The sequence below is a fragment of the Ochotona curzoniae genome, unplaced genomic scaffold, assembly GCF_017591425.1.
Source record: "Ochotona curzoniae isolate NIBS_2020 unplaced genomic scaffold, NIBS_Ocur_1.0 contig_2688, whole genome shotgun sequence".
Lineage (NCBI taxonomy): Eukaryota > Metazoa > Chordata > Mammalia > Lagomorpha > Ochotonidae > Ochotona > Ochotona curzoniae.
In genome coordinates, this window is record NW_024465553.1 from 18008376 (window position 1) to 18214254 (window position 205879).

Sequence of the window (205879 nt, forward strand, 5' to 3'; positions counted from 1 at the left end):
ACAGCTGAAACTGGGCCAAGTCAAAGACAAGATCCTGGAATTCAATCTGGGTTTCCCGCATGGGTGGCAGGGATCCAAATACACAGACCATCATCTGTAGCCTCTCAAGGGCTTGGGAGGAGGAAAGGCAGATTTACAGAGAGGAGGAAAGACAGAAAGATTTTCCATCTGCTGGTTCACTCTCCAAATGGCCACAATGGCCAGAGTTGAGTTACTCCAAAATCAGGAGTCAGGAGCTTCTTTAAGAAAGTGAAGCAGCTAGGACATGAACTGATACCAAAATGGGATCCTGGCGCAAGAAGAGGGAGAAATGGCCAATTGAGCCATCGTGCAAGGCCCCAGGCACTTCAGTATTATGGGATGTGGTCATTCCAACAGCTGTGCCAAATGCCCTCCTTTCCAATTTTTAAAGAACCCAGTGGATAAAGTCCTTGCCTTGAATGCACCAGGATCCTATCTGGGCACCGGTTCTAATCCTACTGTCCCTGCTTCCCATCCAGCTCCCTTCTTGTGGCCTGGGAAAGCATTCAAGGATGGCCCAAAGCCTTAGGACCTTGCACTCACATGGGAAACCCAGAGGAGGCTCCAGGTTCCTGGCTTTGGATCAGTGCAGCTCGGCCGTTGCAGCCACTTGGGGTGTGAATCAGAGGATGAAAGATGTTCCTCTCTGTCTCTCCTCCTCTCTGTATATTTAACTTCTCAGTAAAAATAAATATTGAAAAAAAAAAAACCCACATTCATCACATTGGTATATCCAGAAAAAATCTAGAAGGAAATTAAGTACACCAAATTTTTTTTAAGATATGGCCCAACACAGTGGCCTGGTGGCTAAAGTTCTTGTCTTGCAAGTGCTAGGATCCCATATGGTCACCAGTTTGTGTCCTGGCTGCCCCACTTCCCATCCAGCTCCTAGCTTTTGGCCCAGGGAAAATGGTCAAGGACAACCCAGAGCCTTGGGACCCTGCACTCACATGGGAGACCCAGAAGGCATTCCCAGCTCCTGGCTTCAGATTGGTTCAGCTTCAGCTGTTGCAGCCATTTGGGGAGTGAATCAGTTGGTGGAAGATCTTCCTCTCTGTCTCTCTTCCTCTCTATATCTGACTTTCCAATAAAAATAAATCTTAAAAAAAATTTAGATAAAGGCAGTATTGTGGTATAGCAAGTTAAGCTTCTGCTTATATTCCATATGGGTGCCAATTTGAGTTCTGACTGCTCCACTTTCAATCCAGCTCCTTGCTAATGACCTGGGAAGGCAGCAGAGGGTGGCCCAACCTGAGACCTTTGCACTCATATGGAACCCATGGATGAAGCTCCAGTTTCCTAGCTCTGGCTTTGGCCTGACCCAGCCCTGGCCATTGCAGCCATCTGAGGAGGGAGCCAGCAGTTGGAAGATCTCTCTGTCTCTTCCCTGCAACTCTGTCTTTCAAATAGATTTTTACAAAATCTTTTAAAAGTAACTTTTTGCTTTTTAAAAAAGAGATATTTATTTATTTGAAAGGCAAAGTTACAGAGAAAGAACTTCCATCTATTGGTTCACTCCTCCAGATGGCTACAATGACCAGAGCTGAGCTAGTCTGAAGCCAAGAACCATGAGCTTTATCAGGGTCTCCCATATTGTTGCAGGTCCAAGGACATGGGTCATCTTCTGCTGCTTTACCGGGTGTATTAACAGAAACCTGGATCAGAAGTAGAGCAAGCTGTGACTCAAAATGGTGCCCATGTGGAGTGCTGGCATTTCCAGTTTGCTACACCACAGCACCAGCTCAACTTTTTAAACTAATTTTAGATTTACAGAAAAACTGGAAAACCCTACAGAACTTTTGTATAGTCAGCACCTAGTTTCCCTAATTGTTAGCCTATTATATTGCCATAGTACGTTTGTGACAGCTAGTAATTCAGTATTAATACACCGTTACTAGCTAAACTCTACATTCATGCAGGGGGCTATGCAGTTGGGGTGGTCAGCATGTGTGATGAGCACAATTTCTCGGTTAGAAAGGCTACAAGGAGTTTCTGGCTGAATGGCAAGGCCTGGCCGAATGTCTCTGATCATCTCATTGCTGCCTCACTTCATTGTGTGGACACTGGATCACCTCTCTGATATTTCATGGAATTTTCTTGAAGGTGTTGTTTTTCTGCAAATGTGAAATGATTTCTGTAACTGAAAACTGATTTTATCAATCCTGGTAAAAGGATTTACCAAAGGTAAAGGTTGCTTTAGCAACCTAAAGCAATGAGACACAGCTAAAAGCATACAGTAACATAATTGAGCCTATGTTGTTCCCAAATGTCTTATGTGCCCACTTTTGACCTGCATGATGTTCTCCATAAGAAATGGCTTGATAATATCTTGGAACAGATGGCAATTATAGAGGTACAAAGTTTGTTTAGTGTGCAGCCTCAAATTGTTACAACACATGAAATGATGCATTTTGGCTTCCCACCACATAAAGCAGAAAGTATATGGGGCATCTTCTAAAGGGAGATAAATGTGAACCCCCAGAGAAAAATGATTTAAAACTTCTACCTTATACTGGCGCTTATATTTAGGGAAAGGAAACCGTTTAAAACAATAAAAAGAAGTTTCTTATAAAGGCCCTCTGTTCATAGGAAGGCTGAGTTGCCCTGATCCTTTTCACTGCCCTTTAACAAAAGAACAAAAATCAATTGAATCAGTACTAGGTGAAGACGATGGCAATTAGTGTATGACTGATTATAACATTTAATAATCTATGATATATGCCTTTATACATTCCTTCCATTTATAAGCTTTCCTTTTAATTCTGTATTCTTGATATTTTAAGTAATATTAGTTTAAGTTTAGTGGAAAATTGATTTTGGATATAAGAAAACGGTCACTATTAACCCCATGTGCTGCCAACCATGGCCTTCCTCGCTTCAGCCAGGTGACCACAGGTTTGAACGAATAATGGTTTGCTGAAAACGTTTTATTTGAAGTAAAACATTAATAATATTTTTTAGGATTGTTTTTGTATTCTTTTAACCATGCTGTAAAAGTGAAACAATTGCATGTTGTGCAAAAGCTTGTGATGATTTCTGTATAGATAGAAAAGTCAGCTTTTCTGAGTTGTCCGTAATGAGCATCGTGCCGTAATGAACATAGTGGTCCGTGTCACTTCTTGTCTTTTCGCTGATCCATGCTTCCTTTGCAAGCTCTGAAGTAGCCAGAGCTGCTCTCCGATATAGTCATCTTTTGCTGATTTTTCCTACCGTCATTTTCTGTTTCAGGATACTTTCAGTGGTCATATGTTCTTATGTTCTGTGTTTTTCTTGACTCTGGCAGTTCCTTAGACATTTCTTGTCTTTTTGCTTGATGTTGACTGTTTTAAGTAGTACTTATCAGATATTTTTGAAGATTGCCCGTTATTTTGTGTATGCTTCACATTTTCTTCCTGAACAGACTTGGGTTGTTTTGAGCAGGAGGACTACAAACACATCATGTGAAAGATGCCTGTTGTCAGTTCAGTTTATCACTAATGATGTTGATCTGCCTAAACTGGCTAAAGCAATACTCCTGTTTCTTCATTGTAAAATTACTTTCTGACTCACTTTCCATATGCTGTACAATTTAGAAACAAACCGCTAATAACACTAATAACAAACCACTAATAACTTTAACTTTTTTTAAGATTTATTTTATTTTTATTGGAAAGGCAGATATATAGAAAAGAGGACAGACAGAGAGGAAGATCTTCCATCCTTTGATTCACAACCCAAGCAGCTGCCACAGCTGAAGCTGCACTGATCTGAAGCCAGGAGCTTCCTCCAGGTTTCCCACACAGGTGCAGGGTTCCAAGGCTTTGGGCCATTCTCCACTGCTTTCCCAGGCCAAAAGCAGGGAGCTGGATGGAAAGCAGGGCCACTGGGATGAAACCTGACAGCCATACGGGATCCGTGTGTGTACAAGATGAGGACTTTAGCCACTAAGCTACTGAGCTGGGCCCAAGATTTATTATTTTAAAGGCAGAGTTGGACCTGGTGTGATGGCTTGATTAGCTAATCCTTCCCTTGCAAGTGCCAGGATCCCATATTGGTACTGGTTCCTATCTCAGCTGCTCCACTTCTCATCCAGCTCCCTGCTTATAGCCTAGGAAAGCAGTAGTGGATGGCCCAAAGCCTAGGACCACTGTACCAGTGTGGAAGACCTGGAAAACACTCCTGACACCTGGCTTTGGATCAACTCAGTTCCAGCCATTGCAGTCACCTGGAGAGTAAGCCAGTATATAAAGATCTTTCTGTAGACTTGCCTTTCCAATAACAAAAAAAATACATATATTTTTTTGATAGAGTTACAGAGAGAATTGTCCATTTGTTGCTTTATTTCACAAATAGCTAAAATAGCCAGGACTGGACCAAATGAAGCCAGGAGCCTAGAATCCCTCTGGTTCCTCCCACACTTGGGTGGCAGTGGCTCATGCACTTGAGCTGTTTGCTGCTTTCTCAAGGTGCATTAGCAGAAAGTTGAATCCAAAGTGGAGCTTCTGGAACCTGTACTGGTGTTTATATGAGATACTAGCGTCACAGGCCCAAACCACTGTACCACAATGCCAGGCTCATGTTTAACTTCTTTATAGTTTTCATTATTTTTAAACATGCATTCACCTTAGAAAAACCCACAAATCCTAAATTTCTTTTTTAGGATTTATTTATTTTTCTTGGAAAGGCAGATATACAGAGAAGGAGATAAAGATCTTCCATCATCTGGTTCACTTCCAAATTAGCCACAACAGCGAGAGCTCAGCCAATCGAAGCTAAGAGCCAGAAGCTTCCTCCGGGTCTTTCACATGAGTGCAGAGTCCCAAGGCCTTGGGCCATCCTCTACTGCTTTCCCAGGCCACAAGCAGGGAGCTGGATGGCAAGTAGGGCAACTGGAACACAAACTGGCACCCATATGGGATGTTGGCACAATGCAAGGTGAGGAGTTAGGCACTTGCTACTGCATTGGGCCCCTATAAATCCTAAATTTTGAGTACTCCTTCTCTTCAGGTTCCACCTCAAATACCACTTCCTAAGTTCTCCCCTCCCCTCCACCAAGTTGGACACGGCTTCTCTTCTCTCACCTTAATGTAATAACCTCCCAATGGCAGTTGTAAAGTAAGCAGGAAGCACAGACCTCACACTGCCTCTGCACTTTGAGATCCTGCCTAACAAGATGCAGCCTTAATTATTATGCAAAGAAACCAAACGTGACTTACTACAATAGATTTTTCTTGGTAACAAATAGCTGAGTTTTAGCATAGTGGAGCTCACATACAACTGAGCTTCAACCTATCACAGGCACCAACTTATGGGATCCTGCTCAAGTAAGGCAAATGCTCAGCTGTAGCCAGCCACAGCAGTCCATGTATCTACTAGACTTCCACGCCACATTAAACCTCACTGTTGGAAACCTGCTGCACAGAGCGCTATCAGCCTCTTCTGGTTTGATTCATGAAGGGTTGAGTTCAGATAAAACTCTACTACATTGATTATATCCTAACTCTTAAACTTTTGTTTCCCCCACTAAAATATAATGCCTTCTTATTTATTTTCTCTTCTGGAATTCAATTATAAGTATCTTAAATATCTTAAAAACGTCTATACTACAAAAGGATGTGATCGCCCATATTAACTATAGTCTTATAAGCCTTGCTACTAAATTATGTGGGATAGCCCTTTTGGTTCATAATGTTCAACACATAAATATCAGAATTTTCATTATAAGAAAGAGAGATTTTAGATTGTTTTCTATTCTTCCTTTGGCTGGAGGACTGACTCTGGCACAGATGAATTCTGCAACCAAGAGTCTTATGCCCATACAGATTGTTTTACTTACCCAGGATGGTTGTGAGGACTGTGACTGACATAAAATGAGTAACCTGCAAACATCATTTCTCCCCACAGCCACTCCTCTGTTCTCCCCGGACTAAAACCCTTCCAAGTTTCACGTGTTGCTGCAGCTTCATGTGTGATTCAATAGTTCTCTGCCCCCATCATCTAATTAATATTGTTAAAATATTTATGCAACAAATAGCAGTAGTATTTTTATTGCTACATACATATATGTTAAGCATAACAACAGGATCATTATAAAGGTTAATTTTAGGGAGGGAGATGATGGGAGTAACAGTGTTCCAAGTATTGAGAAGAAAACATTCGTCCCTAAATGTCTCTACCTTTATTAAAAAAGAAAAATGTATTTTTATTTGAAAGGCAGATTTAGAGGAGTAAGACAGAAAGATGTTCCAACTGCTGACGCCCCAACTGGCCACAGTGGCCAGAGCTGAGCCAATCCAAAGCTAGGAACCAGGAGCTCCCAGCAGGTAACATGGGTATAGGGGCCAACATGTTGGGCCATACCCTACTGTTTTCCCAAGCCATAAGCAGGGGATTGGATGGAAAGTGGAGCAGCTGGGCCTAGAACTGGCACCCACATGGGATGCTGGCGCTATAGGAAGATTAGCCTATTGAGTGACTGCTGTATATCCCTTACCTTCAAATCTGAAAAAACATTTACTTATAACTGTTTAGTCATTCCTAACATGTCATTCTTTTTTATGGAAGCAATTTTTAACACTAAAATGTAAAGAGAAAGGATGAAAAAAATCTGAAAGACATATGATATTACAGTCAAGTGAACTAATGTAACTGAAGTTTCTGGAGAGTTTCATCTTCTAAACCTATAAAAGATGGGTTATATAATTTGTTTCAAATCTCCATGTAGCACCTCTAACTCTTACCACCCAAGTGTTTGTGAAAGAAAGCCTGCAGTTGCTCCCAAGCATCCACCTGGGCCACAGCATGAGCCCTGGGCTCCCCTCCCCAGAAGACAGGCCCACCCACCAATACGTGGTGGGAAGCCCGGCACAAGGGGAAGTAGGGGGGCTCCAGATAGTGTCCTGCCCCAGGGTAACAGATGATCTGGGGCTTCTCCTTCCCGTGGGCCTGTAAGCGCTTGGAGGCCTCATTGGCATAGAACTCGCTCTTCCAGTTGTGGTCATCCTCACTCACCAGGAACAGGAGGGAGCACTCAGCCTTTTCCACAGGGATCAAGCTCTTCAGGCCAGGCTCTTCCAAAGGGCTGTCTAGGGCATCCACAATGTCCACTAAGCCATCTTTGGTCATCTTGATTCGACTCTTGTTGGCACCTATGGGGGGCAGGGTCACATCCTTGTAGTGTGAAGTTCCCCCAATAATGACCACGGATCCATTGATTATGACGGCGGCCGTGATGCCCTTCAGGAAGGAGGCCATGGTGAGACAGAGCTCACCCCCTTTGGAAATTCCCAGGAGTCCAATTCCTGGGCCTTTCACCTGAGAAGGGAACAGAGGAAAAAGAAGTAAGTATGAGTCCACATATGGTGTTGTACAGTATAGTAAGGAATACCCAAGCTTGCAATCAGATGGACCTGAGACTGGATCTAAATACCACCATTTACTCAGGCTTACAACCTAGGGTAATTCACTTATCTTCCTCTCTATCTTGCTTTGCACTATTTATCCATTGCCATTCTTTACTTTAGCACCCCATGGAGCAGCTTTCCAATATCTGGCTTCTCAGTTCCTGGACCTCCAAGACGTCACATGATCTATTCCTCTGTCCCACCTGAGCCATCCACTACCATTCTCATCAGCAGGTGCATTATCTCCAAGGTCTCAGTACCAAACATTTCACTCCCCAATCACCATCTTCAACATTTGCAGCTGAGCCATCCCAGTCATCCCCCACTTCTGCCTCTTTGAGACACCATCAACTTCTCTCTCTCATGTTCTCTCTTCCCACCTCTTCCCTTAGAACTTTCAGCTTCATCAGTGTGGTCACTCCCTTGTAAAAACTCTTAATGCAGGACTAGTGTTAATTCTCTGCCTGAAGCATTGGCAATCCCATATGGGCACTGGTTCTAGTCACAGCTGCTCCACTTTCCACCCAGCTCCCTGCTTGTGGACTAGGAAAGTAGTGGTGGAAGGCTTAAGGCCTTGGGCCCCTACATCTAAATGGAAGACCAGGAAGAGGCTCCAGCCATTTGGGGAGTGAACCAGTGGATGGAAGATCTTTCCTCTCTCTTTCTTTCCTTCTCTCTATAAAACCTGCCTTTCAAATTTAAAAAAAAAAAAAATCTTAAACAACTCTTAACTATTTGAATGCCACTCTCCTTGTGTCATACTGGCCTGGAAAAAGTGCAACACTGGTTTAGTCTACTTGTTAAATCCATATGCAGTTCTGTGAATGACCAGTGCTGAAGAAAAATTAAAATACATCTTTGTGCCCACATTCTTCACTTTTACTTCTTACTCACTAATTTCAAGCCAGCGCCCCACCTTGCCCTCCAGGCCCGCCCAGCTTCCCTGGTATATTTGCTTTCTGAGACTGGAAAATCATATCGTTACTTCTCCTACCCTTGCAAGCAACTGCAAATCCCACATTCCACTTTACTTTCAGCTGTGCGTTACCTCATTGAGCATACATAAGCTAGCTGTTAGGAACTTCTCATTCTTTCACCACCAAATTCAGCAACTTTCACATGAGCTCACTTCCCTGACTTCCTCCTATTTCCAAAAAGTATTTCTGTTCTTGCCAGAGGCCACCAGGCTGTAAGTATTTGGGACCCTACCCACTCTCATGTGGGAAGAATTCACCCCTGCAGTTACTTCTCCACTCACTCTCCTTCATAACATGGCTCTAGGATCTCTAGAATTTTGTTGACAATCCTTTGACCACATCAGTGCTACTGACTAGGCTGTTTCTCCATGTCCCTTTGACAGCTGTGTTTGCAGGATACATTGTCTTTATTATCAGCAAAAAGTGTTGTGTTTGGAGAAGGGAGTAGTTGTTACAAATGACCTCAATTCTGTGAGAACTAAGAACACTCATGAGACCACACAAAGGACGGCCCCGAAAACAGAGAGAAGCTCTAACCTCAGGGTGACTGAGCAGGTAGTTCACAGCTTCTTCAAAGTACTCCAGGTGGAGGGTCTCCAGGCCCTTGGGGAGGTCCTCGTAGTTGTAATACGCCAGAGCCAGCACAGCGAAGCCCTTCCCAGCCAGCAGGCTAGCCCGGTACTCCAGAAGGCCACCTCCAACGCCAAAAATGTCCACAATGCCAGGAAAGGGCCCGGGGCCTTGGGAAGACACAAAACACACAATGAGTCCTGAGGCCCTCAGCACTGGTGTGCAAAGCCATTTGCTGCCTGCTTTCTATGGCCAATCGAAAATTTTCTATGACCAATTAAAAACACTGACAAGCCTGTGGTCTTCAAGCAAATTAAGAGTGGCCCAAGCCAAATCCACATTCTCTAAGTCCCCACGGTGTATATTATTTTTAAGACCCCAAATAATCTACAGGGGTAGGTTTTTGGCTGCCACATCCCATGTCAGAGTTCTGTTTGAGTCCTGCCTCCCGTTCTGCCAATCCAGCTTCCTGCTCATGAACCCCTGGAAGCTGCAGATGATCATCCCACTACTTGGGTCCCTGCCACAACATAGGAGACCTAGATGGAATTCCAGGCTCCTGGCTTCCGCCTGTCCCAATCTGGCTGTTGTGGCTTTTGGGGGAGTGAAACAATAATGGAAGCTCTATCCCATGCCTCTCTGTCTGCTGCTCTGCCTGTCAAATAACAAATATTTTTTTCTTAAAGATTTACTGATTTTTATTTGAAAGGCAGATTTACAGAGAGAAGGAGAGACATGTTTTCCATCTGCCGATTTACTCCCCAGGAGTCATGAGCTTCTTCGAGGTCTTCCAGGTGTGTGCAGGGGCCCAATGACTTGGTCCAACCTATGCTGCTGTCCCAGGTCATAGACAGGAAGCTGGGTTGGAAGTGGAGCAGCTGGGACTTGAACTGGTACCCATACAGGATGCCAGCACTGCAGGTGAAGGGTTAGCTTGCAAAGCTGTGCCGACCTCATAATCAAATATTTTTTAAAATATATTTTTTAATTACAAATACCTCCTTTCTCTCCCAGCCTGCTCCCGCTGTCTTAAAATTAATTTTACCTGAACACTACATTTGAGGACCAATCAGTTCTAGAGTAACAAGCCTACACCCCTCAGGTATCTCTGCCCACAGATATCTGCAATGTCTGGAGCAACTCTTCTTGTAAGAGTATGGGGACCCCGGACCGCAGGGCTCACCTGGCGGCAGGAAGAGCGTGGCCCGCACCCGGCCCGCGCGCACCGCCTCACGCCGCACCCCCGGCGGCAAGAAGTGGCGCTCCAGCACCGCGCGGGTCAACACCCGCTCCGGCTCGGGGTCGTGGCCGTCCAGCACCTCCAGCTCCACTACGAACGGCGTCTGCACGTCCCGCTTGATCAGCCGCCAAAAGCGCTTCTCGGGCTCCATGGCCCAGAACAGCCCCATGGGCTCGAGCCCGGCGAAGCTGCCGCCCAGCGCGGGCGCGCGTTCCAGGTCCAGCTCGCCGCGGGCATCGGCGCAGTAGCGCGCGTGGGCGCGGAAGAGCGCGCCCTTCTCGTCGCGCAGGACCGAGCGCAGCGTGACTGGCTGCTCGGGGGCCAGGCCGCGAACGGCGATGCGCAGCGGCTCGTCCCAGCAGGAGGGGCCCGCGGGCTCCACGCTCACCGTCGCCGCCATTCTGAATGGACCATTGGCAGCGAATGGACGTCTCAGTTTAGAGGAGCAGTGGGCTGGGCCTGGCCCCTCTCCACTTTGTAAGGCCACTTTTCTCAGTACTCCCATTGGTTGGACTCTGGGACGCTGTTCAAGATGCTAAGTGAAGTTGGTTTTTTTGTGTGTGTGTGTGCAAATAGTCCTGTGACCTGAGTGGAAACAAAGAAGTCCTCTGTAACTGCCTAATCCCGCGATCCAGCCTGGTGACTGCAAGGACTGGTGATACTAAAGGTTTGAGAGATAAGGGGTGAAGCCCGCTTGTAGGGCCGGCATCCCGTAGGGACTCAAGCTCGAGTCCCCGTCCTTCCAGTTTAGATCCAACTCTCTGCTAATGCTTCTGAGAAGGCAGCAGAAGGTGCCCTGAGTACTAGGGTCCTGCCACCCACGTGGGAGACCCAAATGAAGTTCCAGACTCCTCGCTGCTGCCTAGCCCAGCCATGGCATTTGCAGTCACTTGGGGAGTGAACTGGCGGACAGAAGATACATTTTTCTGCTTGCTCTCTGGTTCTCTCCCCTCCCCTTTCCTTCATTCTCCCCACCCCTCTTGTTTATTTATTTATTTTTATTCCCTTTCTGTTTTCCACTCTGCTTTCAAATAAATAAATCTCAGAGAAAAAGCATGCAAGTGATTAGAATTCATTTGATCAGTTAAACATGACCCTCAGCTCTCCCACTCCTTTAGCTGCTAGCATCTTTTTTTCTCTGGAGCTGAAGGACCTAGACTCACTTCCATGGCTGGGTGATGTTGATAGAGCCAAACTGAAATGGATTTCAATCTGATTCTGCTCCTTAATAGCTTTAAGGAGAACTTTAGCAAGCTATATAAATAGGCCTCTAAATCCAGATCCCCCCCTTTAAAATTTTTTTTATTTATTTGAAACAGAATTATATCTGTGTGTGTATATATATATATATATATATAGAGAGAGAGAGAGAGAGAGATCTGCCACCTGCTGCTCTCTCCCTAACAGCCACAATAGCCAGTGCTGAGCCAGGGTGAAGCCAAGAGGCAGGAGCTTCTTCCTGGCTTCCCATGTGGGTACAGGGGTCCAAGCACTTGGGCCATCTTCATCTGCTTCTCTAGGAGCATTAGCAGGGAGCTGAACAGAAAGTGGAAACTCAAACTGGAGACCATTTGGAAGGCCAGCATTGCAGGCAGCAGCTTGACTGCCTATACTATAATGCCGGGCTTTCCAGTTTCCTTATAAAGACAATGAAATGGGCTCATGTAAAAAACTATGCCAATTGACCTGAAACATACCTACCCATGAAAGCGCTGATTCTCAGCTCACAGTTCTACTTGCTGTCGGTGCCAGTTTTAGGTTGTACCACAGGCAGTTTGTAAAGAATAACAGCATGACTTGATGCGGAGTAGGAACAGACTGTACCTGGTGCCCGAGACTGAGGTCAAACTTTGCAGGCAATGATCTGTAAGTGGGCCAAAGTCTGAGACTGAGGTTGAGACCTGTGGGCGAGGACCCAAGGTTGGGCAATGATCCTAGGTGACAGGGCTGTGTGCTTTAAGATATCCTTGAGGCAGTCAGGTACTGACTGCATGGGTCACATTGTTGCTTTCTGATCACCAAGCATTGGCTGCTTAACATCAGTGGAGAGTGTAGATATCAATATTTGTTCCACATCAACTCCTGCAGTCTGATTCCCCAAGCAGTTCAATAAAGAATTGAGGCAGTGGGCCTTCTAGATCACCCTCCTTCCTCAGAGAAAGGGGACTTCCCTCAAGCTGCTTGCTTTCATAATCTTTATCTTGTGTCTGTCTTATTTTCTCAATTGCACGTTGACCCCTCTCCAACACTGTTCATGCCACACCAATCGTGGTAGGTTGTATCCATCAGAGTTCTGGCAGGAAGCAAGTAGCATGCTCAAACTGGACAATTTGAGGAGAGTCTGATAAAGAGACTCTTCTCCATGCAAGGCATGGGAAAATATATATTTTGAAGACTTCACTAATGCTGATGAGGAACACCATGGAAAAAGTTGGTATTGTATGGCCCAGCCAGGAGGGTGTGTTTGTAATTTGCAAAAGGATCCATGGCCAGGACCTGGTGGGGTGGCGCAGCAGATCAAGCCGCTGCTTATGATGCCAGCATCCTATATCAAAGTGCTTGCTCAAGTCCTGGCTCCACCATTTCCAATTCAGCTCTTGGGTAATGATCACCCAAGTGCTTGGACCTCTGCCACCCATGTGGGAGACCAGGATGGAATTCCTGGTTCCTGGCTTCAGCCTGGCCAAGGCATAGCTATTGTGGCAATTTGGAAAGTGAGCCAGCAATTAGAAAGTCTGTCTGTGTATATGTGTTGGAAGATCTCTGTATGTGTCTCCCTCTGTGACTCTATCACTCAGCTTTCAAATCAATTTTTTTTAAAGATTTATTTATTTATTACAAAGTCAGATATACAGAGAGGAGGAGAGACAGAGAGGAAGATCTTCCATCCGATGATTCACTCCCCAAGTGAGCACAACGGCTGATGCTATGCCGATCCGAAGCCAGGATCCAGGAACTTCTTCCGGGTCTCCCACACGGGTGCAGGGTCCCAAAGCTTTGGGCCATCCTCGACTGCTTTCCCAGGCCACAAGCAGGGAGCTGGATGAGAAGTGGAGCTGCTAGGATTACAACCGGCGCCCATATGGGATCCCAGCGCTTTCCAGGCAATGATTTTAGCCACTAGGCCATGCCGCCGGCCCCTCAAATCAATTTTTAAAAAATCAGCTGCAGGGGCCAGCACAGTAACCAAGTGGCTAAAGTCCTTGCCTTATGTGCGCCAGGATCCCATATAAGTTTGTGACCCAGTTGCTCCACTTCCCTTCCAGTTCCCTGCTTGTGGCCTGGAAAGGCAGTAGAGGAGGCCCAAAACCTTGGGACTGTGTACCCATGTGGGAAATTTGAACGAAGTTCCTGGCCTCTTTCTTCAGATAAGCTCAGCTCTGGCCATTGTGGCCACTTGTGGAGTGAATCTTGACAGAAGATCTTTCTCTCTGTCTTTCCTTCTCTCTGTAAAATCTGACTTTCCAATAAAAATAAGTAAATCTTTTTTTTAAAAAATTAGCTATAGCTGTTAGAAAATACTTAGTACTTATGAGGCTATCATGGTCCCATACAAATCCCAGTGTTTGTCTAGGGACTGGACCAAGTAGCTTTGCTTATTACCCAGATACATGTCATGCTGTTTCTAAAATTAAGCAATGTTCTGTATGCCTATTATGCTAAGGCTAAGAATTTAATGGATAGACAAAATCCTTTGCGTGACCTAGAGTTGAGTCTCTCTGGTTACCACAGATGATTGCACTCTTCAGGAGTGCCCCTGAACTTTTCCATAGTTAGGCATCTGCCACCGTTTAGGCATTCCAAGTCTACCCTGATCAATATGCCAGTCAAGGCATTGAGAAATTTTGCTGTCTAAACTCAGTTTAGGACAGTTGCTTAAATCCACTTCAGTTTTTTGATTGTTTATTTGTTTGTTTTTTTTTTTAAATATTTCAGGCCAGTGAATGCCACCTGCAACACCAGCATCCCATGTACATTACTCATGTCCTGACTTCTACTTCCTATGGGAAGAGCAGTGAAAAATGGCCCAAGTCTTTAGGCCCCTATCACCCACATGGGAGATCTAGATGAAGCTGTAGTCAGAGTTACAGAAAGAGAGGAAGAGACAAAGGACATAGAGAGAAAGATCTTCCATCCGCTGGTTCATTCCCCAAATGGCCATGATTACTAGGGCTGGGCCAGGCTGAAATCAGGTCCCTTGGAATTGGAACCTTATCCAGTGGGTGGTAGGGGCCCAAGTAGATAGGCTATCTTCTGTTGCTTTTCCAGGAGCATTAACAGGGAAATGAATTGAAACTGGAGCAGCTGGTGCTGAAAGAGGCACTCACATAGGATGCTGACATTCTAGGCTGCAACTTAACCTGATGTGTCACAACAACAGCCCCTGTATCTACTTTAACAGTTCACATCAAATGCTAGATAATTGGAGTTTCCACAGCTAGATTTTAAAACATTGACTTCCAAGTGAGAGAAGCTCCTGTTGATACCTAAAATGCATTGGGACTGCAAACTGCACTGATAAGAGTAAAAAGACAAAACGAAACGAATCATTCAGGGATTTGAAAAATCTTCCTATACACATAGTGTCAGTCATTGTTAACCCAAGTTCATTTAGTTGTCTATAATTCTTACTTAGCATCTTAGATCCTTCTACTTCTCTGATAAGCCATCTGAAGGTCAAAGGGGAAAAGATTAGAGGTGGGATATATTCCTCAGTAGTCCAGGTTAGCTGTGATTTCACTGCTTGGGCCTTTTGACCTAGTACTATTTCATATATACTGCTTAAGTAGAGCAAGAGAACACCATGTGTTTTCATAGTTGCTAGCCACCTAAACAAGTTCTCAAGAAAGCTATTTCAATGCTAGTTTCATGGTTAGTATTAGTGTATCAGTAATACAATAAAAAGAGACACAGCGAGCTTCCTTCTGCTGGTTCACTCCCCAAATGCCAACAGTGGCCAGAACTGAACCATAGGGCTAAATCTAGGAGCTGGGGACTCAGTCCGCATCTCCCATGAGAATGGCAGGAATCCAGTCACTTGAGTGATCACCACTATTTCCCAGCTTTGGCATTACACCCACCCCAATTTCCTAGTTTTGATATTTGTACCATGGTATTTAAGATATTAACCTTAGGGGAAGGTAGATGGGAGACTTAGAGAATTCTATTATTTTTGCATCACTTGTTTAAGTGTAAAATGATTTCAACATAAAAAATTTGAAGAAAAGCAAAAAGCACAACAATCTGCAAGAAGTTTACCATAGAGGATCTTTAGTCTTTTTGTTCAACTGGTGGAGTTAGTAAAATCTGTCCTCCTCACATCCTTCTTTCTTCAAAACCTTAAAAACAGTCTTTCTCAAGTAAAAAAGGTTTCCAGGACTTTGCTTTACGTATCAGCTTGTGTCTAAAATCCCCTGAAATTCTGATTTTTTTTTTTTTTTTGTCCAGAGTAGAAGCATCTGGTATTGTAATGGACCTTGAGAGAAAGTGCTTTGGGCTCACATTGCTCCCTTAGTTTATAAGGGAAGACGCCCCACATCCAGGGAGATTAGTTTAACTGGGAGACAGGATTTTGAAAACAGGTATTGATTGGGCACAAAAAGAACTTTGTCACTATCCTAGCAAGTTCTGTTTTGGCTCAGTTCCCAGGACTTTGAGCCATTGAACTTACCTAGTTGATTAGTTGCCAAGACCTTTGCCCTAGTTGTGACTGAGACCAAAATGTCTGAGAGATTAACTCTTGAAGGTGCCACATGAAGGGCTTCTGGGATTTTATTCAATCCCAATAAGCATGGCCAGATAGTTAGGCCAAGCAGTTGTTGTTTAGACAGAAGGAAGTACTGACTGAAAAAATATTATATCTGCCAACTCTCTATTCACTGCTAGCATCAATTTTTTCACAGCAATAACTCTTCCTCTAAAAAAAAAAACAAGTTGTAAATATCTGGGAAAACAGAAATGCTGATTTCAGTGTATTTTGAAAAACAGATCATCTGGGCACACTGCGTCTTTGTCATTTTTTATTTCATTCCATTGTAATTCTTGATCACAGCTGTTCTCCAACATGCCACAAATAGGGTCACATGTTTCTTCATAATCTCCTCAACCACAGAAATAGCGTCTGACTCTTGTAATGTCACATTCAAGAAGAATGTCTATTCTTTCTTCCTCAAATCAATGTGGTCAGCTTGTCCTTCTGCCTTGGTCCTATAATCGTAACAGTCAATACAATACGGACTTTCCAGGAGCCTGATCGCATATGATACTGGGTTTCCTATTGGATAGTCAGGACTCTTCTCAATTTTGTTTCCATTAATTGGTCTCTGATAGCCTTCCTCTTCGCCTCTACTGACTACCAAGTGAGCACGTGGCTGGTTATGAAAGATAAAATGAATTTGCCCTTCAATGACTCATGGGAGAAAAGAACTCAGAGGCTCTGTGCTGGATTGTGCCTGCCCTAGTCTCTCTGGAAGATCAGCCAGTACACAGTAGAATCATTCCCTACCAAGCTTTAAATTCTGAATGTCCTCCCCACAGGAGACGTTCTCTCACATACTGGTTGGTGTCATGGCCCAGCCTAACGTTACTCATCCCTTGTTCTGACACTCACTCATGGATACTGTGATCTGACTGATGCTGAATAGCCCAGCTCAGGTCTCCCACATGGGCAGGCAAATTGGTCCAAACCGTAAGTTTCTAATTTCTCTCTTTCAAATTTCTCAGCCTCAGCCCCCTTACTTAGCTGCCAGTACCTTGTCAGCAAAAGTCCCCCTGAAGTCATTCCTCACCTGTAATGTACTCTGAGTGGTCCCTGTTTGGCAGAGCAGGAGTGACTCCTGAAGGAGCTGAGTGTATCAGAGGACAAGAGAGTTTATCACAAGCCAGGAACACCTGGTAACCTTGGAACACCAAGCAGCAGACCAAGTCCTGGCGCTATCTCTCCTTCCTGCCTCCCTCTGGCCACAAACAACAGAAAAAAGCTTCACTAGCATCAATGCCATCTTTGCTGAAGTCAAGCAGATACTCCCATCCAGAAATGTTTCAAATGCTCAGTCTGCACAGAGGATCAACACCCACCATGATGACATGTTACAGGCATGCACAAACTGAGGAGCTGCCACCTCCTCCATCCCCCATACCAGTGCTGCACACCCTGGGTGGCCATTTCCTTCACATGGTTACTCTGCCATGTGGAAGTGGTCCTGGGCTGCCTCCCACCAGGGAGCAGTTCATCAGACCCTTTCTCCTTTCCCATGCTGCCTCTCTCTTTCTTCCACACCCCCTTCCTGCACAGGTTATAGCCATTTTTCTGAGCTGGAATAAAGATCTCCTATGTGACTTGCTGTGTCCCTCACCAATGAGCACATGAGTTCCCTCCAGCCCAGTCTTCTGGCAGAGTGGCATGCTGGACTAAAGTACTGCCCACTCACCCCGGACCCTAAAGCCAGGCCTCCAGCACATGTGCCAACCTGGCACCCTCTGTCCAGCCGGGATTCAAGCATGTTAACACATCCTCAAACCTGATCTGCCTACGCAGCATGCCAGCGTGTCAGCCTGGGGCCCTAGCATTCCTCACCCTCCTCAGCCTTGGACCCAAACACGGGCACGAGTTCCCAGGCCCCCTCTGCTCCACCAGACCCTGGTGCGGGCCCCCAGGTGTCTGGCAGAAGCAAGGCACCCAGATGATCTACATTCAGTGGGATGAATAAAACAGTCTACCTATTGGCCTCGCTGGATCCATGTTAACACTGCCTACAATTGTACATTAGAATGCATTTTGCTGCATTAATGCCTGAGAGGAACTTTTTGGAAAAGAAAGCTTTACATTCTGGTGCAGGATGCAGCACCCCCTATTCCAGCATCCATGGAGCTGGTCATGCAGGACACGGAGGCAGTTACATGGTGAGCCAGAAAACAGAGAACCAAGGCTGAATTCAAACTCAAAATAACCAACTCCCTCATTAGAACTGCCCTCCCAAGGCACGTGCCCAGTGATCCAAAGGTCTCCCACTGGTCCTACCTCCTAGCCACCACAATTAGTTCCCGTCTCCTCCCTTAATCCATCAACCATTAATATTAAGATTGCAGAATCCAACCATCCACATGAGTTTTGGGGAGACAAATCCTGCTGAACTCCCTAAGTTGATTCACTGTATAGTAGCCAGAATGAGGATTTTGAGTTTAACTTAGATCAATTCCCTATTTTCAACTCCTTAGTGGTTTGCTCTAACACCTGATTTCCCCTGAGTACCTCTCTTAGTTCATTTTATCCCTCCTCCCCTCACTTACCTGGCTTCAGACCAAGCAAAAATTGCCCCTGTAGCTCTGTGCTTTCACTGTGCCTTTAGCCTGGAGTGTGGCTCACACCCTCATCTTTGATCAGTTCTCTGTTCAAACACTGTTTATTTATTCAAATACATCTTCCCTGGTCATACTCTTCAAAATATGAACTCTCTCCCTCGTCACTCTCTAGTCTTACTCTGCTTTTTATTCTTCATAGAATTCATACTTCATGTCTTCCCAAGAACAGCACATAATCCTTGATGCTAAAAAGTCTTGTTATCTTTCTTTATGTTTGCCGAGAGCTGAGAACTCTGCCAGAGCCACTTAGTAGCTCTCAATAAACATTTGTTGGAAATTGAGTGGTTGAGACAGCATGGGGAAAAAAAGAATAAACTTTTCTGCTATCTTTTGGGTTCAACAAGCAACTCAGATTAACCTCAGCTGATAAACAAAATCAATTTTGAATGTATATAAGGAGAGAGCATGAACAAGTTGGTTGACTTTCAATGATTTTTTTCCTTAGTGATGATTATGTCCTAGAATAAAATTTTTACAGAATTTTAGCTGTATACTTATTTTACAGCCTGCATAGGCACATGATGTCATTTGAAGCTAAGTTGTCCATTATTTATTCTCCCAAAGAAAAGCTTTTCTGCACACTTTATGAATACTTTCTCACCAGCCTAGCATTATAAAAGCACACAGGAGTCCCTCTTTATTTCTGAAGACTCTCAGGTCAGGTCAAACTGAAGATTTGATACATTTCTATGCTTATTCAGGTTCATCTGTCTTTGGTTATAGTGGTCTCAGTCATGAACCTAGTAAGGTAAGAGGACAAGAAATCTATCTTATCCTACAATGCTCAAAGGCATCACGACCATGGCAGATGACTTTTGCCTTAAAATGTTGTGGGCAAGAACCTTCTTCATTCTTTCTTTCTTTTTGAAAATTTATTTCATTTATTTGAAGGGCAGAGTTAGAGACAGAGAAGGAGAGGCAGAGAGAGATCCTCCATCTACTGGTTCACTTCTCAAATGGCCACAACAGCTAGGGTTGGGCCAGACCGTTGTCAGGAACCCAGACCCTCTGAGTCACCCACATGGATGCAAGGGCCCAAGCACCTGGACCATCGCCCACTGTTCTCCCAGGTGTATTAGTAAAGAGCTGGACCTTCAGTGGAGTCACAGATGGTGGCTTTATCTATCCCACAAGGCCGGGCCCACGAGTTTCTTATACTTTTATTTGCCTCATAAAATGGGTGTTTTAGAAATATTATTTCTCCCCCAACTGTCGTTAAGTGCTTAACCCAATGTACTACAGGTCAGACTCACTCCAATAAAAAACAAAAAAGTGTTTACACATGTGAGTTTTTTTAAAAAGAGATTTATTTATTTTTTTTTGAAAGTTAGAGTTACAGAAAGAGACAGAGATATTCCACCTGCTGGTTCACTCCACAGCTGGCTGCAACAACCAGGGCTGGGCAAGGCTGAAGCCAGGAGCCAGGAGCTAAGAACTTCTTCCAGGTCTCCCATATAGGTTGCAGGGGGTCAAACATGTGGGCATATTCTGACACTATTCCTAGGCTAGGACACAAATCAGTACCCATATGTGATGCTAGCATCCCAGGTGGTAGCCCCACTTGCTACACAACAACCCCAGCCCTTATGCTTATGACTCTTTTCATTCAAAATATCCCTATTAGATAGAAACTTTTTGGTAGTAATATTATGGAAACAAAAATGAATGAAAACCTGTTATAGTAATAGATTCAAACTAATATGAACAAACCAGACTGATGTCATCAGAATATATTTTACCCTCACAGTCTTCAAACTGGATGGATTATTTTTCCAGGGAGTCTTGCTAATTCTTACCACCCAAGTGTTTGTGGAAGAAAGCCTGCAGTTGCTCCCAAGCATCCACCTGGGCCACAGCATGAGCCCTGGGCTCCCCTCCCCAGAAGACAGGCCCACCCACCAATACGTGGTGGGAAGCCCGGCACAAGGGGAAGTAGGGGGGCTCCAGATAGTGTCCTGCCCCAGGGTAACAGATGATCTGGGGCTTCTCCTTCCCATGGGCCTGTAAGCGCTTGGAGGCCTCATTGGCATAGAACTCGCTCTTCCAGTTGTGGTCATCCTCACTCACCAGGAACAGGAGGGAGCACTCAGCCTTTTCCACAGGGATCAAGCTCTTCAGGCCAGGCTCTTCCAAAGGGCTGTCTAGGGCATCCACAATGTCCACTAAGCCATCTTTGGTCATCTTGATTCGACTCTTGTTGGGACCTATGGGGGGCAGGGTCACATCCTTGTAGTGTGAAGTTCCCCCAATAATGACCACGGATCCATTGATTATGACGGCGGCCGTGATGCCCTTCAGGAAGGAGGCCATGGTGAGACAGAGCTCACCCCCTTTGGAAATTCCCAGGAGTCCAATTCCTGGGCCTTTCACCTGAGAAGGGAACAGAGGAAAAAGAAGTAAGTATGAGTCCATGTAATACAGTTAGCTTGAATCTGGATTCTTTCATTTATGCAGAGCTGCAACCTTGAAAATTTTTCTTAATCTTCCTTCTTGTCTTCCTTTCCACTATTTCTCCATCACCATCCTTTTATTCATTATAGCGACAGGTCAGACCAGCAGCCAGGAACTCCATGCAGGTCTCCCATGTGGGTAATAGCAGCACAGGTTCCTCTGCTGCTTTCTGAGGTATATCATTAGGGAGCTAGATCCGAAGCAGAGCAGCAGGGACTTGAACCTAGCACTCTGATATGGTATGTTAGTGTTACAAACAGATTAACAAACTGTGCCGCCATGCCAGCCCATCTATCAGTGTTCTTGACTTCAACAACCCCATGGAAGATCTTTCCAATACTCCAGCTTCTCAGCTCCTTGATCTCCACGCACTCCCATCTCATCAATAAGTACATCAGCTCCAAAGTCATCGAGCATTCTACTCCCTGATCACCATCTTATATCTCAACATAAAATTCATCAAGTTCAAGGTATTATTGTAAATGATGCCTGCCAGAGAGTCCGTCCCTAAAGAACTGAGAGTCCTAGGAGTAGAACTTCACAAATTCAATCTCTTTTATATTGATTAAATTAAAAAAAAGCCAGTGAGATTGAGGGGTTTTTTTTAAGATCAGCAATCAGAGGGAGCCAATCAAGATTTAAGGTGGATGTCTAATGATCCCCTTCAGAAGGGCCACAAAGCCACCCTTGTTTGAGGAGTGCTGTCTTGGAGGAGAACTCTCCAGTGAAGCTTTCCCGGACATCTTCCTGCTAATGACTGGGCTTACGTCATTACAATACTCTCCTGGTAGCCAGAGGTCATTGCTACCTGTCCCTTCAGGTCCTAGAGCACTGGCACCATGACCTACCTTGGCTCTTGACTTGTCCACTTTTTACCTCGAATGGACCACTTCCCCCTCTTGGATAGACTTTGTTTTGATTTTGCTTCATCTTAAAAACTGTATGGGGAAAGCTATGTCTTATCTCCTGTGTCAATTCTTGCAAGAAATGCTCTAGGATCCAGATATCGTGTATGTTTCACTCTTTCACTAAAAGCTCTGCTCTTGAGGCCAGAATTGTGGCACAGTGAGTTAAGCCATTGCCTATGACACCCACATCACATAAAAGTACTGGTTTGAGTCCTGGCTGCTCCGTGTCCAATCCAATTCCCTGCCGATGTACCCAAGGAGGCAGAGGAAGATGGCTCAAGTACTTAGGCCTCTGCACGTACATCTGTCACTCCATAGCTCTGCCTTTCAAATAAATAAATCAGACTTTAAAGACAGCAAGCTCTGCTGCTGTCTGCGTCTGATCTGAACACAACAGTTGTGGTACACATAGAGCTGACAGTTGCCTCCACTTTAATTTTTCAGTCATCACTGCAATGTCTGGTGTTGGCTACTGTTTCTATGATGAATTTATCCTCTTTAATTTGGAAATGAACAAGATTAACTTTTTCCTACCATTGTAAGAAACATTCTCTTAGCCCTCTTCAAAGATTCCTTTTAGAAACTGTTCATTTCTTTGAGTCGTTGTCCCCACCAACTTATAGGAACTCATCAATGAAGTCACCATCCTTCCATCTAAGACTCCCTATAAATTTGATGTCTGTTCCTGCTTCAATTGTAGAACTCATGGTGCTCTCACAGGGGCTCTTTTCAAAGTAACATCCAAGACTTCCGAGTGCCTCAAACTAGATCCTGGGGAGACATGCGATAATAGGTTAGGTTAATACATGTCTATTTTGGTACAAAAGAGTTTTGAAATTCACTTGCAGTTTTACAGTTTATGCATCTTCTACAAATTTTTTTAAGAACCCCCTGGTTTCTCCCATGTTACAGATAGTCCCTTGGCTCCAGCCACCCTAGTTACTGCCCCAATCTTCCACTTCCTTTCACAGCAATATTTATAGGAAAATTTGTCAATATTTGCTGTATTTCTTATCTCATCTTCCCCACTGAATCCCCTGCCGGGGAGCTTAGATTTGTACTTCCACACAGCACTACTCTGCCTTGGTTCCCAAAGTTCTCTTTGTTATAAACAAATAACCATTTAACTTCTTGACAGCCTTCTTTTTCTTGTGCCTTCTGCAACAGCACTCATCACTTGGTTTTAATGATACATTCTTCATTGACGTATAAGGAATTAATTTCTTACAGTGAAGTGTGAACTTTTTATTCTTATTTTATTTTTTAAATCCCCCCTTTTTTTATTTACTTGAAAGGCAGAGATCTCCTAACTTCTGGTTCAATAGCCATCAATAGCTAGGCCTAGGACAGACAGAAAACAGGAGCCAGGAGCATCCCCGGGGTCTACCATGTGGGTAGAAGCGACACAAGCACTTGGGTCATCTTCCCCTGCTTTCCCAGACACATTAGCAGGGCACTGGGTTGGAAGTGGAGCAGGTGAGAATCGAACCAGTGCCCATATGGGTTGCCAGTGTTCCATGTAGAGACTTAACGGGCTACGCCACAACACCAGCCCCCAGGAATTGATATTTTTAATCATACTGATATAAAGAAGGAAGGAGAAGTGCTAAAGACAGAGTTGAAAAATTGGCAAAATTTGGGTCTGGCATGGTATCCTAGTGGCTAAAGTCCTTGCCTTGCATGCACCGGGATCCCATATAGGCACCAGTTCATGTCCCAGCTACCTCACTTCCCATGCAGCTCCCTGCTTTTGGACTGGGAAAGCAGTAGAGGTTGGCCCAAGGCCTGGAAACCCTGCACCCACGTGTAGGAGACCCAGAAGAAGCTCCTGGCTTCTGGCTTTGGACAGGCTCAGCTCTGGCCGTTGCAGCCACTTGTGGAATGAATGAATCAGTGGACAAAGATACACAAACACACACACACACACTCGGTGACATGATCAACATTCTAAAAAAAACCTGGCAAAATAAAACGCTGAATTTAACTTTTTCCTATGAAGGGATTTGGAAAACTTGTGGAAAATGAAATTAAAAGATAAGTTTACTTTGGACACAGAAAATATTAGTATATGTGCTGCCAAAGCGAGCACTGGATATAGAACATTTTAAATTCATACATAATTTTTTCATGATATGAATTCTCGATGTACTTTCTGGAAGACTCCCTCATATATATACATTAGCCTTGCTCCATTATATCTTATCACCTTTTTTAAAAGCTCCAAAGTTCCTATCTACCTTGAACTCTGACCTGTGAAATAAGCAAGTGTGATCGTCTTTCTCTCTGATACACACTGACTCTAGAAACTTCAGAATATTTTTAGTATACAAGTTGTAGCTCCCAGCTTCTTCCTTTCAAATAATTCTGGGCCCCAACAGGGGTAGAAGGGAGAGGGATTTATTAGAAACAAACTGGCACCTTCTGGGAACAGTAATTTCCTTTTACCCTTTACTTCCAATCCAACCCAGGATTCTCAGTGTGATAATAATGGAATACTGTGAACAATCCAGATTTAAAATTTCACAGTATCAGCTAAGAACATCTTTACTAACAAGAAACACCAGAAAGCCAACAAGCTCAAGGAAATGCAAATTCATGAAACTTATGGTTTCAAAATTTTGGGTACTAAAACAAGCTTATTTTTAAATTCTTTTTATGTACTATTTTTTTAAATTTGTACCTTACAGTAATAGATATCATTATCAAAACAGTATATGAGCTTCGACTATAAACGGTGGTGTGTTTGGAGAAGGGAGTGGTTGTCACAAATGACCTGAATTCTATGAGAACTAAGAACACTCATGAGACCACACAAAGGACGGCCCCGAAAACAGAGAGAAGCTCTAACCTCAGGGTGACTGAGCAGGTAGTTCACAGCTTCTTCAAAGTACTCCAGGTGGAGGGTCTCCAGGCCCTTGGGGAGGTCCTCGTAGTTGTAATACGCCAGAGCCAGCACAGCGAAGCCCTTCCCAGCCAGCAGGCTAGCCCGGTACTCCAGAAGGCCACCTCCAACGCCAAAAATGTCCACAATGCCAGGAAAGGGCCCGGGGCCTTGGGAAGACACAAAACACACAATGAGTCCTGAGGCCCTCAGCACTGGTGTGCAAAGCCATTTGCTGCCTGCTTTCTATGGCCAATTGAAATTTTTCTATGACCAATTAAAAACACTGACAAGTCTGTGGTCTTCAAGCAAATTAAGAGTGGCCCAAGCCAAATCCACATTCTCTAAGCCCCCACGGTGTTTATATCTATTATTATTATTATTATTATTATTATTATTATTATTATTATTTGATGGCATCACAGGTGATGGCTTTACGTGCCACACCGCAACACTGATCCTACATCTATTACTTTTTTTTTTTCAAAGATTTATTTTTAATATTTTTTTATTGGAAAGGCGGATATACAGAGAGGAGAGACAGAGAGGAAGATCTTCCATCCGATGATTCACTCCCCAAGTGAGCGCAACGGGCCGATACTATGCCAATCCGAAGCCAGGAGCCTCTTCCGGGGGTCTCCCACGCGGGTGCAGGGTCCCAAAGCTTTGGGCTGTCCTCGACTGCCTTCCCGGGCCACGGGCAGGGAGCTGGAAGGGAAGCGGGGCTGCCGGGATTAGAACCGGCGCCCATATGGGATCCTGGGCGTGCAAGGCGAGGACTTTAACCACTTGCGCCACTGCACCGGGCCCAACATCTATTACTTTTAAGACATAAAATAATTTAACAACAGCATGTGTTTTACATAAAAGCTAGATACTATCTGGGACTCCCACATCTCATGTCAGTGTCCAAGTTCCTCCACTTCCAATCCAGCTTCCTGCTAATGAGCACCCTGGGAGAAGATGGCCCACCTGCTAGGATCCCTGACACCCACAAGGGAGACCTGGATTGAGTTATGGACCCCAGGCTTTGATGTGGCCCAGCCCCAAGCTGCTGTGAGCATTTGGGGACTGAACCAACATATTGAACATCTCTCCTCTCTCTCTGCTTTTCTTATAAAATGAAACTTTTAAATATAAAAATAATTTGTAAATAAACAACCTTCCTTTCTGTCCAACTCCAAAACAGACCATGCCCACTGCTGGGAAGGATGTAGAGCAAATGGAGCCAGTCAGGCTAAATGGCATCGTCACTTTACAGCACAAGCAGCAGGTTCTTACCCTCAACCACTTAACCCAGGCATTGCCCTCCTAGACAGCCCAGAGAAATGAAAACTTAGGTTCACACAGAACTTGCGCCACAAGTGTCTGCGGCCACTTCAGTGATGATCTTCAGAGAGACAAGGAAACAAATGTCCTTTGAGCGGTGAATGAACCTGCAGGTGGATTTACATACAGGGGAGCACTACTGAGAAGTGGCTGATACACAGATTAGGGCACGTGTGCCTCGGGAATGCTGTGGAGCCCATGCGGACTGACTCACAGGCCCCCCGTGCCTGGTGCGTGCTTCCAGGTACTAGACACCCGCACCATTCACATCTACCTTCTTTCCCCTTACAGCTAGGGAACTGACTCTGGGGAGGCCCCTCTGAGCTGTGCCTTCCAGCCCTCCCTCTCCAGCCTCCTGCTTTCCTTTCTTACCACTTGGGGGTGTACCTGAAGCAACATTCCATCTATCTCACCCATTTTTTTTTTAATTTTTGATAAACTGCGATATGGCCTCCCTTTTAAGCTGGAAGGAGACTGTCATACTCGGCAGTGTTTGGGAGGATTCTGGTATCAGACCTCTGGTCACTTCGACTGCTGGAAAAACACCTCGATGTGGTCATCATTTCTATTACCGCACTGTCTCAGGTCTTCACTAGCTGCCTGCTCTTTTTGAAACGTGAAAAGTACCCAATTGTCCGAGGTTTCCAGTTGACAGAAACGGGCCTTCCTCCTGCTGTAAATGTTAACTTATGTAAACTTTAAGATATTGTGCAAATTGAAAGTAAAACTGCAAAGTTAAAAAACTTCTTTAAAAAGATACACAAACTACCTATGCGTGGGTTTTGAGTTTTGTTTTGTAAATTACAAGCGACTCCTCCCGCCCTCCTTAAAATGTCCTTGAACTGAGCCCTGGATTTGAGAACCTGTCAGCCCTGCCCAGGCAGGTCCACTACCCCGCCAGACTTCCATTCAGGGCTCCGTGACACAGACCTCTGTAATGTCTGGAGCAACCTCTTAACTTATGAGGACCAGGGACCCGCAGACGGGTAGGGCAGCGGGCTCACCTGGCGGCAGGAAGAGCGTGGCCCGCACCCGGCCCGCGCGCACCGCCTCACGCCGCACCCCCGGCGGCAGGAAGTGGCGCTCCAGCACCGCGCGGGTCAACACCCGCTCCGGCTCGGGGTCGTGGCCGTCCAGCACCTCCAGCTCCACTACGAACGGCGTCTGCACGTCCCGCTTGATCAGCCGCCAAAAGCGCTTCTCGGGCTCCATGGACCAGAGCAGCCCCATGGGCTCGAGCCCCGCGAAGCTGCCGCCCAGCGCGGGCGCGCGCTCCAGGTCCAGCTCGCCGCGGGCATCGGCGCAGTAGCGCGCGTGGGCGCGGAAAAGCGCGCTCTTCTCGTCGCTCAGGGCCGAGCGCAGCGTGACCGGCTGCTCGGGGGCCAGGCCGCGAACGGCGATGCGCAGCGGCTCGTCCCAGCAAGAGGGGCCCGCGGGCTCCACGCTCACCGTCGCCGCCATCCGAACAGGGATCCAAGCGGCCGGGCTACCAGGGCTCAGCTGTGGAGGCCCCAGAAACCGGGCGCAACTCTTCAGGCCCAGTTGGCACAGTCTGGAGGCTCTCAGGACGGCAAGAGACGAGGCCACCACCATTTTAGGACCTGACTTGAGACCTCAGAACTGAACGGAAATGTGGAATAAGGAACTGACTGGAAACCGAGCTGGTGCGTGGAGTTAAAAAATGCTCGCAGATCCTCTAGCGGCGAACTGGCCTCCTGCAGGCTGCGCTCGGGTTGGGGCTCCTGCAACTGCTGCAGCCATTCATTGCTACCGGGAGCCCTGTCAATCAGCCAGAGTGGGAAATAGTCCCGTCAACTTTCTTAAAATCTCCAGCCCTGAAACCTGTATTTTAGCTCGGGAAACAATTTCCCAAGGTTTAAACTTTTATTTCTGTCTTGTCCCAAACGGCTCACTGTGTTTTTATTTTGTTTCGTTTTTAAATAAGCCATCAGTTCCAACTAGAGAAGGGACTTTTGGGGAAGTTTCAGGCCCTTTCCAAGTCCTGTGTCTGATCTTACATACTCTCAATTTTATATCCGTGTTGTTAGGCAAACATGCAGATGTGTAAGAATGAAGCCAGAGAAACCCAGGCTAGTGTCTGCTCCTGACAGGCCATCCTCAAAAACATTCCCACACAAATGTTTTACCCCCACCCCTTCCAGGGCACGACCCTGTGCCCAAAGAGGGTGAAGGTATCACAGACGGTAGCTTAATAGGTACACCCTAACGCATAATTATTCTGGTTTTTGTTTTTTCAGGAAACTTCAACAGGGTTTTGATACTCAATGTTTGTAGTAGTCTTTTGTTCTTTGTTCATCCTAGAGAGATTGGAGCTTTCACCCTTGTGGGGGGGAGGGAGGCCAAGGGTCAGAGCACAGTGTTAGCCTGGGCGTTGATGTCAGGACTCAGCTAGTTCAGCAGTGCCACCGTTGCCTGGCCTGGCTGGCTGCATAGCCTGACTGAGTCAAGCAGACAGTCTAGGGCTCAGAAATCTGCCCTGTTGTCACAATCACTTTCTTTTGGTAAGCAGCCTCCTGAAAACCAGTATTTCTGTAGGCCTGAAGTTGTGCTATTTAAAATACAAGACTTAGAGTATTTCCTTGTTCAAAAGTAGTTGTTAGCTAAAAGTCTGGCGAAGACTTGGGGATTGAGGGAAGATAGAATTGAGTTGTGTGGATGATGGCGATTCAACAGCATTGGAGATGAAACAGAAAAAGCCCAAAAGAGCTTGTTCTGTTGTTTTAATTTAGTTGGTAAGTAGAGAGACAAAGAGCTTCCAACAGCTGGTTTACTTCCCTGATGCCGGGCCAAGCGAAAGGTAAATGCCAGGAACTCAACCCAGGTCTCTCACATGGGTGGCAGGGACCCAGCTTCTTCAGAGTGCGTCTTAGCAGGGAGCTGGAGTCAGAAGCAAGAGCTGGGGTTAGAACCCACGCCTTCTGTGTGCTATGCAAGCATCTCGAGGGGCCTCTCGACCACCACACCACACCACACAGCCTTTTCTTGTTCTGTCTGCCTGCTCAGAGTGCCAGTGCCCCATAGTCCTGTGTCCCCTGCTTTGTCTCTTTCCCAGCAGGACTTCATGTACCCCTGAGTGGGTGGGATACCAAGTGAGCTGCGTAGATCTAAAGGCTTATTTTTCAAACAGTGACCTAAGAAATTTACAAAGGAGCTGATCAATAAATGTGATGCAGGGGTTGGCATTGTGGCCCATCACATTAAGCTGCTGCTTGGGGAACCCATATCTTAAATTGGAGGTTTGAATTTGGCTGCTTTGTGCTTCTGGTGCAGCTGTTTTCTGAAACGTCTGGGAGATATCAGGTGATGCCTCAAGTAGACAGGTTCACACCACTCATGTGGCAGACCTGGATGGAGTTCCTGGCTCCCGGTTTCTGCCTGGCCCAGCCCCAGCTGTTGCAAGTATTTAGGGAGTGAACAAGAGTATGGAAACACTCTCTCTTTCTCTGTGTCACTCTGCCTATCAAAATAAATAAATCTGGGACTGGCATAGGGTGTAGCAGGTTAATCCTCCACCTTTTGCACCAGCATCCCTTATGGGTGCTGGTTCATGTCCCGGATGCTCCATTTCCAATCCAGCTCCCTTAATGGTAAAGCAGTGGAGGATGTCTGAAGTCCTTGGGTGCTCTGCACCCACAAGGGAGATCTGGAGGAAGCGCCTGGCTTCTTGCTTCAGATTGGCTCAGCTCCAGCCATTGTGGATGTTTGATTAGTAAATCATAAGATGGAAGATTTTTTTAATCTTCTCTCTGGAAATCTGTTTTTCAAATAAGAATATATTAAAATGTTTAAAACATCTTTTAAAAAATGATGTAATTCCTCAAAGGTCATTTTTCACAAAAGGTAATTTAGGGAACCCTCTCCCTATGTCCTGGCAGTCTTACAAGTCACCTTATAATTTTGCAAAAATAATTAGTCTCCCAGAAACTGGAAAATTGCAAGTTTTGACTTCTTCATGCAACAGAGTGACCTTCCTCAGTGTTGTTTTCCATGTGGGACTTTCTCATGCAAGACTCCCTAGGAGTTCAATGGGGGTCTGTTTTGGCTATCCCTGGCACAGAGCCCACAGAACTTCTCTGAAAGTAATTTTTTTCTCTCTTTAAAAAAAAAAAAATCCTTGGGCCCGGCACAGTGGTCTAGCAGCTAAAGTCCTCGCCTTGAATGTGCCGGGATCCTATATGGTCACCAGTTCTAATCCCAGCAGCTCCACTTCCCATCCAGCTCCCTGCTTGTAGCCTGGGAAGGCAGTAGAGGATGGCCCAAACCTTTGGGTCCCTGCACCCGTGTGGGAGACCTGGAGGAAGTTCTGGATCCTGGCTTCGGATCGGTGCAGCACCGGCCGTTGCAGTCACTTGGAGAGTGAATCATCAAATGAAAGATCTTCGTTTCTGCCTCTCCTCCTCTCTGTTTATCTGCCTTTCTAATAAAAATAAATAAATCTTAAAAAAAAAAAAGAATTGATGACCCATTCTGTGGTCTGCATATGGCATGTCCCCAGCTGTCTGTATGTAAAGGCTTTGGTCTCAGGAGGTTTGAGAGGTGCTGTGTCTCTGGATGAGGCAGGACCTGGAGGGCAGTATTTAGGTCGGAAGTGTAGGCTTGATGGGGATTAGGGAATCCCAATGGTTCTGTCTCCTTGCTCCAGTTGAAGACATGTCATGTGGTTTTCTCTTGCATGAATTTCCCCCATGATGCACTGTCATCTGCTGCCCTCATCAGATGCCAAAACAACGAGGCTGCCTGAGCTTAGGCCAAACCTCCCTATGAAGATGAACTGAATAAACCTTGGCTGTTCATACTGAGGAGGGAATAAATACAAGGAAAGGCTCGGCTTGAACCATTCTTGGCTCTCACTTTTTTTTTTTTTAAGATTTCACTTATTTGAAAGAGTTAGAGAGGGAGAGAGAGAGAAAAAGGGATATCCTCCATCCACTGATTAATTCTCCAAACGGCTGGCATGGATGGGGCTGGGCCAGGCTGAAGCCAGGAGCCTTGCCTCCATCCAGATCTTCCTCAGAGGTTCCAGGGGCACTTTGGGTCATCCTCTGCTGCTTTCCCAGGTGCACTAGCAGGATCCAAGGAAGAGCAGCTGGAACTGGAACTGGCACCCCAGAAACGTTACAAGCGGCAGCTTAACCCACTACTCCAAAAGGCCAGACCCTCTGTTTACATTTTTTTTTTTAAGGAAATTTCATAGTGTTGCAGATACTCCCAGATGAGCCCAAAGGTTCTCTGAGCAGATTCATGGAATTTGAAAGAACTGGTTGCTTAGTGACCAACATAAACAGCTGTGGAACCCAAGAAACCAAGGACTGTGAACAAGGCAGAAGCTTGCTTCCCTGTAAGGACTGGGTTCCTCCCCTCTAAGGATTTTGAAGGTAATTTTGAGCAAGACTACTTGGCTGTTATCTGACAGGGATTCACTGGTAACCACTAAATAAAGAGGTGACCTACAGTCTCCCATCCTAGTGCTAACCAGGACTGACCCTTCTTAGACTGGCATCCTATATAGGTGCTGGTTCATGTTCTAACTGCTCCACTTCCCTATCCAGCTCTCTGCTCATGACCCGAGAAGGTAGTGGAGGCTGACCCAAACACTTGGACCCCTGCGCCAATGTGGGAGACCTGGAAGAAGCTCCTGGCTCCCAGCTTTGGACCATTCCAGCTCTGACTGTTGCAGCCATTTGGGGAGTGAGCCAGTGAATGAAAAATCTATCTCTCTCTAATTTTAATTTTCCAAATAAAATAAATAGCCTTTTTTTTAAAAAAAAAAAAAGCCAATTCAAGATGAGTTGTATTGTAAAAATTCTAAATTTAGTTCTGCTCTCCACCTTTCCAATTCCCCACCCCCTTGTTTGAAAATGTTTTCCTACAAAAGTGGTCCTAAGGCCTTGGGCCATCCTGAATGGCTTTCTGAGGCCACAAGCAGGGAGCTGGGTAGTAAGTGGGGCAGCTGGGATATGAACTTGTGCCCATATGGGATCCGAGCACATGAAAGACGAGGACTTTAGTTGCTATGCCATCACACAGGACCTGGCTCCTGGTTTTGGATCAGCTCAGTCCCCAGCCATTGTAGCTATGTGGGGAGTGAGCCAGAGGATGGAAGATCTTTAACTCTGTCTCTCCTTCTTTCTGTAGATCTACCTTTCCAAATAAAAGAAAATATCTTAAAGTGCAGCAGTTTTTAAAACTAAGCTTCTTTTAGTACAAAAAAAAATCAAAATCCATTAAATGTATGTTTTCGTAACATGAATTTTCTGTGAAGTTTTTGAAGATCCCTTGAATTTGGGGGATCTTCACTCAATACAAATTGCTCAGTAGAAATGGTCATTTTGTGGTGATATCAGCCTCATTCTGTTTTTCAAGTGTTTAAAATCAAAATGCCCCATGGGAGAAAGACCCTGACACAGTGATGTGTTTAGAATGCGCAGTGTCTCATTAGAGCAATAATAATAATGACACTGACTCTGACATGTTCTCTTCTGACAGTTCATTTTCAACCAGTGAGAGCAGGTGCTGTTTCAGAATAAGTAACACTGTGTGACTGCCCTTTGCCCTAATTTTTCTACTCCAGCCATTGAAACACCAAGTGCCATTGTGGCCACACTGCCTTCTTAGCTGTGAGCAGATGAAACAACTATATTTAGTTTAATGTGCAAAAATCCTAAAGGGGCATCATATTAATCACATTTTTTAATTCTTCTTAAGGAGTTGTTGAGCTTCATGCTGTAAGCCTTTAAAGCAGAGATTTCTTGTGTGTGGCATAGGGGAATAGAAGTGTGGGATAGTACTGAAATGCAGTAATACTTAAAGGCGGGGAGAAGGTAGGGGAGGAGCTGAGCTTTGGGAACTGTGTAGGAAGTGGGATCCTGGGTGTGATCCAAGAAATATTTACAAGGTTGCACCATTTCTTTCTTCTAATTGGCATGTCCTGTGCCCCTCCCCTCATATTCTACCCTTTCTATCTTTCATGTTATTTTATTTGCTTTCTTAGATTTTTTTTCCAAGTTATTTATTCAACCAGCAGAGAGGTGGAACATTCCCATTTGCTAGCTAGAGCCTTCTATGGCAGAGCTGGGGAAGGGCCCAAAAGAAGCAGCCAGGAATTCAACCTAGGACTGCCAGGTGGAGGAACCCAATGACTTGAGCTATCAGCAGTACCTCCCAGGGTCTGCATTGGCAGGAAACTGGAATTGGGAGCTGGAGCCAGATATCAAGACCAGGTGTGCCAACGTGGGATGTGGGCGTCTCTGCCAGATACCTTCCGTTTACTCCATCTATACCTTCACCTTCCTCTTCCGGTCGGCAGAAAGTTCTTACCAATCCCTCCTGTCCGTTTCAAAAGGTATCTGGCCACGTGTCTAGGCCCTGCCGCTGGACGGGCAGCATAGAAGGAAACATTTGCTGGGGAACGCTATGACCAGTAACCCAAACAGCAAGAACCTTCTCTCACATCAGCCACTCCCCCAACGGCTGGGCTGGGGCATGCTCTTCAGCAACTCGAAACCACAAGGTAAGGAGGGTGCCTCCATTGCTGGGGTGCCTGCAGCCTTCCACCTCGGCCCACGACACTGCACACAGCTCAAGAACCAGTATCTGAAAAAAGCTGCTGCGAACCTCACCTTCTCCCAGGAGGTGGTGTGGCAGCGGGGGCTGCCCAGCGTCCCCTACAGCCAGTACAACTTTGACCACCTCTACAACACAGACAACATTATCCAGTCCCCCCAGGTCAGAAAAGCCCGACTCGCGAAAACTGTTCCTCAGCAGGCTCCCCCGGCAGGGGACGCTGTTGCAGGTACAAAGAAAGAACATTCTGCCCATCCTGAAAAGATGCCCAAGAAACCGAAGCCAGAGGGCACAGTACAGGAAACGCCTCGACCTCTCACCCAGCAACCCCTCAGGGATCCAGACACTCTGGAACCGCCGCCCTCTCCAGACATGATCCTAAAGGAACGGGAAACCTGGCTGCCGCCCCCAGAGAGGGTAGCCAGAGCCTGGGAGGCTGTGGTGCTGGCAAAGCTAAACAAGCGCACTGCCCGGTGGATCCAGAGCAAGCGGCCCTTGAGGCCTGGGGAATCCCCCAACAAGTGGCAGAGCTTCCTGCGCCAGCAGTATGACTGGAGCCACATCCGGGACGAGCTCAGCTCTGCCAGCGACCTGGAGCTCCTGCAACAGCTGGAGGAGGAAGAGGTAGCTGAGTTGGAGGAGGATCAGAATGTCATTGTGTCACCCAAGGAAACCAAGAAACCGGAGCTGCCACTTCCTGCTTACTACAGGTAGGGTGGTCAGGGCCTCCAGTGTGCCTCTGAGAACCCAGGACTCCCAGCGGGGATCCCACTCCCCATTTCAGAGTGCTGTGTGCCATGTAGTTCATGGCCTCCAACACCTACCTGCTCTGGGAGATCCTGGCCAAAGCTAACATTCTTCAGCCTCACATCACTGGTAGGCTGGCTTAGATCATTTTTTTTTTTCACCATGGGACTTCCTTGTGCCTGGACATCAACAGCCTCCATGGCTTCCAGTCACCAGATAGCTGTAGCACTCCCCAGCTGTGACAATCAAAGAAGTCCTAGACAGTGCCAGACATCTCCAAGAGGGACCCAATCTCCCATGGCTGAAAACCGCCTCCCTTGGAGGGATTGTGCTGAGTCTGCCTTGGCCAACACAGCTGTTAGCCACCATTCAGGTGCTTCCAGGAGTGTTATCTGAGGTGAAAGTGAGGAGAGCAGAGGCCTCAGGGGACTGAGCTTTGGTGCTGCTTCACTTTTGAACAACCAGCCAAAGCATCACTAAGAAGCCAACCAGCTGCAAGACAGGGACCCCAGCAGCCTGGGAGAAAAGGATGACTACATATTTCTAGGATTTATGTATTTCTTAGCTTATTTATAGCTAAGAGAAAGACAGGGCTATATAATATTCTAACTTCTAAAAATGAACAACAACAACAAAAATAGCCTGGAGTCTACTTATCTAATCATCTCTTGGACAAACACATACTGGATTCTTGGTATTTTCCAGATAGCCTATGAATTGTTGGGAATCTAAGGCACATACCTGTAAGGGGCTTACAGCCTGTTTCCTGGGTAAATACACACAACAGAGTGAGCTAATCTAAGGTAGATTCCCTTTTCCAAGCCCAGGCAGTCTCTAGGGGTACCAATGCAGTCTTATGCAGTGAGCATGGCCACTCTATTGAACTATCATGTGGCTGCTGAAGGCGTGGCTCCATCAGTGGTGGGATGTGGCTGAAAACAAGCCCTTCGGGTGGCTGTGCATTCACCTGGCACCTGATGGGCAAGACTAGCAGGTCAATACAGATGTTCTTCAGATGCTCACAGGTGTCTGAGTGGAACCTAAAGAGGAAAGGGTTCGAACTGGAAAGGGGAGTTCCTCCCCACCACTCCCTGTGTTTCCCCTTCTCTCACCTCTATCTAGGTTGTCCTGTTACTCCCCACACGATCAGACAGATGAAATCATGCCCCAAAACAATAAGACAGCTGAGGACATTAAGGAAAAGAGAACCATCTCCAGCCCTCAGGTGGAGAGCTGCTTCCGACAGGTGAACCCCCGAGCTGGGAAGTTTGCTTATTCTACAGACAACGCCTTTGAACAAGAGACTCTGCTTGGTAATAGAGCCTGACCCTTAGGGTGGATGGAAGCAGATTGGTTGGATGGGTGCTAGTGGATAGAAACAGTCATGGGTAGGGGTGACAGGCCTTGGGTGGCTTGGGTTTTCTGGCGACATCCCTTATTTTCTAGCACAGGGGCTGTGGACAGTGATGGTGCCTGGTATTGTGGGAATTGTCTCCTCTTCTCTTCCTCTGCCCCTTACCTTCCTAAGCAAGCCATGGTTGGAGGATGCAAGATTTACTTTGAGAACAAGCTGCCTCTTCTCTTTCCACCCTTCTCCAGTCACTTACTTTGAGATGTCCCCACTGTCATCCCCCACCCTCCCCACTTAGGAGCTGTGTTGGGGGCGGAGGGAAGTGCATGTCTTCAGGTCACAGATTTGGGGTTACATCCTGGCTTAGTTTCTTCTTAGCAACCTTCAGCACATCACATAAAGACTCCAAGCCTTGAATATTTTCTTTGTAAAAGATGCTAACATGGTCTTCAAAGTAGAGCAGACATGAAGCATGACACCTGTTGTTCAGTGCCTGGCCCACAGAAGTTGCTCAATACATTTCTCACCAGCTCCCACTCCCACCTTATGAGTTTCCTGAATACCTGGTATAGGTCTGTATGTTCCAACCAACCCTGTTGCTTCTTCCTAGGGTGTTGTCTGCAAAACTGTTCTGATGAAAGAGTTCATAACTGCCAGGATGTGTTCGGTTCTGCTTTCCTGAAGGAAGAAGCCATCCTTAGCTCCCAGGCTCTCTGAGGCTTCTCTAAGAGCCCAGCTCTGACCATTTCTAAGCAATGATCACTTCCAAGGAATGCCCACAACATGGCAGTTTTAGCCTGAGGCTTAGATTGGGACAAAAGGGAATTGGGTGTGACTGTGGCGCAAGAAACCTAGGAAGAGAAGAAAGAGGAGAGGGCACTGCCGGGGCTTCATTGTTTGTTTATTCACAGATGAAGTTCAGATCGTCCACCACATTGGGGCAAAGAGAGACCAGATTTTTCTGGAGAACCTGAATCAGTACAATAAACAGCTATGTAAGGTCTTCCCTGAAACTCCGGAGAAGTGGAGTTGCCAGCCAGTTCCTGAAGCACGTAAGTCAGCAGGAAGCTAACTAACCAGGGCAGGTGCCGATGGAAGTGGAAGTGTTTCTTTCATGCCCCTGGCTTACTGGGAGGGTGGCTCCACCATCAGCTAGGGAAGCCTCTTCCTATCAACTAAAAACTGTAACGTGCTTGTTAAGACCCTTGGTTAAACATATGTTCGGTTGAAATTAGATATAACTTTAGGGGTTCCCGAGTGGTTTAGGACCAAGGATTACCATGAAGGTGCATCCCAAGGGAAGGACGTCTACCCTGTTTTGGGGATACTGGCTTCTCCAGAAGCCACCTCCATTCTGCTTTCCCTCTGTCCAAGAACAGGCAAATCCACAGAGACTGAAAGATTAATGCTGCCAGGGAGTGGGAAGGAGGGGAGGGAAAGAAGGATGTGTACAGGGTTTCTTTCAGGGATGAAGGAAACATTCTGACATTAGATATGGTGACAGCTTCAGAACTTTGTGGATACACTCAAAACTATACAGTTTGGTAAGATGGATTTCATTGTGCATGAATTCTACTTTAGTAAAAATATTTTTTAAAAAGTTCTCTGAGGAACCTAGTTTTCCTGGAGGCTCTAGCACACCCATCATGCTTGTTTTACCAGCACTCTGAACTCTTGTCCTCTTTAGTCCCAGCACAAGTCACTTAATGAAATGCTGCTTCAGGAATTCTCACAGCAAACTTTTAAACCAGCACCTGAGATTGACCTAGGGAAAGTATAGTAAATTAAAAAGAAACAAAAAAAAACTTACTTTCATTGGAGAGGCAATAAGAGAGGAGAGACAGGGACAGAGATCTTCCCCCCTCTGGTTCAGTCCCCCATGGCTGCAATTACCAGAGCTGAGCTGATTAGAGGCTGGGAGCCAGGAGCTTTTTCTGAGTCTCCCATGCGGATAGAGGTTCCCAAGGCTTTGGGCCATTCTCTTCTGCTTGCCCAGGCTACAAGCAGGGAGCTGGATAAGAAATGGAGCAGCTAGGACATGAACCAGCACCAACATGAGATGCCAATACTCACAGGTGGAGGATTAGCCTGTTGAGACACTGTGTGGACCCCTACATACCTACCTTATTATAACCATTTTGTTCATCATCTCTTCTCAACAAATGGAGTTAAAAGAACCTTGTGGTGGGGAATGATGAATAGGAAACTTCCTAGGGTTAGATGCTATGAAAGATTTTTATTTTTTTACATATATCTGCATTTCGTTCCATCCTCCTACCCCAAATCTCTCCTCGTCATCATCCAGGCCTCCCATGTATGTAGGGAGGACCATTCAGAATTCTTTAGGGCATTTATTCCCAGTTCCCTACATAACCACAGACAAGTTTGCTCTCAAGGGTTTTGTTTTGCTTTGGCATTAGCAGGAACAGGAATGGGAAGCATTCTGTGGCAAGGCCTAGGCTGAGAGAGTGAGAAGATGTCTCACTACCTCATCTCATAGCCTGTAGGCCTGTGAAAGGAGCCCAGCGCTGGACCGCATTGCCGACCCCAGCCAAGGACCTGCTGCTGCACGTGGACGAGGATGCATCTGTGCAGGCCAGAAGATCGAAGAAGCAGGCAAGGTTGATGATGATGGATATGAGTTGGGAACTGGTGGCTCTGCGGAGGATGCTGCAGGAATGGAAGGCTGCCTGGACCTTGAGTGAGTGAACAGGGCTCTTGAGACAATGGTATGTATGTATTTGGTGATGGGATGGGTCTTACCCTGGACTCATATTTCTCAGTCTCTGAAAAGTTCATCCTTTTCTTGTGAAATCCACCTGCCTCAGTAACGCTGGACTAGGCAGGAAGAGACCTTAGACACCACGGGTGTTGGATGAATACTGGTGGGCTTACGTCTGGGTGCCTTCTGCATGTATATCGCCTCAATATCGTGTGGACACTCACTACACTGAGAACGTCATAGGCAGGGATCCTGTCTTATTGATTTCTGGAACCAATAGATAAACGATGCAGGGAGGGAAGGAACAAATTTGCTGCCAAATCACTGGACATACAATGGTTTACAAGGTTGCAAATGATGATAAGTAGTACATCAGAAACTGTGTAGGAAATTGAATTAAAGTGATATCAAAAATAAATGTTTGTATAGGTTTTTCACAACACACATTTTTTCATTATTTTTTTGAAGATTCTTAATTTTACATATTTTATACAGTGATCAAACGATGTTATAGTTGACTGCAATCTGGAAGGCCCCTCTCTAAAATCCATGTGTGATTTTGTCGCTACTTCTTCAAAGACATGAAAGGGGAAGGTTGAGTACCAGGGCAGAATAATGGCTTCATCTATATTTGAGAATTCAAGGGCTACAGGTCTTCATTATAGGCGCGAGCAGGTTAGTTAGTGCTGGATAAGGAAGGGCAATGCAATAGATAAACTAGATCATTTGGAAAAAAGATGAAAACGAGATTCTGAGTAAAAGCTTAGAATAGGGAGCACCTACACTGAGTAGGAATTGCAAACTGAACATTTAACAAGTTAACATGAGGAGGCTGCTGAGCCCTCAAAGGCAAGGAAATCTAATGATAATCACAGTAATTAACATTTATTGAACTCTCATTATCTTGTCAGGTGCTTTGCTAAACACTGGGCCTATTTAACTCACTTAACCAGCAAAGTGATTCAGTGTGGGAAGTTGTAGAATTAGCCCCATATCACAAATGAGAACTCTCAGGCAAAGTCAAGTCTCCAAGATCACACAGCTGCAATTCCACGGCAGCGATAGCAGAAGTTCCTTAGCCACTATGTTGTATGGCTCCTTTATTTTCTAGTTGGAAAGAAGAACGGAATAGATAGGATGGAAGTTTCATCTATAAACTACTTGGGGAAGGGTACATAGAACATGAGAGAAACTGCTTGCCAAAAGACCCCCTCTCAGGGACCCCTATTCTGAGTCATGGTTTGCCCTTCCTGTCCCCTGCCTGCAGTGCCACAGCTAACCTTAACCAGGCAGTTTTCTTCTCATTTCCCTCACACAACAGTCATTGAGTGGCATCATGAGACGGTCGAGAGCTTGCTGAGAAACCTGACAGACATGCATGATGACATTCGGATCCAAGCCCTTGTCACGTGTGCTACAGCTGCTTTGGAACAGCCCGTGATTGTCACCAGTCACAGGGACACAGGTGAAGGTAAGGACTGAGTTACTGCACAGGACACCTGAACTGGTGAGATGCGGGACTTAGCTGAGACCACTGCACATATATGGAAACTAAGGTCATGGTTAACCTACACCATGCACACTAATCTTCCACCTGTGGTACTGGCATCCCCTCTGGGCACTCGTTCAAGTCCTAAGTGTTCCACTTCCCATCCAATTCTGGGTTATGGCCTGGGATAGCAGTGGAGGATGGCCCCAGGCCTAAGGACCCTGCACCCATGTGGGAGACCTGGAAGAAGCTCCCGATTCCTGACTTCAGATTGGACTGACTTTGGTTGTTGTGGCCATTTGGGGAGTGAAATGGCAGATGAGAGATCTCTCTCTTTCTCTGTAACTTTGACTTTTTAAAAAAAAAAGATTTTTATTTTTTATTTTCATTGGAAAGTCAGATATACAGAGAGGAGGAGAGACAGTGAGAAAATCTTCCGTCCGATGACTCACTCCCCAAGTAAGTGCAACGGCCGATGCTATGCTGATCCGAAGCCAGGATCCAAGAACTTCTTCCAGGTCTCCCACACGGGTGCAGGGTCCCAAGGCTTTGGGCCGTTCTCGACTGCTTTCCCAGGCCACAAGCAGGGAGCTGGATGGGAAGTGGAGCTGCCCGGATTAGAACCAGTACCCATATGGGATCCCAGTGTGTTCAAGGTGAGGACTTTAGCCACTAGGCCATGCTGTCGGGCCTGCTCAAGTGGTTTTGATAGTTCAACAGTCATGAATTGCTGTCAGTTTCACCATTCCAATCACGATAAGGTCATTGAAGAATCCACTGATTGGCACAGTCCATCTTAGAAAAGTAAAATAAATCTTAAAAAAAAGAAAAGAAAGAAAAAGAAACAAACAACTTGAAATACCCTGTATTCCATTGTCAGTATGCCTGTGCTTGAAGCCACCATCATGGCTCAACAACTTAAGATACTCTTTACATTGCTGGCATCCCCTAAGGGAGTGCCAGTTCAAGCCCTGTCATCCAGTTCCCTGCTGATATGCCAGGGTAGGCAGTAGAAGGTGGTCCAGCACTTGGGCCCCTGTCATAAATTCAGTAGACCCAGATGGATTTCCTGGCTCTTGGCTTTGACCTGACATGAGCCAGCACCTTTCCCCATCCCCCACTCTGTCTTTCAAAAAAAAAAAAAATAGATCTTTACTTTCCAAAGAGCTAGCCATCCTCCATTCAGTCCCATTGTGTCCTAGCCTGTCTGCTTTCACTAGTGGTAAGATTCTTTATGTATAATAAAATTTCATCCTAAAAATAAATAATTAATTAATTAAAAACAGAATGACCGGGGTTTGAGTTCCAACTCTGCTTGCAATTCCAACTTCTAGTTAATGTGCACTTGGTGAGGCTACAGTGATGGCTCAAGATGGTCAGTCCCTGCCACCCACCTAGGAGACACTGGATTGAGTTCCTGGCTGTTGTGGGATTTGGGGAGTAAATCAGAAGATAGATCTCTGCCTCTCTGCATTTCAAACACACACAGAGATAGTAAAGAAATACCTGATAGGGACATCATGCTTGGTTTCCCTGAATGCTGGGACACATCACAAGGTATATCATTTGTGGACCCTTAGCTGTAAGAAATACTAGCTCCTGAAGCTAACATGGGTGCTGGTTCATATCCCAGCTGTTCCACTTCCTATCCAGCTCCTTACTTATGGCCTAAGAAATCAATGAAAGATGACCCAAAGCCTAAGCCCCAGTACCCATGTGGGAGACCTGGAAGAAGCTCCTGGCTCCTCGCTTCAGACTGACCTTGTTCTGGCCCTAATGGTCTTTGGGGACCGAGTCAGTAGCTATAAGATCTCTGTTCTCTCTGTAATTCTGCCTTTCTTATAAACCTAAAGATTACCTGGTAAGCCCTGCAGTGATACCTGCCTTGCCTAAGTCAACAAAGGTTAGAAGACTAAATGGGAAAATACTATGTAAATAAGTGACAACACACTACCCAACTACAATTGCTATTATTATTATTATTATTATTATTATTATTATTATTATTATTATTAAAAGTACAAAGCCAGGGCCGGCACAGTGACCTAGTGGTTAAAGTCCTCACCTTGAATGCTTGGATCCCATATAGGCACCAGTTCTAATCCCAGCAGCCCAGCTTCTCATCCAGCTCCCTGCTTGTGGCCTGAAAAAGCAGTCAAAGACAGCCCAAAGCCTTGGGACCCTGCACTCGCGAAGGAGACCTGGAGAAAGTTCCTGGCTCCTGGATTCAAATTGGCTCAGCTCTAGCTGTTGCGGTCACTTGGGGAGTGAATCATCAGACGGAAGATCTTCCTCTCTGTCTCTCCTCCTCTCTATATATCTGCCTTTGCAATAAAAATAAGTTAATCATAAAAAGTTCAAAGCCTAATGAGGTAAACATGTGGATTTTATCACTAAAACTCTTGGTGAAGATCATTGTAGCCCATCTAGGACTACTCTTCTTAGGTTAGAATATAACTCTTTAGAAGCCGGAAGATAAAGGACCGTGAACTGGCATACCAGCACAGCAGTGTGCTCTAATCACTTGAGCAGAAGAGCCCGTCCATCCTAAAAGCTCATTTAAACATTAGTTACAGTATCAGTAAGCACCTGCAACTGAGGTTGGCCATCACATGGCTGTGAGAAGGCAGCTGTATCTGGCAAGAAAGTTAATGGCCAGTTTCTGACCTGGCTCTCTTTGGATCACAGACAAGACATCTACAAAAGCTCCAGCTCTTCACAACTTGCCAGAGGTCTTACAACCCGCCCTGGAGGCTGCTCTTTCTGACAAGAATGCCAATGTGCAGATGGCAGCAGCAATATGTCAATATGCCATCCGAGCAAGCAACCCCCTTGCCCAGAGCATCATGCAGACGGTCCTTTTGAAAGGTAAGTGCTTGTTATTTCTGTGATGAAGAGAAAAACCTCTCACTGTTGGCTTTCCTAGCGCTTTTCTCTGCACTGTTATGTTCTGTGATGTCCACTGCACTGAGTGTGGAGACTTCTCAGCTCCGGCTGTTGTGGCCAGTTGGGGAATGAACCAGCAAATGAGAAAACATTCTGTCTCTCCAGTGAAGAAAAGGAAGAGGGAAATGAAGGAAGGAAAAGAAAGAAAGAAAGAAAGAAAGAAAGAAAGAAAGAGAGAAAGAGAGAAAGAGAGAAAGAGAGAAAGAGAGAAAGAGAGAAAGAGAGAAAGGAAAGGAAAGGAAGGAAGGAAGGAAGGAAGGAAGGAAGGAAGAAAGAAAGAAAGAAAGAAAGAAAGAAAAGAAAGAAAGAAAGAAAGAAAGAAAGAAAGAAAGAAAGAAAGAAAGAAAGAAAGAAAGAAAGAAAGAAAAAAGAAAAGAAAAGAAAGAGGAAAGAAGGAAATAAAGAAAATAAATAGGTACACTGCCACCAAGTGGTCACTGGACTGTTTTTCAGAGATGCAGTTGGTTAGAAACTGTATCCTCCTCCATTTGTTGTTCAGTGAAAAGGCTGTCAGGCAATGGGCCAAGTTACCTAACTGCTGTCTCCAACAGATGGGCTGTTCCTTGCCCACAGGATGGCAACAACTGGCTGGCTGACTGCATAAAAACATTCAACAGCTACATTCCTGTAGTAGGGAAGCCTCCCACCCCAGCCTTCTCCATCTTTAGGGAAAGAAAACAACTGAACCTTCCAGGTAGGCCAGAAATGCCTCCTAGCTGTTATCTTACAGGAGTCTTTGGAATTTAACTATTCATTATAGAGTTTTCAATTTCTATTTAAAACCTTGATAGGTTCCATTGGAATATGGGTTAAATATAAGATTGCGTTTTTAGACTGAGTGGAGCACAGCAGCATGAAATCACGAGGAAGGTAGCTGCCTTGGAAACCCATCCACAGGCTGATCCGTCAAGGGCAAGGGGATGAGGGGAACAGATCACCACTCCGGACCTTTTTTTTTCACCCCACTGTGACAGGTAATACTGTGGATAGCTGGGCTGCTGCTCAGTGCTTGGCTGTAGAAGGTACTGCCACCTACCCGGTGATAAAGAGAATCCTCCATCAGCTGTTTTACAAGAAGAACGAGGATACTGAGGAACAGGCTTGCGTCCTCCTGAGCCATCTCAGTAAGAAAACAGTATGTGTCCATTTCAGGGTCAGAGAAAGCAACCAAGTGTTGGGAACAGTTGGGCATTTGAAGTCGGTGCATCTAAGGAATCTGAAACGCAGGTGGTTGTGGGTAAGGGTGATCCCTAGGAAGTAAATGAAAGTAGACTAAGTGTGGGTGAACCTGGCTGTAGAGGCATGCAGACAGAAATGACAAGCCAGCTCAGAGAAAAGTAAGAAAAGCAGCTTGAAAATTCTGTGAGGAGCTGTGACTATAGAATTTGCCTTTGCTGGAAGTTTACCACTGAAAACCACTCACCTTGATTATTATGCCTTGCTATTTATGGCATGCAAAACTCACCAGGATCAAGGAATATACAGATCATCTTGGCAGTGAAAATAAAGTCAAAAAGGGAATCCCCCTGTCAGCTCCTGTTCAGATTAATAAAGTTGTATTTTTTCTTTGATTTATGATCCAGTTGGTTTAGATAGAAGAACTGGCTCATGTTTTGTGGGCCCTCTCTTTCCATTTGCTAAAATGGAGCACCTCGTGTTCTTGGGATGTAATTACTTCAGAGTTCCAGTATCTCTGCAAGTGACTGTGAATCTCCTTGCATGCCTTCCATTTCCTCAGACCCTGATACACACCATGCTTGCCGTGGAGCTGAATAGCCCTCAATGGAAGGACAGGATTGTGGCCTGCCGGGCATTCTCACGGATCAGTGGAAATGTTTGCTTAGTAAGCTGCTGCTTTCTTTGTTTCCGGGAGGGAAAGCCTAAGCAAGGCTGGGTTCAGAAGCCTTCCCATTTTTTGCTGATATCTAGTAACCTATTCTGACAAATAAACCTCTGCCCGCACAGTGCTACCTTTTACTCCTACACTAGAAGTATTTCTATGGCTTATGCCAGAGCTTCTCAGTGTGTTGGCAGTCCAAGAATTAATGGATTCACAATGAAATTGGCAAACAATGGAGAGAGCTTAGAGGCATTAACAGTAATTTGATCAATGGATCTCATAAAGTATCAGTAAATGACAGCCTTTCCTCTCCAAAGCTGGTCCTTCATCACAAGGTTTAAGACACACTAACTTATATCACCCAACACAGCTATGTGAGTATGTGTGCTGGGTCCCTGTGTGCTCAACACACATAGGAAGCACTTTCTGTTTTTAAAAAGCTGGTATTGGAACCCGGGACGATGGTTCAGTGGATAAATCATCATCTTGCAAGTGCCAGGATCCCATATAGGTACCAGTTCGTGGCCCAAATGCTCCACTTCCCATCCAGCTCCATTCTTGTGGCCTGGGAAAACAGTCAAGGACAGCCCAAACCCTTGGGTCCCTGTACCCATATGGGAGACCTGGAGGAAGCTCCTGGCTCCTGGCTTCAAATCGGCCCAGCTCCGGCCATTGCAGCCATTTGGGCAGTGAACAAGCAGGTGGAAGATCTTTCTGTCTCTCTCCTTTTCTCCATAAGTCTGATCTGCCTTTCCAATAAAAATAAATAATTTTTTTAAAAAGTTGATATTATGGTTAGAGCAACAAGACTGCCAGAAATTAGGCAATCAAGCCATTGCAGTGATCCATATATCATTATTTTCAAATCATCATCAAATTTGCAAATGTTACTTCTACTATATCTTTTCCTTACAACGGTGTCTTCAACATGGCCCCAAGCACTGTAATTTCCATGATGAAGTGAATACCTTCCATTCTTTGACTCTCATCATTTTGATATGGAAATTTTAAAATGTGGCCATTTATGTGAGGTGACTGTGTAATGGAGACTATCATGGCCAGATGTGAAGATTCAGTGCAGTGTGCATCTCTACTTCCAGATCAAAGATGGATTACTAATGAAACTATTAGCTGTATCTTGACAATGGGAGGCTGGACTATCTGCCACTGTCCATGCCCGCAATGATGAACATGTGACTGTTTATGCAGAACTATGCTATAGTAATAATATAGGGGAATTTGGTGGAGGGAGGGAATTTGGGGAGGGAGCAGAGGATTAAATAAATAAATAAATAAATAATCTGGCCATTCAATTAATCACTCGAAGAGGTTTTGGACTTGGCTAAACTCTGTCTCAAGGGCTGTGGCACCCTGTTGCTCAAGTCCTGAACCTGCAGCACAAGTACCATTTAGCTACTCATTAGAAGTGCAAAAAAAGAGCATTTCAAAGGTATTGTTTGAATTGTATTTGATTCACTTGCATATTCACCTTTGTGGTACTTGTCACACAGAACTGCCGACTGAAAGTAAAAGATATGTACAGCTAGCAACGGATGAGGTAAAGATGAGGAGACCTTCATGTCAGAATGAAAGACTTCATGCTAGAGTTAAGAGAGGCAGAATTCCTATGAATACTTTCACTCAGCAAGCAATCAGTTTCTGACCACATCCCACCTTGCTGGACACTATGCTAACACCGGGGATGCAAAGATAGCGTGTCTTCTCTTGGTAAATATTATAAATGGCAATCAGAGAAGCAGCTGTAAGGTATTCCATGTATATCCTGTGCTTACCAGGGGCAGAGGAGACTTAAGTAAGGAGATACTTCTTGAGCTAAATCCTACAGTAGAAAAACATCAGTGTCTGGGAATGGGTCGAGAATCTTTCACACAGGGCACGTTTACACAACTGTGGTGATTCCTCTTTCCCTGTCAGAAATATATCTATAGGGTGACCGACCAGCTGTGCTGGTTTGCCCAGAACATGGGACTTTCCATTACTAAAACTAAATTTCCAAGTTGGCCACCACATTGAGTATCCCTTTGAAATTTTCAGTCTCCTAAGGATATTGTGTCATTTTGACACTATACAGCAGTTTAAAGGATAGGCTTGGAATACAGACCTAAATTTGAGTTCTAGCTGCAGAATTCCACCAGGTTAATTTTGAACAAGTTCTTTACACTTCTGTCCTCTGTAAATGGTAATAACATTTGCCCCCACTGGTTTGTTTGGGAAATTATAGGATGGATAAAATGCTTAGCGCGATGCCAAGTAAAGAACTGATATTCAATAATAGCTAAATATTATATTTATAATAGGATATGAAATGTAAGCTGATTCAGCTGATGTGGAAAGACTGGAATAAGGAAGTGAGGCAAGCGGCTGCCCGAGCGTTGGGACAAATGGGCCTTGGGAAAGAGCTGCATGATGCAATCAGGTAAGACCTAGTCAACAGGAGAAAAGAATCATCTAGAAAGTTTTTAAGGGACCTATGATGCAGCTAGCCAGCATGTGCTGAGCTCTTCTGTGTGCTCAGCATTCTATTAAACAGCATAGTAAAAAGTTAACCGTTCCTCTAGAAAATCACAATGTAGCTAGGAAAAACACCCATCGCCCACTAGACGTGGGGCAATGTTTAGGTATTTGAAGGAGCTGACAAAATCCTAATAGTCACAGACAAGATGCAGGGATGTTTAATCAAAAATACCTGCTCAGGGTAAGGTTTTGGTATAATGATTAGGATAGCGATATCCCACTCTGGAGATCCTGAGTTAGAGTCTCAGTTCTACTCCCCGTTCCAGCTTCTTGCATTCAATCCTTGGGAGGCAGCAGGTTGCGGTTTAAGTAGCTGAGTCCTTGGCTGCCCACGTAGGAGAACTGGATTGAGTTCTTGATGCCTGATTCAGGCTCAATCAGTGTTCAAAAATCTAGGGAGTGAACTACAGGGTAGGAGCTCTGTTTCTTTGCCTCTCAAATAATAAATTAAAAAACATCAAATCAAATGAAAAACTGGAACAAATAACATATGTTTCAACTGCTATAGCAGAAAAAAAAGAAAGAGAAAATGAAAGAAAAAGAAAAGAAGGAATGAAGGAAAGACTCCGTGTAGGATAGAAGAGTAAGGCTCAGTTTCATGAAGGGTGGGTAAGGCTGCATAGGCATTCCAGGATGGGAGCCAACTATAGAAGTGAACGTTTTGGGGCAACGAAGAAGAAACCTTGACTGTGACAAAGGTGCAAGTTCTTACCTTAATTTTACTTAGTTGTTTAACATAGTTAAGAGGGTAGCACATACTACATACCAGAGATTTAAGTACCCAAGACGGTTGAGGTCTGCACCCAACGTTACTGAATGGACATAAGGCTGAACAGGAAAAATGTGAGGGTAGAGGTTGGATTTTCTACTGTAGACATGGGGAAGTGTGGGGAGGAGGGAGGAAACACTGAAAGTTTAAGGAGGGAAAATAAAACCAACTTGTGCATTACAGAGTCAAGCTGGGTCAAGGGAATTCCCAGGAACGCGTGGAGGCCCTCTCCCTGATAGGTGGCCTCAAACTCATGACCGCCAAGCTTCTCCCAAGCTTCCTGCGCTGCTTCTCAGATAACTTTATAGCGGTGCGGCAGGCGGCCTGTTTGGCAGCTGGCGCCCTGCAGATCCGCGATAAGATGGTGAGTCAGGGAAGCACGTTCTCATTGACCTGACCGACCTGAAGAGGGCTGTTCCCTCCCTTACTGAGCACGGTACCATCACCGTTTTGTGGGACACAGAATGAAACAATGGGCCACAGCAGTTAGGACTCCTCAGGCTCCCAGTCAGCCCAGGCTTCACTGTGAGCTCACCTGCATTCTGTGAGCTCACCTCAGGCAACCCCTTCTCATGCTCTGGGTGCTGATGGGATTGAATAACATCAGTTGAAGATTTTTAATGGAAAGTCTGACTGAGGTGTGTCTATAGATTCATAGGCAATTGAGTGAATACACTGTGTACTGGTTGGTACTTCAGACTTTAGCTCATCTGTTGCTAGAATCGATAAAAGATTATATTTCACTTTGAGAGACGAGTGGCATCCCCATTTCTGGTTCTCCCACTCAGCCCTGCCTTTTATCCTTCCCAGGTGTTGGACTGCCTCTTGAATCTCATGCAGAGAGATCCTTACTGGAAAATCAAGGCTTTTGCCATCCGAGGTATCACAATCCCACAAAATTAAATACCCCCCCCCTACGCTAGAGAGTGGGAAGACTGTCTTCTTTTAGTTTTCAGGAAAGGATCCTGAGTGTAGGTCTATGTCAAATTCAATAGGGCAAAGACAGTTCCTGCCATCAGTTTTGTTCCAAGTAGGTATCCACCATTGAATGTTTTTTTCCCTAGAGATCTCAACTGCAGCACTCTGTAAAAGTCAGCCCAGACTCAAAATTGCTATAGATCTAAAACCTTGCCCTCTAAGTTTCCTGCTTTCTTTTTAAGATGTATATCATTGCTTCTTTTCACGTGGTCTTTGGCAGGTCCCTAGCAGAATCAGCCCTAGGTAAACTTGGGAGATAATTGTGACACTTCTTCCCATCAGCCAGCCTTGATTAGGCTGCTCTTCCAAGTTATCTGACGTAATTGGTCTATGTTCATATCCATATGATCAAGGATGGGATGGGACAACCCCCACCCAGAGAGCCCCTGGCGGTAATGCCTCACTCTAACCTAGCCACAACATTGGTGACCAGTTGCCACACAAAAGAGAAGTTATTGCTACTCTTTCCCGTTCATCTCTAGCTGTTAGCATAGAGCTGACTCAGTCTTCAGTGACAATGGAACCTGCTTTCCTCTCATCTCTGCAGCTTTGGGACAAATTGGGCAAGTGAGTCCCCAGCTAACAGACCTGTTGCTCTGGGCTATCCACTATGAAGAGTCACCAGGTGTACGACTGGAAGCTTGCCGCAGCATCCTGGCCCTCAGACTTCAAGGGGACCGGGTTAAGGACACCTTCCTGGACGTGCTGCTCCTGGAGAACCATGAGGCCGTTCTAAGGTAAGCCCTCAATCTCCAGTTCCTTCTGGTACTACTGGCCTCCCATCTTTGTTCATTGAATGTGTGAATGTCCCCCAATCTTCAGTTCCTTTCATGACCTTGCATGACTTCCATGTCCCTGCATTGCCAGGCTGCCCAGTGGAAGCTTGCCTGTGCTGTGTGCCTGCTTACCCAAGTGACTAACAAAAAGTTATCCTAAATCAGACTGAAAGTAGAAAGCATGTTTTTTTTTTCTCTCCCCCACCCCAGAAGGTTTTTAAGTTATCCCTCTATTGAACCAACATTTATCAAGTACCTATTGCCACAGTAGGTGGTAAAGCACCATGGGGGGCTCTGTGAGCCTGCAACAGGAACTTGAACTCTCTGATGACCACCTACATTTAGAGGATTATGGTAATAATCGGTGAGACAGCATTTAGTCCCTGCCAGAAAGGTCTTCAGTGTTTCCTTTAACTGTACCAAACACCATGTAACACCCCTATAACTAATCCTCATTCCATTTTTTGCAGCTAAAATTCAGCAAAATTGCAATTCGAATAGGAATGTGGGATGGGATTCTGCCCTAAAGACAGGGCAAAATAATCTAAGAATTCCTCCTTATCTTTCAGGGAAATTTATCATGCGATGAAGATACTCGACTTTAAAAATGACGGAAATCAAGAAATGCTTCAAAAGATCAATAACAAGGTAAATTAAGTGTAAACTGTGTTTTCAAAACAAAGTTCAGGGCTGTCGGGCCTGGCATGGTAGCCTAGTGGCTAAAGTTCTCGCTTTGCACATGTGGGTATCCCATCTGGGCACCAGTTCCAATCCCAGCAGCCCTGCTTCCTATCTATCTCCCTGCTTGTGGCCTGAAAAAGCAGTGGATGATGGATCAAAGCCTTGGGACCCTGTACCCACATGCAAGACCCAGAAGAAGCTCCTGGCTTCGGATCAGCTCAGCTCCAGCCATCACACCCACTTGGGGAGTGAATCAGCAGGCAGAAGATCATTCTCTCTCTCTCCTCCTCTCTGTGTATCTGACTTTCTAATAAAAATAAATTAATTTTATTATTTTTCTTTAAAGATTTATTTTTATTATTTTTTTATTGGAAAGGCGGATATACAGAGAGGAGATACAGAGAGGAAGATCTTCCGTCCGATGATTCACTCCCCAAGTGAGTGCAATGGGCTGATGCTATGCCGATCAGAAGCCAGGAGCCTCTTCCAGGTCTCCCACGCGGGTGCAGGGTCCCAAAGCTTTGGGCTGTCCTCGACTGCCTTCCCAGGCCACGGGCAGGGAGCTGGAAGGGAAGCAGGGCTGCTGGGATTAGAACCGGCGCCCATATGGGATCCTGGGCATGCAAGGCGAGGACCTTTAACCACTTGCGCCACCGCACCGGGCACAAAATAAATTAATTTAAAAAAAAAAGTCCAGGGCTCTCAAGAGATCCTCAGATCCCTTGGCCCCAACCCCCCAAAACAGAAACAGATAACTTATCAAGATATAAAACATATAGGCAAAGTTGGATTCTAAAATCCTATCAGTGGGGTGGGTGTTGGGTACAGTTCAGATGCCCACCACCCATGTGGGAAACCCTGAGTCCTTGACTTCAGCCTGGCCTGGCCCTAGCTGCTGCCAACATTTGGGAGTAAATGCATAAACAGAAGATTTCAAACTCTTAAATACAATGAAAATAAATAAAACTTAAGGTTCTATTAGTAAAAAAAAAAAAATCTTATTAGTCCTATCAAGTAGCCTTCAAAAATTCAAGGTTTTTTTAAGGTTTTTTTTTTTCAGACATAGTTACAGAGTGAGAAGGACAGAGAATCTTCCATTTGTTAGCTCACTTCCCAGATGATTCCAAAGGCTACAGCTGGAATGGTCTAAAGCCAGGAACCAGAGTATCTTCTGGGTCTCCCACATGGGTCCAGAGCCCTAAACACTTGGGCCATCCTCTGCTACTTTCCTAGGCCATTAGCAGATAGCTTGATCTGAGGTAGAGCAGCCTGGACTCAAACTGGTATCTACAAAGGATGCCATGTGCAGGCAGGGGCTTAGCCTGCTTCACCATGGCACCAGCCCCACATTGTTGTTTCTGAAATACTGTTTCTCTCCCTTTCCATTTCTCCCCAAATCCTCTAAATCCAAGTTGTTTTTGTTTTGTTTCTTGCAAAAAGACATAAATGAGGGATTGGACTTGATTCCCAAGATTATCCTTTTTCATCTTATTATTTTTCCTTAATTCCTAATCTGGGCTCTTTTATCCAAGGAATTCTATAGCTGAAAAAGACGGTTCTATTTTTTTTCTTAAGATTTAGGAAATAGTGTGGTGGTGTAAAAGGCTAATTCCTCTGACTACTGTCACTGGGATTCCGTATGGGTACCAGCTCATGTCCTGGCTGCTCTACTTCCCATCCAACTCCATACTTGGATGCTTGGGAAAAGCAGCGGAGGATAGCCCAAATGCTTGGGCCCCTACACGCATGTGGGAGACCTGGAAGAGGTTCCTGGCTCCTGGCTTAGGACCAGTCCAGCCCTGGCCATTGCAGGCATTTAGAAAGTGAACCAATGGATCAAATATCTGTCTCCTTCACTCTATGTAACTCTGACTTTCCAAGTAAAATAAACTTCAAATATATAAATAATAAATTATATATGTTATATATATTATTATATATAATTATATCATAATATAAATATATTATTTGCAAGCCAATTACAGAAAAAAAAAAATAGAGACTCTTCTACCTGCTGGTTCATTCCTTAAATGGTCACCAAAGGCCAGGCTGAATCCAAAAGTCTGGAAATCCATCTGGGTCTCCAATATAAGTGGCAGGGGCCAAGTATTTGGCCCCTCTTCTGGAACAGGAGCATTAGCAGAAAGATAGATCCTACACAGAGCAGCCAGCACTTGAACATCTCTTATGTTCCGATAAGGGATGCTGGCAATCAGAAGTCATGGTGGCTTAATCCACTATGCCAAGACACCAGCCCTGAGTTGTACTAATGTTCAAAGCTATTAGATGAGATGAAGGATTAGAGGGAAAGGAACTTTAAAAAATTAATTTACTGGGGTGGGCATGGTGGCATAGCGAATAAGGCACTGATTGGGATACCCACACCCCAAACAGGAATACCAATTAAGAGTCCTGGCTAGTCTGCACTTCCAGTTCAGCTCTTTGCCAATGCACCTTGAGCAACTGCAAGGCAACATATGCTGGCTCAAGTACTTGGGTTCCTGCCATCTACAAGGGAGACTTGGATGGAGTTCTTGGTTTTAGCTTGGCCCAGCCCAGGCCATTGTAGCCATGTGGCAAGTGAACCAGTGGATGAAAGATCTCTCTTTCCCATCTCTATCTCTCTCTCTACCTTTCAAACAAACAATAGAAAAGAAAAAAAAAAAGTTAATTCACAAAATCTACTTCACACCAAGCATTTCTTAGCAGACTTTTCATTAATGACCAAAAAGTTAAAACAGCATTTTCACTAATAAGAAAAAAAGTCGTTAATCAGTATTAGGTACTGCTAAAGAGCAATAAGCATGATGGGGTTATTTCATTAATGCTTTTTGATGACCTGCTATTTTTTTTTTAACATCATTTGTTTCAATCTAGATTAAAATGCTAAGCCAAAAGGATTTGGTGACACAAAAAATACTCAAAATTGAGACGGTCATAGAAAAAGTGAAGGAAGAAGCCAAACATGTTTACTTACAACCCCAAGAAGGGAAGAAGCCATTGGAACTTCATACTTTTCTACAAGAAGCTTTTCAGGGTAAGCTTTCTGGGGGTGTGTCGTATGGGCTGATCCTCTTTAAAAAGCCTTTTGCAGCATAGAGGTGTTTTTGGAGTTGTAGCAAGCCCCTTAGGGAAAAAAATCAAGGAAAGTTACTTCCATCCTTTCTTAGGCAATGTCTATTCAGGCTTTCTTATTATTTTCTTTCTGTCTCATATTTTTATTCATGTTATTTTTTTTTTCCCTTAAAAAAAGTTCTATTTGAACTAACTTAAAAGTTAGGTCAATGGAGAACATAAAAAATCTTGAGAGGAAAAATCTTAGGTAGTGGTATCTCTGGAAGAATTTGGAAAGTTATCACTTTTCCCTTATGTACATCTATACTTTTGTAAACATATTAAAAAAAAAAAAGATTATGGGATGGGCAATGGGGACAGTGGTTGAGATGCTACTTAGGGACCTTGTGTAATGGCTAATCCTCCCCCTTCAAGCACCAGGATCCCATATGGGCACTGGCTCATGTCCCAGCTGCTCTACTTCCCATCCAACTCCCTGCTTGTGGCCTGGGAAAGCAGTGGAGGACAGCACAAAGCCTTTGGACCCTGCACCCACACAGGAGACCCAGAAGCTCCTGAATCCTGGCTTCAGATCAGTTCAGCTCCGGCACTGCAGCCACTTGGGGAGTGAACCAGTGGACAAAAGATCTTTCCGCCTCTCGTCTCTATAGATCTGATTGGCCTTTCCAATCAAGAAATCTAATTTGCACCTGAAAAACAATAAAGAAACCTAAAAAGAAAAAAGAAACCATGCATATCAACTGAAAAATTAATAATAATAATATAAAAAAAACTTTAAGGGGGGTGGCTGGCACAAAAGCTCAGTGGCAAAATCCTTGCTTTGCACTCACAGGGATCCCATGTGGGGCACCAGTTCGTATCCCAGCTGCTCCACTTTCTATCCAGCTCCTGCTTGTGGCCTGGGAGAGCAGTGGAGGATAGCCTTGGGACTCCTGCAGCCACGTGGGAGACCTGGAAAAGACTCCTGGCTCCTAGCTTCAGTTCGGTTCAACTCTGGCCATTCATTGCAGCCACTTTTGGGTGGAAATCTTTCTCTGTTGCTCCTTCTTTCTGTAAATATGCCTTTCTAATAAAAATTTTAAAAAAAATTTTTAAAGGGGGAGCCAGACGTCATAGCCTATCGGCTAAAGTCCTCACCTTGAATGCTCCAGGATCCCATATGAGTACCGATTCTAATCTCAGCAGCCCTGCTTCCCATTCAGCTCCCTGCTTGTGGCCTGGGAAAGCAGTTGAGGATGGCCTAAAGCCTTGGGGTCCTGCACCCATGTGGGGGATCCAGAGGAAGCTCCTGGCTTAGGGCTTCAGATTGGCTCAGCTCTTGCCTGCTGCAGCCGCTTGGAGAGTGAATCATTGGATGGAAGATCTTCCTCTCTGTATAACCTGCCTTTCCAGTAAAACAAATCTTTAAAAAAAAACAAAGAAACAAACAAAAACAAGATGCTATTTAGGTCAATTGCATCTCATGTTGGGGTACCTCAGTTTAAGTCCCTGTTCTCATTTGTTTCTTGCGTATCACATATTAACGCTCAACTGCAGCATTTGATGGCTCCAGTTGTTGAGTTCCTGCTATCCACATAGAAGACCTGCACTGAGATGCAGATTGTTACCTGGCTCAGTCCTGGCAATTGTGTGTACCTTTGAGCCAAAGATATCTCTTGTTTATGTCGGTCTCTCAAATAAGATTTTGGAAAGCTTTGGAGTTTCAATAACTGAACCTAATAGATATGGTAGTAAGCTTACCAGACAACCACCTATATGAGGGTGCAGAAATCAACTGAATCAAAAGATATTTACAAAATGTGTGCCTAAGTGTGGTGTCAGCCTCAGGTCACCCTGCCAGCTGCCTCCTAGCCACCACCCCAAACCTAGGTCTTCTGACTAAGTCCAGTGCTCTTTCTGGTACACCAGGCACTTTTCCATAAACTTGTCAGAGTTGGGCAAGTTTCCTGCAACTGCCAGAAAGAAATCAAAGTGGAAAAATAACTGAACACTAACCTTCCCTAAGGCCAGCTTTCTACAAAGTAGTTGGCTCATGCCTGTGTTATTATCACATCTAGTAATATTACTGCCAGCTTTTGTGAGCAGTGTCAGCCACTGGTAAAAGCAAGCACTCAGAAAAGGCAAAGTTTCCTTAAAGCTGACCCAACTAGTGTGAAACTAGCTTTGAAATTGTGCTGATTGGTATTCAAATAGCATAATAAAGATAAGCAAATTAACCCCAGGTGTGAGAATTACCTTCCATATGTGAGGTTTTTTTTTTCTTTTTAAATTAAAAAGGGTTGTTTTAATATGCTTCACTTTATCTTACAACCATCCCAAATTGCTTTTTCTTTTATTTTTAAGGTTTACTTATTTATTTTTATTGGAAAGGCAGATCTACAGAAAGGAGACAGAAGAAGATCCTCTGTCCACTGGTTCACTCCCCAAGTGGCTGCAATAGCTGGAGCTGAGCCGATCTGAAGCCAGCATCCAGGAGCTTCTTCTGGGTCTCCCACGTGGGTGCAGGGTCCCAAGGCCTTGAGCCATCCTTTACTGCTTTCCAAGCCACAAGCAGGGAACTGGGCGGGAAGTGGGGCATCCAGGACATGAACTGGCACCTAGATGGCATCCCAAAATATGCAAGATGAAGACTTAACCACTAGGCTATCATGCCAGGTCCCCCAAATTGCTTTTCACCTCAGCCATTTTTTCTGGGTTTTTTTGCTTCCCGATCCCATATAACAATTTAGCCCTAAAAAGGGGGCAACATTCCTTGGCACATTAATAACTTTTCTAATGTCTGTTCATGTAAGCTTAATAACAAGATACTAACATAGCCTTCCCTCCAAACTGATGAAATAGAACTCAAATGAAAGATTCAATTCCAAATAAAAACCTCTAAAGTCTCAAGCAAAATGACACAGTACACTGAACGGGGAAGAAGTTGTGCTCTGACATGATCAGGGTTCAAGGTTACTTCTGTTTTTTACCACCTTTAACTCTGATTTTACTTTTGTATCTAGACGACCCGATTTTTCCCAGAAGAGAGTCTGAATTCTGTGACATCGACGCAGTCATAAAGGTAAATGTGAGTGCAAATAGGTTGTCATTAAGGTAAGAACACTTTATTCAAAAATAGAAAACTAGTGGCAGTGATCTAGGAATCACTCCTGCCTTGTTTGCAGGCATCAGCAGGCGGCTAGCTCAGGGCTAGCGGCATCTTGGTCAGCAGCAGCCCCTTATCATACAACATGGTGGCCAAGGAGAGCTGGTCCTCCACACTGTCACAGGGCAGGTCCCCAACTCTGACAAACTCCGGGTAGGAGCGCAGCAGCAGTTCCACAGCGTCTGCTTGCTGAGGGTAGATTTCCAAGCACTTGGGCTCTTCCAGATGATAAACACGGGAATTTTCCACTGTGTAATAAAGAAACAAATGGCCTCCTTCCCCCACCAGACGGGCTATCCCGTCTTGGAGCATGTGGACTTCGGTTTCTGTTGTCAACTGGGCACCCACGTTTACCGGGGCGCCAGCCTCCCAGCGAATCTGGAGCCCGTGGACGCTCAGCGCTCGCTCCCTGTCAGTCAGCACTGGAGGCAGAGAATCATGGATGAAGTCTTTGGCCCGCTGGTCGGCCACTGCGTCCACAGGAGCAAAGTGGCCCAGGCGGGAAAGCAAGACGCGCACCTTCTCCATGAAAGCCGCCCTTCGCGGATCCTTGGAATCCGAATGCTGCGCGCCCATGTAATCCATGAAGTCCCGGGGCAGACCCCTCCGGAATTCCACATTTTCTTCCATGGCAGCCTGCACGGCCAGAGGCAGTAAGGCCTCCAGGAAGTCGCCCCAGGTGTTGCGTTGGTACGTGGACAGGGTGAGGTGCAAAGAATGCACCCCCTCCTGGCACTCGGCTTGGTGAATGAAGCCGCGGGGGAAATAGAGCAGATCTCCAGGTTCCAGAACAGTCTGTAGCACCGGCTCACCGAGGTCGTCCTGGCTGAAGTTGGGGCTAGGGGTCAGGGCCAGCTCCTCGCTTGGGACCCGAGGTCGGTAGACGCGCCAGAGCTTCTTGCCTTCCAGCTGCAGCACGAAGGCCTCGATGTCATCGTAGTGAGGTGCAAAGCCCTGCGAGTTGGGGGGCGTGAGGTAAACGTTGGAACCCGCCATGCTTCCAAACTGCTCCTGGAGCACGGCCAGGAAGTGCCACACGGTGGCCGAGAAAGCCTGCGGGCAGAGGAGGCGCAGGGAGCAGCCAGCCTGGTACAGGGACCAGGCAGCGGCGGGCAGGGCGCGGCCCGGCGGGTTCAGGGTCTCGCGCCGGCCGTGCACGTAGCGCGCCGCGTCCAGGTGCTGCCCGAACTGCACCTCCTCGTGGCGCAGGATCGAGTCCAGGTCGGCGGTGGAGAACAGGCCCTGGTAGTAGGTGCGGTCCTGCCTCCGCACCAGCACCGCCTCCCGCTCCCACAGGCGCCGGTAGAAATGCTCGGGCGGCATGGGCGCGATGAGCCACTCGAAGAGGCGGGCCGCCCGCCGCCGGCTGCTGGGGATGCGGTTCAGCTCGGCCAAGATGCGCTGCAGCGGCGAGTCCCAGGGCAGCTCGCCGTCCACGCCGTCCACGCCGTCCACGGGCTGGCTGCCGGTGCCCCGCAGCGCCGAGGGGTCCCCAACGCGCGCCGGCGGGCTGGTGCCCCGGGAGCGCGCGGCCGACGAGGCCTCCTCCGGCAGCTCGCGCCGGGCAGCGTCCGACTGGGCCGCCGCCCCGCCATCTGGCAGCGGGTCCCCGAGATGACCAGCCGTCGACTCGACCCGCGAGTCCTCCGAGTCCTCGCTCGGCAGCGTCCGGACCCTGAGCGCGGCCATGCTGGACGCCGCACTTCTCCTCAGCTGCCTTCGGATCTTCCTGGGCCTCAAGGGCAGGGCCAGGACCGACCCGCTCAGTGACTGGGGCTGACGCCGGCGCCTCGGCCGCCCCCGCCTCAGCAGCCCCGCGGTACCCCGAAGTCCATCCATGGTCCCGGCACGTCTCCCCGCCCCCGGAGCCCGGCGCAGCGTGGACCAGAAAGAAGCTCGCGCCGCCACCGGCCGCGGTGCGCTCTGGGAAGGGGGCGCGGCCTCTCCGCGCTCCGAGGAGGCCACGCCCGCCTCTGCTTTGACTCCTCCCACGGTCCTCACTTGGCGGAGGCTGCTTGCCTCCGGAATCTACTGACTAGGAACTCCAGGAGAAAGACAGGTGATTGCTTAGTTGTTTCTCCTTATCTGCCTGCTGCCCGGTTTTTCCCGGACGCGCTGTTGCACCGCGCGTTTCTTAGTAACTACCCGCCAGCAATTGCTATTTTCAAGGAATATCCTCAGGCAAAGCGTGACATTGCACCCAAGCCTCAGGAGCACAGGGGTCTCTCCTCTAGAGATGGCTTCATTTCATAAAGCACTGTCTTTTTTTTTTAATTTTGTTTTTAATATCGTTTACATATTTGAGACGGATGCACGCCCATGTGGGCTTCTGATTAGGGTGGGGAGTGTCAAGGTTGCAGAAAGGTAGGTGGGACAAATGTATCAGATTTTTGGTTTTGCTTTAGTTTGTTCTTGTGTCCCTAAGGGAGGAGAGAGCACACGGGGATGAGGGACAGTCATTTGATGACGCCGATGTGGAGGGGAGAGTGTTGCAAGGGTGTTACTCGAATGGTTTGGATAACCCTGAGACACAGGTTTTGTTGCTGCAGGGTTGAGAAAAATCTTTCCAAGGTCTGTTGGTTGATCAAGTTCATCTTGGTCTTGACAAACCCAGGAACATGCAGCTTAGACAGGAGAATTTTCCAACCCACCACAGGCAAAGCTGGTCCAGGAGCCAGGAGCTCCTTCCTGGTCTCCGAAGTGGAGTCCCAAGCACTTTGGCCCTCCTCTTCTGCTTTCCCAGGCTGTCAGGATTGATCAAACAGACAACAGAAGATGGTTAGTGAAGAAATGATTTTATTAAACTGCACTGCGGCCATCATCCATGTTTTTTGAATGACGTGTGTTGTCTAAGAACATACAGACTTTTATATCCCAAAAAGCCAGGGTGACAAAGCTGTTGTTACAAAGGCCAGGATATGCAAGCTTTTCTTTTTTAAAATCTTGATCTTGGAGGAGATTAACAGTCTGTAGGGTTGGTTTTTTAATGTTAATTAAAGAAATTCAAAAGGGAAGAGCAACATAGCCAGTGAACAAAAGGAGAGGGAAGGAGCTAGCCTTGGGATGGGGGTGGGGGGGGCTGGGAGGTTTCATCCGTAATTCACAACTGGAGGGAGATATGAAGGAGAGATAGCACTGGGACTTGGTTGCTTCAAGATACCAGTTGTTTTGGATTTGTGGTAAGCCTGTGGTCCACAGACATTCTCTGCTCCTTCACAAGCCATAAGCAGGGAGCTAGATGGGAACACAAACTGGGACCCACATAAGATGCTGGTACTTGCAGGAATGGATTAACCAGCCAAGCTGTCGCCAGCCCCCAGTTATTAGTAAGTCTTACCAAACTGTCCTCCAAAAGGGTTTACCAAATTGCCCTCCGTACTATGTTGCAAGCAAGAAGAAACATAGAGAGTGTTTCAGAAAGTTTTTGGAAAGTGAAATTTAAAAATAAGTCTATTTGAGGCCCGACAGGATAGCCTAGTAGCTGGGGTTCTCACCTTACGTGGTCATCCCATGTGGGCGTTGGCAATATCTCATGGGTGGTGGACACTTGGCGCAGCAGGCAAGATGCCTGGGCTGCTTCGTTTCCATGTCAGAGTGCCTGGTTTAAGTTGAAGAGCTTCTTTTCCCATTCACTTTGCTGTGTATACAAACCCTTAAAGGCAACAGGTAGTAACTTAGGTAGTAGTTCTTTGTCAGATATGTGGGAGATCCAGAATGAGTTCTGGCCTCCTGATTTAGGCCCGCCTCAGCCCTGGCTGTTTCCAGCATTTGGAAAAAAAAATAGAAAATGAATTCATCTCTCACTCTTTCTTCCCTTTCCCTTCCTCTTCCTCTCTCCTTTGCAAATAAAGTAGGACAATGTTAATTAATTGTTTCTAAATATCCCCAAATACAAAGGGATAAACTCCCCTTCTCTAACATGCATAATGAAACCGTTAATCTGACCCAAAATGTCAGTAGCACGGAGGCAGAGAAACCCTGGTCTCTTATTACAAGTAGCTGGCCTCCTGACGGCCTCTTCACCTTGAACTTTTCCTGTGCCTGTTTATGTCACAAGTAACTACAGATTCATGTTTTCAGATTGTGGCCTCACACTCACCATCGCTTTGTTCAACATCTACCCAAGGGCTCCATCCACAAGCCAGATTCTTCAGCTAGAAACTCAAGTCACCAAATATCACGGTCTGATCAGCCACCACTCTGTTACCACTCTATTCCCGCAAACTACACTGCTGTCCTTCGCCTGTGTCATCCAACCTTGAAATGTTTCCCTCATGCTTCTACTTCTGAAAGCTAACTCCCCATTTTCTGTGGAGACTGTAATCAAAGCCCCTTTCATAGTCTATCTCGGCAAAGGCTCTATCTTCTCCCTTGTCACAGGCAGATTTGATACTTTCACACAAGGTTAACATTGTAACGCATATTGGTGATTTATGCCCTTGTTATGGTCCCCCTTAAACTCCCTAAACCGAACTGCTTCATGGAAAGGATTTCCTTATGTCTTTTCATGTCCTCTCTTGCATTTGGCACAACTTCCTTTTCATAAAGCAGGGGCATAAGAAATGTTGTAAAAAGCAGACCAACCAGAATTGAGTCCCTCCTACTTTTTTTTGTGTGTGACATTAGGTAAGGCAAGTCATTCTCTCAGATGTTAGCACATCTATAAAGTGGCCACAACAATGGAGCCTGCTTCTTCAGAGGACTGTTGTAAGACAAAATCATGGCTGTAAGGCACAATGCCTAGTACAGACCTAAACAATTTTAAATGGTAGCTATAATTACTCAAAGCAAACCTCTATACAATGATTTATCTGCCACTGACCTAGTTGGAAGAAGTGGGTTGATAGAGTAGGGAAGAGGTATTCTATTCTATTCTATTCTATTCTATTCTATTCTATTCTATTCTATTCTATTCTATTCTAGTTGAAGGGCAAATGTAATCTCCAATCTGCTAGTTTACTCTCTAAATACCCATAGCAGTTGGGCTTGGCCAGGCCAAAGGCATCAGCCAGGAACTCAGTTCCAGTCTCCCACATGGGTGGTAGGAACCCAGGTTCTTCAGCCATCACCTGTTTTCTCCCAGGGTACACTATAGCAAGAAACTGGTATTGGAAGTAGAGTCAGGACTCAAACCCAGGCAGTCGGATATGTGATGTAGTTCTGTCTCGCAGCAACTTAGCCCAACCCTGCAGAGAACTTCTTGAATTGGGCAGGGGAACAGTGAGGGGTGGGGAGTTTATTGTTTTGCATATGCTGCATGGAAGCTTATGTAAACCTGTGAGGCCCATATAAGACAAGGTCAGTGAGACTGAATAGATACTGGTCCACACTATGGTACCCAGTCAAGGGACAGAGCAAGGGCCTAAACCAACTAAGTTCTCCTCCCAAGTCTTACCACCTGGAGGCAGCTCCTGGAGGCGGGGCCAGCAGGACATGGAGCCCTATTCCTTCTTGATGCAAAAGCTATGGATGCTGTAATAGCTTGCTTGGGGAAATGTTGAAGAAGAGGGCAGGTCTCGCTTACCACTGAGAACCTGAGTTCTTTCCTAAAGAGAGCAGTTTTCAGTTGACCAAGCACACACATCGCTGCCTGTAAGTGCTTGGGGGACTCTGTGTCCAGTGACAAGGGGACTGTAAGTTTATCATTGCCACATCCTACATAAATATCTTCTCCTCCCACTCTTTCCTGTGACCTCATCCTGTTCTTTTTCAACACGTGATTTCCTTCAATAGTCTTGGTGATATCTCTCTCCTCTAGTTTCCTCTGTGACTGGGAGTTGCCTTTTGGAAATGAACTTATCTTTAATTTCATCACTTTTCCTGTGGCTGTACTTGGTTCTCACTACAAAACAAGCTATTAATAACTACTTTCAGATGTATAATTGGGGAATAATACTTCTTAAATTGTTGAATGGGTATGTAGGCAGAATATGTTTTTTTCTTTTAAAGATTTATTTATTTTTATTGGAAAGGCAGATCAGATTTTACAGAGACAAGGAGAGACAGAAAGATCTTCCATCCATTGGTTCACTTCTCAAGTGGCCATAATAACCAGAGCTGAGCCAATCCAAAGCCAGAAGCCAGGAGCTTCTTCTGGTTTTCCCATATGGGTACAGGCTCCCAAGGTTTTAGACCATGCTCTACTGCTTTCCCAGTCCACAAGCAGGGAGCTGGATGGGAAGTGGAGCAGCTGGGATACAAACAGGAATCCATATGGGATCCCGGCACTTGCAAGATGAGAATTTAGGCACTGAACCATTGCACTGGCCCCAGAATAAGAATTATAACAGGATTGTATTTGGATATGTGTGTGTGTGATTGTATTTATATATGCATTGACATTCGTATATGCCGCCAGAAAAGTTGGGATATTTTTATTTATTTATTTTTAAGATTTATTTATTTTATTGGAAAGGCAGATGTACAGAGAGGAGGAGAGATAGAGAGGTGCTGCGCCGATCCAAAGCCAGGAGCCAGGAGCTTCTTCCAGTTCTCCCATGTGGGTGTAGGGTCCCAAAGCTTTGGGCCATCCCCGACTGCTTTCCCAGGTCACAGGCAGGGAACTGGATGGGAAGTGGAGCTGCCGAGACTAAAATTGGTGCCCATATGGGATCCCAGGGAGTGTTCAAGGCCAAGACCTTAACTATTACGTTATTGTGCCGGGCCCACAAGTTGGGATATCTTTATACCACAATATTTAACAGTGATTGTCATTGAGAGGGCCTAGAATAAATGTGAGATGGTAAGTCGTCACTATCAAAATTTTAATATTTTTGATCCAGGATTCTAGAAATCTATCCTTTAAAAATATTTACCATATATATACAAAGATATATGACAAAAATGCTCATTACTTATAATTTAAAAACTAGAAGTGACTCAGATAACTGTGATTAGGTATGATTAAAAAGAATGAGGGGTGGGCATTTGGTATAGCAATTAAGATGTTGCAGGAAGGAGAGGGCAATGTCGTGATGATCTGGGTTAAGCCAGTACAGCTGTGACACTGACATCCCATGGGTGACCATTCCAGTCCTGTTTGCTCCACTTCTGATCCAGCTCCCTGCTAATGTAGTTGGGAAAACAGCAGAAGATAACCCAACTACTTGGGACCTACCTCCGTGTTGGAGATCTGGATGGAGTTCCAGGCTCCTGGTTTTAGCCTAACCGAGCCCCGTCCATTGTGGCCATTTGGAAAGTGAATGTACCAACAGATGGAAAATTCTGCCCCCTTCCACCACCTCCCACTTCTCTCTCTGAACTTCTCTTCAAGTAAATGAATCTTTTAAATATATATAATTTTATATACATATAGACTAGGGAAAGATTGGCTTCCATTTGTACATTTGCCCCAGCTTAAGAATGCGTTTGGAAATGAGGAAGACATTCCTCCTTTAATTCCATGAACTATTACAGACACTTGGATTAGTAATAGCTCTACCTAAACTCCTCGAGTAGCTTAACCTTGATGCAAGCTCAACACTGTTCAACACTGAAGTGGTTTATGGAGTGAAGATAGAACAAAATCTTTCCCCTTGGCACATACCAGGAATAAGGGTGTTCACTTGGAGTGACAGGTGTATCCCACAATTGCTGCTACTCTTGCACAATAGTAAAAACATAGGGCCCGGCAAAGTAGCCTAGTGGCTAAAGTCCTCACCTTAAACGCACCAGGATCTGATATGGGTGCCGGTTCTAATCCCAGCAGCCCTCCTTCCCATCTAGCTTCCTACCTGTGGCCTGGGAAAGCAGTCAAGGACGGCCCAAAGCCTTGGGACTCTGTACCTTGTGGGAGACTCGGAAGATGCTCCAGGTCCCTGGTTTCGGATCGGCTCGGCCTGGACCATTGTGGCCACTTGAGGAGTGAGTCAACAGATGGAAAATCTTCCTCTCTGACTCTCATCCTCTACATATTTCTGATTTTTGTAATAAAAATAAAATATATTATAAATACATATATATTAAAATTAAAAATATTATTTTTATTGGAAAGGCAGATATACAGAGAGGAGGAGAGAAAGAGAAGAACCTCTTTCGTCCAATGACTCACTCCCCAAGTGGCTGCAACAGTTGGGGCTGAGCCTATCTGAATCCAGGAGCCAGGAGCTTTTCCTGGTCTCCCACACGGGTGCAGGGTCCCAAAGCTTTGGGCTGTTCTCGACTGCTTTCCCGGGGCACAAGCAGAGTGCTGGATGGGAAGTGGAGCTGCTAGGATTAGAACCAGCGCCCATATGGGATCTCGACGGGTGCAAAGTGAGGACTTTAGCCACTACACTATCATGCAGGGCCCAAAATAAAATAAATCTTTAAAAAAAATAGTGAAAATATAGGAACATACATTAACCCCAAATATCATGGTGCAGATGCCTAAATCTCAGATAGGGGATCAGCCTGTTCTCCACATTGATCACTTGCCTAGGATCAAGCAAGCAGAGTGTGAACACGCAGATGCTATTTTCTTGCCTAGTATCATTCATACAAGTCATGGCTCAAGACACTTGCCCCGGGAGCCAGCCTTTTCACCCTGGATCACATGTTTATTATAGACACTCATACATTCACGTTTCTCTGCAGGCTTTGAAGTCCCACGCTCCGAATCCCTGGTTACAAAGTCCAGTTCTACACCTCAACACAAGAACCAAAAAACGCTCACCATTTGTCAAGAAACTTCACAGCGACTTGGAACATGTAGTCAATGTAGTCGAAATGGAGCCATTTGGATCCGACAACTCAGCTCTCTTCGAGTAAATTTTCCTATTTTTTCCCCCAACATCATGTTCTCTTTCTCGAAGCAAGCTACTTCTGTCTAAGCTACTGGATGCTTCTCTTGTTCTAAGACACAGACAATGGTGGGTTTGGTTGACTTCTGACTCATGAAATGATAATATTCAATCTTATTGTCATTAAGTTTATAAAGAAAAATTACTTAACACTAGTCTTGATCTCTTCAAGCTTGCTGTTTACCCAGAGGGTTCAAGAGAATCAACGTCATGGTAGGTAATGGTGCCGATATTTCTCTAGAAAGGTCATATACCAAATATGTTGGTTCCACATTTTTCTTTTAAAAAAATTATTGAACAATCACATCTCGGCCTGTTGGGGGGAAAAAATTATTGGTCCTAGCATGGTAGCCTAGTGGCTAAAAGTCCTCACATTCCATGTGCTAGGACCCATATGGGCACCAGTTTGTGTCCTAGAGGCTCACTTCTCATCTAGCTCCATGCTTTGGCCTAGGGAAGCAGTCAAGGACAGCCCAAAGCCTTGAGACCCTATACCCATGTGGGAGACCAGGAAGACTCCTAGCTCCTGACTTTGGATCAGCTCAGCTCCAGCCATGGTGGCCATGTGGGGAGTAAATCAACAGACAGAAGATCTTCCTGTCTCTCCTCCTCTCTGTATATCTGCCTTTCCAATATGAATAAATAAATCTTTTAAAAATATTTGTTTTTATTAGAAAGACAGATTTATAGAGAAGAGAATAGAAACAGAAAAATCTTCAAAACACCAGTTTACTCCCCAAATGGCTGCTATGGCCAAAGTTGAGCCAATACGAAGCCAGGAGCCAGGAGCTGCCTCTGGGTCTCTCATGTGGATGCAGGGTCCCAAGGCTTTGGCCCATCCTCTATTGCTTTTCTAGGCCATAAGCAGGAAGCTGGATGGGAAGTGGAGCAGCCAGGACATGAACCTGTGCTCACACGGGATCCCTTATGTCACTCAGAAGAATTGGCCAGTTGTGCTCTTGAGCCTGGCCCCAGCTCCAAAATTTTACTAGAGTGCAAATGTCAAAAGACTCAGAATCTTTTTGCAATCCACACATATTGCCCTCTGATACTAAGATCCTGTTTGTCTAGAAAGGAAGCAGCTGTGATGACTTTTTCAGTCCACAAGTCTTATCTTGTCCTAGAGCAGGTTTTTTAACTACAGCTCACAGAGGAACATGGAGGTTATGTCACAGGACTATTAAAGAAAAAAAAAAGTCAACCCAATCACGTTCCCCTCCTGTGTGGGTGAGTATGACACACTTAAATCCCTAGGAAACAACTGTGCAGTTTCACAAGGCTGATGAACAACTGTCATGTGCCTCAGTGTACCTAATGTTTGCAGGATTTAGGCATCATGAAGCTGCTGTAAACTCCATCTGTATCATAAGATTCTGTAAGGGCCAGGATACTTGCAAAATACCCACGGAAAAGGAGAGATCCAGAATTCAAAGTAGTGTGACTCCATATTACTTTCTTCAGTGTTTTCCCCTAAAAGGCTTTGAGATATTCAGTAATGAAAACAACGACAAGGTGAACCTCTCTGCCCTTTTTTCCTCCTCGTGGTACTTTTATCACTAGAAATATAAGGAGGCTGGCATGATGGCTCAGTTAGCTAATCCTCTGCCTACAGGCACTGGCATCACAAATGAACACTGGTTTGCATCCTGGCTGCCCCACTTCCCACCCAGCTCCCTGCTTGTAGCCTAGGAAAGCAGTGGATGATGACCCAAAGCCTTGGGACCCAGAAGAGGCTCCTGGTTCCTGACTTTCAGATTGGTTCAGCTCCAGCTATTGCGGCCATTTGGGAAATGAACCAGCCAATGGAAGATCTTTCTCTCTAAAAATCTGCCTCTGCAATTAAAAAAAAAAAGCAAGAAATCTTAGAAAGTAAAAAAAGAAAAGAAGTGAGATGGGACTGGTATTGTGGCACAGCACGTTAAACTGGCACATCCCATCTGGAGAGTAGATTTGAGCCTGGCTCTTCTGCTTCCAGTCCAGCTCCCTGCTGATGCTCCTGGGCAGCAACAGATGATGGCTCAAGTACTGGGAGTCCTTGTCACTCTTCAAGTCCTGGCTAGAGCTGCTAAGTTCTGGCTTGAATTTGACCAGCCCAGGCTGTTGTGGCCATTTGGATAGTGAACCAGAGATGGAATTTCTCTCTCTCTCAAATAAATAAAGAAATCTCTTTTTGAAAAGACATATAAAAAATGGAATGAGCATTTAGCTTAGCAGTTGAGATAGCTTTCTAGACTCCTGCTCCCACATCTGAGTACCTGTTTTCAATTCCTGGCTGTGCTGTGGATGCCAGTTCTGGACTCCAGCTTCCTGCTAATGTAGATCCCGAAGTGAAGAAGTGATAACTCCAGTAACGGCTTCTGCCACCCATATGGGACATCTGGATTGAATTCGTGGCTCCCAGCTTTAGGCATGGTCCAGCCCTGACCTTCTGGGAAGTAAACAGGTGAATAATAACCTCTATCTCCCTCTGCCTCCCTCCCTCCCTCTGTCTATCCATCCCTCCCGCCCTGTCTCTACCTCTTTTCTGTCGCTGTTTCTATACATTGATCTGCCTTTCAAATGAGGGATGAAAAAAATACATATATATAAAGCATTATTTTCTTGGTCGAATTTTTAGAAGCTATGAAACATAGTGGCAGTTGGTGGGGGGAACATTGGGAGGATATCAATTAAGTACTCAACGGAAAATCTTGCCTTTCAGTAACTCATATAATTCATGCACTTATTTATTACTTCTAAGTGAGACACCAATCTTGAAAGCAACATCACCCACGGCCTAGAAAAGTTTTCTCTGCATCTAACCTGAAGATTTCTGGGATCTGACTACCAAGAGGCATTCGAGACAATGAATCCTTCTGTAGGAGTACTTTCCCAGCCCCTCTATCTTCCATCAAGTCCTTTAATAATGAAAGGACTTCATTGTGCACTCTTTGCCTGGCTGGCTCCAGGACAAGAGAGCCCAGCTGAACCCCTCGGTCAGCCTGTCAACAGGACTGTGCAGTGTGTCTGTGAGGCCACAGGCATGGGGTGAGACACAGCAGCCACAGAAGAAATGGCCCTTGTCCTTGAGGAGTTTACAAGAGGTTTGAAAAGAAACACAAAAAAAGCTTTCCTGGACAGTAAGCCTCCACTTGTGGGAATCGTGTAGCACACAGCAGACATGCTGGAATGGTTCAGTGAGGAGGGGCGGTGGGAACTAGCAGCTTCCAGGTACTAGGCCGGAGGCAGGAGCGAGCCTGGCAGGGGCCTGGGACAGCTTCTCTTCCCTCTCCTGTTTCCAAGAGGTGCCCTTGTTTCTGTGTAATGGAGACACTTGTATCCATTTTCCTTATGCTCCTGTTTTTGTTAACCTACTCAACAGTCACAAAATGTTATGGTGAAACAACCCAGATGTTCCTCAAATCCTACCTGTCCTTCCTGATGGAGGCATTTGTAACTGAGTCTCTTTTCTCATAAAGAATGGCTGCTTTGTCTGTCCCCTGTTCATCCTGCCTATCCCTTTCCTCAGCCACAGATGCTGAATTTCTCTACTGGCTGATCAGACAGCTGACTGATCCCTCCCCTGTCTTACCAAGACACTTACCTTTGGCCCAGTATCGGGGAGAAACACTGTGCCAAACTGCTCTGAGGATCTAGAGACATTTTCCATGTTTCAAAACTTGTGTGTCCTTTTTTTAAAAAAAATTATTTATTTATTTTCATTGGAAAGGCAGATTTACAGAAAGCAGGAGAGACAGAGAAAGATCTTCGACCGCTGGTTCACTCCCTAAGTGGCTGCCAACAGTCAGAGCTGAACTGATCCAAAGCCAGTAACCAGAAACCTCTTCCAGGTCTCCCATGCAGGATACTCTTCCTAGGATAGTCTTCCTAGGATACTCTAGTATGTAGTCAGGGTTGAATATCTTTTGGTGAGGATTTAGATGTGACCTGTTAATTCCTGGAAATTCCCCAACGGAAGTTTCAAACCCGCAGTTGTGGCTAAGCCTTCACTATGTGTTCTAAAATTGCACCACTAGGTGTCAGTTTGACCACAGCGGTGGGATGCCTCTGATTCTCTTGAGAGTATTAATCATGGACCACAACCATTTGTGGTATGCCAAGCACCTACCAGACCTGTCCAAAGCTAGGCACCATGCCATCAACCTACAGAACACACGATTTCTAATCACTTGAAAGTCAGCAAGGTATCTTGCATCTGAATCACAGGGGAGGTGAGGGTCAGAAAGATTCTGTATCTTGTATAAGGTTATACAATGAGTGGCAGGAATAAGAGTCAAGCTCTGCTCATTCGTTCAAAAAAGGGAAAAAAGGGCCTGGCGCGGTGGCACAGTGGTTAAGGTCCTCACTTTGCACGCCTGGGATCCCATATGGGCGCCGGTTCTAATCCCGGCAGCCCCGCTTCCCTTCCAGCTCCCTGCCTGTGGCCCGGGAAAGCAGTTGAGGACAGCCCAAAGCTTTGGGACCCTGCACCCGCGTGGGAGACCCGGAAGAGGCTCCTGGCTTCGGATTGGCATAGTATCGGCCATTGCGGCTCACTTGAGGAGTGAATCATCGGACGGAAGATCTTCCTCTCTGTATCTCCTCTCTGTATATCCGCCTTTCCAATAAAAAATAATAAAAAGAAATCTTAAAAAAAAAAAAAGTTGGTGATAAGTCCATTTCTCTAAAAAAAAAAAAAGATTTATATATTTATTTTTACTTGAAAGGTTGATCTACAGAGAGAAGGAGAGACAAAGAGAAAGATCATTCTTTTGCTGGCTCACTCCCCAGATGGTTGCAGTGGTGAGAGCTGAGCTGATCCAAAACCAGGAACTTCTTCCATCTCCCACTTGGGTGCAGGGTCATAGTGACTTGGGCCATCCTCTACTGCTTTTCCAGGTCATAATCAGGGAGCTGGATCAGAAGTGGAGCAGCTTGGATATCATCTGCCACTTATAGGGCATGCTGGCATTTACAGGCAGAGTCTCAGTCCGTTAAGCCACTGCACTGGCCCCGATGCCTTGATCTAAAAGCCTCAGTTGATTCACTGCTGAGGCGAAAAAGACTCATGAACCTTTGTGAAGGACCTAAATGAGTCAGGTCAGGGACTAGATGATTATTATGGTGCCTGATTTGATCCACGGATCAATGGCAACACAGGAGTTTGTTCTCATGTACCAAGGAAATAGGCTGTACCTTGCCCCGAGATTGCCATGCACCAGCCAAACAGCCTGACCATTCAGATCATATGGGTTACCAGACTCAGACCAGTGGTCTGTCCAACAGTTCCTTATTGGTGAGAAGGCTTTTTAAGTAATGGTTCTCAAAGCTGGAAGACCTTTAGCAAAAGCAGAAAGTGTTCCATGGATCCTACTTCTGTCTACTGAATTGGAATCACTGAAAGATAGAACCAGACTGAAAAGTAGCTGACTCAATATCCATCCAGCTTCACTCACTCATGGCTGGCTCCACAGTTTATAAATTTATTGTAATCTTTTCTTTATTCTGATTATTTTCCCTCTCTAGGTGATACTCCATGCATTCGTTGCCTACAGTGAAATAGCATTCCTTTTTATGTGTCTACTAGAAGTCTGTGACATTGAAATCTCAGGATCTGGGGATTTGAGAGATGAATCTATGTTGATTTTGCCCATGCCATGGTTATACCATGAACTTACTTTAGCTCTCCTTCTAGAACTTACCTAGCAGCCAGCCGTAGGCCCATTTGAGATTATTCTTGGTTTGCAAGCAGCCTTGGCTTTATTAAGTGATCAATTCTGTTATCAGCCAGACAACCTTTGTCCACTGCGTACAATAGCAGGAAAACAACATCTGTTCCCGTGATGATTGTGGCCTGATATGACTGCTATATGGGACAGGTAAGCACTTGTTGCCAGCGTGCTGTTCTGAGTCTAATCAACCCACTGGCTCCAAGAATCCTGGAAGAGAAATTTACTTAGGGGTTCAATGCCAGGTGGATGTTTGGTGCACCAGGCTCCAGGAAATCCATACTGGAGTTTCCACATTTGAGTCCCAGCTCTACTCCGTTTTAGCTTTTTGCTTATGCATACTCTGAGAGGCAGCAAGCTATGGCTCAAGTCCGTGAGTTCCTGTCGTCCATGTGGAAAACCCAAAATGAGTTACAAACTCTTGTCTTTGGTCTGATCCAGCCCCAACTATTGCTTGCATTTGGGTATTAATTCAGCAGATAGGAAGTTTTTCTCTATCACTTTTTCTGTATGTCTCTTTCAACTAAATAAAAATTAGATAAAAATTTTAAAATAGCTCAATTCCAAATATAATCCTTTGTAGTGATAATATGGATGGTTCGGTGAACAGGGACCAGAGCAGGAAGGGAGTATTTATGGTAAGGTCCACAAGGGAATGAATGGAGATGGACAGTTCTAGGGTCATATATCTGCCAAAGAGAAAATACTCACTAGTTATGTTTTTATTTTCATCTAAGTAATTGATTAATTGCAGCAAACATTGTGGACTCTCTAAGTGCCCCTTGGTGACTTTTAAGCAACCCTCTGCCCACGTAAAAAAGATCCAGTGCTACCAGATCAAAGTCTATCCGTCGTCTTCCTAGAAAAGTTAGACTCAGTCTGTACTCACCACTTGTAACTTTATTGAAAACTTCCAGGGCCTGGCACTGTGGCCTAGCAGCTGAAGTCTTTGCCCTGAATGTGCTGGATCCCATATGGGTGCTGGTTCTAATCTTAGCAGCCCCGCTTCCCATCCAGCTCCCTGCTTGTGGCCTGGGAAAGCAGCAGAGGATGACCCAAAGCCTTGGGACCCTGCACAGCAAGGGAGACCCAGAAGAAACTCCTGGCTCCTGGCTTCAGATCGTCTCAGCTCTGCCCATCGTGGTCACTTGGGGAATGAATCATCAGATGGACGATCTTCCTCTCTGTCTCTCCTCGTCTCTGTATATCTGCCTTTCCAATAAAACTAAATAAATCTTAAAAAAAGAGAGAGAGAAAATTTTTATACTCTGGTGATAAAGTTTCTTCAAGTATTCTTTGGAGATTTTACTACTGATCCTGCTGTCAGTTGAGGCTACTACAAAGTAAGTCTCTCAGGATTATTCCACCCATGATAAAAAAGCTGCGGCCTCTGGAGCCAATATCAGAGCTCAGAGAAGCTCTGATTCCTCCTTTGTGATCAGCACCCGGGAGTAATGACAGCTTCTCTTGGTGTTTCCTTTCATCTACAGATTTCAAAGAATCGCACAGACGTTTGCCCATCCCTGAGGCAGCTGATTAAGACATATCTCTGACATTCATCTTTTGCCTGGGGTCTTCCCCATTAACTGGCAACTGAGCTGGAAACGGAGTGTAGGCCTCCTGATCCAGGTCTTCCACTGCATGCCTACTCCCTCTCTCTGCTCCCTAGTCTTGGGGCTCCCCCATGACATATAGCTCTTTGTGGGAGCCTGGGTATCTCCCACTATACATCTCCCACTGGCTGTATTTCTTGGTTCCCCGGTGTTCCAGCAAATTGGTGGGGCCTTGGCTGCTCTGGATGTGCAACCTGTTGAAGACAGGGATGCTTCCCTGCCATGTCATCCTTATCCCGATTTATCTCCTCTGCCCGTGTCCTCTCTCTGAGCTGTCAAAATGCTGTGCCCTACATTTCTTTCTTCTTTCTACTTTTGCCATCCCTCTGTCTATCCCAACGCCCAGCAGAAAGAAAGAAACAACAGAGCCTGACACAATGGCTCAATTGGCTAATCCTCCCCTTGCAAGCGCTGGGATCCCATATGAATACTGGTTGTTCTACTTTCCACCCAACTCCTTGCTTAGGACCTGGGAGAGCAGTGGAGGATGGCCTGGGTCCTTGGGACCCTGCACCTATATGGGAGAACTGGAAGAGGTTCCTGGCTTCAGATAGGCTCAGCTCTGGCTGTTGCAGCCATTTAGGGAGTGAATCAGCAGATGGAAGATCTTTCTCTCTGTCTCCTCTCTATACATCTTCCTTCCCAACAAAAATAAGTAAATCTTTAAAAAGAACAAGAAAAAACTATGGACTATGTGCTTCTGAAGAAGAGAGAAAAGGGAAGTCCTGCTGTCGGAGTGCCTTCATGTTCCCAGGGAAAGAGACCAAAGCCATGAACTTTGGCTTGAAAGGGCAGAGGAAGAGATGAGCGCATGAGTACTAACATCCATCACTCACTTTGAGGAAGCTGACTTGTTTTTCTCCAAGGAGGGATGACTCAGGACAGACCCTTAGTGGGAAAATTGGTCCCAAAACCCGAAAGTAAAAAAGCGTGGAGCCTGGCTGTTTAATTTGCAGACCAGAAATGCTTCACTGCATCAGGAGAAATTGAACTCTCTTTGTTCCCAGTGTTAGCAGCTGTGCACAGAGTTTCCCCAAGGAATGACTCCACCTACAAGAGTCCAGTAGAGATAGGCAGTGGGATTACAAATTTGGCAGAAATGCTGGCTAGAGAGCTTACGTCATACCTTATCCTTGTACCTTTACCTACTAATTACTTATAACCACCGGTGATCATTATAATAATTAGCACATGCCTTTTTAATATCTCTAGGAGTACCACCCCAAAATAAATTACTGTGTGTGATGGCAAGACTGCTCCTCCAGACAATTCCCAACTCTTTGATTCATCATGAAGTAGTTAGAGATCTACCTACTGTGTGACAGGCCCAGTGCTAGGCAGTCAAGAGCAGGAAGGATGTGGTCTTTGGTGTCACAAGATGTGTGCATCTCAAATGGAAGTGCAGTGTGTGTGTGACAGGGGTCCCTAGAGAGGGCATGCCAGAACACCTCCTCTCTCTGTCATAGCTACTTGGAAAGTAAAATTCATAGAATGAATAGGAACTAACAAATGGGATCCAGTTTAAATTTAACCTATTCACAATCTCCCCCCAAGACAGAAAAATTAATCCTAAACAATTTCCTCCTATTATGACCCTTGAAATTATTAGCAAGCTCTGCCAATTACAGGAACCCCCTATTCTGCTTCTGTGCACTATGATGCTACTTTGGCCAAGTGTGAAATTCAACTCCAGCAGAAGATGTATTTAGTGTTATCCCACTAAATGAGAGTATTCCCGGCAGAAAAACAGCAGTTGGGAAATGGGCATTCAAAGTCATGTTCTTCTGTCATTTCCACAATCTGATCAAATTCTCTATGCCCTCAGGATGACCCAGGTCTGGGAAATACTTCTGTTTGTCTGTCTTCTCTTTAGCCTCCACATCCTTCTTATCAGCTTCAGCCCGGAGGAAGACACTGATGACTGTGTGTGTATGTGTGTGTGTGTGCAGGAAACTAACAGGAAAAGAAAGAAAAGCCCACCACTAAATACATTTCCTGAGGGTGAAATGAGATGTCTGCTGTTCTGGCTGCAGAGTAGGAAAGGCCTGAATAAATAAATACACCATCCCTATTGTGTAGTCAGACCTCTTCTTCTCTCTCCTTCTAAAATTGGCTAGCTCGCCCAGGGGCAGACAGAAATCTTCCCTGGACATCAAGGAGTATTGAAACCTACAAATCTCCTGGCTCAAAGAGGAAACACAAACTTAGAAGGACAGAAGCTCAGAGTCACCAGAAGAGGAACTTGATATTGGTACATACTGCTCCTTTAACCTTATAGAATTTCCTCCCAGCAACCTCTGTGCATTTCTGTGGCCAACTCTGGTCATGTTAGGGAACATTGGTTAGGACGAGAAGAGGCTACAGTGAGTGCCTCACAGAAAACCAAGGGGCTTCTTTAAAAATTACAGCAGAGGGAAGTGGATATTTGGCACAACCTTTAAGACAACATTGTGAATGCCTGCATTCCCACACCAGAGTCCCTGGGCCTTGGGTCCTAGCTCCACTTTCCATCCAGATTCCTGCTAAAATGCACCCTGGAAGATAGCAGGTGATGGTAAAAAGTATGTGGGTCTCTGTTGCCCATGTGGGAGATCAGAAATGTTTCAGGCTCTTGGCTTGGATCTGGCACATCCTGAGCCAGTGCCAGCATTTAGGGAGTAAATCTGTCTCTCGTCTCTTTGCCTTTCAAATATATTTTTTCCCCCTAACAGCAGCAAAAACAACAAATCTCAGCTGTGCAGGTGACTTGGTTTGGAATCGGGTGACACTTGCCATTCTCTGTGAATATTTATCGCACTCTCCTGGGGTAGTGACATCCAGTAGTCAGCTGGTGCTGCAGCAGGTGGCTGAAGATCTGGAAGCAGTTTCAACCTCAGGCGTTTCCTTGTGAGGGTAGGATTTCTTTCTGTGTTGTTTTGTTCTGCCTGGAAGACAAAAGGAAGAATATTGCAAATACACCCAGGAGAGACAGATGCGTTGCAAACTTGGACCTTTGTCTTCCTATAATATTTGGCTTTTTGGCTAAAGGATCACTTATACCTCAGGAGTGTTTTTATATGTATATATGTATATATTTCATATAACAAACATGGGTGAGCTCTGAGAAATGACTCCAAGCCAGAATAATGGGGTTCTCTTGATTATAGTTCCTCATTTTCCCTGGCCTCAGGCCAACTCTCAATATCTGTCTCCCTTATAAGGAAGCCGCTTCAACCCAGCCCTGCTGGGTCACTCCAACCACTTAGCAATCCTGCTTTCATGTTGCAAACTACTCCCTTCCAACTTGGTAATTGCAAAATTGCTCTTTCCTCAGCCACTTGCTGCTTATTGCATCCAGGCCACATGTGGAAACTTCCTTGGGGATTCTTTATCCCTTTCGCGGAGTGTGTAGGAATCCCCCTTCTCATCCTCAGCTGATTACAGTCAGCAGATTGATGGCAGAGCTGCTACTGCTGCTTCTTTTTAAAAATTAAGATTTGGGCCCGGCACGGTGGCGCAGTGGTTAAAGTCCTCACCTTGAATGCCTGGGATCCCATATGGGCGCCGGTTCTAATCCCGGTGGCCCCGCTTCCCATCCAGCTCCCTGCCTGTGGCCTGGGAAAGCATAGCATCAGCCATTGCGCTCACTTGGGGAGTGAATCATCTGATGGAAGATCTTCTTCTCTGTCTTTCCTCTCTGTATATCCGCCTTTCCAATTTAAAGAAAAATTGAGATTTATTCTTTTTAAGATTTATTTATTTTTTATTATAAAGTCAGACATAGAGGAGGAGAGACAGAGAGAGGAAGATGGTCTTCTGTTGATTCATTCCTCAAGTAGCGGCAACAGCTGGGGCTGAGCCAATTCAACTAAGCCAGGAGGCCATAGCCTCTTCTGAGTTTCCCACACGGGTGCAGGTTCTCAAGGCTTTGGGCCGTCTTCAACTGCTTTCCCAGGCCACAAGCAGGGAGCTGGATGGGAAGTGGAGCTGCCAGGATTAGAACAGCGAACATGTGGGGTCCTGGCGCATACAAGGCGAGGACTTTAGCCACTTAGGCTATGGTGCCAGGTCATGGTTCACACCTTATTAATGGGAAGCATTCTCATTATAAAAGTCTTGGAAAGACTTTTCCCAGCTTTTTTTTCATCTTCATTCTTTCCCATTGTATCCTCTCACAGGTTTTGTGGGAAAACTCTGATTTACTGAATCCTACAAAATTGTAGCACCACTTTGAAGCATCCAGGTGATGGCTTGATGCCGCAGCAGCTGGCCTGCCCACCATTTTGACCTGAGAGTTTCTTGTGAAAATAGCAACGGCCATGCACCCACGTCGCTTTTTTTTTTTTTTTTCTTGGCACACTCTCCTCTCTAGAACCTGGCTGGAGTCAGTTTGGACTTTCCTGCAAGTAGGAGGTCCTGCCACGGATAGCTATCATGCTGGTTTAGAGTTTACACTGCTTGGTACGGGGCAGGCAGGAAATAAGATTGGGTCACCACAGCTTTGTTGGTTATATTTAGTAACCTCAGCTCTAGAATGGTGCTCTGGCAAGTTTAGGGTACTCAAAAGCTATGTGGAAATAAGAACAACCTGGAAAAGTTACCAGAGGGACCAAAATTTATAGCATATCGTTCTAGCAATTTGGAGAGGCAGTCAGATCTCACACGTGAAGAAAGTTAAAAGTAATTAATGGCTATTGAAATACTGTGTGTCAGACCCTGAATTACATGTATAATTTCATTTACTCCTCATAAAAGTTTTCCTTTTAGTAGCCAGAAAAGAAAAACCAACCACTACACCCTCAATAATGTTAGCAGTAATAATAGTTATTATATAAGTTAATTATATATTACATATGTTATTATATGTAACCCACACTGAATGGAACATATTATCTCATTTAATTTTTTTAATTTTTAATTTTTTCTTTTTTTAAGATTTATTTATTTTTTATTACAAAGTCAGATATACAGAGAGGAGAAGAGATAGAGAGGAAGATATCTCATTTAATTTTTAAACAAACACTATAAGACGTATTATTATTATTATCCTAAAGTGAACGGTTCTAACCTGGTTCTGACTGAAGATCCACTTGCTAGTATTTACAGGCTTGTGTAACCCCTCCTCCTTCAATGTAAACTTAATGGCTTCCTTCTAATAGAATGTGGCAAAAGTGACAGATGCCTGCAGATTTGATTGGCTGTCAAAAGGCTGCATCTTGCTAGCTCTCTAATCTATGGCTGGCCCCAGGCTTGTTTGCTCTGCTGAGATTGGCTGCTGTCTTGTGAGCTGCTCTACCAAAAATCTTCAACGCAAAGACACAACATCTAAGGAACTAAGACCAAAGTCTAAAGCCAGTGGGTGTAGACGTGAGCTTTAGAAAGCACATCCGTCTGAATTGAGCCTCAGGAGTCACCCTGGGCCACAGACTCAACATTCTCTCACTTCTGATCCTCAGAAACTGAGTTAATACATGTCATTGCTTTAAGTGCTTAAGTTTGGTGGGAGGGTGGGTGGTGTGTATGGAGGTTGAAGGGGAACAAAAAGATAGCTAATACATACCCTGTCTTGTAAAAGAAGAAACCACATTTTGGGGAGATGAATTGGTTTACCCAAAGACACACAGTGAGGAAGTGGCAGAACCAGAGTGTATATATTTTGAAACACACTAGGTTTCAGACCCTGACTTCCAGTGTATTTCTTGGAGAGTCCTAGTGATGAGGCCTTGAGTTGCAGTAGGCATTCTGCACTCTGAGATCCTTGGAGTGTAGCCATGTTTCCAGGAAATTCTTTGTATGCATGTGAAACAGAGATGAACAAAGCTTCAGTGGTGCTAAGTGCTTCGAGGGCCCACTCCCTGCTGCAGAAGAATGACTGGCCCTCCCAGAGATCTGATGATAGCAGCCAGGGGCTCCATGCCACAGCATAATAGCACTGCTAAGAATTACAGCACCCCCAGCTTACAGACACTCAAGCCAGCCTGCTTTTCTGAGGTCACTTCAAAAAGTTTATGGAAAAATAGAAAGCAAATATACTTACTTTTGAAATCCAGGTATAGCTATTTTTAAAGGTTTTATTTATTTTTATTGGAAAGGCAGATCAGATTTTGTAGAGAGAATCTTTCATTCACTGGTTCACTCCCAGGTGGCTGCAATGGCTGGAGCTGAACTGATCTGAAGCCAGGAGCCAGGAGCCAGGAGCTACTTCTGGGTCTTCCATGTGCATGCTGGGCTCCAAGGCTTTGGTTGTCATCTGTTGCTTTCCCAGGTCACAAGCAAGGAGCTAGATGGGAAGTGGAGCTACTAGGACATAAACCAGTGCCCACAGGATTCCAGTGCTTGCATGTTGAGGATTTAGCCATTGAAAAATCAATCCATTCTGTCAGAGCCAGCTGCTTTTTTTTTTTTTAATGTGTTTTCCATTATCTTTTTTTTTGATGGCCCCTTTTAGTCTACAAGGTGAATGGAAGAAGGCATATGTTTTGGGGCAAGGGTGGGGAGAATGAAATCATTTAGAAATGAGAAGGTATAGTGTGGTATTTAAAACTCCCAGGAGCCTGGAATTAGAAAGCAAATGATTCTATCTGAGACTCACTCCTCCCCTCCCCCCTTCTTTCCATCCATGAAACAGAGCCTTGAACTTTGAAACCACAGTGTCTTGTTCCAACGTGGAAAGCAGCTTGGCACTTCCTCCTGTTGGAAAGCTCCCCAGCTTGGGATGGTAAAAACATCTTTTCCCAGATAGCCTCCCTTCACGCAGCCAGAGCGTTTTGCCAGTGTTCACCTTTATGAAGTCAAATGAAGATACGCTCCTTGGCTGACGGCAGACGTCCATCCTTGTCAGCCGTGTGTGGCTGCCAGAGCAGCAGGCTCTGAGCTCACGGAGGGATTTCCAGGTGGCAGTAGAACAATGACACCATAGGTTGCAGCCCTGGCACATTTAACCTTTTAACCAGGAGCAGAGATGGCGCTTGCCGGTGTAGTTATGCAACGTGTTGTAAAGTCCATAGCCAGGGACAGGCGGGGGCAGGACTCAGCTGGTTCAGCGCCAGAACTGGGTTTCCGGGCTCTTTTCTGGCTTTCTCTACCTGTCCTCTCCTCCTTGGCCTCTCTCCCCCTCTGGTCCCTCACTTCTCTTTACTTTTCCCTCTCTCTTCTTTCTCCTTTTTTGGTCTTCTTTTTTTCTTTCTATCTCCGTCCTTCTCTTGACCCCTTCATCCTTATCTGCCTCCACTCTTGGGGAATCCCAGACTCAGGAATCCACCTCTTATCAAGTACCTTGGCTTGTTTCCAGCTGCTGGTGGCGGGCTTCTATGATCATTGTCTGAGTGGTTTTCTTCTCTACAGTCTGTTTGTTTCTCTGTTTGTTTCTCTGATTGATTGAGCTGAAATTGGAATTATGTGTAGAATCCAGGGAAGAAAAAAAAAAAGCTTTTCTGTAGGGAGATTGTTCCTGTGGAGTAAACCAGAGAAGTGAGACTTTGCTCCTGCTCCCTTGCAAATGAAACTTTCAACAGAGCAGGAGAAAAGGCAGTGATGGAGACCCAGCAAAGCCCAAGTCATGCCACCTCCCTCCCTGGAGGATCCTGGGACATCACCCAGAATCCTTGGCTTTGCCTTCAGTTTGGGTTCATCAGGCTATTTTGGCTCTCACTATACCTGTCATCCTGTTTTGCTCCAGTGATTCTGAGCAGACACCATCGGCCCCACCTCCACAGCCAGCCATGCCACACAGAGCCACAGACTCCTGGACTCCGGTTCTTGGTTTCTAAAGGGTGATGGGGGATTTGGGGGTGAGGAGGGGAGGAAGCGCGAAACCCAGGGAAGGAAAGAAAAGCTGCATGGAGTAATTACCTGATAGAGTGATCTTGTGTGCCTAAACATGTTAGGGCTGCAGCAGTGAAGTCTAGTGCAACAGTCTTGGTGTAACACCATACCCTTCGTGGGGTTCAGAACGGTGTTCCCTAAAACTTTTCCTTCTTTCAGAATTTCCCTCATGGGCTGTGTGGATTTCTTTTATGTTTCCTTTCTCAGTGAAAGTGCCAGAAGCATATATGGGTGTATGAGCAAAAGCATTTGTGAATGTCCCTCTCTCTCTATTTAAATAAGAGGGTGAAATGGAATGAAAGCTGACCTTGTGGCAATGATCTACCTGACTAGGGGATCGTCATTTTCTTGAGTTCCTAAACTTAGATGGCAAGTCATCTTTGGGAGACTGGTTTAATTCTATGTTCTCTATGGGCATCTAGTCTGGATGGCTGTGCAAAGCCATCATTACCACAGTCCCATAATATTGTCCAGGCACTCCTATGATCTTGTTTTCTATTTTCCAGGACATTCTTTGTCTTCTAACTTTGCTCATCACCAAGCAGAGAGAGAGAAGAAAGCTGCTGGTGATATAGCGAAAGGCCCAGGACACAAGGTCCAAGTAAGATTTCCTCCTCCTTTGCATCCTATTTCATTTGCTGGGGAAAGTCAGCCCAGGCTTGCCTTCCGTCTAGTCATGGCTTCCATCTTATCATGCTCAACGTCGGATCCTCCCCTCCTTCAGCGGAATGAGTCAGACAATCTCAAGTTATTTCGGCTTTTCCACTTTCCTTTTACAGGCTTTTGGTGAGTCACTGAACTGAATGGGAGGTTATTTCTAAATTGGAAGGTGAGGATGAAAGAAGACGGAAAGAAGATTCCGGAAAATAAGTAGGGAGAGACACCTTATTGTTAGCTATAGTTCCTGGAGGAATGGTTTCCACTGAATTTGGTGGTAGAAGTGTATAGTTTATTTACACTTGAATAGAAATGCACAGCTTCTGTTTTCTGGATCAATAAATGTTAGAGCTTCGTTAGAGCTAGCTCAGCCAAGGATAGGTGGTTGGTAAATAAAAAGAGATACAGGACAAAATAGCAGCAGGAAGAAGAAAGACGCCAAGCAGAAGCTTTCCGAAGTCCAAGATTTTTGGCCAGCAGGAAGTTCTTTGGAGAACGTTTCCTTGACTGAGTCCCAATCCATTTCCGGGTATATGCGGTGTGATGGCTCATGGGTTCATATACTGTAAGCTGAGTTGTGAGGAAGGTACATTGAAATCTGATTTAGACATTGCAGTTTTGTTATTTAAGAACACAATAAGTGGGCGGAAAGGAAAAAGAGAAGCAAAAAAAAAAAAGCTAATGATTAAGATATTTCTAGAAGCATAAGAATTTTTATAGCAACACCAGATTTCTCAAGAATGCCTACTGTGATTTGTACCCAAATGAATAAAAAATGCAATCACTTATTTTTGTGCATTGTGCCAACTGAGAAAAAAATGCAGTTCATTCAACTGCACTAATTTAGACTGCTAGGAAGAGGGGAGGTTCAGGAAAAAAAGACAAGCTTTTAAGGTATGTAACACACAGCTAGCTCGCAGGGCTATTTAGGAACTGCGGAACCTAAAAATTAAGTTGGGGGCGGAGGTGGGAGCTTGCGGAGGAAGGAGCGGAATTCTGCTTTCCACAGCATCTCTAGCTTGCTGCACATTTGCGGACGGTCACCTGCTCACTTGGCCAGCCAGGAGCGGGGCTGGAAGCTGAATTCTCCATAGGGTCACTTCAAGTGTAGCGAAAATGTGGACCAATTTTTGCTAAATACACACCGGCACTTTGTCCTTAAGAGACTCCCGGCAAAGAACTTCGAGGAAACTGGGTGCCCCGGAACCTCAATAAGGTGGGGGAGGGGGGAGGAGGACTTGGTTTCTTTCTCCTAAGAGGTTAGGAACACTTCTTAAACTCAACCTTTGCTGTTGGTGGTTTGCAAGCACTGCCTCTATGAGAAAGCCTGCAGTGATAGGTTCTTAAGGGGCAGTTTTATAGCGCGAACTTCACAACAAAGAGTTAATCCTACCACGGTAACCTCAGAAATGAGCGTCTGCAACCCCCAACCAACAACCACCCCCCTCCCGGTTTTTTTTTTTTTTCCTTCTGCTGCGCAACCAAACTGTGCACGAGCTCAAACACTAGTAGCCGTCACAGCCCTTGCCAGTTAACTTAACAGACACCACGACCAGCCTATCACAACTTGGAACTGCTCAACCATCAACCAATTACAGCTGAAGTTCGGTCTAGACTGCTTCAGGTCCGGGTGGGGGGCGAATAACCGATTCAGGGAAAGGGGCGGTCAAGAGGCGGTGATAGGCGGGCGCACCAAGCCAATCAGAACAGACGGCCGCCGCCCCACGGTCCAATGGATAGGTCGGAAGTGTGAAACAGGGTGGGCCTGTTGTCATGGGGGAGGTGGTGGCGCTTGGTGGCTACTGGCGGCTGAGGTAGAAGCAGTGGCGCTGGAGTTGGTCGGGGCCAGCGGCAGGTGAGTGCCGGTAGCGCGGGCCTCAGAGCTGCGGGCAGGCGCGGAACGGAAACTGGCTCAGCGCTCTGAAGGCGGAGGCTGGAAGGAGGAAGGGGGCCTGGGCTGCGGGCCGGGGCCAGGGCGGAGGCGGCGGCTGCCGAGTTCTCTGGCTGGGCTTGGTGGGAGAATGGCCCGGCTCCTGGCGGAGGAGTTGGCTTTGGGAAGGTAGGCTGGCGCCGGACCCGAGCAGCTGAAGCCAGGAGGTGTCTCGGGACGACCAGTTGCTCGGGTCTGGGGACACTGACTGGCTGCCGGTGTGTGAGGGGGGAAGGTGCCTTGAGGAGACGGGAGCGGCCGGGGGGTCCCGGAGAGTCGGGGAAAGCCGGACTGACCCGCAACGACCTGGTCCGAGGGCGGGGTCACTTTGGGAATAACTCAGGGCTGCGTGAGGGTGAGGGAGAAGGGGAACCCGGAAAACTCGCTAGCGACCTGTCCTTTGCAGAGGGAACAGAGGGACCGGGGGAACTGACTGGGAGTGGCCCGGGTCGGAGAGAGCAGGGGAAAGGAAATGGGGGGATAGGGAGTGAGGGTCCAGGGTGACAGGGAGCGGCCCGGGGCCCAAGTGGGGGGCTGGGGGCGGCCGAGGAGGGACGAGTCGGGTGGGGACCTTCCTGGGAAAGGCGGCTGTGCGTCGGAGAAGGGCTGCAGGCTTGGAGGAGGAGCCGCGGGTCTTCCTGAGGGTCGGACGGGGTGGAGACCTTGAGGCGCTCGGACGAGGAGTCGGAGCGCCCTGCCCCCATGGCTGAGCTGGGAGAGGAGAGACCCGGGAGTGAGGATTCCCCGGGGAAACCAGGAGAAGTCCTGAAGGAGAAGCTCGGGTTCGAGACAGGGCTGAGGGTCCGCCCGGGAGGTGGAAGTTGTGTTAGTTCGAGGGGAGTCTAGCAAAATGGGGTCGAAGTGGGCGGGGGTGGGAGGCGATTTCCATGTAGGAAGGGAGGAGATGGCGTGAGGGAGCGAGCAAGTTCCCGGCCAGAATGGTTTTGTGGAAACTGGCCGGGATGGTAAGTGGGAGAAAATTACCGCGGGGCCAGTATTGGGTTTTCCTGAAAAAGTGATTAGGTTCTGAAGTCTACAAAAGCAGACGAAACTTCAGCTTCTGCTTAATGCTGAGGTACCATCTGGGGCCACGGTGAAAGTACCTAAAGGCAAGTTTAAGTGACTTCCACTCCAGTGCTTTAGAGGAAAAATTTGTTCTATCGTGACTGGTAAGGCTGAAAAAAAACATTGACAGGATGAGGGGAAATTAAGAGGAAAAGGTGGGAGGAATTGCTGAATTCGGTACTCTTGTAGAAGATAGGATAGGCAAACCTTGCTAAATTGAGAATGTACTAGAATTCCAGTTCCACCACTTCCCTTGGCCAGCTTTGCTTCTCTGCCGTTTCCTAGTTTCTGTAAAAGAGGTAGTAGTCGTTCCTACCTCGCTGGTTTTGTTTTTATTTTTACGTGAAGGAATATGTGTAGAACTTTTGTCACGTCTGGTAGACAGTGTTCGGAATCATTAAATAGAGGATAAAGACCTGCGTTCGTGGCTGCCGGGTGGGGGTTCTCCGAGGTTAGCTTGCATCCAAAGCACCTGTGGGGCCTGGAAAAAGACCACGTGCCTGGAAAAAAGACCCTGCCAGGTGAGGCTGATAGTCACCTGAAGTGTTGGTTGTGTTGATTGGAGCGCAGCTCTGTAAGAAGCACTTGCTTTAGTGAAAATAGGGGTGGTCAGGTAGCAGCTTTAAAATGCTCGCCCATCCCACCAAAAAGAGGCAAATTGCCCAAAAGGTCCTGTTGTAAAAAAGGTATCCTTTTTTCCTTAAGCTTAGTAGTTTTTCCCCCCAAGCTGTGGGTCATGGTTATTAGTAATTTATAAAATTAGTCTTGTGGGTTACCACCGGCATTGGAAGTAAAAGGAATTAGAACAGAGTGGTCCAGCATTTGAGCTTGGCAAGGAAAAATATTGTTTTGAGACTCGTTTCTTGTAATTGTATGTCACAATGTAAATGTGTTTCTTACAGTCAAAAAAAGTTTGAAAAACTATTTTTGAGCTCCTCGGTGGAGGGAAAGCAACTCACCAGTAGCCAGGAATTGAGTTGTTTTTCTCATTGTGGTAATTCTTAGGTGGTTATACATTCCATTAATTTTTTTCAGTTCCTGATTTGCATTCTCCTGTATTTGGCTTCTCACATGTCGTGTCGTGCTTCTGACTCTGGAACTTTTTTGAATGTTGAGAATCTTTGGCATGAGAACTTTAAGAGAAGTTGAAGGGTGTTTCTCAAATTCAATCCACTTTTGTTTCATTTGTGTCCTCTGTATTCGTTTTTTTTTTTTTTATACCACTTGAAAGCATTGTTGTAAAAAAAAGAAAACCTAAGAAAAAACCTAAGAACAGACGTTGGCAGCCAACAACAGTGAAACGAACTGGTTTGAGAACATTTCATGTATTGAAAATAAGAGAGAACCAAGGAAGAAACATTTCCAAAGAGTGAAAAGTCATATACAGTAGAAGTATTTTAAAGCATTTCTTGACCTTACAGTAATACAAAGCAAAGATATTTCGTAAGTGAATGGGGTGCACAGTTTCTGAGTTTCTGTGGAGAGGAAATCATGATAATACTTGACAGCAAAATGCACCTGAGATAGACATTTAACTACAAAGTAAATGATCTGTTAAGCGGGTCACTTTTGTTCTGATGGTTTTGTCCTTTACAAGTGGGCTGGATGTGGTGTGTGCTGCAGGTTTGACTTGTCCTAAAAGACTAAATGCAACCAGTGCTTACTTAAAGCTGTTGGAATACATGGATATGCCTTTTGCTACTCTTGGTTTGAGTTTTCTTTGCTAAAAACTAGATGGCTAATTTTAAAACTAGGTAGAGTTGCTTTAGGTCTGTGTTAATGAATCAAAGAACAGAGGAAGCAGTTTTGAAAACCTGAAAGAGATCCTTGCAGCTCCCTCTATAGTCTTTAACCTATGAGATTATGTAACCCTTTCATTAATGTTTAATGGAATGGTGAAGAAGCTGTCTGTGTAGCTTTACATCAGGATTGTTGCAGTGCTTTTTTTTTTCTATCATAAAGCATTTCTAATTTTATTTCAGATTTTTATCTTTAATTAAAAAATTTTTTTTGCAGGACTACAAAAACTAATCACTATGTGTCTGAGTTTGAAAGCAAAGGCAATCTTTTCACCAAGCAAATTCACTCTTTTCTGTGACAAATTCTCTAAGGATGAAAGCTTTTGATTTTAAGACTTACTTATTTGAAAGGCAGAGTTGGGGAGGGAGAGCTATCTTCCATATGTTGGTTCTCTCCCCAAGTAGACCGGACAGCCAGGGCTGAGCCAGATGAAGCCTGGGGCACCCTGTGAGTCTCCCACATTGGTGGGGGTGAGGGCCTAGGCACTTGGGTCATCTGCTTTTCCTGGTGCGTTATTAGGGAGCTGGATCCAAGTGGGAGTGGGCAGTCTGGACTCCAGCAGGCGTGCTCCATCTTCGATACCACATTGCTAGCGCCCCACGCTTTTGATTTTTTGTGTTGAATTAAATGGAGTACCCCTGCCACTAGAATAAGTCATTGCACAATTACTTAGATCATTCAGTTTTGTGCCAAATGATGGAAGGATGTGAAATTTTTATTATGCATTGTAGGAAAAATATGTCAGTTCTTCATAATTGTGAAAACTGAGTAGTTTCATAATTTTTAATCTATAATCAGTTACCTAGAAATGCTTTAATTATCCTTGTTTTATGGTAAGACTTTAAAGTGTTTGCTGTGTGAAATAGAATCTCATTAAATGGTAGTTTGGAGCACATAGTTTATTTAGGTAAAATTTTTTAAAAATAGAAGTTCAATAAAAGTTAAGTTTCTTTTCTTAGAGATACCTCTTTTATAAGGTTTTCTGATGTGCGTTTTCTCTTCCTGCCTTTCAGCTACCCATACAATAAATATTAATGGAAATGTTGGTGTCTGGAAACCTGATCGTTTAAAATTATTAAATCCCTATATTTGGGTTTTAGTGTTTCAAGAATTTTTTTTTTAAATCAGAAATGGTTACCAAGTAAATCCATCATCTTTAAAATGTTGGGCCCAGCATGATAGCCTGGTGGCTAAGGTCCTCGCCTTGCATGCGTTGGGGTCCCATATCGCTGCCAGTTCATGTCCTGGACGCTCCATTTCCCATTCAGCTCCCTGCTTGTGGCCTGGGAAAGCAACCAAGGACAGCCCAAAGCCTTGGGATTCTGTACCCACATGGGAAGCAGGAGGATGTTCCTGGCTCCTGGCTTCAGATTGGCTCAGCAGTGGCTGTCACAGCCACTTGAGGAGTAAATCAGTGGATGGAGGATTTTCTGTCTCTCCTTCTCTCTTTACATCTAACTTTCCAAGAAAAACAAATAATAAGTATTTTCTTGGGGTTGCATTTTGATACAGTAGGCTAAGCCAGTGCCTTGATATAGTAGGCTAAGCCTCTGCTTGTAACTCTGTCATCCCATATGGGCACCAGTTCAAGTCCTGGCTGCTTTACTTCTGGTCCAGCTCCCTGCTAATGCTCTTGGGAGAACAGTGGAGAAAATCCCAAGTGCTTGTGTGCATGCATCTATGTGGGAGACCTGGAAGAAGCTCCTGGCTTTGGGTCAGCGCAGTTCTGGCTTTTGAGGTCATTTGTGGCATAAATTAGCAGATGAAAGATATGTCTCTATAAATCTCTCAAAAATAAAATAATTAAAAAAATATTTTTATAAGAGTTCTTGAAAAGCTATATTTTGGTTTTGAATTTGTCTAAACACATGTCTTTTAAATTTGTTTTAATTTTTTTCATCTATTTTCTTTCTCTTTCTTCTTTCCTTTTCTTATTTATTTTTTAAAAGAGTTAGAAGAACTCTTCCATCCACTGCTTGGCTCCTGAAGTGGCTGCATGGTCTGAAACTGGGAGCCAGGAGCTTCTTCCAGGTCTCCTACCCAGATGCAGGAGCCCAAGGATTGGGCTGTCCTCTGCTGCTTTCCCAGGTCATTAGCTAGGAGTTGAATCAGAAGTGGAGCAGCCAGTGCAGCTTTGCCATGGCACTGGCCCCATCTGTTGTGGTTTGTTTTAAGATTTATGTATGTTTATAGGAAAGGCATATATACAGAGAGGAGGAGAGACAGGAAAATCTTCCATCCGTTGGTTCACTTCCCCAGCAGCCTCAATGGCTGGAGCTTCTTCCGAGTCTCCCGTGCAGGCGCAGGGTCCCAAGGCTTTGGGCCGTTCTCCACTTGCTTTCCCAGGCCACAAGCAGGGAGTTGGAGGGGAAGCAGGGCCCCTGAACTGGTGCCCATGTGGGATTCTGGTGGGTTCAGTGTGAGGACTTTAGCTGCTGAGCTATTGCGCTGGGCCCTGTTGTGTTTAAATATAATTTCTGCAAAATGGATGTTGCATTCTTCGATTTCTGATTTGTTTCCTGGATAGAGCTAGGACGCAATGTACTCCTTAAATGAACATTTTTGTTTTTTTTTTTTTAGAATTCTGACATTATGTTAAGTCCTTAGTTGCAAAGCCGATTTAGTAGTGTAACATAATGAAGATTTCGCTTTAGAGTACAGATAATAATAAAGACCTCAGGATGTACATTTAGCTGTGCAACACAGATGATGACTGTAGGGCATCATCAAATATAAATAAAATATTGCCATGCATTTAGGAGCATATAAAATATGCACTTGGAAATTTTGAGGCAAAAGGAGGACCAAAACTGAGAGAGAATGAGAATCCTGGTTTCAGGGAGAATGTGCTTCAGGGCGAAGTCTGGAGGCACTGCAGGAAGTGTGTCCAGGGCAGCCAGTGTTCTTGGCAGTTTTCCTGGAGTGACATATGTAAAGGAGGGTGATCCTATTTGTAACATTGTCCTGTGGACTTATTCTTAGTTCTCTGCAGTTTCTCCTGGTTGCTGTAGCACTTCCTTTGTTTTCTTTCACTCAAGAAGTCCTGTCAGGACGGCACGCAGGTCAGTGGACTGAGCAGCCCTGGTCCCTGAGGAGCAGAGATTGGACAAGACTGCCAGGGCTTGGAGGGCAGCTCAGCCTCTCGCTGCCTCTGCAGCTGTGGGAATAGTTCCCCAGTATAACTTTACCAGGCCTTCTCACCTGTCACCACAGTGGGCTATGGGATTAGGAAGACATCCCTGTATCATCGGAAAAAAAATTTCCCCTCTTCCTCCCTCCTTTTTTTTTTAAAGACAGAGACAAAGATATGTTCCATTCATGGTTCCCTCCCCAAAGATTCCCCTCTACACCCCATCCCCTCCTCAGCCATTTCTGGGTCAAGCTGAAGCCAGGAGCCAAGAACTGCATACATATTTCTCCCATGGTTGGGTCAGGGTCCCAAGCGTGTGGGCCATGTGCTGCCGCTTTCCCAGCCACATTTTCAGGGAGCTGGGTTGGAAGTAGTGTAGCCAGAACTCCAGCTGACACCTCTGTGTGGGGTGCTGCTGTCTCCAAGTGGTGGCTTAGCTCTCTGCACCGTAATTCCGGCCCCAGGCATTCTAAGTGCCTGCCTACTCACCCCTCCCGCCTCCAGTGTTGCTGGGCACACGCACCGGTCATTTAGATGGATGAACTGGGGAACGGCTATAGAAGTAATTAATGTTTGGTGACTTCTTTCTCTACTGAAGCTCTGCTGCTTCTCCGCTTGCTGAAAGCTTACATTCTTTTGACTAAGATCAGTCCTGAATTCTCTGATAACAAAACTCTCAATTCTAGTAATATGGCTATATTAAAGTGTATGTGTTGAATTCAAAATCTGATTATCAGGTTTGTTTTTTTTTAAGTTAGGGAAGAAGGTTTGGAGGCTGTAGAATACTACTTAGAGCTCAAAGGTCATGTCAGGAAAAAAAAAATTGTTTTGGGCTTTTTCTGCTGCTTTCCCAGGCATATTAGCAGGGAAGTGGAAGCAGCTCAGATTTGTACCAGCGCTCACATTGTTTTTCACTGTTGCTGGTTGTGCATTAACCCCAGATATCACAATGCTGGCTGTTCATTTCAATTTTTTATAACATTTTTTAAAAAGACTTGTTTTTATTGGACAGGCAGATTTACAGAGAAGAAAGACAGAAGATCTTCTATTTGCTGGTTTGCTCCCCAAATAGCCACAACGGCCAGAGCTGAACCAATCCCAAGCTGGGAGCTTCTTTTGGGTCTCCCTTGTGGCTGCAGGATCTCAAGGGTTTAGGCCATCCTATGTTGCTTTCCCAGGCCATAAGCAGAGAGCTGGAAGGGTAGCAGAGAGCCAGACATGAATCTGTACATGTGGGATCTCGGGACTTGCAAGATGAGGACTTAGCCACTGAGCCATTGTGCCAGGCCTTATAACATTTAAAAAATTTTTATTTTTATTAATTTTTTTGTTAAATATAGAAGAAAATACTCCTAGGATTTGATCTTACAGAATCAAGGAGAAGCAGGCTGGATTTGGCCTGAAGGTCATGGTTTGCCAACTCTTTTTCTTTTTTTCCTTAACAATTTTAAAAATTTATTGGAAAGTCACATATACAGAGAGGAAGATTTTCTGTCTGCTGATTCATTCATTCCCAAGTGACTGCAATGGCCAGAATTGAGCCAGTTCTGAGCCAGGAGCCAGGAACTTCTTTGGGGTCTCACACTTGAGTGCAGGGTCCCAAGGCTTTGGGCCGTCCTTGACTGCTTTCCCAGGCCACAAGCAAGGAGCTGGATGGGAAGTGGAGTTAACTGGGACGTGAACCAGTGCCCAGGTGCGACACTAGTGCCACTGGGTAGAGGATTAACCTGTTGCATCACTGTGCTGGCCCCAAGGTGTTTTGAATTTTAAAATGATTTGAAATACATAAAAATTCTTACTTTTTAAACTTTTTAAATTCAAATCCTTTGCTTCAGAAATACCAATATATATCTTTCTTCCACTGTAGCTTATGCAGTTATTTCTTGACAGATTTATTTAGATGTAATTCATATGCACTAGAACTATATGTATTCAGACTAAAATTTGATGAATTTTCATGTATGTATGTACTATTATGGTAAGGTATATACTCCAGAAATTTCCTTGTTCTACCTCGTAGTCAATCTCCCTTTCACTTCCTGATATGCTATCATCATAGATCGCATTCTATAGACCTTTGTATAAATAGAAATATGTGTATGTTCTAGTTTTGGGAGAAAGTGTCTGGCTTCTTTCACTCTGTAATTTGAAATTTATTATGTTATTTTGTGATTCAGTGATTCATTGTTGTTCGGTGAGTAGTATTCTATTACTTGTTTAATCATATTAAACTTTTTTAGCTTTAAAGTTGTTTATTAGACAGAGATCCTCCAGCCAGCCCTCCAAATGTCAGTGATTGCCAGGGATGGGCCAGGCCGAAGCTGGGAGCCTGGAACACAGTCTGGATCCCCGACATGGGGGAAGGGACCCATGTAGTTGAGCCATCATCTGCTGCCTTCCAGGTGGACATTCAGAGAGGTCTGGATTGGAAGCAGAGGAGTGAGGTCTTAACCATTACGCCATCACGCCGGGCCCAGGAGTGAGGTCTTGAATGAGAAAGTCTGATATGGGATGCCCCTGTCCTAAGCTGAGGTTTAACCCACTATTGCACAACACCTGTCTCCTTTTGCCATTTCTCTACCTGCTGAACAACCTCTACAGATGCTTCAACACTGCACCATTTATTGGAAATAGTTCCCAAGTATTTAAAGAAGTGACTTAAAGAAATAAAAGCTTGTATTATGCCTGTTCATTTTTGTCTGTCTCACTCTCTGCATTTCTCTCTCTCACGCTCCTCTCCCGGCCATTTAACTTCACTGTCCTGTTGTCCTTCTATATTTAGGAGACACTGCCTTGGGGTTATTATCCATATTCTTTTTTTCTGAAAGAAGATCCATTTCTCTTATTTTCTAAATCTAAAATTCAAGCAAATGTTCAATAGCAATGATTTGAGAAAACTAGAAGGAAAAATTGTAAGGATTTTTATTGCCCTTGATTGAAATACAGAATTAATATCAAAGTAATATAATAAACTAGTGTAAGATTAGAAATGGTATATGTTCCCTTTAATTTAAAACAGCAACAAAAATGTAGTTGTTTACAGGTTGTGAGATTTACTAAGCATTTCAAAAGCAAGTTATTGTCTGCTTATAGAACATTTAACTCTGAATTGGAGTTTTGATTTTTTCCCCTATGTTTTTAATATGTATTAATAACTGCTTGTTAACAGTCTTGTGTGGATGGCAGGGACCCAACCACTTGAGCTGCAGGAAGCAGGGTTTGGGAGCTGGAGAGAGCAACTGAGCTCCATCCCTCTGGTTGGCATGTGAATGGATGTCTTTAACACGCGGCCAGATGCTCATCTTACGGTTTTTTCCTTTCATTTCATTTTCCCACATTTATTCTTTTTTGTGGGGGGGGGGGGGGAACCTGAAAAGCAAAGGGAAAAGTGTACATCTTTTCCAGTGTATTTGAGTTTTGTGCATGTGTATTTATTGAATGCTGTTTCTTTAGAATATGCGGCTAGTCTTTTGCCGACCCTTGGCCTGGCTGCTGCGGCATTTGGAGAGTAAAGCAGAGGATGAGTGATCTCTGTCTCCTTGCCGTTTTATTTGAAAGTCAGTTACAGAGAAAGACCTCTACGCTGATTGATTATTTTCCCCAGTGGCCAGAGCTGTGCTGGTATGAAGCAGGAGCCTGGAGCTCTCTGGGTGTGCCACATGGATCCAGGGACCCAAGCAGGGAAATGGGTGGTACATAAGGCTTGAACCAAAAACTGTCCCTTTGAATATTCCATTAAGCTGCCACCCAGAATCACCTCTTAGGCATCTCAGTAGTGTAAGAGCACTCTTGAATCAGTTTTACTGTTAACTTACAGTGCTTGAATTAGCCACAACTGGCTGTTCATAAATGGCTGTTCATGAATGGGGCAGGCATTGTGGTGCAGGTTGACCCACCTCTTTAAACAACTGCATTTTACATTGGAGTGCCTGGATTTGAGTCCCACTTCCACTTCCAGTCAAGCTTCCTGCAAATGTGCACTCTAACATGGCAGCAGATCATGCCTCAAGGACTTGGCTTGATGCCACCTGCATGGAAGACCCTGTCAAAGTTTCTGGCTCCTGTATCCGGCCTACCCAGCCCCCCATGTGGCAGGCATCTGGGAAGGAACCAGCAGATGAGATGATGTCTGTCCCTCTGCCTTTCAAATAAGTAAAAACAAATAAGCTTAGAAAAAAAAAATCAGCAACTTGGTTACTGATCAGATTCCCAATGAGGGTCCAACAATGTGGAAAAGCAGGTTAAACCACCACTTTCAACATTGCATCTCCCATCAGAACACTGATTTGAGTCCTGGGGTTCAGACTCTGATTCAGCTTTCAGCTAATATGCCTGGAAAAGTAGGAGATGATGGTCCAAGTACTTGGGCCCCTGCCAACCATGTGTGAGATCTGAATGAAGCTCCTCTTTGTTCTGATTCAAACCTGGTTCTCTGTCCCTCTGTCTTTGAAGTAGATGAAAATAAAATAACTGCTGGAGCCAGCATTGTGGCATAACAAGTTAAGCACTGCCTGCAGTTTTGGAACCTGTTTTGAGTCTGGAATGTTCCACTTCTGATCCAGGTCTCTGCTGTTGTGCTCGGGAAAGCAGCAGAAGATAATGTGTTTGGACTCCTGCACCCATGTGGGAGACCCAGGAATTTCTTGTTTGGCCTGATCCAACCCTTGGCAGCCATCTAGGGGAATGAAACAGCAGGTGGAAGACCTCTCTCTGTGACTACCTTCCAAATAAATAAATTAAATATTTATTTTCATTTGGAAGGCAATTTTTTTTAAAGATTGATTTATTTTTATTACGAAGTCAGATAAACAGAGAGATAGAGAAGAAGATCTTCTGTGTGATGATTCACTCACTAAGTGAGCGCAACGGCCATAGCTATGCCAATCCGAAGTCAGGAGCCAGGAACCTCCTCTAGGTCTCTGACACGGGTGCAGGATCCCAAGGCATTGGGCCGTCTTCGACTGCTTTTCCAGGCCACAGGCAGGGAATTGGATGGGAAGTGGACCTGCCGGGATTAGAACCGGCACCCATATGGGATCCCAGCGCGTTGAAGGTGAGGACTTTAGCCACTAGGCCACTGTGCCGGGCCCAGATTTTTTTTTTTAAAGAAAATCAGATTTACAGAGAGAAGGAGAGAAAGATATTCTATCCACTGATTCACTCCCAAGTGGGCGCAGTGATTAGAGCTGTGCCAATCCAAAGCCAGGAGCCAGGAACTTCCTTCATGTCTCCCTTGCTGTGCAGGGTCCCAAGGCTTTGGATCATCCTCTATTGCTTTCCCAGGCCATAAGCAGGGAGCTGGATGGGAAGTGGAGCAGCTGGGGTACATACTGGTGCCCAAATGGAATCCCGGCAGTGCAAGGTAAGGATTTAGTCTCTAGGTTGTTTGGGTGGGTGGGATCCCATATAGGTGCTGGTTTGTGTTCCAGCTGCTCCTTGGGATTCTGCACTCGTGTGGGAGACCCAGAAGAAGCTTCTAGCTTCTGACTTTGGATCAGCTCAGCTCTAGCTGTTGCAGGCACTTGGGAGTGAACCAATTTATGGAAGATGTTTCTCTGTCTTCTCTCTATATATCTTATCTGCCTTTCCAATAAAAATAAATAAGTCTTTAAAAAGACACAGAATTACTGTGGACACTTGTACTGTTGTTGTGACCAAGATTGTGATCTTATGAAGACAGCAGATCTCAGTGTGATTTCACTGTTGTTACAGTCGCTGAAGAAGGCTGGCTGTGTTTTTGCCAGGAGAATGTGAAGGGGAGAGACATGGGACAGAGAGCAGTGTATGTGTTTGTTTTCATTTATTTTCTTAATTTGAAAGACACAGAGAACACAGATATCTTCTACTTTGCACACATAAAACTCTAAAATTCTATTTGTTAGAGTTTGTTTTTCACTGACCTGAAAGGTAAATTGAGAAAGAGAAGGGTTATCTTTGTTGGTTCCGTACCCACATGCCTACAGTAGGCAGGCCGAAGCCAGGAGCATTGAGCTCCATGTGTGTGTCATATTTGGCAGGGTTCAGGCACTTGAACCATCAGCTGTGGCTCCCAGGATGCATTGGTAGGAAGCTGATTTGAAATGGAGGAGCTGGGACTGCAGCCTGTACTTTGATGTGGAATGTGGGCATCCGAAGCAGAGGTTTAACCCGTTGTATCAGGACACCTGTCCTGTGAAGTTCTAATTATATTACCGTGCTGAGAAGTCGTTTAGGGGTGAACATTTAGCCCTGTGCTTAGAATGCTGTTGAGAAGGCTTACATCCCATAGTAGAGTGCCTGGATTCAGTATCTGGCTCTGATCCTGATTCCTGCTCTCTCTCTCTGCCTGTCAAATAAATACATAATTTAAAAAAGTTATTAATTTCAAAGAGATTTTGCAGAGAAAAGAAGAGATAGAGATCTTCCAGCTGAGCTGATCCAAAGCCAGGATCTTCCTCTGGGTTTCCCACATGGGTACAGGCGCCCAGCGACTTGAGCTGTTTTCCACTGCTTTCCCAGGCCACCAGCAGGGAGCTGGATCAGAAGTTGAGCCGCTGGGATGGGAGCCTGTGCCCATATGGGATGCTGGCGCTGCAGAACCAAAACCAGCATGCTGTGCTACTCTGCTGAGTCCCTTTATTTCTATTTTTTAATTGTATAAATTTTATTTTGGATAATTTTTACATATTTGATTCAAGTGCTAGAGGAAAGTGGGTGAGACCATTGTTTTCATTCTCTTCTTCCTGTATCTGGGGGGAAAGGAAGAGATAAGATGAGAAGCCACACCCATCCTCCCAACCATCCGCTAGGTCCCTTTTAGTATATAATTTTTTTTAAAGTTTCAGAAGTAGAAACATATTCCCAGATTTTTACTCTGTTATCTACTGCTGTGACTAGAGGTGAGAGGGCTAGACTTCATTAGCATAGGTAAAGGTGTTAAAAACATGTAAAGGCTTATTTACACTAGCAAACATTTGTGTCATGTTTAAAGGGTTGTTATAAAAGAGCCTAGATACCTAATAATTTTTTTTTTAAGATTAATTTATTAATGTGAGTTCAAGGAGAGGCTGGGAGATGGGAAGAAGGAAAGAAAGACAGCCCTTTCATCTTCTGGTTCATTCCCCCAAGGCCATAACAGCTGAGGCAGGGCCAAGTCACGTGCTTGGAACATCTGGGTCGCCCACACGGGTCTCAGGGACCTAAGTTCAGGGCCATCTTCTGCTGCTTTCCCAGACACATCTGCAGGAAGCTGGATTGGAAGTGGATCAGCCAGAACTCAAACTGGTGCTTATATGCGATCTGGTACCACAGGGAGCGGCTTGGTCCTCTGTGCCCCCTCAACATCTTGAAGATAACCTGAAGCCTAGAGTAGCTCCAGTAGCACAGCTAATGACAGGAGAGTACCTAGGATTTAACTGATATACTATTATTTTGAGTTCATTTTTTACCTGAATGCACATTTTATGTAAGTTACTCTTCCTAGGGACTATTTTTAATGGTTTTTTGGAATGTTTCAATTGTGTCATTCTAAAACTGGAAACTACTCTCTTCCTTGTGCTGGTAAAGTCTTGTGTGGTTGATAATAGAAGGGCTAAATTTGAGAGAGATGCATTGCTGAAGTTTGCAATGTAGTCGGTGAATTTATTTATGTAGATTTTTTAAAAGATTTATTTTATTTTTATTGCATAGCAGATATACAGAGGAGGAGAGACAGAGAGGAAGATCTTCCATCCATGATTCACTTCCCAAAAGACCACAATGGCTGGTGCTGCACTGATCTGAAGCCAGAAGCCAAAAACCAGGAGCCAGGAGCTCTTCCGGGTCTCCCATGCGGGTGCAGGATCCCAAGGCTTTGGGCCATCCTTTCCCAGGCCCCAAGCAGGGAGCTGAATGGGAAGTGGAGCTGCTGGGATTAGAACCGGTCCCTGTATGGGATCCTGGCGTGTTGAAGGCGAGGACTTTAGCCTCTAGGCTACCATGCTGGGCCCTATATAGATATTTTTAAAGATTTGTATGTAATTGCTTGAAAGGCAGTTACAGGAGAGGGCAGACAGAGCTCTTCCCCCTGCCAGTTCACTGCCCAAATTGCTGCAATGGCCAGGCCTGAGTTGGGCTGAAGCCAGGAGCCTGGAGCTCCATCTGGGTTTCCCAGTTGGCATAGGGGCTCAAGCACTTGGGCCATTCTTGCTGTTTTTATAGGTACATTAACAGCTGGTTCAGGTTATCAAGAGTTTAATTTGCTCAGAGGATAAACTTTAAGTGTTTTAGATTCTTTCTGATTACCTTAAATGATAATAAGGCTTATCTTTTTTTAAAAATTTATTTTTATTGGAAAGGCCGATATACAGAGAGGAGGAGAGTCAGAGATGAAGATCTTCCATCTGATGGTTCACTCTCCAAGCGAGCGCAATGGCTGGAGCTGTGCCCATCCGAAGCCAGGAGCCAGGAGCTCTTCTGGGTCTCCCACACGGGTGCAGGATCTCAAGGATTTGGGCAGTAAACTGTTGTCCCCGGCCACAAGCAGGGAGCTGGATGGGAAGCATCAAGTAGGCCACAAGCAGGGCCACCGGGATTAGAATCGGCAACCATATGGGATCCCGGCGTGTGCAAGGCAAGGACCCTAACCATTACGCTATCGCGCTGGGCCCAGTAATGCTTATCTTATAAATACTGAGAGACATGAAAGAATATCAGCAATAGTCACACATTCAGGAGTGGAAAGCAGGAGGTCATAGAGGATGTAATCACTGACCTTTCATGCTTTTTATTTTTTTATTTTCCTCTGTGTTCACTTCTCTAGGCTTAAGAGTCCTTGCCTCTCAGAGATATTGATTATACTGTGGGCTGTGAATATTATAGGTTATATCATGGACTGTGTATGTCATGGACTATATTGTGGCGCTAGGAGGTGGCTTAGTCTCTTTGTTTTGAAGCTGTGTCTGTCCTGGAGTCTTCCTAGAAGTTATTTCCTGTAAGCCGTAGCCCCAGGCAGAGTTGGCAGATTATTTTTAGCCTTCTTTTCCAGCTCTAACTCTGGCAAGTTCTCTGTCTTACGTGGAGCAGTTTTAGTCTGTGTTCCCTAAAAAGCCAGCTGCTCAGATGCCACTACCTGTTTCTTGAGGTCCCTCATTAGCCTCTCCTTACCACTTTGCACATGTGTTCTATGTTACTGCCAAAGGGAGAGTTGTATTATTTGTAGAGTCAGCCATTCATTATTTAGATATATGTGTGTACTTACAAATATTTATGTTTATTTGAAACCAGAAAGGCAGCCCCCTTCCTGGGGGAGAGGAAGGGAGAGAGAGAGAGATGGATAGATAGAGAGATAGATATGGAGGCACATCTCCTGTTGCTTTGCTCCCCAGGTACCCATAATGGTTGCCATAATAGTTAGGGCTGCACTGGGGTTGGAAACAGGAACTGGAAACTGCACCCAGGTATTTCCCAAGGGCAGAAACCCAGGTACTTGAACTGTCACAGTTCCATTAACTGGAATCGGTACCAGAGACAAATATTGAACCTGACATTTTGATATGGGATGTGGGTGATTAATTTCTGGGCTAAATGCTTACCCTTTGTGTATGTTGTCTCCTCAGGAACTTCACATTGTTAGAAAAAATGAATTTAAAAATTTGCACTAAAATAAACCTAATTTAATCCCATTTCCTATGAACCTTTTGAAGCATTTAAAAATGTTTTAAAAGTGTTTTTATTTAGTTTTATCAGTTTGAAAGGTGGAGTATGAAAAAGAGACGGGGAGTTTCCCGTCCTCCAGTTCACTTTCCAGATGCCTGCTGCAACAAAGCTAGGCCAGGCCAAGCCAAAACCAGGGACCTGAACTCCATCCAGCTCTCCCACATGGGTGGCAGGGACCCAAGCACGTGAGGCATCCTCTGCCGTCTCCCAGGAAGCATGGAGGGAAGCTGGCTCAGGTGGAATGGCACAGCAGGTCCCACTCTTGTGTGGGATGTGGACTCCCAAGTGGCATGTTTGTATTCTGCAAGGCAATACCCTTCCGTTCCCCTCCCTTGAATTTAAGCTTTACTTTGGTATTTATTACATCCTCTGGAGGATAAATCTCTTTAAAGTCTGGAGCTGAGGACTTTGTCCAGGTCTCCCAGGGGGTGGGCAGCGACTCAGCTGCTTGAGCCAGCATCTGCTTCCCTGGTGCATTAGCAGGAAGCTGGTTGGAAGTAGAGGTGACTCCATTCCAGGTGGGCTGGAATGCAGACTTCTAAATGGTGGCTTAACTTGCCACACATTGCCTGTCCCCTTTGTAGTAGCTTTTTAGAAATATCCAGGTTTGTTGCATTCTTTTCAGCTCTATTACATATATTTAATGTCAGTTAGCAATCATTGAAGTCAATATAATGTGTATAGCTGTCCTAGTGTTATTATCATGTAAGTTGTAATGCAGTGAATTTTTAAGTCAGGAGAAACAGTAACAGTGTGCCTGAGGGTGGAAATGATGCTTGAGGGAGAAATACTGCTTTAGATCATCGTTGTTGTGACTGAGATAAAGGTTTTCTGGGGGAAGGAGAAGCAGAAAGGAGGACGAACTTCCTGTTTGTGAGTTTAGTTTCTGACTATTGTGCTTGTATGTTGTAACTCTTAAAGCCTCATTTTCATCAGATAATCTTTACTTGTGCATACTAAAGGTTTTTCTTTTAATATCAGAAATACTGATTCATCTTACATTTTGGATTTGAGTTAGAGGAGGAATGAGTCTTGTAGACTGTCTTTTAACTTATTAACTAGACTAGTGTTAAGGAAACCTGGGAATGATGTGTAATATCCTACTCTTTGGAAATGTGTCTAAGAGAATCATACTTGCTAATAAATATCCTTACTTCCTTGTTTCATCAGGTGAACTAATAAGACATACTACTTTCTTTTATTTTTAAGATTTATTTATTTTTATTACAAAGTCAGATATACAGAGAGGAGGAAGGAGAGAAAAGATGTTCATCAGATGATTCTCTCCCCAGTGACCACAATGGCTCGAGTTGAGCCAATCCGAAGCCAGGAGCCAGGAACTTCCTCCAGGTCTCCCACGCGGGTGCAGGGTCCCAAGGCTTGGTCCATCCTCGACTGCTTTCCCAGGCCACAAGAAGGGAGCTGGATGGGAAGTGGAGCCGTCAGGATTAGAACCAGCATCTCTATGTGATCCTGGTGTGTTCAGGGCGAGGACTTAGACGCTAGGCCACAGTGTTGGACCCCAAGACATACTACTTTCCACTTACATCAAGCCCTAATATGCCTTTGCTTTTATTTTTGTCTTATGAGCATATGATTGCTTGAAACCTTGAAGGTATTTTACTGAGGAAGAACTATGGTACAATTTGAATTTAAATTTAATATACAAATCATGAGTAAGAATCTAAAATGCCATCCCAGGATGTATTCATTCTTAGATAAAAATAAATGTTTCAGGAAGGACTTATCAGTGCTTTGGCTAACCTCAGATTTTATAAAAGTTATTTAAAAAAATTTTAATTTTATTTGAAAAACAAAAAGAAAATTCCTCTGTTTTCTAGTACACTGTTAAATGTAATCCTAAAATTTGTATTTTTTTTCTTTTTCAAATATTTTTCTTTTACATTTAAAACATTCTCACTGAGATTCATTTGTACTACATTTATCAGCTGTAGTCATAAATTACATTGAGGGTTTATATTGATCTTTTGCCATTAACATTTCCATCCTATGGATAGAGGAGTTTCCATTTTGTTGTCTTGCTGTTTGTGAGGCAGTATAGTATCAAGGGGAAAATGGGGAGATTTGAAATGAGTGGACATGGGCCCGGCGCAGTAGCCTAGTGGCTGAAGTCCTTGCCTTGCACATGATGGGATCCTGTGTGGGTGCCAGTTTGTGTCCCAGCTGCCCCACTTCCCATCCAGCTCCCTGCTTGTGGCCTGGGAAGGCAGTCGAGGACGGCCCAAAGCCTTGGGACCCTGCACCCACGTGGGAGACCTGGAGGAGGCTCCTAGGACCTGGCTTCAGATCAGCTCAGTTCCTGTCATTGCAGCCACTTGGGGAGTGAGCCAGCAGATGGAGGATTGTTCTGTCGCTCCTCTCTGCATATCTGACTTTCCAATAGAAATACATTTAAAAAAAAAATCAGAACATGAAGTTGTTCTGCCTCTATCACTTACCTGCTTTGTGATTTTACCTTTTGAGGTTGTTCTTATAGATAATCTGCAAAGAATAGTGTCTGTTTCATGATTGCTATATGGGTTAACATTAAATAAGAATGCTTTTTTTTTTTTTTAAGATTTATTTTATTGGAAAGGCAGATGTACAAAGAGGAGGAGAGACAGAGAGGAAGATCTTCCGCCTGATGATTTACTCCCCAAGTGATGGCAACGGCCGGTGCTGCGCTGATCCGAAGCCAGGATCCAGGAACGTCCTTCTGGGTCTCCCACGCGGGTGCAGGGTCCCAAGGCTTTGGACTATCCTTGACTGCTTTTCCCAGAACATAAGCAGGGAGCTGGTGTTAGAACTGGCGCCCATGTGGGATTCCGGTTTGTTCAATGTGAGGACTTTAGCCACTAGGTCACCACTCTGGGCCCACTGCATCCCTTTTCTTTCAAGGTGACCACATCTCTGTCACTCTGTTTCACATGTATATTTTTGTTGTCTTTACAAATGATTTAATTGACATAAAAATAATTAATTTGATTTTCATTTTATTTCAAAGGCAGAGACAGGAAAGGCCGCAGGTGCCCTCCAGCAGCTGGGGCTGGGCCAGGCTGACATTGTGAACTTGGACCTTGATCCCAAACTCAGTGCCCTCCAGCAGCTGAGGCTGGGCCAGGCTGATCTGTCCCAATCTCACACAGGAATGGCTGAGACTGAGCTGCTGAGTCATCACCTAGTGCCTCCCAAGAGGCGCAGGAAGCTGGGATTGGAAGTGGCGTTTTAGCTTGAACACAGCTTCTCCCACATCCCAAGTGCCTGTCCCAAGTGGCATGTTAACTGCTATGCAAAACAACTGACTCCAAAATTTTAAAGATTTGTTAATTTAAAAGCAGAGGCAAAGAGATACCTCCAGCCTGATGGTCCACTCCCCAAATGCCTGCAGTCATAGAAATGGACTAGTCGGTCCAGTTCTCACATTGGTGTCAGAAACCCAAGCACTTGAGCCATTCTCTACGGTCTCTCCGGGTGTGTTTTAGAAGGAAGCTGGGATTGGGAGCAGACCCAGGAGATTTGAGATGTGAACATCCCAAGTGGAGCCTTGGCTCCTGTGCCAAGAACCCTTGCTGGTTTCTCTCTTCCTCTGTCTCTCAATAGAGAGGTATAGAAATATACATTCTGGGCCCTTCATGGTAGCCTAGTGGCTGCTGTCCTTGCCTTGCACACGATGGGATCCCATGTGGCCACTGGTTCGTATCCTGGCAACCCCACGTCCCCTCCAGTTCCCTGCTTGTGGCCTGGGAAAGCAGTGAAGGACAGTCCAAAACCTTGAGACCTTGTACCTTGTGAGAGACCTGGGGGAAGTTCCTGGCTCCTGGCTTTGGATTGGCTCAACTCGAGCCGTTGCTGTCACTTGGGGAGTGAATCATCGAATGGAAGATCTTCCTCTTTGTCTCCTCCTTTGTGTATATCTGACTTTCCAATAAAAAAAATTTAAAAATATATAAATTCTTACTTTTTTTGTTCTAATCATTGTTTGTGAGATTCATGCATATTGATATGCATGCGATACGCATTTTGTTACTGTTACAAATTATTCTTGTGGGACTGGTGCTGTGGCATGGTGCATTAAATCTCTACCTGCAGTGCTGACATCGCATGTGGGTGTCAGTTTGAGTCTTGATTGCTCCATTTCCTATCCAGCTCCCAGTTACTGTGCCCGGGAAAGCATTGGAAGATGGCCCAGGTCCTTGGACTCCTGCCACCACGTTGGGGACCTGAAAGAAACTCCTGCAGTCATCTGGGGAGTGAACCAGCAGGTGGAAGATTTCTGTCTCTCCCTCTTTGTGATTTTACCTTTCAGATGAGATCAGGCGCGTTTACTGATATGACTGTAGACTATGACTTTGCCTTTCAAATAAATATGTTTGAAAACTTCTATTCTTATGTCTTTAGATGCACATGTATAGAAATTTTTCTTGATTATGATTTTTTTTTAAAGAGTTACTTATTTGTATTTGAAAAACAGACTTACACTGAGAAGAGGAGAGACGAAGAGAGAGCTTCTACCTGCTGGTTTACTGCCTAAATGACTGCAGTGGCCAGAGCTGGACTGGTCCAAAGCCCAGAGTCAGAAAGAAAAAAGGTCAATACTTGTCCTGATGCAGGATGTAGTCCTCTTCTCAGTGTGTTTCTCTCCCTCTCTGTCCTTAAGTGGCTTGTAAGTTGTTTCACAGTTAATTTTGCAATTGAAGATAGCTGTCTTTGGGTTTTTTTTTTTTTTTTTTTTGAAAGTCAGTGTATTCATACACCTGGCCTTCCTTTGCTTGGAGATTGTGTTGAATGACTGGTCTCATGGTATTAGACAGTAGCTCAATAAAGTGTCAGTTAGGACCAGTCCTGATGGAGTTTGAGTGTGTCCCCTACAGGTGTATGTGCTAGAAGGTTGTTCTTCGTCATGGTGTTGAGATGATGGCAACTTTCAGAAGTGGGTCCTGATAGAAAGGATTGCATCACTGGTGCCCCTCTCAAAAAGGGTTAATATAGTCCTCCTAGGTTAAGTTAGTTCCTTTGAGAATAAGTTGTTATCAAAAGAATGAATGTGGCGCCTTAATTTCTTGGACTTCTTGTGCTACAGTGTGGTTTCTTCTGCATTCACTTCCCCCATTGTGATGGCCATCTGCCATGAGGCCCTCTGCATTCCGGCCCCATTTCTAAGTATTACAAGGTTTTGAAGGTATATTGGGTGTTACAATTATTCAAAATACATGTGTTGAGACTGTATTGGTTTCAGGCTCATCTGAGAGAGATTTTCTGTCATTGGGAATCTTTAGAATACTTTCGGTAGGGAGCTGTCTGTGCAGCAATCAAAGAACCCAAAAATGCCAGGGCTCCCTGGCCGGGCGCAGCTCCCCTTGTGGGCGTGGGAGCTGCTGTGGTGGTAGTTGCCAGGCATGAAACGGTGGCCCTGGGGGCCTTCAGCCGCCATGCGGCCAAAGGGCCAACCCCTGTCCCCCCTGCCCTCAGCCTACCATAAAAATTGAAAATAAAACATCAAGAGTATTACAGTCTATTGAAGAATGGGGCCCCATGTTTAGCCTGGCAGTTAAGACTCCCGTATCCCTCATGGGAGTTTCTTGGGTTTGATACCTGGTTTTTGCTTCTGATTCCAGTTTCCTGTTAATGTAGACTCTGGGAGGCAGGATTGATGGCCCAAGTGTGTGAGTTCCTGCCATCCACGTGAGAGACCTGAATTGAGTATCTGGCCCTTGGCTTCAGTTCAAGCCAGTCCTGGCTATTGAGAGCATTTGGAGGATGATCCAGTGATGGGACCTTCTTCTGCTCTCTGCTTTGTACATACATACACACATGCATACTACATACACGCCACATGTTGACAAAATATAGAACAGTAAAGCTGTGGCTGCTTAATATAATACTCAAATTACTTTGTAAGGTCTTTCAGGACAGGGACTGTTGTATGCATGGGTTTTCAACGTTTTCGTGAGGAAATACTTTTAATTCCATTTCACAAAAATTTTTGAAGTATTTTCACATTTGTGTTTAGTGCAGATAATTTAGAAAACTGTTAAGAAATAACATAATCAGGAGCAGATGCTTTTCATTCTGATAAAATGTAGCTTTTATAAGCAGTTACTTTGTTAGGTTTTTGTTGCTTTAAGGATTTTTGCTCATAGTTTTGAAGGCATCATAGCCCATATATGCAGCTCTCTCAGTCTGAGGTCTGATGAGGGTAATAGATGGTGGCTCATCCGTGCAGAGATGGTGACATATTGAGTCAGGAAAAGAGCACAGCTAGTCCAGACTCAGCTTGAACTAATCCTATTTATATTTTGGCACCTCTGCAACTGACAGAATACCTGTCACATGTGGGGTAACTTAAATATTTGTTGAGTAGTGAGTATAAAATTTCAAAGGTAGAGGGCCCGGCATAATGGCGCAGTGCTTAAGGTCCTCGCCTTGCATGCCCGGGATCCCATATGGGCGCCGGTTCTATCCTGGCAGCCCCGCTTCCCTTCCAGCTCCCTGCCTGTGGCCTGGGAAAGCAGTTGAGGACGGCCCAAGGCTTTGGGACCCTGCACCCGCGCAGGAGACCCGGAAGAGGCTCCTGGCTTCGGATCGGCATAGTATCAGCCTGTTGCGCTCACTTGGGGAGTGAATCATCTATGGAAGATCTTCCTCTCTGTCTCTCCTCTCTGTATATCTGCCTTTCCAATAAAAAAATAATAAAAATAAATCTTTTTAAAAAAATTTCAAAGGTAGAAAAAATCTTAGAACCCATAAATTGGTGAAGATACTAGAATTTTTTTTAAGATTTATTTACTTATCTATTTATTTATCTTGTATTGAAAAGTCAAATATACAGAGAAGAGCAGAGACAGAGAGGAAGATCTTCCCTCAAATGTCCAATGATTTGCTCCCCAAATGGCTGCAATGGCTGGATTTGAAGGCAGGAGCTAGGAGCTTCTGGGTCTCCCATGTGGGTGCAGGGTATCAAAGTCACCTGGCCATGGTGACCATTTTGGGGAGTATACCAGCAGATGAAATAGCTCTCTTTCTCTCTGCCCTACTGTTTTTCCCTTTGTAACTCTGCCTTTCAAATAAAAAGGAATAAATTGAAAAAAATATATAGCTTCTGTGATTTATTATGTTATCTCTTTAAAGATACTGTTTTAATACCACAAAGGTGAGAGGTAAATCCTCATGGTAAGCACAGTTGGTCAAACCTGTTTGGTCAGGGTTAGCACCTGTTCAGAGGTTAGATTTCAGAAACCACTCCCGGATTGAGTCCTCTCCTTTCAGAGGTGATAAAAGTGAACACAGTAAATATCAAAGTTCTTATGGCAGGAGAAGATGAAAGATTGAATTTGGAGCCTAGATTTTCTGATTCCCAGCCTGAAATTTTGATGCTGTCCCACTTGGACTTCATCACATGATCTACTGTAAGACACAGAATTGGTGAGGGTGTTGCAGTATGAAGAAAATAGAACTGGGACTTGAATCCACGTTATCCAGGTCCATTTTTAGTGGCACTTGTGCCCTTACTTCTGTGTATCTTGGTGTCTATATTGAGGATTTTTCTTGCGTTCTTCATTTCAGATTTGGCAGTTATACAACTTCTTCCAGGGAAAAGTGCCAGTGCAGCTGCTCTCACAACCCAGGCTCTTAACCCAGATCCATAGATTGGAATATTGGAGGGCTGAAAATCCCCAAGTACTTCACTTAGGACAGGTAAGTGAAGGAGATAGTTGAGGATAAAAAAAGAGGATTGATTGTTCCTGTTGTTCTTTCCTACTTCAAGTTAGATGCAAACAGTTTACTACCACTAAAAATTTAAACCTTTATTCTGATAAAAGCAAAACCTTTGGAATATTAAGTAGGTGAAGCAAACATTTTCTTGATTGTAAAAATGTGTCAAAATAGTAACACAGGTGAAACTTTGATTTGTGTGTGTGTGTGTGTTTTCCAAATTATTTTTCTCATTTTATTTGAAAGGTATAGAGACAGAGATCTTACGTCTATGTACTGGTTCATTCTCCACATGACTGTAACATTCAATGCTGGGCCAGGCCAAGCCAGGAATCCAGAACTCTTTGGGTCTTCCCTCAGGAATGGAGTGGACCCAAATCCTTAAATCGTCAATTGTCATGCGCATTAATGGGAGGCTCTATCAAAAGCCAGTGCTTGGGGCCTGGCATGATAGCCTAATGGTTAAGGTCCTTGCCTTGAATGTGCCTGAATCCCATATGGGTGCCGGTTCTAATCCCAGCAGCTCCATTTCCCATCCAGCTCCCTGCCTGTGGCCTGGGAAAGCAGTCAAGGATGGCCCAAAACCTTGGAACCCTGTACCCACATGGGAGATCCAGAAAGAAGTTCCTGGCTCCTGGCTCTTGGCTTTGGATCATCTCAGTTCTGGCCGTTGCGGCCTCTTGGGGCGTGAATCATTGTCTCTCTGTCTCTCCTTCCCGCTGTACATCTGCCTTTCAAATAAAATAAATAAATTTAAAAAAAAATGAAAAAAGAAACCTTCCCCAAGGAGAAGAATCAGATAACCAGAATTACAAGGACCGAGAGCAAAAGAAGAGACACAATAACTACCAATAATCAGAGCAAGTAATATACAGCAAATCTAACTAAATACATTAGCCTGGAAGCATTTTATGTTCTGAACTTTCATTAGCTTAGGAGATAGAATTTATAAGTTTTGGTGAAAAGGATTATTTAGTTAGATTTGCTGTATATTACTTGCTCTGATTATTGGTAGTTATTGTGTAGTTATGCTTTTGTTAAACAACAACTTACTAATACCACCCCTTTACCCTAACTTTTATTCTCCATTAACTTTTTCTTTTTCATTTTTGCTAGAATGATTGCTTCAGATTCAGACTGTTAATTTTGTGATGGCTTAGTAGAGTCTGCCAAATTGCCAAACTTCACGATTTAGGACTCAAAGCATTTGATTTAATTAAGCATTGTATAGTTTTATTTTTACTGCTCTCTTTAAAATTTATGTTTTTGACCTGAACAATTAGTTTTCAGAGACAGTGCTCTGATGCAGTAGGAATGATAGCCCCTTATTCTTTTGTGACTCATGCTTTCTTCCCTCATGGTAGCTTTGATGTCTGCGTAGTCTCAGTCGAGTCTTCTAATGTCTCTGAATATTTCTTGTCTTTACGCTGATAGTTCGTAGCCCTTTCTGGGTCTTACTTTACCTTAGTCTACATTCAGAATCAGATGAAAGCAGTTCCCCCCACCCGAGAAATGCTCATGTCTATTAAATCTAACCTACAGTTTAGTGATTCCTCAACCCCACCCATTTGTCTGAACAGGGGCCTTTGCAGAACCTTTGCCCTTGGCACAGTTAACCAGATCCTGCCTTTGGTTGATAACTCAGTTAAATGGCTCATGTTTTTCTCTCATGAACTGTATATCTTTTAGTTTTAAAATTTTAGTTATTTACTTGAAAGAGATATCTTTCTTCTATTTCACTCCCCAAATGTCCAAAATAGCCTGGTGTGTGCTACCCTGAAACCAGAAGCCCCATCCTGGTCTTCCACATGTGTGGCAATAGTCCATGCACTTAAGTCATCACATGCTGCGTTCCCAGGCATACTGTCAGTAAGCTGGATCAGAAGTGGAATATTGGGGGGCCCAGCATGGTGGCCTAGCAGCTAAAGTCCTTGCCTTGAATGTGCCAGAATCCCATATGGCTGCCAGTTCTAATCCAGGTAGTCCCGCTTCTCATCCGGCTCCCTGCTTGTGGCCTGGGAAAGCAGTTGAGGACAGCCCAAAGCCTTGGGACCCTGCACCTGTGTGGGAGACCTGGAGGAAGTTCATGGCTCCTGGTTGGCTCAGCTCCGGTCATTGCAGTCACTTGAGGAGTGAATCATCAATGGATGATCTTCCTCTCTGTATCTCTGATTTTGCAATATAAATAAATAAATCATAAAAACAAACCCAAAAAGCTTAAGATCCAGCTTTTGTCCTTAAGTAACCCAGTCTTATAACAAAGACGAAAGTGTAATAATCCTGTAATAAGGATGTCTAAAGAATGATTGGAGCGAGCGGAGGTCTGATGTTTTGGTACAGTGGGTTGAGTCACTGTTTGGATTACTGGCATCCCATTTTGGAGGGTCAGTTTAAATCCTGGTTGCTGTGCTTCAAATATAGCTTCCTGCTAATACATCTATTAAGGCAGGGGAGGATGGCCTAAGTATTAGGTTCTTGCTAGCCACATGGAAGGTTTGAGTGGAGTTCCTGGCTATTGGATTCAGCCTGGCCCATCCCTGTGGCAGGCCTTGGGGCAGTGATCCAGAAGATGAAAGATTTCTGTCTGTCACTGTCTTTCTCTCTCTGCCTTTTATATAACAAAACAAAACCCAATTTTCAGGAAGTGTGTCTGTGTATTTTTGGCAGCAGGTGAGGGAGGGGAGTGTTTGCTAGTAAGCTGCTACTTTAGGTCACTGCATCACAGTGCCTGGATTTGCATTACAGTTGTACTCCTGATTCCAGTTTCTGCAGACACTGTGGGACACAGGCATGATGGCTTAAATGCTTAGGTCCCTGCTGCACATGTGGGAGACCCAGACTGTGTGCCAGGCTCCTGGCCCTGGCTCTATAGGCATTTGGAGAGTAGACCAGCATATGGGAGATCATTCCATCCCATCCCTCCCAACGCATCCCTGTTTCTGTACCTCTCAGACAAAAATTTGAGAAGTTTCTTCACAAAGGAAGTTAACGTTTTATATAAAAGAGGTTTCCCAGAGTTTAAGTTGCAGTAATACAATAGTTTCTTCTGTTAGAATTTTAAAAGCACTTTTTTTTTTTGCTGTTATTTTTATTTGAAAGAGAGAATAAGAACAAGAGTGAGGGATACCTCCCCACATACCCACAGTGTCCTAAGCTGGATTCGTCGGCAGCCAGGAGCTGAGAGCTCATCTCTGTCCCCGCAGAAATGTGAGCAGTCTTTGCTGCCTGCTGGAATAATGAGCAGAACAGGACAGGAAACCAAATAACTGGTAGGGGATTTGGAGTCCCAAGTAGCATCTAGCCCACTGGACCAAACATCTTTCCCAGAATTCTTAATAGAACATTATATAGATATCTTTTGTTATCTTTATTCGACTTCTTAAAATCTGAATGATTAGAATTGGTTTGAGCACATATCAAATTATCAGCAAAATTTTGCAGGGCTTGCCAAGGACCTTTAAATCTTGAGCCCTCATTCTATAGAACAAATATGAATTTGAATTTTCTTCGTGACTGGCTCTTCTTTCCTGTCAGTATTTCCTGGTACCACTCTGTGGAGACTGGGAGATTTTCTTCCAACAGTCAGGCTGCCTGAGCTCCTTTGGTTCTTAACTCTTTTTCCTTTTTGGTATGTGCTTACCAGGCAGAGTAGCCACTGTATTCCAGTAGACAGTCTGTTGCCAAAACACCCACTAGAGCAGAAAACTGACCTACTTAATGCTGACAAGTTTTTCAGAAAAGAGTCTGTAGAATTGTTAGAGCATTGAACCAAATTCTTTGCTTCTCTGGTGGTGTATGGGGTTGGAGTAGAGAAGAAAAGAAAGGATATTGAACTGCTACAAGAAAATCAGTAATATAGTAAGTAGATATCTAATTGTAATTGATGTAATATAAAGTTAATTTATTTGGCACAATTTAAAGGCTTCTAAATGAAATGATTCTTAAGTTACTTTCAACTCCAAAAAATTAGAGTACAAGAGCCCTTGAAGTCTAATTCTAACAATAGAAAAGTTGACTTCTTAAGGTTGTTACATATCTTTCCATTAACCATGGTTTTTTAAAAAAAATAATCTAAAAAAAAAAAACTTTTCAGTTTCAATTCATTGTTTCAACAGAATTTAGAAATACAGAAACACTGTGTTTGGAATACTTATTTGTAGCAAGTGTTTCCTCAACTGTCCAGCTGCATTTTCACATTTTCAAGGTTGACATTGCTATCATGTATATTTTACAGCTGTTACATGTGTCTATTTAAATTTAATTAAAGCAACACAGAGCTGTAGTTTTGAAGCTAGCTGCACTGCAAGTGCTCACGTAGCTAGTGGTACTGTATCGGATAGCACAGACACAGGACAAGTGCATCACTACAGAGGCTGCTATTGGACATGACTCTTCTGAAGGCACTTCACCTCAGGGCTTTTCACCTTGCTGTTGTTGACATTTGGGGCTGGCCAATACTTTGTGTTTTAGAGGACAGTCCTTGTAGATGTTTAGCAGTATCCCACATCTCTACCCAGTAGGTAGATCTCAGTAGAATTTACTCAGTCATGACAACAATTTCTGAAGACACTACCTGAGTTTTTTCTTAGGGCATGTATTGGTTCTGTCTCATTTAGCTTTTGTTATATAGAAAGCTGAGTGGCTTACATAATTCATTTAATCCTCATGATTCTGTGGACTTGTAGTTGGGACTTGGACGTGGCTATTCTCATGGTTGGCTCATTTTGGTTAGGGCCAAAGGACAGAGAATAGCTTCACTTGTTCGTGAAATGGCAGGCTTGTTGGCCACAGTAGGGCCGGATGGGGGAGTTTGTTCTCTGTATGGCCTCTCTATCAGGCAAGCTTGTTCACCTTTTGGCTTCAGAATTCTAAAAGCAGCAAGAGAAGACAAATTCTAATGTGTGAGTGCTTTTTAAGACTCTGCCGTGCCACTTTTTCTAGTGTTCCATTTGCCAAAAAGCAAGTCACCCAGTAAAGAGTTGTGACTGGGATGAGAGGAAGTATTGTGGCTAATTTGGTACCTAATCTCTTCCTGTTTTCTGGACCTCACAGCCATTTTGTTATATTTATCATTCCTCTGATCGTTTTTTTTTGCATTGTGTTAGCTGTTACTTTTTTGAGTAATCCACTATTACTTAATTTTATCCACGTATTTCCTTTTTTCTGGTGGTCTTGATTATTTGCTGTGTTGCCACACTTCCATCTGGGATTGTATTCTTTTTCTTTTTTCCTTTAAATTTTTATTTATTTGAAAGGCAGAGTTAGAGAGGAGGAACAAGAGAGAAAAGATTCCAGCCACTGGTTGATTCCCAAAATAGCTACAATGGCAGGGACAGCGTCAGACTGAAGCCAAAAGCTAAGAGCTTCCGCCAAGTCTCCCAGGTGGATTGGGGGCCTAAGCACTTGAGTGTTCTTTCACTGCTTTCCCAGAAATATTAGCAGGAAGCTGTATTGGAAGTGGAGCAGCTAGGTCTCTGTATGGGATGCTAGTATCACAGCTGGTGGCTTTACCCACCACGCCACAATGCCAGCTTTATGTTTTCCTTCTTTATAGAGAATTCTTTTCTTTGAGTGTGAGCTTATTTGTAGTGAACATTTGACTTTGTCTAAAATCTTAATTTTCCTTAATTTTTGAAGGTGGTTTTCGTTGGGCAGTAGAATTCTTGGTTGGCAGTTGCTTGCTTTTAAAATCTTAAATATATCATTCCATTGCGTTAGACATCACTGTTTTGTTAAATAGTAGTATGTTTGTTTTCAACAGTGTGCCAATGTGCTTTCTTTGTCCATGGATCTTCTTAAATCTGGACTTTTTGTTAAGTTTCAATATCTTCTGATATGGCTTTCCCCTATTCTTTGACCTGTTCTTTTCTAGATTGTAGATATCGGTAGATTAGAAGTTTCTTGTTAGATTTGAGTGTCTCACATTTTTTGTTTTTCTGTACTTCACATCTTTTTTTTCTTCTTCCTCCTCTTCTGTGTTTCATCTGGTTATTTTCTACTGACATGTTTTCTAGTTCACTTAATGTCCAGCCTACCGTTAAAAGCATCTGTTATGTTGTTATATTTTAGGATTTTTCTAAACTAAAAAAAATTTTCCCTGTTTTGAGGTGAAAATTCTTACATTGTCATCTGTTTTCCTGAACATTTAATCACAATTATTTTGAAGTTTGTGTTGGAAATTATAATATTTGGATCCACTTTTTTTTTCTTTTTCTGTTGTCTGCTTTTTCTCTTGGCTTTTAGTCATTTGGTCCTGTCCCCAGACATTCCTAGTAACTTTGAAACTGGATGTCAAACATTGTGTGTGAGAAATGGTAGAGGCTCGTGATGATGATAGTGGTCTCCTGGGAGAATTTAATTCTCATGTTAGTTAAAAGTAGATCACATGACCTGGATCCGGTACAGGTTTGAGAAGACTTGAGGCTTTGTGTTAGTCCTCTCAAGGGTGGGTTTAAATGCAGTTTATACTTCAAGAGTATCAGATGGTATTCAGGGTGATTGCCAGCAACTCTCCTCTTTGGCAGACCCTGAACTCTACTGTGAAGCTACCAAAAATTTTACATTTTTTGCTTTCACATAAACACTTGGGGTCATTCTTGACTTCTAACCTCTACATGGGGTAGGATTTGGTAAATACCCCAAGGGCAAAAGGAGGCCAGACTGTCCAGACGTTTCTAAAATTGTCTCTTCTCTGGGATTTTTCTGCTCCAATCCTGCTTGTCTTGATAGTCCTGAGCTCTAATTTCTGTCTCTGAAACCCCTGTGAAATTGCCAAAGCTCTTGTCTGCAACTAGTTGCCCTGGGAAGAAAGCTAATGAAAAATGTTAGATTTAACTCAGCATTTTGTTTTTTAAGTAATTTAAGATGTATTTATTAAAAAGACAGATACAGAAAGGGAGAGAGAGAAAAAGAAATTTTATCTACAGGTTCATGGGGCAGGGCAGGCTGTAGACAGGAGCTAAGCACTCCGTCTGGGTCTCCCTCATGGGTAGCCAAGGCCCAAGTATATAGGATGTCCTTCATTGCCTCCCTAGATGCATTACCAGGGAGCTGGACTGAAAGTGGAAAAGCCAGGACTTGAGCCCTCATTTGTATGGGGTTGGCCACAATGCCAGCCTCTTTGTTGTTTTTGAAGATCCGTTTATTTTGGGGCCCAGTGGCTAATGTCCTTGCCTTGGAAGCTCTGGGATCCCGTATGGGTTTATATCCCAGCTGCTCTGCTTCCCATCCAGTTCCCTGCTTATGGCCCGAGAAAGCAGTCGAGGATGGCCTTGAGACCCTGCACCCATGTGGGAGACCCAGAAGAAGCTCCTGCCTTCTGATCAGCTCTGCTCTGTCCTTTGCAGCTACTTGGGGAATGAACAAGCAGATGTAAGATCTTTCTGTGTCTCTTGTTTGTAAATAAAAATAAATCTGTAGAAAACACATTTATTTTTATTTGAAAGGCAGGTTTATTTACAGAGAGGAGGAGAGACAGGGAGACAAATCCTGTGTTTACTGGTTCGTTCCCCAAATGGCCACTGTGACTAGAGCTGGATTGGTCCAAAGCCAGGAGCTAAGAGCTTCTTCCTGCCTAAAAATTACTGGTGCCGTGGCTTGCCTGTGGTGCCAGCATCCCATATGGGTATTGGTTCAAGTCCTGGTTGCTCCATTTCCTCCATGTCTCCCTGCTAATGGCTGGGAAGGCAGTGGAAGGAAGCCCAAATCGTTGGGCTAATGCACCCATATCGTGGACTCGGAAGAAGCACCTGGCTTTAGACCCTAGCCATTGTGGCCGTTTGGAGAATGAACCAGCAGATAGAAGATCTCTTGCTTTCTATACCTTCTCTCTATCTCTAAATCTGTGTTTTAATTAAAGAAAAATATTAAAAAAAAATGAAATCAAAGGTGAAGCATAGTAGATTTAAGACATCAAAGAGATGGTCTGATCAACAAAGACAAAATCATGCCAACCTTTGTAAACCATTTATGGATCTTCGTATCTTGTAAACTGTTTTGTCTACTGATGATCTGATCATTTTCCTGACTCTAATTCATGTTCTCTTTAGTATCCCCTGTCCCGCCATACCTACTTACCTGGGTATTCTGTAGAAATTAATTTGGTGTCTTGTAGATGAGGTTCTAAATTAGGTAATTGAGGTTAATTAAAGATAATGTTGGCATTATTTTAAAATTCACATTTATTTAGAAGGAGATGTACAGAGAGAGACTCTCATCCCCTGGTTGACTCATCCTGGGCTGGGCCAGGACAAAGTCAGGAACTGCATCCAGGGCTCCATCTGGATGAGCTGTTACCTGCCATCTCCCAGCATGCATGTTAGTAACAAGCTGGAATCGGGAATAGAGATGGAACTTGAACCCAGGAACTCCATGTGAGTTGCAGGCATCCCAGGTGGTGTCTTGATCCTCATGCCATTGGTCCATCCCAGAACATGGGCTTCAGGTCCAAACAGACCTCAGTTTAGATGTTACCCTGTGTAACTTTGGATCACTTGATTAATTTCTCAGAGACTGAATTTTCTCATCTGTCCAATACTAAATGGAGACGATAATTGAAGGAATAAATGAACTAATTAGCAAATATGCTTGATAAATAATTGATCTTATTACTATTATGCAACTATAACCAACCCATGCATTCTCCTTTTAAGATGTCAGAGTTCCATAGGATCTTGGCATGTGCCAGTAGTATAATACATGACAAAAAGAATAAATACTGTAAGAAGTAAAAAGTGATGTTTCAGAGGGTAGGTATACATCCAGACTTGGAGATTAGGACTGTTTAGTAATGAAGATAATGTGTAGTTATACTGGGAACTAGTCATTTAAAAAAATTACTTTGAAATAATCTATCTCAAAAATAAACCTTTATATTTTATTAAATTTTAACTGCCAAAAATTTTTTAATTTAACATTTTAAAATTTATTTTATTTTTAAAAATAATTATTACATCATTGATCAGGGTGGGAATGATCAAGGTTTAGGGAAAATTGGGTGAATTTGTTACTTCCACATTTGCAGTTTCTTGTTGTTCCTGAGGGAAGGGGAGAAGCAAAGGGGAAAACCGAACCACTCATGACTTTCCACATATCCCAGTACCCAGGAATGAGGAACCTCCACCTCATATCAACCCAGAGTCTCAATGTGTACATACTCTGAGGGTTCTGTCCAAGTGGTTTGGATAATTCTGAAATGCTGCCTATTTCACTGATCCGAGGATGATGTCACCCTCCCAATGTCCATTGGCTCCATTCACCAAAAATCATTTCCTCTTTTCGTTTGCTTGGGGTTGTTGTCCAGTTCTGTTCTTCTGCTCCAGCATCAAATGTGCTGCTTTAATCTCGTTTTGCACCAGGGCCTGTGTACACTGCTCCACCGTTTTCATTAAGTAGGGCATGTTCTTGCAGGCGAGTCCAAGAAGCTGGGCCATGTGTCCCAAGCATCTCTGGATCTCCCACCCCTGGGGTTCATGAACCTGACACCCACCTATTATGCCAGCCCTGAGACCTGGACCAGGACACCCAGGCCCTGCCAGATTCCCCACCCTGGGGTTCCGGGAACCAACATCCACCTAGAAGGTGGGCCGCAAGATCTGGGCCAAGAGACCCACACCTACCTGTTCCCCCTGTCCCCAGTGCTCAGGAACCCATCTCCCACCACACATGTGGACCCCATGACCTGAGCCAACCTACGCAACCCATACTATATTCCTTGTCCCTGGGATTCATGTACCAGGCCCCCATTTGGTCCAGGCTGGCATGACTCACCTCACCTGAGCTTCCATAGTCTTATTGTACCACCTGTTCTAGTCTAGTCTTTCCCCTATTCCAGCTCCTGCTGGTGGGTGCTACAGCCTATCCCAACCCAGCCTAATTGCTGTCCCAGTCCTGATGTGAGCTGGCTGGTGTTGCAGCCCAATCTGGCTCCTCCTGCCACCTATGCTGGTTCTCAGATCTGCCAGGGGGTATTCTGTGCTGGCCCAGACTGGTCTGTCCCCTGGTCCACATGTATGCTGACGGGTTCTGTAACCTGGCATGGTCTGGGTTGCTTCTTGCCATGCTTCTTGCACTCCCTGCAGAGTCTGTGTTCCTATGAAGGAGTTTCCCAAGCTGCTCCATCGAGTCTCCTCCCAGTGCAGTTTTTGTGTACACCAGTGGGTCATTGGCCCAGGTTAACTTTTCCACCTCCTTTCTCGGGAAGAACAGTGGCCTTGCTCATATACTTGGCAACCACAGCCTGAAATCTTGGTCTGCCAGTTCGCTCTCCAGATACCTATAATAGCCAGAGTTGGACGTGGCCAAAGCCAGGAGTCAGACTCAGCCTGGGTCTCCCACGTGGATAATGACAACATCAATACTTGCTTGGACGATCACCTGCTGCCTCCCAGTGTGCATGTCAGCAGAATGTGTCCAAAGCAAAATCTCAGCTGCTTTATCAAATGCTTTCCCTGATCCAGAAACCATTTTGATAAATGTAAAGTTTTTCCTAATGTGCATCCTAGTATGCATTTTTGTATGAACTCTTTGAATGACCTTATAGGGGAAAGAGGGAAGGCCAGAATGAACACTGTTATGTTGGGTTTGAATTGGAGATCAGAAACTCACAGATTTTAATATTTATGTGAAACTAGGCTATACACGTGTACATTATGCATATCTATCTCTTACATACATATTTATACATGCACATGTGTATGTGTGTCCTGGCTTTGTTTGTTTGGACAGAAGATCTTCCTCTCTGTCTCTCCTCCTCTCTATATATCTGACTTTGCAATAAAAATAAATAAATCTTTTTAAAAAAATTATAAGGAACATGGCATTCACAAAGTTTCAAGGTGCTATCTTATAGAATGCTTACTTGCTTACAAAGAAAATGTTTAGGAATTATGGAATAGAGAAACCTGGCAAATGAAGCCCTTATTCAGATGCTAAAAGTTAACACCCATGATAATGGTAGCCTCTAATATATGCAGTAAGACTGATACATTATGTTTTGACGTTCCACCAAAAATACTAGCCTAAATTTAAACATCAAAGACTGTTAGACAAATACAAATTTAGGAATGAACTTAGTTTGTATCAAAACATTAAAATTAAAAGACATTAAAAAACTGAGTATGTTCTAGATGATAAGATTCTCAAGAGATAGGACAGAGTTAAATGGAAGAAAGGATTCTAAATTGGTTTCAAAAGGCTTTTTAAGGCAAGTAATAAGGTTTTACTATGCCCTGTGATAGACACTTTCTTTGTGGTGTTTTGCATTTTTGAAAGCTGAATGTGAGTTTGAGTTCAACTTGCAGTATTTAATCTCTCACCAGCTATACAGTTTTCATTGGGTACAGGTAGAAATTAAAATTAAAAATCAAATTCCAGGCCCGGCACAATGGCGCAAGTGCTTGAGGTCCTCACCTTGCACGCCTGGGATCCCATATGGGCGCCGGTTCTATCCCAGCAGCCCAGCCCCGCTTCCCTTCCAGCTCCCTGCCTGTGGCCTGGGAAAGCAGTCGGGGACGGCCCAAAGCTTTGGGAACCTTCACCCACGTGGGAGACCCGGAAGAGGCTCCTGGCTTCAGATCGGCATAGTATCGGCCGTTGTGCTCATCGGACGGAAGATCTTCCTCTCTGTCTCTCCTCTCTGTATATCTGCCTTTCCAATAAAAAAAAATAATAATAATAAATCTTAAAAAAAATCAAATTCCAAGCACATTTCTTTTTTTTAAAAGATTCGTTTTTGTTGGAAAATCAGATATACACAGAAGAGGAAAGACAGGAAGATTTTGGGTCCAATGATTCACTCCCCAAGCAGCTGCAATGGCCTGTGCTATGCTGATCCAGAGCCAGGATCTCTTCCAGGTCTCTCACATGGGTACAGGGTCCCAAGACTTTGATCCAGGCTCCACTGCTTTTCCAGGTCACAAGCAGGAAGTTGGATGGAAAGTGGAGCTGCTGGGATTAGAACCGGCGACCATATGGGATCCCAGCACATTCAAGGCGAGGACTTTATTTGCTAAGCTACTGGTGCTGGGCTTAAGCACATTTCTTTTTTTTTTTAAAAAAAGGATTTATTTGTTTGTTTATTTGGGAGTGGGAGTTACAGAGGGAAAAAAATGTTCCATCTGCTGGTTCACTGTCCAGATGGCTGGAATAGCCAAGGCGGGGCCAGGCTGAATCCAGAAGCCAGGAATTTCATCTGGGTTCCCCACAAGGGTGGCGAAGTCCCAAGCACTTGCCATATTCTGTTACTTTTGCCAGGTCATCAGTAGGGAGCTGAATCGCAAGTAGAAAAGTTGAAACGGGAACAGACGCCCTTATGAGATGCCTGCGTCACAGGTGGCAGCTTAACTTGCTTTGCCATGAGGCCAGCCCCCAAGCCACACTTTTAAAACAATTTGCTATATACTGTTTGTTAATTAGTGGTTTTGTCTTAGTGTGAAGAAGAAGGTACATGATTATGAAATTAAACCAGTCAATTTGAGTAAGTTTCCTTTGTATTCCAGTCTCCTCAGCACAGCTTTTCTAACAGTGACAGATGGCGATCTTTCTTGACATAGCTGCCTGCTTGTTCAGGCTCCTAATCTTGATGCGTCAACAACTAGGTGAAGAATGGGATTTGTGAGGGTTACTGTTAATATATAACCAATGGTTGTTTGTCTCTTCGTGTGTGTACAGTATTTGACTTCAGCAATCTCATAATTTACCTCTATGCATTTGACTTTTATATAGGAACCTTAATTATGTTTTAGAGGTGATTGCTTTGCATTAGTGTATGGGTTTTGAGATTGCCATAGTGACATGGTGTGATTGTCTTCCTTATGTTATCATAATAAAGTCTGTTTTCTGGGAGAAAATTGAGAGGCTCCTCTTCTTGACTCTTGGGATCTTATCTAGGGTTACTGTATCATGCAGTGCAACAGTAATTGCTACTAACTACAACTTTGTGAGATGTATATTATTATTCTCATTTTTCAGATGAGGAAACTGAGACTTGGTGAAGTTACGAAACTTGTCCAAAGTCACACAGCTTATAAAGATACAACCAAGACTCAGAGCCAGGTCTGTCCAATTTCAAAACTGTTCATGTTAGCCTTGAACTCTGAAATAGCTGCAAAGTATCAACCTATGATAAGTTATTTTGGTGTTAATATTGTAAATATTTAACTGCTGTATAATTTTTTAATACTGTTTTTAATGGGTTATTTTTATCCGTCAAAATAATTTCATGAATTTTTCAAATATTGTGAGGAGCAGTATAATGTACTAGTTAAGGTTGTGGATTCTGGAGACAGAATACTTGGATGTGAATCCCCAAGTTTCTCCATTTGTGTGACATTGGGAAAATTACTTAACTTTTCCATACCTCAGTTTTCCTACCAGTAAAATCATGATAGTAATATTTTGCTATGGTTGTTGTAAGGATTAAATGTGTGTAAGTCAGTAATAACAGTGCCTGGCCTATAGTAAGAATTTAATGAATGCCAAGCATTGTATGATCATCTTGTAGCAATCTGGAAAGCAAATGGCCATTATTTCTAACGTTCTATTTGGAAACTTGGATAAAAGCAAAATTTAGGCACCAATGTGAAATATTTTGCTATGGTTGTTGTAAGGATTAAATGTGTATAAATCAGTAATAACAGTGTCTGGCCCATAGTAAGAATTTAATGCATTTCCCTTCACTGTAAATTTTGAAAGCAAGCCCCACCTTTTGAGAAACACTGAAAATCAAAGAAAAAAGCTGAAAACAAACTACTTCATGCTTGTTTAAAATATTCTATGTTAATATCATGGTGATTTAATTTGTTATTTTAGCTTCAGTTTTAGTAAGCGAACACTTTTATTTTATTTTATTTTATTTTATTTTATTTTATTTTATTTTATTTTATTTTATTTATTTTGTCCTGGAAGATGTGTTTTTTCTGTCTCGTGACTTCATGAAATTCTTGAGTAGAAGCACAACTGAGCATAGAATGAAACTGGGTAATTTCACATTAATTGTGTTTGTTTAGAGAACAGTAAACAAATAGTTAAAATCAGTGTAGTGATCAGTTAAGACAGTACAGATGTTTTTTTTTCCACACTCATACTCAGTGAGCTGCTGTACTATGTTTTTGTGTCTCCCATAGTATGAGCATGTTTTGTGGTTCCTGTGTCATATTTTGCTCATAACACATGCCCTAACACATCAGCTGTGTTCACTTGAAAATAGCAAGCGCTTTAATGCTAGGAAAGAGCCCTCAGTGCACTGGATTTGCTGCAAGGTAAATGCATGGTATAGTATGGTACTATACTTTATGGATGATATAAGTTAAAGTCTCACATTGTCTTTTACTTCCATTTTGCACCAACTGTCTGACGCTCCCTTCAGAGCTTTTGCAGGCAGTGTAATGCAGAGTCCAAGAGCACAAGACCTGGTATCACCCACCACCTGTTTCCTCATCTGTGAAGTGTTGATCAAAAGTAGAATCTGTTTGATAGTGTTGCTAGGAGTTTTGTGCATTTCGTTTGCAGAGTGCTTAGAACAATGCCTAGCACACAGGTAGTTGTCTTTGAGTTTCTGTTGTTACTGTTTGTAAAAAGGAATCAGTATGTCATATTCTGAAACACTCCCCTGCCCTCAGCATGTTTGTGAAATTCATACGTCTTGCTGTTTGTGACTAGATCATTTGTTCTCACTGCTGCGTATTTTCAAATGTTTAAATATTCTAGCTACTGAATTCTAATCTGTTACTATCCTGTTTCTTCTGTTGCCGAATATCAAAGTTTTACTGTTAGAAATTTTGTTACTTTTAGAGACAGTAAGTAATGCTATACGGACGTTATTGTGAATTTCTCTAGGATATATATGTATCTAAAAATGGAATTGCTAGTTGTAAGCATATATGCAGCTTAAACATTCCTAGATGATGCTAAGTGATTTTCCAAAGTAGTACCAATTTGTCCTCCTGAAGGAATGCCTGTTGCTCCATATGTTATTGTCTGATTCTGTAACATTTGCTGAGCTGATAGACATAACATAATATCTGCTGCTTTGATTTGCATATTCTTAATCACTGATTAAACTGAACTTTTTCCTGTACTCACCAGCAGTTTCTGTTCCTTTGTGAAGTGTGTGTGTACACTTTGCCCATTGCTTACTAATGATCTATTTTAAAGAGATATGTGATTTGCTTATTAGTGTTTAGAAATTCTGTAAATTTTTAGGTTTTGGCATTTTATTTCAGTATATGTATATAACTTCTCCTGGCTTTTGACATGTCTTTTCTTATTGTGTTTATGTGAGAGCCAGAGTGACAGAGAAGGACAGAGAGATCTTCCATCCACTGGTGCACTCACAAATGTCCACAACACTAGGGGTCAGCCAAGCCTAGGCCAGGAGCTTGGAAATGCACCTGAGCTTCCCACACAGTAGGCAGAGGCTCAGGTGCCTGGGCCGTCTTTTGATTCTCTTCTCAGGCACATGAGCAAGGAGCTGTATCAGAGACAGAGCATATGCAATGCTGCTATCTCAATCAGCAGCTTAATCTTCTGCACCACAACAGCAGTCCCAGGTACATGGTCCACATGCATTAATAGAACGGGAAATTCTTTTGTTAGGCTCATGTCTCATTTGGGATATATTAAGTGTAATTTCCAGAATCCTTAAACTATAATTTTCAATTTTTTAATATCTTTGGTGTTCTAATTCCTCCATTTCAGTGTTAAATAATCACCATGGAAAAATATCTTGGACCCAGTGCTATGACACGGCAGGCTGAGCTGCCAATTGTGTCTCCAGCACCCATAAAACTAGGAGAGATAGTTTTGAGTCCCAGTTACTCCAGCTCCCTGTATAGTGTCTGAGAAAGCAATAAAAGATGACCCAAGTATGTGGGCCCCTGCCATCTATGTGGGAGACTAGGATGAGTTCCTGGCCCCTCACTTTCACCTGGTTCTGAACTCAGTTTTGTAGCTGTTTATGAGGCGGTGGATGGAAGATCTCTGTCTCTCTCTTTCTGTTATTGTGCCTTTCAAATCAATATAAATAAAATAGTATCATAAAAAAATCACATAAAAGTTGCTTTAATTGGGCCCGGCGCGGTGGCGCAAGTGGTTAAGGTCCTCGCCTTGCACGCCCGGGATCCCATATGGGCGCCGGTTCTAATCCCGGCAGCCCCGCTTCCCTTCCAGCTCCCTGCCTGTGGCCTGGGAAAGCAGTCGAGGACCGCCCAAACCTTTGGGAACCTGCACCCGCGTGGGAGACCCGGAAGAGGCTCCTGGCTTCGGATCGGCATAGTATCGGCCCGTTGCGCTCACTTGGGGAGTGAATCATCGGACGGAAGATCTTCCTCTCTGTCTCTCCTCTCTGTATATCCGCCTTTCCAATGAAAAAATAATAAAAATAAATCTTAAAAAAAAAAAAAAAAAAAAAAGTTGCTTTAATTAAAACTTTCTAAAACTAATAAAATAAGGATTGGTGCTGTGGCATCTCATATTAGTACTGATTTGAGTGCCAATTCAAGTCTCACCTGCTCTACTTCTAATATAGCTCTGTGCTAGTATACCTGGAAAAACTGTCGATGATGGCCCAAATGCTTTGGCCCCTACAATGCCCATGGGAGACCCAGATGGAGTCCAGGCTCCTGCTTCCAATCTAGTACAACACCAGCCATTGCAAACATTTGGGGGGAATGAACCAGGGATGGTCAATTTCTTTATCTTTTTGTGTGTGTGTGTCTCCATCTCAGTAACTTTGTCTTTTAAGTGAATGAATAAATCTTTAAAACAAATAAGGACAGATACTGTGCCACAGCTAGTTAAGCCATTGCCTATAATGCTAGCATTCCATATAAGCACCAGTTTGAATCCCAGTTGCTCCACTTATTTCTTTCTTTGTTTTTAAATTTTATTCTTTTTTTTTTAAATTTTATGATACAATTCCATAGGCTCTGGAATTTCCCTTATCCCCTCCCCAAACTCCCTTCCTCCCACTGATTTCCGCTGTATTACAATAGTATAGTTCTTCGTAAGCAGTTGTGTAAGTCCATCATTTTGCTTGTTCCACTTTTTTTTCTTTATTTTTGACAATCTTTACATAGTTAATTAGGGCAAAAATATTCAAGGACTACAGGAAAGTGGGTAAGACTATTATTTCCACATTGTTTTCTTCGTGTATCTGGGGTGAAGGGGGAGATAAAAGGAGAACCCCACCCAGTCTCCCACCCATCCCAGGTCCCTGATGTGGGGCATGCTCTGAGGGTCTTGCTCAACTGGTTTTGATAGTTCAACAGTTATAAAGTGCTGCCAGTCTCACCATTCCAAGCACAATGAGGTTGCTGAAGAATCCACTGATTGACATAGTCCATCTTAGAGTCTCCGTTTGCCCAGTTTTTCACTGCCAGCATATGGCTGAGGTAGTTGACTGTCTTGTTCTGTCCTCTGTCTTTTCATGGTTAGGGTTCTGAGTCTGGCAGTTTGATTGGGGAGATCCCCAAAGAAACTTTGTCGAGGTGTTCCCAGACCAGATTGTTGTGTGTAGTAGCAAGTACAGGGCCCGGTACAGTTCATTGCCCTGATCAGCTGGTGGTTGCAATTGCTGGGTCGGTTCTGTTTCCAGCACTGTCTTCCACTGGAATCAATGGGTTCTGCAGTCCAGTCTGATTTTGCCTAGCACACACAGCCCTCATATAAACCAGTGGGAGTGGCAGCCTGGTTGGAGCGACCCACAATAACCCCCACCAGGCCTGCCCCATACCTTGGTTCTGATGCTTGCCAGTATGTGCAACAAACTAGTCCAGTCTGTCCCACATCCCATTCAGCTCTCATACATGTCATTGGGCATTGAAGCCTAGTTCAACCCAGCCAGCCCAACTATCCAGCCCACACACATGCTGTTGGGTGCCTTTCTGTCTAGCCACCCCAGCCCCTGTCCTGGTTTCTGTGCTCCCCTCCCCCCCCCCCATGGGAGTGGTAACCCAAGAGGGAGGAGCCTACTATTTCCCTTCTAGGCCACTCCCACTCCCAGATCATGTACTCTCCAGGTGGTTCTGCAGTTTAACTTAACAGAATTATCCTTCACTGCCAGCTTCTGCCAGCTGATGGTGCTGCTAAGCCCAACCAACCCTCACCCACTCTAATTTTTGTTAGCACCAGTAGGAACAATCAGCCCAGCCTGGCTTTTCCTTGACCTAGTCCACATGAGGCCCACAGGTATTGTAGCCCTGCCTAGTCTGGTCTGCCCCATCCCAGCTCACACTCTTCAGTGGGAGTAGCTGTCCAGCAGGGGAGCCCCCCCACGTTCCCCCTGCCAGCTCCACCCCCTCCCTCCCTAGTTCTCACGTGTGCTGGTTGGGCACTATGGTCACATCTGCTACAGGCAACCTCACCTTGGCATTCCGTAATGTGCACTGGTTTTTGTCACAACTGTACCTGGGTTGACCCACACTCTGTTCTGGTGCTTGGATTCGCCAGTGTGTGATGCGAACTGGTTCAGTCTGGTCTGCCCCTGACCCATGCCAAATGTATGCTTGCTCCACTTTCAATACAGCTCCCTGCTAATGTGCCCAGAAAGCAGTGGAGAATGGCCTAAGTCCCAGGGTCTCTGCCCCTCATATTGGAGACCCAAAGGAAGTGAATGGAAGATCTCTCTTCCTGTCTTTTCTTCTCCTTCTCTCTTTGTAACTGCCTTTCAAATAAAAAGGGCATTTTTTAATCACATGCTAAAGATTATTTGAAAACAGATTGATCTCTTCCTTGATGTGTGTTAACTACTATCTTAATTGCTAAATTTTATAAGTGATGATTAACCCATGAATAACTAGCAAGATATTCACTTAAAATCTATTGTATCACTAATTAAAAAAAAAAGACATGAAACTTTCCTTAAACTCTTACATAGAACCCCAACATTTAACTCTGAAGAAGTAGACCTTGTTTGTGTAAAGCTGTGACAGACATCTGAAGCCTCTCCTGGGACTTGGGACCAAATCTTTGAGTCTCCTTTTTCTCTCCAACCAACCAGTGGCCCTTGGGGCTTTCTGTGGAGTTCCAAGGGCTACTTGGAGAATAGTTTGAAAATCATTGATATGTTATACTTACTCTTTGCAGAAATGCTGATCACCATTTCAGTGCTGAAAGTGACAAGATGTTTAACCTAAAAATGATGGACCTTCTCAGTTCTGTTCTCTTACTGGGCAGTGGAAGAGTACAACAATAAACTGCTGTTTTGCAGAGAGCATATAAACTTGTAGTCTATCTGCCTAAACAGAAATTGGATATTTGCCGTTTAGAGAATTTGTCAAAATGGTTTCCATTGTCAGTGGGAGAATCATCTGTCATCTCTTCCAACCTTGGCAATTTTAAAATCTTCTATTTCTAGACTTATACTACCTATTAGATGACTTTTGCTTTCATTTCTTCACAATTAAAGTATACAATATGTATGTTAGTATACAGGACTATTATTTAAACAAGTGAGATATAGTTGGCCATTGAGGAAACAAGAAGTTACCTTAAGGTTTGGTAAGTATGATAATGAAAATAAGCTGATCAGTGTTATATGAAGTGGAAGCACTTAACTAGGACCAGAGAGAGGGCTTGTGGGGTGTGGGGGGAAGCTAGCTAGGCTTCTCTGAAGAGGTAAACTCACTCCTGAGCTGATTCTTTCAAAATGAGTGGACTTTAACCACAGGGAAATAGAGAAAGATATTTATGGACAGAGGAAGGAGCAGATACATAAACATAGGAGAGAGCATGCCTTGTTTGGGCAAGTGTAAATTTGCAATTCTCTTAGTGTTTTCTTGAGACCTACTTATTTATTTGAAAAGCAGAGTGACAGACCAGGACAGCTACATGCTAGTTCAGTCCTCCAGTGACTACAGCAGCTGGTGCTGGGCCAGGCTGAAGCCAGGAGTCAAGAACTCTGTCTGAATCTCCCATCTGCGTTGCAGGAAGTCAAGCACTGGAGCCTTCAGCCATTGTTCCCCAGGCATTTTAGCAAGAAGCTGAGTTGTGTGCAAGGTAGCTGAGACTCCAGTTGGTACTACAGTATTGGATGCAGATGTTCCAAGAGATTGCTTAGCCACCTTCACAATAATGCCTGCTTGTGAATTTGTAGCTCATCTTTCATCCACTGATTGATTCCCCCAAGTGGCTACAACAGCCAGGGCTGAGCCAGGCTGCCCAAGAGCATCATTTGGGCCTCCCACACTGGTGGCAGGGGCACTTGAACCGTCCTCCACTGCTCTCCCAGGCAGTGTAAACAGCGAGCTAGATTGGAAGTGGGGCAGCTGGGTTCAAACCTGTGCCAGTGTCACACGTGGCAGCTTTTCTGGCTGCACCACAGCACTGGCTCCCACTTCACTTCTGATCCAGCTCTGTGCCAATGTGCCTGGAAGGCAGCAAAAGATGCTGAAGCACTTAGCCGCTGAGAACAACCTGAAAAAAACGGTAGAGCTCAAGGCTCCTGGCTTTGGCCTGGCCCAGCCCATGCCATTGCAGTTGTTTGGAGAGTATACTGACAGGTGGAAGCTCTTTGTCTGCCCTTCTGTAATTTTCTTAATAATAAATTAGGTAAGTCTCCCTTTGAAAAAGAGAAAGGGCTTTTCCTTAAGATAATTTGAGTGCCAACTTCAGAAAGGATATAATCACCTTTTATTTTATTTATACATATTTAAAATGGGATATAAGAATATATATGATGGGCCCGGCGCGGTGGCACAAGTGGTTAAGGTCCTCGCCTTGCACGCCTGGGATCCCATATGGGTGCCGGTTCTAATCCCCGGCAGCCCTGCTTCCCATCCAGCTCCCTGCCTGTGGCCCGGGAAAGCAGTCGAGGACGGCCCAAAGCCTTGGGGCCCTGCACCCACGTGGGAGACCCGGAAGAGGCTCCTGGCTTCGAATCGGCATAGCATCAGCCGTTGTGCTCACTTGGGGAGTGAATCATCTGACGGAAGATCTTCCTCTCTGTCTCTCCTCTCTATGTCTGCCTTTCCAATAAAAAAAAAAATAAAATAAATCTTTTAAAAAGAAAAAGTATATAGATGGCAATATGTATTTTTTTAACTTAAAATTCATTTTATTTGTAAGGCAGAGTAACAAAGACAAGACAGAGATAAAGAAGTGTTTCTTCTGGTTCAGTCTTTCAAATGACCATAGTGACTGTGAGCACAGAACTCCATCTGATTAGCAGGTGCCTAAGCTTGAACCATCATCTACTTACTATCTTTCCGGACACGCTATCCAGGAGCTGGATCAACAGCAGAGCAGCCAGGACTCAAACTGGCCCTCCTGCACCGCAGACAGTGGCTTAACCCATAAACCACCACACTGGCGGCTCCAAGATTGTTGTTTTTCTTTCTTTTTTTTCTTTCTGTTTCTGGAAAGTCAGATATACAGAGAGGAAGATCTTCTGGCTGGCCATTGATTCACTCCCCAGGTGGCCAGAATGGCCAGAACTAAGCCAATCAGGAGCCAGGAGCCTCTTCCAGCTTTCCCACAAGGTTGCAGGGTCCCAAGACTTTGGGCTGTCCTAGACTGCTTTCCCAGGCCACAAGCAGGGAGCTGGATGGGAAGCGAGACCTCCGAGACACAAACCAGCACCCATATGGGGTCTCGGCTTGTGCAAGGCAAAGACTTTAGCCACTAGGTTACTGTGCTGGGCCCACGATTGTGGAATTCTTTTTCGGAGTCTGTCAGACTAAGATAAACTCTTATTTAGGTAGATTAGGGATGGGTAATCTGTCTAAATTCATTTTTAGAAATCCCAGAGAATTTCCGAATTTTTCCATTTTTTATGTTCCCCTGTCAGAATTTTTACCTTGTAGATATGTGCCTAGATTCATTTGTCCATGTAAATTAGCTAATTTGGTAGTAGTTCTTCTGTGGCTTTATTCAATATTATTTTCCTCAGAATGTGAACTTTCATTTGGTGTCACGAGTGGATTGTTACTTTTGATAGCTTTATCACATCATCTTCTGGGTGGGAAATTACCTGAGATCAGTTTCAGGATGTGTCAGGTGCTTGACTTACTTCAGGGAAAGAATGAGCTTTGCTCCTTAACATCCAACTGAAGAAATTAGCTTCATGCTGCGATATTGTGCTCTGATAAGGCATTTTTCTCTGTTCGGTTTGCTTGTTGCTTTCACTATGATCAGTTACATCTTTCCGTGCGATCTTATGATTTCTACACTTACGATTTTTGACGGCATTCAGGAGACTCTGGCTGTAACAATGAAAAACTGATGATAGCTAATCACTTTGTAATTACATATTTAATTTTGAAACTTGGACGTTGGTCATTCCTTTTTGTTGCTGTTTTGATTGCAGATGTGAAAGCTCATGCCCATGTTGCAGTGCTTGCCCGAGATTTCTAATTTCAGTTCAGTCTTCATAAAACTTATCATTTGAGAACAAGGACAATACAAAAATTTTGGAATGCTTGCTTAGTTTTATTGATTTTACATATTATCTGTGTACTTTTTGAAGTTCTCTTGTATGTGTGGATTTCAAAATTTTGCAGCAAACCAAACTTAGCTTTTTCTACAGCCCTTTTGAGGTACCCTTGCATGTTTAAAAAATTTCTTTTTTCTTATCCAAAGTGATTGCTTAGTGTCTTTTAGTGAACCAAAAAGGATCCCAAAAATCCAGTGTTACTTAATATGTGTGAAAGTTTTCAGAAGTTGTTAGCAGTCTGTAATTTGACCTAAATGTAAAATTTCCATTTTTAGTGTTGGAATGGATTTAGAAAAGATATATGTAGCAAAAATTACTCATTGGTTAAGTACAGTGAAAGTGCTTAAATTTCTCAAAATAACCTTTCCTTCACATCCTACTAGAAGTAAATGTACTTTTTTAAAAGCCAGGATTGTAGCTGTCTTTTCAAAATATAAAATGAATCATTTTTTAAAATGTATTATTGCTGTAATTGAAATTGCACTAATTGCTCATTTTCCTTTAAGCCAAAATTTTCACTTGGAATGCTACCATTTTACTAGTTTAGTAATCAGAATTCAAATGTGTGACAGCCTAATAAATTCTTCATGTTTCTTTCCTGTGTCTACAGATTGTAGAAAATTAAAATGAATAAACTACGACAAAGCTTCAGGAGAAAGAAAGATGTTTATGTTCCAGAGGCCAGTCGTCCACATCAGTGGCAGACGGATGAAGAAGGTGTCCGCACTGGAAAATGTAGCTTTCCAGTTAAGGTAAGAGCTGTTATGTTTATACCTCTATGTGGAAAAGAACTGACAGCCTTTTGGATGTCCATCAGTTCAGACAGTTCAAAGAGAACCCTTCACAGACTAATACTTTCATATTCTGCTTCAAAGGTAGAATTAAATGAATAGAAAAAATAAGTTGTCATTGCTAAGTTTGATATTTGAATAAGGATTTTTTGGTGTATAAGTGCAAATAAGATCACTTCTGATGAAAATATTAATCCTAAAACATCTTGAAGATCTCTCTTTCGCGCTCTCAGTCTCTAACTCTGCCTATTGTATAATCAGCCTTTAAAAAAGAGAGAGAGAGATACCCTGAATGATTTTCAGTTAAGAGATGTTTAATAAATGCTAGGTCAGAGGGAATGGAAATCTTTTTTAAATATAGGTCTAATGTATTCTACAGCTCAGTAGTAATGAGAAGAGTTAAAGGGAATTTTCTTTTCAATCTTGTGAAATTAAACTATATAGAAACTACTGCATGCTGAGTGATTTACTTTTTGGTGGAAAGAATATTGATTCTGTTTTAGCAGGAGGGTTCATCAGAAAGATGGAAAGTAGGGAGAAGGGTATGTAAGTTTGTGATGTCTTGGCCTGAAACGGATGGAGCTCAATTTTAAAGACGTATTTTCTCAAAGGAATGGGAAGTGAAGATGTGGAAGATCATGAGTAGACAAGATGCAGAATTGGATTTGGAGGACAGTGTAATAGTGATTGCAGAGAATAAGAGAATGGAATGTCCAGTTACTAGAGAGTAATCAAATGAAATTGCAACTTACTTGATTTCTGCTGTGTTTTTGGTTATCCTGGTAAATTTCAGTATTACAAGAATAATTAGAGTAGTAGGCTTCAAAGCTTGTATTGCAATTCTGTTGGTTAATATAGCAAAGAATCTCAATGTTAACAGATGAAATATCGCCTGTACCAAACTTAATCTAGAAGCTGTCAAAGTGAGATTGCCAAAACCTTTTCAGGGAGTCCTGAGGTACTCTGTTTTCCAGCTCTGTATCTCCTTGAGGCCGGACTTTCTTACATACTTTCTCAGAAAAAACCTATTACAGCAGATGAAATGTAGATGCAAATATGAGAATATAGTTTTCTCCTTTTTTTTTTTTTAAAGATTTTATTTTTATTGGAAAGGCAGATATACAGAGAGGAGAGACAGAGAGGAAGATCTTCCGTCCGATGATTCATTCCCCAAGTGAGCGCAACGGTCGATGCTATGCCGATCCGAAGCCAGGAGCCTCCTCCAGGTCTCCTGCGCGGGTGCAGGGTCCCAAAGCTTTGGGCCGTCCTCAACTACTTTCCCAGGCCACAAGCGGGGAGCAGGATGGGAAGCTGGGCTGCCGGGATTAGAACCAGCGCCCATATGGGATCCTGGGCGTGCAAGGCGAGGACCTTAACCACTGCACCACCGCGCCGGGCCCAGTTTTCTCCTTTTTTAAAGATTTATTTATTTTCATTGGAAAGATATACAGAGAGGAGGAAATACAGAGAGGAAGAACTTCCATCCAATGGTTCACTCCCCAAGCGGCTGCAACACCTGCAACTGCGCCAATCCACAGCCAGGAGCCAGGAGCTTCCTCCAGGTCCCCCACATGGGTGCAGGGTCCCAAGGCTTTGGGCCATCCTCGACTGCTTTCCCAGGCCATAAGCAGGGAGCTGGATGGGAAGTGGAGCTGCCAGGATTTGAACCGGTGCCCATATGGGATTCCAAAGCGTTCAAGGCGAGGGTTTTAACAGCTATGTTATTGCGCTGGGCTTAAGAATATCGTTTTCTTCTATTAAGCTGAATATTAAGAAGATTAATGTCACTAACTACTATTTGTTTTGGAAAATATAGTTATTTGTCCTTAGAAATACATTGTATAGCATTTGAACATTGCATGGTGATACTCCCTTTCAGTATCAGAATGCTGAGGTCCATATACCAGCTTCACATCTGATGCCAGCTTTCTGCTAATGCTCACCTGGGAGGCAACAGGTGATGGCTCAAGTACTTGGCCCTCTAAAGTCTTAATTTTACTCTATAATATCTATCTACAGCTATAACTGACATAAAAACTCTTTGAGATTCACAATGTAATAGAATCCTGAGACCAAATCTTTTGATAATTATTTCAACAATATGCTTCATCAATTTAACGTCAGCAAAATTGCCAGATTAGAAATAAAATGAGAAAATAATCAGATACTAATAAAATATTAAAGTTCACTCTAAAAACCTGAGAATATGGATAAAGTTGGTAATATTTTTCCTTGAAGATTTTTTTTTTCTTTTCAATGTTTTTTACCTAGTTGTGAGGGATGTATGCCCATGTGGGCCTCTGATGAAGGTGGGGAGGTTCAGATATGTTGGAAGGTTGGTGGGACAGATGTTTCAATCTTTTGGTTTTTTTTCCCTCCTGTGTCTGCAAGGTATGAGGGGAAGGAAGCCATTCCTTGTTGTCAAATTACATCAGCTACTGGGGATAAGATTTCTGTTAATGCTATCGTTAGGAAATATTTTTAGTATCTGATTTTTAAGATAAAATTTTAATTAATTTGAAAGCAAGTTCGTCCATCTACCAGTTAGTATACTAGTAATATGACCTTCTATTACCCATTTAACTGTTTTGACATCTAGTATCATATTTGACAGCGAAGGTTTTGGGTCTTTTAAGTTCTCTGTAGTTCTAAACTTAAATGATTAGATTTAATATATCCTCTTAGGTTGTAAGATATCCTCAGATAAAATTGTATTGAAAATTAATTTTTAAAAATTTCATTCGCTACTCTGATTAAAGACCCAAAACAAGTTTTGATATTGTGTTTTGCACATCTGCAAATTGTATTTGTTTTGCAGTGTAAGTTGTATTTCCATAGTAAGATGGATCCATATAGATGAAGCATTGTTATGTTACGTTTTACGTGTTGGGAACTGTGAACTGTGCAGTCTCTCACATCTGAGCTCTACATTTCTTCTCACGGATAACATTACAAAGCAGGGGAAGAAATCTACTTTTTAAATAATTTTTTCAAGAAAGGGAAAAATGATTTAATTCATCTAAGAATGAAATTCCACATACTGGTTTTTCTAAAGCACATTTTATTGAATAAAAGTCTGTTACTCAGAGGGAATTTGGAAAAGGCATACAGACAAAAGAAGTCCCAGTGTCAAATATTTTAGTCATTAAAGCATAAATCAGCTGCAGTTCTTCAGTGAGATAGTGTCTCAGAGAAGAAAAGAGATCTTTTTAATAATGTTTATTTCAATGGACATGTTTTTCTCATAATCTAGTAAGACAGGCTGATTTCCATCTCCAAATTTCTAAAATGGATTATGCACCCTAGAGTTAGCTATGTAGGAGTATTTTTATTGTTGTTGTTCTCTTCATCTGATTTTTTTGTGTGATTTTTGTTCACATGAACAGCTATATATGACCAGTTTAGTTGATTATGGTAAGCAGTAGACTAAAGACAATTGGAAATTCTTAGAAACTTATAACTCAGAAATCATAAAAACCTGTTGTCTAATTTTATTCTAAGAGGAAAACATGAAGAGATTGACTAGCTTGGTAGTAGTAACAGAAGTGAGTCTTAATAAACAAACAAAAAACCCACAGGTATATAGCACTAGAGATAACAAAGTGGAGAAGACCCCAGTTAGGCACTTCAGCCCAGCAGTTAGGATGCTTGCATCCCACATCTTGCTGGGGTGTGATTCCTGGCTCCTGCTTCTGACAGTGCAGAGACCTTTGGAAGCAGTGGTGAGGACTGAAGGAATTGGGTTTCTGACCTATGTGGGTAACTGACATTATGTTTCCAGATCTGGATCTGGCCTTGGCCCAACCATGCTTATTGTTTATTGTTGGACATCTGGAGAGGAAACTGGCAGATGGAAGATCTTTCTCTTTTTTTCCTGTCTGCCACTCTCTCTTTCAAATGAATTAATCAATCAATATTAAACAAAAAGGAACTATAGTCCAATTCCAATTAGAATTGCATGAGTATACATAGGAATATACATGAAAAAGCAGGCATAACTATGTATAGTAACAAATGGATTCTAAAAGAATACCAAAGAATGAAGCAGGGTTTACAATAGTCTTACCCACTTTCCTGTAGCCCTAGACACTTTGTGCCATAATCAACTATGTAAAAATTATCAAGATAAAACAATCAGAAAAAAAAAAAAGAATAAAGCAGGGTTTAAGAATCTACAAATGGTTTAGTGCAAGGAAAGTTGATAAAATTCATCACATTGATGTGAGAAGCAAAATGAGACTTTATCATCACAATGGAAACATTGGGAGGATTTATGATTTCCAATTTTAGAACTTATGATAAAGCTACAGTAATGAAATTATTGTGGTATTGACATAAATAATTATGTGTAGTACATAGGCTGAAATTTAGAGTCTAGTAATAAACTCAGATAACTAAGGGTCATTGATTTGTGGAAAAATCACCAGGATGATTCACTGGAGAGAAAAGACCTTTTTAGCAAATGATGATGAAACTACTAGGTTTCCATAATGTAGAAAAATGAAATTGGATCCCCTCCCAACTTTTTAAGATTTTTACTGTTTATTTGAAAGGCAGAATTACAGAGAAGGAGAAGGAGACACAGAGGAAGAACTCTTCCATCCACTGAATCACTCTCCAGATGGCTACAACTGCCGGGACTGGATCAGGCCAGAGCCAGGAGCTTCATCCAGATCCTGTGTGGCTGGCAGGGGCCCAAACACTGGGCCATCTTCTATTGCTTTTCACAGGCCATTAGCAAGGAGCTGGCTTGGGCATGGAGTAGCCAGGACACAAACTGGCACCCACAAATGCCAGTGTCTCAGGCAACAGCTTTACCCAATATGCCACAAAGTTGGCCCTAGAAAAATTTTTAACTCAAAACTATTAGCTGGTAGATACAGGAAGTGTTAGGTGGCACTGTGTCAGTTTGTTGTACATGTTAACCAAGATCCAGGGGGAAAAATGGAGTGTGGTATCACTGGAAATTCTTTTTAAAATGAAAAAAAAATTTTTTTTAATAGTTGAAGTAGAGATGCAGAAAGACAGACACTTCCTATCTGATGATTCACTCCCCAAAATGCTTATAATATTCGTTGCTGGGAACTTCATCTGTGCTTCCCACATAAGTGGCAGGAACCCAAGTACTTGAGTCATCACCTATCTCTCAGGGTGAGAAAGATAGTAGGAAGCAGGAATGAAATATGGAGCCAGGGTCCTAACCTCAGTTCTCCAGCGTGGGTTGCAGGTGTTCCAAGCAGCTGTTAAACCACTACACCAAAAGATTACCAGCCCAGGTTATTTATTATTCAGTAACAGACTGCAATGTCATGCATATTATCCTGAATTCTGGCAAGTTGATAACAGTAAACAGATTTTTTTAATTTGAATTTTTATTTCTGGGCCTGGCACGGTAGCCTTAGTGGCTAAAGCCCTTGTCTTGCACCCTCTGGGATCTCATGGGCGCCAGTTCATATCCTAGCTGCTCTGCTTCTCATCCAGCTCCCTGCCTATCAGAGCTCCTGAATCAAACCCAGGGGCCCTGATAGGAGATGCAAATGTCCTAATTGCCAGGCTAAACTACCTCTTCTTGGAGTATTTCCTCAGGTTTTATTTATACTTATCATATACAGTCACATATATTTTTTCTTAATGGTTACATTTTCTCAGTGAAAAACTATTGCTGTCAATTTTTTGTCAATTAAGGAGAAGCAAAATAGAGAAATGGTTAAGGATTTAATCTGTCATTTGCACACGTTTCTGCCTTTGTGGTCTCAGGCAAGTTACTTTTCTGTACATGAATTTTCTCATATTCTAAAATAAAGAAAATAACAATAACCTCTGACAGTTTGAGAAATCAAGTAGTTAATATATACAAAGTGCCAAGTTCATAGTGGCTATAATAGACTAGTAGTCTTTCTTTTTATTTAGTTCTGCATGTTTTTTTTTTTTTTTTTTTTTTTTTTGGTAAGGTGGAGAGACAAAAAGATCTTCTGGTTCACTCACCAGATGACTGAAACAGCCAGAGATGGGCCAAGACAAAGCCAGGAGCCCAGCCCTCCATATGGGTCTCCCCCGTGTGTGGTAGTGATGCGAGTACTTGAGCTATCACACCTCCTAAGATGTGCATTAATAGAAAATTAGATCAAAAGTGGAGTTGCCACGATTTGAGCCAGGCACTCTGATATGGGATGAGTTCTTACATGGCAGTTTAATTGCTGCATCACACACCTACACCTATAGTTTTAAAGTTTCAATCACCCACCATCAACTGTGGCCCATAAATATTAGTTGGAAAATTTGAGAATAATGGATGCATTCTCAAAAGTATGTCATTCTGAGCAGTATGATGAAACCACACGCCATCCTGTTACATGCAGCCTGGGATGCAGATTACCCCGTCTCCCAGCCTGTCCATGACGTTTCTTGGGGGTTTCCTGACCAACAGGCTCTTGTAGCCACCAGTGGAATGAGGCGGCGGTGTTCAGCAGCATAAACCATCAGAGACAGTCTAATCTAGCATGTCCATTTATTGTAATGCAAGCACAAACTTACATAAACTAAGAAAAGGGAAAGCAGAAGGGCATCTAACAGTCCTCTGACTCAACAGTAACACTTTGAGTAGAAAGCATGTCTATCTCTCTGGACCCTCCAGTCATGTGAAGGTCATGTACAACATGATGGTTGGCAGGTGTATGCTGCAGGTCAAGTTCACCACATGTGGCTATAAGTCAGCTGAAGGTCACACACACCACTGGTGGCTGGCAGGCAATGTGGGACCACACTCACTTCTCAGAGTTGCTTATCAAGGAAGTCCCAGCACAGTTTGTCCAAGCACAGAGAAGAGAGACTGGAGTGCAACCTACCAGCCTTGCCTGTATTTCCAGTGAGCAGGCCAGGTTGAGGTCGTGGTTAGCCAAAAACCATAGTCAGGGTTCCCCAGGAACATGGTGAGCTCTGTGCCTGTGACTAAGACTCTTCACTAGGCCAAGCAGGCACAGCAGCTCAGTGCTACAGCATGATACTGCCTCCTTACCCTTACTTCGTCTCATCACGTAGGCATTGAATCATCTCATAGCACTACAAGAAGGATGAATGAAGTATTGTAAGATAATTTCAGAAAAAGACCATATTTATATAACTATTGTTATTACTTTAAAGCAAAAAAAGAGAGGGAGAGATCTCCTATTTGTGAGTTCACTCTTCAAATGCCCACATAATCCTAGCTGGGCCAGATTGAAGCCAGGAACCAGGAACTCCGTCTCAGTCTCCCACGTAGGTGACAGGCTTCCAACTGTTTCTATTACCACATACTGCCCCGTAGGGCGTGCATTAGCAGGGAGCTGGAAGCTTAAACCCAGGTACTCTGATATAGAGGATTCATGATTTATCATCGAGACCAATGCCTACCCCCCTTAGTTACTTTAAATTTTGTGTGTGTGTTCTCAATCTCTCGCCGCCTCCACTTTTCAAATGAGAAGAGCAATAGCAGGATTTCTGTTTCTTGCTTTTCAGACAAGAGCTTGAGGGCTTTTGCAAGAATTCTCTGTGTGCCACAGTACTCACTTTTGGGTTTCTGGCCTAGGGTGTATGAAAGAAGATGTATGTAGAGGTATAGAGAAAGAACTCGCCAGTTCAATTCTGTGAATCTTGGTGTTATAGGTTCACCTTCCACTGTTCATTTTTCAGATATGTCAAATAGGTACTACTTGAGTTCTGTAAAGATTTTTTTGGCTCCATTCAGTGTGAGGCACTAGAAACTGTTCTTAAATTTCCTTCTGAAAAAGACTACTTGCGGGCTTGACATGGTAACCTAGTGGTTAAAGTCCTGGTCTTGCCTCTGCTGGGATATCGTATGGGCTCCAGTTCATATCCTGGCTGCTCCACTTCCCATCCGACTCACTGCTTGTGGCCTGGGGAACCAGTAGAAAATGGCCCAAAGCCTTGGGACTCTCTGCCCGCCTGGGAGACGCAAAGGAAGCTTCTAATACCTGGCTTCGGATTGGCTCAGCTCCAGCCACTGTGGCCGCTTATGGAGTGAACCAGCGGATGGAAGATCTTTTTCTCTCCTTTCTCTGTAAATCTACCTTTCCAATAAAAAGAAAAATCTTAAAAAAAAGAAAAAAAAACGTATCAAATTGTCCCCATGATGATTCTCATTTTAGGTACAATTGGAGTCATATTACTGTGAAAGAAAAAAAAATGCTCTCCATTGTCTCTACGGTTAAAGTACCAGTTCCTTGTTTTAACACTTTATCAGCTGCATACATCTCATATTCTAACCAGTCAGGAACATCTGCTCATGTGCAGTTATGTTGTTACATAGTCGTAACTTTGTTTCTTTCAGTCCTAACCTGTACATTTTTGTTTCTTCAAACTGTATACATGTTTTAAGACTTAGGTACACCACCTTTTGAAATTTTCATAAATTTCCTTGCTGTTACGTGCTTGCCATACATACTTCATGTGATCTCCAGTCTTTTAAAAAAAACAAGTTTATGCCTTTTTCATTATATGTATGCATACTTTTGAGCTTAATTTTATGTGTAGAGTTAAGGTAACTGTGTCCAGCATAGGCCTTTATGATTCAGGTAATAATTAGCACTTGTCTTGTTCTTTTTTAACTTATTCCCCAGTAATAACTCCTGAAATAATTATTTTAACTCTTATTTACCAGAGAAAATGAGAGATAAACATTAATAACAGGATCTTAACTTTTCCACAGTGGCTATGAGATTTTTGAGCGCAGGAATTTTAATACCCCATTTTCTGTGACTTATTAACTGTCCTATAGTACTATAATAATTATAACAATAGCCCTAACTAAAAAAAAATTTTTTTTTTATAGTACCTTGGCCATGTAGAAGTTGATGAATCAAGAGGAATGCACATCTGTGAAGATGCTGTAAAAAGATTGAAAGCTGTATGTATCTGATGGTCACCAGTGTTGATCTGTTACCAGTATTTTCTTAAAAGATTGTCCTTGGTAAATTTCGGCGTCCCAGTATCTAAGAATAATTATGTTTCTTTTAGGCAAAATATGTAGACTTATAAAAAAAGAGTATCTGTTTATATCCATCTAAAGATATAAATATCAGACCTTATCTAAGAGGAGCTTTGGAGTAATTATAACCCATATGAAACAAGTGGTATAAAACCTGGTAAAAATAAATAATAATAATAATAATAATAACAACAACAACATTCTAAATCCCAGATACAATGGTTTCATCTTAACCTGTAATAACTGGATTACATAAGGAGTTGGATCTTAGCTTACTATAATAATTATTTATAAAAAAAAAACTTTCCAAGAAAAAAAATAGAGAATAAAGATATCTGTGTTGATGCCTGGTGGGATTTATGTTTGGGGGGAATTTTTAGTTATGATCTTGATTTACTCCCCATTATTCTTTCTTTTCTCCACCCCTCTAGCATAATCTATTTCCATCGCCTCTTACATAAACTTCAGCACACTGAATAGACAGCTCCTATCCAAGACGAATAATGCCTCTTATGCCCGTTATGCCATAGGAAGCATCCCAGGCACATGTCTCCATAGTTAATGAGAGAATGGATTCAGAGTTCCCAAAGGTTCCTATCAAGTGTTGATTTCACATTTTCTGTAGGTTTGCAGTAATTCCCTCTACCATCTTCCTTCTCTCCACTATGCAGTCTTTGCTCGCCAGCTATGAAAGCTTTAAGCGTTACTGCTGCATGCCTTTCTCCCAACAGCATTAAATACTTGTTGCTTTGAGTTTGCTGGTATGGTGAGCTGCTACAAGTTTGACCACTAATGAGTGCCTTCCCCTCCCACCCCAATTTGTTTAGTAATCCAAGCTTTTTTTTTTCTACTTGGTATCATCTATATTATTTCTTATTTATAGTTCTTCAATGTGAAATACAAAAATTAAGGAAGCAGTCAACTCAGAAAAGTTGATTTTATTTTGGAATAAATGCCTGAATCTATTGTAAAAGGAAAGGAACAGGCAGAAAAATAATTGGTTGTGGTATAAGCAAAAAAAGAAAAAGGTCAGTTAGCATAGGGAGAGACTTGTTGCCACAAGCATCACCTAACATATAGACATGAGTGTGTGTATACCTGCACATGCCCTTTATCTTAAGTTATTGAACAATTAAGATACTTCCTAGTCCTTTTTTTTTCAAGTAGTGAAACCAAATTTTTAAAAAAACATTTATTTCGTTTTATTGGTAAGATAGATCATACAGAGAGAAGGAGAAACAAAGAAGTCCTTCCTTCGGTTTATTAATTCCCCAAGTGGCTGCAGCGGCCAGAGCTAGACCAATCTGAAGCCAGGGTCTGGGAGCTTCTTCTGGATCTCCTGTGTAGATGCAGGATCCCAAGGCTATGGGCCATCCTCTACTGCTTTCCCAGGCTAGAAGTGGGGCAGCTGGGACACGAACTGGTATCCATATGGGATCCCTGTTGATGCTAGGGTGAAGATTTAGCCACTGAGCCAGCACTCCAGGCCCTGGTCCACTTCTGAAATGGCTGTAACTCCTGGAATTGGACTAGCCAAAGCCAGGAGTTTCTTCAGGTCTCCCACATGTGTGCAGGGACTCAAATACTTGTCCATCTTCTGCTGCTTTCCCAGGCACATTAGCAAAGAGCTGGATTGGAAATAGAACGCTGGGACATGAACCAGTGCCCCTCAGTTGCAGTCCATGGCTTAACCAATGTTGTCACAAAACCAGCTCCAAATATATTCCCAAGTAAACAGTCTCAGATCATTTAGTTTTCCATTTCTGCCAAAACTAGCTTAAAAGGAAGGTGAAAACTCATTTTCTTCTTTAACAAAGTAACTTAGTTCATCTAAAAGAGAACAAATCAATTTAATTGAAGATTTAAAATGCAAAACTAGGTCTACTGAAACTGTGTTTGAAGGGAGGGAGGAAGGAAGGATTATAGATCATCTTCCATTCCAGTGGTTCACTTTCTAAATGGCTAGAGCAGCTGGGGCTTAACCAGGCCCAAGCCAGGAGCCTGAAACTCATTCTGGGTCATCCGGATGAGTGACAGGGATCCAAACACTCAGGCCATCATGCATTGCATCTCAGAACATGGATTAACATGAAGCTAGAATCAGAATCAGAATTGGAACTTGGACCCAACCATCCAACATGAGGCATCTTAACAACTATTCCTGACACTCACTCCTACCTTTTTTTTTTTTTTTGTAACACCATATAATGACTGAAAATGACAAATGAATCAGTAAACAGACCAAATAAGCCCAAAACAAACTAAATAATTATTAAAATCTTTTAATTTGCTTAATTTAAGGACCACCATGAAATGAACCTTTATAAAATCATTTTTTTCCAAGATATATTTTACTTTTTATTTGAAAGGCAGTTTTACCGAGAGATCTTTGATCTACTGGTTCATTCCCCAGTTGGCCACAGTGACCAAAGTGGGGTTAGTATGAAGCCAGGTGCCAGGACCTTCCTTCAGATCTCACACATGGGTGTAGGAGCCCAAGGACCTGGGCCATCCTCCACTGACTTCCAAGGCCACTAGAAAGGAGCTGGGTCAGAAATGAAGCAGCCAAGACTCAAACCAGGGCCCCCGTGGGATGCTGGCCCTGAAGGTAGAGGCTTAACCTACTAACCCATGGTGCTGGCCTCTGAAGATCCTAGCTCAGGATGATAACATGATTTCATGTTCATTCTATAAACAAAGAAAAACTGGATATATATGTTAGTGTAGAAAATACTGAGAAGTAGTATTTAGTTCTATAATGAACAGTTAATCTCCTGGGGTAGTTTTTGTCTTTTAATTAGAGACATTTCTTTATTAATAGATAGTGATATATTTTGTGAAAACACAAATGAACAAAAAGTACATAAATAAGTTCTGCAACTCTAGAATTAGCTGGCTAATTTTTAATTGACTGGATTCTTTTATTTTACCCTTTATTAAACCAATATTATAAGCTATGTGTATAATTATTTAAAGTATAGGACTATTTGGTTAATAATATTCTTTTTTTTTTCTTTTTTTTTCCTTCTGTTTTAATTTTATGGTACAATTCCATAGGCTCTGGGATTTCCCCTCCCCCTCCCTAATTTCCTTCCCTCAACTGATGTCCCCCATATTATTACAGTAGTACAGTCCTTCATAGTCAATAAAAGTGGTAAAGTATTGTATTCACCAGAAATAGGAACTAAATTGATATTTTAAAAATCATACCTTTATCTGTAACAGAGTCTACCACATAGGAGCTGTTCAAAAAATACTTTTGAAGTGAAAGTACAGAGAACAATCTACTTCTTAGTGTGGTCAGATTAGATCTGTAATAATAATCCTTATCATAGCTTGGATTTAATATTTTTAAGTTTATAAAAATTGTTTGCACATCTCAAAGTGTCAGTTCAAGTCCTGCTGCTCTGCTTCTCATCCAGCAGCAGAGAATGGCCCAGGTGCTTGACCTGGGTGAAGTTCTAGGCCCTGGCTCCAGCCTGACCCAGACCTGGCTGCTGAGGCCATTTAGGGAATAACCAGTGAGTGGAAGATCTCTAAGTCTCTCCTCTCTCTCTATTGCTCCGTCTTTTCAAATAAATGAAGAGATCATTTTGCAAATAAACTGATTGATCAATATTATTTCTTGAGCCTATACTGAGAATCTTGCAGAAATCTGAACTCTTCAGGAGACTTCTCAAATTGTACTAGACCACCCCTGTTCGTGATTTATCTGACAAACATTTTACAAACACCCACTGGGGATCTACAGCCTGCTGCTGTTACAGATACTTACACTGAATTAAGTGTTATGTCTCTGAGGATTTCCATTCTGTACTTTTTTTTTTAATAGATCATAAAGCTTCTTTCTAACATTTCAGATAAATGGGAAAATATGTAAGGATATCCAATCCTTAGGAGATTAAAGAAACAAAATTTTTGGATAGCTTGAATGCTAAAGTTTAAAATTTAAGAATCACATAGCTCAGTTTTAACAGTTTAGGAGCAAAACAAACATCTTAAACTCTTCATGTGAATAATTTTGAACTAAAAGCTTAACATTTCCCGTTCCTTTTAAATGTATGGAGAATTAAGAAAGATGATTTCCAAGTATGGGTATGTGTCAGGGATGTGTGTATGGGTGTGTTTTCCCCCAACAATTGTCCCTGGCTATTTAGAATTACTTTGTCTAAAAGAACTAAACAAGAAAGTGTTAGAAAAATATATTCCTCAGAGCACAAATAGGCTTTAAAATTTTTATTTTCACTTTTTAGGCTACTGTTTCTAACTCATTTATTTTGTGGCATAATCTCACTAATTAGCAACTTCAGGACTTAGATTATGTAGAATAAATGACAGAAACGGTTATTGTTCATTTTTGTTGCCTTTATGGCATAATCAGTTGCAGCTTAAATGTACTTACCAGTTCTGTTTAAAAAAAAAAAAAAATGTCAGGCCTTTGATTCTCGTGCCTCTGTTCCAAGATGCCCTTTGTTTTAGAAGGTCATTTCTTCCCATTTTCTCTTAAACATCTCTCCCGCTCTGTCTTGGTTTTAGACTAGTTTCATTATACTACCTGTTTCTAATATATTGGGGGGGGGGGGTTAATTCAGTATTTGATATATTTGTTTTAATGTATGTTCTTGTTTTAGCAGGTAAAAGAATCATAACTTAATTTTTTTTAAAAAAAAGGGGGCATTAACGTTATTCTTTATTAACCATCTTTTTATGGATTTTGCACGTCAACTTTTTCCATTAACATCTGGGGTCTTTTATAGAAAAGAAGGGAAACTCCATGCTTAACAAGTGCTTTTCTAGGAACGGAATTAAATATTAATGAATCTCCTTCCTTCACCTCCCCACCCCTCAGGAATGGTAAATCTTAACATTGGCTGCATCCTTGAAATCTGATAATTACTCCTAGTCTAACAAAACTTAGGGCCACCAAACTTGGCAGCAGAAATACCCTTATTCTTACTGTGATAACTACTTTGATTACTATTCTTCCAACTTAAGAGCAAAATATTTTATGGAAATATTTTATGCTATTTATGATTTTTAAAACCTAAGAGGAAAACAAACTTTCAAGTGTTTGAAAGTGTTGGATGAGCTTATAAATTGTCTGACATTTGAGTATGTTGGTTAGGGCTATTCTTTCTTGGACATTTATCAAATGTGAAAACTGGTGATTGTAAAAAAATACAGGCTGCAGCTGGAAAATGGAAAATTAAGCCTGTTTAGGTGAGTTATAACCCACCTAATATGCAAAAGTTCTTCTCATAAGTAATAACTAGTTTTTATAAACGATGCTGGCAAATTGGTACTGAAGCCATAGATAATTATGGCTCCTATGTCTGATGGTTTCAAACTTGTATACTTGTAACTTATGTCCTTGCAAGCTTCTTTATTGTAAAACGGCGTTTACAAAGGAAAGAAAACCTTATTCCTGAAATTTCACGTGTGGTCCACAGACATGATTTGGTTCTCAGTTAAATGTTTTCTCAGTTTCAATGTAAAGATTAGATGTTCTTTTCATATAAGTTCTTTGTCTAGAATAGAACATAACTGTTGTTTCCCACATGTGTTGTAAAAGTTATCAGCACACACATATGTACTGATCAATACTCGTACATAAGCAATTGGAAAACCAATGGCCAATCTCCCCTCAAGTAAAATGGGGAATTTCTAACATCTTGAACTTACTAAGAAAAACTGTGTCAGGTACCCTTGATGTGTACTCATGATTTAATTTTATATTTTAAATTTTAGTCTGATTTGGATGTGGACGGTGTTTTAATTGGGGACTTTCACAGAGCTGACCCCTGCATTTAAATTGGAAACTGTGGATGGAGCCAGTCTTCTATTACTACTGACTATTATGAAATTTAAAAAGAAATCATATCAAATCACTGTGTCCTAATCTATTTTTCTGCTGCCAATTTTGTGTAATCTCTGTTTTAAAATTAAACAGAGATTTTTGAATTAGTTGCTGTGCATGAACACAGGTTCTAATTTCTTATTTTTTCCATGGATTCTTAGACTTTGTACTATGATTCCCTGCATTTTTGTGCACCCTTCCTTTTTCCCTGTCACTCCTGATACGGATAACTCTAAAGCTCTCACTGCCTCCCCATCTCACACTTTGTCCTTTCCCCAACTTCTGTATGTGCTTATCTGTGTGAAATCCTGGGACATTTAGCCCATACGATAATAGAGCTCGACTTGTCCCCCTGTTCCTCCAGGAAAGGAAGTTCTTCAAAGGCTTCTTTGGAAAAGTAAGTTTGCTGCCACATTTGTGCTTGCTTTATAAGGAGTTACACCCCTAGTATAGCACTGACTGTTTTTTTAAGTGCAGCTTTTGTTTCTTTAAAATACAGGAAATTAGTTAACTGTATATGAAAATTAATGAATAGGTTAGTTGCTGTTATGGTATTACCTGTGTGTCTGTTGATAGTAAATCTTGCAATTCCTTGGAAAGCCAAATAAATTAGTTGAGTAGGTTAAAAAAACGATTGTTTCTTCAACAATCAAATTTCAAATAAATTTCATTTGATCTTCTAAAATTCTGTTCATGTGCATATATTAGCGATATTTTTTAGCACATGGATTTTATTTAGTGCCCAAAGTTGACAGAGAAATGGGAAGAAATATCAAATTCAAATGATATTTTATGTACCTCAAATTTTATATTCAATATTTTTCTAATCTAAGTTAAATTTCAGATGAAATAAGTTAAAGCATTAATACTCATTTTAACATGGTTGGCTAAGATTAAAAACTACTAACCTGCCAAATGCTTGTGATTATTCAAGTAATAATTATTTAATATTCAGATCTCCTAGAGTTAAGAATATATAGGCTGGCAGTACACAAATAGATGAATATGTTTCTAAAAATTTTTCTGTCAAATTTGTCATTGTTTAGCTTTGAATAACTGCTGCTGAACAAAAGAGAAATATTGTCTTGAACTGAATTTTAGGTTAAAGGTTATGATTAAGAAAATTTCTGTTTCTGTCATAAATAAAATAATTTAGCCATAACCTTATCCTTTCCTATTTTCTCATTCCAGTTTACCTTACTTTTATACTGATGTAAATGATTTGAAGTATTTTTTATTTAATGATTAATTACTGTCAACAATCTGATGAAAAGTCACTTAATGTACCTACACCTGTCACAATGAAAAGTTTAGTATTTGTTTGAATCTGAAATACACTATCAAGTCCTTACAGTATATGGGATATATGTATGGGAAGAGTCCTATAAACATTTGCAACATTATAAATAATTGTTAAGGAAACTTTATGGAGCATTGTATCCCAAGCATAATTTCTAAAAGCAAGTCTATATCACATCTATTATGCAATTTCAATTCCTGTCGCTGTCCCGCAGTGATGGACTTGGTGCACGGAGCCGATAGTAACACGCGTGGACTCTGACTGATGGTCAAAGCCGAAGTTTATTAGTGGCCTCCAACTGTATACACTGAGGGTTATATTGGTTAAGAGAGGAGGTATTGAGCTTAGCAACAAAACCCATCAACTGTTTCTGTACTCTTGTTTGGAACTCCTTTTGTCTTGTATATTCCACCAAGTGTTCTCATTCACATGCTGTCCACTCAACTGTTCTATACAAATGATATCCAATCAGGTATACAAAAGGTGGCCTTTCAGTTGTTCTCATGCAAATATTATCCAACCAACTGTAATCCTGTGCTCACTGGAAAGACTGATCTGCAATTCTTTACACATCGTGTAACCCTGAAAACCTCTTTGGTTTGTAATTGAATTCATCCTTTTTAATTTATTTTTAAAAAGTAGCTTCTACTAAAAGTGATCTGGGAATAGATACATGGCAGTGTTTTATTATAACTGGTAATTTCAATTGCCTTTTACTATAGGCAGGTTTCGTACAAAGTGGTCTTATAATGTGCTGAGCCTCAGTTACTATTTCTGTCATTTTGTTTGCCTTCACTGGTTTCTTTCAAGTTGAAATTTTCTGTGCGTTCCTCTTATTCACAGTAAAAGTTTCCTTTTTTAGTAATTTGTAATAGCTCCACTACCTGCTATCACTTTCCTACAAAATCAGAGCTTGTTGTTTGCTCTTTTGTTTTAATATCCACCCTTAATTAAAGGTGTCTAAAGCAGATATTAACATTTAAATTCTAAACTGAATAGTGAATAGCTTGGTTACTTGAAAGTGATACTTGAATTTCTCATTTTTCACTTTGAGATTGGTGTGGCCTTCCTGCTAAAGGTTTCACCAGCTTGACTTCTAAGTTGACAAAGTTATGTCCATGTCAGATCCATTTTCTTTCTTTGAGGGATAAACAGCTTAATCATTCTGTGAAACTTTTTCATGGCATTAACATTAGTCAGTGTGACTTATGTCTATAACCTTGAAACTGTTATTAGAAAGTATTGGATTCTAAATATTTCACATTTACACTTTACCACATTTTTATTAGTTGTGCCATTTACTTCTGCATTTTTTACTTATTCTGAGAAACAATTTAATACAGGGTCAGTTTTGAGGGTAGAGGTGAGGGGCCTGCCAGCCAGCGGGATCTGCCACAGTACCCTGAGTGTGGTCTGTTCAGGGCACTCTAAGCAACTGTGACACCTGAATGGCCTCTGGGTCATCTTTTTTTCCGTTAACTTTGACCTGATGTCATAGGATTTGGTTTGAATAAAGAAATTTAGAACAAACAGAAGCAAAAACTTTTATCTTCTGTCTTTCAACCTCTTTCCTAAAAGCATTCAGGAACCTTATATTATCAGAATGAATGAAAAAATTTGAATTTACTAGTGGTAGAAAAGGGTTGCTACTATAGAATTTATGAGGAGTCTGTACTTCATTTCAGCCACAAGAATCTAATACTAAAGTAACTCTAAGGTAGAAAAATACAGTAATATTGTGTTCGCTTCGGCAGCACATATACTAAAATTGGAACAACAGAAGATTAGCATGGCCCCTGCACAAGGAAAAATACAGTAATATACAAGACCTAACGCTCAATGAATCATGTTTTCCGTTTTCTTTCTCTGGAGAGATGAGAGACCATGAAATATGAGAAATACAGTTCCTCACTTTTATATTACTATAATACCATAATTATTATTTTTTAAAGATTTATCTTTTTATTACAAAGTCAGACATACAGAGCGGAGGAGAGACAGAGAGGAAGATCTTCCGTCCGATGATTCACTCCCCAAGTGAGCGCAACAGCCGATGCTGTTAAAAATCTATGAGCTTCAGGCCTTTCTATCCCATTGTCTGTTGAATATGTGCACCAGCATACTGCATGTACACTTCAAATTTTGCTTTCTTCCCCTGCCAAACTTGATTTTTGCATCTCTACTTTTTTTGAAAGTGTCTTCTCCACTCAGCTCAGCCTGTTACCAGTATTTGAGAAATGACTACTGGATGGCATATTTTTCTCTGGCTGTCTCTCTCTGCCTTTGAAATAAAGGAAGATAAATGTTTTAAAATGCTAGTCTGGTTGAGTAAGCTTAAATTCTTTCAGTAGCTTGTTTATTTTATTTATTTGAAAAGTGAGGAGTCAGAGATCGACCATTTGCTGGCTTACTCTCTGGATGCCCACAGCAGCTGGGACTGGGCCCGGCTGAATCAGGGAGCTAGGAACTCAGTCCAGGTCTCCCACATCGGGAGCAGCACCCAGCTGCTTGAGCTGGCACCTGCTGCCTCCCAAAAGTGCCCATGAGCAGAAAGCTGGAGTAAGGAGAAGACCTGGTGTTTAAACTTGGCCATTCCAGTATGGGATGCTGACATCTCAAGTGGCATCTTACTCATCACACCAAATACCCTCCCCCTGCTTAGTAACTTCTAGTTGTCTGCAGAATTAAGATGCAGTTCATTAGCAGGTATGCATGGCCCTTCATGTACAGGCTTGCTTTCTGCTTTTCCCCCATTGTGCCTCACTCACTCGGCTTGCTTTAAAGCCATACTGAAATATTCATAGAGCCTCACACTTGCTGTGTCATTTGCCTGCATGTCCTGTTCCTCTGTTGCTTTTCTTTGCAACCCTTGTAACGTGGAGTGGCAAGGCAATTTATTCAAGACTCAGTTAGATCTTTGTGCAAGCTTCCCCAATTTCCCTACATAGATTTGACTAAGTTCCCTTTTTGTTTCCAGCTCTAGTCTAGTACTTACTACTGTGTCTGTCTTTTGTCTGAGTGTTGTCTTCCAGTGGACTATCTTTTGTATTGTTTTCACTGGACACTTACCAAATGTGTGACAGTAGAGGTGGTGAACCAGCCAGAGTAGACTCAACGGTTAATTTAAATGAGACTATCCTCCCATAGCAAGGGTTGCCAGATTTAAGCACACAGATTAGCACCAAATTCCTTTTGATCTCTACACTTCATAATCTGATACCTAGTCTCAACCTTCTTTGTGCTTTAGTTTTATTTTACCTATATCTTTGGAACAATTAAGACATTGCTCGGTTGATACTACAGTATATCACGGGAGAAAATATACATCAACCTATGTGTGTCACAAGAAACCTTTTCTCAGCCAGTAAAAAGAAAACTCATGTTATAAAAAGTTATTTTTTAGCAGTTTTGTAATCCTCCTATGACCTTAAAATGTGTTTATGAATTTAATGTCAAATTAAAACTAAACTGCTTCTGCATTAATCTTGAGAAATATTCTTTTTAAAAGATTGTTAGTAGACTGATGAAGTCTCCTCACGTTTCAGCATGAGCTTGTCAGATGGCCAGGGATCTTGCTGCACTTTGGGGTCAGAATTGAGGAACGATCGTCATGTCCAGTTAGGCTTACCACTACATCCTATTCTAAACAAACATGTAGAAGCTGCTTGTGGTGTAACTCCTTATGTACTTAATGTTCTTCTGACTTTTGGTTTTATTGGTAGAATTTTTTAAATAGTTGAAGAAACTAGCTCTAAATCCTTTGCCCTTAATGGAATGTGATACTTGATTTTAGTTCCATCTGTTCTTTCCCTTTTACTTAATTTTCTTACTATTTTATGATATGTGTCTGAAGCCTTTGGCTTGTTTTTCCCTGGATGCTTCTGCAGTTTGATTTGAGCATCTGACTTTAGGTCCCCCTCCTAATCTTGGACTCCATTCTGTGCTTGTGACCTTCGGAAGGCAGCAGTCTGTTTCTGTGTGGGATGACTTTGCTAATATGATTTATGTTTGTCTCTCTCCCCTCCCTTTGCTTTCTCCTAAAAGACTGGAAAGAAAGCAGTTAAGGCAGTCCTATGGGTGTCAGCAGATGGGCTTAGAGTTGTGGATGAAAAAACTAAGGTAAGATTTTTAGAAACTTGAATGTGACTGTTCATATGATTTTTTTTAATCCTGAAAAATCAAATGTGATGTCACTGACCTCTATATCCTCAGCTTTGTCCAAAGTACAATCTTCTGAGAAACTCTTAAACATTTAGGAAGCTAATTTAGTTACTCATTTACTTCATAAAAAGTAGAATTCTCTCAACATCCTGTTCTATATGACACACTGTTTAATGTACTAAGTATTACAACTTTAAGGTTTGAGTTCCTTCTGTTCTTACATAGTAAAAGAATTTCACTACCCCCCCCCCCCACAACTGTAAATGGGAAAGCTGAAGGGCCATGTTCTGCAATTTAAAGTTTAAAAAGAAAAAGAGAAAGATGGTGGACCATAAGTGGAACTTATTAAGAAAACACTGTCTTTGGAAATGGACTGTTTAAAAACCTAACATAAATGAAGTCTTGAGGACTTTTAAATAACTGTCTGGTTAATATCTAATTAGAATCCAAACAATATCTCATCATAAGTAGCATTTTTGCCTTTGAGAGAAAGTGATCGGAATTGGGTAAGTAGGAATAGGGACACAGAGTATGCTCTTAAAGACCATAATATATTATGTAAGGGCATTTGATAATTAATTAAAAGTTCTAAGATCGAAAGTAAGGGAAAAGTGAATCAAGTGGACAGTTTTTCAAGAAAATTAAATGCCACTGAACAGAGAAGAGAAAGCCTGGTAGACAGTCAGAGGGAAGTCTGATGGAGATCCTGCGAGACACATTCTAAGTGGTTTAACATAGCTGTGTTTTACTTCTTTGACCTCTCATTTAAGGCTTTTTTTTTTTTTAAGTTCGAGAAAAATAGTAAGCTTAAATTTTAGTGTTATTGCTTTTCTTAAAAAGCTTGTGTAGTTTTGCTTAAAACTGTATAAGGTATTACTTGAGAGCCAGAGTTTACAGAGAAACAGAAGGAGATCTTCCATCTGCTTGTTCACCCTCAAATGGCTGCGTTAACTAGAGCTTAGCGGTCTGAAGCCAGGAACCAGGATCATCCTCTGGGTCTCCAAAGTGAGCACAGGGGTCTGAGGACTTGAGTCATCTTGAGCTGCTTTCCAGGTGCGTTAACAGGGAGCCAGATCCAAACCAGTCCCCACAGGCGGACGACACTGGTCCCTCCAGTTTGCTTTAGTGTTTCATATGCGGTGTCCCTTGGGAGCCGCGTTCAAGTGTTTAATGGCTTTATGCTGTAATTGGAAAGGATGTTGCCCCCTGGTGGCTTCTCACAGCACTAGCACTTATTAATTTAGTTCTGCATTGGGTGACGATAGAAAATAGTGGCTTCTTATCCTTGAACCTATCTGTCTTTGTGTAGGTACTTTGCAATGAGAAGGAACTAATATAACATGGGATCAGTGCTTATGATAAGGTTGTACTGCAGTCTGCACCAGTTTTACCGTTTGAGGTCCCTAACCTTTGACCAACAAGTTTGTGAAGTTGCCTTGCTGTCCCATTGTCCTTCTTGGTTCCAGTAGTGTTTCTGCTTAAGAATGTAGTAACTCACGGGCAGTTCCTTATAAAAAGCACACATTACATGAATTGTGCTTGGGAAAATTGTATTTGTATAACTAAGAAGAAGAAAAAATTAGAAAGCGTATCTTTAGTATGTTTGACTTCCAGTGGTGCCTAAATAAAACTCGTTTTGAACTGAATCTCCCACAAACTACTATGAATTGAACAAAGCAGTGCGGTTAATATAAGACACTAGAGGATAAGGCAAAGCGGGCAAACTCTGCAGAGAAATTGACAGTTGGAAGAAGAAAGTAGTGCTGGGTGATTTCCTATCACAGTTTCTAATCTAAATATAGGCCCTGGTCTACACCCTAAAGGGTAGCAAAACTTCTCACTCTGTTCAAAAAAAAAAACCTGGTAGATAGCATTTAAAGTAACGGTAGCTGCTAGAAAATAAAGAGGGTGTCTAAGTACAAAGCAGACTCTGCATGGCCCCACTGAGGATATAAAAACTGAGAATCAAGCTGCTGTTCAAAAGATAATTTTCATGTGACTATAATCAAATTAGTCACCTGCTAAAGTGTAATGTAATAGAATCCAGGCTCTCCACATGTTATACTCACAATGTCTATAGAATAAATCCAGAATCACTCAGCCTACAAAGAAACAGATAAGTATGTGGCTGATTCTCATTAAAAACCCAGCCATGAGATGATCCATGGCCCAAAGGTTGGAGTTAGGCAACGAGGATTTTGAAGCAGGTGTTCGAGCTGTATGCAGTGATGAAGAGGGAAATATGCTCATATCAGATGAGGAGATGGGGAACCTCAGCGCAGAGACAGAAACAAAAAGAACCACTTGGAACTTCTCCATCAAAAAAGTAGAGTATCTTCCCCCCTTTAAACATGAAAGAAACAATATGGAAAAAATACTAATCTTATCCACTTTCCTGTAGCCCTTGAACGTTTTTACCCTAGTTAATTATGTAAAGATTGTCAAAATAAAAAAAAAAAATAAGAAAAAAAAGTAGAATATCGGAAATAAAAATATTTATTAGATGAGACATACTGTTAGTTGGAAAACAATGTAGAGCAGTATGTGTATATTGTACACATTTGTATAAAAGTGGTAAGAGTATGACTATTATATGTCTGTTTATATTTGCAAATAAACCAAAAGAAGTATATATATTACAGTACATGCATTGTCAAATTGAATATGGATGAGACCTAAAGCTGAGATCCACATGCTTCCCTTGTGATGAAAGCAGGCGTCTAAGCCGGCGCCCCTGGAGTGCCTGCATGCCAGATTCGGGTACCAGCAGTCTGAGCCGCTGTGGTGTGGGCCTTCTGTGCTGTGAAATGAATACCTTGTTTCCACCAAGAACCTTAGCTGACCTTGTAAGTCCTCTGTTCCTCTCTGCTTCCCGTTTTCTAGGACCTCATAGTGGACCAGACAATAGAGAAAGTTTCTTTCTGTGCCCCAGATAGGAACTTTGACCGAGCCTTCTCTTACATATGTCGCGACGGCACCACACGGCGCTGGATCTGTCACTGCTTCATGGCCGTCAAGGACACGGTGAGCCTCCGCTCTGCTGCTTCCGGCTTGATTCAGCCAAGCAGTTTGTCTTACATTTCTTTCTCTGTCTTTATTCATTTAAAAAACCAAGGCACAGAGATAGATGGGCAAAGAGAGGTCTTCCATCCACTGGTTAATTTCCCAGTCTCCCCAACAGCTAGGGCTAGAGCAAGCCATAGCCAGAATCCTGGGGCTCGTTCTGGGTCTCCCACGTGCATGACAAGGACCCAACTACTTGAGTCATCACCACTGTCCCTCAGGGTATGCATAAGTGGGAAGCTGGAAATGTAGAACTGAGGCCGGTGCGGTGGCCTAGCCGCTAAAGTCCTTGCCTTGAACCTAGCCTACTTATTTTCAAGTAGTTCACACTCTTGGTATGACCCTGTGAGTTACAACTCAGAGTAAAGTGATTGGCTGAGATCCAGTTATTAAAGGAAAAAATAAAAGTCCTCTAGTGACAATGGTTGTTAAATTTGTTTGCTGACACATTTGTACAGAAGATGTTGGCATCTAGAAAGTACCCATAATTTATTTGCAAAATACATATCAAAGAACTGAATTAGCATATAATTAACTAAAAATAGAAATGGTAGAATGAACTCTCAGGAATTATTGCATGGTGAAATTTACTTTTAACGTTGAATATTTTTGGGCCTGGCACCGTGGCCTAACGGCTAAAGTCCTCACCTTGAACGCGCCAGGATTCCATGTGGACACCGGTTTTAATCCTGGCAGCTCCACTTCCCATCCAGCTCCCTGCTTGTGGCCTGGGAAAGCAGTCAAGGATGGCCCAAAGCCTTGGGACCCTGCACCCGCGTGGGAGACCTGGAGGAAATTCCTGTCTCCTGGCTTCGGATTGGCTCAGTACCAGCCGTTGTGGTCACTTAAGGTGTAAATCATCAAATGGAAGATCTTCCTCTCTGTCTCTCCTCCTCTCTGTATGTCTGACTTTGCAATAAAAATAAATAAATCTTGGGGGGAAAAAAAGCAAAGTACTTTTTTTAAAGGTTTATTTTATTATTTATTTATTTTTTAAATACTACCACACAACCCTGGCCCCAGCTCTGTCATTTTAATAGGAACTTTCAAATGCAAATCATTGAATGTTTCTTGTTTCATGCCTTAATATGCCTTATGCCCTCTCCTGCTGGGAAGTTAGTTGAAAACTCACATGGATTCAGAGTGAGTCTAACAATGTTTAAATAAGCAGTCAAACATTTGATAGTCATGGAAACTCATGGGAGCAAAACCATTTTAAACTTCATTCTCCTTGAGATAGCTGATATTGGTAAAAATCCAGTGAAATGACTTGTTCAGAACCATATGCAGAAGCAGCTGCCTGGTAGAAATTTGAAATCACCACAAAAGGCTCCCTGTTCCCAAATAGCTCTTTTCACTATGAATGATGCCAACATTTATTGCGCCATTCCTAACATTTTTATTCTCCAGTTAGAAATATGGTCTAAACCACAGATAACCATGAAAAAAAAAATAGAAGTAATACACACTGTATTAAATTGGCCATTGTTTTAACCCACTGTCTCTTTGAAGCAGCATTTGGTTTAGATAAGCTGCCTTTTCTTCCCATGCTGAAGCAAATCAGTTATATCTGCTTACTTTGTAAGTAGAGAGTATGGATGAAAATACTCTCATGCTGGCCTATGTATGGTTGGAAGATAGAGTCGGGGATTAGAGAGAGCTACAAGAAAATGGGGAAGGTATGAAGACAAGCCTTAGGGTTTGAGGGACGTAAATGGCCAAGTCCCTTTAGTGGAGACTACAGGGGAACCTTTAAAAAGCTAAGCTTTCCTTTGGGAGTGGTATTTTTTAGAACTTTCAACTTGGTGTCTTTTTTTCCTAGACATGTTGACAATGTATTTTAGCTCCTGAATTGTCCCTACCTTCCCAGTGGTTTCTTAGGAATGCCAGACTGAAGACGCCACTATTCTCCCAAGGGGCCATTAGGGTTTTCATATCAAAGCTTAAAGCCTCTTCTAAGCTGATGGCCAGAGCTGGTGTGACAGTTTCAACCACCTGAAGCTCTTGGTGGCTGCCGGCAGAAGCACGGGCTGCTGCTGATCACTTTCCTCCGGGCCTCTAACAGTTAAAGTACTTGAAATATAAGCATTATCTAATATAATGTATTCATTTAAATTAATTTGGAATGCTATTATCGTAAACAGCTTTAAACGGCAATTTATAATAACTTGTCTGGTAATATGTACGTGTGTGTGTGATTGTTTTTGTTGTAACTCCTTAAAAAGTTTTGAAAATCTCTTCTCCGCAGGGTGAGAGACTGAGCCACGCAGTAGGCTGTGCTTTCGCAGCCTGTCTAGAGCGTAAGCAGAAGCGGGAGAAGGAATGTGGGGTGACGGCTACTTTTGATGCCAGTCGGACCACTTTTACAAGAGAAGGATCATTCCGTGTCACAACAGCAACTGAACAAGCAGAAAGAGAGGAGATCATGAAACAAATGCAAGACGCCAAGAAAGGTACAATGTGTTCTACAGTGCATGTTTGTGTAATGCAGTTCCCCCAACAGGTATTCGGAAGTTTATCAGAAAAGTATTTTGTAAGCAAAGAGAACTTTTGAAAACATGAGAGGTGTTTAACAACAAAGCTGAAGATTTCACAAAAGTGCTTTCTTTTAGAATGGCTAATTCAATGGCTTCGAAAATGTTTACTCTTTCCATTATAAGCTATCCTGGGCATCTGAAAAGGTAGCTGAAGAAGTTTCAACTGGGGGCTCACATTGTGGTATAGCGGGTTATTCCAGTGTGACCCTGGTATGCCATGAGTGCCAGTCCCACTGCTCCACTTGCAGTCCAGCCCCTGCTAATAAAAAGCAGCAGCTGATGGCCCGGGGATCTGGACCCCTGCCACCCACCTGCGAGGTCTGGGTGGGATTCAGATCCTGGCTTCTGCCTGGCCTTTGCTGCAGCCATTGCAGCCATTTAGGGAGAGCTCTTCCTCCCAAGGATTCTCTTATCTTCTTTCTCTCTCTCTCTGTTACACACATACACACACACACACACACACACACACACACACACACACAGCTTCATATGGGTAAATAAACTTTTTTTAAAAGCTGCTGTAATTTTTTAAAGTTCAATATAATCTTAATTTTTCATTCTGTTGCATCTGATCTCTAAGAGAACTAGATGTCATGAGGACATACATCTTGAAAAAAGAGGCACAAATGCCAGAGTTTAAGGCTACAAACAATCCTCTGACGATGATGCTGGCAGGGATCTAATAGTGACAACTGTAGAACTCTGAGTTACACAGCCATCTGTAAAGTTGGGTTGGATGTATTTTAGAACTGATAGAGCTTGGGGAATATGTTTTACACTTTTGTGTACCAGTGTAGCTAGGGTGGAAATAAAAAAGAAATGTCATAATCTTTAAAGATTATCTTCATTTACTTGAAAGTCAGAAAGAGACAAATATCTTCTGTCCACCAGTTCACTTCCCAAATTCCTCAATACCCACAGTAGCCAGATCTTGGCCACCAGTAGCCTAGAACTCAGGTCTAGGCGTCCTTTTGTAGGTGGCAGGATCTTAAGTACCTGAGCCATCACCCACTGCCTACCTCTTGAGTGCACATTACCAAGAAGCTGGGTGGGAGAGGAGGAGACAGGATTCAAAGCAGGCAATCTCATACAGGATGTGAACATCCAAATAACTAACAGCCACTGAGGATGGGCCCACTCACTGGGTCTTTAAAGTCTTATTTAAAATTGTAGAAGTCATTGTGTAAGAATATTTGTGTCTCAGTAGATATGCCATGTGACGTGTAAGTTATGAAACCTGTATCTTCCTGAAAAATAAGAGACCTTGCGTCTAGCCTGTCTTTTTTAAGAGTTACGTGAAAGAGCTACCCTGGGAGGGTTTTCAAGTTCGTCTCTGTAAGACTCACAGTTACGTGAAAACATTGCTAAGGTCCTCTTTTCTCTTCTCTTGAGCTGAAACAGATAAAACAGCTGTTGGCTCATCAGCAGCCCTTGGCAACATTGCCCCATCTCCATCCTCTCCCACCTCGCCCACCTCAGATGCTACTTCCTCTCTGGAGATGAACAACCCTCATGCCATCCCACGCCGGCATGCCCCAATTGAACAGCTTGCTCGCCAAGGCTCTTTCCGAGGATTTCCTGCTCTTAGCCAGAAGATGTCGCCCTTTAAACGCCAACTGTCCCTCCGCATCAACGAGTTGCCTTCCACTATGCAGAGGAAGACTGATTTCCCCATTAAAAATGCAGGTAATGTGGCATCCACCTGACTCAGCAGGTGCTGGCGCACTGAAGCTTTATCACATCAAGCAGAAACACTCATCCATAACCTCACCACTCCTCACTGTGGCTAGTGGTGCACCTTGTGTCATTTCTCTTCAACAGATAGGTGATGGAGCCATCCTGGAGTTTCTAACCTGAGCTGCCAGGTTTGAGGCTTGTTAAGTGCACCACCTCTCAGCCACCTGCTTCCAAACGGCAAGGGGCTCAAGTTTCTGTTTGTATTTGCCATTTGAGACCCAGCAGGGAATTAATTAAAGAGGCTTTATAATTAAATACTACTACTAGCAGATGTACTAGAAGAAATGGATCAGTACTCATTGTCCTTGTGGCTGGTTGGCTTCACAGGGAGAAAACTCCCAATGGATCCCTTGTATAAACGTCAGATCTGTTGTTCCTCACAGAGTGGGCTTGCACCACATAGTCAGAACTACTACACAGGCCTTCATGTGGTCTGTGCAGCCAAGCCAGTTCCTTACAGCTCTGGCCTCATCAAGTGCTCCGCAGCTGAAGTGTCTGGTCTGGCCAGTGCCTTTATTAAGTCCTGTTTGGCTTCCCTCTGGGACACATCAAGCCTTTGCTAGAATAGAATAGGAGAAAGCTGTGTCTCAGTAGAGCATGCCCACTGATGGGAACATAAAACTAGAGAGTTAAGTTCCTTTGGTAGCTGGAACTAGGCCTGAAGAGCAGCGGAAGGAGATGGTTACCGAGCGTCTTTTCAGCACCCAATTCCTATAAAAGCTGAAACTCCAGATACTTCAAGTACCTCCTTTCAGTTTCCCTCAGGGACAAATGGTGAAACAGAAACTCTTGTTCTCTTTTCGTAGCAGATGAACAAACAAGGTTGAGCCTTCTCAGTGATCCAGCAGTATCACTGAATTCATACTGAGAACAAAGTCTCTAGAATCCTTTGCCTCAGTTCACTTTTTCATGCCATTGTAGTTCATGTACTTGATGCTAGAGACCTTGGAGAAAACTGTGATGCCGCTGTCATAGTCCGTTACAGAGAAAAGCAGCAAGCATCCATTGGTGCCTCGGACTTTAAGCCGTTCTTCCAATGGAATCACTAAATGGCCCCAGACCGGAATTCAGACCACAGTCATGGGAATGATTGGAAGACAAACAGGTTGCACATAGATGTCTTCCAGGAAGACCTGGCTGGCTGAACATCTTTGCAGGAAAAAAAAAAAAGTTTCCAACAGTGTCACAAAATGACAAAATAAGGAACTTTGGGAATTGGCAAGGGAAGGAAGTATACCTTAGTACATGTATTGATAGTCTATACTTCCTCATTGAAAAGCCAGTGAGATTACAATCAGTACATTTTTGGAAGCTGCTTTTAGAGCCTACCAGATAATTAAGAGAGCCTTTGTTTTCAACCAAAAAAAAGACATGCTTTGTAATGCCAGCTTGTGTCCTACTGTTACATTTTAAGGCTGTCCTATGTTCCTCTCTGGAGCTCTTTGCTTTCTTCCTTACAGTTCCCGAGGTGGAAGGGGAGGCAGAGAGCATCAGCTCGCTGTGCTCGCAGATCACCAGCGCCTTCAGCACGCCCTCCGAGGACCCCTTCTCATCTGCCCCGATGACCAAGCCAGTGTCTGCAGTGGCACCCCAATCTCCTGTCTTCCAAGGTGGGTGCCCTTCAAACTGTTGGGGTCCTGAGCTCCCTAGTAGTGCTGCGGCCCTATAACCTCCTGGAGTTTGAGAGTGGCCTGGATGCACTGATTTCAATGTCTGTATTTTATTCCCTTCCTGTCTCCCAAGGTGTTTGCTTCTGTTGTTTTGCATGCACGCGCCCATCTCTAAGAAGTTGCCTAGCCCAGCCCACTGTTTTGTTGGTTGACTGCCAGTCTTCCTGAAGCAATAGTCATCAGAATTGGTTCTGATACTTTCTTTAGCAGCAGCCCTTAACCACGGCTGATTCTGCCTCCTCAGGGAAAATCTGACTTTGGCTGCCTGGAGACATTTTGAGGCTTTACATGTTGGAAAGAGGAATGCTGTCACTGGCGTCTGCGTTGAGTCCAGGGATGCACTGAACGTCACCAGTGCACAAGACAGCACTAATGAGCAAGGCAATCTCACTCAACGTGTCAGGAATGCCACGGGTTACCTAGTCCACTCTGAGGAGCGTTCAAAAAACAACACCAAAACACTTCCTGGTTAACTTCATCTCACCTCTGTGACAAATTTCTTAAAATTTGCCTTTGGCATTGAAGGGGTTCGTAAAAGTTGTTTATGAAGATACTGAATTAACAATAAGTATTGATGTCTCAGAAGTCAACGAGACTTTTAGTTAAATTATACACCTCTAGAAGACAGTTGCCTGCTTCTACTGAAGGAGGCTACTACAACCAGGGATCTTATGTTAAGTAAATCTTTATATGGTTATGTCTACTAAATGGTTTTTCATGTCCTCTCACACTTATGATACTACTAATAATGGGTACAATTTTTAAAAATATTTATTTCAAAAGGGAGACTCTTCATTCACAGGTTCATTTCCCAGATGGCCACAAGACCCAGCACAGGTCTGAGTGGATCTCCTAAGAAGGTGGTAGGGGACCACGTAGTATGGCCTGGGAAGCAGTGGAGCATAGCCCTAACAGGGAGCTGTATGAGAGCCAGAGCAGCCGGGACATGAACTGGTACCCACATATGGTGGTAGCTTTACTCATTGTGCCACAATAAATAGGCACAGCTTATTGAGCATTTGGCACAGTGCCTGCCCCACTGTGATAAGGACTCCAGCATTTCCACAAACCATTCTTTAAGGTGGCTAATATAGATAGGAAAAATGAAGCTCAGTGAAGTTAAGTAAATTGCTGTCCTTACAGCGAGGCTTTAGGTTGAGCTCTTCCTGATTATAGCACCCATCACATACTGCTGAGTGTGTTTTACAAGGCACTGGATGGACAAAAATGAGTACAAGGTCCTTTCCCTGCCTTTAAGGAGCCCGTAATCTACAGGGAGAAAGCCTGGGCATTTAGTGCCAATAGCATAAGCATAGTAACCCCATATGCTTGTGTGCTGCATACTAAACATGATAGGAAGCTGGACCAAGGGGGGGGGGAGGCGGGAACTGTAAGAGAAATAAGCAGTAGGAAGCTTTAGTAGAGGGAGACAAAAAGAGCAGAGTAGGTACTGTGAGATAACCCAAACAGTATAGGATCGGGGAGAAATTCTAAGTTTGGTTTCTCATCTGTAATAGGATAATGCCAGTCTTAGGGAATTTTTTAGAGAATTAAACATGATACAGGTATTCTTGCCATGGTATCTACCGAAAAATAAGAAATGATATTTAGCCATTATTATATTTGGCATAATCTGACCTTCTGGAAAAGTGTAGAAGGAGGAGATGCTTTATTTCATTAAGCCAAAGGCTAAGTTCTATCAGTGCATTTTTTTTTTCAGCATGAGTAGTTTTATTTCCTTTGAACCAAATCATATATTTTTATAGAATAGCCATTTCACTTTATTAGTATAAGCATTTTAGTTAAAACCTCATTCCAGGACTGGTGCTTAAAATAGTGGGTTAAGCCCACTATGCAGTGCTAACATCCCCTATGACTGTAAGCTCAAGTCCTGGCTGTTCCATTTCTAATCCATTCCCTGCTAATGACCTGGGAAAGCAACAGACGATGGCCCAAGAGCTTGGACTCCCACACCTAAGCAGGAGACCCAAATTATGCTCCTGGCTTTGGCCTGGTCCAGCCCTGGCTATTGCAACCATTTGAGAAGTGAAACAGCAAATGAAAATTTCTCTCTGAATCTCAGTAACTGCTTTTCAAATTAATTTTAAAAAATCCTTCTTTGCCAAAGGGTATGTATATCCAGTGCAAGGCAGCATGAATTTCCCAACATCACCTGTTCCATCCTGTGTGTCTCACTAGTGTTGCACAATGGCCCGACTGACCCCAGTTCCAAGGGCTTGCTTGTTCTCCATGCATGCATTAACTCCATTGATGTTGTCTGCTCCCATTATAGCTAATGGCACTGACTCAGCCTTCCATGTGCTTGCTGCTAAGCCAGCCCCTACTGCTCTAGCACCCATAGCATTGCCTGTGCGTGAAACCAACCCTTGGGCTCATGCTCCTGACACTGCTAACAAGGAAGTTACAGCTGCACATTCGGGTAAGGTGGCTACACATGGTGGTGAGGATTCTGGGATCAGATAAGTGAACCTGGTTCTAGAATCAGCCAGTTACCTATGTGGGAACTACAGAAATTGTTTTAGGAAAAGTATATTTCCTCCTAGAGATAAACTGTTTTTGGAAAGGATGCTTTATAGTTAACTCAAGACTGGGGAATAGTTTTAGGAGAATAGAACCAAATCACCCAAACAGCTGTTTGGATCAAATTCAATAGATTTCTGGATCGAATTCCAAAGAACTCAACACTGACTGGGTTGGGTCACATGTGGACATGAAGAACACCCACAGGAACGGTTTCTCTGCTTCCTAGCTGCTGTAATGAGTACTGGTTTGTATACCAAAAACTTTGAAAAGAGCAATAAAGCAGGTCACCAGAAAGCGAGGCTCTGGAAGCCAGACAGGTCCCAGCAATATACGGCCAAGTCGCCGGTTTTCTTTTTGCCTTATTCAAGCAAGGATGAACCACCTCAAACCTACAGGCCCTGTGCCCGTTATTGCACTGTGGAGGACCATGGCATCAGGGAGGGGTTTTTGCCACTAGTCAGCTGCCCCAGCTGGCAGGATAAACTGGAACAGTATTTAGACACCTCCTCGGTGTGGCTAACCAAGGGTCATGCTATGGTGGGTTCTAGTTGTTCTACCACAAAAATCTTCTTTGCCTATCATATATTTTCCCCATGTCTGCCAAAAACACCATTAGGAACATTACCATTAGGAAGACTTGTTCCAGATGTTAGGTTCAGATACCTCTTAATTCTGATGGTCTGTTTTCATCTTGTTTCCAGGAACCGAGTGGGGTCAGTCTTCTGGTGCTGCTTCTCCAGGTCTTTTGCAGGCTGGTCACAGACGCACACCCTCGGAAGCTGATCGCTGGTTGGAAGAGGTGTCTAAGAGCGTCCGGGCCCAGCAGCCCCAGGCCCCAGCTGCCCCTCTGCAGCCAGTTCTCCAGCATCCTCCACCCGCTGCCATGTCCCAACCAGCACCACCTTTCCAAGGGAATGCATTCCTTACCTCTCAGCCCGTGCCAATGGGTGTGGTCCCACCCCTGCAGCCAGCCTTTGTCCCTGCCCAGTCCTATCCTGTGACCAACGGGATGTCCTATCCAGCCCCCAATGTGCCTGTGGTGGGCATGACTCCCTCTCAGATGGTAGCCAACATGTTCGGCACTGCAGGCCATCCTCAGGTGGTGCACCCCCATCAGTCACCCAGCCTGGTCAAACAGCACACATTCCCCCAGTATGAGACAGGCAGTGCCACTGCCAGTCCCTTCCTTAAGCCCCCTGCTCAGCACCTCAACGGCTCTGCAGCGTTCAACGGCATAGATGACGGCAGGCTGGCTTCAGGAGACAAGCACACCGAGGGTCCTGCAGGCACCTGCCCCGTGGATCCTTTCGAAGCCCAGTGGGCTGCATTAGAGAGCAAGTCCAAGCAGCGTACTAACCCTTCCCCTACCAACCCTTTCTCCAGTGACTTACAGAAGACGTTTGAAATTGAACTATAAGCAACCTGTGGTTTATGGATCTTGTTTGTACTTAGGCAAGCGCAGGGGATAGAAGATCAGTGAGCAAGGGGGATTCTGTCTTCCTGATCAGGACACTTCACTAATCTCAGAGGTCCCCAGGAACAAGTCTAGGCACAGTGGAACGTGAGGGGTGGTTTGGGGAGAAGCAGGGAAACCATTCCTAGATGAAGCCTGTCATGGAAGTGGGCTGAAGAAACCAAGGAAGTGTCTGCTGGCCCCTCCTTTCCCTCAGGTCCTTGCAGACGCCTGGTGGCAGGGAGACGGAAGTACCAGAGTAGACTCGTCTTCAAAGCACATTTTCTGGGCTCTGAAACACCCTGGGAAGAAAAAGTCTCCCCTTGTTTTTCAGGCCATCACCTGCCTCCTCTCAGTACTGACCTGTTCTAGATACGGGAACAGAGCAGTCTGTGCTGCAGCTGGGAGAGGCCAGCCCCAGGCTGTCCTGCCGCTTCTGGAAGGCCACGTCAGCCACGGCCCCACAGAGCCAGAGGGTGAGGAAAAGTCACACTTCCATTTTGAGTAACAAATATTATAAATATATATATATATCAAAAAGCCAAAATCTTTATTTTTATGCATTTAGAATATTTTAAATAGTTCTCAATATTAAAACTTGTATGAGTTGTAAGTAATCTTGCCAAAAGTAAAAGGGTTAGTTGTAAGAAACTGTATATAAGATTGATTTATCATTGATGCCTATTGAGTGAAAAACAAAGGCAGACTGGAGTTAGATGGCTCCCTAGCTTGCTTGAGATCTCACTGTAACTGGCACATTGCAACAACAATCATGCTTATGACCAATACGTCACTAGGTTGTAGTTTTAAAGACAAGGAAACAGCAGTATTGTCCTGGTTCTAAACCTATGATGAAAATCTATCATTATTTTAATGGAATCTAAATATGCTCTGTAGAGGATATTATCTTTTATATATTGCTGCAGTTTCTTTATGTTAGTCCTTCAACACTAAGGTGACAGTGACATCACGTCCACAGAAGGGAATGCAGGTTGCTGCACTGGTTTGTAACGTGGGTCCTGGTGGGTTTTGTTTTGTTCTTTACATTTATTTCCCTCCCGGACCCCCGCAATTTTTGTGGGGATGGGAATTCTGATCTCATTAGCTTTGTGTGTGTCTGCCAACCCCCCTTTTAGTGAGAACATCCCATTGCCAGTTGTAGCCACTTGACCTCGGTTAACAAAATGAAATCCCACTCATTTTTACTTTTGAACGTTGGCCTTACAATCAAATGTAAGTTATATATATATATACATACATATATATATATTTGTACTGATGAGAATTTATAATCTGCTTTAACAAAAATAAATGTTCGTGGTAGAAGCTCTTGCCCATAAAGGGCTGGCGTTTCCCCTTTTGTTTTGTTTGTAAGTGTATTTTCTTTTAATCTCTATCAAAGTTGCTACAGATCCCTAGCATAGGAAGTCCTGTATTCGCCTTAGTATATCATTAACATTTGCAAGTCCATTCCTACTTTAGGTTGGTTGGTCCTGAGTGCCTCTCAGGGGAAATTCTGGTTTCATCAAACCAAGGTGTCCAGGAAAATAGCCTTTTTTCCCAGTTCCTATAACAAATGTTCTTTGGTTTAATATATTTCTTTTTAACAGAAAAGACCTCTCCCCTGACCAGAAGTAGGCCAAAGTAAATCCTGTGGTGTCTGCCAAGTCAAAGGTCTGGTCCTCTCCAGAGTTAGCTTTGTGTGCAGGCACTCCGCTGCGGAGGAACCCAGCAGCCCGAGCCTTCTGTTTGCACGTTGAAGAACTAGACACACTAAGCAAGGTCTCCAGCTGAAACCACTTCCCTTCGATAGCTCATCCTGCTAGTGCTTTTTCTAACAAGGGTCTGATGGTTCTCTGCCAGCACCTGCTTTGCTTCACAGATTCCTACCTCAGGACGAGTCTCCTTGTAACTGTACAGGACAGGCTGGGCAGCTCTGTACAGGCGTCAAATGACCCACCACGGGAGCTTTCAGGGGCCAGCTTCCGCAGGGACAGCTCTCTCACCCCAGGGCTCTGCTCCGAGATCTCCACGTATTCCACTTTGCTGGATAGGGTTCAGGCTGGCTGCTGCCCCACCCGAAGACAGAGGAGACTAGAGCATCAGCCATCGTCCCAGGTGAGACTTCGTTCTAGCACACAATACAAGGTACTTCGAAAAGTTCATGGAACATGGAATTTAAAAGTAGTTTATTTTGGTGCCCAAAAAACCTGAAGTCCATGCATACTTTTTCATGATATATACTTTCCATTAACTTTTTGAAGACCCCCTCATACTTCCTTGACCTAGGAGTTGGCATTCCCCTTTAAGACAAATGTTAACTTTGAGTTCATTTCATACTTCCCTGAAATCAACTTACTTTAAAGCACAGTGAGCCAATCCTGCGTATCAGCTGACATCACTAATTCAAGACTTTTCTGGAGTGACTAGAAGCTTTTTGAACATCATGGTGACACTCAAAAAGTTTCAGATTTCAGAGGTTTTGAATTAGAGGTGCTCAACTGGCAGTTTATGCAAATATTCAAAAAATCCAAGAAATTTAAAAATCTGAAAACGTTGTGCTCCCAGGCAGTTCAAGCTAAGAGGATGCCCAGCCTGTAACAGACAGTGGGAAGGGACATTGCAAAATGGATGTTCCCCTTTTCCAGATTCCTCTTCAACACCTGAGCAGCCTGTGCTGCTGTGGGAGATGGACGTGCCGCTGTGGCCACACTCCACGTGGGCAGACAACGGCTCGCTTGGCCAGCCGGAGTGCGTTTTCCCTCCTCCCCAGTCCTAAGAACTGCTGTGGCACCAGGGCTAAAGGGAGTGCGCCTTCATCCCTGCTGCCAGATGGGCTGAGTGTGGGGCTGGTACCGTGAACAGCTGGCACAGCAGAAGCTGGAGTAGTACTCGTTGCCACAGAGCTGGGCCTTCAGGATCAGATCACAGTTGGCCAGCTCCGGCTGGTCGATGCACTCCTTGCCGGGGTCCAAGGGCTGGGCGGCAGTGGCTACAGAACACAGGAGACAGAGGTGAGGAAAGTGCACGTTAAGGACTGTCACCTGCCACTTCTTCAGAGGAATGCAGCACTGGGACCACCACAAACCAGGGCTGCTGTGTAACCGCTGACACCTAAGTGTACACGCATGGTGAGGGGTTTGCGATTTCCACCCATTCTTTGGCCTCACTTTGGCAACGTGTGATCCTTCCTACTGATTCCTGGCCTCAGCCCAGCACGCAGTCCCTCCCAGACCCCGCAAAGACTTATTGACCAGATGGATGATGTCACATCTGAAGTCGGCCTTTACTCCTGAGACCTGAAGAACTAAGCAACACTGCATTGGCCTGTGGGCTGAGAGGAAGGGCAAGGCAGAACCTGCTGTGAGTAACATTTTGAGTTAGCAAGACCATGTGGTCTTCTTTTTTTACTGCTGTTTTAAAAAAAAATTTGTTTTTTTTGCAATCTCAGAAGTTTTGTGCTTTTGAAATCCCCAGCAGTTCTTAATCACCCCGTTCCCCAGAGAAGCCGATACATATTAGCCAAAGTGTGGTAACTGAGGCTGCAGCCCTACTGTAAACTCTTACAAGTGGCCTGTTAGAACTCCCTGTCAGTCTCATCCTGGTGTTTCCTCAGGCCTCACGGCCTTATCACACTGCACTCCTCGTGGCTTCCTGAAGTGGCTTTGAAGGCCCCAGCAGCAGCACCTTCCCCTAGAGTCAGACCTCATGTTCATCCTCTGCCCCTCCCCCCCCGCCCGTTCCCTCCCAAAGTGCCGCCATAGCAGACACAAGCAGTGAACAGCCTTAGGGAAGGTATGGTGTCAGTATAACCAGAGCACCACCTATGTGCATTTAGATAAAGGGCAAAGGCACTTAATGCCTGTTGTCACTATAACCCTACTGTGTCGGGCCAACTTTCTGGGAGCTGCTGCAGCCCCTGAGCATCACAGCAAGCGATCAGTGCCTTAGCTGTGCACAGAGCTGGGGAGCCAGTACCCAGCATAAGCATGTTTTCCTCCTCCTCAACAGCAAAACTACTCCGTGCCCTCCTCCATGCCATGCAGGGTACACCTTTTCCACACCATAGGAAGGCCCCTCTCACCTGGGGTGAGCACCTTCACCTCGGTGCTGCGGCTGACAGCCTGGCTCCCGCGGTAAGCGCTGCATGTGTAGGAGCCCTCATCCCTGGACTGTGAGTTGTGGATCAGCAGCGTGCCGTCTGGGGACTGGTGGACACGGTGGCCATCGGCCTGTACCGGCACCCCGTTTCTAGAGGGGAGAAGACAGAAGCAAATGAGAACATCTACAAGAACCAACAGCCCCTCCCAAAGGAGACACGGCACAAGAATGCCAAGGTCACAGTAACGCCAGGAGGGTGAGTTTTGACAAGCACAGCACACCGAGTCATTGTCGAAGTTTGCTGGCTCTTCATCTTCACAAAGGTACATATCCTGTGTGGGATGAAGCCACTGAAGGCCCAAGCACTCCCTGCCTCCTGGGAAGTGGGGAGCCAGCTAGCCAGAGTGGTTTTCTGGAACCAAGGGAGTGTTAGAGAGAGTGCATTACTCCCCAACAGTTCTAGGCTGGGGCCTGAAATGAGAAGCCAGGGGCTCAATCCAGGTCTCCCGAGTGAGTGGCAAGGCCCAAATCCTGGAACCGTCACCTGCCGCTCCCAGAACGCGCATTCGTAGGAACAGAGCCAGCACTCGTCCATCCATGTCAGAATGTGTCTCCACCCACATAACCACTAGGCCAAATTCCTGCCCCGGGAGGGAGCCTTCAAGGCTCCCCTCCCCCAGAGTCCAGCGATTGAGTCCAGGAGAATTGCACTGTCCAGAGAAATGTATTGTTAGAATGGGGAGGCTGGGGAGAGAGCTTGCAATTGATGCACAGATGCCCCAGCTGCAGGGTGGAGGACAGTCTCCCACAACCAAACCTGAGCCTCCCCAAAGTACCAGTAGTGCTAAGGTTACGAAACACTGTGTTGGCTGGGTGTTTAGCCAGCATCTCGGCACTCAGGGCTTTCATAGCTGGCTTCAGCTCCAAACGCCCAGTCTCTGCTAATGCAGCCTCAGGGGCAGCTCTGATGGCCCAGGTGACCGGTTCCTGCCACCCTAGGTAGGAAACCTTGCTCCAGCCCTAACCACTGCAGGCCTCTGGAGAACGAGTGTGTCTGCTGGCTCATCAAACATTTCAACAAATAAAACTCCAGTGCAGCAGCACCCATGGAAAAGCCAGCAGTCAGCTTCATTGTTTAGGAAGCGGGGACTGCAGGCCCTATCATGGTCACCAGGCCAAGAGGCAGAGGACAGAGACATCCCCAGCCCAGGTGACCACACAGACCTGGGAGCTTGTGAGGGTCCGAGGGTAGGAATTGCCGCAAAGAGAGCTTTACCTGGACCACCTGATGTTCACCCCTTCTCCTGCCACGGCACACTGCAGCCTGGCTGTGTCACCCTCTGGCACTGTGACAGCAGGGGGCAGCTTGGTAATGGTCAGTTCCCCTGGGCAGAAGAAGCTCTGTCAGCTGCTATATACATCGTGCCGTCCAGGACCTCTTGTGTGACATCAAAGAACTGCCACCTTACCTTCAACTCTGAGCTGAACCCACCGCTGATCTCGGTCCTGCCCATTGAAAGCAACGCACGCGTAGAAGCCGCCATCTTCCACAGCCACCTGGTTGATGACCAGGGAGCCATCGGGCAGCAACTGGTGTCTGGGAAGCAAACAGTCAGTTCAGGGGAGGATGAGGGAGTCAGAGGGCAGGGCAAGAGCGTCTTCCCATCCCCAATGAGGCTGAGTACAACTGCTCAGTGGGGTCAGGCCAGAGGGCTGGTGGGCCTTCAGCTGGCCAACGGCCAGCAGCCTAACACTAAATCATTTCCAACTTTCTCATAAAATTGTTCTGACTTTTTTTGTTCTTGCTATGCTCATTTAGTTCTACAACTTAGGGGCCCTGTGATGTTCAGTTTCTGTGAGTAGTATGGCTGGGGGAAGGGATCTAGGGCAAGCCCCCAGATCAAAATGGAGCTGCATTCTGGGTCACCTGTCAGCATGCCATGAGCGATACCGACACGTGGGCCAGCCTCTAATTTCTTAACACTCGGGAAAGGCCCAGAACCCAAATGTGCCCCTGTCCAAGGGCTTGGTGCCCAGCAGCCTCACTCAGGACCGACAGTGGAGGGAAGGAGAGGAGTTGAGGAAACCTCGGGGAGGACAGGAGCTGTCCGTCTCGGTGCCATTCGATGGTTGGGGGCGGGAAGCCTTCCGCCCGGCAGCTCAGCCGTGCCTGCTGCCCCACGCTGACCTCCACCGTGCCAGGCTGGTTCTGGTCCAGACGGAGCCTGCAGAACAAGCCATGCTTAGCTGTTTCTTCCCTCTGCAGGGAGCTGCCTGAGCCCTTCTCTCACCTGCCAGATTCACCTTCCTAAAATCACCCCTTGGTTCTGGACACCACAGATAAATGCTTGGCCAGGGGCAAGGGACTGTAAAAGCCACTGCCAGCTTCCTCCTTCAGCAGGTCACCACTGTGTCTCTCTCCTCCCCAATCTGCTGTGCACACCTGCCAAGACAGCCCTCCTGCCCTCTGTAAAACCCCATCCCTCCAAGCTCCCCCAGACCAGCCCTGGGTGCTTGTCCCTTCTCTGTTCCTACATGCTGGGCCTGCACACCTGCTAGGGTGCCCTTCCTTCTCAAAAGGACCCAGCTCAGGAAATCATCAGCAAAGGGACCACACCTCCCGAGCTTCGGGCAATCCCCATGGACTCAGGCTGCTGTGCTGTTACCTGGTTGCAGGCTGTGGGTGGGAGGAGGGGACAGTCCTCTGACCACTAGCATCCCCTCCCAGGCCGGAGTTCGGAGACCTGTGGCCCTGGGCTGGGTCCCGGGCCTGAGGAAAGCGCCCAGCCTCAGCCTCTGCTGGCATGGTCACATCACCCCCTAATAGGAGGTCGGAAGAAACACAAGGTGAGGTGTGGGGAGGGGACACCTGGGGGTCCCCAGACCCCTCACTGGCCTTGTCATCTGGTCCCTCCTGCCCCAGGGCCTGTGGGCGGCCGTTGTAGATGGAGTGAGGACAGACCTGTGACATGCAGCTGGATCTCCTGGGAGGCCTGGTCTGGCCGGGTGCCACCACAGCTGTAGCTGCCAGCGTCCTCGAGCCGCAGTGGGCTGATGACCAGAGAGCCATCGGGCTGCAGCTGATGCCTGAATGGGAGGGGGGAACATGGCCCTGGTCTCCCACAGGTGACACCAAATCCATTTATCTCCACCCATCACCCCGTCCCCATGCACTCCTGGGCTCAGTCCTGCAGTCACCCCAGGGGAGGACCTACCCACCCCAGCCAAAGGGGAAGGGACTAACCCTTACACACACCTGCCAGAGGAGATGGGCCGGCCATCTTTCTGCCACACAGCCTGGGGCACTGCAGAGGGATCCCCTCGGCAAAAGAGCTGTACTGCCTGCCCCGGGGATGCCTGCACCAGGAAGGGCTGGGAGCCTGCCAAGCTGACCCCAGGGAGGTGAGGAGTGAGGAGCTGCCACAGCAGAGGGGCACTCCCTGACCCTACAAGGGAGCGCTTGGGCCCTGCTACGTCAAAGGCACTGGCAGAGCCAAGCTCCAGAAGCACAAAGCATGGGAGATGCCCCCTTGTTGGCCTCATGCCCACATGCCCTGGCACTGTCACCTCGGCCCACCCCTGCAAGCCGGAGATGTGGACAAAGTGGGGAGGGTGCTGCCAGTGGAGGTGGGGGGAGTTCTAAATGACCTACTCTACTGCAGGGGTGTGGAGTTTGGGTTCTTAGTCTTCCCAAAACCCATTGTCACCACCACCGAATCCCAAGAGAATGACAAATGGGAGCCCATCCCAAGCCTCAACAGGAGGCAATGTGACTTGCCAGAGTTCATGAAGCCAGGAAGCTTGTCCAGTGAGGCAGTCATGGCAAACCCCACCCAAGTGTTGGGAGCCCCATCTGTCCCCCAAACATCCACAGGCATTAGTCGAGTGGGCTGTCTTTGGGGGCCTCAGTGTCCCTGTCTATGGAATGTGCCAACAAGGCCCACATGGAGTATCTGGAGGATTAGAAGTCAAACAGGGAGAGGAAAGGAGGAGGGAAGATGGGCAGCAGGGTCAGGTGACTGCAGTGGGCTCAGCCCTGGCATGGGCAGCCAGAAAGGTGGGCTCACCTGTGAGAGGGGCCAAAGGAGGGTGGCCCTGATGGTCTGGCATCTCTGCCTGGTCCGAGCACCAGGCCCCAGAGCTGTTCTCCAAAGGCCTGGCCAGGAAGGGCCTCGCCAGGGCCAAGCCCCTGGTCCTGTCGCCAGAGTCCCCCAGAAGGCAAGGGCTTTGCTGGCACCATGCCCCCCAGCCTCTGCTGGCTGGGGTCCCGCTGCTCTCCAGGGCCACCGCTGCCACCATGTGCATGGGTGCCCTGGCCAGAGGCCCCCGACTCTGGAAGGCGGGGCTCATGATGGGGTCCCCGGCAGGTGCTCATGCACTCCTGCTCCGAGGCAAAGTTATTGGCATTGCCATGACAACCACCATACCAGAAGCGGTTGCACCGGCCCACGGAGGCCACGAAGTACCAGCGGGCTGCCCAGTCTGTGCATGAGCCGTGGGCGCTGGGCAGCAGGCACTGCACAGGGTAGGCTGGGGGACAGGGTAGGATACATGTCACCCAGCTGCCCAGGAGCAAACAAAGCCTCCCCTCACCTCTGCCTGCTCAGCCCCACAGCCAGGCCTACCTGCACCCCTCTGTGCCAGGCTCTGGGGACACAGGCCTTTCTACCACTGTCTGTCCACTGCCCAGCCCTGCCCTGTCTGGGGGCCAGAGTAGCTTCCATCCACAGAGCTGGAGCCCTCCAACAGCTCAGAGTTCCCCCCCTCCCCCGCCCACCCGGCTGCCCGTTCGACACAGAGCAGCCCTCAGGCCCAGGCCTGAACCCAGCCCTGAAACCACCCCCAGAACTCTGGGACCTGCAGAGATGCCTAGCAGGGGCCTGTGCTCACCCCCTGAACCCCTCAAGGCATGCCCCACTGCCCTCCCAATCCCCACAAGCAGCCAAAGGCCTCATGTGCAAACTACCCAATAGCAGATCACTCCAGGTATCAGGTCCGGCACCCAGCAGGTGCTAGACAGCCATGAGTGGGAATAACCACTAGCCACTAGCCAAGTCCCTGGGCCTGGACAGGGTCAATGGGATGAGCACCCCCCCACGGAAGGAGGGTGCAGCACAGAGATGCACTCACCATAGCCGGGCTGGCCCACGCAGCCTTCCCCCAGGGGGCCTGCTGCAGAGGCCACATTGTCATAGCAACAGCCAAACTGGGAACCCCGACACTCCGCAGGCTCACTCTGCTGGGCCTGGGGCCAGTGGGCGTTGTGACCCTGGGGAGGAAGCCCAAAGTCAGAAGTAGGGAATACAGAGGTGAGAGTACAGAACTGTGAGCCCGAGGGGCCCAGCCCCAGGGGAGACCAGATGTCAGGAGCACCCTGGGTGCCCCAGGCCAGCCCGTTGTAGAGGCCCACTCCCTAGGAGAGGACAGTCCAGGCTCACAGGTTCACAGCGCCTGTTGACAATAACACTGAGCAGGCTCAGGGGTCACGCAAGCTACTCACCGTGGAAGCCACTGCTCTGGATCCTGGTCTGTTCACACGGCTGTCCCCACTGTAAGACCTCACACAGCCTGCCTGCTGGGGTCCCTGAGCCATGGACACCCCATCAGGGCAGCAGCCATACCTAGGAAGACAAGACCCAGCCCACACTCCCTCAGTACCAGTACGCAGGGTGAGGCCCCCGGGCAGGTCAGGGTATACTGGGTGCTCTGGGTACCCCAGACCCAACCACATTCAGCAGGTACCCCGTGCCTGACAGATCCTCAACTCCACATCCCACCACCAAACCAAGAAAGTGCTCTGGCAGAGCCCGTCCAAGAACCAGGCACCTCCAAGAACCCCAGCACCTCCTGAGGACCTGCAACCTACTCCATGCTTGTGGGAATTCAACTGGGAAGTGGCCAGCTGCTGTCCCCTATCCTAAGCCAAGATCAGAGAAGCCAAGTAACTGTTCCACCCCCGCCCCCGGTCAGCACGCAGCTGAGCCTGGCCTTATATAAGCTGCTGGCCCCAAAGGTTGGGGAATCCCAGAGTCCAAGGGAACAGGTACATTCAGGGCAGGCACTAGCAGGAGGACACCCACAGCAGGATGAGGAGTTGCTGTGGGATGATCAGCCCCTCTCTGCTGGGGCTGGACTAGGGCTGTTAGGAAAACCACCAGGATCTGGTCAGCCGCTGTCCAGCCTTTAGCCAGGTTCTGAGCCTGAGCCAGGTCGGGGTGGGGGGCTACCTTCTCAGAGCCCCCCGCCCCTGCCACATCTCAATAGCAGCTTGTGCAGACCAGGCAGCAAGCTCAGCCGAAGGCAGCAGCGTCTTCAGGGAGCAACATCAGGGCATTCCCCCAGGGGGGAGCCCACCTGTCCCCTCTGCCCACTCATACCTGCTCTGCTGACATGAGGCCCTGGGTCCTGGGCAGCCCTGCCACTGTGGCCCAAGCGACGTGGTGTAGCCATCAGGGCAGCACCCATGGGGGCTGTGTCTGCAATCATGGGGCCCTGGGCCAGACCTCAGGGGCGGCTGTAGATGGGGTGGCTGTGTGCCAGAGTTTGGACCAGGCTCTGGCTGCTGATGCCCCAAGTCAGGCCTGCGATTGTGCCAGGCTGTTGAGGACTCCCGGGCAGCCCATCGTTGGCTCCTGGAGTCTGGACAGGAGGGGACGCCAAAGCTGTGCTCACTGCCCACTAGGCTCCATTTGCTCCATACCCTCCCAGCAGCCCCTCTGCCACACCCCCACCCTTGACCTCCACACTGAAGGCGCCCCGGGCAGGGAAAAGGCTGCCACACTGGGATCCTCACCTGGCCGATCCACAGGTGGCCTGGGCTCACTGGGGCTGGGGTGGCTGTGGGGATCCTGCACACTGGGGACCCCTGTAGGACGGTGGGTACAGGCAGAAGGTGAGCCCAGGGCAGGGCAGGGCCTGGGACGCCGCCTGCCCAAGGCGCCTGGATTGCCAAGAATGTCTAGAGAAAAAGAGGCCAGGACCCCGACTCCCTGAGCCCATAACAAGGGTCACCCACTTTTCAGGATGAAGAGACAAGCAGCCTAATCTGCAAATGACAAAGAACTTGAGTGTTTCTCAAAGGAGACACACAAGGCCATCCAGCACACATCCCAAACATGGGAGCTACAAAACAGCACCCTCACCGACGCGGTGGCTCAGGGCAGCTCAGGGCTGCTCAGGGCTGCTCAGGGCTGGGGCTGACTCCTCCGGGCTGCTGGGGCTAGCTCAGGGTGGCTCAGGCCAGCTTGGGCTAGCTCAGGGTGGCTCGGGGCAGCTCAGAACTAGCCTGGGGCTGACTCCAGGCTGCTGGGGCTAGCTCAGGGTGGCCTGGGGTAGCTTGGGATAGGTCAGGCCAGCTCAAGGAGGCTCAGGGCCCAGCGGCTGGGAGGCATTCTCTCCTCCAACCTGGCGGTGGTACCTATCTCACTCCACTCCCAGTGCTAGCTTTCTGCTGCTGCGCCCCCACACAGGGGCAAGGGCTTCGGGACTAGTGTGTTGACCCGTTCACCAGGGAGCGAGCCAACAAGTGGGAGCTTGCTGTCTGCATATCTCAGCTCTGAAATCCAAAGGAAGGAAGAAAGGGAGGGAAAGAAAGAAAAAGAGAATTAACTGGGATCAGCACTGTAGCCTAACTGGGTAAGCCACCAAATACAGCACCAGCATCCCATATGGGCACCAGTTCAAGTCCCAACCGCTCCCTTTCGAATCCACCTCCCTGAGAAAGCAGCACAGGATGGTCCAACCCCTGGCCCTGCACCGTGTGGAGCCCAGTAAGCAGCTCCTGGCTCCAGCCATTGTGGCCATCTGGGGAGTGAACCGGCAGGTGAAAGTTCTCTAACTCTGCCATTCAAATTAGAAAAAAGAAAGAAAGAAAAACACTTTAACAGATGAACTGTACAGGATATGCATTTCACAACTCCATAAAACTAACTCATAGGAAACAAATGGATTAATGAAGGGTTACAAAAACCAACAAAAAAACAGATACAGTGAAAGACAAACTGCAGATTTTAATGGTGGCTTGTGACTGATCACCATAAACTTTCAATCTGTCTTAAGATTTTTTACCAACTTGGCCTCCTCCTCGTTAAATGTACTAGAACTCACCAGAATGGGCGACTGCCCTGACCGGCTCCGGCTCTGCAGGCTAACCCCTCTGCCTTCCAGCACTGGCATCCCATAATTTTTTTTTAAGTGACTACTATGGTATGTAACATTTATTAAACAGTTTCAACAAAATAACTAAAAAGATTTAGCACAAAATGTTGGAGAAACATGCAAAAGGTTAGATAGGTAAAATTGAGAAAAATGTAACACTATATGAAAGAAAATTTGAAGGCTCCAACCGCATCCTCAAATGCTCAGAGTGATCAATTTAAAATAATCTTCTATTTATTTAAAAAGCAGAGCAACAGAGAAAAAGAGAGGGAGAGAGACCTCTGGCCTTGGCTCCAGGGGTTCACTCCCCAAATGCCTGCAACAGCCAGAGCAGGGCCGGCCTCTGCTGAGAGCTCCGATTCCAGGCAGGCCGGCCACGGGGTGGCGAGCCCCAAGCACCTGGCCATGGTTCACTACCTCCTGAGCTCTTAGTGAGAAGGCTGACCAGAAGCTGCAGAGCCAGGGCTCCACCCTAGGACACAGACGTCAGAAGCTTAGCCCACTATACTAGCACAGCCTGCCCCCCCCAACCCCCTAGCCACACTCAATGTGGTATAGATGTTGAGGGCAGTGTTGGACACAACAGTTATGCCACTGCCCAAGACTCCGCCTCCCACAGTGGAGTGCCTAAGTTTGAGTCACAGTCCTGTCCCTGCCTCATCTTCCTGCTGAGGCAGGTGCCGCAGGTGGCAGGGAACAGCCATGGATCAGAGTCCTCCCACCCCACCCCACTGGGAGACCCAGACTGAGCTCCGAGCTCCCAGCTTCCATCTGGTCCAGCCCTAGCTTCCGCAGGCACTTGAGGTGTGAATCAGTCAGCAAATGAAAAGATCTGTCTCTCTCTGCTTCCAAAAATAAACTTAAAAATCTCTTAAAGAAACCCAAGTAAAGCTGCTGCTTGCCACATCTGCCCCCTTTACTGGCGCTGGTTAGCGTCTCAGCTGCTGCATTCCCAGCCTGGCTCTCTATTCACACTCCTGGGAAAGCAGTGGAGGTTGGTCCAAGTACTTGGGCCACTGCACCCACACGGGAGACCCGAAAGCGGCTCCTGGCTTCGGCCTGGTCCAGGGCTGGCCGTAGCAGCTATGTGGAGAGGGAACCAGAGGATCAAAGATTCTTTTGCTCTAACTCATTCAAATCTTTTCTTAAAATTTGGGGGTCTGCACTTGAGCAAGAACCTCAGAGCATACCCTACATCTGGGACCTGGGGAGGGTGGGAAATTGGGTAGGCCTTCTCCCTTTATACCCCCCTTTAAACATGAAGGAAACAATATGGAAAAAATACTAGTCTTATCCACTTTCCTGTAGCCTTTGAATCTTGTTACCCTAATTAACTATGTAAAGATTGTCTAAATAAATAAATAAAATTTGGGGGTCTGAGCTTGCCACGATGGCTCAACTGGCTAATCCTCTGGCCTGCAAACACTGGCTTGCAGCATATGGGTGCTGGTTCATGTCCTGGCTGCTCCACTTCCATCCAGTTCCCTGCTTGTGGCCTGGGAGAGCAGCAGAGGACGGCCCAAAGCTTTGGGACTCCACACCCATATAGGAGACCAGGACGAAGCTTCTGGTTCCGGGCTTCCAATCAGTCCAGTTCCGGCCACTGTAGCCATCTGGCCAGAGAACCAGCAGATGGAAGATCTGTCTCTAACTCTGTCAGGGTGGGGCCAGGTAAAGCCAGGAGCCCCATCCAGTTCACCCAGTGGACGACAAGGACACTAGCTGTGGAGTCATCACGGCCATCTCCAGGAGGGTATGTGCCCAGGAGGCCACACCCACCCCCAGGTGCCTGTCGGGGAGGGCAGCCCCTGCCTCCCACAGCCACCGCAGCATTTTACAGGCAGAATTTAAAGCACGAACAGGCTGGGGAGCCCCAGTGGCCCTCCCTTACTCCTATGCTTCCGATGGCTGCCCCGGCATTATCAGACACTGTGAAGTCCAGGGTAGCTGACCAACCCTGACAGGACCAGGCAGCATCTTACCAGCCCTGGAACCGCGGGCTCAGGGCCAGCTCTAGTGCCCCCTGCTGGCTGCAGAGTTTCTGACTGCCACCACCAGAGTAACTTCCACCTAAGTTTAAAAGGACTCTTGACTGACTCCTGGAGAAGTGTTCAGGTACACTCGGAGCACCTTGCATTTGTAAGTCCATCTTCTTAGCTTTTGTTTGCAAGTCCTAAGTCTCCCATCACTGGTTCACTCCCTAAACGACTGCAATGGCAGGTGCGAGCCAGAAACTCAATCCTGGAGTCCCACACGGGTGGCAGGGGCCCAAGCAGCGCAGCCATCACCTGCTGCCCCCTAAGGGCTGTGCTAGCAGCAGCCGGAATGGGAACCAGAGCCAGAACTCACTGTTCCACCTGAAGGTTCATGAGATCCGCACAGCTCGAATAGGTCACATCTGAATCAAGGTCACACCACGCACAAACTGTGCAGTTTGAAAAACATCTGAAGAATGTAAAATGTCCCATCGTTGACTTTTTGGGGAGAGGAAAGCTTGTGATTCAATCTGCTGGTCACTCCCCCAGTAGCTCCAACAGAGCCAAGCCCGGCATTGGGACCGCTCAGGAGATGTCCCACATGGATGGCAGGGACTCAAGTCACCAGAGTCACCACCTGCCATCAGCCAGGGCAGCAGAAAGTGAACATCAACAGCCAGGGGAGGGAACTGAGCAACACGGACACAGCAGCCGTTCCCCCAGATTTCACACTGCAGCTAGGACATCGAGGATGACACACATGACTAATGGCAGAGCACAGTTCCAGATCTGGACTCTAACAGTAGGGCCTGGTGCAGTAGCCTAGCAGCTAAAGTCCTCGCCTTGAACACGCCAATTCTAAACTCGGAAGTCCCGCTTCCCATCCAGCTCCCTGCTTGTGGCTTGGGAAAGCAGTCAAGGACGGCCCAAGGCCTTGGGACCCTGCACCTGTGTGGGAAACCCAGAAAAGGCTCCTGGCTCCTGGTTTCAGACTGGCTCAGCTCCAACCATTGTGGCCACTTGGGGAGTGAACCATCAGATCTTCCTCTCTCTCTCGCCTCTCTGTATATCTGACTTTCCAATTTAAAAAAAAAATCTTCAAAAAACCAAAATATAGTCAGGCATCACAGATGATGGCAGAAACCCCAGACATCGCACACCAGAGAGCGGGAGGGAAGGCAGTCACGGAACACACACTGCAGGGAAGCATGGCAAAGAACGAGCCCTTTCCGGGACGTGACCAAGGGCAACGGCGACTTGTTCCCAGACACTCGTGCAAGCACACAGCATTCACGCGAGGATGAAGGCAGCCACCAGGGTCCCTGCCTTCCCCGCGTGTCCGGACCTCGCTCCCCGCCCCTCCCTGAGTCCTCCTAGTCCCCGGTCAGCCTCGAGGCTGCCTCTGCCAGGAAGCATTCCAGAGCCCTGCACCCAGAGCTGGACCTCGAGGAGTTGGACACATTTTGCTGATGGTGACCCCAACAGCCCTGGCTCCACAAGCACATCAAAGCCACCTGCGGCCACAGCCAGCTGGGTCACAACCTAGGCCCGCCCTCTCCATGCCAGCCACACACCACCTCCAGGCTGGCCTTGGGCTGTGCCAGTGCCTGGAGGCTTCCTCCCCAGCAATGGGATAGGGCCACCGGGAGGCCAGGGCCACCGGGAAGGCAGAGGCAGACACGGGGTATGAGGCCGGCCTTCTCCACCACTCCCTGCCCTTGGCACTCAGCTGCTCACTCAACCAATACTGGGCTAAGCGGGCTCCATGTGGGGTACAAAGCCACCACGGCAGCACCAGGAAATGCAGAGTGACACCCACATGCCATTGTGCCTTGAAGGGTGGGAGCAGATGCTCTGGGGGATTGGTGGGGACTGGGAAAGTGGGGGAGGAGCCAGAGGCCAGCAGCTTCAGGAGAGCAGGGGCCAAGAGGCGCGCAGGGCACAGGGTGGCCTTACCTGGGGGCAGGTGGCAGGGCTGTGTGTTGCAGGGCTCCATGTCCACTGGCCTTGGGCGCCGCAAGTTCCGGCAGTGGCTGGGAGGGCCCAGGGCACAAACCACCTGTCGCCTCCGAACCCCCGAGTTGCAGCTCTTGGAGCACTAGGGCCCAGGATGGGAGTCAGGGAAGGGAGACCCTGAAGTTGGCATGGGGAGGACCCCAAGGGAGAGGGCACGAGGAGGATACCCCATGGAGAAGGGAGGAACACGGGGCACCCAAGGGGGGCGTGGGGGCCACCAAGAGACCCACAGCATACCGCAAGGGCAGGGAGGGGGGTTGAGCAGATGCAGGGGGCACTCACCATCCCCCAGGCGCCGATGTGCCAGGCCTGTCCAGCAAGGAAGGGACAGTCATCACGCACACAAGGCTCACTGAGGGGCGGTCGGTCCTCGAGGGGGCACGCCGTGGCAGGCAGCAAAGCCCCCTGGTCACTTCGGCAGGTGACACTCCGCCTCCGCACGCCAGTGCCACAGGTCACAGAGCACTGCAAGGACCCACCCTGAGCTCAAGCTCCCCCATCCCTGCCCCCCGAGCTTACACAGCCTGGCCTCAGAGTGCCCAGTCCAGGTGTCTCCCATGCCCCCTCATTTGCAATCCTGGCATGTGCAGGCATGGAAGTGACAGCTTGCAGCCCCAGCCCCTCCCTACACCCAGGAACAGAGGCCCCAGCTGCTGCTTCACACCAGGACCAAGGACACACACACACGCATGTCCAGCCTCAGCCTGGATGCCCACACCATGGACCCAGCTCCCCACACCCAGTCTGGGTAGCCAGCAGAGCAGCACAGCTCACCTCGGCCCAGGGCCCAGCCTTCCAGGTGGCACAGCGCTGCAGGTTGCAGGCCTGAGAGGCGGGTGGCTTGCCAGGCAGGCCTGAGCATGCTGCATCCTCCGCGGCCTCCTGGCCACCGGCCCCATCCAAGGAGACACAGTAGACGGAGCGGGACTGGGAGCCGCCTCCGCAGGAGACGGAGCAGGGGGACCAGGGGCCTGTCTTCCAGCTGTAGGGGATGGGGGATTAGAGGCTCAAGGGAGGCAGCCCAGGATGTCCACCGGCACCACCCCCCCTCTGCCCCTCAGCCAAGCCACATGCAGCTGGGACCTGCAGGAATTCCTGGAGGGTCTCGTCTCCTGTCACCAGCTGGGGGTAGACTGGGAGGGCTGAGTGGGCAGCCCTGGGCACTGGGCCCTGCCAGGTCCAGCTGCTGCCCCAGCCTCAGCCAGCGAGCACTGGGCTGCTCAACCCAGCAGCTCCACACCCACAATCAGCTTCCTTCCCCCGCAGGTTCTGGGGCAGAGGCAAGAGCCTCACCGCTTGCTCCGGGGGCAGGGCTGCAGGTTGCAGGGGCGGCGGGCAGCAGGCCGGGGCAGGCGCTGGCACAGGTGGTCGGGGTAGGCCTCTGTGTCGGTGGTGCAGAACACCAGCCGGGTCTGATAACCTGTGTGGGGACACATTCCCTGTGCGACCCCTTCCACGTCCCACAGTTCATCCCAACTGTTTGCAGCAACCCCTGGGTTGGGCACCACCATCTGCGCCCCACATGCAGATGAGCAAACTGAGACCAAGAGTTTCAGCCATCCTCAGCTCCCCGTGGAGCCCCTCCTCTGGGAAGCCCTCTCCAGTTCTCTTCAGCTAGGCCAGGGCCCTTCCTGGGAGCCCCTGGGGCCCCTGGGTTGTTTCCAAGGTGATCCCTACTGCATGACATATCTCACCTGCCTGTCCACCCCAGCCCCATCCCGGACCAGGGCACTGCCTGGTACACGGGGCACGTCCCTCCCCGGGCTGGGGTGCCCTCACCTCTGCCACAATCGGTGCTGCAGTCACTCCACGAGCTGTGGCTCCAGCTGAAGCCGGGGCGGGGGGTCCCCAATGGCAGGAAGTACTCGAAATGCACTCCGGGGTTCAGCTCCTGGCTCAGGAGCTGCCGCAGGAGAGGAGTCTCCCTGATTCCACCTGCCGGGTGCCCCTCCCACCCTCCTTGGCCCTGTGGCTCCTCCTGCCAGCCTGGGGCCCCGACACCTCATTGACTCACCTCGATGACCAGGGGCTCAGAGGTGGGACCCCGGGCCCGCAGCCGCTCGGGAACCAGCTCCCCCTCAGCGCCGCGTTCATACTGCAGGACCGTGCTGGCTGCCGGCAGCGCCCCAGCCGCCTCAATTGTCCAGCGCCCGTTGAGGTAGTACTGCCCGCGAGCATTCCTCACGGCTGAGTGAAAACCAGGACGGCTAAGGTCAGCCAGGACAGCAAACATCAGCTGACCCCCGGCTGAGCACCCCCAACACGGCTCTCACCCAGGAAGTTCCTGCTGGCCGCAGCCTCCTGGATACGGATGCTGGTGGCCCCCGCGGGAATCACGAACATCTGGTTATAGCCTGATGGGCAGAGACAGGGTGCCGAGCTGTCCTCCCACAGGCACCCCACCCCCAGGAGGCATGGCAAGGGGGGAGAATGGGGACTGGGAAGAAGAGTTGGGAGGCTTAAAGAGGTGGGGATGGGGCAGCGGGTAGAGATGGGGACAGGGGAAAGGATGGTGGGGGGCAGAGAAGGACAAGGGCTTGTGGGCACTCAGGGCCTCCAGCCACTCTGTCAGACCCTCTGCTGCCAGGAGGGCCACCTGGCTTGGAGCCACAGCCAGAGGGGGAGGCAGGCCAGGCAGGCACACCAGAGAGCCCAGTAAGAGCCATCTGCGGCCCTCCCAGGTGCCCCACCTCTGCCGAGGTCATTGGCATCAAAGGTGCCTCGGACAGGGTAGCAAGTGGAGCCATCACCCCCACACTGCAGACACTCGTCCTCCTGCTTGGGCGAGTCCAGCTTGTGGTCACAGCCGACGACCTGCCAGGCAGAGGCAAGCATTGCTGACACTGGAGCCCCAAGCAGCCCCGGGGTGGGGGTAAGTCTCCCAGCAAGCTGGAGCGTGGGGTTGGGGGGCGGAGAGGGGAGCGACTCCTGCTGCTCAGCCATGCCTCCCACTCTGGCCATGCCACCCTGTTGTCCTCTGGGGCCACTTCTCTGCCACAGAGCTTACGGGGGTGGGCCACCACAGGGTGAACCCCACACCCAAACCAGCCATAGCTCGTGCCAACCCAGGCTGCAGGAACACCTAGGAACAAGGGCCCATGCCCTGGGAGCTGCTGAGTCCCAGCAGGGGGGTGATTTCTGCAGCTCCGTTCACCCAAGCCTCCTTCCTGGCACACTCCAGGGAGTCTACTCATGCTATGAGGCAGGGAGGCAGGGAGGCATGAGGCCGCCTGGAGAGGACGTGGCTCTGGGAGAGCCACCTGTGGCCCACCACCACCTGGCAGGGACACTCACCCGGCAGCTGCCGTCCACACACACGTCCCGGCCACCTGGCTCGCAGGGGGTCCCGTCCACCACAGCTTCCCTGTGCTTGTAGTAGAAGCTCTCTCCCTTGGGGATGCAGTGCAGTGCACACTTGTCTGGGGCTGGGGAAACGGAGAGGTTGGCCTTCGAGGACTGCCTTGCATGGAATGCCTGGGGTCTATCCCAGCAACCCTGACTTTAGGGATGGGGGAGAAGGCAGTACCCCCGCTAATCGGCTACTCTCCTGCGACTATCAGAATTCTGCTCACGTCCAGGCTGCCTGACCCCAACACCAAAGGGCAACATGGGAGTATCATCAGCCAGGGCAAAGTACAACAACCAGAGCTGGAACACTCAGCTCCCAGCAACCTAGTGAGAGAGGTGGGCTCAGCTGAACACCAAGGAAGGAAGGGCCCCTCCTGCCGTGCGATGGAGTGCCCTGTCAGCTGTGCCTTATTTGTTCCCAGTGGCTCTCTAAGTGTGCACAGCACATCCTTAAAAATCTGTCCCCAGTCGGGATCCAGGAGCACGGAGGGCCACTGGTGCAGCCTGCCACACGGATGGGGGAGGGTTTAGAAGCCAGCTCCCATGCCCCAGGCAGCTCCCACTTATCTAGCAGCAGTCCAGGTCTAGCTCAGGTCTCCCAGCTCCTGGCTCTCCACCCTGTAGTTTGCCCCCTACACAGCGGCTGAAATTTGTCCCTTACAACCGCAGGGGTACCAACCCTACCTCCCCAAGACCTAGGAGGAATGCCCCTCAAAGAAAGCAAGGGACATCAGAGCCGGCTCTCACAGGACAGCCTCACCAGGGAAAGCAGGCAATCCCCCTTAGGCCCGTGGGGTGGGAACCTGCGGTACACAGCCCAGTTCAACCTGCAAAGCACCTGGGACCCAGTAATAAAACCGCGAAGTCTACATGAGACCCCAAAAAGGGGGGGGGGGGTTGGGAGAGCCAATGCAAGGGGCACCTGCGGGGAGGAGGGCGTGGGTCCAGGGTGGGAGACAGGATGAGGGCTGGGACCAAGGGACGGAGACCGGAGGGGGTGGGCAGGGAACCAGAGGGCGCTCCAGGCGGGTGCAGGACCAGGGCCCAGCGCTCGGGCCGGGGCCGCCTGCGTGCTGCTCACCGCCATAGTAGGGCAGCCACTTGTAGCGCTTTCCCTGGAACTCTGCGCCGTCGAACTCGGCACACTGCTCGGCCCGGAAGTCCCGGGCGCCGTCGGGGCAGCTCTGTGGGGTCGGAACGAGGAAGGTGGTGCCCCGGCGCTCCTGGGCGCCCCCGAGGGCTGCGGGAGCAGCGCGGGGTTTAGGGGACGCGACAGGCAAGAGAACCCCTCCCCGCAGCCAAGTAGGGGACGAAATCTGGACTCCCTTAGCCCCCCCAGCGCTTTACCTCGGTGCGGCACGAGCGGTGGCTCCGGAAGGGGCCCACGCAGCTGGAGCCTCCATCCCTTCTGTGGGCGAGAAAACAGGAGCGCCAGCGACCCCGCGGCTGCTCCACCGCGGGCCAGGAGCCTCTCGCTGGGCATTGGCAGGAGCAGGACTCAACCTCACTGTCCCGGGTCGGGGGTGGGGTACCTACCTCGGGACCACCCTGCCTCTCACAGCCCATTTCCGGGAACCACCCTGGGATTGTGCCCTTGGAGATAAAATCCCAAGGAACCCATGTTCTGCTAGGAAAGAGCCAATAGCCGGAGGTAAGACCCCCTGCCACACGTGTCTCCTCTCTCGCTTCTCCACGAGATCTCGGCCACCGGAAACCCTCGTGTCCTGCCCTTCTGCCCCACCCCGTCTGCCTACCTATCAGGGCACAGGACACACAGGGGCTTAACCAATGCCCGCAGGTGGGGCGCATGTGCACCTGATGAAGAGAATGCAAAGAACCTGCAGGTGTTAGAAGCTGCGATTCCACCACGTCTTGCACCTGCCAGGTGCCCTATGTTAGGTGCGGCCTGGGGAGCACGGCAGCCAGAGACCTGCTGCAGCTTCTCTGAAAAGAGGGGGTGCTTGCTGGAATCAGCTGCAGGGACTTGGGAGGTGACTTTATGTCCTGTCCTCTGCTGATGTCGCCTGCCTCTGGCTGGGATGCTCTCCTCCTCAACCTCTTAAGGTGCCAGGCCCACAGAGTGGGTCTCCCCTACCTCTGAGAGTAGCAGGGGCGCTCCCGGAAGCTGATGCCCCCTCCACAGGTGCGGCTGCAGGGGCTCCACTGGCTCCAGGGACCCCAGGCGTCAGCCTGCCGCCTCACGTTGAGGACCTGCAGAAGACAACACGCTTAGCGCCTAGCGTGTGAGTGAGTGTGGGCCTGGACACCCACAGGGTGCGCTGAGACTGCCCCTTGCACCATACACACACACACACCCCGGAGGGAGGACAGGTGGGGCGGGGCCCTGGAGCCCAAGATCGCCCCTTCTCCAGCCCGACCTGGAGGGCCCAACACTACCGCCAGGCACCACCAGACATGTTCATTAACAGCTTCAACATGGGGACCCCACCTGGGAGGAAGCCTCAGCAATGACAGGGCGGGCGGGGAGCAGGGGGCCTGCTGGAGAGGAAAGGAAGGCAGGAGGCGGCAGGGGACTGCAAGAGTACGCAAGGGTCTGCCAGGACCTAACCTGGTTCAGCTGTGGGTTCCACGTGGCTCAAAGGAGCCGCCCCCAGTGGGCTTCTCCGGCTCTGAGCTGCCAGGCCACACAGGGAGATTTCCTCCCCTCTGGATGATACTCCCTGGCCGGCACTGGTATGGGTCATCCTTGTGAGACACTGGGAGACCGAGCTCACCCCTGCCACCAAGAAGAGTAACGGCCTTGTGAGCAGGGGGGAAGCTGGTGGCAGGGGTGGCCTGTGGGCAGTGCTTCGCCTTGGTGCACCTGTGTGGCACTCTCTTCCAAAAGTTTCTGTGGCTTTGGCCTATTCAATTAGGAACTTAATATCCAGGGGGAGGAGGGTGGGAGGAGGGTCTTTCAGTCAATATGTGGTAGGGATTCCCGTCCAAGAGCACCCCAATAACCACCCCTCCACAACACTGTAAGAGAATTCCAGAATTTCACTCTTAAGCTGTGTATCAGGCTAGCCAAGATAAAGGCTTCATTCCCCAGGCTTCCTGCAGGCCACTGTAGCTTCCCCTCAAAGACAAACAAAGCAATGTACAGCTCCCTGTCAAGCACCCCAAGAAAGTGCTGGCCAAGGACTGCCACTGTGGGGCAGCAAACAAAGGTGCTTGTAACCCTAACAACCCATCGGAGCACTGGTTCAAGTCCCAGCTGCTCCCTTCTGATCCAGCTCCCTGCTAATGCATCTGGGAAAGCAGTGGAAGATGGTCCAAGGCTTGGGCTCCTGCCACACATGAGAACTGAAGGGGGCCGTGGCTCCTGCCTTTGGCCTTGTCCAGCTCCGGCTGTTGCAGCCATTAGAGTAGTCACAAGCTCTTTATCTCTCTCGACTCTTTCAATTTTTTAAAAGATTTATTTGCTTTTCTTGAAAAATCAGATTTACAGAGGGAAGAGACAGATAGCAAGACTTTCCATCTGCTGGGTCACTCCCCAAATGGCTGCAACGGCCAGAGCTGAACCAATCCGAAGCCAGGAGCCAGGAGCTTCTTCCAGGTCTTCCATGAAGGTCAGGGTCCTAAGATTTTGGGCCATCCTCGACTGCTTTCCCAGGGCACAAGCAGGGAGCTGGATGGGAAGTGGAAGAGCCAGGGCATGAACTGGCACCCATATGGGATCCTGGGGTTTGCAAGGGGAAGATTAGCCCACTGAGCCATCATGCTGGGCCCTGCCTTTCAAGTTTTGAAGGAATGAAGGCGGGGGGCGGGGGGAGGGCAGGGGTAAGAGAGATGTAAGCAAGGATGGGAGGGAAGACTCCAGCGAGCAGCACATGGGCGCAGGGGCAGGCCTTCATCCCTCCCAACCTCCACCTTCTGTCTAAAAGGAGTTTGAGGGTACTAGACTTGACTTCACACACCTGCTGAGGGCATGCTGCATTCTGGGGCTCCCAGGAGCCCCCATCCAAATCAGAGCTGCCCGCTGAGCAGGGTGGGTCATGGGGTACACCTGCTGAATTCCACACAGAGCCCGCCAGGCCTTAGGGGCTGCTTTTTTGCTCCTCCAGATCACCTCTGCCCCCGTGCCCAAGGGGACCAAACTGGCCAATTCCCAGAGCCAGTGAGCCCGTCTCAGGGGGCAGTCCTGATTGGCTCCAGCAGGTGGCAGGTATTTGGGGTTATTTAACTTGCACTTAGCAGCTCCCTGCACTGCGGCAGGGTGGGGTTTGGGGAGTGTTTCTCTGAAGCACTATATGGGACTGTATGGAGGTATGGAGGACAGTAGTGGGGGACGGGGCGGGGGGGGGAGTGTCGCCATCTTGGCCCAGCATCCTGCAGCAGTTGCAGGGAGTCGGGGGCCGGGCATCTCAGCCGACCCCACCTCTCTGGGCACAAGGTCCCTCTCCTGAGCGCACCGCTGTTCCCCCACCCCACCCACGTTCTCCATGGCATGCCCCGTGGTTCCGGGCCCACAAGGCCTCACTCACCGAAGATCCGGGCGCGGGGGCCAGCAGCAGCGGCACCAGCAAGAGCAGTCGCATCTCTGCCTGTGGGAGAGGCGGAGGGTTAGAGAGTGCTGGGCAGGGATGCCCGCCAGGAGGCCAGCGCAGACGCCAGCAGGGAGCACCGAGGTGTGCGTCTCCACGCACGTGGGAGAGACCGCGTCCATGGATGTTGGCTCAGGTTCAAGAACAGCTGGCTTCGGGGCAGTTAAAGCAGCTGCTGACTTGTTGAAAAGAGTTCAGAATCAAAGGGACGGAACTTAGTAAGAAGTTCATCAGTTCGTCCCATCAGCTGCTTGGCAAAGACTATTCAAAGAATCACTTGGAGTTGCTACCGAGATGTATTGATTCGTTTTGAAAAAGTCTCTGAAGACACTTTTGAAACAGCTGCTTCAAGACACAAGTATGGACTATCTCCTAGTTTAAACAGGGCCTTGTAAGCACGCCCTGCCATTCGGCCAGCTGGCCCTGTGAGTGGGGTGTGCGTGTGTAACACGCCTACGTGCAATATGGTGTGCATGTCCCACGTGCAGCGTGTCTCCTGAGCAGCGGGGGTGTATGGGTCACTGTGCGCACCTGCCTGGCAGGTCGTGTGCTCAGGTGTCACACCATTGTGTTCCGACATAAGCAATGCGGCACAAATCATCGCACAGGCACCGACTTGTGTGTTCCAACTCCACAACCTAATTCTACCCGTCTTTTTTGCAAAGTTCATGATGATTTCAATTTATGGGGGACAACGGAAGGCCAGTCTAGCAACATCTCTCCTGGCACAGCACACTTTGCTTGCGCTTGCTCCTTCAGCACTTAGTGACTCACTCGTTATGGTCCTAGTCCAATCAGAGGCTCCGGGAGTGAACAGGGAGAGGTGGATTGCGGCCTGCCGCTGCTCCCCGCCTCTGCCCGGCGAGGGGATGGCGCTAACGAACAGGACGTACAATGGGTACAATGGGGAGGCTCACGTGGCTACAGGGTGAGCCTAGAGGGGCTGTGGGAGGACAGGGGGACATTGCCCTGCACCTGTACCCCAAGTCCCGAAGGCTGAAGTTCCGTTTCTTCAGCGCTTCTGGTGGCAAACAGCCCTGGTCTTGGGGCTCTGACCAACGCTAAACTGGACAGCGCAGGCTGGACTCCACGCACAGTGCTCCCGCTGGTGGGCAGGCAGGTCTGCGGACTCCCGAGCACGAAGGAGGGGAGTTGAGGCAGGAATGGGCCCGCACCTCCCCGCAGCAGCAGACATTCGATCCCCAGCCCGCGCCACTCGCCTTGCATCCACACCCCGCAGCCTGGAAGGCGGAGAGGGGCTTGTTCCCGGGGAGCGCCCAGCAGGTGCTGCCCCCGCCCAGGGCCTCGCCTCTGCACCGCTGGGGTCCCTGCGCTTCCTCCCCAGTGACACTCCCCGCCTTGCCTGAGAGCTCGCCTCGGCCCGGACCTGCGCTCACCTCGGCGAGGTCTCCTCTTCGCGTCTTCACTTTCTCCTATGCCACAGGCCGCGAGCCGCGAGGAGGCCGAGTCCTGCAGGTCCCGGAGTGCGCCCGCTGTGGCCCTGGCGCTCCGCCTGCCTACGGGTCCGCCGCGCGCCGGGAACGCAGCACTGCCAGGGCCGCTCCGTCGGTGCGGGCCGCAGATCAAGCCCGGGAGGCCCGGCTGGCAGCGCGGAACGCCCGGGAGGCTGGACTTTTCCCCTTGGCCGCCTCCTCCCCGCCCCGTCTCCTCCCACCCAGCCCTGCCAGAGCTCAGCCCCAATCCCCAGGGGAGACAGGGCCCCTTGGAGAGGCCCCTGTGGTGCCCAGAGCGGGCCAAGCCCTCCATCCTCTTGGTTGCACGCCCTGGCACCTGGGTTTGTGCCATCTCCGTTCCAATTTCGGCTCCTTTACCCAAGTCCTGTGGTTCTGTGGGTTACCCATCTTCTAGCCCGCTCCTCTCCACACCGGCACCACATGCAACCCACCTCTGCATCCCACCAGTTCTAGGCTTCAGCCACCGTTTTACCTGCCCGTCAACTTGCCCCCTCTACTGCCTAGAGACTCCAGAGAGCGCTGGGGCTGCAGGACAAACTGGCCGGGTTGGGGATCAAATGCTGCCTAGAAATCCCTCCCCCTTGGAGTTTCTTGCTGCCTCCCAGTCCTCGCTAACTCGCAAACTCCTACTCATCCCTCAAAACCCTGGTCAAACTTCCCCTCTTTTTGAAACTTTCAGCAACATCCCCTGCTCCTCTACGCTCTTGTGCCTGGCACAGTGGGAGCCTGAGACATCTAATCCAGCAGCTACAGGCATCCCTGCCACTACCCCTTGCTAGGTACCGGCCAGGCCACTCCCGTGGTCATCTAGGTGGGAGCTCACTAACCTGGAAAAATGCAGTTTCCTCTCCTGGTTCCTTCCCCACCCCCACCCAAGGCACTCTGCCTGCACTGATTTTTGGAAACTGCAATTCAACCATCCCTAGGTAAGTGGCACTGGCAGGCTGGAGGTCACAGAGGCTGGTCCCCTTCCCCACTCCTGCCCCATCACCCCTGGAGTTTCTTGCATCCTGGTGTCGCCCCTGGCCAGAGAGAAATCACTGGTAAGAAGCCCAGCCCCCATTTCAGATCTTCACACCCCCGCCCCCGCATGCTTTCCCTGCCCCCCACCATAGCCCCACTGACCCACAGCCAAGATGCTGATTAAGACAAACTTGGTTAATCTGGCTCGCTTCTTACCTATCTGAATGGAGAGCTGGGTTGGAGGGGGTGGGTGCTCGCTCGTTCACAAGCCCCAGTCCCTTCCCTGCCCCCTCGTGGCTGGGACTTTGTGAACTCGGTCAAAGGTTCCCACTGCAGGGGCTCAAGGAGCTGTGCAGGGAGAGTCCTGGCCCCTCTGCTGGCCTGGGAAAGGGTAGTGGGGCCTAACAGATTCCTGCACTCCATTAGGAATACAAAGCTGAAGAAGTCAGAGATGGTGAGAGAACAATATCAAAGTTAGGGACACTGGCCAGGCTGCAGCTGGCAGGACAACTGGCTGGCATTTTAATAAATCTTAACAAAGAGGCATACTTGTTACTGCAGTATCTTCACGGTTACACAGTTTTCTGCCCATGACCCACTGGGTACTCTCAGTTTATTTGCACTTCCGGGCTGAGCTGGAGAGCCTGTGCGGCCCTTGGCTTTGGGACTTGCCCAGTGCCCTGTGGTGACCTTCCACAACGTCCCCTCCTGACGTTTCAGCTTGCTTACTGGAGGGTGGCTGAGCCCCTTACAGACCCAAGCCTGCTAGCCTCTCTCCCTTGGCTTGAAGTGTCCTTGCCTTGCCTTTTAGAGAACATACCAGTTGCTGAAATTAACTCACAGAATGAGGGAGAGGCAGACAGCACTACCTGCCTGTAGCCCCCAGAGTGACCGAAGCCCCACTTGGCCATCCAGACAGTTCCCTGAAGAATAGGATGTAACACTGACCAATCATAAGGCAGCCCAGGAGCCCTAGATCAACCTGGGACCTAGACACGCTCTGGACACACCCACCTCTCCTTGCAGGCATCCCAGGGCTGAAACCACAGCTGCCTGGCTCCTGGTTGCTGTGCAGTCTGCCTTTGTGCACTGGAGGCCAGCGGACCCTGCTGTGGAGGTTCTGTGATGACACCTCCAGCCAATGTGGGCACACATTCATACAGAGCTCCCACTGGTGACCCTGCCCTGTACTGCACCTCCATTTCCAGCCTCTGGTCTCCAGAGCTCTACATTGGAGCAGTCTGGGACAAGGCTAAGAAGTAAGTGGCCAGATCTCTGTGTGTAGCTGAGTTGGGATGGAAGGCAGGGGAGGAGGGTAAAATCCCCAGTACCTTGGGGTCTCAGGAGGTACCTCCTCCAAGAAGCCTTCCATACACTGCCTCAGCACTTGCCTGGTGCCAGAGTTGGCCCAGGCCTTTTGAGTACCTGCAGAGATATGTTGGTCCCTCTGAATTAGGAGCTATGCGAGGACAGAGACAGGTCTAGGTTGTCACAGTACCCTGTCCTAGAGTTTGTGGTAGAACTTAGGGTTCGCCACTAGGCATTGCTGGGGAAGGGTGAGGGCAAGGGACAGAGTAAGGCTGTAACAGTTAAGCCACTGCCTGTGACATCAGCATGACAGGCAGAAGTGCCAGCTTGAGTCCTGGCTGCTCCACTTTCCGTCCAGCTTCCTGCCAGTGTATCTGGGAAGCTGCAGCCACCACATAATCATCATCTGGTCCCTGACTCATTCAGGTCCTTCTCAAAGACCATGAGGGGTTTTTGTTGTTGCTTTGTTTTCCTCAAGAATGAATCAAGTGGTTATGCTTTGAGAACAAGACACTGGTGTTGGTTTTGTATAGCACAGTGACTCAATTGGCTAATCCTCTGCCTGCAAATGCTGGTCTCATATGGGCACCAGTTCTAGTCCCAGCTGCTCCATTTCTCATCCAGCTCCCTGCTTGTGGCCTGGGAAAGCAGTGGAGGACAGCCCAAACCCTTGGGACTCTGTACCCACGTGGGAGATCCGGAAGAAGCTCCTGGCTCCTGGCTTTAGATTGGCTCAGCTTGGGCCATTGTGGCCATTTGGGGAATGAACCAGTGGATGGAAAATTTCTGTCTGTGTGTCTCTCCTTCTTTCTAAATTTGCCTTTCCAATTAAGAAAAAAAAAAATCTAAAGAAAATATTGAATGGGGCTCAGTGCAATAGCCTTGTGGCTAAAGTCCTTGACTTGTGTGTGCCATGATCCCATACAGGTGCCAATTCTAATCTCGGAAGGCCACGCTTTCCATCCAGCTCCCTGCTTGTGGAAAGTAGTTGAGGATGGCCCAAAGCCTTGGGACCCTGCACCCACATAGGAGATCTTGAAGAGGCTCCTAGCTCCTGGCTTTGGATTGGCTGAGCTCTGGCCGTTGAAGCTGCTTGGGGAGTGAATCAATGGATGGAAGATCTTCTCTGTCTCTGTTCCTCTCCGTATATCTGACTTTCCAATAAAAACTTTCTAAATTAAAAAAAAAAAAAAAGATGGATGATTCCACCTGCGTGAGCTTCTTCCAGCAGGCAGATTGTGGAGTTTGTGATTAGGGGGACAGAGGCTCCGGCTAAAAGGGGAGGCATGCTGGAGTGGTGGACCTGGGTTATTTACATGTGGATTCATTTAGCTGATAGGCACAAAGACGGAAGAGAAAAACAGCAAGAGCTCCCGTCTCCTGGTTCACTCCCAAATGCCTGCAAGGGCCTGGCTGGGCTGGGCTGGGCCGGGCCGGGCTGGGCTGGGCTGGGCCGGGCCTGGCTGGGCTGGGCTGGGCTAGGCCGGGCCGGGCCGGGCTGGGCTGGGCTGGGCTGGGCCAGGACCAAAGGCTCGGACCTCAGGGTCAGTCCCCAACATGGGCCACAGGCCATTGCCACTGCCTCCCAGGAACTGGAGAGAGGAACCCGAGGCTGGACCTGAAGCCAGACCTTCCGGTGTGGGTATTTGAACCAGCGCCTCATCCGCAGGACAAATGCCTGCCTCTGCTCCATGGATGTGGTGTTACCAAGCTTCATAATTGGAATGTTTAAGAGGCTCAAATTAAACAAAAATGCTTATGTACTTCCAGCTAACTGAAAGGTAGAAAGAGTGAAAGAGAGATCTTCCACTTGCTGGTTCACTCCCAGATGCCTCTGACAGTCAGGGCTGCGTCAGGCCAAAGCTCTGGAGCCTAAACCTCACCCCACATGGTGGCAGGGCGGCAGACACCGACTGTCACCTGCTGCCTCCCAGGGCACAGGAGCGGGCAGCCGGCTCTGCAGCGGGGCAGCCGGGACGCGGACGGACCCTCGGGCACCAGACGTGGGTGTACCTAGTGGCAGCCTAATTTGCTGGGCCGCAGGCTGGTGCGATATGGAAAATATCACATTTTGTCTCTTTTACCAGACAGCACAACACCAAACAATAAACAAACACCACCACCAAAAATAAAACTAACAAAAATCCAAACAAAACAAAACAAATTAAAAAAAAATTGTGAATGAAAAGAAAAGCTTCTAGTGGTTTTCATACCGCAGGGCAGTTTCTGGCTGCGGCGGTCACGCTGGATGCCTTGCCAGGGTTGCAGTCACCCACTCTCCCTCTGTGGTTTTGCAACAAAGTAAGGGTCGTCAAACACCAGGTTCACACAGAAGCCTGAGGTGGGTTCTATAGCAGTGGGGTGCCGTGGGGGCTCTGGGCTCATACCACCCTGGGTGAGCCCAGCCTTCTGCCCTCGCCTGCTGGGACACTGCAGTGAGCAGCCTGGGAGACGGCGCCTGGGATGGGCGTGGCAGTGTCTGGGACAATTGGTCCTAAATGTGCCATCGCCATGGGGTTCCTGGGACAAGTCCCCGCTATTGCCTGTCACTGGCTGATGTCCTAGGCAGCTTGAACGTCTCCATGGAAACTCATTTCTGTTTCCAGACCCAAAGATTCTTCCAACATTGTCTCCTGTCACATTGCAGGGGAAGGTGCAGCCTACAGTCCTCTTGTAACTCCTGTGCAGACTGGCCCACAGTGTCCAGAGGTTGTCGTGGCTTCGTTGTAATGCCAAGATCCCTGTCCCAGGGGTAGCTGAGGCCTCGTCACCAAAACATGCACCCACGTGGACTTGGGCCTGCCCCTTCATGGGGTGACCAGAAACCCCCTTCCTGCATATTCATTTCCTCCTTGTAAGAAAAGCTGCTTAGGACTGGTGCTGTGGCACAGTGAGTTAAGCCCCAGCCTGGGATGCGAGCATCCCATATCAGAGCAGCCAGTTCAAGTCCCAGCTGCTCCACTTCCCTTCCAGCCCCCTGCTAACGCACCTGGGAAAGCAGTGGAGGATGGCATAAATGCTTGGAGCCCTCTCACCCTCATGTGTGAGACCAGGAAGACATTCCTAGATTCTGACTTCTGCCTGGCCCAAACATAGCCATGTGGCTATTTGGGGAGGGAACCAGTGGATAAAAGATCTCTCTCTCACCCTCCCTCTTAGTCTCATTCTATCATTCAAATAAACAAAAAGTAATTAAATAACAGAATTCAGTTTTCCTTATTTGGGGGGTGGGTCCTTGCTTTAGAAGAGTCCTCTTATTTGCTGCAAATGAATTCCTTTGCATGACAGCTTGTCCCCGTGAGCCTCTGGCAGGCACACAGCCCCTGTCCTGGGGGAGGAACTGTGTTTGAATTCCCCGCTGACCACCTGTTTATAAACAGGGGTCTCCTGAGCACTACAGCATGCAGACAGGAACACAAGCTGCTTGCTGTTTGTTCTTACTCAAAACACATGCTCCACCGGCTTAACCTCATTCTGCACGGAAGCCCCCTCTGCGACTCCAGCCTTCATTAACTAACACAGCCCAGCACCACTGGAGGTAGGGCAGCTGCAGGGAGGCATCCATTCACTGTCCACCCGCTGCCTCCTGAGACCTGGTCTGTGGCTGCAGGCAGGTGGGTGGGTGGCAGTGATGGGCAGGAATGTCAGAGCTCGTGGAAACAGTTGATGGGGCGTGTTTAAGAAGAGGGTGAAGGCCCCCCCCCACCCCACCCCCACCCCCGCTGCTTGTCCCGCTGCAAAGCAGTCTGGACAGGATTGGGGCTGGGAAGGTAGGGAAAGGGGGCCTGGGAAGTGGGGCTGGAGGCCCAGCCAAGGGCGGGGCGCCGGAAACATCTGGGCTGGCCCTGCGCCTGGCGGGGGATGGGGCCGGGCTCCTCTGCAGCCCCAGAGGCAGGGGGCCTGCTGAGTAGGGGGAGGAGGAGGGGGGGACAGACCTTGCCCTCCTCCCACGCCAGGCAGCTGGAGGCCTATCCAGCAGCAAGGGAGAGAGAAAGAGAGGGAGAGAAAGGAGGGGATCCCATCAGCTGGCCCTATGTGCACCCACCTGGCTCCGGCAGAGGCTTGGCCCAGCCCCTCAGGATGCTGCCCAAGTGTCTCAGACTCAACAACAAGCAGTGAACACTGCAGACACTAGAAAGGCTGGCAGCACCTGCTGCACCCAGCATCCCCGTGCGCCACTTGGGGAGTTACCCAGTTTATGAGCAATCTCTCTCAATCTCTCCTTCCTTGGTCACTCTACCTTTCAAATACATTTTTAAATCTTTTAAAAAAAATACCCTACTACAAAACAAGTGTTGTTCTTACATTTGTTTTTTAATTTAATACTTTCATTTTATTTGAAAAGAGGGCAAGAAGGAGAGATTCCACTGACACACCATGGCCCCAGCTGGGCCTGGCTGAAGCTGGGAGCTGAAAACTCAGGCCAGGCTCCCACGTGGGTGACAGGGACCCTGTTTCTTGCTGTTACACACTCGTAATGTCCCCTGCTGGCTCGTCTAGGTGTGTTCCGGCTCTGCCTTTCCTGTCTTGCATAGGGTTGCCCGTAAGTTTGTGAAAGCTGGCAGAGCACTAACGAATTCACTCTTGTGTCAAGCCCTGAGACTGCAACATCAACAGGGCAAGGAGGCTGCGGGCCAGAGGGGCTTACACACAGGCCACCCACACAAAGGCCTCTGCAACTCCACACAGAAACACTGCTGTGGGGACCCCTTCCCAGCAACCACCTCCCGACCTTGAACGGATGCCCCTGGGAGCTGAGGATGACTGTTTCAAATCATTTGTGAGACTGTATGTCAGTTTGTCATCAGTATGACAAAACTGCCTACACAAGTTACTTGGGGGCTTGAGGGGCTCACAGCTTTGGAGGTTCAGATCTGTGGATGGTGCGCATCTGAGGTGTCCCGTGTGACTACGCATGTCCTGTAAAGCTGCTGCCAGGATTTAATCCTAAGGACCTCACTCTAATGGCTTCCCAAAGGCCCTGTTCTAAACACTATAATTGGATTACGTTTCCACCCTGCTGGTATTGGGACATACTAGGACATTCTGCATCTGAACTAACATAGAAACCGCAGCAATAACCTTTCTCATGTTGCCTGCTTCCCTCCCTGCTCTAGGATTTATTTATTTAAAAGGAAGAGGGCAGAGTCACACACACACACACACACACACACACACACACACACACCTTTTCCACCCACTTTTACTTCCTTCACATCCACAACACCCAATTTTGGGCAAGACTGAAGCCAGGAGCCAGGAACTCTGTCTGGAACACACAGTTGGGCCATCATCTGCGGCCTTCCCAGGCCACGAGCAGGGGACTGTGTGACACAGAGAGCAGCAGGGAATCTGAGCAGGGGAGGCAGGGGCCGCAAGCAGTGGCTTGGCTCATTGAACCTCACACCAGCCCCTTGGAAAGCCCTTGTCCTTGGGGCCAGCACCAGGGCAAAGTAGGCTAAGCCTCTGTTGGAGCGCCACATCCATGTGTGCATAGGTTTGAGTCCTGGATGCTTTACTTCCAATCAGACACCCTGCTAACATGCCTGGGAAAGCAGCAAGGGACAGCCCAACTGCTCAGCTCCTGCACGCATGTGGGAACCTCGGAAGAAGCTCTTGTTCTGACTTCAGATCAAGCTCTGGCCAGTGCAGCCATGTAGGAAATGAACCGGAGGATGAGGATCTCTCTTTCTCTTCACTCTAATTTTGCCCCTCAAAAAAAAAAAATCCCTTCCTTCACCTGATGAAAGCCTTTGATAGGCCATTCCATTGCCATTGCAGTGTTCATTCATGAATTCATTCTTTCTGTCTGCCCAGGATAATGTGGAGTCACAGTGGACCTGAAGCACCAGTGTCTACAACATGCCACGTGAACACAGAACACAGATGCTGATCTAGCCCCACACGAGACCTTTCTCGCTCCCTCCCTCCCATTTAGCTGTGCTGCCTTTTGGTAGTCCTGACTTTACTGGGGGCCCAGTGAACCACCAGACCGCCCAGACACAGGCCCTTGCTCCCAGGACCACACAGGATGGAGCTGTCTTACCTTTGGCTTTCTGGGGGCTTCGCGAGGATGCTGGCTCTGCCTGTGGGCTCACAGGAACCATGCTCTCTGCTGCCTGCTCCCTCGAGTCTGCCACGAGCATTCTGTGCTCGCTTTATTTTGGTTCACAAGTGCAGATGCTCTGCTACTGCCCTTGCATGTTCAAGGAGTAAATCTAAACTTGGGGGGCTTACAAACCTCCTTTGAAAATTCATAGAGGGTCCAGCGTGATGGCCAAGTAACTAAATCTTCACCTTGCATCCACCGGGATTACATATGAGCACCGGTTCATATTCTGACAGCTTCACTTCCCATCCAGCTCCCTGCTTGTGACCTGGGAAAGCAGTTAAGGATGGACCAAAGCTTTGGGAGACCTGGAAGGAGTTCCGGTCTCCTGATTTTGTATTGGCTCAGCTTGTTGCAACCAGCTGGGGAGTGAACCAACAGACAGATCTTTCTCTCTCCTCTCTGTAAATCTGCTTTTCCAGTTGAAATAAAATATTTTAAAGAAAATTCATAGAGAATGGACAGCATCCCTACACAGGAGAGTCAAGTTGAACCACCTTCCTACAGGGGCTCTAACCAGCTGCATGATGGTCCGTTCATTTTTTTTTTCAGATTTATTTATTTATTTGAAGTCAGAGTTACAGAATGAGAGAGATCTTCCATCTGCTGGTTCGTGTCCCAGATGGCTACAATAGCCAAGGACTGAGCCAAGTCAAGTTAAAGCTGGGAATCAGGAGTTTCATCCGGATTTCCCATGGGGGTGCAGGGTCCCAAGTGCTTGAGACATCCTCCGTTTTTTCAGACACATTGGAATGAAGCTGGATCAGAAGGGATGTAGCTGGGACTTGAATCAGTACCCATATGTGAATGTACGATGCCAAACCAAAACATTGTTTTAAAAAGAACTGCTGTTACAAACAAAAAAGAAAACAGAAACGTCCGGTTGCTGGTTCCAAGCCCTGCTGAGGGCATTCCAACCAAGATGAAAAAAGACCTCCAAACTTTGGACTTTGTAAATTACACCAGCTCCATGGCAACCAACAATCTAGACATTTAAGAGTCATCCCTTTTGGAACTATAAAGTTAGGTTTGCCTGGCTAACAATTGCTTAGGGTGATGGAACTGCTGATTACCCAGGAGATAGTCTAAAGGAAAAGAGCTAGGTAAGTATGCTAAAAGCTAGACTGTCAGATCAAACAGCTTAAAACCTTGAGCTCAGCGCAGTAATAAAAGGGATGTTTGCCTAGTAGAGCAAAACGTTTCTTTAAAAAAATATATATACTTACAGCCCGGCACGGGGGTCTAGCGGTTAAACTCCTCACCTTGCATGCACCAGGATCCCATAAGGGCACCAGTTCTAATCCCAGCAGCTCCACTTCCCATGCAGTTCCTTGCTTGTAGCCTGGTAGAGCAGTTGAGGATGGCCCAAATCCTTGGGACCCTGCACCCACGTGGGAGACTTAGAGGAAGTTCCTGGATCCTGGCTTTGGATCAGCACAGTGCCAGCCATTGCAGTTACCTGGGGAGAGAATCATTGGACGGAAGATCTTCCTCTCTGTCTCTGTTCCTCTCTGTATGTCTGACTTTGCAATAAAAATAAATAAATCTTAAAAAAAAAAAGAAATAAAGTATGAAGGACCATTAAGTTGGAGAGATGTGAAGGAAGGGGCAGGTGTAATTTTTACAAGGAAAGCTAAAAAAGAAAATACTGGGGCTGCTGCTGTGGCATAATGGGTTAAACCACCACCCACAGGGCTGGTCCTGGTTGTCCACATTCAATCCAGCTCCCTGCCAATGTGCCTGGGAAAGCAGTAAAAGAGTGTTCATATGCGAAAATTCGACTGAAAGAAAAAATATTTTTATCTGCCCCTGCACCGTAAGTGCCTGCCTTCCATTGCAACATGAGTCAGATGTTGGGGGCCTGGGGAATGGGGATGGTGCCCGTGGGGACATGCAGGGACCCTGGGACTCCTGCCCAGGCAGCTGGAGTGAGCCTGAGGATTCCCTGGGGAGTGGGGGAGAGGTTAGCATGCTGGTGTGGTGTGTTGGTTGACTGGGCTTGGAAACTGAGCATGTGTCTGCATCTTGGGTGGGTGGAGGGGCAAGGTCCCAGGCCAGCATGCAAGCCAAGAGGTTGGGTCCTTACTTGGCAGGCAGAGTTCCAGGTCTGCACACATCACCGGAAGTCTGGGCTGGGGGAACCCCTGTGTCTCGGGCACAGGGACTGTGGATTGCTTGGTGAAGGGAGCATGGGGATGTGGAACAGGAGGGTCACTGAGGGAGGATGTTACGAGTGAGGAATGAATACCAGGGGACTTCCGCTGACTGTACGTGCAGGTGAATGAGGGGACTGAGGCTAAGGGGTTTGGAGGAGGGAAGCTAGAGCATCTTTCTGAGTCAGAATGATTTACCCACCTACGTGGGAGACCTTGGCTGGGCTTGTTAGCATCGACCACTGCTGACTACCAGCACACAGTAAAGCTAGGGCTGGCGGCCTACGTGGCAGGACTAGATCACAGTACCAGTTAATGGGTATTGGAACAGGGGACAGGTAATGTTAGGCTGGGCTTCGACACTCACCAGCATGCTCTGAGAACCAGGTCTAGGGGCAGATTCTGGGGGGATATCACTGAGCTACACATGACCATGGAACCCCAAGACACTCATGGGCACTTGGGTCAGGAACAGGCTGGCTGGTACAGGGTGCAGCACCCATAAGCGTACCCAAGAATAGGGTGTAGGGCAGGCTGGGCCACAACATCCACAGCTCACACAGAGGTTGCGACAGAGGGAGACACTATGCTGGGTAAGAGTCTAGCAGCTGCCAGCACGTGAGATCTGGGTCTGGAAGTGGGCCTGGTGAGCCATAGCTCCCACTGGTAAGCATGTGATTCAGGGCTGGGTTGGTCAGGCTGGGGAACTCAGCTATACTCACTGGCAAGTGTGTGGGTTGGTCCTAGGGCAGGGACCAGACCAAGCAGGATTTCCACAAACCTTAGAACACGGGCATGTGCCAGAGCCAAGATGGAGTGTGGGTCATGCTGGGCTAGGTTATCACACCTACTGGATTGCATGAAAGCCAGGGATGGAAGCAGACAGGGCAGGGCTAGGCTGCAGCACCCACCAGCATGAACTGGAATAGTGGCAGGTGGACCAGGGAAGGCTACAGAATCCACTGGCAAATGCTGAAGTGAGGAGGGCCATGCCAGTCTGGGCCACAGCACCTACTAGCACATGAAAGACCTGGGTGGAGTGGTAAGCAAGCCAGGTAGGGGATCAGTGAGGACTCCCCTTGGGTCCCTGCTCCTGCTTGTCAGCATGAGAACTGGGACTGGGGGCAGACCAGGCCGGGATAAGCAACTGAATCCGCTGGTGTATGTATGCATGAGCCAGGTAAGTGCAGACTAGTTGGGCTTTGCCGCAGCATCAGTTGGCAAGTACTGGAAATGGGGTCAAGTTTAGTCCTTCTAGACTACAGAATACCTGGAAAGTGCAAAATCTGGGAAGCAGGGAAACAGTGAGCACCTCTCTGATGGGCTGTAAGTCCCACCAGTGAGCAGGAGAGCCAGGACTAGGGGTAAGCCTGGCTAGAGAAGTGGTAGCACTCGATAGCCTAAATGTGGGCTGGGTATTGGGGTCAGTTGGGCTCAGCTAAGCTGCAACACCCATTGGTGAGTATAAAAACCAAACTGGATGTGGAACAGACTGGACCAGTCTGCTGCACATACTGTCATGCATAGGAACCAAGGCTTGTGGTGGGCCTGGTGATGGTTAATTGCTCTGACCAGGCTGCAGTTTCCACTGGTGTACCTGAGGGCTGAGTGTATAGTGGGCAGAGTTGGGCTGGGCCATGGCATTTATCAGTCTGTGTAAGAGATGGGGCTGGAGACAGAACTGACCCAGCAACTGCAAGCACCGGGGTGTGTAGGCTGATGTGGGTGATGGACTGAGCTGGACCTCGTACTGGCTAGCACACACAGGAGTCAGGTCTGGGGTCACCTCAGATGAGGTTTCTTTGGGGATCTCCCCAATTGAACTACTAGACTCAGAACTCCAACCACAGGGAGAATTGCAGGTTCTGTCATCTGACCCATCTGACCGTAGAGTGCATATGTTGCAAAGGGGCCTAGGGCATCCCCAGATGCACATGGAGGCTATGGCAGTTCATTGGGGTCTGCAGAGATCATGTAACACCACAGCAGAGGAAGGAGGGCAGAACAAATTGGTCAACTAACCCATCCAAGCGTTGGCAGCAAATACCTACAAATGCAGACTGTCAGCCTATGGACCTTGAAAAGATTTTCTCATCCTGGGATTGGTGAGATAACAGCATTTTAGAACTATCAAAATCACCTGAGAAGAGCCCTCAAAGCACATTCCACATCGGGGACCCTGGGATGACACTGGTGGCCATTCCTCATCCTCTGGGAACGTTAGGATGCTGGGTGTGGCTTCCCCTTCTCTCCTCCTTTCCCCAGATACAGGAAGAAAAGGAAACTTGGAAACAATGGTCTTACCCACTTTCCGCTAATTCTCAAACCTTCCCATCCTAATCAGTGCTCCATATGGGGATGCACCCTTCTCAACCATGTAAACATTATCAAAAATAATCTTTTTTAAAAAAGAAAAATAGTTTTATCCTCAGGTAGAATAAAACAGTAGGTGGGGTGTTTGCTACAGATTAAGACACTGTTTGGGGTGCCCACATCCCATATTGGGGTACCTCTCCTCCACTTCTGGTTCAACATTCTGTAAATACTCACCCTCTGTGGCAGCAGATCATGGTGCAAGTCCTTGGGCCCCTGCCACCCACAGGGGGGACCCAGATGGAATTCCTGGCTCCTGGCTTCAGCAGCATCCCACCCTGGCTGTTGCAGCTATTTGGGGCATTAAGCAGCAGATGGAAGCTCTCTCTGCCTTTCAAATCAGATAAAAATAACAACTTTAAAAAAGGAAAAAAAAAATAGGACAAAACTGAAAGCTTAAGCAAATTTATACAGAAAGTTTGAACAAGTTGTGAAGGGCTGGAGGACACTGCAAGATGATGGTCATCAGAGGAAGTTTGGGGACGGGGCACTCAGCCTGGCAGTTCAGTCACTGGCTGACATCCCCCAGCAGAGCTCCATCTGCCCCTGGGGGAGAGCTGCACTGAGCTGCTGCCCTTCGGCTTTGTCCCAGCCTGGCCCCAGACACAGCAGGCATTTTGGGAGTTGTCAGTAGACAATCTCTCTCAGCTTTATTTATTTATTTTTACATTTTTATTATTTTGATTTGTTAGCTTTATTTAAAAAAAAAAAAAGATTTATTTTCATTGGAAAGGCAGATTTTCAGAGAGGAGAGAAAGATCTTCTGTCCATTGGTTCATTCTCCACATGGCCAGAATGGCTGGAGCTGAGCTGATCAGAAGCCAGGAGGCAGAAGTTTCTTTTGAGTCTCCCAAGCAGGAGCAGGGTCCCAAGGCTTTGGGCCATTCTCTACTTTCCCAGGACATAAATGGGGAGCTGGATGAGAACTGGAGGAGCTGGGATATGAACTGGCACCCATACGGGATCCTGACACAAACAAGGCAGGATTTATCCTATAGGTCATCGCACCGGGCCCTTTCTAAGGTTTTAAGAAAATGGGCTGGCCCAGTCGCTCAACAGGTGAATCCTCCACCTACAAATGCCAGCACCTCATCTGCCACACACACCCCTACCACCCCGACTCTCGTTGTTCTGGCTGCTTCACTTCCCATCCAACTCTGCTTTTGGTCTGGAAGCAGAGAATGGTTCAGATTCTTGGGACCCTGCACCCACTTGAGGCCTGGAAAAAGCTCCTAGCTCCTGGCTCCTGGCTCAGATGGACTCAGCTGGCTTCAGATGGACTCAGCTCTGGCTGTTGCAACCCTTTGGGGAATGAATAAGCAGTTGGAAAATCTCTGTAATCTACTCTCCCAGTGCCTGAACATATTCCAGTACCCTCTGTTTCATCAGACTCAACTTCAAGGTTAATTGAACAGGTCTCTCAGGAGGACAAGCAAATCGCATTGCATGGGTATTTCTTTACCTTTTGGCAAATCGCAGAAAGAGAAATATACCTTTCATTTGTTTGTGAGTTTACTCGCCAAATGTCTGCAACTTCTGGAGCTGTATCAGGCTCAGCCTGGGAGCCAGGAGCTCAGTCTGGATCTCCCACTCCAGTGGCAGGGGACCAACCACCTGAGCCAGCATCTGATTCCTCCTGAGTGTACATTGGTAGGAAGCTGGACAGGAGGCAGGACAGCCAGGACGCAGGTCAGGCACACCAAAGTGGGATGTGACTATTCCAGGCAGAGACTTAATCATGATACCAAACAGCTGGCCACAAGTACCTCTGAATCCATGCTTTTGATAACTTTAAGGGCAATGGACTAAGTAAATAGAAATTTAATGACCGCCCCCCCCAAAAAGCACTCAAATGAGCTGATCACTTTGATGGGGTTTTTATGATCAGTATTTCAAGTGTTGCTGGGTCTTTCAATACTTTTTGTGGATTTTAGGAAATGCTTTCCCTCAACTTATCACTGGTTCACAGCAATCTGGCATAGGATACTTCCGTGAACAAAGGTGGGTGCATCACTTTTTCTGCTAATGTAATCCCTCCAAAATTCAAACCCATTTACAACCATTTTCATCAGTTCACTAATATGTTGTTCCTTGCCACAGAACACAATTAAAAATACAGTTTAGGGACTGGTGTGGTGGTCTAGCGGCTAAAGTCCTCACCTGCTACATGCCAGGATCCCATAGGGGCTCTAATCCCGGCAGCTCCGCTTCTCATCCAGCTCCCTGCTTACAACCTGGGAAAGTAGCTGAGGATGGTCCAAGGCCTTGGGCCCCTGCATTCACAATACCCATTAGAGGTTACAACTTCAGATCACCCCAGTTCCGGCCATGTGGCCACTTGGGAATGAACCAGCAGATGGAAGTTCTGTGTTCATGTCTTCTCGTAACTCTGGCTTTCAAGTAAAATCTTTTTTTTTTTTTTAAGTAAAATAAATCTTAAACATGTAACAGTAACAGCAAACATTTTTTTAAAATGTTGCATCTATAGGAGGGGGTGTGTATGTGTCTGCCAGCTTTCCATCTGCCGATTCTCTCCCGCAAAGCCCACAGTAGACAGGGTCAGGCCAGACCCGGGAGATGGGAACTCCACCCAGAGCTCTCATAGCGAGGCCCAAGCCCTTGAGGCAATATATACTGTCTGCCATAATATTAATAGGAAGCCTGATCAGAAGTATGGTAGCCAGTACTCAAATCAGGTTCTCTGATGTGGGGTGTGGGCATCCAAGCAGTGGCTTAACTTGCTGTGTCACAGATTTATCATTGATTTGAAAGGCCAAGAGGGAGGGAGAAACTGGCATTGAGAGATCTTTCATCCACTGGCTTACTCCCCATACAGCTCCAACAGGCAGGGCTGGTCTAGGCCAAAGCCTGGAGGTTGGCACTCCATCCAGGGTGACAGGGGTTCAAGTATGTGAGCCACCTTCCATTGCTTTCTCAGGAGCATTAGCAGTGAGCTGGATCAGAAGCTGAGCAGTTGAGACTGGAGTCAACACACATATGGTTTCATTGCTTAATTTTTAATTGCAACCCTGTCTTCTTGGTCAATTCAGGTTCTTATCTTCTTTCCAAACTCATTCCAAACTTAGTTCCTGGAGGAAAATCCTGATTTTAAATCCCTTATTTCCTAGATCTCTGCTTTGCTCTTGCATTCTCATTCCATTCACATGGGTCAACCTTGTATTTGCTATACCTACATATGCTAGAATTCCATTAATTTTTAAAAAGACTTTATTTTTATTGGGAAAGATTTACAAAGCCAAAATAAAGGAACAAAGATCTTCTATCTACTGAGCTGATCTGAAGCCAGGAACCAGGAGCTTCTTCTGGGTCTCACACATGGGTGCAGGGTCCCAAGGCTTTGAACCCTTCTCTGCTGTTTTCCCAGGCCATGAACAGGGAGCTAGATGGAATGTGGAACAGCTGGGACATGAACCAGCGCTCACATGCAGTGCTGGTGCATGCTACAGGGGGATTAGTGAGTTGAACCATCGGCCCAGCACCTGTTATTTCACTCTTTCACCAGACCAGAAGCCACTCTTCACCTGGCACACCAGAATAGGGTGGAAAGGGCTGAGAATGGTGGTACCTACCAGCCTCATCACTCCCGTTCCCAGTCCTGCCTGGGGTCCTTCCCAGCTTCACGAAGAGCACCACTGCCGGGGTTCCTGACAGTCAGAAAGCTCTGCAGCTGACGGACCAGTCACGATGCCTCTGTGGCCCTCTGCTGACACTGCCTACAAGATCTAGGAAAACAAAGGATACCTTCACATAAAGGACAGAATGACCATTCCTTGCCTCCCGGGTCTTCAGCCCACATAGCCAGGAATGCAGCTAAGCCTTAGCTACTGCTCCTGAAGACGACGACCACAAACTTCTGCCTGAGTAACCACTTCCAACACCACGCATGTTATTCACCGAGTTTGGGGACAGAGTGCGAGGACATTCTGTGCATTGCCAGATCAATCAAGTAAGCAATGCTTTTACCATGAGTGTCACCTGAGTGGTAATTCCTTCAGAGAACCCTTCAGCATATGAAGTATCTGCATTGAGGTATAAGACATGTTCTCCACGTCTGTTAGACAGTTTTTACATGAAGTAGAAACCTCTAGAAAAAATAATTCTCAGAAACATTAAAATACGGTCATCCTTGGTGTCTGGAGACAATTAGGTCCCGAAGCACATGGATACTCAGATCC

At 46.0% G+C, this 205879-nt stretch overlaps 6 protein-coding genes, 1 long non-coding RNA gene and 1 other non-coding gene across 15 annotated transcripts; 4 read left to right on the forward strand and 4 right to left on the reverse strand.

Moving 5' to 3' along the window:
- Window positions 1-5909: 5909 nt before the first annotated feature.
- On the reverse strand, window positions 5910-10590 carry LOC121152987 (acyl-coenzyme A thioesterase 1-like). Of its 2 annotated transcripts, XM_040975324.1 has the most exons (4): window positions 10134-10590; window positions 8918-9120; window positions 7113-7314; window positions 5910-7006 (listed from the first exon to the last, which is right to left on the reverse strand). In XM_040975324.1, exons 1-4 carry the CDS (start codon window positions 10588-10590, stop codon window positions 6681-6683), a joined length of 1188 nt encoding a protein of 395 aa, XP_040831258.1. In that variant the 3' UTR covers window positions 5910-6680. The 2 variants fall into 2 exon arrangements, with proteins under 2 accessions (XP_040831258.1, XP_040831257.1); XM_040975323.1 differs by having other exon boundaries at window positions 5910-7314.
- Window positions 10591-19846: 9256 nt separating this feature from the next.
- Window positions 19847-27759, reverse strand: LOC121152988 (acyl-coenzyme A thioesterase 1-like). Of its 4 annotated transcripts, XM_040975327.1 has the most exons (4): window positions 27125-27759; window positions 24759-24961; window positions 20720-20921; window positions 19847-20613 (listed from the first exon to the last, which is right to left on the reverse strand). In XM_040975327.1, exons 1-4 carry the CDS (start codon window positions 27711-27713, stop codon window positions 20228-20230), a joined length of 1380 nt encoding a protein of 459 aa, XP_040831261.1. In that variant the 5' UTR covers window positions 27714-27759; the 3' UTR covers window positions 19847-20227. The 4 variants fall into 4 exon arrangements, with proteins under 4 accessions (XP_040831261.1, XP_040831260.1, XP_040831262.1 ...); XM_040975326.1 differs by having other exon boundaries at window positions 20032-20921; XM_040975328.1 differs by having other exon boundaries at window positions 20243-20843.
- Window positions 27760-33554: 5795 nt separating this feature from the next.
- HEATR4 (HEAT repeat containing 4) lies at window positions 33555-65506 on the forward strand. Its single transcript, XM_040975703.1, has 16 exons — window positions 33555-34414; window positions 35574-35764; window positions 36714-36854; window positions 38303-38503; window positions 39846-39989; window positions 42702-42881; window positions 43934-44094; window positions 44698-44802; window positions 47118-47236; window positions 48287-48467; window positions 48914-48983; window positions 49629-49818; window positions 50427-50505; window positions 53416-53575; window positions 56616-56674; window positions 65333-65506. The coding sequence occupies exons 1-16, from the start codon at window positions 33555-33557 to the stop codon at window positions 65504-65506; spliced, it is 3015 nt and encodes a 1004-aa protein (XP_040831637.1).
- Window positions 56692-58654, reverse strand: RIOX1 (ribosomal oxygenase 1). Its single transcript, XM_040975672.1, has one exon. It carries the CDS (start codon window positions 58595-58597, stop codon window positions 56792-56794), a length of 1806 nt encoding a protein of 601 aa, XP_040831606.1. The 5' UTR covers window positions 58598-58654; the 3' UTR covers window positions 56692-56791.
- Window positions 65507-83093: 17587 nt separating the features above from the next.
- NUMB (NUMB endocytic adaptor protein) lies at window positions 83094-164483 on the forward strand. Of its 4 annotated transcripts, XM_040975331.1 has the most exons (13): window positions 83230-83378; window positions 106483-106614; window positions 119602-119685; window positions 129672-129813; window positions 138680-138754; window positions 145057-145089; window positions 150037-150111; window positions 153037-153177; window positions 155465-155669; window positions 157146-157439; window positions 158951-159100; window positions 161454-161600; window positions 162406-164483. In XM_040975331.1, exons 4-13 carry the CDS (start codon window positions 129688-129690, stop codon window positions 163119-163121), a joined length of 1962 nt encoding a protein of 653 aa, XP_040831265.1. In that variant the 5' UTR covers window positions 83230-83378; window positions 106483-106614; window positions 119602-119685; window positions 129672-129687; the 3' UTR covers window positions 163122-164483. The 4 variants fall into 4 exon arrangements, with proteins under 4 accessions (XP_040831266.1, XP_040831267.1, XP_040831268.1 ...); XM_040975332.1 differs by lacking the exons at window positions 83230-83378; window positions 145057-145089 and adding an exon at window positions 83094-83174; XM_040975333.1 differs by lacking the exons at window positions 83230-83378; window positions 145057-145089 and adding an exon at window positions 83094-83174 and having other exon boundaries at window positions 157155-157439.
- LOC121153270 lies at window positions 147731-147833 on the forward strand. The gene has a single exon (XR_005883359.1). It is a non-coding gene; the product is annotated as a U6 spliceosomal RNA (small nuclear RNA).
- Window positions 164484-165106: 623 nt separating the features above from the next.
- LOC121152992 lies at window positions 165107-169029 on the forward strand. The gene is made up of 3 exons (XR_005883329.1): window positions 165107-165275; window positions 165806-166520; window positions 167169-169029. It is a non-coding gene; the product is annotated as an uncharacterized LOC121152992 (long non-coding RNA).
- PAPLN (papilin, proteoglycan like sulfated glycoprotein) lies at window positions 165963-187296 on the reverse strand. The gene is made up of 26 exons (XM_040975330.1): window positions 187243-187296; window positions 184851-184966; window positions 184103-184163; window positions 183837-183939; window positions 182702-182832; window positions 182098-182221; window positions 181681-181761; window positions 181422-181594; window positions 181187-181310; window positions 180701-180827; window positions 180182-180389; window positions 179690-179872; window positions 179348-179489; window positions 174052-174123; window positions 173636-173897; window positions 172759-172879; window positions 172389-172527; window positions 171327-171788; window positions 170515-170653; window positions 170221-170345; window positions 169925-170078; window positions 169346-169483; window positions 168728-168855; window positions 168535-168643; window positions 167242-167408; window positions 165963-166149 (listed from the first exon to the last, which is right to left on the reverse strand). Exons 1-26 carry the CDS (start codon window positions 187294-187296, stop codon window positions 165974-165976), a joined length of 3819 nt encoding a protein of 1272 aa, XP_040831264.1. The 3' UTR covers window positions 165963-165973.
- Window positions 187297-205879: the final 18583 nt, after the last annotated feature.

Coding starts and splice junctions, on each gene's coding strand:
- RIOX1 (XM_040975672.1), bottom strand. CDS start 58,597: ATGGATGGACTTCGGGGTACCGCGGGGCTGCTGAGGCGGGGGCGGCCG.
- NUMB (XM_040975331.1), top strand. CDS start 129,688: ATGAATAAACTACGACAAAGCTTCAGGAGAAAGAAAGATGTTTATGTT. Junction 159,101..161,453: donor CCAATCTCCTGTCTTCCAAG/GTGGGTGCCCTT, acceptor CTCCCATTATAG/CTAATGGCACTGACTCAGCC. Junction 161,601..162,405: donor AGTTACAGCTGCACATTCGG/GTAAGGTGGCTA, acceptor TCTTGTTTCCAG/GAACCGAGTGGGGTCAGTCT.
- HEATR4 (XM_040975703.1), top strand. CDS start 33,555: ATGACCAGTAACCCAAACAGCAAGAACCTTCTCTCACATCAGCCACTC. Junction 49,819..50,426: donor AACCATGAGGCCGTTCTAAG/GTAAGCCCTCAA, acceptor CTTATCTTTCAG/GGAAATTTATCATGCGATGA. Junction 56,675..65,332: donor ACATCGACGCAGTCATAAAG/GTAAATGTGAGT, acceptor GTTTCTCTGCAG/GCTTTGAAGTCCCACGCTCC.
- LOC121152988 (XM_040975327.1), bottom strand. CDS start 27,713: ATGGTGGTGGCCTCGTCTCTTGCCGTCCTGAGAGCCTCCAGACTGTGC. Junction 24,962..27,124: donor CACGCTCTTCCTGCCGCCAG/GTGAGCCCGCTG, acceptor TGTCTTCCCAAG/GCCCCGGGCCCTTTCCTGGC. Junction 20,614..20,719: donor AATCAAGATGACCAAAGATG/GCTTAGTGGACA, acceptor GTTCCTGGTGAG/TGAGGATGACCACAACTGGA.
- PAPLN (XM_040975330.1), bottom strand. CDS start 187,296: ATGCGACTGCTCTTGCTGGTGCCGCTGCTGCTGGCCCCCGCGCCCGGA. Junction 182,833..183,836: donor GTGGCTGCCCTACTATGGCG/GTGAGCAGCACG, acceptor CCGTTTCCCCAG/CCCCAGACAAGTGTGCACTG. Junction 180,390..180,700: donor CCCTGCCCCCGGAGCAAGCG/GTGAGGCTCTTG, acceptor CATCCCCTACAG/CTGGAAGACAGGCCCCTGGT.
- LOC121152987 (XM_040975323.1), bottom strand. CDS start 10,590: ATGGCGGCGACGGTGAGCGTGGAGCCCGCGGGCCCCTCCTGCTGGGAC. Junction 9,121..10,133: donor CACGCTCTTCCTGCCGCCAG/GTGAGCCCTGCG, acceptor TGTCTTCCCAAG/GCCCCGGGCCCTTTCCTGGC. Junction 7,315..8,917: donor ACCTGCTCAGTCACCCTGAG/GTTAGAGCTTCT, acceptor TTCCCTTCTCAG/GTGAAAGGCCCAGGAATTGG.